We start from the raw sequence: 266873 nt of genomic DNA on the forward strand, positions 1-266873 counted from the left end.
GCGAGTTCCTTACTTATCTGCAGAATCTTTAAAGCATTAAACATATAAAATTATCCAGAATTTTTAGTTGTTTTTAATGGGAGAGATTCATTTCACACTTTGATCGGATTAGATATCATTTCGGAAATCTAGTCTGCCACGCTATCATAATTGGAAAGCTTCAGAATATACTTTTAAAAATGTAAATCAGATCACATCACACCTCTGATTAAAATTTTCCAATGGTTTCATACGGCACTTGGAACAAAACTTCAACTTCCTATTTTGATCTTCAAGGCCCTGCATTATGTGACCTGTGCTTTCTTCCATGATTTCATCTTAAAACATCCTGCTGCATTGGGCCTTCCTTCTTGTCCTCAAACACACCCAACTTTTCTCCATCTGAGGATACTGCTGACTCCTCCACCTGGCTGCCTCTTTTTTTGTCTTTAATGTCTCAGAGAGACATTTCAGACTTTACTATCCGAAGGAGCCCCCTTCACTACCGATCTTTATCCCAGCATTCGTATTATTTTCTCATAGCTCTTATCACCATAAGAAATCGTGTTATTATTTACTTATTTATTTACTCATTGCCCATCTTACCCTGTCAGAGAATGTAAATTCCATGAGAGCAGAAACTGTGTCTCTTTTGTTTACTGCTGTTTTCCAATGCCCAAAACTAAAAGAGTACTTAGAACCTAGAAACACTCAATGAGGAATTGTTAAATGAATGAACAAATGCGTTCTGCAGGGACGAACCTTGAGCTGTTTACTGTAAATGTAGCCATGCCAGAATATGTAAATATTAAAAATTTTAAAAATTGAAGTATAGTCAGTTTACAATGTGTCCATTTCTGGTGTACAGCATAAAGTTTCAGTCATACATGTACATACATATATTCATTTTCATATTCTTTTTCATTATAGGTTACTACAAGATATTGAAATTTACCATAAAAAAACTGATTTCCTTTTATTTCTCCTTTTGTGTTATTTGGATTCTTAAGAAATTTACTCAATGTGCATATTATCTAGGCAGGGGGATTACTATTTTATTGTATAAAGGAGGTGCTGGTTTTCAAAGGGTTGAGAACCATTGTGTTAAGTGCTTAAGATTCTCTACAGTCTAAGCACCAGACCCATATTTGTCCAGTGTTCTCATAAATATTTCGCCCTCAGACATTGCATCGCATTCTAAATGTGTCCAAAGCAAATCTCATCATCTGGCTCCACAAAACTTCCTCCCTCTGCTTGGTTCCCAAGTATTATGCTCTTGCTCACCACGGCCCCAGCTCCACCATCATTTAATCAGTCATCAAGTATTGTTCTTCTACATCCTTGACATCACTTACGACTATATTCCTTTCCATCCTCTGTACCATGCCTTAGTTAAAATGCTCATCATCTTACCCCCGGAACCTTGAAACATTCTCCTTTTGAGTCTTCTCACCACCTTTCAATCACTCTTATTCATAGACTGTATAAATATCAATCATATTATGGATATTGAATAACAAAGAGGTTACTGTGCATGACATTGACCTTACTACAAAATTCCTACTTAACACAGTGATCTTTCTAAAGTTTCAAATCTGATCATATCCCTGGCGCCACATTGCCTACCAAAGAAATCCACCCCCCCACCCCCGCATCATGGCTAAACCGTTCTGTGCAGACAGACTCCATCTCAGTTCTTTAGCCTCTTCCCCATCTCCATCCATGCCCCTATTCTCCAGCTGCAGGTCTCAAAACATGTTCTTATGTGTCTGAGTGGATTTGGACCTATTTCCTCAGCCGGAGTCATTCCTGCCCCATCTTCTTTGGCGTGCTGTTGAAATCTATAATCATCCTCCAAAACTTAGCTCAGCCATCACTTGCACTGTGGAGCTTTTCCTCATCTCACCGGCCTGGATTGCCTGGGTCTGAAAAGGCCTGAAATCTTCTCCCACATGCACCGTGGTTCCTCATGTACATCCCCCAACTATAACGCCAGCACCTCATAAAGTCACAACCAGCCGCCTGTTCATAAGAGACCAGAGACATAAGAGATAGGTAACAAGCATCCCCTGAGCAGACTAATGAATCTTGCACTTGTGTGGTATATTTCTTCTAAGGTGTCTCATTTCTAACCTCTGGTTTATGAGCTTGAATTCATATTTCCCCATATTAACTCCCCATGGTATTTGAGGCTTCTTTTATAGGTCCATAGAGTGGGATTTAATTAAACTATACTTACTCAATGTAATGACTGCATATCTGCCACGGGCAAAGCAATCTGGGCTTGAAAATAAACAAACACACACAATACAGAATCTGCAGTGTTGTGTCGCTCACAATATTGTGAGGATGGGATGGTATCATAGGATTTTACTGGAAGAGACTTTTGAACTTTAATCCAGTGCATCATTTTCAGGAGAGGAAACTGAAGGAGGAGGAGCCTCGAAGGCAGGTTGTAGTCGCACTAGACTAGAACCACAATTTCCTAGTAGGAAGAGCACGGCACACACACAAACACGGGGCACAGGAGAACAGTGTCTGTGCAGGGAACGTTCATGTTTAGCCAGTAAGTGACACTTATTTAAAAAGTTGGGAACACTAGTAAAATGATGAGACCATTGTAAAGCCTTGGACAAGAAATTTGGACTCTGTGCCTCAGTCTCCTCATTTATAAAACAGGGATAATAATGGCTATCTTCCAGAGTGTTGTGGGAACTATAAATGATGCCTGTGAAACACTCTCCCTGGCTATGGCTACTTTGGCTGCGAGCAACCTAGAACCCAATCTATAGCATCTCAAACAAATAAGCGTTGGTTTTTTTTTTTTATATTAAAAGCCTGATGGTAGGTAGCTGCTGGCCTGAATCCATTGGCTTGCATGCATCCCTGACTGTTTCTTGGTCTTTTCTCTATGTTTGTAGCCTCCTGGTGGCCACATAACTGTTAAAGGTCCTGATGTCACGACTGTATTTAAGACAGGAGTGAGGGGGAAAGGAGAAAGGCTCTGCCAGGACATCCATCCCTTGTTATAGGGAAGCACATTCACCTAGAAGTGCCCAGCAGATCTCTGCCTGTCTCATGTGCTGTCATGTCACCATCCCTAGTTATAGACAAAAAGCTACAAAAGCAACTGTTCGGCTTCTAAACCTCTGTACCAGGAACGTCAGGAGAAAGGGAGGGGGAGGAGCTTTGCAGTAGAACAGTAGAGCTTTCCAGTGAACAGAAACTTCCACAGGGGCCTACCGTAGAAGAGGCTTCGTAATGGGCAGTTACTGACATTTTAAAAAAGTCTTGGAGGTTTGCTCTAAATCTATGCAGTCGTCCTGATCTCTGTGCCCTTCAGCAACGAACTTCCCCTTACAAAGAGTAAACAATGACGTATTGGCTGGTTTTGGTGTGTGGTCTCTGCCTCCACTGCATCACATCTTGTATATTTCTTGAGATTGTCCTGGGATTATGGTAATTTAGTGACGTGGGTCATGAACTCCATGATTTTGGCATTAGGCTTCAAGGTAAAGATCCAATATTAAGCTGGTCTTTATATCTATTTTTTAACACTTTGGATTCAGAGGTAAAGGAGACGTGATGAAACCCCAAAACACACTGAAGATTGTGAAATAACGAAAATGTAAGTGGAAGCATGAAGGATCAGTGCGTTCTTTATCATCCTTAACAGCTTAAATCAAATGACTGACTATTCTCAGAGTCAAAAATAATTCAGGATTTAATTGGCAAGGGTATTTTAAGGTTCTGTCTTTTTCTATTTTTCTCCTGCTTTGGTGGAGCTATGAATTATGTTGCAGGCACCGAGCATCTTGAAATAGTAGTTACTAAGACAACGTCTTGGATTAAGAATTAATTGGACTTTAAAAAATTCTCCTGTATGCACAAACACATCAGCGCTGTGCTTCTCACTTTGTCTTGGCACACGTCTTCCTAAGAGGAGACCATAGGTTTTAGATTCTGAGGGTTAACGTTTTCACACCTCCATAAGTAAGTAGAATCCTTTTAACATGATAGAGGATCTTCTTCCCAAGGGAACACTGCTCACTACACATAAGAGTCATATTATATGCTTAGTAGGTCTCCAGGCTGGCTTCCACCAAATTATAGTAAATAGCTACCATTTTTTAAAAGTTGATTCCAGGGTTCCCATGATTATTTGTCAATGCTGCCTAGACTTGTTTACTATTTGCTTTTCTTAATTACTTTGCATCTATACTTCTCTTGAGTTCTCTGAACATCTTCACCATCATCATTTTAAACTTTCTTAGATAAGTTGCCTATTTCCTCATCACTTATTTCTTCTTCTGGGATTTTTCCTTGTATCTTGTCCTGGAGGATATTCCTCTGCCACCTGATTTTGTCTGTCTTTCACTTTGTGTTTTCAGATGGGCTAGTTATGATTCTCCACCTCGGAGAAGTGGCCTCTGTGGGAGGTGTCCTGTGAGTCCCAACAGTACATTCCTCTCTTGTCACCCAAGGGGCAGGGTCGAGCTGGTCCCGGTGTAGAGTCTGGCCTGTGTTTGTGGATTCCTTCCACACGCTTGGGGCTATTGTTTTCTTATGTCTGGTATCTGCCCCCTCTGCTTTTCTTAATTTCTTATTGTGAGCACATGAATTTCCTCTCAAGCGGTAAATTAGGCGTCTTGAATTTGCGCTATGTAAGAACCGGCAGGTGCTACTGATGATATGGACTCAGGATTCCAGCAGAATGTTTCCGTTCCCTATGAAGTAAGAAGCCTCCCTGCAGACACAGAAGGTAAGGGGCGGAAGGCAGTGTAAAGAACCCACAACTCAACCTACTTGTGTTATTCATAGAGAATCAAAGCACAGATGAGCTAAGTCATTTGCCCAGGACCGTAAGCTAGTGGCAGAGGTAAAGTGAAGTCCCAGGTCTTCATAAGCTTGAAACTCCTTCGCATCATTTTATGCAGATAATATGCCAATGTTTCCTCTCCCCATCAGCTTCATTCTCTACCTCTGGGCGGAGTGTCTGGCACTGTACTGAGTGCTAGGGATACAAAAGGGACCATTGAGATATGACCTTGCCCTTAAAGGGCTCATAATATTTAGAGTCTTTGAGAGGAATGAGAAAAATAGGAAAGCCCTGATTTAAGTAGCGTCATCTCTGCCCATGTGAGAGAGAGAACAGAACAATGGTGGTGATTTACATTAAATGAACCCTCTTCTCTTACTGATTCTGTCTTCTCTAAACAGTCTTTCTCCAAAAGTCATATAATGGCTTTGTGTCCAGCAAAATGAGAAAAGAACTCTTGGCCCAGCTGTTTACCTCTTTGGGCATCTCAATGTCTTTATCTATAAATAAGGGTGATGACAGTGCTGTGACAGTAGTAACGCAGAACCTCTAATGCGAACGTTAAGGAGAAAACTTACTATACACCAGGTGGCCTTCAGAGGATCTGATTTCCCTCTTATATTTATCCAGCCCAGTTTTTCCTCCCTCCAACAATTTGCCTTTCAAGGCTACAAGAAAGCTTTCCTCAATACCCTTCCTTTTATGCTTCTTGGATCTGGTGACTCCCAAAGTTGTTCGCAATGCAAAACCCTTAGAAATTTGCGAGAGTGGCATGTGGGTTAGGGGTAGGGGTGGTGACAGTAGGATTGAGGAGAGGGGAAGAAAGTTGTAGCAGAAGCCACTGCAGGCTCCTCAGCCACAGTTGAAGTGTGACTGCCAGCTCTTCAGGCCAGGCCCACTCTAGAGCAGACGATTGAATAAAGAGCCTTCAGCCCCAGTGTTCAGGATTTCCACTCCATCCCCACTTCTCACCCCCTGCCATGGGCGTACCAATGGGGGATAGTGTAGCATGATTTAGGCCAACGTCATTCTCTCCACTGGGAGAGCTGGAATCTTCCTAGGTTGCTTTTTTTTAAAAATTATTATAAAATAATGATGGTTTTCTTCATAGTAAAAAGAATCCATGTCATTTTTTTAAAATCAGAAGAAGAAAAATGTTGAAATATAAACACTTAATACTTTGAAACGTCACCAATTTTAAACAGAAGCATGGCAGGGAATTGTTGAAAAAAAGGTTTGATGGATGAGTATCAATATTTCACCGCTGTTTTAGGAAAAATGCTTTTCTTGGCTTAAGCTTTAAAGTGTCACAATAATAATAAATATATTCAGAGAATTCATTTGCATCATTTCAGTATCTTGATTGGTATGTGTATTATTATGTATATTTAGTATACTATGCATATTTTGTGCCCATAAATTTGGGAAACATAAGTGAATATACATTATGTCAAGGACATCCTTGATCTGGAATAGTAATAAATTAATATCTAGTACTCTATGCTTTCTGGACATTGTGGAATACAAAAATAAATGCCCTCAAAGAGCTCAGAGTCTGGTTGGGGAAAGAACCATTTCATTGCTGCCAGAAACTGACCTCATTGTTTTGCTAGCAGCTACTGACTGTGGTCCAAGATTCTAAAAAAAGACATCCCAACTCACAAATCAACTCCAAATTATGGGAGAAATACAGTTTCACACTTACCTCCAGGTCTGTTGTCTTCTTGTTCTATCTCTGGTTGCTACCCCATCTACCGCCTACTCAAGGAGAGGTGTAGCGTTGCCGAGACTTTGTCTTACTCACACATTAAAATGTAGGATTGAGGGCATCACCCACATGGGTCAAGCCATTTGGGCTGTACAATTTTTAGACTATTCATAGAAATGCTTGCCCTGAATTACCTAAATATCTGCTTTTGATTCTTTCATTAATTTTATGAGGGTACTCATAGGATAAGACTGAGTCATACTCAAAAGAATGTTTGTTTATCTACTGATCGGGTACACCAGAAAAGGGAGCCATATTTATCCAAATCTGAGTTGCTTGGCAACTGCATCAGCTTTCCATTCTAGTTAACCGGCTGTGGATGGAGCTGTCGGAGTCCAACGACGGAGCTAACACTCACATATTCACAGGAGGCCTAGCGCTCAGGCCAGGCTGAGCTATGATCTCAATAGAATCAATGCTCCTGGCATTTATAAGATAATAAGCTTCCAGATTTGAAAGGGGCCCCAAATGCTGTTTAATCTAAGTACCATCCTGTCTGTAACTTCACTGCTGAGCTCTGGACCAACCGCTGCAAGAACATCTGCCAAATTCAGTGAACTATTAAACTCAAAACTTTTTTCAACAATGCATTAGCATGCTTGAGGTTAAACAGATGGTGAGATTTCCAAATAATAACAGTGTTTATGTTTCAACATTTTTTGCTCTCTGATGTTTTTTAGAAGGACGCACATTCTACAATGAAGAAAACCATTATTGTTTATCCCATCTTTGGACAGTTTTTAACCCATAAAAATTCTTCCTTAGACTGAGACAAAAATCTCTGTATTAATTCTCTCTGTTAAAGATAGTTTACCTGTTGGTGCTTTAGAGATCAAATCTAATTTCTTTCCCATGTGACAGCCTAGCAACATTTTATCCTCATCTACATTTTTCCTCCAGGCTAAATTTTCCTTTTCTTTAATTAAACCTCATACACATAATACCATATCCCTTCATGATCTGGATCACTCATCTCTAAACTTAAGCTAGTTTTCATATATTTTTTTAATTGAAGTATAGTCAGTTTACAGTGTTGTTTCCATTTTTTTCATGTACAGCATAATGTTTCAGTCAGACATATACATATATATTCCTTTCCATTTTCTTTTTCATTGTAGGTTACTACAAGATATTGAATATAGTTGCCTGTGCTATATAATATAAACTTGTTGTTTATCTATTTTATATATAATAGTTAATATCTGCCAATCTTGAACTCCCATTTTATCCCTTCCCGCCCTCTTTCCCCATCATCTAACACCACTCAGAATGGCCATCATTAAAAAGTCCACAAATAATAAATGCTGGAGAGGGTGTGGAGAAAAGGGAACCCTCCTATACTGCTGGTGGTAATGTGATTTGTTGCAGTCATTATGGAAAACAGTATGGAGATTCTTAAAAAACTAAAAATAGACTTACCACATGATCCAGCAATCCTACTCCTAGGCATATATCTGGAGAAAACTCTAATTCGAAAAGATACATGCACCTCAGTGTTCATAGCAGCACTATTTACAATAGCCAAGACATGGAAACAGCCTAAATGTCCAATGACAGATGACTGGATAAAGAAATTGTGGTATATATAAACAAAGTCTCCTCTGTTATGTTCATATGTTTTAAGGTTTTTTGGATCCAAATGCAAGGCCTTAAATATACCTGGCTAAATCTCATCTCATTTAATTCTCTCCCTCAAGTTAATCAGTCAAAATCTCCTGAGTCTTCCCTCCAATATATCCCTTCTTTCAGTTTGGTGTGTCATACAAATATATGATGAACCGCACTGTTTATACTCTTACCCAAGTAGATGACAAAAATGCTTCATGGATTTACTCATGGTAAATCCTGAAACCCATCACCAGACTGACAGTGATCCATTAATCTACTTTTGATTATAGTTGTTGAAGCAGTTGCTAATCCTCGCCTCTAGCCCATAATCCTCTCTTTATGAAGAACATACCATGAAAAATCTTGTCAAATGCTTTCCAGGAACCAGGAGGTGAGAACTAAGATATACTGGCCACCTCCTGCCTTCAAGTAGTTTCTATTACCTCATTTAACACATTTGTTTATTTAACAAGTATTTATTGAGCATCTATTACATGCCAGGTATTGTTCTAGACTCTGGGGATATACAGCAAAACAAGGTTTTTTGTATTATCGTAAATACAAGTATTATCCTTGTTTTGCAGAGTAGGAAAGTGAGGCCCAGAGGTGTGAACTAATTCCCAAAGTGAACATATGACAGCATCAGAGCCAGGATGCAGTCCTATTTTGACCGTGTAAATGTCTCTTTCACTGCTGGAGGCTATCTCTGAAATCCACACGCTCTGTAGCTACCTAGCTCTCAACACTTCAATTTCTTCACTTTTTTCTTTTTTTGCATTCTGTGCATAATGGTTTCCTTTATATGAAAACTCCTGTCTATAGAGTCTATACCTTAACCCTAAGGAGTGACTAATGGTGGGAATCATAGGCATCACAGTAAATTGATAGGGAAAATGTTTGGGACAATCAGGCTATTCGTTTATAAGGAATGACTAGCTTTCTGTGTTTTTCTTGCAGTGACTCATTTTCTGGTTCTATTATCCTCTTAACATAGATCCACCTCTTGTAAAAATTAAGGAAAGTGCCTGGTGGAAGAGGGCAGATAGGCAGGCTGAAGCACACCTAATCTTATACTTGTAAGTAATAAAATGTGGTTCAGTTACGGTGAGTTATTGACTACATCATAGCCCCAAGTCATGTCTTGGAAAACACAGTGAGGGTTGAGGATGTTCAGTGCTAGTTCTCAGTTCCCAAAGAAAACACTAATGTTGCGTTTAATGCAAAAGATACCAGCAAAGTAGTTCAGAATCTCTTATATTTGCCTTCATTCATTTAGATAGCAAATTTAAGTCCATGGCCTTAATCTTTCACAAATATCCTTTTTTCTCCTAATAAAATTATAGTGAACTAGACTTTTATTGAAAAAGTAGTAACTGAAACTGGATTAATTTTTTTAGAACTTTTTTTTTAGAACAAAACATTTTTTGTAGAACAAAAGGGTATATAATAAAAAAAAGAAACCTCTCAAATTCCTAAGTCTCTGTGCCACTCAGAAACAATCGTTGATTATAGTTACCTCTGTGTTCTTCCAGACCTCATCGTGTGTGTGTGTGTGTGTGTGTGTGTGTGTCTTTTTTTATTGGTGCTCTTCCCGTAAAAGACAGGGGAACTTGCCACGTTTCTTTAATACTTACATTGTATACTCCTGTATAACTGTACTGTATCTGATTTAACCAGCCATCCTATGGATGGACATTTAACTTGTTTCTAGCCTTCACAATTAAGAGCAATTATCCTAACATAATTAATTAATTCAAAATATATAACATGTACCAAATGCCAAGCTGTGTTCTAAGCACTTTACAAAAGTGAGCTCATTTCATTTCTAAAATGACCCATTGAAGCAGGCATTGATACCATTATCCCTGCTTTACAGATGAGGAAACTGAGAATAGAGCAATGAAGTGACTTGTCCTAGGTCACAAGGCTGTAAGAGCCAAAGCTGGAATTCAAATCCAGACCGTTCTGGATCAAGAATCTGTCCTAACCTTTGATGGGCTTTAATTCCCTATCACTGCTGCAGCTCAATTGTCTATTCATGAAGTAGATCGGTTGCTAGGCATAAGGAATGAAAGATGTTTTTAGTAGCCAGAATTAGCATGTGAGGAAAAAAACTGAGAAGAGAAAAAAACAGATGACAAAACGCATTGAGAGCTGCTTCCATTCTACTCTACCATGCTCATTCCCAGCAAGCTCTGCAAAGCTTTTTGAAAGGCAGACAGACCAAACCCTTCTAAGTGATAAATTCCCCTGCAAGTATCAGTCACTTCAACCAGACACATTGAAGGAGTGGAGGTGACAGACAAACATCATTAGCTTTTAAATCCTGCAGAAAAATAGTATGGACCTATTTAATGCAATTTTGTACAAATCTTCATTGGGGTGCACAATTTTAAGTTAAGGGTAAACAATCTGATCTAGGCTTATTTTTAAAAGAAGACTTTGTCTCAGGAAATCTTTTTATCAGAGCAACAATTATAGCTTCTCACCAGAAGAGAAGCAATTTTGTTGTTCTGAAAAGCTCAAAAGCCAAAAGGCACTCAATTCTTTTTCCCTGATGCAATGCAATTGGTTTTCTGGTGCCAATTTTTGGACTTCTTAAAGATGCCTTTGCATGCTGCCGGTAGTAATACTATTTGAGTCTCAAAAGTTAATGCTTTGTACTTTGTCAGCACTTTGGGTTTTAAACTTGACAAACTCCATCCTCCTGTTCTCAAGTGGTAAATACAAAAAATAACTGCCAGTTTCCTTCAGTACATACGGTGCTAATTAGTTCACTGCTCTAATTTTACTTCTGGCCTTTGGTACAGCTGAGGCTTTGCCGGTATATTAGTAATGACATAAATGTTTGCACATCTTTTAAAGTCTGAGAGTGTGAACCACCTTGAGAGAAATAGCTTTGATCGGAACACGAGAGCTACATCTGAACCATTTCTTTACTGTTGTTATTGGTGGTTGAAATGCAATTTGAACTTCAGGATGAAAAAATTATAGAGAATGAGTGAAGAGAGAGAGTTCATGCAAAGTATATGCAACTCTTGGCAGTCAAAAGAGAAAAATTCAGAAAAGTAATGGCTTATCGGAGAGATACGAATTAATTTGGTGATCTGATAAAAGAAATTAGATAACATTTTCCAAGATTCAGAAGAATTTACAAATAAATTTCTGAAATATTGAAAATCTTTGAAATGCTTCTCTAGTTTCCTTTGATAGCCCCAGAGGCCAGACCCACCAAAGATTAAGTCTGTCACTTCCCCCTCTTCCAGCTCCCAGTACTGGTGCTCCCCTGTCTCTGTTATCTCCCCTCCCCTCTAGCATGATCTCATTCCTTCTAGAAGGACTGTGAGCTCTCAATAGCCATTTTAATCTTCTGCTTCTGTTACCTACCCTCCCGAGTCAGTCCCCAGTAAGAGTCCTTCTGCCTGGTGTCTTTGGAGCCAATAGAACAAGATCGAGTTGGGTGGGAATGGACAGACGGGGAGTTCGAAATTTGTAGATACTGACAGGTCTATATAGAATAGATAAACAAGATTATACTGTATAGCACAGGGAAATATATACAAGATCTTGTGGTAGCTCACGGTGAAAAAGAATGTGACAATGAATATATGTATGTTCATGTATAACTGAAAAATTGTGCTCTTCACTGGAAATGGACATGACATTGAACACTGACTATAACTCAATAAAATAAAATAAAATAAAATAAAATAAAAAAGAATAATGGCAAAAAATAAAAATAAAAATAAAAATAAAAATAAAAATAAAACCAAATTAAAAAAAAGGCAAACTAATTATTCTTCGCGGGCAGTGGAGAGGCGGGCGCGCCCGCTCTAGGGCGCATGCTCTCCTGGACAGGCGGTGGGCGGGGCTGCTGTAGAGGGATCCGTGCCCGGATGAGGGGGAGGGGGCCTGCTGCCCACGGTCCAGATCCCAGCGCGCGCGCCCGCCTCTGCGCACCGCCCGCCATCTTGAATCCAGCCGCTGTGTGGAGCACTTTTACATACAACGTGCGGGACGGAAGTGTCGCCCGGCCACTTTGCACCAGGAACTCTGAAGTGCTGGGTGCGAGGCCTCTGCACGCGGTACCCTGTGAGCAAGCGCAGCTAGACTGAGCACAAAGGAAAAGAGAAAAGGTTAGACTTTATTTTATTATCCAGATTTTATTTTTATTTCTGGAGAATTGTTCATGGGCTTTGCGGGTGACACTTCTGCAAGTAAAAGATGAATTTTTACCATCCAAAAAATAGATGCAAACTACTGTTCTGTTTGGAATGAAATCAAATCTGACTAGGCTACATCTGCATCAGAAATACTGAGAACTTTAGACAACCGTGGGGATAGTTGTTTTGATTTTATATCCTCTATGTGGGGGAAAAAACTGAAAGCTTTTGAAATGTGCGGAAAGATTACTGGGTGTTTTCAACGGAAAACTATGTTCAGCTTAGAGCACACTCTTCTGGATTATCTGGTTCTACAGGGCTCGTGTCTTTTATTATCTTTGAGCTATTTTAGAACTCTATAATTTGTAGGTGATACATGCAATGCAAGTATTTTATGTCAATTAAACCTGCAAATAAATTGTCTGGCGAAGAGACAGTTGCTTTCTCTCCCCTACCCTGCAGACATAGCCCATTTTTGCATCTGTTTGCAAATTTATTTCATTATCTTCCTATGCCTCTCTACCTTTTTAAATTCTTCTTGAAGCCAGCTGTAGCATCTTATTGGTTCCCTTATTAATTAATGAGTTAAACTCTGATATTTGTTTCTGATGTACTATGTAAAAGGCATGCTTTTCTTTTATGAAAATTATTTTTAAGGATTTAACAAATTGCTATGTATTATGATTTAATTAACTTTTTAAATTACTCAAGCCATCACTTCATTTTGTAGAGAACCTCTAGGTTCTCTTTCCCAAGAACAGAATATGGAAATACGGTTATTTCCCCCAACTCTGCTCATCATCCTTATCTTGAAGTAAATTTTTTATAATAATTTCATAAGATTTGTTTTCCTTATAAATGTTTCATTCCTTGACTTCCTTGAGGCCTTAAGTCAGGAAAATTCATCAAAGGAAAAACATTTTGGCTATTCTGTTAGTGGAATAGGTTTCCTTTTTTCCCCCCATTCCTTGCTTTTGGATACTTATTTTAATAGATACTTTTTATATCAGTACTATCTTTATTTTTCTCTTTTTATTTTCTGATGTCTAAGCCTACAGAGCCAGTGGAATGCAGCTAATATTTATGTAGAAAGTATGTTTGTGACAGGGTCCAAATTCAAGAAATGCCCCCAAGGAGGTCTTTAAGTTATATCGGTCTTACACAATTTATTCAGAATCTCCTGGTGCATGGATTAATGCTGAGAGTATTGGATATTTTAGAAAATAGAATCCCTAGCTTCTGTGAAATCTCTTAATAAATGAGTGTCATAGTTCTTTCAGCAATAATTACTAAGGTCTTACATATTGTGATAACCACATGCACGTCTGCCCTCACCCCGAAGGTACTAAAAAGGAAACATATTTTTTTTCATTGAACTTGATTTGAGTATGAAACTTCCTTTAAAATTGCAGTCAGTATATCTTTGAAATAAGTGGTAACATTTGTGGGTGTTTCTGTAGTATTTGAGTATCGGGAGTAGACAGAACTCCACCCGTTTGTAGTGACAGAATTTTATTAACAACTTAGAAGTATTCTTATGGAACCTACAGCTAAAGGGTCATAGAAGGGAGAGAGGCAAGGAAGACTAGGAAGGTTAGTTAATCTTAATAGTGAACCATGGCACTCCTTGCATCCAGAGCAGTCTCCTACAAGGGTTGAGAAATGAGTTTATTTTTTTCTCTTACTCTTTCAAAAAGCTAGAAATAGAAATTGTTGTCAACTCTGACCCTTAAGCTTCCCAGGAAACAGTATTCATAGGAACAAATAGACCCAAAGTGCTACTTATGTGTATAGATAAGGCAATTTTGTTTTAGTTTTATATTTACTAATGCCATAGATGACACTTTCTGTATTACTCTTTACTTGACAGCAAAGTAATGCTTTGCATAAAATGTCCTCGGTCCTGCTCAGTCCTTTTCTGATCCTCCCAATAGTTCTGCTGCTCACCTGTGGGAAGTATAGGGTGGTATTTAAGAGTCAAGCCAGATCCTACCATTTATTCAATCGTTTATTCAATCCCCACCCTGGAAAATGACAAAAATGATACCTGAGAGGACTGCTTTGAAGATTGAGAAAATTGATGTGTGCAAAACATGGTACCTGGGAGGCAGTAGGCATTCAATAAACATTTACTAGCAGTGTAAAGGTCAACAATTGACTCAAAAACTGGTATAGACAAAGGCAATAACTGAGGAACAATTCACTCCAGTTAACACGACTCTTCCCTCTTTCTCACAAAACAGGAAGCAGAGGGGAGCTCTCTGCCTTGAGACAAGGTGGGACGTAGAAGGCAGAGGGGGCAAACCACCCCCAAGTCCCAACCAACAAAAGGAACTAGGAGTTCCTAGAGCATTTGTTAAAGGATCTCCTGAGGCAGTAGTTCTGCAGGGTGGCACATGTATTTCTGATGGCTCTTCAGTATCCTCCAGATGGTCTTTGAACTTCCCTGTAGATTTAAGCACAAATCATACTTTAAGAGAGCACCTCACTGCTGTAAATAAATTCAGGTCTCCCAACCCTGATAAATTATGCTCAGAAAATGGAGGCAACTAGCAGATGCATTTGTTAAATAACTGTCAATTGTCCTTTAAAAATCTTGGAGAATGAAAGACATGCCAAAAGACTAGAGAAGGGAAAAAATTATCTTCATATTTACAAACGGTCTATCCTGTGAATTACCAATTTATGTCTTTTGTAGAGATCCCAGCAAAATTCTAGGGAGCATTATTAAATAAGTAGTTTTTAAGTACTTGGAGGTTAAGGAGAAAGGGCAAAAATTTAAAAGGCCAATGATATTTTAGGGAGGAAAAGAATATATAGAGCAGTTCTTACCAAACTTTAATGACCATGTAAATCACCTGGGAATCTTGCTGGCAGATTCTGATTCAGTGGGTCTCATGGGACTTGAAAGTCTACATTTCTAACAGGCTCCCAGAAGACGCCAATTCTGCTTGTCACAGGGCCACACTTTGCATGTCTAGGCTGTAGAGTCCTATTATATACTCCTGAAAGAAATATAAATTGGAAAAAAGTGTGTAGTATTCATTAGGATATAAAAATGTGCATGTCTTTTAATATAGTAGTTCCATTTCTGGGACTCTATACCGTATGAATTCTTTCTCATTTGTTTGAAGATAAATGAAGCATTGTTTATAAAGGCAAAAATTTGGCCACAACCTTAATGTCCAACAATAGGGGAGTAGTAAATTGTGGTAAACTGAGGACTATCTTGAAGCTATTAAAGACAATGTGTACTGTCACGGAAGATCCTCAGTTACTTTATCAAATGAGATAATATGGAGCAGTATCCAGTATATATTTTTAAGGAAGAAATATAAATACATATATCAGTACATATACATGTAAATATATAAGAAAGTATCCAGAAGGATCAATATCAATTTCACAGTGGCTTCCCCTGAGTGGGACTAGACTAGGGGAGTGAAAAGGAAACTTCCACTTTTCAGTCTTTTTCCTTCTATATATTATACACTTTAACAAAGAGAACTAACTCATTTACAACTGTGTGACTTTTTTAATAGAAAAGCAATAAATGGCCAATGGAAGTCACCATGGGTTCATTAGGAATATGTTTATGAATGATGTCTTAAAACTTCCATTTTTCTCTGCTGCTACTCCTCCTACTGCACACACCTCTTACACCATATGTGTGGGTTTTCCACCCCAAGCAATTCTAACATTAAGTGCCTTGTGTTAGCACAGACCCCACAGGTTACAGGCTCAATTAAATACTTTCCCCCACTTCAAATGCCAGTTGCAAGTCCAGGCCTTCAGTACTTTTGACTTTAAATCAGGGGACCTAAGACCCTCTCCTAAGGTTTAATAATTTTCTAGAACAGCTCATAGAACTCAGGAAAGCAGTTTGCTTACTACTACTGGTTTATTACGAAGGATACAACTCAGGAGCAGGCAGATAGAAGAGATGAGTAGGGCAAGATATGGAGAAAGGCTGCGGGGCTCCCACGATCTCTCTGGGTGCATCACCTTTCCAGCCCCTTGATGAGCTCACCAACCCAGAAATTCTCTGAACCCCATGAGGTAGGATCTTTTATGGAAGCTTTATTATGTAGGAGTGATTGATTAAATCACTGGATCATAAGGATCAGCTCCATCCCTTCTCCTCTCCCTGGAGGTCAGAAGGTGTACTGAAAGTTCCAACACTAATCACCTGGTTGGTTTCCCTGGCAGCCAGCCCACATCCTCACAGGCTTTCCTTAAGTCACCTCATTAACGTAAACCCAGGTGCGGTTGACCTCCGCTTGTTATAAATCACAAAAGACACTCCATCTCCCTTTATTTCTTTGGAGCTTATTTCAGGAATTTCTAACGCTCTAGATGAAGTGGAAAAGCAACAGATGGACAATCTTTAAGACCAGTTATGGGGTTCTAAAAATGTATACTTTAATGACATGAATTAACAATTGACTTTGTGATTTTTAATGTTTAAAAACAAGATGTGATATATCAAACAAGTATTTTTATTCATTTGATCAATTCTATCAAGAATGACAGATAGTGTCTTATGATAGGCACAGGAAGTGTAAGTTCCAGGGGTTTCTGCCTCATTGAATATGGTGCATAATTCTTTATTAAGGGTACCTCCTTAAATTCCAAATCTGAAAGAGATGATGGACATTGAGTCTAGAACAGTCTCATTGAAAATGAAATAGAATTGTGTGCCTGCAGCAGGTAGAATCCTTTGGGTTCAAGCTTAATCTCACCCCAGTGAGGGTGAGTGGAGTGCCTTTGACCTCCTTCACCCTCTGTCCCAATCACAGTCACGCCACGGCACCCAGCATCACGGACGGCTGCTAATCTTTTGAGATACTGGTAGTGGTGGTGCAGCAATGGCTCCACCTTGCTTATACACTCTGACAGTAGTTTTGGGTGACATTTAGGAAACAAAATCCTTCACTCGTAGGCAATGAGGACCAGAGCTGTAGATAAATTTTCTGTCAGCAGAGGAATGTACTCTGTACTATGGCTACCGACTTTACTGACACTAATGTGAGTTTTCCTGCCAAAAGACTTTCATGTTACCCTTACAGAAAACTACTGTGCCATGAATTTATTTTTTAACCATCCTCCCATGAAAAAAATCAAAATTACTATCCCAGTATTTTTATGGCTTAATTTTTGTAGACCATAAAATTGCTACTGTCTGCAATAGTTTTGATTTTGGTGTTGGTGGGCATGCTGTTGTCAAGTTACGAGAAAAAATAAACCTTCAAAGGAAAAAAAAAAAACCAATAGACCCATTTTGGAGACTCCTATTGTGTATGGGAGAAGAAGAATTTGTTTCCTTGTGTGTAATGCTGTCATTATAAAAACTGATGGAAGTGGGTAGAAGCATGCTAGCAGTTGATTAACTGGTCTCTGTGAAGAAAAAAAAAACAACACCGACAATGCCAATTTCTATGGTGTACATGCTCCCACCATGATTGATTTCAAGCTACGAGCATTGACCCCAGTGAACTTGGGATTGAGAAGAGATAGGCTAATAGGCTCTGAGGAGTTAAGCAAACCTCTTGAACTGGAAATGGGGGAACAAATTTAGTTGGGTATTTGGAGTAAAAAAAAATGCCTATAACATTTGACACCTTTAGTGAATCTCTCATTGTGAAAGATTTTACAGAGGTATTTAAGGCTGGTTTCGGCCTGGCACATTGGAATAAAGCCGTATTTGTTTCTTTTTCCTGTCCTTTTGCCAACTATTTTGATCAGCTGTCTAAATTTGCTTTCTTACTAAAAAGAATTTTAAGAATAAGAATTGCAGTTATTCCAACATTTATCTTGAGGTCCTTCCCAACATTGTGAAGTTTAATCTTTATTTTTATATCAGAGAAGAAACTTTGATAACAATGAACTATGTGGTTGTAAGAAGAAACATAATTATCTATGTGTAGAGTGATTCATATCCCTGGTAGGGATACCCCTTCTTCCATAAAATATATGCATAGTTTGATCCCATTCAATATAATGAAATCTATTATTATTTCAGGTTGATATTCTTTGGTGGAAAAGAAGAGAGTGTCAGAAATTCTTGGCTGAATATGCTAGTATCCATTCCCAGCCCCTCTCCCTTGCTTCCCTGAAAAGGGACTGGAAAATTAAATGAACACTTACCCAGATTTCCTTGTAGCTAAACTGGAAAATTCCATGTTTAACAGGTCTGTCTAACAGGATGTAACTTGAAAACCTACTAAGCGCTTATGGGAGAAAAGGAGCAGACACAACTTTCCTCTTTCCTCTCTCTCGCTTCTTTGAGTTGAATGTAGATTTAATATCTATATCAGTGGCAGGCTAAATTATGAGGCAACTGCCATCATAATGATGGCAAACTGGCAAGGGAAAGAGATTAGATGTATCCTGACAATGTGGTCAAACGATTGAGAGGACTTGGAGTGTATATGTCTAGATGTCTTGTTATAAGAGAAAACACTTCTTTTTATAACTTCATTGAAGTGTAATTTACATGCCATGTAATTCACCTATCATAAGTATACAATTCAAAGGGTTTTAGGAAATTAGTAGAGTTGTGTAGCCATAACAATCCACTACCCTACCCCACCCAAGCTCATTTTCAATCATTCACCATTCCCAGCACTGGCCATAGGCAAACACTGATCAGCTTTCTGACTATACCTTACCTTTTCTGGACATTTCATATAAACTGCAATATGTAGTCTTTTGCATCTGGGTTCTTTCATTTACAATAATGCTTTTGAAGTTTATCCATGCTGTAGCATGTACCAGTATTTTTATTCTTTTTAAATGCCAAATAGTATTCTATTTGTTTATCCATCTGCCTATTGGTTGATAATTGGGTTGTTTTCAGATTGTGGTTTACAAATATTGTGCTGATAAGAATATGTAAGTCTTTTTGTGAACCTGTGTTTTCATTTCTGTTGGCTAGATTCCTAGGAGTACAATATGGGAGTCACATGCTAAGTTATGTCTAACTTTTAGAGATATTGGCGAACTGTTTTCCAAAGTGGCTGTGCCATTTTACATTCCTACTGGCAGTGTATGAGAGTTCCAGTCTCTCCATATCCTTACCAATACTTGATATTGTTGTCTTTTTGATCATGAACATTCTTAGTAGTTGTATAAGGTGTATATAAGGTGGTATCTTACTGTGACTTTAATTTTCATTCCTCTAATGACTAATGATGTTGAGCACTTTCTCATGTGCTTATTAGCCATCCATATGTCTTCTTTGGGAAAATGTCTACTCAAGTCTTTTGTCATTTTTTAATTGAGTTGTTTGTCATTTTATTTTTCAATTATAAGAGTTCTTTATAGATTCTAGATGCATGTACCTTATCAGATATATGATCTGCAAATATTTTTTTAAATCTGTGGCTTGTCTTTTCACTTTCTTAATCTCATTTTTTGTAGCACATGTTTTTAATTTTAATGAAGTCCAACTCATCAATTTTTAAAAATATTTTATGCTCTTAAGTGTCACGTCTGAATTCTTGCTAACCCAAGGGCATGAAAATTTACTCCTATCTGTTTTTTATAGAGGTTTAACCATTTAAATTGTTTTAGGACTCAGATACCTTTGGAGCTAATTTTGAGTGTAGTGTGAAGTAAGATTCTATGTTGGTTATATTATTTATTCCATACATTTCCTTTTTTGCATCTGGATATTCAATGGCCTGTTTATTGAAAAGACTATCCTTTCTCTATTTAATTGTCTTGGCTTCTTTGTTGAAAATCAGTTTACCATACATGTAAGGATTTATTTCTGGACTCTCAGTTCTATTCTTTTGATCTATAACAGGGATGGCAAAGTACAGTCTGTGGGCCAAATCCAGCCCACTACCTTTTTTGTTGTTGTTAATAAAGCTTTATTGAACACAGCCATCTCATGTGTTTACATCTTGTTTGAGCTACTTTTGCACTATGATGGCAGAGTGCCATTGTTTGCAACAGAAACCAAAAAGTCTCAAATATTTACTATATGACACTTTATAAAAATTATTTGCTAACCCTTGATCTATATGCTTATCCATATGTTAATACCATGTTCTTGACCACTGTATCTTTACAATAAGTCATGAAATCAGGTAGTGCAAATCCTCCAACTTTGTTTTTCTTAATCAAAATTGTTTTGGCTATACTAGGCACATTGAATCTCCATATAAATTTTAGGATCAGCTCATCAGTTTCTGAAAGGTAGCATGCTTGGATTTTGATAAGCATTGTGTTAAATCCATAGATCAAAGGATAAATGAGAAACAAATAATAGTTACTATGCACTGAAGATTTTGGAACTGAGAAAATAGGGGCCAGGGATAAGAAAGAGACTTTCCACTGTATGCTTTTTTATTATTTAGACATTTATATGCTTATTAAAAATTAAATTAAAATGTTTTAATTGAGGCCAAATGTTATAAATTGGAAATGAGTGGCAATGACATTAAGCACTGAATACTGCCAGAAGCCTTCCTTTTATTGTGTGATGAAAATTTCATTGAATGTAACCATTAATTTTTTCAGAAGCCTAACTTTCTGATTAAAAAAGGAAAAAAATCAAGAACGAACAATGATTGTGAATTAAACAGTCTAAGATCTCTGAGGGCTGACAAATGGACCCCAGACATCAAGCAAGTAGTGAGATAACCATTTCTTATCAACCCTCAGTCCCTCTCTTCTTTAAGGGCCTCCATAATTATTATGCTGAGATGTAGCTAAGTATTGTATAATGTGATTTCAGGGGTGCAGAAATTCTGTTATTACAATTTTAGGAAGTGTAGAACTCTAAAATTTGTTCTATATAGCCCAAGACACATGTGTCTGCTGAGCATTTGAAATGTGGCTAGTACAAATTGAGCTGTACTGTACATGTAAAATACATACTACATTTCAAAGATTTAGTACAAATAATAATCTCAATTTTTTTCACAAAAAATTAATTTGATTATATGTTAAAATAATATTTAGGATATATTGGATTAAATAAGTTTTCTAAAACTAAGTTTACCTTTTTTATTATTTAAAGTGTGATTACTAAAAAAATTAAAATTGCACATGTCTCTCAACTTAAATTTCTGTTGGATAGTGCTGCTCTAAAGGCACACTTCTCCTGCTCCTCCAGCTTGTAGGACTGCTGACGACACAACTTGACATACCTATGCCAGCTTTATTCCTTTTAAAGAGAAAGTTAAATTTCAAAATACCAAGAGCTAAAAAACTCCCAGAATGAGAAAATTACATATCTATCACTACAAGTGAATAGATCCATTAAAGTGTCATGTAATTACATTGTTTCACAAGTTTGAAATCATCTCCAGAAATTTCTTTAAAGTAATAAGTAGTTTCTCCAAATAGTTCATTCTAGTTTTTTTTTTAATTACCAATTCACTTTATGCCTCTCTAAAATCTTATTATGTAAAATGAGAATGATGGACTTCCATCATCTTTAGTGTACTTCTTTTATTAAATTTACTTCTGAATATTTTATTGGTTTTGATTCTATTATAAACAGAATTGTTTCCTTAATTTTGTTTTATGATTTTCCATTGCTAGAAATAAAATAGATTTTTTTGCATGTTAATACTATATCCTTCAAGCTTGCTGAACTCATTTATTAGCTCTAATCATTTTTATGTGTATATCTTAGGATTTTTTTATTTGCCTTACTGCTCTGATTATAACCTCCACTATAATATTGAAGAGAAATGACGAGAGCAGACATCTTCATCTCTTTATGATTTTAGAAAGAAAGCTTTCAGTCTTTCACCATTATGATGTTAGCTGTGGTTTCTTCTAGATGCCCTTTACCAAGTTAAGGAAGTTTCCTTCTATTCTGAGTTTGTTGTATGTTTTTTCATAAGGGGAGTTTGATTTAGTCAAATGCTTTTTATATATCTTTGGAGAGAGTTATATGCTTTTTGACCTTTGTTCTATTTATTTGGTGTATTACTTTGATTTTCTTACGTTGAACCAAGCTTGCTTTCCTGGGATAAATCACCCAAGGTTATATATGTGTTGGATACCATTTTTTTTTTTTGGCTGAGGATTTTTGTATCTATATTCACAAGGGATATTGTTCTGTAGTTTTCTTGTTTGGGGGATGTCTTTGTTTGCTGTTTGTGTTAGGGTAATACCGACTTCATAGGGTGAGTTGAGAAGTGTTCTCTCCCCACCCTGTTTTCTGAAAGAGTTTGTGAAGAATTTGTACAATTTGTATTTTGTTGATCTGTGCTTAAACTATTTGATAAAAGTAATCATTGAAGTCACCAGATATTGAACTTAATTTTCAGAGTTCTGAAGATTTTTATTCTGAAAAGTTTTCCAGTGTTCACATTGCTTTTATGGAGGAGAGGACTTTGGGAGGTCCTACTCCACCATTGCCACTGATACTCATTTAATTTTTTATTGTACTATGGAATCAGTTAACCAATGACAAGTGTTTCAATTGGAAACCCACATTTCACATATTAGCTCTAGATTTACTCAAGTTCCTAAAAATATCATCCAAACCTCCTCAGTACTAGGATGACAAATGGACATCCCCTAGATAATGGAGGTTTTCTCAAATGGAAATTTCTTCCTAGATTAAATTTCTTTACTCTTAAAGTGTGATGGCTCTTTGCTAAATTTATTACTTTTGTTACCTTTCATTTGAAAGCAAATTTAAAAACACTTTTAAAACTATAAAACACTAAAAATATGAGATGATATTAATATCACCATTTATTATGTGATAGTCATGTCACCACATTATAGTTACATAGCCTTTGTTGTTTTAAGAAAAATAGAAGAACTTCAGAAGAACTTTCATAATCTGATTATCAACTTAGGGTTAGCAGTCAGTGATCCAATCCATGTTTATTGATAAAGCACAGATGTACATTAAAATTTAAATATTCCTGAGTGACAGCATCCATATACATTCACTTAATTTAGGTATCTATATTTCTTCCATTTGTTTGACCTCAGCACTCTGAGTTTTAGTCTTCAACTCTGTGGCTTCCATTGCTGTGAGTCTTCTTCCTGAATAAGACATGAATGGACCAAGTCTCTGAGCTTACTCTCAGTGGGGAAAAAGCATAACAATTCTGGAGAGGAGTTCTGATTCTGAGCTAAGATATCACTGCCTTTTACCTCTCAATTTACCATTCTTTTTTCCTCTTTTCCAAGTTCTTTTTACCACGGTCACCATGTTCGGACAATTCACTAGCCCTGACTCCCTACAGGTTGAATTCTGCCACCTGCTCATCTCACCTTCGACAGTGAATAACTAAAAGTGACCTATTAATTAACAGATCACAGGACTTTTTTTCCATTCCGTCCTCCTCCTCCTTGATTTTCACTAGAAGCATTTTCTTGTGAAGCAATGTGCTCTTTTATCCTTCATTGGGTTGGTTCAGTCTTGGGAATACTTGTGGAACTTTCTCATTCTGGGAGTTGCTCTAAGATACCGTGGACCACTTCTCTCTCCCTTGAAATTACCTCTTTCTTTGGTTTCTATAATGCTGCTCTCTCCTGATTCTTTTTTGTTGTACCTTTGTGTTTACTTTTCCTCTTTGACCTTCCAAACCTGAATGAGGGACTTCCCGAGGTTCAGTCCTCAATTACTTACCTTTTCTCCCTTTATGCTTGAAGAGATCACTGATCCTGGAAATCCACACTTCAGAGATCTTATATGGTGTTATGTTAATTATCATTTCTTAAGCAATAGCTAAGGAACCTCTATTTCTGTCCCAGAACCCTCTCCTGAGCTCAGATGCACACGAACTGCCTATGAGACATGTCCGCTTGTCTGACCGCAGCTTCACTTATCACAAATTCAGCAGATCTAAAAGTCAGCTCATCATCTCAACCTCTCCTCCACTAATCCCACCTCACCCCAAAGACTTCCCTTTAGCATTTCTGTTTCTCTTGTTAGTGTCACAGTTTTCTGAATTCTTCAGATTTCAGAACTGGAAAGAAATTGTTTTTGTTATTTTTAATCTCTCTTGCCATTTGCCCTGTGTACATAGTCATTTAGCTTTATTGATTCTTTCAGAGTTTATTTCTTTGTTCACCTTTTTTAGTGGATGATTGGCACTAGCTGTTAGAAATTTTAGTGTGCATATTGTTGAACTCAAGAACTATATTTAAAAGATTTTATCATGCAGCTTTACTTGAACACCTGGGAAAAGACTTACACATATAGGCATGTTTATTTCAACATTGTTGAAATAGAAAAAATCTGGAAACAAACTAAATGTCTACCACTCAGTGACTGGTCCTACATGTACCAATATGATAAGATATCTTTTCTGTACATGAAAAAAGCAGGTGGCAAGATTAAATTTATACTATTACTTTATAAAACAAAAAAGGATACACACATACTTATATATGCGTAGTTATTTTTTGTAACTTATTTTCCCCATTAAAAAATTAAAGTAGAATTTACATACCACAAAATTCACCCTTCTTAGTGTATAGTACTGAGTGTTTTGACAAATGCATACAATTGTGCAGTCACTTCACAATCAAAGTATAGGACAGTTCTGACACTCAAAGAAACCCTCCCTCTGCTACTTTGTAGTCCACCCCAACCCTCACCCTCAATCCCTGACATTCATTGATGGGTTTTTGCCCCATATAGTTTGACCTTTACAGAATGTTATAAAAATGGAATTATATAGTATACAGTCTTTTGAATCTGATTTCAAGCTAGCGTAGCATATTTAGATTTATCCCTTTTTGTTGTTTGTCAGTCATTTTTTCCTTTTATTGATCTGTAGTATCTCATTTCAGAGATAGATTACAGTTTGTTTATTCATTCTACAGTTGCAGAACATTTGGGTTGTTTCCAGATTTGGGCAATTATGAATAAAGCTTGTATAAACATTCATGCATAGGTTTTTGTGAAAACATAAGTCTTTGTTTCACTTGGGTGAATAGTACTGATGGGTCGGACATACTAAGTGTGTGTGTTTAAGTATGTAAGAAATTACCACACTTTTTTCTAAAGTGGCTGTGCCATTTTGCTTTCCTGTGGCCAGTCGATGGGGGTTCTAGTTGCACTACATCTTTGCCAGGACTTAGTATTGTCAGTTTTTTATTTTTATTATTTTAGCCCTTTAAAAGAGTGATATTTCACTGTGGTTTTGATTTACATTTTCTTACTGGCTGATATTGAAAATCTTGACTTGTGTTTGTTTATGTATAGGAACTTTTGAGAAATACACACACACACTCACATCCACACTTAATGATGATTGTGTACAGTGCCACATGGGAAGGATTTGTAGTAGCTGGAGGTGGGAAAGGACTTTCACATTTCATATTCTACCCATTATGTACTATTTAAATTTTGTCAAGAGTATATTTGTTTGGGCTCATGCAGGCACCTCTTGCCTAGAGCAGCATACCTATTAAACTTGCCTAAAGTCTTTTTAAAAATGTATATTTGTTTGAACTTTTTAACAAGTTAATTTAAAGTTTTTTCTCTCCTTTATATAAAACCATCTCTTTGCTTTATTAATCCTCTAATAGGGCTCCACATGTAAAATACACAGATAATAGATTATCCAAAAAACTACAGTGTAATCCCAGAACATAAAGGGAAGTTATACCCAGATCTGTTTAAAAAAAAAATCTCTCTCTGCCATCTCTTCTTTTTAATTCCCCGAGTTCAGACCTCACCATAGCATAAAAATTGATGTTCATTTTGTACAATTTTAAAAAAGATTATTTTGATGACTTTAATAAGAAAATAAGAAATCAGTGTCATATGCTCAACACATACATGTCAAGTGAAGAAATAAAGTTTAGAAGGGAAGTGATGTGGAATTTTTATTTCAAAGTTGAGTCCTCACCACAGTGAGTTACCACTACACACCTCCTACAATATCTAAAATTGGAAAGACTTAACATACCAAGTGTTGGTGAGGATATGGAACAACTGGAACTCTCATTTGCATTTACATGGGAACGTAAAAGTTACAACCAATTTGGAAAATATCTTGGTAGTTTCATAATACCTATCCCATATAACCCTGGCATTCTACTCCTAGGTATTTACTTGAGATAAAGGGAAGCATATGTTCATGCAAAGGCTTATATTGTAGATGTTCATAGCAGCTTTATTTTTAATGACCTCAAACTGGAAACAAGCCATTAGTCTAAGCCAACATGTGAATGGATAAACAAATTGAAGAATATCAATAAAATGGGACACTACTGAACAATAAAAAGAGATGAACATGAGTGAATCTCCAAATAATTATGCTGAGTGAAAAAAGACCGACCAAGAATACATGTATTCCACAATGTGTGGTTCCACTTACATAAAATTCTAAACTTTGCAGATGAGTCAACAATGACAGCAGATCAGTGGGTGTCTAGGAATGGGAGAAGGGGCGTGGATGGGCAAGAAAGTGGGATTGCAAAGAAGTCACAGGAAGCTCTTGGGGGTGACAGATATGTTCATTATCTTAATTGTGGTAGTGGTTCTGTAGGTATTTATACAGATGTCAAAACTTATCAAATTATCTAGTTTATGTAAGTGTAATTTAATTCAATCATCCATCAATAAAAGCTGTTAAACTTAAAAAAGAATGAAACAAGGCCTTTTGCAGCAACATGGATGGATTTAGAGATTATCATTCTAGGTGAAGTAAATCAGACAGAGAAAGGTGAATATCATATTATATCACTTCTATGTGGAATCTAAAAAAAAATGATATGAACGAACTTATTTACAAACGGAAACAGACCCACAGACATAGGAAACTAATTTATGGTTACCAAAGTGGAAAGGTGGGGAGAGGATAAATTAGGAGTTTGGGATTAACAGATACACAGTACTATATACAAAACAGATAAACAACAAAGTCCTACTGGATAGCCCAGGAAACTATATTTAATATCTTGTAATAACCTATAATGGAAAGGAATCTGGAAAAGAATGCGTGTGTGTGTGTGTGTATGTGTGTGTGTGTATGTGTGTGTGTGTGTGTGTATACACACATGTACGTATATGTGACTGAATCACTATGCTGTACACCTGAAACTAACACAACATTGTAAATCAACTATACTTCTATAAAAATAAATAAATGTTTGGAAGCTGCTAAAAAAAGAGTTGAATCCTCACAATATCTGAAAAGTGTTTGACTTTCCTATCACATAAATATATTACATAAATAAGATGCTGTGCTGTTAAATTTAAATGGTAGGCTTGTGGTTTTTAAAACGTAGAGGCCTTAGATGATGGTGATGAGGATGAGGAAAGAGTGTCAGGGATGGGTTGTTTAAGTGGTAAGAACCCTTTTCTTCTCTCAACTCTTTCTCCTATATCCTATTGGACAGCCAAATGTTATCCTGTCCAAAACAGTAGTTCATATGGCTGTTGAGCCCTTTTACTATGTCTAGTGAGGAGCTGAACTGTCCACATTAATTAATTAAAATTATAATAGACACCTGTGTCTAGTGGCTACCATATTGGACAGAACAACTTTTGAATACTTGTTGCTAGAAATCGGTTTCATCTTCATTCTTTCCCTGTCTGATTGCTATTTTAATTTTTCAACCCTCACCAAAGGGTGACTGATAAAGATGAATCCTGGCAGTGGTGGTGGAGACTTCTGCTCTGGGAGAGGGAGTGAGTGGGGAGGGGGAGGGAAGCACATCTGAACTTTCCTGATCACACTTAGATGAACACCTCCATCGTTAAAGAAAGTTCTTTTGGACAGCACTGCTCTCTAGAGGGTTGCTGAAGGTGTCTGAACATGACAGGTTTGAACTAACGTGCAAAATGAAATTTGCTGTCTGCTTACTTCCAAAGCCAGGAACTGGAAGAGTTACCACACTGTGCTGGCTGCCTGTCTTAAAATGCACAGAGCAAATGCTACAATGAATCAGCCATCATCAGGCGGGCTCAGAATACAGCCTGGTCATCATTGCTCCGACACCAGGGCATGATGAGATCTGGGACCTTAGCACCAGGGCTGGATTTTATGTGGCTAGTTGAAAAACTATCTACAGAATATACTCTTACATAATGAATAAACTTCCCTCACTGATAAATGCCAATTTTCCAGTGGACCATGGAAAATTGGCTATTTTTGGCCGCACAGTGGGAGGGCATGGAGCTCCTACTTGTGCTTTGAAGAACCCTGGAAAAAGCAAATCTGTGTCAGCATTTACTCCATTTTGCAACCAGTTCTCTGTCTTTGGGTAGGGTGGGAGGGCAAACATCTCTCCATGATTTGAAATCCGATCAAAATGAATGACAAGCTTATGCTACTGCTGTTCTTAGTAAGTTTTATTCAGGTTAGACATGATCTGGGAGAGGTTGAGCAAACATTTCAGATAGACAGCTACTTCCTGGCATCAATTGTTTTTAGATTACAAGCGGGTGATGATTATAGGTACTTTTCTTTGCAATCTTTTTTAATGACCACATCAGACTTCGTGCAGAATTCCTGAATACAGGAAACATCAGGCACTAGACTCTTCTGAGTTATAGAAGTTAGAATAAAGAAAAATACAGTTACTAGATTTTAAAATACTGGTTTTAATGATACTGAAATAGTTTGTGTATTTGAAACATCTAAATAAATGTACATAACAAGAAAACGTGTAACACAAGAAAAGTTCAAGTGCATACTTATGATTGTAGAAGACATATCAAACATGTTTGAGTGGCAGCACACAATTATTCAGACTTTTCTGTAGTTACTTTTTAGAAAGTTGTGGGTTGACTGGCCTTATTTTACAGGTCTCTGACACTTTTTATGAGGTTGTAGTAAATCATTCAGGGCTTGTCAGAGATCAAATTTTGTTGAAGGAAAATGAATTTTCATTGCTACATCTGTGAGAAGTAAGAAATTAATCACTTTTTCCCCCCTGAAGTCAACTTAGAGTTAAGTACCACCCCCTCCTCCGCCGGCATCCTCTCCCTCCTCATCATGTGAGCAAACGGAACTATAAACTGTCCTCCACTCTGGGCTGCAAAATGCTCTCCCTTCCGTTTATCACCCTCTCCCCGCAGGTATTTGCAGAGGTTACATTGATTTTATTTTGTACAGTAATATTTCATCACCACTAGGAGAAATCTACAAAATTATAGTTAAGATACTTACTAAAATTTCAAAAGTGTAGAATTTCACCCATTAATGCTTTTATTATTCTTAAAATGTGAAATAAAAAATGTAGCCCTTCTAGGCTCTTTCCGTTTGGATTCAGGACTGCTTTCAGGAAGACCTGCCACATGGTCATGGGTGGTGGACTTGGAGGTTTTTATTCCAGCCAGACCCTGGTTCCATGCCCCCAGGATGCCTGCAGCCCAGCCAGCCAGCCAGCCCTGGCACCAGGGGCTGGTCCTGGGGCTGATCCTGGCTCTGGCTCTGTCTGTCCTCTCTGCCCTGCACAGAGCCCCAGGCCTTACCTGCTGCCTCTTCCAGGGCCTCCCTCCATGCATGCACAGCCAGGTGGATCCATGAGTACCTTTGTCTTTCTCCTCTCAGTCACACACCTCCTGTTTCCCCAGCCTCCAGCCCTACTGATCCTTGAAAAGCAGAAGCATGGGAAAAGAGCCAGTGCTAAGCAAGTTCCCAGCTCCTCAGTCAGAGCCTCCTCCTGTCCTCCCACTACTGGTCCACTAACTATTAACAGATTCAGCAGTACCCAAATAATTTCTGAAATGACATAAAGTGAACAATGCATGTTCCCTCTCTATCATATAAAACCCAGCTGCCAATGGTCCACGTGAGATATTCAACAGAACAGTTATGCCAAAGCAAGAAGAATCACAACAACAACAACAAAAGGCAGAGTCTTTACAGACTTGCTTCAGGGAACACAGGTGGATGCAGGCAGAGTTACCTCGTTAGGACTACCACCAGAAGCCTGGATGGTGTAAATCAAAAGTGTGCACATGCACGCTCTTTGCTTAATGCAGGACTTTCCCTCTGTATGATCAAGTTCTTGGGTTGGCAGCTGAGAAAGCCACTGACAGCTGGGGAGTTATTTTCTCCTTTGGTCACAAGATGATGGAGATAATCTCAGATGGGAAGTGTGGGGGAGAGGAGGAGGAGGAGACAAATGCTTGCTGCTCTGACCAGGACTGGGTAAGAAGGCTCATAGTTCTTCCTTTCACATAGATCAGACACCCAAATAACTCATGAGTCTATCCCTTAACGTTTGATGAGAAACAACTGGACACATCAGCAAAACTCTTGAGGTGTCATAAAGGAGGACCAAGGCTTAAACCAGCCTTTATTTTCTTTTTTTAAAAAGGATCATTACAAAATACTTAATCTGGGTTGCATTGTTCCCAAAGAGCTGAGGAATCCATAAAACTCAACAGAATACTATTTTCCAAGTAGGGGATCTAGCGAGGAAAATTATTTGAAGTGAATCCTTCCTATTTCGTTGATGACTGTTGAACTCAAACAGGCAGAAACTTGGACATCTAGAGCTGACCATTGTGAAATGTTTTCAGTGCTCTGACTAGGCATAGACCTGACTGGAGGGAGTTCTTGTTTTGGAATTTTCCACGTGCTGTCTTAGAGATTCCATGAAATTGCAGATCAACCCACTCTTTATTTTATATGTATTAAACATACTCTGTATTTAATATATGCCATATATATAATACATATATACAATATTAAATTTGTAACAGACCACTGATTATAATATTTACTGTTTTAAATTGTTTTGAACAATGGAAGTTTCTTCTAGACAATGCATGTTTTCCAGATTTTTTCCTAACTAGATGGCATGTTTCACAATAATCAGTTCCATCGATACCTATCGAGAGCCTTCTGTGTGCCAGCAGGATGGATATTTTGTTGGCATTTCTGTCCCTTAAAAGGGGGTTGTTAATTCTGGCTAAATTCTAGGTAGACTTTTCCACATCTTTCAGTCTTTCTTCTCTGTCATTAGCCAGCCCACCTCACAGCAACAGTGTATGAACATTACTTCTGCCGTGATCAAATGACAGAGGCAAGTGTGTTCCGCTTAATAAACGTACTCTTATTTTTCACACTGAAATCTAATTCTCTATTCTAGTTGCACATTTTGACTTCACTTTTAACTTATAACTACAAAATATATCATATAGGAAATATCAAAAGAAATGAAAGAACATACAGATACTAGTGTGTCATGTTAGGATGATGTGTTTATTTTTGTTCTATATTTTCATCCTTTTTAAGATACCCATTCAAATGAAAGATAAATAATCTTGCCTTCCTACTCATAAACTCTTGTTTAATTATTGGTCTCAGGCAATTCACTTTCTCAAGCCTTCTTTATACTCAGAAGAATTAAATACCGTGTTGGCCCCTTTTTCTGTACCTTTTCTGGGTTTAAATTGGCTGCCAGATCTCTTCAATTCTCTTGGATAATCTCTTCCCTATAGACTGTCTCTAAACTTTTGAATCTGGCTCTTATTAATTCTGTTTTATTAATATTGTTTATTATTATAATTATTGATTAATTATAACTAATTATAATTAATTCAATTACTTCTCTTATTCTGTTTTCAAAGTCCTTATCTCATTTCTTTCCAATAATTAGAATTTTAAAAATATTTATTAAACACTGTGGGCAATAGTTTAATTTTCTGTACTATTTCAGACACACTTGTCTATTCCTCTGAACTCTGACTTTAAATCTGGATCTGTTTCAGTAAGCAAACCAACGAAACTGCTAACTGACGCTGATTGCATGTCATGTTCTGTCCTTGGTTAGGGCCACTGGGTACAGCTGTGCAGGTGTGCCTGGCACGGGGGCACCTTGCCAACAGGTGAATGGAGGCTAATTGTCAACACAAGCCGAGAGGAAGAGACTATGGGCAGCCCTTTCTTAAGCATTACATAATGATGTAAAATAAATTTGTGATATGTATGGTCCTGCTTTAAGGCACTTGAAGATAGATAAAGGAGACTTAGAAAACAGAAAACAGGAAAAACATTTTAAGAGAGTAATTTCTTTATAATTTAATGAATAAACTGTAAATTTATTCAAATTTAAAGGTATTCATTCAGAAGGAAGAGATGAATGTGGACTGGATTATTTAGGTATAGCTCCAACAGATGAGCGGAATATAAAAAGAATCCTTAGGTTTAAGACCAGCAGTCTTATCTATTTCTAGTTACATAAAATTTTCATGCAAGGACAGCCTTATCCACAAAGTGAGTTATTAGGGACATCCCCTGTGGTTTGAGTGGTGTCCACCAGACCTCTTCATCTTCTCAAATGCCTCTGAACCTTATTTACCCCATCCCCTCCAGTGTGTAGGATTAGTGAGTTACCCCTCTAAGGTGTGGCCATCACAGATGCCCTTAAAAAAAAAAAGAAGATATTCCCCAAAGGGTGAACATAACAAACATGATCTGCCTGGATGATTCTGTTCAGTGAGGCTGATTGCACCTCTGTTCTGGAGAACCAGAGCCTGTGTTCACCTGAGCCTGAGATGCTGGCTTTGCAGAAGGACTTGGAAAGAAATGGCAGGAAGGAACCATGTCTCTGTTTTGTACTTCTGTAACATCACTGATATCTTGATCAATTGCTAGACATAGATGACTCTGAAAAAATATGATAAAAGCTGTGGTTCATCTGCTCAGAGAAATGCACAAAACCTAAACCATTACAGAAGATTCATGGAGCTCACAGACTCCTGAAGCCTGTCTGGGATCTGAGGTTAACAATCTCTGTTCACTGAACAAATAAAGAGTGTCATTCTTAACGTCTGCGGTGCTGGGGAAACTGGCATTGCTCACCTTGGCTTTCTTCTATTTATAGTTCCTCCACTCGCTTCTGTGCTCATCTTTCCCACCCACCTCCCACTTGTGGGTGAACAGAACCATCAAAATAATAACTAAGAATCCTCACCTTGGGAAAAAGAGGGCTGTGTGCTGCTACCTCCGATTTGTTTCCATGCGCTAGAACTGTGTAACCAAGAACAAGGTGCGGCCAAAGGAGACTGGGGCTGTGTGTTGTGGAGGGCAGGTGGGCGATGGAGGTGATATTGCAAAGGTTATGCATTGTGGCCAGTTCTGCCTTACTTGGTAGCTGCTCCGTCTAGGGAAAGCTCAGTGTAACTCTTTCATAGCAGGGAAAATCAGACCACACAGCATAGTATCAAAGAGCCCTCTCTCTTATAGTTGCTGAGTCAGGACATATGAAAGTAAGTAAGAAAGAAATCTTTACTAAGAACCTTCACATGGCAAAAGTTTGGAATATTCTAAATTTCAGAGTCTTTGGCTTCTCCAGCACAAGCTTCCGGTGCTCCAGTGGAGAGGACGAAGGTCAGGAAGCAGGAGTTGGGCTACCCTGGTTCCCTCTTTGAGAAGAAAATGTAAATAACTTATTCCCATGGTAAGTGCTCAGGAAGTCTTAGCTGTGACTGTAACGCTCTGTTTGCCTAGGTTGTGGCATTCTCAGTACTGACAATGTGTGGATCAACTGCTGGTATAATTGCCATTGATAACTCTCCACCTGGGAGTTACTAAAATGAAATGCAAACTCTCATGGGACATTGGTAACATGTTCCTCAAAACTCTTTTAACTCCTGAGAAGGCAAGTTTGTAGAGGCATGTCATCATTATCCTTTCCTCGTCATGGGCTGGGAAAAGCTCCAAAAAAGAACACTGTGTCCATTGGGTGTTTTCCATTCTCTGACCAGAAAAGGGGAAAGGGGACTCAAGTAAAATAGCCAGGGGGCAATACTCTGGTCTTAGCATCTCAGCAGCCATGAGGGTCAGCCTCCTGCGTGTCAGATTGATCTGCAGGTGCGCTCGGACCTCAGGAGCAGATTCTAGGAGATGATCATGGAAGCCTGGATTTCACCAGATTCTTGTAAGAGCTTTACAGAGTCTGAGTATTGAGATCCTGAGTCACCTACCCTGTGTCAAGATTCTTGCAAAGCCCCTTCATATAAAAATAGTCAATTTAAAAGTTTTACAGTATAAAAAGAAAGACAGAACCACAGAGACATTCCAACAGTGGACTCCCCTCTTCCCCATGTGTCTACTGTCTTATCCACTTTCTGGTGCAGCCCTGGCTGGCGGCAACTGGAGTGTTCTCCAGAGGGACAAAACCAGTGGAGAGGAGGAGTCTCAGCTGCAATGTCTACCTGGGAGGCCCCAGGTAGAATGAGATGAGAATATGGTTAGCTCTGCTGAGACATTAATTCAAAGAAACTCTAAGGAAAAGATGTAGAAGTTGACATGGCTCTGGCCTCCTTGTACAGCAGATAACAAGATTATCTGCTAAGGAGAAGGCGAGGTTGGGTTGGAATCTAGAGGTCTGAAAAGATTTAGACAAGCCCAGCGTCTGTCCTCTTCTTTCCAACTCTACCACCTTCAGGGCTAATCCTACAAGAGAAAAATGTATCCATAAATATGTACTCACTGACCTTTCTGTGTCAGCCTTAGGAAATAGTCTCGAACCTTTAAACAGACACGACCCCTGCTTTCTTGGAACTTTCCAGGCTAGTTGGAAAATACAGACAATAAATGTTAGTTGTGAGGAAGAAGAGTTCACTGGGGGTAGCTCCATCGAGGGACCCACCACATAGCAGGTGGAAGCTATGCGAGGTGGAATCAGTTAAGGGGATAGTTCAGGCACCAGGTTAAGAGCCTTTACTTTCCCCTCCAAACTAGTGAATTATTTCTGAGACAGTTTCCCTGACTCCTATCTCTTTCCAATCCCAGACAGCACCACCAAATTAACTGTTGTTGTCATGACTCTGATCCAAAACTGTTAATAACCCCCCAGTGCTTGCCCCTTGGGTTTCAAACAATGTAGGCTCAGATCGAAGGCCTCCACCAGCTAAGTATCCTTTCTTCCTAGACCTGAGCCCCACAGCTCTCCATTTCTGCTACGCTCACTGACTGTCCATACATACCCCATCCTTTATCACCTCTCCACTTCTGTTGCTGCTGTCATTTCCTCGTGAATGTCCTTCCCCCACTGCCTATTCTTACTGTCTTATTTCTGCTTGAAGGCTCAGCTCTTCCTTCCACCAGGAGGCATCCTCTGGTCCCCAGCACCAGAAGCAACCCCCTCTCTTCTGCACATCCCCGAACTTTGTCCATACGTCTCTTAGGACATTTTTTATAGTCTTCTTATACTCTGATCATTTTTATACTCTTCATCTTCTCACTGTATTATAAACCTCAGGGGGGGATTTGTGCCTTATTCACTTTTGTACTCCATAATCCTTTATACTCCAATGCGAAATATGCTTTGCTAAAATAAATGCTCTATTAATGATTATTGAAGTTAATGCTAGAGGAAAAAAATCGTATTAGATTGGATGTTTGGAAGTTTCCTGTAAACCTGTAAAAATTGGTTCTTAAGGGTATATTTTTGCATTCCTGGGACATAAGTGTCCTTATATATATATGTAGATGTATAGATAGATATATATTTCATCCATTCATTCATTCATTCTTCAGTATAAGTATATTGAATACTTACCAAATGCAAGGCATGTGCATAGTAGGGGTAGCACTGGCTCTGGATATGTGCAATGCGTGCATTCATTTAGCAATGTCATTAATGACATAAACAGTGTCATTTTATTTCCCTTCTTTCCAGACAAAGGGGAGCAAAGAGGCACTCCTTATCACCACTGGTGGACAAGGGCAATGTGTGATAGGAAAAACTTTCATTTAAGTTGTGACCTGAGGGGTCAGAATAAGCCTTGGAATGCACAGAACCAAATTAGATGCAATTTTAACATCGACAGAGAATGTTGGCTTTTTAGACACTGATCCGAGTTTGTTTAGAAATTTTGTTTTAAGAAGTATCAATTACTCCCCTTCCCTTTTCTCTCTTGTCTGTAATTATTTTCCTAGCATTCATTCAATGAAGAGCTTCAAGTGTACTTTTTAGATTGAAATTAATAACAATTGAACATCAACATTTTCCTTCTAATGGTGTTAACAAAAAAGTAAAAAATCTCCATTTTGTAATTATAATCAGTATATAAAGGGGAATGGCCACAAATACATACATAAAAGTAAATTGGTTTGGGGGTACATTTGTTTTTAAATATTCAGGCAATTTACTTTCTTTTAAAGATGTTATGTATGTAAAATACACTTTAAAAACATTTAAAAACGTTTAAAATGTTGTTACAAAATATGAGTGCATCTGAACTTGATATCTAGCTAAAGCAGCTCTTGTCCACCTCCCTCTCCAGCCAGGACCTTTATCCCTATCCTGGGGTTGGGGAACACACAGGCTTGCCTCTTGCTTCCTAAGGATCCATCATTTCTCTGCAGAAGTCTTTGAGGAGCCAATCTATCTGTGGCTCCTTCAGCCAGGAGCCTCTCGGATCTTTCCAGACTTCTTTGCAATGCTGCCTGATGCGGTGAATTCATTTCTTTCAGAGCCTGGCTCTTGGCAGGCTCCCTTTCTCTTCCTCTGCCTCCCTCATCTCCCTCTCTTTTCTCCCACGGCCCATCTGCCCCTCCCCTCCTCCATCCCCCTCTCCTCTCTGCTCCCCTTTATTTCCACTCCCCACCCGCGGAGCCTGGCTCTCCTCCCTTCCTCCCTCTCCCTCTCTCTCCCCCTCGGCTTGTCTGTATTTGGAGCTCCCGGAAGCCGCCGGCCACTCTCCCCAGGAGCAGCGTGACTTGACACCGACTCCTACTCTGGGGGGAGGAGGCGGAGGGGAGGAGGGCCGGCGGGAGGAGGGCGCGAGTGGCCGAACCCGGCGTGGCATTGCCGGGCACCAGACCCCAGGACCCCCAAGCAGGTAATCCGGGGCGGACGGGCCGGGCGAGGGTAGGGAGGGGCCGGCGTGCAGGTGCGGGGGGCGCCCCGCGCTCGGAAGTTGCGCTCGGTGGGTGGGGTGCAGAGAGAGGGGCCGGGGCGCAGGGCGCGAGGAATAAAGGCGGCGCGGGCGCCTGTGCGGCCAGGATGCCGGGGACGCGGGCGAGAGCGGGGGCCTGGGCGCCGGGGACCGGGCGCGGGCGAGCGCCCCATCTGGGTCAGCGCAGATGCGCTCCCTGCCCCCGCCGCCTGCCCCGCTCGGGGCGCCGGGGCGCCCGGAAGGCGGGGGTGCAGGCGGTGCGCGGGCGCGAAGCGGCCACGGGGCTGGACCTGCGGCCCTGGGCCTCGCTGCTGCGCGCCAGGCCCGGCTAGTTCCGGGGGTGCTCGCCCGCTCGGCTCTAAGCCTCACGGGGGCCCGGGGTACGGGGAGCTGTCACTGGGCTGGATCTAACCCTAGCCAGAAAGTGCTGGAAAGAAGCAGACCTGGCTTCTCTGCAGAACCTGACGAGGCCACGAGTCACTTTGAAAAAAACGTAAAGGCCACTGAGGCATTGAGGGACAGCTCCAGAGAGGGCACCTCACCGCTGGGTCGCTGTCTCCTTGGGTAGAGGGTTGTTTGTGGAAGTAGCAGACGACCTTTCTGTACTGCCATGGGAGTGGGGTCTGGCATCACAAATAGGCTGCAAGTTTTGGCAATACTTGAATTGATACAGTCTCTAAAGTGAGTCAGTATGAGTGGCTGCATTTAGGATACTGAAGTAGGATTAGACCCAAACAGCCAAAGTGGGCGTGAACACAGCAAAAAAGGTCAAGAACCTTTGACTTATATAGCCATGGGAACGCAGAAGCTTACGGGACTTAAAGCACCAAAGTTTACCAGAATTGTTTGGAGGTATTATTTCTTTACTGCTTCTTTTGGTTTAAGGACTATCTTAGAATTCTTGGTAAAATATCTAAGCCCGTTTAATTGTGGAGTGGTCTTTGGAGAAATTGTTCTTATAGTTATTAGAGTCTGATTAGACTGTAAGCCTCTTGAGGGCAGGATGGGGTTTTGGGTAGTTGTTACTGCGCCCAGGAGTATTTGACTCACAGCATGCAATGAGCAGGTGATAAAAGTTTGTTAAAATGATTCACCCGATAGTTTTGAGTATGGCTAGATCATGACTTTTTAAAGATACTACACTATTTTACTCTGTGATCCCCAAATCTAAAAATCCTTAATAAAATTAGAATTGAGGTATCATATTTATTAAAGAGAAGAAATTGACTGTGAGAAATCATAAGAGTGACTGTCAAGGTGGGCTTGGCTAATAGGAAATAGATTTTGCTGCTAATTGTAGGAGTGAGAAGTAATTTGCCATGTTGATATAAGGGAAGGTTTGGCAAGCTTTTTGAGTAAAGGGCTGGATAGTAAACCTGTAGGCTTTGCTGACTGTGTAATCTCTGTAGTAACTGTTCATCCGTGCTGTTATAGCTTAAAAGCAGCCGTAGACAATGCCCAAAGGGATGGTATGGCCGTATTTCACTTTACTCACAGTCACTGAAATTGGAAGGTCACTTAATTTTCACCAGTAATGAAATAGTCTTCTTTTTTTCAGGCATTAAAGATGTAAAGTTCATTTTTAGCTTGGAGAGGAAGGGTGATACAAAAACAGGAGGGGAGAGGGGGCAGGTTTGTCCTGTTGGTATTAGTTTGCTACACCTACCTACCATGTGATTGAGTTTGGAGAGGAACCTTTTGAGAGTATTAATGGGCCAGATTCTCTGAGTGCCTTAAGTCATACCCAGGAGTTAAGTTAAATGCCTTTAAGAGTAGCATTAACTTATTTTAGGCATTAGAGTGTTTTGTTTTGTGTTGAATATTTCCTAACAGATATCTTTATGCATGAGGTTTTGTTTTTAATTCAATCATTATGTAATAGATTATACAGAAAATAATATGCTAGGTTTATGTAAACTATAAACATATTCAAATGACCACCTGTAACCTTGTCACGGCTTTAAAAACTAAGGCTTAAGGACTAGATAATTGTGAAAAAGGAACCCACAAAATGGGAGAAAATATTTTAAAATCCTGTACCTGATAAGGAACTTGTATTCAAAATATACAGAGTTCTTACAACTCAATAATAAACAGATAAATGACCCATTATGAAAATGGGTCTGAATGGATATTTCTCCAAAGAAGATATATAAGTGGCCAATAAGCACATGAAAAAATGCTCAACATCATTATTCATCAGACAAATGCAAATCAAAACCACAGTGAGATACCACTTCACACCCAGGATGTCTAGAATGAAAAAGTCAGATAACAAGTGTTTGTGAGGACAATGAAGCAATTGGAACCCTTATACGTTGCTGGTGGGAATATTAAATGGTGCACCTGCTTTGGAAAACAACTTGGCAGTTCCTCAAAAGTTAAACGTAGAGTTACCATGTGATACAGCAGTTTCATTCTAAGTGTATACATCCAAGAGAAGTGAAAGCATATGTCCACACAAAAATCTATGCACAAATGTTTATATCAGCACCATTCATAGCAACCAAAAAGTAGAAACAACCCAAATGTCCATCAGCTGCTGAATGGATAAATAAAATGTGCTATATCCACACAGTGGGATATTATTTGGCCATAAAAGAGAGTGAAATGGACAACATGTATGACCCTTGAAAACCTTATTGTAAGTGAAAGATGCTCGTCCCAAAAGGGGTATGACAATGTCCAGAACAAGGCAATCTATAGAGAAAGAAAGCAGATTAGTGGTTGCTTAGGAATGGGAGTTGGTGAAGTGGGTAGGTGATAGTTGAAGGGTACAGTGTTCTTTTTGAGCTGACAGAAACGTTCTAAAATTGACTGGTGATGGTTTTGAACATCATTGGATTGTTTGGTTTGTACACTTCAGATGGGATGAATTATATCATATGTGAGTTGTATCTCAATAAAGCTGTTAAAAAAATAAACAAGATAAGGGGGAAAAAAAAGAATTAGATTGTTGCCTATACTGTTGTATCTTTCTTTTGCTCTTCTCCTATGTCATTCCCTATGCCCCCTCAATCCTGGATTTTGTGTTAACCATTCCCTGATTTTATTGTCAAATAGTTTTATGACATATGTATGTATTCCTGAACAATACTGTTTAGGTTAGCTTTTTTTTTTCAGTTCATAAAAAGGGTGTATATAATCGTCTCACTTTTAAATATCTTAAAATTAAGTTTTAAAGAATTATCCATATTGTTGTGTGTAACTATATATTATATGTTGGCAAATATACGGTTTATTTATCCATTCTCTTATTGATGGGCATTAGAGTTGGTTCCTGTGGACACTCTTTTTGAACACTCTTTTCCATGTGTCTTGGCACACGTGTGTGTGTGTGTGTGAATATGAATGTGCAATGTATTTTTGTTTATTTATTTAGGGAGATTAGGTTTATTTATTTATTTTATTAGTTTATTTATTTTATGGAGGTACTGGGGATTGAACCCAGGACCTTGTGTGTGCCAAGCATGCACTCTACCACTGAGCTACACCTTCCCCTGGAGATGTATTTTAATGACCAAAATAAAGAGGATGATTCTCCTTTTGACTTATACACTAATGATATATCCTCAACTTACTCATTCCCCCAAACTAAGTGGTTAGAACTGAGATCCTGACTTCTCCTCCTATTTAAATTCTAATTGTAGTATCTATTTTCTCATGTCTTAATAAGTATGAAAAAAACGCTATTCTAAAATTTTACAGCTGAAATCCACTTACTCCAATCGCATATGAGCATCTTCAGCCCCTGATATCACCTGGTTTTAGGATGGGACAGAGGACAACTTTTAAATCAAAGAGACAGTAAACATGGTATAAATTTCACTTAACATTTTCCTTGTATATGTATACTGCTGAGTAGTTCAGTATTTCTAACATGATTTAGTTTGGTTATTCTGGTAACAATAAACCAATTGGAAATCTGGCATTTTAGCATTGGGCTCTTTCTGGTTCTGCCCTGATTCAGGCTGTGAGCTTTGGCAGTTCATTCAGGAGATTTCTACTTGTACTTAGGAAGGGGGCAAGCACCCTAAGATCAGAACAGGCCATTATAAGATTTTTTTTATAGTTAAAAAATGTTTTTAAATTTTTTAGAATTAAAAAAATGTAATAGTTTCTTAAAAATTTTTTAATTGACATAAAAGTTACCATTTTAACATAGAAGTCAATGACATTAGGTGCAATCGCAAAGTTGTTCAGCCATCAGCATCATCCATCTCCAGAACTTTTTCATACTTTCAGCTGAACCTCTGTACCCATTAACGACAAACCTCCATTTCCCTCTTCCTCCAGCCCTTCGCAACCACCATTCAACTTTCTGTCTCTATGAATTTGCCTATTCTAGATGCCTCAAATAAGTGAAATCATGCAATATTTGTTTTTTTTTTTTTAAATGAACTTTATATCCAGGGGAATTCCATCTCGTTTTGTTTTTCTAAACTAGACCCCTTTCCCACTTACGGAAAACATATCTTCTTTTACTGAGAAGTTATATATAATAAGATGGTTTCCCTTTCATTATACAGCCCTACATGGAAGGGACATGGAAGTTGTCTAAAACAAGAACTTTCAGTTATTATGGATGTGATCTTCATCTGCCCTGTCTGGTTAGTGACACATCTAATAATCCTTGCTTCTCATTGACCACTTAGCTGAGTGGAGAAGGTGCAGTCGTCCCTAATTAAAATTTCACCTCTGTCTGATGAATAGATGAATTACGTAACCTTCGAGGTTCCTGATGACCCCCAGCTTGTCAGAATTTAAAGGCCATTCTGTGATACAAAAGTCTAATGTAAAATCATTCTTGTTTTGACAGAAAGGGGTATTAAAGAGCAGTAGGGTTCTGGGATTCTGAAAGCCGAAGTGAGGTGGTCTAAATGGTAGTACTGAAAAGGAGGATGGTTCCTGGAGAAGCTGGATGCTGCAGACACCAAAGACAGACCTTGAAGTACATAGACAACACTGGCTGCCTTGTGTCCATATTTGTGCACACTTTAATGAGAAAATAACCATTACTACTTGGCATCAGTCCACGGAGATCCAGAGAAACTCTGGGATCCATTGATTATTTATTCATTCCCCCATTATGAGTGACTGTTGTATGACCAGCACAGTGCAAATCACTGCAGGAGTGAAGGTAAATAGCAGTGAAGGAAGATATAAAGACCATGAAACTGTGAACATAGGTCTCAAAGGAGCGACTTAGGTGGTTTTCATCATTCGTTCCAACCTGGTTTCTACTTAGTTTTATTTGAGGAAGACTCGCTGAATTCCTATCAGATGAACTGATTATTTTAATCTAAGGCAACAGACTGGACACACTAATAAACTGGCCAGTCGAGTTTTCCAGAACCAGGTAAAATAGACTTCTGGGTGGTAGATGTATAGTTCAGTCTGACTATAATGTGACACATAGCTGGGGATGTCCATTTTCTGCCGTCTTGGTTTAGAAGCCTGTGTATTGCCCGGAGTGTGTAGGTAAGGGATTAGTGTGTTGTAAGGGTGATCTTTCCGTCTAATGAATACTGCCTGGTACCTCTGCTCACCTCTGTCCAGTGGCAGGAAGCTCAGATAGCTGGCATAGTGAGTAGGTTGATGGAAATGTCCATTTAATTGGTTGCTTGGCCTCACTTTCTAGCGTGATAAAAGCTGTGGCTAGAGGTTTCCAGGGGTATAATGCAGGTTCTCAGGTATTTAGGCAAAATTTGTAAAGTTTGAATATTGACTCCTCCTGCTCCGTTTCCATTCTTACTTGTTTCTTAGTACTCTCACGGTACCGCTGGCTGTGCAGAGTCCCCGCTGCGTGGACACTCTCCTTTCCCTCTTCTTCCTGCTTCCGATGGCCTCTCCCTTCAGTAGGATTCCTTTCTCAGTGCCTCTTATGAGTGGAAGGTGGACAATTTTCTAAAGTTCTTCAGTAACTGAAAACTTTAAAAAAGAGGTTTGTTAATGCAAATGAGTCCCTAGGTAATACTGAATTAGGGATGAGGCTCATTTTTATGCTTCTAGCTTTTGTCTGGAAGTTTTCAAACTGGGTACGTTTACTATACACAAAGACTTCTGTAAGATCCATGCACGTGAGTGTTTGGAGAAGATAAGTTTATAAATCTTCATCTTTCATAAGTGCTTTTTACCTAAGACTGACTTCTAGAGAATGGATTTATAACAGGGGTGCAGATTCCCTTTCACACCTCCTTTTCCTTAATCACCTTTCTCTTTACATAATAAAGGCCTTTCTCTAACCCATCTTACTAGTCCATTTTACTAAAAGGCTTATCTCTTACCCATTTTACTAAGACGCACTGCCCGAGGTTGTAAAAACCTAGGGGATGGAGAGGGCAAAAATGGGGGATATTTCAGAATACCAGTTGTAGGGGTAACACAAGTGAATAATTCTAATACCTGGGCAGAGATACTCTTACAAGTCTTCAGTTTTCTAAATCTTTGTTCAAACAAACAAACAAGTAAACAACTGAAGGTCAATCTAATCAAATTATAAACTGATGTTAAAGGATAAATTTTAAAAGACGAAACCATGATTCTCATACGTATAAAAAAATGAACATTTAAAAAACTTATTAAAAAATGAGAGAGCCAGAAAGGTCTTAAATCAGTTCAAGGGAGACATTGACGGGAATGCCAAAATGAATTTGCTTAATAGGTGTGAACTGGCTTCTTCCACAGTGGAAGAGGTAAGTCCATTGACCCTTCCACGGAATAAATTTTATTTACATTCACAATTATTTCCTTGCTTTACTATCAGTTTTCTACAAGTTCACTTCTATCGCTACAGAGTTGTAAAATAGCCGAGTCGTGGACAACAAATGGCAGAGAAAACCCAGATGGATGAGTAGTTAGGCTACTCACTAAATTTCCATCGTCCCCGCTTCTTCCTTACATTGATGATTAAATTAATTTGGATATTTAGTCACCATGAAATGTTTAGTATATAACTCAGAAGAATTTTAAAGAAATGAATGACATTTCTATTACAAAATTTCATCCTTTCTCCTCTCCTCATTTGTGTGAACAGTTTCTCAGCATTTATATTGATAAAAACAGAAATTGAGAATCACATTAATCTTTAACCCTGACTCATTCTAGCAATAAATATACTCAGCCACATATGCATGAAATAATTGAAGAACAAAAGAGAGCGTTTTCCAATAAAAATGCTTTTATTTACACTTAGTAATTATCTGTCAATGTTTGTAATATTTTTGTTGTTTTGATGACTTTATTCTAATAAGAGTTACAATGGTAACAATCAGAAGAGCATTTTTTAACCCTTGAATTTAAATTTTTATATATATATACACACATACATATATATTCTTTTGATGCAGAAAAGTATAATAAGGTAGTGAATAAAGAATGTTAAAGCATAAAGCTAGGATAAACTCCTGCAAAGCAAGAAGAATGGAAATATAAATTCAAGGAAAAAATATAATCGTACAGAATTTGTGATTGTCAAAAAGTAGCCTGTTTATGTATTCTTTTAAAATGAATGATGATGGATTTCAGTGGATATATTTCAACAAGTGATAAAGTAGTTTCACGTTTACCTGTCAGTACAGAGTGCTGCACTTCACAACAACTCACATTTTGGTGAAAGTTGTTACATGCCAACCTAAAAATGTGCAAGACAGTTTTATGAAATTCTTTTAGGATGTATTCAAGTAAGAATTTGAAAATCCCTTTGTAGTTTATCCTGTGTCTGTTTTCTGACCAAAAATCAAGAGTCTGTGATGTGGCAAACCATTTCTGCAAGTTTTGCCCTTGATAAATGAACCAATGTATTGATTGACATAGTGATTCCTTGTTCTGCTGGATTTAGAGAAGGCATTCAAGAACTCAGGTTCTTGATACTTGTGATGTCTCCCCAAAGAGAATAATAACCCATCACAGTTCGTTTGTTTCTTTCGTTTTAGGCAGTTATATCTTCACTTCACTCATCTTTCCTCTTCTCCCCTCCGAGGCACTCACTGTAAGGCACTACATGTGGGTGTGTGTATATGTGTAATAACCAGACAGATGGCACTGTTTGGATCTGTGAATGTATAGTTTTCACCAAGTTTGGGAAGTTTTTGGCTATTCTTTCTTTTTTTTTTTCCTCCTCATTTTTTCTTCAAGTATGTTTCCTACCTCAGTCACTTTGTCCTCTCCTGGGGTTCTAATGATACAAATATTAAACCTTTTAACATTGTCCCACAGGCTTTTTAGGCTTTGTTCACTTTTTTGTTCAACCTTTTTTCTCTCTGTTCTGCAGGTTATCTGTATCATCAGATTTATTGGCATTCCCTTTGTCATCTCCATTCCGCTACTGAGCCCATCCAGTGCATTTTTTACCTGTTATTGCAGTTTTCAGTTCTAAAATTTTCACTTGTTTCTTTTTTTTAGGTTCTATGTCTCTGCTGAGAATGTCTATCTTTCCACTCATTTCTAGAATGTTTACCTTTATTTTCTAGAGCATAGTTAAAACAGCTCCTGTAAATCTATGTGATAATTCCAACATCTGTGTCGTCTTGGGGTTGGTATGTGTTAATAGTCTTTTTCCTTGAGTATTGGTCACATTTCCCCCGGTCTCTTGCATGTCAAATATTTTTGATTGAATTATGGACTTTTTGAGTATCATGTTGTGAGATTCTGAGTCCTTTTGAAATGCTCAAATTTTGTTTTTATCAGAGAGTCAGCCCAGTTCTGTCTTGCATCCTGTGGGCAGTGGTTCCAATATTAGTTCATTTTTTCAAGCCTTTGCTCTGCTGATGCTGGGTCCCCCAGAAGCACTATTTAGGGGTTAGTCTGGGAGCTGAGTAGTGGGACTTGAGCAGAACTTACATATCCTAGTGCAGTTCTCAAAGCCTTTGGATCTGTCCCACACATACACAGCTCAGGGGCACAACTGGGGTTCCCACTGGTTCATGCACAACATCAAGAGACCCCCTTCATCAGCTGTCTTCTCTCCGGGATCCCTCCCTCAGTCTTCTGCCCCTATGAGCCTTTTTTTCTCCTAGTCTTCTGGCCAGAAAGACTGGGTTTCTCTTGAGGTTTTAGCTGCTCACGCTGCTGCAGTATGGTTCCCCAACATGGGGGCCATCCTCAGGGCAAAGCACTGAGGGAAAAATAAGAGGGAGAAATGACAGGGATTCTGCCTATACTCCTTGGGTCACAAAAGCCCCTTTCCCTGCTCTTCTGGCAGTAAGACCAGGGTTTTCTTGGGGAAATTTTAGCTGCCTGTGCTGCTTACTGCTCTGCCAGGCAGTTCTGTGACTGCAGCCACCCTTGGGAGAAAGAAAAAAACCAAAAACAACCCGGACTCTCCTTCACATTCTACCACTTGTCAGAGCCTCCTTTCCAAGTCCTCTGGCCAAAAACAGGAGGTTCCCTCAGAGTTTGCTGCCTGCACCCCCTGTGCAGTTCCGATCTCAGGTCAACTCTGAAGGGAAAAGAGGAAGAAACCCAGAAATGGATCCTTTTTTCAAGTTTAGATTGCCCTCCTCCGCTCCCCTGCTGTTGTTCAACCTCCAAAGTCAGGGAGTTGCTTTTTGTGTTTTGAACACAGTTTAGGGACAGGCTGTAGTTCCTTCTGAGGCTACTGTTCCGTCACTGGTAGCGGCTCCCCTTCCCTCATCCCCTCTCCCCTGTTCTCCGCACATCCCGCCGTTCTTTTCTTTCTGCTTTCTTCTCTCTCTCTGTTTCCTCTTTACTTTGGGCTCCCAGGTCCAAAGAGCAAAGAAGAACCTCTAGTCTTTGGGCAGTCCACAGCTCTATTTGAAAACTCTGATTTTGTCACAAGTAATAAATCAAAGTCAAGAATGAAAGCAGACCCAGGAGGCTGGAGACATGTGAAGAAGCAAAAAAAGGTTGGCGGGGAGCTCTTGGGCCAAATCCGTCATCACCTGGCTATTTTAAATCAAATGATCACAGTTGCACGTGTTGAAAATGTTCATACATGAAACAGGCCCACCGTTTAAGAACTGATTCTTAGAGTTTTTCTTTTAAGAGAGTTGCTGGATCTGTTATTCAGTTGTCTATAAATCCTACAGTGAATGCCAGAGTTTTGAGATTAGAAGGAATTTCAGCAAACCTAGTACCTTTGTTATTCCAGAGAGACATGGCATTAGCAGTATTCTCCTAGGGCAAACTACTCAGGCAATAGAAATAAAAGCAAAAATAAATAAATAGGACCTAATTAAACTTACAAGCTTTTGCACAGCAAAGGAGACCATAAACAAAATAAAAAGACAACCTATGGAATGGGAAAAAATATTTGCAAATGATGCTGCTGAGAGGAGCTTAATTTCCAGAATATATAAACAGCTCATACAATTTAATAACAAAAATAACAAACAATCCAATCCAAAAATGGGCAGAAGACCTAAACAAGCAATTTTCCAATGAAGAAAAATGGCCAATAGGCACATGAGAAAATGCTCAATATCACTAATTATCAGTGAAATGCAAATCAAAACTACAATGAGGTATCACCTCACACCAGTCAGAATAGCCATCATTTAAAAGTGTACAAATGGTAAATGCTGGAGAGGGTGTGGAGAAAAGGGAACCCTCCCACACTCTTGTTGGGAATGTAGTTTGGTACAGCCATTATGGAAAACAATATGGAGATCCCTTAAAAAACTAAAAATAGACATACCATATGATCCAGCAATCCCACTTCTGGGCATATATCTGGAGGGAACTCTAATTCAAAAAGATACATGCACCGCAGTGTTCATAGCAGCACTATTTACAATAGTCAAGACATGGCAGCAACTTAAATATCCATCAACAGATGACTGGATAAAGAAGTTGTGGTACATTGATACAATGGAATACTACTCAGCCATAAAAAAGAATAAAATAATGCCATTTGCAGCAACATGGATGGACATGGAGATTGTCATTCTAAGTGAAGTAAGTAAGAAAGAGAAAGAAAAATACCATATGATATCTCTCATATGTGGAATCTAAAAAAGAAAAGGAAAGAAAAAAAGAACACTAATGAACTCACCTACAAAACAGAAACAGACTTGCAGATGCAGTAAACAATCTTATGGTTACAGGGGGAAAGGGAGTGGGAAAGAATAAATTTGGGAGTTTGAGATTTGTAGATGTTAGCCACTATATTTAAAAATAGATAAAAAATAAATTTCTTCTGTATAGCACAGGAAACTATATTCAATATTTTGTAATAACCTCTAATGAAAAAGAATATGAAACAAATATGTGTGTGTGTGTGTATGTGTGTGTATATATATATATATACACATACATACATACATGACTGGGACATTATGCTGTACACCAGAAATTGACACATTGTAACTGACTATACTTCAATTAAAAAATTTTTGAAATCCTAAAGAAAAGAGAGTATGGGAAGCCCAAAGGCTCACATTAGCCGAATCACAGGAGAAAGCCACAGTGGTTCTAAGTGGGAAAAACTAATCTAGTATCTCCTTTTAAATGGAAATTTCTCCTGTGGAAATCTGGCTTTTTGCCTGATCCAGGATTATGCCAGTGAGTGGGCAGGCAAGGGAAAGGGAGTGAGGGGTAGCCAATTAATTAGTCAATCAAAAAATATTTATAGAAGTCTCCATGTACTCAGCAGCATGCAGACTCAGTGGGAGATACAAAGAAAGTCAGCTACAACCTCAGCACAATAAAAGCTCGGACTGGTCTCCTTGGGAGGCAAGGTGCCCATGTGCTAGCAGGAAAGATGGCAGGAGGCAGTATTTTAACTGTGCGGTATGTCTTGGAGATACCAAGTGTGTAATACAGACAAATAGGCTGTTATTCTGGGCTTATCACCACTTACTCTGTGCCAAGGGGTGTCAATTTTCAAAGCAGCTGTGAAAGTTGCTTTTTATAGCTGGTTTGAATGAGTACTCAGGGCCTTAGCAGACCCCTTACCACCGAGCCTAGGATGGCTTGGGTGAGAAAATATGAAGGATGAAGGAGTGTTACCTTCCAAAAATGATTGCATGGAGATTGTGCTTGTGTCCTCCTCAGAGGACTGTTTAAAAGCAAAAGAGTCATTATTAAAATGTTTAGGGCTGAAACTTTGTGACTACAAAATTACTAATCACCTAGCAAAATATTTATTTTAGAGTAACCATTACACAGGGACTTGAGAAAACCTCTCTCAGAGATATTGGAAGAGTAAGTATACAGACAGAGGAAAGTGAAATGTTGAGAAAATAATAACAACAGGGTACTGCCCTGAAGTTTTCAGCTAGCCATTGCCATCGGTCAGGTCTTCTAGATGACTGGCCAGCATTTCGCGTACACAAAGGCTGGATGTAGATCTAACTGTTCCTGTGAGAGCGTTACGGGATGGGGTGTCTTCCTAACAGTAGCTAACATGTTTGTCACACCGCGTGCCAGACTTTTTATGCCTTTATATGCATGTTTATAGCAATCCAATATACAGATAGTAACGAAAGCAAACAAAATTAAGCTCTTTTCCCAATGTCTCCCAGCTAATGATTCCAAAGCCAGGGCCACTCCATACTACCCCTGTTAAAGATGGGCAAAACAATTGAGACCTTATAAAATGTTTGAAAGTGTGGGGAACTCTCCATTCCTGGAAACTGTTTTGAAAAAGGATAGAAATAATGTTTCTTTTCGTCTTTAAGTGTAGTCATTGTACTTTTGGCATAACATTGGACATTTGACATAAAACTGGACAGTGTTAGGAATTAAATATCTGCACTTTAATGATGGGTTTGATAAGATGATCAGTGAAGAAAAAAAAAAAATTAAAACGATGACAGCTACCTCTTCTCCTAGGAAATTGTCTCCAGAACACCTTTTATTCCAAGACAGTATATGAGAAAATACTGATTGGCTATAGTCTTATTAAAGTATATGAAGTTTTTATAAATGTATGCAGTTGGTGTGAGAGAAGTTTGAATTGCTTAAATATTTACAATGCTAACTTCTTTATTTGAAAACAAACAAACTTGTTTTATATAAACTCACCCAGAGACAAACAATATCCAATTGCCCATTCAATCTTTTTTACACCTCTTAAAAATCATTTATAAAGAAAATATTTGCTTAACCACAAAACACATCATCACGAGAGTTCAAAACACTGGAGACAGATAAGATCCCAAAAACTTCCTCTGGAGAAGAGAACACAGGTTACATCCAAAGGATGAAGAATCAAAATGGCTTTGGACTTCTTAATAGCAGCCTGGGGAGCTGGAAGAAAATGGAGTGATGCCTTTAAAATTGTGAAGAAAACTTCCAGCATGGAATTCTGCACTCAGCCAAACTGATACAGAAAAAAATGAGGGGTGTGATAGGACGGCCGTGTCCCAGGTCTCAGACGAGTCCCTGGGATGTGCCCCACCAAATGAGGGTCCTTGGCTTCGTGCAAGAAAGAATGCAAGAGTGAGCCATAGTAGAGTAAAGGTAGGTTTATTCAGAGAGATACACACTCCATAGAGTGTGGGCTGCCTCAAAAGGCGAGAGAAAGGCCGAGGGGCCTAGGAGACACACATGCCATAGGCAGAATGTGGGCTGTCTACTGAGAAGGGAGAGCAACAGCCTCGGAGCGTGGGGTCTGGTAGGAAAAATGAGATCGGCCACAAGATGTGCGAGTTGTTAGTTTCTGTGGGCTCGGTAACTTCACATGCTGACAAGTGAGAGGATGATTCCAACTACTTTGGGGAAGGAGCTGGGATTCCCAGGAACTGGTCCATCACCCACCTTTTGACCTTTTATGGTCAGCGTTGAAACTGTCATGGCACCTGTGGGAGGGCCATTTAGCAGCTATTGTATTTCAATAAGTGTATAATGAAGCTCAAGGTCTCCTGGAAGTTGAATCTTCCTCCATCTTGGTGCTGATCGCTGTGTCAGCCTTTTAATGGTTGTGCTCTGCCCCCTGCCCTCCTGTCTCAAAACCAGCAATCAAATGTGAGAGCAAAATATAGATTATTTTCAGACTTGTAAGTTCTCAAAAAATTGGCCTTTCATGTACTTTTTTTCAGAAGACAGTATTCTTCCTAGTTAAGAAGAAAGTATTCCAAGAAAGAGGATATAGAACCCAAGAAGCAGGTGATACCACATAAGAGGGAGAGCAGGGAAGTCCCTAAAATGAAGGTGGGGGCAGATCCCAGGTTATAGATGTGCAGCAGGCCTGCAGTGCATCCTTGGAGCTGGAATGATTCTCCAGAAGAGATGCCTCTGGGAAAAAAAAATAAGAGAATTCCATATATGTCTGGCCTTATTGGAAGGAGACTTACACAATTAGGGGAAGAGTTCGGAGATGAGTAATCATTTAAGTCTACAAAAAACTGAGAAACTAAAAACATGGCTCTAGGGAAACGGGCTGTGCATAAAATGGAAAACAATCTTAGTATACCTCATGACTCAGATGGGAGTAGTCATAGTTGTGTTAACACTGATTGTCGGTCACCCAAAAATTGTGATAGAACGCTATTGGCACGAAAGAAAACATGCATTTAATGTGCTGGGGGCGTTGGGCAAGGAAAACGTAAACCCTCCTGTTTTTGGTGGGAACGCAATGGGTAATGCCTAAAACTGAAGAAAATAAACAAGACGTAGAGATATAAACACGCTATTTAGAGATAAGGAGGTAATTACTAAAAGAAACAGCTAAAATAACTGAACGTGGTTGACTCTCAAGACAGAATGAAAGGAGGCCGTCAGGGGACTGCTGTGTTTTTGTGATAAGCCTTGTAGAACTATTGACTCTTTAAATTCTGAGCATTCTTTGATAAAGATGAAAATTAAACTTTAAATGAAAAGCAAGGGGAAAATTCAGATAAGGAAAAAAAAATGACAAAACGGATGAGTTACAGTCCCCATTATAAAGAGACTCAAAAGAAAATACTCATGAACTAATACAAAATAAGGAATTAAGATTAACCTCAGGTAGAATTTCCTAAAACATTAAAAAAAGAGAGTCATGGAATTCTATATTCCTCTCCCTTTTTCATTCCTCCTGCCCTCAAACTCGGGTCGAGTGTTTGTGTTTCTCCTCTGTAAGCCGTAGCTTATGGGGAACTTCAGTTCCAAGTTGGTTTCTACTTGAATGGGATGACTAGACAGTCTGAAGGCCAAGTTCGAGGTGCATCCTCTAACCCAGTCTCTCGAGTCTCCAGCTGTGCATCTGGCTTCTCTTTGCTCATCTTCTGATTCTTAGACTGTCTTCTGTCCAGCCATCTGGCCTTACCCTCTTCCTCTGCTGGCTTCCTGCTCCACACTCATCTGTCCGTCCACCTGGCCCTGACTCATTCCTCGCCCTGACCTTGCTTCGACATTTGCTTTGACTGCCCTATCCATTTCCTTAGCCTAATTCTTAATTCCTGGCTCCCACCTCCTCATCCAAACTTGGCTAAATCCACTTTGGAAAACCAAGGCGAATGGAACTACCTGGGAAGAATTTGGAGAATCTGCAGCTCTGTCCTTCCTTTATTCTTGAGAGCCAGGATAGCAGCTGAGGGCACATGTGGGGAGAAGTGTGTGTGTGTGTGTGTGTGTGTGTGTTTTGTGAGACACAGCTGTCTTGGACTCGGTCATTTTCCCTGGGAATGCTAGCATGTATATTTTTGATATCCTCGTGTATTCTTTCTTTTATTTGTTCTTCCGTGTCTCCTAGAAACTGTTCTAAAATTTAAAACCCATAGGCATCTTTCCAGCTTCCTTGCATGAGCTGTGTTTTGACCTCTTAAGAGGCTGTGGCAGGACTTCTGCTCATGGTGACTTTACATGAAGTGACATCTGATTCACTTTTAGACTGCATTCCACACCAATCTGCCCGGCCCTGCAGTTTATGGGCTAACTCCTGTTGTCTTTCAACATACGGAGCCCTATTAGATAGTGGGAGTTTGAGTCTTGTCAAGGAGGCTGATTAAGCCACAGTCAGGGACAGCAGTCCAATATGTGAAATGGGCCAGACCTTTCTGAACAGCTCTGGGAGCTGCTGGTGCTTTTCTGTTGGGGGATAGGGAGCTTGCTAACAAAGCAGACACATTTTTTTCTATCATGGGCTAGGCCTATGGTGGTAACATTTGGCACGTTGAGTAACACAGAACATAGATAACTGTGAACAGATAGGCAACTATTAAAAGGTTTGAGGGGCTTTTATCATTTCTCAAATGGCCTTCACCCACCTACAGGTTACCCAGTTCACTTGTAAGATTACGTAAAGGATTCAGTTAAATTTCGTCTTTTTTTTTTTTTAATTGCGATGGAAGCAAAAGCTCTGACGTTAAGAGGAAAAGAATAGATGAGAAACTTCTAATTTTGAATCCTCTTGGGATTAGATGCTGATTTCAGCTGCGCAGAGAACACTGCCCCATATTTTGAAAGAGTAGCTGCTGGCAGTTTCAGAGGAGATGACTTTCCAAAACAGACCATGAACTCCCCCGTCCGTATCTGATGACCATCTGACATTTGGACAGAGAATTATAAAGCCATCCATGTGTTTTGATACGTATAACCTTGCTTTTAAAAATGGCAGTGGCAAGTCATTATGCCTAAGCTCAAAACTCACGAAATACAAAATACAGAAAATAAATGCATTACCTGGTTCCCAGCAGCCACAGGAAATATTTACACACCTTAGAGATATAAAATTTCCACACGCTCTGGGGCAGTGTTGTGTGTGATGCAGGAACATACTAGTCGCCTTTGGCTCAGAATGATGCTTGGAAAGTTCAGAAGAGTGAGGAGGACTATGGGCACTGATTAAGATGAGGCATGTTTCCCTCTCTCTGGGGCAGCAGCCTGATTTTGCCCAAAGCAGTCAGGTTGGTATGGTCAGAGTTATGGTACTCATACGCTGGTTCTCATGCACCTGGTCAAATTAGATTGGGTTCCATTCATCATAGGTGGCCTTAATAACATTACATTCCAGGACCAGTAATTTTAAAGTATTTGCCCTGCGGACACTAAGTGTAGCTGTCTAAGGTCTGTTTGGAAGCAGGAAGAATAGATACTGAGCCCCACTTTTATTCTTAATCCCTTAGTCAGCTTCAGAACCAATTTACCCCAGCCAGGAGGGTTGGGTGACTGAAGATCCTTTTCTCCAAAACCCACCCCACCTAAAACTAAATTTTCTTTAAAAATAACCAGCAGCAAAGGGAAATAACCATTTTTATTATTTTAAATTAAAACCTCCACCATTTAGAATAATTGTAATTTAAAATAATTTGTCAACAAAGACACAAACAAATTATAATAAGTAGAAGACAGTTCACTCTTAGAGGTGATGGTCTGAGTGATGTAGCGTGATGTTCTCGTACTTCTGTGCTGGGCTCTTTGGTTTAAGGTAACTGAGTAAACCAGGATTATCAGTGGCTTTAGGGTCCCCTGGAGAATTAGACTTTAACAGCAAGAATTACGGGAAGTAGTTGAAATACACTGTTACCAATTAGCAGAAGAGTTGTCAGTATTATGAGATGTATGTTCGTGGGCTTTTAAGTAAGTACTGGACCTAAATTACATCGTAGAACAAAGAAGCATCCGAGGAGACACTTGATGATGGGGTAAAGAGTGTGAATATCTGTGCATTGCATACAAGGCTTGTAAACATCATTGAATTGAATAGAAAATAAGCTCAATATAATTTGGGTTTTTTTCCTGCCTCGAGTTTTATGTCTTGTTGAATTTCACCTACTTTCCTGACATGTAGTACTCTCCAGGTAATGAAAGCCATTCCGAGCCATTATTGTTTTCCTTTTGCTGCCGTTAAGTTTAATGGTGTCAACTTGCTAATCCTCCCTGACTCTCACATGGCCTCCATTTGTGCCGTGTTTTTCCAGAATGGCAGAGATGCAGGGGCTTGTGGAAAGACTGGAGCGGGCAGTCGGCCGACTGGAGTTGCTGTCTGCAGGGTCCCACCGGCCTCCTGGGGACTGTGGGGAAGTTAATGGTGTCAACGGAGGTAGGGCTGCAAACTATCGTCATCACTGGTCTATGTGGGTCACTTAATTTTGTCCCCATCATTGAGTTCTCAAGACTGACTTCTGTCGACTTTCTTCAGCTCCCCTCCTCCTTTCTTTGTATGTGACCGTGACGTTAACCAGATGCAAGCAAGCCCTGAAAAAGAGAAAAGGAAAAAAGTTTCAACCTATAATCCACAAAAACTACCTGTATCTGTGCCTGTTAAGAGCATAATCCGTGAGCCAAATGTTATTTTTCTTTCATTTTAGTGTTTATACTGCTCTTTCGCACGCAGTGACTTTATATATTATCTCAGTAATTATCAAAAAGAAACAAATGTTCTTGATTAGAACGTAAATTGGAATTATTCTGTACATTTTAATTTTAAAGAGAATGAGTCATTAAATTTAAGAACTGCAGTTTTAAAGGAAGAGAGACTGACATGAAGCCAAATACTACTTCGGTGTAACGTGATCAGATCACATTGTTTTGCTTTTGCCTATTCCTAACCAAATATGTTTTTTAAATGATATGCTAATACCACCCTTTTTCAAAAAAATTTTTTTTAATTACGGGATCAAACCTATAAAAAGTTAACTGCTTCTTTAAAAGGATACCATGCACGGCAAACTCTCTAAGTTATCTACAGTAATTTTTCCAGCTTCTTGTCTAAGGTTGCAGATTTAGCAAATGAAAATACAGGACACCCAGTTAAATTAGAATTTCAGATAAACTGCGTTCTATTTTTTTTTTTTTTTTTTTTGGTAGAAGTGTGTTCCGAATACTGCATGGGATATACTGCATGCTACACACTTATTCTAAAATTTTATTCATTATTTATTTGAAATTCAAATTTAACTGGGCGATCTGTATTTAATCTGGCAACTCTATTCTTGTCTCACACGCATTTCCTCCTTATCTGACCCATTTTGAATTTTGTGAGGCTTTTGGGGATTGAGAAAAGCCTTAGGGAAGAGGGGGCTTCAAAAAAAGCTTTCACCGGGCAGGATCCACATTGGTGCTTCTAGAGTTTCAGGCATATTTGGAGCTGTGCCTTATATTACATACCCTGGGACAAAAATTACTGTGTGAGCTCAAATGCACAGGCTGGTTTTTTCCTTCCCCTCAGAACATAATGAAAATTAAAATGCTTTGAATGAATTGGAAGGGGGTGTTGTTTAAAGGAAGGCTGCCAGGGGCCTGTAAGTTTTTTCCACGTCAACTGAGACACATCTATGATTTCATGTTAAGCCTCTTTTTGTTAACTATACAGCTGGCATATGAGATTCAATAAATCTTATTTGTAAGAAAATATTTTCCTGTTCTCTTCAGTAACTTTGTTTCCTTATGCCTTTGGCATCAGATGATCAAGAGACATTTCTCTGAGACCGCTGACCACACATATAAAGCCTATGAATATATAAAATAAAGTTAAAATCCAACTCCCAGGAGATTGTGTAGTGATGTCGAGTAAAGGAAAAAAAAAAACAAAACTCAAGTAATTTGAGGCTCACTTACTCAGAGGTACTAGACTGCACTTTGTATTTTCTTCATGAAAAAAGAATGTCCTGGGAAAATTAATAAGCTAAGCAAAATTGGGAGGCATGTATTTAAATTACTTGAGTATTTAAACACATATTTTCTATTATAGCAAGTTATTCCAAACCAGTTATTAAAGTAAGGATTCTTAAAACAACTTAGCCAGCAATTTATTATCCTATTTGAAATGAAGAAGGAAAATTAATAAGTAGGTAATTAGTAAAACGTCTGAATGATATCCATCCTTAAAACGTTTTACTTAATCCTGAACAATATTGCTTTCATTTCTTTTTAATTAGTCAGCTTTGGTAATTTTCTAAATTCTGTTTTTAACAACTCAGTAAGGACAACCTCTCACCTTAAATGTAAACATCATCATTAGGATGATGTTATAACTAAAGTTAAATTTTTTTTAATTTAAAAAGAAACTTTTAGAAGGAAGCCAGTCCATTACACACCCATAGTGTGCACAGATCAAAGAACTGCCGTATGAGACTGGTGTCATAATGTGTTTTACGATACGTTTTTCCCCCACCCTGATAATCAGGTAAGTTTGGCTGAACAGTTGAAGAAATATTTTCATGCCTGCCAACTGACAAGTCCTGTGCTAGGTGCAGGGGGATCTAAGATGAATTATACACAGTCCTAATCCTCCAGAATCTTTGGTCTCAATGCATTACTATTCAGGGCCTCATATGCTTTGATTAAGAGATGCTCAAAGGATGCAGGCTGGGGAGAAAGACAAGTCATTAAAGGCTGCCCGGAGGAGGTGTGAGCAGAACTGAGTGATGAAAGGAAATTGGAAAATATTCCCTTTTATCATTGTACCTTCTGCTATGTGGAGGCCTCCATCACATTTTTAAAACTTTCTCCAGCTTTAAACACTCAGCAGAGACTTCTCAGACCCACAGCAACAAACAGGTTTATTTGTTTCCAAATGGATCCATAAGAAACCTTTGGGTTTGTACCCTTCTTATGTTCTGGAAGTTGGTACACACTGTACTTTGAACTCGAGGATAACTCAGCTTCAATAGCCTGCTTGGAAGTTAGACTGTAGGTGCAGAGAGCTGTAAACAACTGTTTCCATCACTCTGTGGGCCTGTGGAAGTGGACAACTGGGAATCAGGGAAAAGGAAGGAAGATCTATCCTGCAGGTTTATGAGCATGGATGTTTCTGTCCAGTATAAGAAAGAGAACCCTAGATTTAGACTTTTGGCTTGAATTTTAATAGCCTGTGGTACTAAATTTCTCAAATAATCTTTCTCAGTATTAGGGATATGCAGTCAAAGACTTAGACAAAATTTTTCTGTTAATTAAAGGCAAGGAAAACGAATATATGTATATTCATGTGTGACTGAAGCATTGTGCTGTACACCAGAAATTGACACGTTGTAAACTGACTATACTTCAACAAAAGCAAACAAAAAGAATAGGAAAGAAAGGCAAGGAAAAGAAATGCAGAACACACCAGGTTGAGGGGGAGGGTATAGCTCAAAGTGGTAGAGCGCATGTTTAGCATGCATGTGTTCCCGGGTTCAATCCCCAGTACCTCCTCTTAAAAAAAAGTAAATAAATAAGTAAACCTAATTACCTCCTTCCCCCAGACTAACAAAAAAAATGAACACACCAGGTTGTGCCATTATCACTTCAGCTTTTATGGTAATTTGGCAGATCAAAATTCATCGTCCATCAGTTACCCCAGCAATCATTTTTAAGTCCACCATCACTGCCATTTCTCCCACTGGGAAGTTAGGAAGGAACAAAATGTGTGCAATCAACTTCTTTTCCTACTTGTCCCAGAGTTCATTCTGACCTTTTAATTGTCCTGAATAATTTTGATAACTATTTGCAAGGTAGTTATAGCACCTGGACAGGTCAGTGTAGAAGAAAGGACACTGGCTTTAGAGTCCTAAGGCACGGTTCAGTTTTTGGCTCTGCCTCTTATTTGGTATAATGCTTTTAACAAGTCACGTGGTCTCTTTACATCTCCGTGTCCTCATCAGTCAGAGTGTGACAGTGTTACTTACCTCAGGGGTCTGCGGGAGAACTAAACGAAATTGTGTAGGTGGAAGTGTTTACTCAGCAGGTTGAAAAATAAGAACACACTGTTTTCTTGAGCTGTTGAGAAGTATTTAGTAAGTACTGACTGAGTGAATGAGTGACTTACCGAATAGAAGAATGACATGATTCACATTGAGCTTCCATAAACTGCTGTATATTGAAACTGCCATATATTGGCAAAGCAGTACCAGCTTTTCCCTGAACTACTGGGGAATAACAAAATACGCTCTTCTTCGAAAGGTGTGGCACCCTCGGTGGAAGCCTTTGACAAGCTGATGAACAGCATGGTGGCTGAGTTCTTAAAGAAGAGTAGGATCCTGGCTGGTGACGTGGAGACTCACGTGAGTACTTCCTTCCCCTGTTCTCTGTAGAAAGGATGACTGCTGTTAAAAATTTAAAAGATAACAAAAATAACAAGGGTTGGCGAGGGAATGGAGAGATTGGGGCCCTTGTGCTCTGCTGAGGGGAATGTAAAATGGTGCAGCCAGCGTGGAAAAGAATATGGCGGCTCCTCGAAAAATTAAAAATATAGTTATCATACGGTCCAGCAGCTCTGCTTCTGGACATACACCCAGAAGAACTGATAACAAGATCTCAAAGAGGTATTTGTACACCTATGTTCGTCGCCATGGGCGTTACTCACAGCAGCCCAAAGCGGAAGCATCCTAAGTGTCTGTTGATGGACGGATGGATAAACAAAATGTGGCCTTTACATACAAGGGAGTATTATTCAGCCATAAAAAAGGGAAATTCTGACACATGCCAAAACATGGATGAAACTTGAGGACATTATGCCAAGTGAAATAAGCCAGTCACCAAAAGATAAACACCGTGTGATTTCATTTATATGAGTTATGGTGGTTGCCAGGGGTTGGGCAAGGGAGAAATAGGAACTTGTTTAATCAGTATAGAGTTCTAGTTTTGCAATGCAAACTAAACTCTAGAAAAAATTCTGGAGATCTGATGCGCAACAGTGTGAATAAACTTAACATTTAAACTGTACACTTAAAAATGGTTAGTATGGTACATTTTGTGCAGTGTATTTTACCACAATTTTTTTTTTAAGTGCAGCCAGAAGAAAAGCAAAGTTGTAGAATTTCTGTCGTAGGTACTCTCTGGATTGGTAGAGACTTTTAATGATCTTTAGGCCAGCCTCTCAGTTTAGGCACTTTTTATACATTTTTAAATGTTTAGCATGCTCCCAAAAGGTTGGTGGTTATTTGCGTGCATTCAATGAAAATCTAATGTAAAAGCCAAACCAATTAAAAACCTGAGAGAAATTTATCACCAGGTTCTTCTTATTCATTTGCCTTTGTTTCTCACAGAGGGTTGAATTCCAGATCCATCTGCTTGTAGATTTCTTAGCAATGAGAGGGTCCCGGCAAAACCATTTTCAGTATAGATTCACAGAAAATCTGATTCTTGAATAGCATTGTGGTTTGAGGTAAAAAAAAAAAAACAAAAAAAAAAACCAACATAAAAAGGGATTCTCTTTTTGCTCCTTCTCCAATTAGACATTGTATACAACACCCAACACCAGTCTTCCAGGGGATCTGGTGACTCAGGTTATACCCATGGTTCCAGGCTTGTAATTAAATAGGTGCTTATCTCATCACGTTTGCAACGTATTTGTTCACCTCATCGAAGAAAAATGAAGATTCTTCTCACGGTCTCCATTTTTTATTAAATATCCCTGCTGAAATACTCTAGCAAAAGAGGGGAAGCTCTGCTATACATGAGTTCTAGAAAAGTCTGTGTAGTAAGACATACTCACTTCAGATGTATCACAGAGCCCTAGAATTGCTCTGGTCTGTTCTTGAGCTTAATGTTTTTGTTTGCAAGCAGCGTGGTCTGCAGTAAGGTAGTGGCTGAGCTTCTTAGACTGAGGCATGATAGTACCTGAAAACTGCCATATAAAAATGGCATATTACCCCCAATACACTAAAAGAGATTCTTGAGTGATAGAAGACCAATTTAGTCTCTTGAACACTATTACAATAATTATTGTATCTCTATTGTTACCATTAATATAGACATTATGCCTCTGACATACACAGGACATTATAATTCTTATTAGTAATATCTCACAAAATTCTATGTAGTGTTTTTTAACTGGGGAATAATGAAGCCTATAAGTAAGTATTTTTTTAATTTTTATTTTTTAATTGAAGTGTAGTTGATTTACATTGTTAGTTTCAGGTGTCCAGCAAAGCGATTCAGTTCTATAAATAAGCATATTTTTTAAAAAATGTAGGATTTGCATACTGGATAAGTCTCTTCAAATTTCATAGTAAACAGTTCCTTTAAATTCTTTTTAGAACAAAGTGAATTATAAATAAAGTGTAGCTTCACTTATACGAAGTTTTTTCTTCTCTCCACTCAGCCTAGAAACTGTGACTCAAAGGAAGCTATATTTTCAATAATGAATATGTAATGCTTAAAGAAATTTATGTTTTGCACTAGTTGGTTGTTTAAAAATGAGAGAAGGAAGGTGGGGAAAGAAAGAAGGAAAGAAAGAGAAGAGAAGGGAAAGAGAGAAAAACACTTGTCAACTGAAAATGCAGACTCAGAAAAGTCAAAGAAAAAGTCAGACAAAGAAAAGTCCTGGCAGCCATCATCCATCTGCCCATCACTTTAATACACTGAACAAGTAGTTTATTTTTTCTCTCTTATAGAACCTTGTGTCACTGACATTAAGCTTGCAGCTGCTGCCTCTCATATAAGCCAGAAGTGGGGGTTGAACTTTGTTCCAAGAACACACCTGTTGCCTAGGGAAAAAAAAAAGAAAAGCAACTCACATACCTGATTGTACAGTATGGAAACTTGAGAATGACACAAATGTGCATCGTGTTAAATCCTGTCCCTCTGCTTAAAAGCTATTTCCCAGAAACTGATCATGAATAAGGGCCGCCGAGCTATGATTTAACGTCTGTCTTGATGTGTTGACTGCTGGTTGGGTTTAATTTACTGAACACTCAATAGTCTATTGACGGAACAGACCACAAAAAAGGGGAGCTAATAGCTACAATTAGGAAGCTCTGCTGAACCGAAGAACATAACAGGTTTAGAAAAGATTAGATCTTGTAAAGCCTTCTTGTATGCAACGTAAACCCAAGGGCTTATTTAAATTACCCTTCAACCCAGGAACACTGACACAGCTTGCACCCTTTTGAAGAAAGAATAAACAAGGCATAATTTTATAATAGTTGCTTAGGGTAATATAGTCCTCAATGTCAAAGGAAAGGATCCCCTCGAAACTGGGCCTACAGGATTCTAAGCCCTTGGTCAGCCATCATTTATCCTTAAATAGACTAATGTGATTTTTTTTTTTTTTGACGAAGCTGTCCTGTTGCTTTCATGGTGTATGGAACTAATCTCAGGTCTATGCTAAATGATTTGGCAATCAAGTGAAAAAACAACTGCAAATCATATAGCCCTTCCTAACTCAAGCTCTTTTTGGAAATTTATAGACCTTGCATTTTAAGTGTTGGTAGAAGTCTGGAACACTTATTTCTTATCTTGGTTAAAATGGATTAAAAAGAAGTACTCTTTTATTAATTGTTCAGTAAAAATTAGAGAACCTTACGCTCTGAATAAACCAGCCTCCGAAGTCAGCACTGTTATGACTGGAGCTGGGTGGTTGTATTACCCAAGAACTGATGGTCAGGCTGTGAGGTTAGTGGGGAACAACCAGATCAGACTCTGCCCAGATCTAAACACCAAGCTCTTCTGCTAGCTTCCTGGACTGGCTTAGGTATGACCACCTCTGGTTTGCATACATAAAAAAGCAGTTCCATTTTCGCTTTGAAACTAAAATGATAAAATAAGTAATAATAGTAATAAAAATAAAACTCACCTGACAAAGCTAGCAAGATGATGGTTATCCTCAGGAGATAGTGCCTGTAGGGGTAATCGGGAGACTGGGAATGTACTAGGTCTTAATCTGGGCACCTGTTACACAGATGTGTTCAGATTGTGAAAAAACCCTTGAAGGTACATTTGAGATCTGTGCAATTTTCTGTAATGATGTTATACCTCAAAGGTCTGAACAGTTAGTCAACCCTCTTTAACTTGCCTTTGAGACAAAAGGCCGTGAAAACACAATAAAAACCAGGAAGACCAAAAAAAAAGGGAAAACCGCAATTTGAACAAAAGGGCAATAAACTTCAACAAAGAAGTATGACACACTACACATGGCAGGATTAAATCACACTGCACAGTATTGTGTTCTTAAGTCCCTGGGCTGTATAAAGGATGAAGCTTCATCTCATCCTTTGAAGACCGTTACTGTAGCCCTACTTTTGATGAGTCATGATCACTCTTCTAGATGTTCCTAAAATTTGTTATTTATTTAAATCATCTACAAAACATTTTGTTCATTTTATGGCATGCCGATGAGGTAACATGTCCAAGGGGTTGGAAAGTAAGAGTGAGCTCTTCTTGTTTGTATTTGGATTTTAGAGCTGGCTCTGCTTTTTCTAGCATGACCTTGAGCTAGTTAGTAATGAGCCTGGACGACATCATTTCCAAGGGCTCTCAGGCCCCTTCGAGTGACTCACCCGTTGTCTCAGCGTAAATGCATGAGGGAGTTGTTCAGCTTCCAAATGAAGAGCTTGAGATAGGGCAGCATCATCACCATTAAAAAAGCATCTTGAGCTGCGCCAGGGAAAGTACCTCAATCATCTGAACTTGCAAAACAAGCAGAAGACTCAAGATAACGTATCATCCTCCTTCATGATGATATAGAAAAAAATTCAGTCTCCTTCATTTAAAAAGACCTTGAGGCCTCCATGAGTCTGTCCTGCTTGTCAGTTCTTTATCAATTCTTCCTTTTCATGGACCTTACCTCTAGAAGAAATAAATAATAAGCTTATCTCTGGAGTTAATAATGCAAAAATGTCTGCGTATTTTACTAATTGTATCCATATTCTTCTTTTGATTTTTAGAAAACTTTTTATGAGTAATTTGTTCTCACTTAAAAAGTGGCCATTTGCATTTCTGGTGCTTTCTGGTCTAGGTCTATATAAAAACTCTTCTGCCCTGACACCAAAGAAGTCAAACAGTGACCAGAAGCACAAGCCTGGAGTGGACTCAACGAAACAGCCCCTTTGACGCAGGCCCCCCTCACTCTCCTGCTCACCTGCAGCCAAGCTGGTCCTCCTGTTAACTAGCTTCTTGCTAATAGTTCTAATCTGAACATTTATTTTTGTCATAACTAGACCTGAATACCTTGGCAGTCTCAAGCCCAAAGGATCTGTATGTCTTTCACATGCTCCAAATGGCAGAGACCTCCCCGAAATGACTTGCACAGAGAATTCTGCATCTAGATGTCATATAGGCTTCGTATCAGGAATCTCCCTTCTTACAGTCTTAGCCAGTTACAATAGAATTATTAGAGGAGGAAATACCTTAGAATTCATCCATCCCAATATACACCCCCTTTTCTTTGTCTTTCTGCCTGCCTTCCTTTCTTCCTCCCTCCCTCCTACCCACCTCTTCCTTCCATCCCTCTCCTTTCTTTCCTTCCTTTCTACCTGTCTTTCTCGCTTTCTAGAGAGGTTAGATGATGTAGGTGATGTGTTGAATACAACATCATGCTTCTTGGCAGGACCAGGAATCTGGTCTCCAAAGTCTCCATCCGTTGTACTGGGAGATGCCTGGTTTTGACCCCCTTGGCTGCCGGGTCTCCCACTGCCTTTGTAGGCACCTGGATCACTAGTAAGAAGCGATGGCATTTGTCTGCCACCTCTTCCTGCCCTCTGCACACTACAGCTCTTACCGCCCCCCGCTAGCAAATTTCCACAATATGTGAGAAGGTCATAACAGTGGCTGGCTGAGGCCCGAGGGATAAGAAGACGGTGGAACATCACTGTAACTCATGTCTTTCATGTGTCTCCTCAGAGAAGGGCTGAGTGAGGCAACAGGGAGAACTGTGACCTCCAGGACAGATGAGCTGTGTCCCTCAGGGGTCTTCACTTCTCCCCCATCACACTAGCGTGGTCTCCGCCTGGTCATCACTCACTGTGCTATTGACACAAACTTTGCAGAATTCGGAAAGGTCCCAGATAGATCGTCTCTGTTATCATTTCTTCCCAAGAACATGGAGAATTTTTATTCTCAGCATTAAACACACTATTTTGCTATTCAACATATGCCTTGACTCACAGCCCATTCCTGCTAAGTCACTGGCCTTAGTTGGACATCCTTGCGACTGCTTTTTAACTTAAGGATGTTTGCTATTAGAACATCTAATCCCTGTCTTTTTCCTTGAACATTCTAGTTTTCATAGCACATTTAGAGCCTTGGGGAGGCTCTAAATAAGGAGCTGGACTTGGAATCTAAGCATCTCTTGGGGGGAAGGTATAGCTCCATGGTAGAGTGCCTGCCTAGCATGCATGAGGTCCTGGGTTCAATCCCCACTACCTCCATTAAAAAAACAAATAAACCTAATTACCCCTCCCCCCCAAATAAAAACAAAAAAACAAAAAATGCCTTAAAAAAAAAACTAAGAAACATTACTTGTTCCTTAATTTAATAGGAGATGTCTAAACATCTCTTGAAGGACCACCAGGCAGCACTACGCACCAGGACCTCCCTGTTTACTCCACCAAAAATAAAATATGTCACCTAAATATTTTGCTGAAACAATGAAGTAGTTCTGTGAATCTCTCAGGTTAAGATGATGCCTGCCTTTTTTCCTCGTGAATAGGAAATACTTTTTGGGGAAATTTTTGCCTCAGTGCTTTTCTTTCTGCTTCTTAAAGGAAATCTTTTAAGGAAACCTGTGGAACATCAGTCCTAATTATCCCTTTCTGTTCTGCGTTCACTGGCATAAGCAAAATGGAAACGCCCAAGAATGCAGGGATGAGCTCTGAGCATGGTCAGGCTGCGGTGGTTGGGGGTAAGCTGTGTCGCCCACTGGCTGGCCCCTCTGGTCCAGTACCCGGGGGAAGGGTAGTTTATTGAGTCACACAGGAATGGCATTGGTCTACATAAAAATGTAGCAAGAATCTGCAACGTCGTCTATGTCAGGAGTTCCTGAATGTGACCAGTGACTTTTCTCCAAAGATTTTTTTCCCCTCAGAAATACCCTTTCAGAAGATTATTTCCATGTCAGAATTTCATCATGTTACCTAATACCGCAAAATATAGGTCCTTTTTTATTTCTCTTGCCTTTTTCTTTTTTTTTTTCCCCCGTCTTTCCTTCTTTCTGAAACTATGCCAACAATTGGAACATTTGTTGTTTTCTATCTAGACTTCAGGATAATTTAATTGTTTGCCTGGAGGCTGCTTCAGCATCTGAAAATTAATACTTTGTCCAAAAGTAATGACCTGATTTCATTTAGATTATCTTGTTATTTCTGTTCAAGCAACCATTCCTATGAACACACACACATACACACACACACAGGCGCACACACACAGACATGCCCGTACACACACATATATATCCACTGTTCATCTAAGAATTCTTTATAATGTTGTATTCGCTACATACAAGAAAAAACAATCTTGGTCAAATATGTGGGGGTGATGGAGGACAAGAGTCATTCTAATCGTAGGAAATGTGTTTGCAGATTTGTTAGTGTGCATAAGGCAAATACAAAATGCGCCTTTTTTACCTTTAGTATATTTTTCCCTTTCCAGTTGTATTTAGATTATGATTTAACATTGTAAGTTTTAAAACATGACAGTTTATACATTTTATAATACGTTACAAGCCAGTTCTTTTTAATATATCAAGTGTAAGATGTTTTGGTGATGTAAAAAAAGTGGTGTCTTCAATGAATTAATAATTTATCACTCGTAAGTATTTGCGAAAGAAATCCTTTCCCTTTCAGAAAACACTTCGCAAAATAAGTATTTTCAAAGGCAAGGTACTTGGAGTGCTGATGGTTGACTTTCAGTTGTTTTGGTTAAAACAGCTTACCATCCAAAAAAGGTAGTATGATTTATCCCTTTGGGCCCAGCTTTTGAGTGTTGGGGTCTGTTTCAAGGTTCCAGGAGTAGGCTGTTTTCCTCTGGTCCTCTCAGTGTCTAGCGCTGTGCCCATAGTAAGTGACTGATAAATGTTTGCTAAATTAATGGATGAAAATGAATGTGGAAGTAAATAGAAGCAAATCCTTAACAAATCATTGAATCAATGGATGGATGAATGTACTATGGCTGACAATTTGGATCAAGCAATATCCTAGACTAGGAGATAAAAGAAAATCTAGGCCAGGTTTTATGTTATGAATTAGCAAGTGAAGTATTGAGAAACACAGATTCTATAGATTATTGTTCATCACACGTGCACGCGTGCGCGCACACACATGCGCACACACACAGTCCTGGTTTTACCGTAGCCCTGACCATGTATCTAGTACCTCCCTCACTCCTTTCATTCTCATTCCTGTTTTGTAGTTGAGGAGAGTGAGCCATTGAAAGACTAGAGCTCTAAGGCAGCTTAAGAAAGCTAGATGAGAATTCATAAGTAACAGGAAAATCTATCAATATATTGACTTGTGGTCCAATAGAAATCCCACGAGCTCCAGCTGAGATAGGATATTTTTGTGAACCTTAATGGAAATATTTTAAGCTGAAGGTCAGATTTAGAAAAGAAGTAGGGTTTTATTTGCTTTGTCTGTTTGGATTGGGTCTTGGTGTGTCACTTTCCCCTTCGATTGTTAACATTAAAATGATAGAAATCAGGCAAGAAGTAACTTTACAGTCTGAAGGGGCCAGTTGGAAAACTGAATTTTTGTCCAGAACTTCATGGACATGTTTCCAATAATCAGCTCTCTCTGGTTTCAAGAGTCTTTATAGTTACAGAATTTTAAGTATCTGAGTAAAAAGTGAAAAATTCAGTAGATTGTCTCAGTATGTCCAATAGAGACAGTCCCAAACTTTTTTTTTAATTGAAATATAGTCAGTTACAGTGTGTCAGTTTCTGGTGTACAGCGTAATGTTTCAGTCATACATGTACATACATATATTTGTTTTCATATTCTTTTTCATTGTAGATTACTACAAGATACTGAATAGAGTTCCCTGTGCTGTACAGAAGAAACTTGTTGTTTATCTATTTTATCTATGCTAGTTAACTGTTGCAAATCTCAAACTCCCATTTTATCCCTTCCTACTCCTTTTTCTCTCGGTGACCATAAGATTGTTTACTATGTCTGTGAGTCTGTTTCTGTTTTGTAGATAAATTCAGTAGTGTTTTCTTTTTTAGATTCCACATATGAGTGATATCATATGGCATTTCTCTTTCTCTTTCTGGCTTACTTCACTTAGAATAATGAAAAACCCAAACTTTTAAATGGGGACACCTACCCCAAAGTTCATTTGTAAACTAGTCCTTAGAAACTTGGAAGACATTTGCCCATAGACCTAATGGAAACAATAGGTGGCTCATTTCCTATGCAAAGATGCAGGAGAGTATTACTCCATGTGTGGTACACAGACCACCACCATCCACAAATCCCGCTGACGGTCTGTCACGAGACAAGGATGAAAATTCTAAGACATTGAGAACTATTATAACAATCCAACAGAGTAGTTCTAGGTGTGCAAAATCTGGTAATTTAAAAAGCTTGTGCTTGTGTTTTGTGTGTCTGGTTTTTTTGTTTATTTTACTAAAGTATCAGCCTATGACAGATGAGAAATTCAAAAAAAAAAATCTTCACCAAAGACTTTTTGAGCAGCACTATGTAATGCAAAATGCCAGGAAAAACTCTTCCACTATGCTCTTAGTTAAATGAAGGAGGAAAACAGTAACATTGAGTGAAAAACAGTCATTTCTTATGAATGCTGATACCTGGGCGAGTGTGAATTTAATTAGAGAAAGACAAACAGGGGCTTCTATGTAGATTATGCATCTTTCAGCTGATGTTGGGCCTGACTTCTCTCTACTTTTGTACCAGGCATAGGATTTTTCTTTCCCTTTATATGAGTGTCTAATTACGCTCCTTTGATTATAAAGATAACTTTGGCATTCACAAATGGAAGCAAAAGGCAGGGAAAGAGATTTTGAGGATAGCTGAGCAGGAACTGTAAGTAAAGAGGTGATAGATACACTTAAGAAAGATTTGCCTTATTAAAAATAAAGTCTGGAAAGATACTTCTTGAATCTGACAATGGTCATTTTTAGAGGCTAAATTTACTGAAAGCTTTTACTTCCTAAGCATCCATGTATTGTGAACTTTTTATAACAACCATATGTTGACTGGTCTCATCAGAAGAAGGGGAAAGGCGTGTTTGGAACTTTAAGAAAAAAATCTTGGAATCAAAAGACACATAAGAAAATGTGGGCACCAAGTGGTGTTGATCCCACACAGCCTGGCTGCAGGGTCACCTCATAGTCAGGGTCCAAGCTGCCTGGAAATCCATAGGGAGTTGGGGATCCAGTATTCAGTAAGGACTTTCATGCGTTGAGTGTTCGTAGTAAGATCTCAGTGTAGATGGATTGCTGCTGGGTCTGTATGGTTGATGAATGAACAAAATCTGGTTTATAGCTAAATTTTACAGTTACTAGAGATCAACTTCATTTCCCTGCCTCATTTAAATATTCTATATTCATAAGAGAGGCAACTGTAAAGAAGTGGAAAGAGAGAGCACTTACGGAGGACCCGCTATGTCAGGTACTTTGCGTGGCCACCAACAAACGTTGCTTCACCTGATCGTTAGGGGAACCCTTTAAGGTAACATTCGAGATAAGGAAGCCAGGTTTCAGAAAGATTGGGTAGCTTGCTTATGGCCATGCATCTAGTAATGGGTAGAGCTGGGTTCTATCTCAGGTCTGTCTGAAGATCTAAAGGTCACAGTTTCTCTACTGCACCACGCTGCTTTCCAGTAATTTCAGTCATTCGTTATTTAGCAATAGTTACTGAGCTTCTGGTGTAATAAAGGTGCGTCTGTGTAGGTACCCAATGGCTTAGTCTTCAAGGGCCTATTACCTACTCGGAGACACAAGGCTTATATACACATGCGTGGAAGTTGAATGAGAGTATGGCTTAAATAACACAAAGTGAAAGGACGGTGCTTAGCATTACAGTGCATTCTAGAATAAGAAGTACTTGTTGCCTCTAACTTTTTTTTAATTCTTATTTTTTATTGAAGTGTAGTTGATTTATAGTTAGTTCCAGGTGTACAGCAAAGCGATTCAGTTATTCATATACATACATATATTTTCAGATTCTTTTCCATTATAGCTTATTACAAAAACCTCTAATTTTTCTGAGTGGTCTTAGAGCAGCCAAGTGTCCTTCACTTGTGTAGACCCAAGATTCCTCAACACATAAAGCAGTTCGGGCTTCCTGAGTCAAAAGATTTGGTTTAAACATGTTGATAAAATGCTTTAGATTCCTTAAGTGTTAGAAAAGCAAGTTCGAGAATTTGGAGAGGGGCCAGTGTGCCAAGTGTTTTGTAGCTACACACTGATTGAATTTGAAAATGAAGTTAATTTTAGAGAATAGTTTTGTTCAGATTATAAACTTGTAACAATATTCATACCTGTCAGAAAAACAAACAGATTTAAGCATACAATAGCATTTTTTTCTATTGCGATGCCTTGAGAAATACTGCTTTTAATTCTTTCAAAAGTTTGATTTTTAAAATATAGTTTGCAACAATTAATTATTTAGAAAAGTTCTTTGTTGGGCTTTGACAATTACAGCATTTGATTTTATATTATAGATTTTTGCAAACTTTTCTGCACATTCCATTCTTGTGACCTGCTTGTTTAACTTAGACCATGTGTTCTGGACCTCCTTCCATGTCAGTAAGTGGAAGTCTATACTGTCATTTTTAATGACTGCAAAGTATGGTTACACCATAATTGATTTAAATAATGAAAATCATTATAGGGGAAGTAATACATTCAAGAAGGCAAAGCCCAGATGAGGGTGAGACGAGTGAGGCCCTGGGGTGTGACTTGGAGAGGCATAACACCTGTGCTCCCTGCCAGCCTCACGTGGTCCCATCCCTGCAATGATGGTCATCTAGTGGTATTTATAATCATTTTAAAAACTTAGTGACATTTGACTTATTTTCAGTGTTTCCTCTATTAGAAATGAAATTGCAGTGCATATCCTTGTACAAATATTATTTTATAATTATACAATTGTTTTCTCAAGGAAAAGTTCAAGCATTGAAAGTGCTAGGTCAATGGTAAATGCTCCCTAATATTTATCGTCCCTCCTACCCTTCCTTGCCCCTCTCAGTGTCTAAAAGTGCTTTAGGCTGTTTGGTGATAATTACAAACTAGGAAAATAAGACTTTTAAGGACACAATGCATGATTTGAATGCACATTAATATTCTTGAAATTAATTATTTAAAAATACTTTGGCCTCTGTTGGATAAGCAAGAAGATAAAAACAAAGCTATATGTCCCCCTGTAAGTCATCCTTTTTGCAAAAGAACCATTTATCAGTTCTATCTTGTATCTATTTGACATGCCAAGAAAGTTGTTTAAATTCCTTCTTTAGGGGTAGGTATGACGTGTTCTATATGGGGTTGGTTGGATGTTACTTTAATGGAAACCAGTAATGCAGCTGAGATATATAACAGAAGATTTTAGGCATGCGTGTAGAAAGGACACTCTGGAGCTGTTCCTTAGTGTCAGAACTGTGCACCGTGGCTGATGTAAATACTTATGTGAGCTGGAAGTTGCCAAGGCAACAGTCCTATTAATGAAAAATGAACCTCTTTTATTATCAATGCCTGGATGATTATGTTTTTTATAAAATGTGCCTAGTAGTCTCACATTGACGTTTTCAATCTACCTACTCATCTTTCATTTCTAGGCTGCAAAACTATTAAGCTGTATTCAATAGACATTCATCCTTTCTTGGCCAATGAAAGTGGAATCATTGAAAAAAAAACCCAGTCAACTGTAAGGGCAGTAAAAATACTAATTTATAACAATTACCTAATATAAAATTACTGCCCTTTGAGTATATGCTTTGGCTAAGGCAGATCCTGAAGTTGAAATTGACTGGGACTTGGTCGGTATTTGGCCAGAGTTTTTACATTAGCTTGTCTTTATGATTTAATGGAGCACTGCCAACATATTTATAAGTAAGTGGAGTGTGACATTACTGCTTCCTTCCCCTGGTCTGACTGTAAATTTAGACTCCATTTTATTGTATGCACATTGGATACTTAAAAAAAAAACAAAAACTGTGCTTGAATTGTAGACTTTAGGGAACCCTGTTGTCTTGAAGAGCCAGAGGGCCATGGTAAGGGGGAAGAGGGTTAGAAATGACTGGGTACCCAGCATTGTACTCCCTGGGTCCTAGAGAGAAGGAAATCTCTTCAAAAAGAATACGTTCCCTTTTTTGTGAGAATACTTATTGTGTTTTGTCAAGATAACCTTCCCATGGGAAAACTTACCTTCGATCATGGTTATCAGCAATCCATTCCTTTTGAAATTGGGTATCTGTTGTCTGTTCTACACAACTAGCATCTTGTTGCTTATTGCTCACAGTCACTGATCATTCTCTGTATAGACAACTTGTTTCCCCTGAAGAGTCCCCGTTTTGTTTGTTTTATAAAACAGATGACAAGTCTCTTTAAAAGAAACAGAAGTACAGTACTTGTACAATTCTGTTAGTTTGGATTTCTTTTTTAATCTATAATATTCATACAGTTATCTGATTTTGCCTTCATTAATAACGCTGTTAGTTTACTCACCAAAAAAAAAATATATATGTATATATATACATATATATATATATGCGCGCACACACACACACACACACCTCTTAGCACCTAGCCACGTAGTAGGTACTCAGAAACTACCTTCTGGTTGAGAAATTAAATAATAAATTTCTATTTTACTCAGTCATATCTTTTAAATAATTATTTCTGATAACAAAGTTTAAATGTTTGATGAAGAAAAATTTGACCATAAATATATGAAGAGGAAAATAAAACCACTCATAATCCCAGTACTCAGGGGTAACTACCGTTGACATCATGGCATATTTATTTCATCAAGACATTGCTCAAAGTCTTGTTTCCTCCTTGATAAGATAGACTTAACCCTGATCTGTGCAGGCTGTATGTATAAGGACAAGTGACCCATGCCAAGCAGGGTGCAAGTGGTCCCAAGGGATATTAAGATGCTGATTGACATTAGGGGGACAATTGTAGTTCAGCTGAAACTTGGCCCTTTTCCTTTGTCACTTTGGCAATTCCAGGGTCAAGAACAAGTAGCAATCAATCTGATTTTTCATTTCTTTTTTTTTTTATTGAAGTATAATCAGTTACAACGTTGTGTTAGTCTCTGGTGTACAGCATAGTGATTCAGTTATACATATATATATATATTCCTTTTCATATTCTTTTCCATTATAGGCTATTACATGATTTCTCATTTCTTAACATATCTTTAGACTACATTACTGACAAAACAGATTTTACCCTCAGAACAAGTTTTAGCACCAGCAGATGTACAGGTTTTTGTTGTTGTTGTTAATAGTAATTCTGGCTTGCTTCTTTGCACCTTTTCCTGTTGGCACATTGGGAAGAGAGAGCCGTTTCCCAGAGTTATGCAAAATAGGCAAAAGTCCATGGGAACTAAAGAAGTCATGGTTAAGAGACGCTGTGTACTTGTATGTTTTATTCTTGGCAGTGACGGCATAAAGGGGCAGTTTGGATGTTGCTTTAGTCCCCTCCAACCAGCCTCAGATAAATATGATAAAAATAACAATAATAAGCACAAAGAATAAAGTCTCATGTAGTGAGGATAAAAGCATCTTTAGAGAACTTTGCTATTTTTAACAAATAGAAACAACCCAAGTAAAAATAGAATGTTTATCATGGAATCTCTTAGTGACCCCGTATCATCACAGTCCCACCATCCTTTCCACAAGATAACTGCCCCTAAGCCCCTCTCACATAGGAGTTCATAACACCTCTGCATGTTCATAACTGCACCCCCCCCCACCTTTTATCCACAATCCTACATACATCTGTCAAAAGGCAGGTTACGGGGAAATGCTCTGTCACCAAAAGGATGAAACTGGGATGGGAGTTCCAAAATTGAAGCAGAATAAATTTTTTTCTCGCTTAAAAAAGAGATGGGGAAAGGACTTCCAGTTTCTCGGCCTGCATCTAAGGAGCTTGGAAGTCACCACTTCATCCTGACAACAAGTAAAAAGCTGAATATACTGAAAAAGCAACTCCTCTTGGGTCCATTAGGGAGGGCACATGGTAAAGTGCTGTCTCCAAGATCAGGGAGACTGGTGAAGACAGATCAGGGGAGCAGAGACTTATAAGTGGAACTGTCAAGGGAACCAGTGCTGGGGTGGGAAACCCTGAACTGCAATTGACAAATTATTGGAAGCTCAGTGCAGACAACTTTGGGGGTTAAGAACTCCAAGGGAACCCAGTCATAGGGGGGCCCCACAATATTGTGAGATTTACCTCCAGGAGCTCAAGGAGGTTCCCACAGTAAATACTGGAAAGAATCCCCTTGGGCTTCTGGCAGGGGGAGGGTGAAAGGAAGCATTTTGAAATAAGCCAGAGCACTCTGTTCTTAGCAAGATCTGCCCTCAGGGGAAACTAGTTAAGCACAGCCTAACGTGATAGGGTATATTGTCAGGACCTAACTGGCTTGGAAAAGGGAAATACTCAGCTCCAGCTGGCTCTAGTCTTTCGCATGGGGAAGAGAAGTATCCAAGCCCAGCTCACTGTAGCCATCCTGTCCCACATAAGGGGAGGGGCGGGGGGAAGAAGAGTGAGAAACGCTTATGAGGTTCATACTTCAGAGACATAGGCTCAGTGAAATACTGAGACCCAGTCATAGGACTAAAGTGTGCTTTCTCTCCTCTCATGCCTCCCCACCACATGACTCTCAAGTCCTACCTACAGTGGTTTCTTTTACCTTGATATCTGGACAGTACATCATGTCCAGATATCAAGAAAAAAATTACAAGGCATACCAAATAGAAAAGACACAGGTTGGAAAGACAAAGCAAACATCAGAACCAGACATGGCAGGGATGTTAAAATTATCAAACTGGGAATTTAAAACAACTATGATTTGGGGGGAGGGTATAGCGTAAGTGGTAGAGCACATGCTTAGCATGCACGAGGCCCTGGGTTCAATCTCCAGTACCTCCTCTAAAAATAAAGAAATAAATAAACCTAATTACCTCCCTCTTCCCCCCCCCCAAAAAAAAGCTAAATAAATAAAACACTCTTCAAAAAATATATTGATGAATACAAATCAACTTCTAAAATTTTTTTTAAAAATAAAGCAACTATGATTTATACTCTAAGGGCAATAATGAATAAAGTAAAAAAGCATGCATGAATAGGCAAACGATGTAAACAGAGAGGTGGAAATTCTAAGAAAGAACCAGAGAAATACTAGAGGTAAAAAACACTGTAACAGAAATGAAGAATGGCTTTGATAGGCTTGTTAGTAGACTGGACACGGCTGAGGAAGGAATCTCTGAGTTAGAGGATATATCAATAGAATCTTCATAAACCAAAAAACAAGGAGAACGAAGACTGGAAAAAAGTCAGACTATCCAGTGACTGTGGGACAACTATGAAGGTGTAACATCTGCATAATGGGAATACCAGAGGGAAAAAGAGAGAGGAACAGAAGATACTGAAACAATTGTAACAGAATTTCCCCCCAAATTACGTCAGGCACCAAACCACAGACTCAAGAAGCTCAGAGAATACCAAGCAGAATAAATGCCAAAAAAGAACTACACCTCAGCTTATCATTTTCAAATTACAGTAAATCAAAGATTAAAAAATCCTGAAAGAAGCTAGAGGAAAACAACACTTTACCTATAAAAGAACAAAGACAAGAGTTACATCCAACTTTTCCTCAGAAATCATGCAAGCAAAAAAGAGAATGGAGTGAAATATTTAGTGTTGAGGAAAAAAAAAAAAAACTTCCAACTTAGAATTCAGTACCCTGCAAAATTATTCTTCAAATGAAAGGAGAAATAAAGACTTTATTGCCAGTAGATCTGCCTTGCCAGAAATGTTAAAATGAGTTTTTTAGAGAGAAGGAATGTAATATAGTTCAGAAACATGGATCTATAAAAAGAAAAGAAGAGCATCAAAGAAAGAATGTCTGAAGGTAAAATAAAAAAAATTTTTTCATATTCTTAATTGATCTAATAGATAATTTGCTCAAGGTAATAATAGCAACAATGTTCAATTATGTATGCTTATGTATAACATATATATGCTTACATATGCTTATATACGTAAGTGAAGTGAATGAGAGCAGTGATATAAGGGATAGAGGGGATTAAAATTATTTTGTAAATGAATATATGTCTGTATCTGTATGACTGAAACATTCTGCTGTACACCAGAAATTGACACAACATTGTAAACTGACTATACTTCCATTTTTAAAAATGAAAAGAAAAAAAAAAGACTATCTTGTTTTGTTGTTTGCATTCAGAGATCAACGGGGCTTCCACAGGGAGCCAACTCTCTCCCGAGGAGATTAGATGGAAATAAGTCATATTTAGCTGGTGTCTGCTTGTCCTGAGTCTTGCTTTAAACCGATTACTGAAATTCATTCTCCTGTTCTCTCCCCTGGGAATGCAGAGCAAGATGGTCCACCTACCTACCTATACAAGAACCCCAATTGCCCAAGTGATAACTAATAAGAGTTCAAACAAAATGCATAGCCTTGATTCTTACCAAAGCTGTCCCCTTTCCTCTCTGCACACACGTGCTCACGGGCAGATGGATGCGCATGTAACCCACAAAGGTTACTGAGCCCTGCACATGTGTGATGGACAAACTCAGCAAAAACCCTCAATTATTTGTCGTTACTGAAAATCCCTACGTTTGGCTTTTTCTTTCACAATGTTTTGAACTGCCTGAGTGAGCCAAATTCTCCCTTTCAAGTTATCAGAACTCAGCAGGTTCAGGGAAATTGCTTCTAAATAGGGAGCTGTCTGGTTCAGGGGACTCATGGGACTTTCCAGAAGTAAGAAGCAGGTGGATCAGAATATCTCAGAGGTGGAATGAAAAGTGTGGACTGATGAGGTTACAGTGGATGTGGTTTAGAGTCTGCTCATTATGCCAGAGTTCCAGGGAGTTGGAAGAAGTGCCCAGCTGAGTCCTCAGGAAGATTTACCTACAGAAGCAAAGTGAAAGGGAGAGTTGAAGCAGGTAGCTAGCTATTCAGCCATCCTCTGCTCCAGCCTCCACCTACTGTTGAGTAAAATGCCGTGTGGGGAAGAGACTAATGAATGAAATTGGCCATCTTCGCTAATCAGACCCACTAGAAAATTGTTCTGTTAGTGACAGGCTAAATGTTGTTTTTAGGGAAAGTTAAAAAAAAGGAAAGAGCAATGCTAGTGTTCATTTTGGGATAACTACACAAATATTGTTAATGTCACCTCCGAGCTGCAACTTTAACTACAGAAGTAATTTGGCGATCCCAAATTACTGTCCCACAGCAGCTATAATTCAGTTGACTCCACAAGGCTTGTTGTCGATGAGGACCATACTTCTGTATTGTCATTGCTGGGAGAAGTGAAGTTCTTTTATTTATATCCAAGCTGTGGAAAGTTGTATTTCATAGTCTTCTTTTTGGAAATGTGGCCCACACATTTAGGGACTGACAAAAGTCCTTCTGAACTACTGAAAATTTTGATGTGTGGATAAACATTCATGCTGCTCAGAACTTCACATTCATGAGGTCACAATGGCCTCCAGCACAGTGAGATTTGAAATCCTCTATCTCTAAGGAATATCCAGAATTTGAGATTTCGAGCAATATAAGCCCAGCAATCAGGCTACTGGGAGAAAGAGGAGATGGTGTACTCCAAAATGGAAAATATAGCTTCATTTAAATATTCATAAGACTTAATTTTTAGTGTTGATGATGATGAATTTGTGATTTTAAATGTGAATGGTCTAAAAATCTTGATTTGATTTCAAGTATTTTCTTCTCAATGGGAAAAAAATCATTAAATGAGAAGTAATGAGAAAAGTTAGAAATAAGATTAGGGTGCTCATTTTAGTGAATATTTTGGAAAATTTGTCAGATGTCAAAACATGTAAATGAAGTGGAATGACAAAAAACTAGTCATTTCCTAGTTGGCTAATACATTTAACCTTCTAGCTCAGAAAACTGTCTGATAGTGACATGGGGATGAAATTAACCTAATTCTATTGTTGCTATTTTAGGTATCTGTTTTTGAAAATGTATTAAATTAGTTATACTGGTTATACTGATTCTTATCAGAGAAGTAAGTTGTATCCAAGATGGCAGAGGGATAGAAACTTCCCCAAAACAGATGTGAAGCTAACAAGGAGGAGATGAAAGATAAAATCAATGAATGTAAAAGATAAAAATTTATGACCAAGTAAAATTGAATCAGAATTTCCCCCACCCACCCATATATGAGCAAAAAGAGGGAAAAAAGTATTTAAAAAAATTCACTGATAGTAACTAGACAAAAAAGCCATGACCTGCAGCAATGTATTTTCAGTTATTGATGGCTGAGCAGTTTTTGGTTCCTAGCTCTGCTCAGTTCCCACCACCGTAAATTAAAGTCATACCTGAAAGGAAATTAAATCAAGAGAGGAAAATATGAAACAGGAAAAGAAAATCATGGGGCTCTTTCCCTCTGGAGATGTAAAGGTTTCGTGTCTGGGTCCTGAATTGGAGAACTGATCTAAAATCTGAGGGGAATCACTCCATCAGAATGGTATGGGGAGCAAATCCTGGTTTAGAACTTTTAACATATTCCCAGAAGAATGAGCAACACCTAAATTCTCAAATAAAGACTGGACATGGCCTCAGCTGAGCGCTCCCTTTCCTTGTTCCCTGTTCCATCAGACCCTAGAATCATAGGTAGAACACTCTTGCTTGACAGGGAAAATAAACAAAATAAACTAACCTTCAGTGTGGTGGCAAAAGACTCAAGGAATCACCCGCATGACAGCTAAAACTTGTGTGTCAGAAGGGAACAGAACATGCAAAGGGAAAACATGGGCTCAGCCTCATAGGAAATAAAACAATGAACAGAAACAGATTCTTCATGATGGCTTAATAAGCGTACAACTTAGACTCTTAAAACTTAATGAATATAAATGTATTTTTTATCTTATTGATAGAACAATAAGAGTAAAATGCAAAGGGAAATTGAAGTCTAACAAATCAAGACCAAAAACAACATTAATACAGAAGTGAAATGTAAATTAGAAGTGTTTATGAAAAAAAAAAAAGAAGTGTTTATGTATATGAGACCCTATTGAAAATCTGTTTACTAACAATAGAGAAAACTATTGATACAATCACAGTAAATACAGGTGACAGACAAGGAAATTAAAGGCAGAGAGAGAGAATCTAAAAGATACGAAATACCCATCAACAGATGACGTTGTGGTGTATTTATACAATGGAATACTACTAAGCCATAAAAAGAATAAAATAATGCTAATTGCAGCAACATGGATGGACCTGGAGATCATCATTCTAAGTGAAGTAAGCCAGAAAGAGAAAGAAAAATACCATATGATATCACTCATATATGGAATCTAAAAAAGAAGAAGAAGAAAAAGAGGGCACTAATGAACTCATCTACAAAAGAAACAGACTCACAGACATAGTAAACAATCTTATGGTTACTAGGAGAAATGGGGTGGGAAGGGATTAATTTGGGAGTTTCAGATTTGCAAATGTTAACCACTATATATATAGATAAAAAACAGGTATTTTCTATATAGTACAGGAAATTATTTTCAATATATTGTAATAACCTTTAATGAAAAAGAATATGAAAATGTATATGTGTGTGTGTATGTATATATATATATATATATATGCATAACTGGGACATTATGCTGTACACCAGAAATTGACACATTGTAACTGACTATACTTCAATTCAAAATTTTTAAATAAAAATAAAAGATATGAAAACATTTAAACATTATACAATATGAGGATAATTAGACTCCTTGAGTAGAGATTCTAACAAATGGAACAAAAAATATTTTGAAAGATATAGTAATATAAGAAAATTTCCCAGAAATGAAAAAAGAACCAAATCTATTCCAAGAAGTATAACACAGAATACTCAAAATCCAAACATAACTTAGTTAAGCTGTTAAACTCCAAGGATAAAGAAATAATTCTTCAGGTGTCAAAATAGAAAAAGTCAATTTCCTCCAAAGGGGGACAAAAGACTAAGCTGGCTTAGATTTATCCACTGCCACAGTCACTGCTGTGCTATCTGAAAATGGTGAGGGAGAGACCTAGGGATGTTGTGTCCAGCCAAGATTTTGCTAAAATATGTAGATGACAAGGAGATGTGTTTGAACCTAAAGAACTTAAGCAACTTTGAGACCTTTTTGAAGAAAATACTTGATAATAGGAGTCCAACCAATAAAAGTATCAAACTAACTCAGAAATGGAGAAGTCACGGTAAAACAACTGGTGAGAACCACTGGGTATGTTTCAATGTAGAATTAATTCTAAACAGTTCTGGGAATTAATGTTACAGTAAAAATAACTAAAAAGTATGAAAAATGTAGAAGATAGGGACCAGAGATAGAAAGAAGTGGGAAAGTACTAATGTTCTCATCTTTAGCAAGGAGTCAGTCAATATTGTATAAAATTATATCATGTATTTTAAAGTGTAAACACATTATTATTCTAATATCTTAATAGTTTATATTTTTTAAACTTAGAATGATCATTTAGGGCATAATAATTATTATAGTGCAAAAATTTTATTTGATGTTTATCAGTCTTTTCTCTTTCATCTTTAATATTCAATTGTAATTAAAATTTATACTTATTTTAAAAAAACAGCACCTAGGGTATGGTTCCATTTTACCAAAGTCTCTCTGCAAATATATCTTAAAGGGTGGCTACATTGATGTTCATGTAATGTTAATAGTGATTATTTCTAGGTCATGAGGCACTTTTAAAAAACTTTTATCTTTGTAACTTTTGGCATTTAAAAAATTATCCTAAATCATTAAGCTTTGTCTTATGAAAAGAACTGTGTGAATTCCCTTAAAAACTAGAAAAAGATGCCAGAAATGACTAATTGTGTGAGATATAAATATTTGGAATTATTTTCTTCTTGGTATTCCTCTATAGCTTTTTAAGTTTAAAAAATTAATTAATTCATTAGTTAAGAGTGGGTAGAAGGTGAAGATAAGAGAATATTGTTAGCATGTGTTTGAAGACAGTCCCACCTGCTCGACTCCTTTTTTGGGGGTTGAGTCCAGGTAGCACTGAAATCTCCTCTGGATCCGTCTTACTGGACAGTTGCAGGATCCACTAGCTCTCGGTGATCATATCTTTATGGGGGGTGGCTTAAGGGACAGTCTTCTTTCCACTTGAAGGTGTGGAACAGATTGGGGCATGAAAGAACAAGAGAAACACCCTTTGGAAAATAGTTGCACTTTGGGGCTTAAACATTTTTTAACAGCTTTGTGGAGATATAATTCACATATCATAACATTCACTATTTATAAAGTGTTCAATTCAGTGGTCTTTAGTGTATTCACCAAGTTGTGAAAACATCACCACTGTCTAATTCCAGAACATTTTCATCACCCCCAAAAGAAACTCCACACTCATTAGCAGCCGCTGCCCATTCCTCCCTCCCACCAGCCCCTGGCAACCACTAATCTACTTTCTGTCTCTGTAGATTTGCTTGTTCTGGACATTTCATATAAATGGAATCATACAAATGTGGTCTTTTGTGATCGGCTTCATTCGCTCAGCATAATGTTTTCAAGGTTCTCCCATGTTGTAGCATATATCAGCACTTCATTTCTTTTGAATGCTGAATAATATTCCATTGTATGGATATATCACATTTTGTTTATCCATTCATCAGTTGATGGATGTTCTAGTTGTTTCTACATCCTGGCTGTTACGAATAATGCTGCTGTGAGCATATTGACAAGTTTTTGTGTGGACATGCGTTTTCATTTTTCTTGGGTATCTACCTAGAGATGGAATTGCTGGATCACATGATAACTCTCCATTTAGGAGATCAAACAATTAAGCTTCCCTCTTGTTCTTTGTTCCCAGGCAGAAATGGTGCATAGTGCTTTCCAGGCCCAGCGAGCTTTCCTTCTGATGGCTTCTCAGTACCAACAACCCCAAGAGGTAAGAGTGCATCCTAAGAGCCAGGGCTGCCTGGGGAATGGGGGGTGTGACTTAGAAAACAAGGAAGCAAGAACCGGTTCCTGTGAGAGACATCCTGAAGGTGAGACGCACAGCACTGCAGGTTGTCTCTCTGATCCAGCTCATAGCATGAAACCTTTCTTCTGTCTTCATAATCTTATTATGGCCAAATTCATACTGTAACAATTGACATCACCAGTTTAAAAGGTCAATTTATTTATGTCATCTGTATACAATTTTTTTTTACTGGTCTCATAACCATTTTATAATCAAGGAAGTATTTACTACTGATTTTTAGTTCATACTTTGTGCTTCTTTGTTATCAGAAACTGTTCATCTATCATCATCTAAGTTCTATGCATGAATTTAATTAGTTCCTATTGTAAGTAGCGCTGATAGGCTAAGTCAGCATGCAATGAGTGAAATTCTTCATTAAAAATACTACCAGCATACCTTGTTAAATAAGAGAAAATAAGAATTGTTTTGAATAAACATTCTCCATCTGAAGTTTGGTACCAACCATATAAATATAAAAGATAATTGAATATTCATTATAACACAATACCTTAGATTGGACAGCTCATTGTAAATTCTAAAACAAACTGCTGAAGTTGAAAAAGTTGAGCAGAGAATCCTGGGAAGCTAGGTTTTGACTTTCAGGGGATGAAGCTCAGTGCCGCAAAGAACCAAGACCTGGGACCTTAGACCCTGCCTGAAGCAGTGGCTCCCAGTCCCTCCCATGCAGTGGAAACACTTGGAAAATTTTTTAAATACCAGCACCTGGATCTTACTCCAAGAGGTTCTGGTTGAATTGGTCTGAGGAGTGGTCTTGGCCTTGAGAATTTAATGGGCTCCACGGTGATTCTAATTGGCAGCCGGAGCTGCCAACCCCCACCCTGGACGGCTGTGTCACTTCCCTCCTGGGAAATGAGGAGCTCCCATACAGCCGAGGCGAGCAGCTTTGTAGGGATGGAGGTGTTCTGTGTTCCACTGTGGATGTGTTTTCCCTCCTTGGCTTTCTCAATCCCTGATTTTCTTCCCTTTGCAAGAGGCAACAGTGAGACTAGGAAATCACAATGTGATACAGCCCTAGCCTGCCTTTTCTGTGATTGAGGTGAGGAGAAGAGGTGGCGTCAGTGCACCACTGAGTCTCAGATGGAGGAAAGAACCATGACTTACCTGGCTGGTACCCTACTCAATCCCTTCCCTAAGCACAGAACAGAAGGCCTCCCATGCACACTTTTTGTATTTTCTCCAACATGTCTTATGCTGCTAAGACCTGACAATGAAATCGTGTGTGTGTGTGTGTGTGTATTTGCATGAAATTAATGTATATCAGTACACAGAGAAAAAAAGTTAACCCTAACTTTCCAACTTCAGGGAAGATGATTTATGGTCATTGACTGGCCTGTGGATTTTCTTCTATTAAAAGGACTAGGAAGTCTGATTTTTTTATTCTGTCGGAAGTGAGAGAGAGTGTGTTTTCTACCCTCCCTCTCCTTTTCAGTCTTTATTTGGGCTTACGCTTTCAAAGGAAATAGTGCCTTCCTGTGCGTCTAACAGGAGTCTAAAACTAATTCTTTGTCCTTTCATTGTTTAAACAGTCTGAGAAATTAGAAGGGAAAGGAAGATGAGAGACTCCTGTGTCCATCCCTCGGTCTAGTGACAGACATGCCCGGCACAGTGCTCTGCTCAGAGCACTTGCTCAGTAAAGCTTTTCTAAGGCGTGGAGCAGTAACCCAATTTGTTGATAATTTATTAATCTTAAACTAAGCAAGAAACCTAGTAGCATTAACCTTAGGACTCCAGCTAATTACCTAGGTGAATTGATAGATCTAGATTACAAATGAGCTTATACCCATATGCTTCAGATTTTTATAAAATATACTAATTTGAGAGGGTGGTCAACAGTAGAAACTCTGGACTTGGGCCCACCTGGATTTGAATCCCAGATCTTCTAGGCATTAGCTTTGCTAATCCAAATGGAAGAAAAGCAAATTAATCTGTGTCTCCTAAATTTGAGTCTTTTATCTTTCTCTGGGTGACTATTGGGAAGTTAATCCAGTAAAGTCCATAAGACATTCCCACAGAGCCACTCCGACCAAATCAACTTGTCAAGTCACTGAGTTAGGGGGAGGCAGTTAAACTCTCTTAGCCCACGTTTCCTTATTTTTAAATAGGGATAATAGTTCCTACCTTGTAGAGTTATTGTGAGGACTGAATGAGGAAAAGCATGCAAAGGTCAGTGGCCGAGTCAGAGAGTTCAGTATTAGTCAGGGCAGTCCAACTGCTTTAGGAAAAAGTCCCCAGTTCACAATGGCTTAGCATAGTAGACTTTTTTTTTCCTGCTCACCTAAGATCTGCTCTGGTGTTTTGTTTTTTCTTTTGCTTTTTGCTCCTGTGTTTTTGGTTGATAGTCTTCTGTATGGTCGTTCAGGGACCCAGGCTTCTTCCAGTTTGCAGTCCCTACCTCTTCTAGGTCCTCAGCCATTCTTTGAACTGGGAAAGAGAATGCAGGATCATTTCTGAGAAGGTTTTACAGGCCAGACCTGGAAGTGGCATGTGTCACGTCTCCCTTTACTAGTCTCAGGGACGCTCCTAGCTGCAAGGGAGGCTGGGAGATTTAATCAACCTTTATGTCAAGAAGGAGAAATTCATAGATTTGATGAGTATCTAGCCAGTCCGCCAGGGTGGGTAACTTGTCTTGGCTAAAATGTAGTCTATCTCAGTGGAAATATATCATCTTTGTAAACACTCATGTGGGTTTTTCTGGGCTAATCCCCCCAGTAACCATCTAAGGAAAGACAAGAAAACTTTCAGGTCTAACAGTTGAATTTATTTCTGTTGTGCTTGGGTGTATATAGAGATAGAGATACATGTATATAGAGATCTCAAAGTTTCTTTTAATTGGAGTGAGTTCATCCTTTTTTGCCTCTGTAATGTTTTACCATAAGGTGTCAAATTATTGTCCAGTATTTTTAAATGCCAAGCAAATTAGTCATGTCATGTGGCTTTGATCTGGGAGCGTGCCTTGGGAAATTAGGTGGTGCTAGTGGCAGGTCTGGAAATTGTAAAGGAAAAGCAAACGAATGAACGAAGCCAGCCTCCCAAGTATTCCGTAAGTCCATGCCCAGAAAGTGTCACAGCATCGCTCAGTCAGGATTGCTGAATCTTTTGAAAGATTTGGCCATCATTAGGGCTGCTAAGTTCTGTTCTTAAGGGGCATATGTCAAGTAACGTGATACAGTAAAGTAATTCTGGCCCCGATGTAAAATAAAATGCCTCCTTTCAAATATTACCTTAAAGCTTTTTGTCTTCATACAAAAATATCAAGAAAATATTCTGTTGAGTAACTGCTATTAAGTATGTGTGCTGAGCAAGTATTTTTCGTGGATTTTAAAATATGCAGTTCTACATTTATCTAGAAAACAGGAAAAAGAACTACAAGAGAAGTAAAAGGTAACAAGTTTTCATCTTTGGTGTCATGCTTGGTTATGTTTTCATTTAGCAGTTGTATTTCCCAGTGGTTGGGGGGTACAGAGTTTCAAAAAGAAGTAGCACTTTAGAATCTAACCAGTGACTCACTTTGTGGCCTTTTCCCAATTAACTCTATAGTCTCACCTCATAAATATGCATAAGTTTCGACTCTTACTGATGTTGTTAAGTAGGTGGTTCTTTCCACAGCCAACTCAAAAGCACCCAAAGGCAATATACACTTTAATTTCCAAAGTGTCGGTTTAAGGCTAACGAAAATGTCTGCTCAAATACAATCTATGAAGAGCAGGTAAAAACAGATTAACTGCTGATACCTACAGGATTGAATTATTTTGTCACCAGCTGCTTTCTGAGTAGCATTTCATGCTGTAGGTAGAGAAGCGAGGCAAAAGGAAGCCTCTGCTTTTCATAGGAGCCTTTCCAGGACCAGAAAATTACCTTGGTAATTACTCCCTGGCTGGCATGTGAAGGCTGGATGTAGATGCTGGTTAATGAAGAATAAAGCACCCGGGAAGGAAGGAGAGGAAGAGGGTTGTGTGATATCATCAGGGTCTGCTTGAGTTGACAGCCTGAAGCTAGCCAGTCAGGGCTGAATCCCAACAGGAAAGCTAATCGTTGGTTTATCAGGATGCAGAGAGGAGGATAATCAGAAAGGAGAGTAATTCTGTCATTCTTCTGCCCAGACTGTTTGCTTTAGCAACATAAAGCTGTGAATGAGCCTGTGGGCTGTGACCGAGGGTTAGTAGCTTTATAGGTATTTAAAAACCCAGGCCTATGGAGGCAGAAGGGATTTGCTAAGATCCTGTCCTGTTGGACATCACTCATGGTGACTTTTTTTTTTTAATCTGATAAGGCACATTAGCTCATTTCTCTTTGTGTAAGACATGAATTAGATAATGAATGGCTGCCCAAAGGAAGTGAGGTGGTTATCACACACAGGGGATTTTGGGGATTATCTGAGGGGGTAAAGGTTAATAAAGAAGGATAATATCCTTTGTTTTATCAACTGTTTCATACTAACTTTATTACCATTCCAGACTGCCTTGATGGCAAATTCTCCATAAAGGTTAGAAACTGTTGTGTATGTGGCTAGAAAATTTTTTGTACTCCGTTTAGTCAAGGGTTGGGATCATGTTGTATTTTAAATAAAATAATTATCAACTATTTCTCATTCTCCAAGGTGAAGCTAAATAATACGCTTGCTAGATACTATCAATCTGATCTTTAAAAATTGGGAGGATTACAGGTTTTGCTCTGATGGCCTGAATCAAAAATTAATTTAAAAAGAGGTTACTGAGTCATTCAACAAAGCTTTTTAAAAGCCAAACATACTTTAGCTTTCAGATTTGCTACTTGTTCATCATTTCATCAGCCTTAACCTGAGTCCTCTTTGCAAAATGTGGATTCTATCATCTGTACAAAGCTGTATATGCGAAAATAGCAGACGGGGAGAAGGTAATTCCAGCTGGCATTCCAGTCTGGATCCGCTGTCATAAATTACTTAGCGGAGGGCACGGTCTGTTACTTTTTATGGTCATGTTCTATATTTGTATGTGCTGCGGGACGGATCACATGATGAAACCATCATTTGATATTAGTGTTTATGTGCACCCAACTAGTGAGGACTAGATCTGAGCTTCACTGTGCAGTGCTTTTAATTTGTATACTTAGCTCTTAATTGAAAATGCATACACTTCCCTAAGTACTAAAATTACAAATAATCCAGAGTAAATTTTACGTAATTGTTTTTGGAAGAAGACAAACTACTGTATATCCTAGCTAATTGAAATGCATTACGCCTTCCAGAGATTTTAAAACATAAATTTGGAACATGAACACGTCAACACTGCCAGAGTAATAAAGACCCAAATTCACCACTTTACATCGTCCAGCCCCTCTCCTGAGTTGAATAAGAGAGCATCTTACTGACAGCGGCTTCTCTTAATGAAGATACATTTCCCAAACTAACCAGGAGAAGAAAACACACACGCTTCTTCCCCTCTATTTTCTATGTTGCTTCCCCCAGTGCAGCTTAAAATTTAGATTTCTAGCAGCAAACCCCTGGAGAATGTACTTCTTTGATGATTACTTCTTTTCATAAACTAAACAGAAAAAAAAGAATGTTCTTGTTAGGTTTCGGTGGATTAACTGCTGTGAGGATTAGTGTTTCTATATCTGGAATCGCTTATTAGATAAATTTGCCTGTTGAGTCGTTACTTCAGATCTTTGTTAAGCCCTGTTCACCTTACATACTCCAGCCCTCTTTAATTTCCTCAACTCTATTAATTTATTTCTCGGGGCTTTTTTTTAAACCAAACATTTATCGAATGCCTACTTTATAGCAGTCACAGCATTTGGCATTTCTGCTTCTCCCATTATCTCATTTGTACGAGAACACACTTTGGAAAAATAGGGTCAGGCTGATGTTTGTCGTGATTCATAGATTCCTGTACTTTGCACTTGCCTTTGCCATTACCACCCTCAAGCTGCCACCATGACCCCCATTCGAACTTTCCCACCCACTCTCCTCGAGTAAGGAGCACATTAAGCATGATTTCTGATGGTCTCATAGCTTTGAACCTCCTCACTGCCTTTATAGTTCTGATGAAGTGACCTGTTTACATGTTATTTCAGAAACATTCCACTGTTATTTTTTATGCATATTTTCCATCCCCTCAACAAGATTCTAAGAGCTTCAAGAATCTTTATAGTTGATGTGTCTTTGCTTTCATGACATATTGTGGTCTTAACTATATTTTATTTGATGCCAAATTTGATAAGAAGACAGGCTCCAGCTCCTGACACTTTTGGTTGGTTTGAGGAATAGGGGCTGGGTTTACTGTTTCCAGCGGCACAGGAAAGGAACAGAATGAGGTGACATTTTTATTTAGTGATATTGTTATCTTTAAAAAAAATAACTTGCCGTTTGGAGGTGTATTTGGTGCATTTGGTACTGATTGAGTTATCAGTGGAGGATAAGACTGGTAAAACGTAAGTCATGGATCAGCCCCATAGAATTAGCCTGGAAAAAGTATTCCTTACGGGAATTTGGAAAAGGGCAGGTTAGAAGAAGACGTGGTATGGTTTTAGTAAGGCATTTCATTTCAAAGATGCCGTTTTTCTTATGCACGCTTTTCCAAAACGAGTGCGTCTGAGGCTACCACAGAATGTTTCATTGCTGGATGTGTGGAGCAAATGACAAGAAATGATCCCAGCCAGATTTGGGTGACAGATGTAACTCATGAATTCAGTGACTATGGAATATAGGTTCTGGGAAGAGTGTGCGGATTAAATTCACACGGGCTATGGAGATCCAGCTGGCCTGATATTTCAGTGCTGCTGAAAAATGTCCCAATTAGATGGATTCCTCCCTGTGTAGCCTTTTCACGTAAACTGTGAAGAATGGTACTTTCTTGAGGCTGTGAAGTTGTCGCGAGCGTCCAGCGTCAGCCGTCTGAAGCTGGTAATTTCGCAGTGAGAACCCCGGCAAGTGCGGTGCGCGAGAACGTCAGGCTTTATCCCACCTTTGTCCAGTTGGATTCCCTACGTAGGACGATGGGCAGCACATCACCCACATCGAATTTAAGTGATTCATACAACGGGCGTCCCATCGTCTTCTTTGCCTGAATATCCTACAGTTGAGTGTGTTCAGGATTCCTCCTGGAAAGTCATCAGTTGGATTTTGTTTTCCCATAGGAACAGAGATTTAATTTGAAACTTTATATTTTACCAACCTGACAACAAATGAAACACAGAAAGGGCAAACTACATGTCGTAAAAACCAAGATGCAACTAAAATGGTATAATTATTTAAAATGGGGAAATGTGGCTCCAAGTCCTATAAAGTGGTTATACACTGTTCCCTTGAGTTAGGAGTGTCTAATGAATTCTAACTGCATATGCCTCAGAAAGCATCTATATCACAACTTACCTACCTGAAACTGATGATGGCTGCGGTAAATATTCATCAATAATAATTTTGCTTGACTTTTTTTTTATAATTTGAAGGATCCTTTTGTAGAGATGTACTGGGTGATTCATATCTTTAAAATATTTTTTTCTGGGAAAATGAGAACTCTTGCCTTTTCTTTTCCTCTTTGGACAGGATTTCTCTGGCCTGACCAGAGACATTCAGAATCACTCTGTAATAATTGTCTAATACTGTACATGAGGTGGAATTATCCTTTTTGAAAATAGCAACCGAAGAATCACAGCATTCAGAGAGCTTCCCAAGGAGGGAGTTTGGGATGGTACTTTTGGCCCTGGTCTTCCCAGCCAGCTTTTTCTTTGTTGATATTTGGCGGTGTGTTTGGTATAGATTGAGGTCTCCCTCTTCGCTGAGTCAGAGATCATTGGGAGAAATGTGAGGAAAGAGGGCAGAGAAGGGTAAGCATATCCCTGGTTTGATCAATCAGAAGGGAGGGAGGAGGGCGTAAGCCAGGCATGGGCTATGCACCTGGGAGCTTATTTGGCACAGGACTTCTCTGAGCTACTTTGTTCTTACTTTCTCCTTCATGTCCTTCTCCATCCTTGGTTGCCCCCAAGGCCCAGAAGGTAAGTGTTAGGGAGTAGGTGTTAATTAGTAAGAAGGCAGCAGTGAAGGAACGAAGCTGTGAAATACAGGGCTGCCTGGGCTGTTACAACGTGTCGTCAAACCACTTTAATTTCCTTTGACTTGTTACTAATATCTGTATTTTGAGTCAGGTTACCCTAAACTTTGTTGTTTTCCCTGGATTGATTGACTCTTTATGCTCTTAGGTTGTCCCTGGCACCAAATCAATTTGATTGTTGACTTAAGTTGTGAGTAATCACTTAAATCACTGCCAGTAAGTACCAGAGAGGGATTAATAAAATAGATTGTGATTATTCAGTACTTCTGAGCAATGAATGCCCAGCCCTGTGTCCAGTGCCCACCGGAGGTGCTCAGTGAGAGACTGAGTGAATTAACTGTCTAAAACCAACAGAACCAGACATTCAGGATGATTAAGACCTTCTCCCCAGATCACTTATTAAATGAATATCTGGGAGCCTTCCCTTATCTTTGTGTTTGTGGAAAGTCGATTCCAATCACTTTTTACAGTAAGAGAATCTCAGTGAGTCTGGAAGAGGAGAGACTTTTCTCCATACTTATGGGATAAATCTTCTCTAGCAAAAAGGAGATTCATACTCAACAAGACCATCATGGAAGACCTTAGCATAATTATCTGCTGGCCTACCAGTTGGTTATAAAAAAAAATCATTATTCCCATATAGATAAGGAATAAAGCACAGAAAGATTACTTGTCTGGTATCCCTCCATAAAAGCCAAAAAATGGAAAACCAAGGCTTTCCAATTTTGAGCATGAATATATCATCTTTGTGTCTTTTTCATTTGGCTTTTTTTGTTCCTTTTTATTTTCTTTAAGCGCTAATTAAATGTTGTTCTTTCTACTTGAACACCAAGATAACTGGCTTATAAGGTCTCCCAATTTGTGGGTGTCACCACAAATTTCACCACTGAGCTTTTTATTGCTCTGAAATGTTTTATGTGGTTTTAACCTTGGGTGTTTGTTTTTCTACGTGAAACATTTATTTTACTGCTGATGGGACTTCAAGATAGATTTATCTCATTTAAAAAGAGTACTTTTGCTGAAATTTTCTATGACCTGCTCATTTTCTTGACTCTTCAAAGAGGATGAACACTGTTCCATTTTGTTCCTGATTTTTTCTTTTGTTTAAAAAAAGGGAATTTAAGAAATTCTAAACGAAATAATGTAATGGACATCATGCTCGAATGACTTACATTATTCATTCTCCTCAGTTCTGTATCAAAGTACCTTTTCCACTCCTTGCATATAACATAACTAAATATTCACATTTTCCCATGTCAACCAAATTCATATATTTGTAACTTTAATAGACATACTGTATTCAGTAATTATATTGACATGATTGATTAGGCATTCTCCTGTTTTTAAGTTACTTTTGGTTAATCATAAATTCTTATGACCTATATCTTAATTTTTTATTGTTTGCTAATAAATTTTGGCCCCTGTATATAAAACACAATTTGCATTTATAAAGCAGAAAGAGTGGAGAAGACTATCCAACAATAATCAGCCTTTATAAAGAGCACACCCTCCCGCCAACAATGTCCTTGGGGCTAAGCCTGGGGAGAATTCCTGAAGAATTGGGGTGAAAGGATAGATTCAAGAGATGAAATTCTAGAAGAAATTTAAGGTACAGGGGCTGGGCCATGGCTTGCCTCTTTTATTGATATTATTTATAAGAAAAAAATTTCACTTGTATGGTATTGCTTAAATAGAATCCAGGTGATATTATTTTTCTGGTATTGTTTATTAATATTGTAGATATATGCTTATTAAATATGTGTGACTTTGTCTCCCTAATGTGATAGATTTTGGTGTGAGACCTATTTTTATTGAAAAGAAAATATTTTTAATTCTGTCACTTAGGTTGGCTCATATACCTGTTAGTTTATCCTTAGTTATTGCAGTTTTCAGTTTTGTCTCTGTTCTTTGTTCAGCTTTGTCTCCGTCTTTTGTTCAGGCACTTCTTGAACAGGCTGTAATGCAATTACAGTTTTATTTCTTCCTGCAATTTCCCCACTTTTCTCATGTATTTTTCATGTTGCTTGGGATATAAATTTACTATTTTCAATAGTGTCTATTGCAGTCCTCTAGTGGCCCCTCATTGCGTTTTATTCAAATTCTTTTTTCAGTCTAGTAGCACGGTAAGTATCCTTATTTGTTTGACCTCCTAATTTCCTCGGCAATTTATCTATCGTTCCCTGCTTTCTCTCCCTACTGACTCCTTCTGTTTAGTCTGCAAACCAAATCAAGTTTCTCTCTGCTTTAAAACAAACAAACAAAAATGACTTCCTTGACCACCTACACCATCTCTTTCCTCCCCTTCACTGCCAGACGTCTTAAGAAGACTCTGTCCTCCCTAATTTCACGTCCTCACTTCTCTGTCACTGTTCAGTCTCCTGTCATCTGTCTTCTTTTCTTATCATTTTCCAAAAAAAGACTTTCCTTTTGCCATGGTATCTTCCTAATTGTCCTCATTCCACTCAACCTCCTTGAAGAGTTTTTATCAGTGACCGTCACTCTTTAAGTTTCCCCTTCCCTTGGGAATGAACTTTATTCTTTCTAAGTGATAGATTTTGTTTAATTTCTTTCTCTGACTTTTCTTCCTTCCTCTACCCTGTAAATGTATATGTACTTTCAAGATCTCATTCTTTATAGGCAGAAGAGGACTTTCTTTCTTTTTTTTTTTTAACATTTTTTATTGATTTTTAATCATTTTACAATGTTGTGTCAAATTCCAGTGTAGAGCACAATTTTTCAGTTATACATGAACATATATATATTCATTGTCACATTTTTTTCTCTGTGAGCCACCATAAGATCTTGTGTGTATTTCCCTGTGCTATACAGTATAGTCTTGTTTTATCTATTCTACAATTTTGAAATCCCTTCTATCCCTTCCCACCCTCCACCCCCTTGGCAGCCACAAGTTTGTATTCTATGTCTATGAGTCTATTTCTGTTTTGTATTTATGCTTTGTTTTTTTGTTTTTGTTTTTTATATTCCGCATATGAGCGATCTCATATGGTATTTTTCTTTCACTTTCTGGCTTACTTCACTTAGAATGACATTCTCCAGGAGCATCCATGTTGCTGCAAATGGTGTTATGTTGTCGGTTTTTATGGCTGAGTACTATTCCATTGTATAAGTAGACCACATCTTCTTTATCCAGTCACCTGTTGATGGACATTTAGGCTGTTTCCATGTCTTGCCTATTGTAAATAGTGCTGCTATGAACACTGGGGTGCAGTTGTCATCCTGAAGTAGGGTTCCTCCTGGATATAAACCCAGGAGCAGGATTCCTGGGTCATACGATAAGTCTATTCCTAGTCTTTTGAGGAATCTCCATACTGTTTTCCACAGTGGCTGCACCAAACTGCATTCCCACCAGCAATGTAGGAGGGTTCCCCTTTCTCCACAGCCTCTTCAGCATTTGTCATTTGTACACTTTTAAATGATGGCCATTCTGACTGGTGTGAGGTGATACCTCATTGTAGTTTTGATTTGCATTTCTCTGATAATTAGTGATATTGAGCATTTTTTCATGTGCTTACTGATCATTTGTATGTAGAAGAGGACTTTCTTGAATCTAGTCTTTTCCTGATCAATTTCATCAATTTCCACAGTGGTATCAATCACCCGTATGCCAATGGTGCCAGCTGTACATCTCCAGACTCCAGGCCTCTCTAATTGACCCTAGGCCTGGATTAACCCTGTGTGAGCCTCAAATGCACTTACACACCTCCATCAAACTCTGTTCTCTTCCTCCTCATTCTTTCTCTCAATTGTTGAAACTCCAGATCGCCCTGTCACTTGAACTAGAAACTCTTAAGTCCTTTTGACTTCTCCTTTTCCTTCACTCTCACATCTGTCTATTGAATCTCTTGAGTCCAGACAACACCCTGACCACAAGAACCTGTGGGATCTGAAACCTCTGCTCCATTCCCAGTGCCCTAATGCAGAAGGAAAGAAAGGGTAAGAGACAAGAAGGAAGTAAAAAAGAAAGAAGAAAGGGAAGGAGGGAGGACAGAGCAAGAAGGAAGGGATAAAAGAAGGTGAAAGAGGGAAGGAGAGAGAAAGAAGAGAAGAGAGAAAGGAAGAGGAAAAGAGAATGATCACCTGCTTTTTAAATTTTTAAAGTAAAGGTATTACAAGTATGCTTTTTTTAAAAACTGAGCAGCAACAAAAAAAGGACATAAGAAGAAGAAAAAAATCCCACCACTCCCTGACAAACACTCTAGATGTAACCTCTTATAACTAGTCTCTCTGCGTCAAAGCTCTCCCTCCTCCGATCTATTCCCCTTTCTCTCATCATAGGTACTGTTAGAAAACAGAGTAAACAAACAAAACAAAACTCATCTGGAATCCTGCCACTGTTTCCCATGGCCTGTGCAATCCATCGTGTGGACTCTGTAGAATGACATTCAAGGCCCTTTGCAATATATTGTTTCTGCATCTGAGTCCTCTCCCCAAAACACCTCCGCCAAAACAAATCGAATATCCCAATCTCCCTGGAGGACCAAAGTTCTCAGAAAACGTGTGCTCTCATGCCTACGCATGAGCAAAGGAATGCTGAGCCTCAGATGTCCATCCTTCTCTTCTTAATCCATGTATTTGTCATTCTAATAGATACATCGTATTCCGTAATTTGATTAGCTGCTCTTGGAAATACCAAGGGCTGTTTTCTTCAGGAGCTCAAGGTCTAATGAGGGCAAAAAATTAATCTAAATGGGGTACATTGTAATAAATGCTGAATTGATGGGGGTTTCTAGGCAGCAGTCTTGAACACTGCCTGCAGGTTGGCAAAGTTGGAGTCAGAGTCACAGAGAAAGGGCCCCTTGAACCAAGGCTTGCAAGATAAGCAGGATTCAAGTGTGTGAAATTGCACCTAACATGGAAAAGCCCAGATATCTCTGCGCTCGTATTTAAGTGGGTTAAATCTCAGGCCGTTTATCAAAATGATGTGGTACTAAATATATTTTATCAAACAGCAGATTGTTAAATTTTATTTTTTAGTTCAGTCGATTGCTTTTTCGTTTTAATAAGCAAGTTCACGTTTACTTTCGGATATGTAATTTGTCCTTAAGCCCAAGTAAATGTATCTTTATTGTAATGCTTTACTGATTTCTTTTCATTTCTGTGTTTTCTGTGTTGTATTTTAAACTCTTTATTTCTCTTTGTGCTAGGCCAAAAGATAACGTTAAGTGGTCTGTTTCTTAACATTTTAGCAATGAATGTATTTCAGGAAAAAAAGCATTCTAATTGCTTCTATTTATTTCTATTATTAACCAAGTAAACTTTGATTCCCTGTCAGGAAGCAAAAGGAGTCTTTTGTTCCGCTTCTACTATTCATTCTTTGTAGTTATTATCTGCGATCCTTCTGAGGTTCTGCCAATACCTGATAGTTCCAAGAATTTATTTGCTAATTTACTAACTGTTTTCATTATTAATGAAAGGATTATTCATTAATCCTTGCTTAAGACTCTAATTCATTTGTTTCTCAAAGAGGTCTTTAAATCTCCGTCTAGCCTTAATTATCTCCAACAGTGACATAATGGATGTGAGACTTTGGGACCCACTGTTTGTGTTTTTAGTTGGCTAATTGTTTTAAGTCCTCCAAGTCTTGAAACGTTCTTCTCTGCCTTCAAAGAGTAAGGTGACCCTGGTTAAGTACTTTCTCTTGGCTTTGTCGTAGTTCCTCCACCCAGCCCTCTTCTCCTCCCAGTCTAAGGAGGGAAATCTAAATTGCATTATTATCCTTACATCATGAGATTCCGATTTCCCTTATTTGTGACAGCAGTAAAGCTTTGCCTTTGTCTTTTTTTTTTTTTTTTTTAAGTGATAGATAGACAAACATGTGAGGGGAAATTCAGCCACAGGAAGTCACCCACCACTGAGCACATTTGCCTGGGTTCTCATGATGTCTCTGCCCAAGTTGTTTCCCTTCAGTAAATGTTCTCCTATCTCTGTTCCTACCTCTGTGCTCAGCACAATCTCTTCCTGACTCCATTGGATTCCTGGTCTTCAAAGCCTGAGATTCTTTGCTCTTACTTCCTGGGTGTGTTCATTTGCCAGGGCTGCCGTAACAAAGTACCGCAGATGAGTGGCTTAACAGAAATTCATTGTCTCATGGTCCTGGAGGATAGGCGTCCAAAACTGAGGTGTCAGTAGGGCCGTGCTTCTTCTGACGGCTCCAGGGAAGGGCCTTTTCCAGGCATCTCTCCTCGCTTCTGGTGATTTCCTGGCAATCTTTTGTTCCTTGGCTTGTTGACACGTCACTCCATCGCTGTCTTCATGTTCACATGGCATTCTTCTGGCGTGTGTGTCTCTGTGTCCAGATTTCTCCCGTCATGATGGACTAGGGGCCCGCTCCACTCCAGTGTGACCTCATCTTAACTAATTACATCGTAACACCCCGCTTTCCATAAAAGGTCACATTCTGAAGTACTTGGGCTTAGAATTTCAACATATGAATGTAGGGGAGACATAATTCAATGGTTAATAGTGGGTGTGTCAGGTGCTGTTCCAATATTACTGTCTGTGCAACGCAGCCATAATTTGGGCCAGTTGGTTGAGCATGTCATGGTAACACTGACCATCTGTGCTGCACCAAGTCTCCTCTCTGTTTTTATTCCTTTGTAATATCTGCAAGTTGTGCTGAGCTTCATATCACGCAGTATTCCTCTGTAGCTGTAACCATTTCTTCTGTCTCTCTTTGGAAGCTGTTGTAATTAGCTCATCCAGACATGTTCACATGGGTAGTCCCAGGTCCATGGGGCTTTGTTCATTGCCTTTTAAGTTGTAAGACTTTTATATAGGACTTAGGCTGTTAATTAGGGGATTTTATTTGTTTGACTTATTTATTGTTTATGAAGTTTATTATATGTGTTTGTTGTATCTTGTTTCTCTTTTTAAGATTATTTTATTGGCAGGGGGTTCCCATCCCCCACATTCCTTCTCAGGAGTCCAGGGTACATAACATACAGCTCTTCTCCTTAATTCTTTCTTTCCCTCCATTGTTTCTTTTCTATATGGACAGTTCTATGAGAATCTTTGTGACTTCCTAAGATGTCATGTGTACACATGGAACACATGTCAGTGTGAAGGACATCCTTGGTATGTAGGTGGCCACACTCCAGGGAGACATAGCCAGCAGTAGACTAGCTCGCCAGGGTGCAGATGAGGTGATGACAAAGGATACAATTTGACTGGGATTCATTATTGCAATGGGATAGAGTGGGGCTTGGCCCCTGTGCGAAAAAGCCAAATACCAGTCTGGAAAGGCAAGGTGTGAAAGGATGTAAATTCAAACCTGCACGGAGCCCCAGGACCCTTCAGTATAGCATTCTCACGTGTCCAGCTCCTACCACTGACCACAAAGCCCTTAGGAAGGCTGGCCCTAAACGCAGCTTAGAGATCTTTCCCTGGTGTTGCCAGCAGTATTGTTTTCACATCCGGAACCACCAGCTCCTTGTTCAGTGTTAAGGAAAGTGGACCATCCTCATAAACTATGTGTAAGAGGACCCTGAAAAAACCCAGAGCAGCTTGCCCTAGAAATCAGCCTTATGGGCTCTCTGCTGTGACTCTCCTGTATGTCTTCTGGACACATACAGGCCACTCCTCTTTGGAGTTGTGCAAGTCCAGTGGGAAGAGAGGTCCCAGCAACCGTAATGAGAAAAGCTTATCTGTGCCCACACCGTGTCCTTGGGAGCATGTCTGTCTGCTAGTTTGAGATGAGAACTGCTTTTGCAGACCAAAATCAGAGGTGATAACTCCATTCATTTTCTTTCCAGAACTCTTCCCGGACAGTGAGGATGTTTGTAGGTAGGGAAAGGTAGGAAAGAATCATTTCTTTCCCACTTTCACAAGTCTGTATTCGACCCCTGGATGGGTCCCCTGCTCTCAGGAAGCCCTTGTAACGAGCTTTCCTCCCATGAGTTGTTGGAACCCACAGCCTGGCTCAAATGACCGTAGGGGTGCCTCTTTGTCAGACACACGCTGTGCATCTGGCAGCATCGCTGGGGGCAACCTGATAGGGCTCACGATTTTAATTTTAACCAAAAATACATCTGCCGGGTTCATTTCAGCTGACAGGATAAATATCGTATTTCATCACCAGTTTGTAAACACCTTGCTTTTCATCCCATCTACCATGTTCCCCAGGTGTTTTACAATGAAAAATCAAGTAGGATCCATATGGACCTGAGCATGTGTGTTGTGTAGTCAAGCCTGGGGGTATAGCTTTAAGTGGAACTGGGTCCAGTGCAAGCAATACATACGCGCCTGAGCAGGAGATGGGGCTGTGGCAGCACCGTAGAGTTGTCCAGAGTAAGAAAGCCCTGTGAATAATATGGTTTTGAGACCATTCAGCAGCTGCCTGTGGACACCTGGAGTTGTCCCTGTTACAGATGAAAGATGGGTTGTGTCATTGTCTTGGGATTTACATCCGTTGCTTTTCTGGACGCAAACTGTTCTTCCCCCAAGATGGTTTTCTTTTACTGCGTTTGAAAAATCACTCTTTATGATTTTCTACTGTGAAGATTCTTCTGAATGAATCCGAAATGCCAGACACACATGCTATTTCCGACTTCCCTACTCACAGTGAGAGGGCCAGTAGAGAAGGGATGGTACTTGTTTCATGAAGCTGGGGAGATCAGCGGGAAAGGATGAGATAAGCAGAATGGCATATAGAAATAATAAAACAGATTTCCCAGTGCTGGGTTTTTTTCCCCACTAATCCTAACGTAAATGGCATGAATACTGATGGCATTTTGTGTGAATATTTATGAGAGACCTTTTAATTCAAGGATCTCAGACTTCTTTTATCACCTATTAATTTTCACAATGTCACGCTGGAGTGCCTGGGTAGTAATGTTATCCTCCATCTCCAGATGGAGAGATCAAAGCTCACAGATGTTCAGTTACAGAACTTGCCAGAGACCTGCAGTGATCAGCTGGGCTCTTTCCAGCCCAGGGCACAAGCCTCTGGTTCCCAGTGCCACCCTGCTCTCCCAGCCAGGCTTGGTAACCAGTGTCACTCCAGCCCAACGTAGCATGGGCCCTGGTTCTGAGAATAACGTCTAGGGTTAGTCCTGGGAGACTGTGGGAGTGCCGGATATGGACCTCACCCCTCTCAGCACCCTTTTCCTGCAGGGCAAGCTCCCACCTCCCGTCCACTCCTCCTTCTTTCTTGTTCAGCCCCTTTATTGCTCTTGGTTGATTTCCACTGACCCTGAAAAAGGGTCAGATGGTAGCTAAAGGGGTTATTAATTATTAATAAGGTCACAGTTTTCCAAAAAGTATATGCAAATTGAAAGGAAAATCTGAATGGTAGCCCAGTCTTCCAAGTTTTACCTCGTTTTCCCTGTTTCAAATGCTCTTTCCCGGAGGTGCACAGAACCTTCTATTGAAGTAGCCTTCAAACTGCACCTCCATGCAGCCCCTGCCAGGCCCCCATACAGTGCAGGCACTTCTGAGGATGCAGAGGTGCGTGTTCCCACCATCCACAGCGCCATCATGCTGTGAAAGTCTGAAAACCTGAAGGCCCTCATATACCACAATTTCCTATGTTTGTGGCCAAATATGTCCTAAGAACCAATAAAATAGAAAAATCCTACAAAATAATAGGAGGTAAAACTCTAGGAATTTGTGACTGTTGGTAATTTAAATTTTTTCGAGAGAAGAAAACCTAGATAAATAACAATATTTAAGCATGACCGGGATATCATAAAAAGACCACGGGAGAGCTTCTTATAAAAGAGCCCAGATAGCATCACAGGGGATCATTAAAAGGCTAGGGATCAAAAAATGTTTCATCTTGTTGACTATGTAACCGTAGCCTGATGGCCAGCTGACGTCACTCTTCACCTTGAGATTCAGGTAAGAGGAGGGGCTTAAATTCTCCTCCTGCATCCTTCGGAAATTCCAGGATGTCCGAAAGTCCTGGTGCGGCATATTCTCGTGGTCACCTCTGGCTCCCAGGATGAGCTGCGGTGGCCAGCACGTGCCATCTCTGTTTGTGGAATCCTGTAGTTCCCCTTGACTACATAAGCAGAACGCAGTTGCCGTTTTAAACGTCATCGTCCTAACAAGGAGCTTGGAATCATCCTCCATGTGTCCCTCTGCCATTGCTTTTCATACTCACCTCATTCACCAACTCGGCGCGTGACTGCTGAGTGCCTACTACGTGCCAGGTGCTGACAAAACAGCAGAAAAGCCACCAGATCCATCCTTTGCCCACCTTCCTCTGGATCCATCCCTTCTCCCGGTTGCCCTTGCCCCTGCCTCCCTCTGTCCCTCATCGGACCCTGTCAGCAGCCCCTAACTGGCCTGCTGCCTCTGCTGTGGTGCTGCCCCCGCACCTGGCTTTCTCTTCTCCCCACCAGATTGGTTAATCTAAGCTTCCCATCGGGCACAGCTCTGCCCACAGTCCTTCCAGGCTCCTTACTAAAATCCATATTCCTCAGCACTGCAGGCGGGGCCCCATGTCTTGGCAGCCTCACCACCCAGGACACCGACACAGGATTTGTATTCCCTGCCATCCAGGAAAATTTGTTTTCTACGCACCATGACTTTTTATGCCTCTATGCTTTTTGTGTGCGTGTGTGTGTTTGTCTGCTGTTCTCTCAGCCTAGAATGCCTTTCCCCTTCACATTTCTTCTCATCCTTAAAGAATAAACAAACGTAGCCCTTCTGGACTGTCTCAGCTGACCCCCACCCCCCTGCACCTGCCCTTCCCCACCCTCCCGAGACTCAGTCACAAGGCGCCACTGACCACTGTGACCATGTGTTCACGTGACCATCTCATTCATCTGAGCCTGCACGGTGCCAGGAGTGTGCTCATTGTGGCATATGATAGTTACTGTTCAGTGAATTTTAGACCCTGTTATAAAAAAAAATCATGTTAACAAGCCAACATTAATTTCAAAGAGAAAATATTAAGTCTGCCTCAACCTCAGTTTCCTCTGCTGAAAAACGGGGGTAATAATACTTCATTTCAAAGTCATTAGGAGAAAACAAACAAACAAAAGAAAAAAGTCAGAAGAATTAGCATCTGTTGAGGTGGAAACCATAGTACCAGTCACATGGCAGCATCTCACTGAATAATAATCCGTGTGAGTCACTGAAGTGGCCCTCTGCGGTACTGCAGCTGGCCTCAAATTATACCCTCCAGAAGTGTGCGCAGGAAGGGGGGTGATGAGTATGGAGCACCTGTTGCTTCCCGTCCGTTCTGTGAGGTGGATGTCATTCCTCAGTCGATAAGGGGCAGAATCAAGACTATAAGCAGGACTGACATGGGTGCCCAGGTGTGTGGAACCTCCTTGTGCTGCCCCAGTGCCCCCAGGTTTGTCCCAAGCAAACAGGACATTCCCCCACTCTAGGGTGACATGTGTCTTTGCTCATGGCCCACTCCTACGAACATAGGGAAAAGTTTGCACCAGAAAGTCTAGAAATGGATGTAATTCCAAAATTTCTGAAACTGATGAGCCACAAGAGGAGCTGCCTTTGAACAAATCAGCAGCAACAACACAGTCACTACCATTCAGCACTGGTTCCATCTGGCCACGGCATTAAAGTTCTCGAGTGCAGCACGGTGCCAGCACCTCAGAGGGGATGCGGGTACGCCTGACATTGATTTGGGGCAGCCTCTCCCAAGGACCGTCCCTCAGAGACTGTCAGGGCGCCCCCTCTGTGTCCAGCTGGCCTAGTATGTGCCAGGGATGAGCACATTGAGTGAATTGCCTGGGATGCTCTGAAAGAGGAGACCTCCATCTCCCCTGGAAGCTCATCCTTTTGACCGAATATCACAGGCACTCTGCTCTTTTATCCATTAGGATGTTGGAGCAATAATTCTGTTTTGTTGGCTGTTTCTCCAACATCTGTGGTCAGTGAAGTGTCTGAGTAATTATGAAAATAACCGCAGCTACCACTTACAGGCTCCCGTTGTGTCAGACGTCACACACATGTTATCTCTTTTGTCAGAGCTTTACAGATAAGCATTACTCCTTCTGTTACCCACCCTCCCGGGTCAGTCCCCAACAAGGGTCCTCCTGCCGGGTGTCACTCACGCCAATACAAGACTGAATTTGGTTTCACAAGCAAAGGAAAGCTTTATGCTTTGATCAGGAATGGAGGGGTGTGAGCACGTGTCGGGGTTCTGGGCGGGGAGAGGATGGAGTTCTCCCTGCTCGCGGCTCCAGATCGTAGTGCTGGGCGTGGCATCCCTGCTCCCAGCACGCCGAGCTGGGGTGTCCCAGCCTTTTGGCACCAGGAACTTGAGTCTGAAGTGGGGGGGCAAGACGTCTGCATGCAGGACCTTGTGAACAAGTGAAACTGGACACTAAGCACAAACTGGGGGGAAGAGGTTAGCCTTTGTTACCCAGATTCTGTTTTTATTCCCCAGGAATCGTTAATGGGCTTTGCGGGTGACACTTTTCATAGGAGAACACTGGGGCTCAGAGGAGGGAATGAGCCCCAATTCTCTTGAGAGATGTGGTTTAGACTCAGGTGTGTCCTACTCCAAACCAATGTTTGTTTTCATTATGCCTAAGAATATCAGCTTTGAGAGCCAGGCGTATCTGGGTTGCAATGCCAGATGATCTCAGTCAAGTCACTGAGCATTCCTTGACCTTCCTTGTTCCTTCATTTATAAAACAAGAATAAATAATGCCAATCTTTCCAAGATTTTGTGATGTTTAAATAAGATACAGAATACAAAGTACAGTGTCTGATTTCTAGTTACCAATCGATAATTCATTTCCTCCCTCCCCTCGAAACTGATCCTCAGATGATACCCACCTCAGAGGACCTGCACAGGCTTCTGTGGGGGTTCGTGACACAGCTTGCTGATGAGAACTGAATTCCGTTGGCTTAGCTCTAGCCTGTCCGTATGTTTATTCTGGAAGGAACACTCTGTGTGCCAGGAAGAAGGAAAGAGTTTCACCTTTTGGCCTTTCCTTTGCAGAACTGCATTTTGTACCCTGCAGTGCTAATGTGTGATGCTGGAAAGGTACATCTTAGAAATTCAGAGAAATCTTCTAAAACCAACTATGGGAAATATTTATGTGTTTTTCCTCTCTGAAACTTACTAACTTCTTTTGTGATGTTGGCCAGTGGTAGGGTGCATGTATTCACATTTTAACTTTTTATTTTGCGGTCACCATAAAGAAATAAGAAACTGACAATATTAAAAAAAAATAACTCTCCGGGCTGGAAATTAGAAGGACCCAAGGCTGACAAAAGATACCTAATAGGGAAAAAAAAAACCCCAAAAAACAAGATTGATAAGACACCAAGGTAGTCAAATGGGTACTTGACACTGCAGCTTGTGGATTTTATTCTGTAGTTCTAATCAGCAGCAAGCGTGTTCTCCTGTACTGTGTGCCAAGTTCCGAGTGTCTGGAATTGAAAGTGCACCGTGTAGCCTGTGAGTGGCTGAATTCATGTTAGCTGGTTGGAGGGAAAAGCAACTTTTATCCCCTTCTAGGTCCTGTTTTGTCCTCACAGATATGCTGATTGACTGCTAGCATGTGACAGACTGGCTAGATCGAACAGAATTAACCAAATATTCCATCAAATATTTCAGCCAGCCAAAAATTCTACTTAAGGCTTTTTACTTTACTTAAAAACTCCCCAGCACCTCTGATCCCTGTTTACGGCTCCACTCCCTTTTTCATAGCATAATGTATTTAATGTGTGTTGTTTACTGTCTGTTCACTGCTCGTAAACCCCGTAGGAGAGGTCTTTTCATTTCTCACGGATGTGAGGGATTATATCTGCCACAAAGTAGGTGCTCAGTAAACATTTTAACAGAGAACAGGAACCAAAAAAAGCATGATGAGGTCAGGGTAAGTGGACACCAAGCGAAAAAAAAAAAAAAAAAACTTGTGAAGGAAAATAGAGGAGGGGGATATAAAAGAAAATGTCTCATAATTTTGTTCACTTATGAATGAAAAATGCACATATCAAAACATGAATAACTATTGCCATCTTAGATAAGTTTACTTCTGCTATCCAGATCACATCTGACTTCTCAGAAGGTTCATTTTTATTTATCACTTCAACGTTAATTTGTTTATTCATTCATATTCACTCACCTGTTATGTGACAAGCACTGTCTTTAGCATAAAAATGCAAACTAGGTCACCAGCGTCCACTCATATAACAAGACTAGGTCCACCCCACGTCAACCATCTTAAACAGTGTGTCTCCATCCATTACCTCACTTAGTTAAAATGTGATAAAGCCAAGTCCACAAGTTTGATCTCTCCGTGGGCCAGCTAGTTTTAGGATAGAATGAGCAATGGGCCTGGGAAATTAACAAAAATAATTTTACCGCCAACCACAAAGTAAACTCATAATCCAGGCTAGCTGTCTTCACAAATGTTTGCTGCTGGCCAGAGTGGATGACTCAGCACAAGTCATCACCAGGAAAGAAAGAGCACAGAGCTCACTCCTTGCTGACTGCGGGCCAAAAGCACCATCCTTGTATGCGAGAAGTGGCACATTTATACATTGTGTTGCACTGAGTTGAGAACGTGAGAAGATACTCCCAAGCAAATGCAAGCTAAAGAGAGGAAATGAGGAAGGGACCCTGCTTTCGGGGAAAATTTAAGGACATCAGCAGCCACACTCCTAATAAAGTAGTGAATTGTGGCCCCTGGGAAAGGCTAGTTAAGAATAGATTAAACAGTGTGTCTACATCTGAGCTCCTGGTCTTCCTGCCAGTCCTGTTCCTTCTGCAATGTCTCCTTCTCAGGTGAGGGCAACTCTATCCTTCTAGCTGCTCAGGTCAAAAACCAAGGAGTCATTCTGGACTCCTTCTCCACCTCCAATCCAGACTCTTCTTCTGACCATCTCCGCTGAAGGCACTCTGGTTGCAGCTACCTTCATCTTTCATCCAGATTATTGCAAATTCTCAAATATGATCTCTCTGCTTCTACCTCACCCCCACACACACCACCCCCCAACAATCTAGTCTCAATACCACAGCCAGAGTGATTCTCATAAAAGAAAAGCACATCACATCATTCCTCTGCTCAAAACTCTGGTGATTTCCATCTCATTCAGGCCAAGAGCCCAAGTCCAAATTTCAAGAGCCTTCCCGATCCGTGCCCCTGCGGTTGCCTCTCCCACCTCTTACCCCACCGCTGCCCCTCACTCATCCAGCTCCACTGTCTGCCTGTTCTTCCTTGAACACCCCAGACACGTTTCAGCCTTAGGACCTTTGCATTGGTTGTTTCCTCTTGCAGTGGTTGTATCTGCTTCCCCTGGATGTCAACCTGGAGAATGTCTCCTCCAACTATTTATCCAAATGTCACCTTCTCAATGAGACTGACTCTGGCCATCCTATTTTAAATTGAAAACTGTCCCCCCTCATGTATTTCTGATCCCCTTCACTCGACTCTGTTTTTTAACACCTAACATACTGTATAATTTAGTTATTCATTTATTATTCATACTGTATAATTTAGTTACTCTCTATCTCCCCCTGGAACAATTCATGTTATATGTCAACTTGACCGGGCCACGGGATACCCAGATATTTGGTCAAACGTTATTCTGAGTATTTCTGTGAGGATGTTTTCGGATGAGATTAACATTTAAATCAGTAGACTGGATAAAGCACCCTCGTGTGTGGGCCCCATCCAATGGGTTGAAGGCCTGAATAGAACAAAAAGGCTGACCCTCTCCTGAGTAAGGGAGAATTCCTCCTGCCTGACTGCCCTCAGACTGGGACATCAGCTTTTTCCTGCCTTTGGACTCAAACTGAACATCAGCTTTCTGGGTCTCAAGCTTGCTGGCCTTCAGACTAGAGCTTAAACCAGAGGGTTTCCTGGGCCTCCAGCTTGCAGACTGGACACTCTGCACATCGTGGGACTTGTCGGCCTCCATCCCTTATAAAACTATATAAATGTCACATCCTATTGGTTCTGTTTCTATGGGGAATCCTGACAATACACCCCTCACCCTACTTGCACAGAAGAGGGCAGGGACATAAGTATCCGTGCAGCGTTTACTGCCGTGAAGCGTCTGTACTGTGTACTGCCCTACCCCAGCCCCTCTCACCAGCCCCGGCACAGAGATGGCACTCAGTATGTATTTGCTGAATAAACGAAGAAACAAATGAGCCAACAGGTAGTAATCTTTACCTGTATCTCTAAGTATACGGTGAACACAGTCATCTCCGTTTTATTACATAATCAAGAACTGTAGGCTTTCTATCGAGTAACTGAGCCAAAGATCAAAGAATGGCCTTCCTGCCTGTGCCTCACAGAAAGTAGTCCTGGTTGTACATCATGTTTTTTCACTAGCTTCACCCACACTGTTAGCCACACCTCCCTTTTGGGGTCCCTGTGAAAAGCCAAGCACAACCATCACCAGCGTTGATCAGACTTAGAGTGCACATGATCTGTGGCATAAGGGGGCCTTACATCAGGAAAAGCTGTGGGACCCCTTTGGACTTGGAAGTAGCCAGAAAACCCTCTTGGGTAACAAAGAAGCATGCCCTGGCCATGGGGCAGCACAAAGAGAATAGACAGCTCAAGACTTGAAGACGAAAGGCAAATAAATGCCGTAAGCCATCAGTTTGCCCTGCAGAAGGGACACTGTGATTCGGCGGCGTGGTTTCTAAATAGTCTGCCTTTCCAGACACAAGGGTGGATATGTGAAAGAAGAAAAAGAAAACAAAGAAGATGAGAAAGAAGACAAAAGAGATTCTAACTGCCAGTGGTGATTAGAAGTGGGGGCAGGGCTGGCCAGAAAAAGACTGAGGCAGCAATAGAAGATGGAACCTCAGTGCAGAGGGGAGGGTTGTGCCAACAGTCCTCTCAGAGATTATTATAGCTCCTGAAAACAACGCTCGGTGTGTGTGCATGTGTGTGCGTGTGTGCGTGTGCGTGTGTGTTGGAATTGAGAGCGAAAAGACTTCTTTGCCTCCATTAAATGCCCTTGAAAGTGTTTCCATGGTAATGATCAAGAATAACTGGAGAGGAAGAGGACAAATGAACACACACTGAGCAGCCCCGCAGGCCCGCGTGACTCCCTGAAGCCACTTCACAGGCCTCTCTAGCAGCCTTTCCCAGAGTCTGTTCCCCAGAATACCCACTGCAAAACTGGGAGGGGCAGGGGGGATAAAGGTTCCCGCGGCGGTTGGCGGGGGGGGGGGGGCAAAAACCTTGAGAAACATCAGGCTAAACAAGTTAAATGGATTTGTTTGGTAACTCCCTTAGTGTTCTGGGGTGAATCATGACTCGGCAAAAGGGAGATGCCGCATGCAGAGTTCCCTCCCACTCCACAGGCCAGGAAGCACTGTTTGTGTTGAGCTGCTGACCAAACTGGAGCCGGGGCTCTGTCAGATGCACTGTGGGAAGCGCTGCTCCTGAGACCAGCAAACAGTAGACTCTTAAGAAGGTTGTGCTAATGTTAAAAGAGAACGCAGATTTCTAATTAAGGATGTTCAGAGCTCTGTATCAGTAGCTTGGTGCAGTGATGGTAAATCTACTCTTGTGGGATGTGTTAAGGCTTACAGGGTAGTTGTTGACATTTTTTACACCTCCTGAGGTTGAAATGGAACCTATAGATTTACGTCATCTCAGCAATAATCTGCACAAATGAATCTCAAAGAAAAAGATCTGGCCATCCCTGTACCATGGGCCACTTATCCAGGGGAAAGACAGTGACCCAGTAAATGCAGCTGAATGGACGGCTAATGATGGCTTTGGTAGTTTAAACTGAGATTCATCGTTAGAAAGTGGATGCAACTGGGGAAAACCAAGCAACATGGTATCTGGCATATAGTCCATTCTCAGCAAATGTAGAAAAAAAAATTTATAGCAGTTCAAATTTTTTTTTTCTATCTCATAACTAATTTCTGATCACAGTATATACTGTTTTAGATTTTCCCAAGCTGGTAAATTTGAATGATTTTGGCAATTCTCTCCAATTTATATCCCTAGAAATTGTGAGTTAGTGAACTCCCTTTGCATTTAAGCAGAGCACAGTAAGATCTGCTGTTCAGCTTTAATGTTCAGAACCCCATAAAGTAAAATTATAGGTGATTATAAAAATTCATCATTGTCAGAAGCCAGATGGTACCTACCCAGAGAGGGGAAAAGTTGATGTCTTTTCAGCTAGGTCCATAAAGTAAGTTGAAACAATAACAAAGTACAGGATGAGATTCTTCTCAGCCATCCAGTGTATTCTCTTGTGCTTACTGTGGATAACCAGGTTAAGTGTTTGATTTTCAACTTAATTTTCCATTCTGGTTTCTCTCTGCCATGATTTTGGGTGTCTTAATTTGTCACTGCCCATTCTTGACCCTACTGCTTCCTTCCTGGATCTCAGATAATCTAGCCAATCCCATGCCCCTGCCACGAACCTGGCATTTTCTGGGAATGCATTTTGTCAAGTCCAGGCATCCTGGAGAGAGACGCACTAGAATGTCATTCATGTCCCATGTTCAGTCGTTAGCCTGCACAGCAGTGCAGGAATGGGAAAGATGTGTTTTCTCTGGCTGGACTGTTACCTTTTTGTACTATCAGTAAAAGATTTCCCTTCAGAATAACTATAATGAAAACTATCAACCTCAGTGTGAGGAGCCACTAATGTTTTTTGCTTGTTTTTAATCGTCTTCTGACCCCTGTTGTTGCAGCAAGATTCTGAATATAAGATATTGTAGGGACACAAACTATCGTGGGTCACTGTATAAACATTCAGATTTCCACTGACTTTTTATGTCACGTACCTACCCTCCTGAGACAAGTCAAACATTGAAAGCTTAGAGAAATTGTGGCCCTCGTATCACGTCAGCAGAACCTGTTCTTGTTCTGACTGATGAATGAATTATAGGCTTTATAGTGAGGACTTCCCCAGATACTGCAGCACAAAAACTAAACATGATGAGAGGTAGGGCTCACACCTGTGATGAAGACAAAAAACAGGAAGTGGGAACTGACAAAGATGTGTCCATTGTTCGTTGGGTTAATGGCCCCAAAATCCAAAATAAGGTTTTGAGTGACTCCAATAAATTAAAATGCATTGATAAGCAACAGTGTAATTTGTTACCCAAAGAGTAAGAAGAGGACTTTGGAGAAGGCTCTTCAGCCTGTGGTTTGCTGAATGCCTTCGCAGAAAAGACTTTACACTAAAAATGCCCACTTTTCCTGGGCCCCAGTGCAATACTAAATTATATTTCATATACATGGGTGCCTGTCATTATTATTTTCTATGCTTTTCTGTTTGTCCGAAATAGTTTGTTTTTTAAATATTATTACTGGAAAAGTGTGCTGATGGGTATAATGGGTTGTTGACAGATTTGTATGTGTGGAAGCTTCTCTCGTAGGTATCAGGACAATGCAGTTCATTCTCAAAAGCAATTCATTCCTTTTACTCTTTAAGGATGAGTTTTTTAAACTGAAGTATAGTTGATTTACCATGTTATATTATTTTCAGTGTACAATAGAGTGATTTGATATTTTTATAGATTATACTTCATTTAAAGTTATTATAAAACACTGGCTATATTCTCTGTGCTGTGCATTACATCCTTGTATCTTACTTATTTTACACCTAATAGTTTGTACCTCTTAATCCCCTTCCCCCATCTTGGCTCTCCCCCTACCTCTCTTCCCAGTGATAGCCACTAGTTTGTTCTCTGTATCTATGAGTCTGTTTCTGTTTTGTTATATTCATTCGTTTTATTTTTCAGATTCCACTTATAAGTGAAAACATACAGTATTTGTCTTTCTTTGTCTGAATTATTTCACTTAGCATAATACCCTCCAGGTCCATTCATGTTGTTGCAAATGTTAGAATTTGATTCTTTAAGAATGATTTTTAAGGAGTAAAAGCAAAAAAAAAAAATCTTTGTGATTATTGAGTGTATTTTTTTCTTTTGGGGGGAGGAGGAGGCAATTAATTTTATTTGTTTGTTTGTTTGTTTGTTTATTAAGGGAGGTACTGGGGACTAAACCCAGGACCTTGTGCTTGCTAAGTACACACTCTACCACTGAGCTAAACCGTCCCCCAACTTTAGTATATTTTTAAGAAAGTTTAGCCGTCATAAAATAAGATAACATATGTGGAATGTAAAACTTTAAGAACATATATTTTCCAAGGGATTTGTCATAATGCAATATAATTGCAGCCATCATAGCATAATGTACATTCATGGAACTCAGTTAGATTTATTTAGATTGACTTCTGTAACAGTTTTGCAAATGTTTTAAAATTTCAAGTTGTCTTAAATGTACAAATATTTTTTAAAGTATTATCATGAGGCACATTCTGAAACCTCCAAAATGATCCTGGACTGTGGAAAATTTTTATGTAAGAGGAACAATGAAGTAAAACTAGCCTAGAGAAATATCTACAATTGCACCAAAGCAAGTTAACTCAAATTAACACTTCTTATAAAAAAAATTTGCTCTTGACTTAACATGGTGTAAACAATCACTTCATTTATTAGAATGTGCCCAATGATATATTTTTAGAAGCAAACATTGTTCCTGATTTGGGTGACCTTTGCCTAAGAAGATGTTAACTATTCTTCTTCATCTGAATAATTTATTCTGATCATTTCTGAACATGTTTTCCTGAAGCATCTTTCCTGATGGCAAGAAGGAGTCTTAATATTTTTTGATTATCTATAAATTTAATAGCACCTATATGAAATTTTTCTACCATTGAAGGTGCAAAACTGGTTAGAATGTTTTAAAACTTTTCCCTTCATTACAGAAGAAATGCAAGTACATATTAGAAAATTTAGAGTAAATGGATAAGCCAATAAAATAAAAAATTCTGTGTTAACACTGTGAAGTAGATCTTTCCATATGTTTTCTGTGCTATATATTCATATGCATATACACACATGCACTGAAATAGTCAACTGGTAAAACTTCATACAAAAACACATAAGCCAAAGTAATAGTGATTGATACTTGCTTGTATGGTTGCCTAAGATGTACTCCTTGAGATGAGCTTTCTTAGAACTTATTAATATAGGGGGGCCCAAATATTTAAAAGTCCAACGTTTACTTTAATGCTGCTAAGTTTGCCTGAGTTGTAATGCCTGTGTAGTGTTTGTAATGCCTGTATTTCAAACATCCTTTTTAAAAGTGAGAGTTTCACAGTACTTGCCAATATATTGACGGGTTTTTGTCTTTGTGCTTGCTTGTTGTAATACTGCTTGTATTTCAACTCTTAAGACTATTCCTTATGGTCTTAATAGCCATTATTTTAAAGTAATTATTGTCATGTTTGAAGGAACTCTAATCATCCTATCTACAAGAAAAAAAATCAACATTTAGCAGTGTTTTTCTCCATGTGGTGGAATTAAGGGTGTTTATCGTTTACTTATGTTTTTCCATGTGTCTTTTCCAATGTTTCACAAAGAGCATGTAATCAGAGAAAGAAGTGATTTACAGCAGATTGATCCATTTTCTGCCTGATATAGAACCACATAAGAACCATGGATTCCAGAAATAACAAGCTTATTTCGTTTTACTCAGTGACACATCCCTGAGGTCAAACTCCCAGAGTTTGTTCCATCCCTTACAAAACAGCATGAGTAGAAATTTGGTTTTCCTTTTTGGGTAAAGTTTCTACAAAGCTTGCTGATAAAGCTCTTTAATTTTACTTTCTGTAAAACAATTATTTCTGGAGCTAAACTGAGATGAAGCTGATAATGGGTCTCAATTCTTCCACTTTAAAGCAGAAGCTAGGGTCATAAAGACGTAGAGTCCTGAAATACTCTCAAAAGTACAGTCCCATCAAGCTAAGAACGCCCTTGGAAACATTTGCTGAAACTTGCAGTCTGCACATGCATCTCCCCCATTTTGGTTGTTTTCACCTTCTGTTAAAGCCACAGAAACCTGGGGAAGGGCAGGGGAGAGTTTTCAGCTAATCTTCATATGAGTCTTGAAAAATGATTTTCTTTCAGGGAAACGTCTCTCAGAATAAAAGGAACTTGAGTGATAAGTTTACAAAAAACTAACGTGGGTGAGATCTATGTAAAAACTGGTCGATTTGAAGTCATCCAAAAGGCACACTAGCTTCTAACTGTGTCTGCAAAGCCACCACCAATGCATGCCATTCAGAAACCCAGGATGCCTCTGAAATTTATCTTCTAGCCGAGGACAGCCTTTTTTGTAGTGTTAGCTGACATCAGTGCAATTCAACCTGTATTTGTTGAGTATGCTTAATACAGGCTTAAAACCGCAACAGGTGGAAGTACCTCTAACAGATGGCGCCCCCACCCCCACTCGCTTTTCACCTGGCATCCCACACGAGCCTTGATGGAAATCACACCATAGCGCCAAAGTTCTTGCTCTGTTTTTGATTCCAGCTGTGACAGTTCAGGATGAGCTGGAGAATGTAAGCCTCCTTTAAAGTACACGAGAAATCTATTGGCACAGAATAAAAGCTGCACTGTTTATTAGGGTTGTGCAAATAACCGTTGGACTTAGTCCTCTCGGTTCTACTTTTTTTTTTTTAAATGAGGACAATTCTTCATGCAATTGCCAAACTAAGGCAAAAGGAAACTTTCTCAATCTTTATGGTGCTTTCATCAGATAACCAATATAAAATATCTTCCAGAATACTCAGTCTTCTCGGACTTTCGAGTTTGTTCTTGGGAAGTTAGAGATAAACAAAGATGGCCTTAATAAATCTATCTCATGTTGTAAATACACAGTTTCTGGTTCTTTTTCCCCTTGGGGCAGTAGGCCAGCTATCACTAACAATTCAGATATTCTGGCCTTTCTCAAGTCTTTTCTTGATGTTATTGCATCAAGAATATTATGGCTGAGCAAATCATTGGAGAAAATTAGGATGCTTTTTAGTATAATTAAAAATCAGCTGCCTTCTGGGAAAACCTATATAATGCACCTTTGACTGGCCATTGAATTTGGACAAAAAAGAACCCCTTGAAGAGGGAAATGTTTTGCTTCCAAAGACTGAATTCCAGGGAGGGGTATCTAAGCCTGACTTCTGGCAGCCGTTAACCAACAAACGTGGAAGAGTTGTGTTTGGAGCAGGGATGTTTAGAGACGTTTTGTTTGTTTTATTGCTGTTGAGGGTCTAGGGGTGTTTGCTTTCCCTGTACTGTTATTATGCCCTTATATTCGTTTTCTAGTGTTGCCAGAACAAAGTACCACACTCTGGGTGGCTTAAAGAACAGAAATGTATTTTCTCACGGTTCTGGAGATCGGTAGTCTGAGATCAAGGTGTCTGCAGGGTTGGTTTCTCTTGAAGCCTCTCTTCCTTTGTTTATAGACAGCCGTCTTCTCCCTGTGACCTCACATGATCTTTCCATGTGAGTGTCTGCATCCTCATGTCCTTATGAAGACACATGTCACATTGGATTAGGGTCCACTCTAATGACCTCATTTTAATTTAATTACCTTTTTAAAGATCCTATCTCCAAATACAGTCACATTCTGAGGTATGAGGGGTTAGGACTTCAACATTTAAATTCGGAAAGGACACAATTCAGCCTATAATAATCCTGATTCAGGGTCTTCATGTCAAATCTGTAAGACCTTTTCTTTGTAGTGACCAGAAGGGAAAGTGAGAAGGTGGGAAGGTATTCATGAATTTTCCACAAGACCTGGCTGGCTTCTGCAGCAGCCTTTTTTGTTTTTCCCCTCCTTCAATATGGAAGAATTTTTAAAGTCCACTTAACATTGAAGGCATTATGCTAAGTGAAATAAGTCAGAGAAAGGCAAATGTTGTATGATCTCACTTATATGTGGAATCTAAAAAAACAAACAAAACCCCACCAAACTCAGAAAAAGAGAGCAGATTTGTGGCTACCAGAGGTGGGAGCTGGGGGAAGTAGAAATGGTCAAAAGGTATAAACTTTCAGTTATAAGATAACTAAGTACTAGAGATGTAATGTACAACATGATGACTGTAGTTAACACGGCCGTATGACGTGTAGGTAAGTTGTTAAGAGAGTAGATCCTAAGAGTTTCTCACAGGGAGAAACTTTTTTTCCTTTTCTTTTCATTGTATCTGTATGAGATGATAGATATTAACTAAACCTTTTATGGTAACCATTTCACAATATGTGTAAATCAAACTACCATGCTGGTTTGATTTGCATGTATTTACACCTTAAACTTACAGTGATGTATGTCATTTATTTCTCCATAAAACTGGGGAGGGAGAAGTCCACTGAGAACTTTGAGAACACTTTGCTTTCTTTCCCTGTATTTCTTTTTGTTTCTCCCAAACAAAAACATGCCTCTTTCTGTCTGCAGATCTCAGTTAGGAAAATATTTTTCTTGCTTTTGCATAGCAGTGGTAGGAAAGCGCTGGTCGGTGAATCTGGCCAATTAGAGACTTTTAAATGGCAGATACCTGGGAGATTACTTACTGTTTGTCAAGCATCCATCTTGTACCTGACTCCCTACCAAGCAAGAGCTGATGTGTTCTCTCACTTACTCCTTCTTATAGCCGTGTGAAGTGGGTACCGTTATCAACACTGTTTTGCAAACAGGATCATGGACTCACAGACAAGCATGGTCATTTGTGTGAAGTCCAAGAGCGTAGTACACTGAGGAGCAAGGACTGGAACCCACACAGCCTAACCCACACCTGAGCCCCTAGTCTCTTCCCTGTACCGTCCCCGAGTCTTGCTGGCAGGGGAGAAACCTGTGAGCATATTTTTCTCAGTTCCCCGCATAGAAAGTTGTCTCGTGGAAGGCTGGGTTCTTGCTGCTGCCCTTCTGACACTTGACAGCTGGTCTTAGTAAGTTACCACTCTGGGCCTGTATCCCAGTTATGTAAAATGGGAGAATTAGATTAGGTCCATGTTTCTGAAACTTTTAGATGGAGATTCATAATAAGAACTACATTTTATTTTGTAGCCCAGAGCACACGTGCGCACGCAAACTCTGTGTAACTGAAACGAAGGCTCATAAAATACTCCCCCCTTAGTACATGTAATAAATGCCTTATGATATTTTCTACTTTATTCTATTTCAGTTACTTTTTAAAATACTGATTGTGACCTACTCAGTGGAGTCTGTCAAAAGGCTGAACTAGATGATCTAATTTAGACTCCTGAAACCCTAAAGTCCCGTTAGCCTACGTGGATGTTTATTTGGAGCCTTTCTTATCTTAAATACACAGTCATTTATTTGAAGCAAAGGACTGTTGTGTCCTGCCGAGGACATCATTTTTACCCCTAGTCTGAGCTAACTGCATAGTAGTAATTATACGAATCACTTCCATCTATTATGTACATCCCATGTGCCAGGGGTTTAAAATGCCACTTCCCCGATAGCCTATAAGCTGTAGGCATTATTATCTCTGATTTACAGATGAGGAGACCAAGGCTCTGTCTGCATAAGTAATTTGCTCAAGGTCACATAGGTAGTAAGTGGCAGAGCGGAGATCTGAACCAAGGACATGCTAATTCCAAGCCCATACATACATTTCGTGTAGGGGAGGGCATCTCAAGGAGTCAAGAAGTGAGGTCTGGAAGTTACTGCCGCTGAACATTATTTCTCCCTTAATAGGCAAAAACAACTATCTTTTCAGGTGTTAAACTACCACTAAAGCAGTGATTAAAATCTGCACCTGGGAGCTTTTGCAATTCTCCCCACAACCCAAGCCCCCTCCAGACCAGTTAAATCGGCGTCTCTGGAGGTGGGACCCAGCCCTGTGTGTTTGAAAGCTCCCGGGTGATTTCAATGTGTAGCCAAGGTTGAGAACCTTGAAGTTCGGTTAAGAACCTCTAAAGTCTTGGTTACAGAAATTAAGGAGCTTTAAGGGGCTCTTCTATTTTAAAAGACTTAGTAAAATACTGCCAAAACCTCTTCAATTGCTTTTACAAAGCCGAAGTACAAACTGTTGCTGTTTCTTTGGAGGAAAAAAAAATCGAGTAACCCTGTATCTACTCTTCAAAACCAAAGGAAGTCAAGAACGATACGGGGACATAATCCAAGTGCCTGTCTCTGTAACAGTTCATAACTCAGCTCACATCATTTTGAACGTGTTTTTATATGAATAGAAAAGTCAGTTGTTAAATTAATTAATCAGAGGTGAGCGGAGTAACCTGTCGTCATCAGCCAAGTTGCCCAAGAACGATGGTGAAAGCCAAACTGGACGAAGGTAACTGTAAACATTGAAGCCATCACACTTCCTTAAAAAGATCCGGTGGCAGATTTCCGCTTTTTCACACGAATTATGGTAACCATGGTAAAAACCAAGGACCTTCCCTCACATCATTTTCCCACAGGAGTAGGAAGATACCCTTTTACCAATCTTTACCCATCCCGATTTTAGACGTGTGTTATTCCAGTGTGTGATCCATGGTTCCATTTGTAAATATAATTGATCTACGCTCATGTGTTCCATGCAGGGTTCTTCAGAACAGGAGCTATATTGTACTGCTGGGTTTTTTCCGTGTCTCAGGAGACAGCGTTAATAATGCTTAAAAAAAAAAAAAACCCTGTGCAATTTTCATACTTGAGAGAATGAAAATACTGTATTACCATAAGAAAAAAATCTGCTGTCTTCTGAAAGCCCCTGACAAATGACAGGTGCTGATTGCTCCTGCGCTGGCCATCGTGGATGGAGACGCTGGGCTTCTGTTCTGTCCTTAGTAACAGTGCCCAATGTTTGCTTGCAGAACGACGTGGCTGCACTTCTGAAACCAATATCAGAAAAGATTCATGAGATCCAAACTTTCAGAGAGAGAAACCGGGGGAGTGAAATGTTTAATCATCTCTCAGCTGTCAGCGAAAGCATCCCTGCCCTTGGGTGGATAGCTGTGGTGAGTCGGGCGGAGTGTTGCCCCTGCACCTGGTTTTTGAAGTGTTTGGGAGAACTCATGGCTGCCTCCTGGCTCCTTCATCCTCCATCTGTTACACTGAAGGAGGATTCCTTTCAGCCTGAATGCTTCAGCTCTTTCTCACCCTGTTTGAAGTTCGGAGCTTTGTGTTCTGAGATGTGGAAAGTGTTTCACTGATCTTTACAGAGCAAAATTTGCCTCCAGCTTTCAAGTCAGCATCTCCATTGCTTCTCTTCTTCTTTAAGGCATTTTCTTTCTTATCCTCTATTTTTTTTCCTTCTATGCTTGGGTGATGGTCCTGTTCTCTCAGTCTCCCAAACCTGGTCCTTATGTCAAGGAGATGAATGATGCTGCCACCTTTTACACTAACAGGGTGTTAAAGGACTACAAACACAGGTATGTACCTTCTTTTACTGACCAAACTCTCGGTTAATTGTTTGTTAGATATTTGTCCCCAAACTTAATATAGTTCATTACTGATTCCTTTCAAAGGCTAGTTTGCTATAAACATTAAGGAAAAATCCCATCTTTGCAGGTAAAGCAAAGTGGAAAATGAAATCAATTATCCAGATAATATGTGTATTTTAGAAAGTTTGCCTCGGTTCTCTGGTGATGAATGCCCTCTCCCCACGTGCATGCATGTCAGTCTGTTCTGTATCCCCACAATAATGAGTGAGATCTGTGATGGTGTGTGATGGGCCAGCCCTAGATGGACAAACCTTTTACACTGATCAGAACAGAGTGAGTGAGTGAGCAGAGAGAAGAAAGGAGGACTCATGAAATGAAGTGTCAGTGAGGAACAGAGATGAGACGAGACATTAATAAGCCAGGCCAGTGAGAGGGAAACCAGAGACTGCGTTGAGGTGGAATACAGGTGGATGGACAGAGGGACACCTGTAAGAATAGCTGTCATTCCAAGAGCTGTTGAAAGTGCAGGTGAGACTGAACCAGAGGGTTTGCCTGGAGAGCCAGCTTAAAAGGACATTGCATCTACAGCACAGACGCTGCAGCCCAGAGAGCCTCACCCTGGGGCTGCAGTTGAAAACGGGGCCAGTTGAGGAGAGGCCAGAGCCAAATAGCCAGGAAGATGTCTCTGAACTGCTCAAGGAGTGTCCTGAGGTCCCTCACCCTCCAAGGACATCATGCCTTGTCTCATCAACAGTGGGCAAGATGTGGTGTGGCTGACGGCCTAGTCACTCAGGGAAGGAACAGGGTGAACATAAGAACAACAAAGTTCCACCCTCTGGACGCCGGGCTGAAGAGTGGATTCCCCCTCTGAGCTCTTAGGTGATGGAAGCAGAAATTATTGTTAGTCACAAAGGCAGGGGCTCCCGCATCTCACTCATGGACCCAGACTGTCCAGATGGAAGGAAGCTTGAGGACCTGAATCGTCTAAATAATTGCTTTAATTCACCTCTTTATATTACTAATGTAGATCTAAAACGATGAGCCAGAAGAAAAATTTTTAAGCAAGAAAAGAGGAAAATAGCATTATAAGACAGTTTTTATAAGACAATGTAAGACTTTATATGGAATAGAGGAAAACTACATAGAATGTGTAAATAAATACCTACTATAGTTCCAGGTCATTGACCAATATTACATATTCAGGATTTGCATAACTGTTTCTTTTTTAAGTTATTTTTGGTTTTAATAAACATTGAGTAGAAACAATATTTATACACATATGCAAGATATAAAAAATCACGGTACAAAAAATACCCATATATCCACCACTCAGGTTGAGAAATATGTACCAATGGTTTTTCACTCTAAAAAACACAACCACACTTAGCAACCCCACTCCTAGGTGTGTTTCCAAGAGAAATGGAAACATATATTCACACAGAAGCTTGTACATGAATATTCATAGCAACATTATTTATAACAGTTAAAAAGTGGAAACAATCCAAATGTCCATCAACTGATGAGTATCCATGCAGAGATACATTATTCAACCATAAAAAAAGAAGTATCCATGCAAGTAGTGGTGTGGACAAGCCTCGAAAACATGCTGAGGGAAAGAAGTCAAGCAAACAGAAAAACATATATTGTTTGATTCTGTTTATACAAAATTCCAAAATAAGCAAATGCATAGAGACAGAAAGCAAGTTAGCAGTTGTCTAGGGCTGGGAAGTTCGGAGGAAGTGTGGAGTGATTGCTGATGGGTATAGGGTTTCTTGTGGAGGTGATGGAAGTGTTCTAAAATTGACTGTTGTGATGACTGCGCAACTCAATTGTCTGAATGGATGAATGGATGAATAGTTAAATGGATGAATCACATGGGATGTGAATTATATCCCAATAGAAATACTATGTTTAACGAAACAAAACAAAAAACAGCCACAGTGCTCCACTCTCCTCATAGAGTTTAGTCATCAGACAGGTCTTGGAGCTCATAGGAAGCACAGCTCTCCGAGACGTCAGCACCTCTTTTCGTCCTAAGCTCTCTCCTGCCCTAAGGAAACTTTGGTTGAAGCACTGGTGCTCAGTAACAGACTTCCTGCACCCAGAGGGCTACGCCCAATGATGCAGGTCCAAGTGTGGCCACTTTGTACTAGGGACTCCAGAATTGTGCAGCATGAATGAGAACAGGCATCAGAAATGCGAGACGGTCTGCTCTCCTCACAAAAATTAACAGTTCGGGAAAGAACGCATGTGAGTTACAGAAATAGGTCAGCATGAACATACACCCACAGTGACTTCCACATCATAAAAGACCTCTTAGTCTTTTTTCAGAATGAAAATGAAAACCTGTGCATACTTGCCTATTCAAGACACTTTGGGCACCTCCTGAGTCTCTGCCCTTTCGCATATCCCCCTCAGAGGTCATTTTTGTCTTTGTCTCAACTCCTCAGCTCCTGTCCTCCCAGTCCCTACCTGAGTGTATCTTGGGGCCATGGTTGTGAGTGTTTCTCCCCAGGTGGTGGTAGAGCCAAGAGGGTTGCGGGTTTCCACTTTTTTATACACACACAAAGAGAGTCTAGAATTTGCTCCTCAATGTCAGCTGCTGAGTAGAAACTGAACTTCTGGCAGAGTCCAGTACAGTTTATTTAGGCTGAGTGGACCACCTGAAGACCATGTAATATGCTGGGGAAATGCAGCCACGGTGCGAATTTATTCACCTCCCTTCCAAGAGTAGCCAGACCAGTCCCAAGTCGCCACCGAGCTTCCAGGAGTGGTAACCCGACAGAACACTCCACAGCCACTCACGTAGCATCCGTTTGTGGGCGCAGCAGGCGGGCTGTGTCTTCACCCTGTGTGGGCTCAGTGAGGGCCGCGGGATGTCACAGACTCGTTGCTGCCTACCTGACAGGCGGGCCCGTGGGTGGAGGAGGTGAAAGGCAGGCTTCTTTGTGGTTTTGACACAGAAGGGCTGTGGCCAGTGGACTCTGCATCTGTACAACCCTTACGACTGGCTTGACTGGTTATTTGGGCTCTTTGTCAGTAAATGAATAGAGTGAGTTAATTGCTTTGATGTTCTGGAGGTCTGACCTGTCTTGAGTCATGATCGTTAAAAGTCACGTGCTCCTCCTGAAGCCTCTCCAAGGCGAAGCAGAAACTGAGGCTGGGTTTGCAGCTCTGGGGGTACAGCTGGGACATGTTTGATTTGTTGTCTCTTAGACACTGACTTTGGATTAAAGGGCACCATACCGTTAGTCCGTACTACAAGTTTTGCTAGAACTTTCTTCAAGTTAAAAGCATACTGTAATATTCAAAAGAAAAATGAATTTGCCTGTGCAGGTTTGGACTTTATCATCTGTTAAATTTTTGAATAGAAGTGTATTAAATGTGCAGCCTGCTATTTCTATAATGTCTACAGACATATGTGTGTTGTATGTACTGACACATGTATACATATGCACATACATGTATTAATTGACTACACATAAAAATGTATGTGGACTTGAATATTGAAATGATTTTCATGCTCTAATAACAGCTGTTGTGTATATGCATCCCACGTGCAAGGCACTGTACTGAGACCTTAAGAAAACCCTGGGAGACCTATGGAGCCACACTGAGTCTTTTGGGTTTTGACAGTGAAAGTGAGAGAAAGTGACAATGAAATATTTTGTAGATTTGATTAATATAGTCAGTAAATCTAAAAATGCAGAACAGAATCATGCTCCTGTTTTTTCTCTTTGAGGAGTAGATAATTATGACTTCAATTCCCCATTTCCTTTTCTTTTTTAATATTTTATTTATTTCTATTATTATATTATATAATTATTTTATTTTTGCATGGTGGGGGAGGTAATTAGGTTTATTTATTTTCAGAGGAGGTACTGGGGATTGAACCCAGGACCTCGTGCATGCTGAGCATGCGCTCTACCACTTGAGCTACACCCTCCCCCACCATTTCCTTTTCTTAAATGGCATGACCGTCCAATGGGAGTCTAAACATTCTTGTAGTACTTGGAGCTTTTCAAGGAAAACAAAACAGAATATGTCCAGAGACAAGTCATTATTGACAAGAGCTTGAATAATCGAGATTTCCTTCAGTGATTGTCTTCAAATTAATGGCCCAGTTTTGTGATTAAATTTTTGTTAACTGAGATTTCATCATTTTCTCATTTACTACTTTATTCAAAGTGAGGAAAAAAATGTGTGAGTGGAAATTATCCAAAGGAAATGCAACTATTTTTGGCTATTGATAAGTTTAATATTTCTAACAGTTCTCCCAATCCTGTATGTTAACCCAGTTTTAAAAGGTAAGCATTTTACTACTTCTTGGTTCAGTAAAATTGGGATTAAAATTACTAGTCATGCCCTGCCTTGTCACTATGAGTATCAAATTGAGTAATTTAGGTGAATGTCCCTTTAAAAGGACTGAGAGTTACCCATTTGTAGGAAATCTTTTTTTTTTTTTACTGTAGCAACTTTCCTTACCAGTCCCAGATTCTCCAATTTGGTTATACTTTCAACTGAACAATTCAACAAATTATTAGAAAACAAAGCAAAGGAAGGACTCTTTTTCTTTTCATTATCATTCTCCTGCCTGAAAGTGCGTTGGTTTTCATTTTGCATCAGAAGCAGTACAGAGGGAAATAGTGTCTGCTCCACATCCATCTCCCAGTTAGACGTGGCATTTTTTTAGTAGGTGTTCTCTCCGTGGTGCCCTCTGCTCCACGCCCGGAGTTCAGGGCACTCAGCTCCTCTCAGGGGAGACCTGGACCACACCATCCTTTCAAGGTTCTTTTCAGAATCGGTCCCCAGTGACTGGACTAGGAAGACAGTTGTTCCAGGGTCATCTGGAGCCTTAGTTTCTGGACTGCCATATGCCCCCCAATGTCTTTAAGATTTAATTTTAGATCCTAACTCTCCCCTCTTCCACTCTTTTCTGACAAAGTGATTTACGCCACGTGGATTGGGTGAAGTCATATTTGAACATTTGGAGTGAGCTTCAAGCATACATCAAGGAACACCACACCACAGGCCTTACTTGGAGCAAAACGGTAAGTACCCAGCCCGCTTCCACCTGGATAACAAAAGGTTGTAAAAATATTCATTCCCGGTAGCCTGGTAATTTTAGGATTTACCTCAAGGGAAGTATTAGAGTAGATATGTAGAAGCTGCTTATGAAAATGCCATTGTCATAGGAAAATCTGGAAACTGCCTGCATGACATACAAAAGAAAATGGTTAAGTTGTCAGTGATAAGAACCCAGTGGAACATTCTACAGCCATTAAAAATGACATCCGTGATGGTTACATGGGAAGCGATTTACCAGTCAATGTTAGGTGGTACAGTAGAGTGCAAAAGTTATGAATACTAAATTATGTGAGTAGAACTGAAGGAAACCAGAAGATTTGAAAGTAGTTATAATTTTAAGAAGATAGAATTACAAATAAAATGTCTTTTTTAATGTTTTGAATTTCTCTTTTGTCATTTTAAAGTGTGTTGAATAATATTTTTTTAATACTTTGACTCCTGGTGCTTATCCTAAGTCCTAGGATAAAATCCCAGCCTGTGTCTGTTCTGACTTTAATTCCCTCCCACATGAGATTCTCATGTGACTTTGCTCTCCTCTTCAGCCTTGTCTCTCTTATCTTCCTGTGTCTCACTGGTCCGGCACTGCCAAACTACCTGTGGAGTTGTGAACACATGCAGTGCTTAGACTTAACCAGATCAAAATGTTGTTTCAGAATTTGCAAGTCTCATATTGTTTAACCTTTATTGCAATGTTCTGAACATGCATCATGCCACATGACCTGAGTTCCCTGGGCAAGGCACCCCTCTCTTTAAGATACTTCCATTGATCTCCATTGGCTCCCTGTATGGTTTTGTGACTCTCCTTGGTGCCTCCTTCATATCTTGAATATCCCCCATCATAGCCCTTAGCATGTAGAATTGTGATTTTTGTGTGTGTTTTTGGAGCTCTCCCACTGGATTGGAAACTGATCTCTGTCCCCGGCCCCTAGCATCGTGCCTGGCACGGAGTAAGTACTTAGTAAATAATTTGAACTAACTGTGAGTTAGGGAACTCATAGGATCTTCCCTGCTCTTTTGAATCTTTGCACTTGTTATAGAAAGGCTTCCCACGGAAAATTCCTTCCATTAGAAAGGAGTGCTACTTTTCAGTTGTCACAGTGGATGGTCTAACTGGAGTAAATGTGGAGACGATGAAGTGGCGTATTTGTGAACTCCCTTTGAGGGTAGAGCCCTCATTCTCCTCACAGTCATAACCAGTAACTAACCCTCATGCTGAATGTTGATGTCAGTAGAGTTGGCTTAATACCAAGGCAGAGTTTGTGATTTTTCAAGGGAGTGTAAGACTTCTGCATTTGTTCCCCAACGCTTGTGGTACAAATGTTAACATTAACCTCTGAAGACTGACACTTCTTTTTACTTTCTACTTTGCCTGTTTTCTCCATAAGCTGAAATGCAAGATACAATAACTAAGTTGGTCATTTTTCTTCTGTGCACAACATTATGATTTCTGTGAAGAGAGTTCATAAACATTTGAAGGGTTTTAATATGGAAGGGTATGTGTGGATGTGGGTGGATGTTTGTGTAGACTAATTGGAAATATTTTTCACACATTTCCAATGAGATGCTGTTTTGTTATAGATCTATTTGTCCTAAAGGGGAACTGTCACATGTTTGCCATGGAGCTAGGTCATCATGAGAGAATAGTAAACTAAATATCAAGAGTCCTTGGATGTCCTGTTACTTCATGGTAGATAAATGGAAAAGGAATGAGAATCTATTTGTGGAAAATAATCATGTCGACAAACGCTAGCCTATTAATTCTCAATGGTGCCCATGGAAAATGAATAGAAAATTACTTTTTAAATGGTTTGAATACCTTTAATGCAATGTACAAAGCTGAGTAATTGTGTTTGGAATATGAAAGAGGAGAATAGGTTATTAATTATAGAAAAATAAATGTAGCTGTTTTCCTTTGCTCTAGAGTGAATACTTACCTTTTCATTATGTTCATTAGAAATATATGCTTTGTAACAATGAATTGGAAATTTTTAAAGGCAGTCTGTAATAAGAAATACCTCTTCTCGCAATACTCAAACAAGTTTCACAAAACATGACTTTTTCTTACTGCGTTCAGACATTTTCCCTTGTATTTTATTTCATTTTTTAAATAAAATTCTGGCTGAGACCCACTAAATTGACTTCATGACCCCACTAATGGGTCACATCCCACATTTCAAAAAACATGTTATGAAACACAAATGTTATATGTATATAAAAATAAATATTTATTTATTTATATAAAATACAGTCCTTAGAGCATGCATTGGGAGGCATGGATTACCGTAAATAATAATGACAGCTATTGTTTATTGAGCTCACGTTATGCTGTGGGCAAATTCTATTTAAAATGGTAATTGTTATAAAGCAGAGCATCTCCTTTACTTCTTTAATGGAAGAGCAATTATGACGAAGTTTTGGCTAGATACTAAAAGCGAGGAATGAATAGGTAACAAAATGTTGGTTCAGAGGTGACATCGTATGTATACAATCTATTGAGAAGCTTTAAGAGCACAGAAATATATTTTCTAATATTTTTATCCTCCTCTAAAGTTTGGGGTTAGAAAAACTATTACAAAGTATATTAGAAAAATTGTAGTTTTTATTTTTAAATCTAAATTATTAAAACATAATCCCTAGCATAAATCAAACTAATTTCTCCTCACTTACTATGGCCTGTCGACGTACCAGCCAAATAAGTCATAAACAGTGATAGCCAGGATCGCAGCATGCTTGCAAAGAAGGGGGAAAAGGATATTAAAATTATCTGATCATTAGCCTTTGGGAAGGAAAAATAAATAAAAATCAGTTCATTTATTTGCCCAGTGATCACAACTCTGCACAGAGTATGTATTTCTGAAAAGGTAAGGATGAGAGAAAATGCAGGAAGATGGGGGATTGGCATTCATCGACACTGCAACATTCGGAAGTCTTTTAAGAAATGCATTCCATCTCGATGGACAAACTCAAAAAGTTTATGGCAACTTAGCATCTCAAGTATTTTGAGTATCTGTTGGTTTCTTCTATTTTAAAACTGATTTTGAGATTTGAGCTCTGTGGGGTTTTAGTGACCAAGAGCACGCTGCTGGCTTTCGACTCTGAGTTTCCAAGCCTGCGTTGCCGTGAGAACTCATCTTTCCCTGCGTTAACAGTTGGAACTGAATTTACTGTTCCCACCTCCCAACCTCTGCGTTCAGACTGCAGCTGTGCCAGGCAACTGTCACCCCTTCAGTTGTCCCGGCGAAATGAAGAACTGTGAGGCCGGCGATTTTCGGGCCAGTGACTGGAGAGAGGGTCTGGGTGTGCGCGCCAAGTGTGCTGGCCTGCGGGTGGGTGCGTTTTGGGGGAAGGGGCAGCTGTGCGGTAATCTATCTGGAATTTCTAGTTACATTTACTGTGGTAAATGGAATCTTCTCGTTTCCGTAAGCTTTTCTTTATATGACCGTGGACTAGACCCTACACCAGACACTTCTTACAGTTTTCTGTTAGTTTAATTATTGGGAATTCTTTTTCATATTAATTTACATAGTTTCCTCAGCACTGGGTTTTGAATGCACTTTACTGAATAAATTGATCTTTTGGCAGGAACCCAGTAGAGACACTTATTTTTCATCCATTGCAGTTGGTCAGATTTGTAATATTTGTTGGCAGTTCTTGCAAATCAGATAACTTAAGTGGAAAGATGGAGGCCTAATCTTTAGACTCTTAATAACTGAAATAGCTGGTTCTTTCTATGAATGGTCCAGATCAACATTCCAACTTTTATTCTATTCTGTGTAGATCTAGTCAGGAAAAGGTCATGAAAAGAATTCCATGAATAGGATAAAATGTGGTGGTTTTCTTAACTTTCTGGTGTTCAATTTGTTGGCATATTTTTGTCCTTTTATATGTCTTTCCAAATTAGCTTTGGGAACAGTTAGGGTATAATTATTTGTAGACTAGAATAAAACGGCACATAAATGAGTGTGTATAAAGTCTTATGCAATGGTGATTTAATTCTTTCTATTAATAATGCGGATTTGGCGGGGAGGGTACAGCTCAGTGGTAGATCGCATGCTTAGCATGCATGAGGTCCTGTGTTCAATCCCCAGTACTGCCATTGAAAAAATAAATAAACCTAATTACCTCCACCCCCACGTAGAAAAATAATAATAATAATGTGGATTTTAAAAATCTATCCTATACAGCAGTTGTCACCATCCTAACCTCCCCTGAACCTCCAGAAAATGATCTTTGGGAGTCATCACAAGTACAGACAAGGTGGGGTCCTGTTTTTCTCAAAGCAAAACATTCTATGATCACTCCTTTCCCTACAGGTAGATACTTCTTTTCAGCCTATTTCTCAACATAAAGGCCAGATGTCCACTAACAAAGTGAAAGTTTAACAGTTTGCTGATGATCAAATTAAAACACAGCCAGAGGGTATCTTGACTTATAAATAATGTAGACTCTGTAGCACGTCGTTAAATATGTATGTCTTGTGCGTTTTCCAGTCTTTTGGCCTCTCTGGCTTCCTCTTGATTTTTACAAGCAAAGACTGTTCTCAATCCTTTATATCAAAATTTTCATTTAGAACTTGTACCAAAGCTGTACCTTAGGTTTGTGGATCCAAGTGAGCAGGTGAAGCCTCAGCCGGTGTGTTGGTTGTCTCCAGCCCACTGATCTCCTCTCTGGTCTACAGAGAGTGGCTCTCAGTCTGCCTGACCACACTGGCGCTCAGTCTAATAATTGCTCCTAGGTTTTTAGCTCCCTTCCGGGGCTTTGGGTAGCCAATTACTTTAGTTCTACAGTGGAAGAGATCCAGACGGCTCAGAGGGAGTCAGGCGTGGCATTGACTAACAAAGGAGTTCTCAACGCACAAATAATGAAGTCAGGTTGGAAACTGCTTAGTTCAGCCTGAAGGAGACTGTGGAAAGTAAACAAAGGTTGCTTAGCGCTCACCTACATGCACCAGGGTCTCAGCAAGGTGCTTGAGAACACAGAGATGGATATGTGACACAGTAGACACAGTTTCTGTCACGGACAGTCACATTCCAGCTGAAGTACATATAAACAGTACAGCATGATAAACGTGATGGGGGGGGCAGCACGCTGAAGGAAAGTACAAAGCACAGTGCTTGCACAGACCAGGAAGACATGGGAGGAACACCCAGCCCTGGAGTACAGTGTAGTTCTTGGACCAGCAGCAATCTGAGAACTTCTTAGAAATGCAGAATCTCAGACCCCACCCCAGACCTCCTGAATCAGAACCTGCATTTTAACAAGATTTTCCCAGATGATTTATATGCATATTAAAATTTGAAAAGCACTGCTCTAATGTGTTCACATTGGACCAAAGGAATCCAACTTGAGGGAGACTCAAGGGAGATGGTTAGTTTTTACTCATTCATTTGTTTAATACTTCATTTACCTAATAACCATTTATTGGGTACCCACCATGTACAAAACACACACCAGACATTGTATGAATGCTACCGTTTCTGCCATCAAGCTGCAGGTTTTAATTACAATGCAGAAAATAAATAACAACACAAGGCGATGTTGGAAAATAAACCTTGCTAATTAGACTTCTGGGTGGGCAGGAAGGGCAACAAAGGGCTGCATTTGATTTGAGTCTCTTTTAGGGGGGTTGGGTTTTTGTTCTGTTTTTATTGAAGTATAGTTGATTTGTAATATTAATTAGTTTGTACAGGGGTATTAAATATGTAAGGTCTTATCTACATGGATTTGATTACAGAAACTGTACAAATGGAAAAAATTCTGTTTGACGTTTCTAGACCAATATGGCTGTTAATTTCTGTACAATGCCAACCCAACACAGTACAACTGGGATACTGTTTTTTTTTTTCCAAAGTTGATGGCACAGCTAAAGTTTCCAAAAATTCAAATCATATATATATATATTTTTTAACATAAAAAGTGCAATAGCAGTATGTTATGCATCAGTTGCAACAAGAGTGTTTCCAGGTTCTGCAGTCATCTGAACAAAATTATAGAGACATCCAGTACACTCCATTAAAAAAAAGGTGAAAAACAAAACCCCCGGAAAACAGCAAAGTTCTGTTACTGTTGTGGTACCTGGCACCGTTTTGTTTTGTTTTTATTGAAGTATAGTTGATTTACAATGTTCCCATAGGTTTTTAAGCAGAAAGTTACACACTGTAAATAGTGATCTAGCAATTGTGCAAGATAAATAGAAAAGGGAAGAGATTAGAGACCCTAATACATGTTAGGAGACTTCAGTGGATGCTAGGCATGGGGTAATGAGGATGTGACCTCAAGTGTGACAGTGACAATGGAATGCTGAAATGGACACTGAGTTAGAGGACAAAAAAGACAGAGAGAAATCAAATCTAAACACAAAATTTCCAATCGAGAAGTCGGAGAGAATCATAGTAATGTCAATAAAAACAGGGATTTCAACAAGAGGAGGTAGTAGAGGAGCAAGAAAAATATTCACCTACGTTTTCACCGTGTTGCATTTGAGGTGCAGATGAGACATCCGTCTAGATGGCAGGGTGGAGCAGGCAGGTGAAATGCAGGTCTGGGTGAGACCTAGAGATGATTGTTAAATGAAAGAGAAGCTAGAAAAAAAGAGAGCACGATAAAGGATAAAACCTTGGGGGACACTTTACTTAGAGAATGGAGTAAGTCAGTCAAAGAGACAAAGGGGTGGGGAGAACTAAAGAGTTGAGGGTCTTAAAGCTCTAACGACGACAGGCTGGCCTATCAACTGTGACAATTTGGGAAGAGTGAGGACTGGGAAAAGGCTGCCATCATCTGTCTTACTAATGACCTTTATTTAGAACGCAGTTTCTGAAGGGTTGGCGTTAGATGCAGTTTTATAGGATGAAGGAGCAAGAAGATTTTGTGTAATGATCTCTTCATTATTTATGGACCAGCTGTCTGACTCGATGGAGTATTGCATACAGCTTCAGTTTCTGCCCTTTGAAGTTTGGGGATTATTTGTGGATTTTATTTTTACCTTAGCTGTATCTTTAGTAGAGTAAGTGCAAGTCACAAATAAATACCTACAATTCCATACATAATAGTTTTGAGTTGGCTGTACTCTGAAGCTGTAAGTAAGCTTTTTATATTTAGACCCATTTTATTATCTCATAAATACCTTTGAGTTTTATTGTTGCTTGATAAGAATGCATAAATGTTTTTAGAGTATTTAAATCTTTCTCTCCCTAAATCAAAACAGTAGTGGCTTTTAAAACTGCCCACTTTAACGATCAAGATTATTTTATTTACTAGGACTTTTTCATAACCAAGAACTGAAACTCTCTAAAACTAGGGGCCAGCAAGTTAATAAATATTTCTAATTTATTTAAACCATCACTTTGGGAATTTTTTAATTAAGGTGTGTTCATTTAAAATTCCTTTTCCTTAAGGTGTAACGTTGAAGGCAGTGGTGTAATTGGGGGTGTCCTGTTGTCTACTGTCTCCTCTGTCCTCTCTTTGGAAAGTCAGGAGGTTGTGGTTTAAGGTACAGGCAGAGATGCTCCCCAGAGCTGCGCTGCGGTGCCTGGATCAGAGGAAACTTTGATTGAACACAGCTGTCAGTCTCAGCCCAGAGCAGAGCCACAGTGAGCACCGCCCCCCCTGGGTTTTCATTCATCCCTGAGGTGCCACGACTTTGGGTTCACACTCTTAGCCTTCACTCCCAGGGGTTCCCCACTTTCTAAGTCTGGGCCTCCCCGTAATCGCTGCCAGGGCTGAATGACATTATCCATCTCCCTGTCCCTCCTCACTTCCAGTGAGAGAGGCAATGGCAGATAAAGCTGTTGTCCCATCCTTTTTAGAATACTAAGTGCTAGCAAACATTCCTTCTTTACAAGTGAATTTTATCTTTTCAAATAGCCAAAAGCCATTGAGACCCTCTTTGGAGAGGGATTCATTCAAGTAATGTGCTGTCCAGGGGGATGGAGGCTACAGCTCAGTGGTAGAGCGCACGCTTAGCATACACGAGGTCCTGGGCTCGTTCCCCAGTACTTCCATTAAAAAACAAAACAAAACACTCTTTTCACTCAAAAGGAGGAGAATACAAAGGCATGAATGATCATTTACGGGTGTGCGTGCGTGCGTGCGTGCGTGTGTGTGTATTTGTAAGCAGCTCTGAAGGCAGTCCTAAAATAAAGTTTTGAGTACCAGTAGTTTCATTAAACAAGTGTGTGGCATCAGGAGCTAATGCTTTGAAAGACAGTACTTATGTGGATCTGTAAGTTCCTGTGTGATTGCTAATGATCCAGTTACACTTATTTGCTATAATGACAAAGCTCATGGACCCTCCTCCTGGAATTCCCTTCCTCATATTTCCCTGTGTCAGATCTGATCCATCCTTCCTCAAGGTCTATTTCAAACGGTCTTCTCTCCAAGAAGCCTCTCTGCTTATCACCACGCCCTGCCCCAAGCTGGAAGTTGTCCTTTCCCTCCACAGAACCTCCGCACAACTTCTTAAAATCTGTACTTTTATGACGCTAAGCACTTTCTACCTTATAAAGCAGTTATTTATTCACTTCCATAAATATTTATGAAGAACCTACCATGTTTCAGGCACTGGGTGTATTACCAGTGACTTTAAGATGAATAATGAGTGGCTCTTCAGAGCTCGGGCTCGAGCGATGACCATCTCTGAATTCACAGACAAATAATGACAATATAATGTGGTGTCATAATGAAGGTGTTCCTAACGGGTCCTTGTAAGAAAGAAACAGGACATTTCCTCTTAGGAGAGTTCCAGAAAACCTATAAAAAGAAGAAAACTTTGAGTTGAGCCTTGAAGGATATGTTAAAGTCTTCCAGACAGCAAACTGGGGGAGAGCTTTCCAAACAGAGGCACAGCCTGAGCAAAGACACAAAGGCTCAGAGCTGGTGCCTGTCATCTGGGAAGATGGAAGTGTCTTTCCTCTCCTCCAAGGCTGTGAGCACATTGAAAGCAGAATCCTTTTGCCATTCTGCCTGGGACCTGCAGCAGTGATTGGGACAGGGCAGTGTCCAAACACATTTGCTAAGTTGAACACAATCATTTGTAATCACATTTCTTCACAATGAAATTTCCAGAGGCTTATTCCATTAACTATAGCTTGTGTTCATTGAGAACCACATAAATACTATTTCTTTATTTCTTCTATCTAATGATGGTAATGGAAATGGACAATGCATTTTCTCATAGGCAATGGCATATTAGTCACAAATGCCTCCCCTCGACCTGTCCCTTGCCACCTGCATGCCTCTAATTCCCAGTTAGTGCAAATTCAGGAAATACAAGCTAATGTTAGATTAAGCAAAAAGGTTTTCTTAAGGAGGGATGGGGGGAAGGTGCAGATTGTCTACAAAAGGTAAAACAAACCCTTTGTAGATTGTAACATAGAGCTAAGCCCAGGTTTATTGGTCCAGGTTGCACCCTTGGTACAAGCTGTGCAAATTACAGGCTCTTTCCCAGACCTACCACCAGTTAACCTTTCCTGTGAAATTTGGAACTGAAATTGAGACAAAAGTCACTTTGTCTTAGTGTGCCTCCGCTGTAAACCTCAGGAGATGCTGATGCTTCTATGTTTTGTATTTTTCCTAAGTAAATACAAATTTTTTTTGTATTTCTTCCTAAGTAAATATAGAGCCAGATGTAAATCATCTTTATAACAACTATCATTTTGCCTCACCCCTGATCTCTGCCATTTACCAAGTGTGGGTAATTTGAGAAATACAACTGTTTCTTTATGATTTTAAAATCCAAAAGTGAAACAAAAAACTTTAATTCGGTGACAGTTCAGACCTAGACTTTTCTAGCCAAATGGAGTAGTTGTCCAGATAATTCAAGCCACATGTCACCCTTGGTCTTACAACCGTTGGCTATCTATAGTTTTTCCTCTTTGATGGGTATACTCTGCTATCTTTAACTCTGGAAAATTTTCCCATGGAAAATTTAATTTTATCTTTCTTTTTTTTTATATAAGAAATTGTATTTTCAAGCTACCAGTGCTGGCCTGGCAGACAAGAAAAGACAATTTGGGAATCCCAGATTTGGTCCACAGAGCAGTGGCAAAAAAAAGCCAAACTAATCATTAAGTCTACTTATCAAGACAATTTATGCAAAACACTGGGGTCACTTGAGCAAATTAGATTGTGTTCACCATATTCTTCTGGAATCTTCTCTGAGGGCTTGGTTTGCTTCTATCAAACGTTTCTCCTTTGTGCGTGTAAAACAGGAATCACCACCTATGTCTTTTGAAGGGCCGCAACCAAAGCTATAAATTAGGAAACATAAAAACACAAAATTACTGCCTTCCACGAACTGATACAGACTGTGTAAGGTATTCCCAGGCTGTTTTCCAATTTAAAGCTGTTTTTCCTTCTCTGGAGGGACTTTATTTTTTGTTCTTTTTTCATCTACTGCCGTATTTCACATCTCTCCAGGTCGTCCAAGGAGCAACATGCAGAGACTCCAGGAGGGTGGGAAGACTGGGGATGAGGAAACCAGAATCATTGACAAAATCATGAGATTTGGGTTTCCCATTACCTTTCATCTTGTACTTCTGTCTTGGGCGAAGGGAGTTTGAAGTCTTGCCTTTGAAGTGATCAAAATAGGCCCTACATTTCCTTCATGATTTGGGACCATCTTTTTATGCTGACTTTATATAAATACGATTTTTTTTAATATTTGTAAGCTTTATTTAGTGAACTCTCTATGCATACAGCTAGAGGGGGTGGTCGGTAGATAGTTTACAAAATATCCTTGGTATTTTTGTGGAAACTTGAAATTCGAGGATTATTCTGTTACCATCAATGAAACAGGAAATATTCCCTAAATTGACTTTTAAAAAATTGTTAATAAACATATGCTTAAAATATTATACAGCCCTTCATTGTAACATTTTTAAACAATTCTGTTTTCTTGGAAAGGCCCCCAGAAACTTTGTTTTCATTGGCAGAAGTCTCAGAATTATAGGAAGTGATAAAAATAAGAGAATAGAGACTGAAGTCATAAATTCACTTTGGTTAACACTTTTCTTGTACAGGATGATCATCTGTTAGTTATGTGCAATCTTTTTTTCTTGAATATGGTTGTCAGCCAAGAAAAGTGTGATATAAATATGAATGTAAAATCCGTAAGTACTTAGAGAAATTGACATATTTGGAAGTGTATCAGTTTCACTAAGTTCTTGATCAGAGTACATCCCGCTGAAAATAGTTTTGGTGTCTAAAATATAAACAAATCCTAAACCATGAATTTGTAAAGTATTTTCTATTGGTTTGAAAACTAATTTATGTGTATGTTAGTCCCTAGTTCTGACACTGTCGTTCTTTCTTTTAATCGCACCCTCCGCTTGGGCTGTGTGAGGGGTTTTATCATCCTCCCACTTTGTGTGCTGTGTTACACAAGACCGTTTGAGAGTCTTTGTCTTTGGAAAAGTTAATTAACAGCATCGGCCAAAAGGTTCCGTTGTAAAGCATCGCGAATTCCTGTAGCTGTGGCATGTTAATGTATATTTGTGACTGAAATGGCTTGATGATTTTTAAACGCTTTTGAAGTGTGTAATTGGGCACACGAAATGTACCTGGGGAGCATTAACTGTAAGCTGGGTGATTAATGGACCAGGCTGGCTCTGAGATGGACAGCTAAAGAGAGAATCTGACCAGGAAACAGACGACAGCCATCTGTGTGTATGTGTGCAGGGGAGTTGGGGGGGTGGCCGTAAGGGAGGGTGGACAGGAAAACCCATAAACCTGACCACTGCATGTCAGCTGTTCCATTCAGTAGCTCTATCTGTGATCTCGGCAAACACTTGCAGACAGGTGGCTCACAATATTACTATCACTGAGCCAATTTTATAGAAGAAACATCGTAACAAAGGCTCTGTTGTGAGACACAAAATCCACCTGTTCCAAGAAATTGTCACATGGTATTTTGATTTTCTTGGTCTCTGCCTTTTAAAAAATTGGTAAAACCCCAGGCCAAGACGTAGGTTGCCAGACCTGTTCTTAAAGTTGGAGATTAATGTTATCTGTGTAAACATTTTTCCCTGGCTTAAAACCCCTCAGTACCTCTCCTTATAGGACCTCTGTCCTCCACAGAACATTCGATGGTGTGGCCCAGGCCTAAGCCACACAGCCCATTTTCTGCTCCCTTGATCCCACTGTCCTGAGGAGACCTGGTCACACCCTCCTCTGTGCCCCCAGGGTCCACCGTTCATCTTACGCACGACATCATACCAGACTGCATCTGCAACCACTATTTTGTGCACTCAACACTCCCGCTAGACTCATAATCTCATAATTCTTAACAAGCAAGACCTAAGCCTCCATCCTCATATACCCAGTTCCTTGCAAGGTAGCACTTGGTCAGTGTTGAATGGACAAATGAGCCTACTTACTCTGATTCATTTTCAGTCTGTTTATTAAAGTTAGGCTCTATGTAGACCAAATCATCTGCTACCCCTGCTGTTATATTTGAAAAATCTTAGGACTTAAAAAGTGAACGTTGAAAATTTCCAAAAAATTTAATTAGTAAACAGAAAATTTTAGATGGAAAACTTCTCTTTACAGCTGACTTTTTTTTTTTTTGCTTAAACAACTATGTTTCTGCTTAATTTTGTCACAAAGACATAAAATCTTCATCCAAAAGTACCCTATTAGTCCTACTTTCAACAAACTCAACAAAATGGATAATTGGAGTCCTTTTTGTAGATTATCTAGATCCAAAGCTAGGCTGTACCCAAATTAACTGGGTAACTAAGGCAATGGTGTGTGTTGTGGTGGAGAGAAGTGGCTGTTAATTACATATGTAATTGCCACTAGCAAAACAATATGGAGATTTCATTTAAGAACTTGTAGTTTCCTTTTCAGAATAAAATCTAAATTCTGGGGGAAGGGATAGCTCAGTGGTAGAGTGCCTGCCTAGCATTCACAAGGTCCTAGGTTCAATCCCCAGTACCTTCACTTAAAAAAAAAAGTAAATAAATAAACCTAATTACCTCCTCCCCTAAAAAATAAGTAAATCAAAAATTAGAGAAGAAGAAAACCCAAATTACAAAGTAATAAAGTGATTAGTAATTATTTCAAGTAATAATGAAAAAATTTTGATGCATTTTAGTATATAAATATATGTAATAAAGTTATATAATTATATATATTTATAGTATATATAACTGAAATATTACAAGCTTTCCAAATGCCGCATACAATGGTTCCATTATTTTATAGTTATAGTTCATATATTTAAAATCAGAGGAAGCAGCTGTTCCCAGGACAATTGAAATTAATTTAGAGAAAGGGATTTGCAGGCATTCTAAAAAGTCTTTGTGCCCCTCACCCCCGCTTAAAAAAAAAGTAGATAATCAAGCATCTGCTCTCAAAATTAATCTTAATAGAACTTTCAAAAGCAGCATTTTTAGGTTTTGTGCTGTGTTCTTGCAACACAAGTGAACTTTTGCCCCCTGAATTTGGCCATTAAATGTGCTGCTTGCTTGCTTGCTTGCTTGCTTGCTTGCTTTCTTTCTTTCTTTCTTTCTTTCTTTCTTTCTTTCTTTCTTCCTTCCTTCCTTCCTTCCTTCCTTCCTTCCTTCCTTCCTTCCTTTCTTCCTTCCTTTCTTTCTTTCTTTCCTTTCTTTCTTTCCTTTCTTTCTTTTCTTTTCTTTCTTTCTTTCCTTTCTTTCTCCGCTGTTACAATGGCTTTAATAAAATATAGTTTTCAATTGTTTCCAGTTTGGGGCTCTAGTATACTTCAGACTCATTTCATCAAGATGAGGTAGTATTTTTAAAAAGCATCTGTGTAGGGGTTGCTCTGCTTAACTCAGGTTAAGCCCTTCCCCCTGCAGCTTCCTTCATTTCAGTCCTCACCTCACCTCTACTTTTCAGTCTGTGTGACCCTGTGCATGTCACAGGAGATCATAGTTCTGTAGGTCCTGAGTTTTTAGGTGTGTAATTCTACACCATAGAAATAAACTGGTTAGGGTAAAACACACTATAAAAGAATGTTAAGGTTTCTTTTAGAAGGGCCAGAATTACTCAGATAATTTGCAGGTGTAAACACCATCTTTTATTAAATGTCTTTGTTTTATTCTGCATGTGCGGATCTGACCCCGTAGCCTCTGTTCCAGGAAATGAAGGCAATCTGCAGCCTAATTAAATATGATCCTCTGTGACTCTCCCGGGACCCTCTCAGGTTCCTGGAGCAGCCTCCGAAGCTCTTCCCAGCCCCCATTCTCGGCATCTCCAGACAGGTTTGCCCCTGTGGGAGCTTCCGTCTGTCTCCCTACACAGACCTAACTCCAGGTGTGAGCTGGGCCAGATCTGCCCCGTCCTGCCCCTTTCTCCTCCTTTCTCCTCTTAGCTCCACTGCCCACAGGCCCATCTCCCACGGAGAATAAGAAGCAGTGGACCCTTCAATGGGTGACCGAGGTTGTAGGCTTGATCTGATCCACTGCTTCTCATTCAGTCTAGACAACCTGGTGCATTACCTCTGCCATGAGATTTTACCTCTGAGGGATGCTTACACCCAGGGGCAATGCCCTTAAATCTCCAGTCCCAAGACTGAGGGTCAGATCCCTATCCCAGAGCAACATGAGCACTAGGCAGGGAACCAAGATGGGGGGGGCTCAAGGACCCCATTTCTGGAATCCACACATACTCGGGAAAAACGAGAAAGGCAGTGAGTAAGGTTCCTAGAACCCGGACACAGAATCAGAACAAGCCAGTGTCCAGGGCGACTTGGTGCTGAGGTGCCAGTGCCGGCACCCACGACCTCTCACATCCTCACGGGATCAAGTCTGCTCCCAGAGTTGGCTGGAGGAGCTCGGTCCGCTGCTAAGGTGTCTGAGAGTTGGAGTGAGGAGTAGTAAGCGTAAATCTTAAATTAAATTATTACACCACCTCCCAATACTTCATGCATGTTTAAGCCAGCGGCCCAAGAGCAACATTGCGTATCTGTTGAGGGAGCCCATACTTCTGGTTCTTTCATTTGACTAGTGCCTTTTTTCCCCCCATGTCTAATTATAGCATAAAGGATTTCCCTGAAGAAGGCTTCACAGTCAAGCAGATATGTGCTTGAATTATGCTTCTACCACTTACAGGCTGTTTAATATTGGGTCAGCCTTTCTGACTTGCTGTTTTATTTTCTGTTAGAAAGGGATTTCAGTCCTAGTAATATCATTCTGATCACTAAGATCCATCTCAGGACAAAGCGTAGAGTGGTTGTTCCCAACCTTGTCTGCACATTGGAATCATCTAGGGAGCTTCAGAAAATCCGACGCCCATGTCCTGCCTCCCCAGAGAGTGTTCCTGCGTGCGGCCCGAGCTTCGGAATGTCTGACGGATCCCCAGATGATTCTAATGTTCAGGCAAGTTTGGGGAGCCTTGGCGAAGAGCTTGTCCTTTACTGAGCATTAAATATCTCTTAAATGAATGAAAATAACCAGTGCCTGGCACATACAGGCCTTTCCAGAATTCTTGGCTTCCTTCCCTCCCCTGACCATCTCCCCTCTGGCCGACAGGGACACCTGAAGACAGTGTCTGGCTGTAATTCCAGCCGACATGTCTGCCACTGATAGCCAGACACAGAAGAACGCAGAAAGCTCTGGCACCACGTGCTGTAGCAGCCTGCAGGAGGAGAAGAGGGGAGGAGCCAGAGATAAGTTTGTCACAGGGGCAGCTGATGAAGATTCTGTTAAGGGAATGTCCAAGTTTGCCCTCGAGGACACCATACTGGAAAGCCCCTGAGTACTGACCGTCAGGTCACCTTGGAAACTAGCGCCTCATCTTGTGCTCCCACCAGGGTCATAGAGGCAGAGCCTACAGAGGATAAGCCGAAGGCAGAGTTTCAGCTGGTCCTGAGCTATTTTTTTGGCTTTTATAGTTAACATTTGTTGCAGTAAATCCTTTGGTCTTCCTGGCTCAGCCACTGAATGTATCAGAATTACCAGAAGTTGAATATGTGGCCCATTGGTTTCAGTGAGTATCCTTTAATGGCTCTTGGAGAGAGACTCTGAATTCTGAGAGCCAGGAAACCATCTAAGCCATTCTAAGATTTAGAAGCCAGTGTGTCTCCCCTTTCCACAGAATAGGAGAATGTTAAAGATTCAGTGCTTCAGATGGCAGGGAGGGTCCTGCCCCTTCACTGACTGTTTGAGTTATTATGTGCTGATGAGTAAAAGTAATTCTCCATGGCTCTGAGTGTCTGGAACTGAGGACTGGAATATTGTCTGATGCACCATGCTTCTATTTTACACTGTTTATAATTCAGAGCAAATTCTCAAATTTCACCCCAGTAATGTAATAGGTAATATTTAAGGTACTGGAAAAAAAATTGGTCTGTCTCAAGAACTGTGCAGTCATTTTCTCCTTGACCCAAGAATCCTGATGGAGTCAGGCTGTTCTTCCTTACAAACAGAAGAATATCACAAATTATAATTTCAGGAGACGAGACCTCCAGCCTGCTCAGTTTTAAAGTTGTGCATTCTGAATAAGAGATAAATCTTTTCTTTTCAGGGTAATTCTACACTTGATAGGGATTATCTAAGTACTTTGAAAACAGTGTGGATTTTTTTTTAACTGAAAACTACTGCAGATTAAAACTTCCTGATATGGACATTTCGTAGTACTGGGTGTTTTATGAAAACAAGGATCTTCTGTCTTTGTTAATATTTAGCACTTATGCGATGTCTTACATACTGTATTTGGTATTGAAAGTATGTGAGTCTAAGCCACATTTTTATCAGTCTCCATTTTTAAAGTTTCCTATTTTTTAAATTGAATTAGCTCACCATTCCTTACCATAGCTGTACAGGTCTGCTTCAAGGTTTAAGAGTAAAGTGGTATATAAAACACAGTTATTGTGTATGTTTGCTTCTGTCCTACTAGTTTTAACTCTGTGACTTCCTCTGTGGGGTCCTCTCAAAACATTAAGACAAATCCTTCTCTTGTCTGTCCCCTCTTACTGCCATTTGAATTTGTTAGAACTTCATACTGAAAACGACGATTGCACTTTGCATAGCAGAGAAAAGAATAATCATAGGTCTTGCTCAGGCAAAATTAACTTTTCTCTGGTTCACTAAGAGTCAGCATTAGATGAACCAGACCATCAGAGGAGGCCTGGACCCTGATCATCTTCATGTTTGACAGATATCCAGATCATGTATGGTCCTCACTTGGGGTTCAGTTTAAGGCACACATACTTGAAAAATGAGTTGCAAAGAAAGGGCTTCAGTACCTCTTTCTTTAGCACCTCAAAAAGCTAACCACTGAATATTTTTCACTAGTCTTGCTCTCTTATTGGTGGGTGCAATTCCCAATGTCCTCAAAAGAATCCTCTTATCAGTTGGACCACTTTTTTCTTTTGATTATCAATTGGCCAAAACCCAGTTTCATTTATATCCTGAGCTTTGGACATGAACCTGTGAATGTGGCTGTGTTTGCCTTTGGGTTGGTGTGAATCCTGGACATGCAGTGTCTACTAACAGGGCCGTACAGCTGTGTTATGCTCCGTGTTCCCAAGGCAAACCCCGACTCGGTCCCAGGTCTTCCTAAACAGATCCATGATGCACAGGTGTACCCCTGGGTGCCCTCTGTGAATCGAGAACCCCACATCCTCATTGGCAGTAGGTTCTGAGTGATGTAGGCAGAATCCCAGCTCTCAGCAAGGGCATCAGTCTCAATAGAACACTTTCTGTCTTCTCTCTCCCACAGGGTCCAGTGGCGTCAACTGCGTCAGCACTGTCTGTCCTCTCCCTTGGGCCTGGCCTTCTTCCACCCCCACCTCCTCCACCTCCTCCAGGGCCACCTCCACTTTTTGAGAGTGAAGACAGGAAAGAGGGGTCCTCTCCTTCACGCTCAGCTTTATTTGCACAACTTAACCAAGGGGAAGCGATTACAAAGGGTGAGAAAACCAGGCCTTGAGGCAATCTCCCTCTGGCTCCAGGCACACAGATCTCCCGGTGCCCACAGTGATGGCTACATGGTTCCACCCGAGTCCCCCGTAGGCAGGGAGCTGTGTGTTCTTCATCTCAAGGTAGATGAGCTCAGTGGGCTGTTGGGTGGATCAGAAAGAAGAACTCAGAGAGTCTGGGTTCTGAATTGACCACCTCACTGCATCACTACTTCCGGTTCTGATGCTTCATCCCCAGCTAAGCCAAGGTATCAAGATCAAGTGAAATAAAAATGACAAACAATAGAACCTCAGTCCTCAAGCAGTGTACAAAAAGTGTTGCCGGAAACTTTATGCAAATATATTTTTGCTTTGCATGGGTAATAGGAATGATGATGTAAGTGTTCCTACATGCTGGGCTAGGAGCTAAGAACCAAACATTCCAGCTATTTCTCTGGCTCCAACTGGCTGCTTTGTCCCCTCATCTGCAAAGGAAGGAAAGGGACTCACAACCCTTAAGTGGATTCCATTCGCTGACATAGGCTTACTGGAATGCCCGAACTTTTTAAGCTATGTCTGATGGAATCTGTCATGGGAGTGATTCAGCCATATCAGAAGTAAGTCACAGGATCCTTTCTGGCAAGATGGTTTGCTTTTTGCATAATTTTTATCTGTCATCTTATCTCCTTCAAGAAGAGGTTCCTCAAGTTAAAAAATACTTAGGGTTCTTCTATTAACTGTAAACTTATGCAGGTCTCGGACTCTGCATAGTAAGCTTGAGAAAACACTGGACTGTTAGGAAAATAGCATTACCCAGAATTCACGTGCTGTTTACATCTTGCTGATCCCAGAAGTTAGGGACATTTCCCTTTGCATAAAATATCAAGAAATGTGTTTATGTGTTACCTTCCCAGGGCTCCGGCACGTTACAGATGACCAGAAGACATACAAGAATCCCAGTCTACGGACTCAAGGAGGACAGACTCCATCTCCTACCAAAAGCCACAGTCCAAGCCCCAAGTCTCCCCAGTCTCATCCTCCTAAGAAACATGCCCCTGTCTTAGAGTTGGAAGGGAAGAAATGGAGAGTAGTGAGTGAAGCCCTTTAACCTTTATTCCTGACGCGCTCCAACAAAAGGGACGATGACTCAACTGTTCGCCAAGGTCTTAAGGATTTCTAAGTGACATGACAGAGGCAAAAGTCACTGGCTAGAATAGAAACCAGGGCCTTTCTGGATACTTCCATAAATGTTTTTTGTTTTTCATTATTCTCATGCATTCTCATCTTTAACTTTCGAAAATTTATTTTATAAATTGTGGTAAAATACACACAGCACAAAATTTACCATTTGAACGTTCAAGTGCGGTATTCAGTACGTGTTCAGTGACATTAAGTACATTCTCACTGCTGTGCAACCATTACCGCCGTCTACCCGCAAAACTCTTTCGTCTGGTAAAACTGAAACTCTGTACCCCTTAAACAGTAATTCCCCATTGCCTCTCACTTCAGCCCCTGGCAACTGCCTTTCTCCTTTTGGTCTCCATGAATTTGACTGCTCTTTCCATAAGCTTTTCTTCTGTCCCCCATTCTGATCTACTGTAGGATGTTTCACTCTCTTCACTGACAGAGGTGCTGGTAGAACTTACCGCTTCAACCCACCAGTCTGAGCAGGACAAAGACACTTTGACTGTGGGTGGAAGCTGGTGCCCCCTGCCAATCCAAGGGGCTTCCCTAAAGATTGAGGAACAAAGTCCCCAGAATAGTTGTCATGCTCTAAAAATACACTGGGACTTAGATCTCTGTTGTGACCCTTACTAGCCTATTTGCTTAATCTCTATTTGCAGATTTTTGCTTCAGCGTCAAGTCCAGACTCAGCATCCAGACTCAACAAAAATCTCTCACATCCCTGCTCCAGCCCCCACCCACCAGCTGGGTGCCTGATTCCTGTTTGCAAATGAACACTGATCCCTGCTTCCAAGCAGCATTTCGATGACAAAGTCAGGCCTGTGGTTTAGTTTAGTCTGTAAGAAAATGGTTCCAAAAGAAAGAACACATTGAGAAGCTGTAATTAATGAATGCTGAACTCCATAGTAATTTCACCATGCAAATGACTTAATTTTTCTATACACCTGTATATTTAATATTTCCATATGTTTTAATTTTAGGAGTACCAAGAGGGCAGGAATGACCTTGTGATTTCAGAGACTGAACTGAGACAAGTGGCTTACATTTTCAAATGCAGCAAGTCTACTCTACAGATGAAAGGGAAAATAAATTCCATCACAATTGGTAGGTCAGAACTATGGGTCTGTATTTACTATGATAAGTTGCTTTGTATAAATCCACTGTATGTATTTAGTAGAGTGGGTTTTTTTTTTCTTTTTTTCCTAGACAACTGTAAGAAGTTTGGCCTGGTGTTCGACAATGTGGTGGGCATTGTGGAAGTGATCAACTCTAAGGACATTCAAATGCAGGTAAGTGGCCATTTCAACCACGCCCAGCCCCCACTGTGGCTTTACCCAGATCATCCACTCTGCTTGCAAGGGGACCGCTATATCCACCTAGAAAATTCCTATTCTCTTTCCCTCTAGACACAGCTCTGTCTTCACCTCCTCTCTGAAGCTTTCTCTTACTTCTTAGACAGCGTTAATTTCTCCTTTTCAGCCTCTTACAACACATCCTATTTCGCACAGCAATTACTGGTTTACCATTTCTATTTCAAGAGCAGCTAATTAATCTTTACAGCTCCAGAAATTCATACAGTACCTGTACGTAGTAGGTGTCCAATAAATGTTTGATGAGTGAGTAATGGGAATGGATCAATGAATGAGTGAACCAAAATACTAAGAGGTTCTCCAAGCATAATAGTACCATACCAAAGAGAATTTTTTCCCCCTCAGGAAAAATTGGTTCTGGGTAAAGAGGAAGAAAAGTTTTTCTGAAGAGGCAATGAGATTATCAGAAAAACCACCTGGAAAGTAGGATTGGGATTGAATTTGCAAAACAAAAAAACCTGCACTGCTTTAGTAATTTTGATTTAGCCAAATGGCATTTTATATTATACCACAAACAAAAGGACTTCTCTCTTTGGCCAACTGTAACTACTAACTTTGATTACACTCTTCTCATGTTGTTAATGACCCCTTATTTGATGTTTCCTGATAATGTTTGTTAAAATTGGCTTCTCATTTTATAGAGCTTTCTCTTCTGTTTTACTAGGCTTTTCACCACTGCCACTTTAATTAGATTAGTACATTCGTTAGAGGGATGCACACATGGAGGTGTATTTTAGGACCATCCCTGTGGGGAAAAAAAAAACATCAAATTCCTACTTCATACCATGCATAGAAGTAAAGTCCTAATTGTCAAAAGAAATACTTTTAAACTTTGAGAATAAAATACAGGAGGAAATCTTTATGGCCTCAGAGTAGAAAAGAAGTTAATTAGGGTTAAAAAGCACAAACTATAACAAAAAAAGATGGACGAATTTAATGACATTAAAATTAAAGTTATGTGTTCAACAGAAGACATCATATACAGAGGTGAAAGACAAGCCATGGATTGAAGAAAGATACTTGCAATGCAGATAATCAAAAAGTATTTATAACCAGAATTTATAAAGAACTTAGTACACATCAATAAGAAAAAGACTAGCAAACTAATAGAAAAATGGATAAGGAAGTATTTGATAAATATATGAAATTATGCATAACCTACCCAACAGAAGTAGAAATGCAAATTAATACCACAATTAGATATATCTTTTTACACTCATCAGTTTTGAATTCAGGTTTCCTTACTTTGCAAGGGGCACGTTAGCTGAAATTCATGCATATCAGAGCCATGTTACTCGAGGACTGCCTGTATATTAAAAAGTCTGGTGGTACAAAAGTTGTTATGGAAATTGAACAATGGGAACCCTAATACGTTAGTGTTGGGAGAGTAAATCTGTTACACTCACTGTGAAGAGCAAATTTGGCACCATTTAATAAAATCAGAGCTATTCATAGCCCGTGACCAAGCAATTCCACTCTTAGGTCTGTATACTGAAGAAGTTCTAATACATATGTTGATGAGAGGTGTAAACATGTTTATTGCAGTATTATTCATAATGGCAATAAAAACAAAAACAATTTAAATGTCCACCAGCTGGTAAATGAATAAATAAATCCACCTAGTAGAATACTGTGCAGTAGTTAAAATGAACTACACTTACATGTGTAAAAATAGGTAGATCTCAGAAGCAACCTTGAGCTATAAAGGCAAATTACAGAAGAGCAGGCACTGTATAATGTGTCTCTTTTATATAAAGATCAGCGACATGCAAAATAATGCACACATGTTAAATATCCTTAGGGCTCAAGGCCACCTTAAACAAGAGACAGAGCTGGTGTGAATGGAAATACAAAATTCAGAAGAGCAAGTTACATCTGTGGTGGGAAGGGGAGCGGCCAGTGAGATGGTGGGTGGTATAGAGGGGGCCTCAACTATATTGTAAGATTATAATCCTAAAAAAAGGCAAATGAGCCAGAATGTTAAACTCTGCTAAAGCTGTTTAGCAGACATAGATGTATATATGTATCTGCTATATTATTCTTTGTATGCTTCTATGTTTGAAATAGATCATTTCTAAGGCTATGGGCCTTAAAATAATCTAGGAAGATAAAGCATGGTTATCTAGCCAAGAGGGATAGGAACTTGGCCATGTGGTTCAGAGATGAGAGAGACATTTTACTGAATACTTTTCTAACTTCTGGATGTTCAAATCAAGTGAATGTCATTACCTATTTAAAACATTTAATAAATTATTTTAAAAGGGCCTGGACACAACAGAGACAAAAAGCAGACTAATGGTTGTCTGGGGATGAGGACAGAGATTGACTGTAAATGGGCATTAGGGATGTTTTGAGGATGAAGGAAATATTCTAAAACTGAACTGAAGTCAAGATTACACAACTCTCTATCATTAAATTGTGGCTTAAAACAGGTGAATTTTATGTTTACACATTTTACCTCAATGCTACTGTTAAAAAGATTAAAAGGGTGGGGGGGAAGGCATGGATGAAAGAAAGTTCATTTGATTTAGTTCAGTAATTCTGTTTTTTTGGCAAACTAGCCTAGAAAAATAGTACAAATATGGGAGCAAGGAGAAACTAAGATACTAAGTGGAATTTTTTTTAATTTTATAGAGAAATAAATTTAAGGAAAACAAAATTAATACAGAAGCATGTATTAAATGCTAGAGCATTGGCCCAGGCAAGGTCACATGTCACCTGTCACTCAATAGAGGGGCTACTTTTTAGCCCAGTTCTCCTGATATGAAGCAGTGTCTGTTCTCGAAGTGTTCACAGGCTACCAGGGAAAAAGGCATGTATATAATTTAGTCTAATGAAGTATTGACCAAAATGCTGTGGAAATGACAGTTCTTGTCAGGGCTATTTAAAAAAATTCTACTGTTTTTCAGAGTTTCCGATACATAGATGTTTTAGCACTTTTAACATAATATAGTGCTATATAAACAAAAATGAAATGTATTCTTAATATGTATAATTATAACAAGCTGGCTTGACCCAGCCCCACTCTGTCTCACAAATGACTCACCTCAGACACACACAGTTTAGTTCTTTCCCTTTGCTTGCCTGGTATTCATGCAGTTCTAGTCGGCATGGAAATGTTCTTCATCATTATAAAATAAACAAATCTAGAAGTTGCCACAACAGTACTGCTGGCACATTCTTGATATAAAGATATATGGATTATTGTTATTTTATTTTATTTATGGCAAAGCCCTGTGCTCACCTGACCTTAAACTACCTCTGCTTCGTTTTTTTTGTTTGTGTGTTTTTTGGTTTTTTTTTTTTTTTTTTTGCACCGGGGCTCAATTCCAACTCAGTGTCCAGTTTCTACAGGGAGAGGAGAAAACAGAGAAGTGTGGTGACCTGGTTCGACTCCCCTAAGGAATTCTTTACATCACCTTCACCAGCAACAGGAGTTGCTCCTTTAATTTGCAGTCCAGCCTTTTCTTGGGGTGAAAGAGGAGATGTCTTTATCGCCCCAATTACCATTACAAGAAGGAAAATTATAGAGTTGTAATGTGGTCACTGGGGAAACAGGCTGCCCCTATAGAGATTTCGGGGGAATGTCTGAAAACTGACTGTTAAAAGAGAAATTTAAAACTGATCAGAATTGTTACAGCACTTGATATTTGTAACAATACAAAGAACCGCCCCCTCTTGTGTACAGTACGACTTACCTATACAGTGAGTGGCCTGAACCACGTCTCCAGTTTGGGACTCTGAAATTAATACATTTCAAAATACCTAGACACTCATTATCTTATTTAAGTTTCACGTTCAGCCAGTGAGGTTTTTATCTAGGAAAGGACTTACGTGAAAAGAATTGTAGTGTTTCTTATTTATTCTTACTTAGATTCAGGAAAACTCTACTCAATTACAGAATAATGTATTTATTCTTAAATGACCGTATTAGTCCGCGTTTTAATCCAAGTTTCCTAGAGATTTGTCAAAACTAAAAATTTAAACACATAAAAGCAAATGCGTCTTATTTCTTTTATCATGAAATCAAATATATGTTTCAAATCCACGAACAGGGTGGGGAGGCTTTTTCTAAACTTTTAACTGCTGTTTTCAAATGTGTCCCTTTATTTTGTCTCAGGTAAGAGACCCTGAGGTTTGAGAATCCCCTTGTGAGGTCCTTTCATTCTGTCCCCAAGTGACACCTACTAATTCACCCTGGAGATATGGCCCTTCACCAGTCTCTCCAGCCCTGACCCAGCTGTTCCTAAGGCTTGGTTAGGCCCATGGACTGCACTTATTTGGGGATATTGGAATTTCTGTTTATTTGCTTTGGCCCTAGTTTTTTGTTTTTTGTTTTTTTTTTTTTTTCTATTTCAGGTAATGGGGAGAGTGCCAACAATTTCCATTAATAAGACAGAAGGCTGCCACATATACCTCAGTGAAGATGCATTAGACTGTGAGATTGTGAGTGCCAAGTCATCTGAAATGAATGTACTTATCCCTCAGGATGGTGATTATGTAAGTACCTTTTAAAAGACTGTAAAGAATTCTTCATTATTAACGTTCTTAGAGACTGATTAATCACTTACCAACCTTTGAGCTTCATTTGTAGAAGAATTCGCAGGCCGGAGAGGAATCCAGAGAGTTGCCTTTCACTTATCTTCTCCCTTGTTAGTTGTTTGGCTATGCCCAGTCCTGGACTTGTGATTCTCGAGGCATCTTAGTAATAATTACCTTAATGGGCTAGCTCTTATCAAATAGTACACCGTGATCTGAGTTCATATTATTTAAGACTGAATATTTTCTTTTGCTCTGGTGGAGGCAGACAGAAAAGAGGGAGAAATGCTTTGGAGGAACAAAAGGGAGCGAAAGGAGGTAGTAATAAGTAGACCTATTTGTATGCGGATTCTTACATCAGTGGTTCTCAAACTCAGCATAAGAATCAGCTGGGAAACTTGATGAAAATACCAGCTCCCAAGCTTTGCACCTAGAAGTTGGATTCAGGAGGCTTGGAGTGGGGTCCGGGAGTCTGTGGTTTTAATATATCCCAGGCGATGCTGAAGCCATCGGTCCTTCCAGTGACCCTTCAGAGAAACACAAGCCTAAGCCACCATGTATTTTCTTTGTCTCCTCTCCCCAGCAGAGCGGTTTCTAGAATAAGCAAGCAGTACTTCTCAAGTATTGAAAAGGAAGTATAAATAAATACATTTTCTGCATCACGCAGGGTGTTGGACCTGCTAATTGTTGCTACTTGGAAGCAAGTCATGGCTTCCTACTAGTTGTTGCTTCTTGAAAGAGAGAAGTAAATCCAGAGATAATTCCCTCTGATGCTAACTGTGCCAGGAAGCCGTGAAACAGGGAGGGGTGGGAGAAAGTGTAACTTAGCAGGCACGCCTTGTAAGAGGGACCTCCGTCAGCCTGCGGGTGAATCACCGGTCGTCTACACAGCAGTCAGCACTCGGGTTAACCTCCTGAGGCAGACAACGTGATTGCTGCTGTGTTCCCCTTTCCTCCCCCTGCCAGTAAGCACTGCCCAGGCACACACCAACTATTGCAGTCCGGAATTCGTTGTTTAAGTCTGAAAAACAAAACTCTGCAAGCACTGGGCCATGCTTCATTAGGTATCTGGACAGCCTACCCCTGAGCTCGAGAAGAGTCTCCTCTTGGACTTTCCACCTAAAAAAAAAAAGAAAGAAAGAAAGAAAGAAAAACACTACTGAAGAGCTAAAGCTAACACAGAACAACTTCAGAAGAGGGAAGCCAGAACTTAGGGTGATTCCTGGCCTTTGCAGCTGTTTAAGCAGAAGGCTCAGCTCCATGGGAACTGGATTTGCTCAGAAAAGCTGTGGGTTTTGGATGAGCGCTCCAGACTAATTAAACAAGAGTTCCTGGGTGTAGTACCCAGACATCTGTATGGGTTAAAGCCTCCCAGGTGATTCAAATGTGGAGGCAAGATTGAGATCCGCTGACCTAAAGAATGTATAAAGAGTATATATAAAGAGTATAGCTCAAAACCTGAGCTTTCATGCTGAAAATGTCAAGTCTCCCTTCTATAGGTACATTATCTTGTGCCCTCAGTCAGTGGCCTTCTTCATACATTTTCCAGTTGGAGGTAGCAGGAAGCAGTACAGAGGTCCTGCCGTGGGCATTGTCACCTGGGAATGGATGGCGGGGCTGATTCATCCTGAAAGGAGTCAGTCTCCCAAAGAAGATCTGTCATCACATTACTGTCACTTCACTCCCGGAAAAGAGCGGGAGCAGCTGTAATGCAATTATGGTCAGAGGTACCTTCACTCTGGAGCCTTCTACCTGTCTTGGTACTTGAGAGCCAACACCAAGCCTGGTTTACTTATCAAAAAGCTCCCCAGAAAAGATGTTGGTTGCACACACATGCGCACACGCACACACACCCACACACACACACTCACACACACTAGGTTATTCAGACTATTGCTTCTTTGCTTCATCTTAAGACTTTCCATTGTGTAGATTGACTGTTTCTGTCCCCTCAAAATCTATATGTTAAAATCCTAACCCCCAAGGTGATGGTGTGGGGGGGGCCTTTGAGCCGGGCCCTCATGAATGGGATTAATGACCTTAGAAAAGGGGGCTCCAGGGAGTTCTCTCAGGCCTTCCACCCTGTGAGGACACAGCAAAAAGACAGCCGTGTAGGAAGCCAGTCCTCACCAGACACCTTCATCTTGGACTTCCCAACCTCCAGAACTGTGAAATAAATTTGTCTTCTTCATTAAAAAAAAAAAAAAAAGACTCCATTGCAGATTTCACTCAAGGAGAACTCATGAGAGAAAGAGCCTTCCCTTTAAAGTAAATAAATAAATAGCCCTTCCAAAAGAAACAGCTAGGTCCTGCATCTAGGAAGGAGTGTGTTCCTGTGTGTGTTTCACTGAAACGTCCCATCTCACCAGCGGATGAGCACTGGCACCAGTTTATCACACGGGGTTTGTGTGTACAGAAGTCCAGGGAGGCCTCAAAGCTGGGACTGAGGGGACTGCTCCTCATCTTCCTTTTCTATCCTCTCCGGCAGGGACTGGGGAAAGGAGAGATTCCAAACTGCTTTTATTTTTAGCTAGTCTGTATTTTTGGGTTTGTTTGTATATAAGTGTGGCTGTGCATGTGGGTGGGTTAGGGCGTGGTGTATGTGGGTGGTGTCCGCACATGTATTTCCCAATGGGAAGAGGAAGGTAGCAGGATGAAGGGTAACAAATTTATATACAACTTGAAGCATACAATATACAACTTTATATTTCATCCAAGAATAGACAGACACCACCAGGATAAAGCCTTTATGCAGTGTGACTGGGGACCAGCAACCTCGGCACCCTCTTGGAACTTGTTGAAAATGTAGGTTGTCATTCTTTTCCCCAGATCTACTGAATCAGAATCTGGCTTTCAGCAATATCCCCAGTTGATTCCTGTGTGTGTTTGGGTTTGGTGCAGTCGTGGGTAAGAAAGGCTATCTAAAATTTGACCTGCTCAGAGGCTTAAGCTCTCAGGCCTCAGTTCCCTGCAGATGGCATCTCAGTAATATCTAGCTTGTAAGGTTGTTGTAGGGATGAACTGAGTTCACATATATCCAGTGCTTAGAAGGATGCCTGGTCCCTAGTAAGTGCCAGCTTTAACGAGGATGTTGGCAGGCAGGCAGAGAGCTGACTCGTGACCATGCATCTCTCCACGATGCAGGTTTGGGTTCCATAAAATGTATTTGTCCATCAAGTGACGCTAATCAGCCTTCCATCTGTTTGCAAAGCCTTGCTTGAAATAACTTTGTTCTTCTTGCCTTTTTCCAGAGAGAATTTCCCGTCCCTGAACAGTTCAAGACAGCATGGGATGGATCCAAGTTGGTCACTGAACCTACAGAAATTATGGTTTCTGAGAGACCACCGAAACCCCTGTCCTGAATCTCCCCCATCAAAAAACAAACAAACAAACAAAAACAGCAGCATTAAAGACCTAGAAGTTGCAGTAGCACCTACTCCTTTAGTTTTGGCCTCCAACAACTCTGTGCTATAGAAACAGCATCATTTCTGGCACGCCTTCATGGGCATTTTGAAATATTTAACGTTTCTTCATGATTTGCCTTTGTGTGTGATTTGAGTTCCACATGATGACTTGTGAGCATTATATATCTAAAAGAAAAAAAAAAAAGAGAATCCTTTCCCCTCATATCATTATCACAGTAGCTGAGGGGAAAATATTGCATGACTCACTTTTACACTTATGTTTAATTGCTAGTTGAAAAATAAAACCTTTGAGAATCTAGGCTCTACATTTTTATCTTTTAGACAGCTTCCTTATACGTAGTTAGTAGTATGCTCTGAAAAATACACAATTTTGTTTCCTTATTTTTACCACCTTTATCAGCATGAGTACACTGTCAGCCTGAATACATGTTTCAACCTATGTTTTTAAAACACATAAGAAAGTTCCACACTAAGAGCCATATCCAGTTTCTCGGTCCTTGAAAGACCCATATGCTTTATTGTTGCCAGAAACCAAAAGTAAATTCTAATCATTTATCTTAAATATTTTTCCACCATGTCACTTGGGAAGTTTTTACTTTTCTGCATGAAGATTTTTATGCCAAACGATGTATGGCAGGAAGCAGGGTTTGTTTTTTTTTTGTTTTTTTTTTCTTTTGTTGACTATTTAATACCTCACAATTCTGCTCTCAGAACAAACTCAGTTGTTGTTTTCCAGTTTTGAACCTGTGAAATATCAGATGCCTTTTAAGGGATGTCTTTAATGTTTTATTGTAGACGGTCTTCTTTTCCACTTGCCAGACTTGCTAACCAGTCTCAAGAATGAAAATGAAAAAGCCATAGTTACACTACAACTTCTAAAACCTAAGGAACTGTCTGTCGGTTTGGCTTGCTGCTCCTATTTTGTAGCATTGATAGACGTGCTTTTTCAGCATAAGAGTAACTCTGATAGTCCTTTTCATCTTTTCAGTACGTAGCACCGAAAACTCTGCAACTTCTTGGATCACATGTAATGAAGTCTAGTATAATGCTTGCAGACCCAGTACAAGCATATATATTGTGCCTAATACAGCCTCTGGAATACATCATTTCCGTTTTTTAAATATCTTCTATAACCGTATAGTATTCAAATGACTAATGCTTGTGTATCACAGTTTTGCTATAAAAGTTTTTGTCCATATGAATAATGTTGTGGCTTTAGTAAATGTCTTTTTTTCAACTGTAAACTTATTCTGAAATAAAGTAAAATTCTAGTTGTTTAAATACTGTGATGATTTCAGGCTGTTAAATTTTTTTTTCTCTTTGACCCCTTGCTCATATGTTTAGGGAAGACAGCTGAACCCTTCTAGTTGTATTAGGGAATTTATTCAGCATGTCGTCAGCTTCCCTGAAGAATAGCTTTTTCTAGGTAAATAATCAGATAAAGTCATTTGCAGTTGGAAAGACTATCAGTCAGAAAATTCTAGAATCAAGTTTTTTTTAATTGAAGTACAATTGACTTACAGTATTGCATTACTATCAGGTTTACAGGATTCAGTTTTTTTTTTTTGCAGATTATATTCCATTATAGATAGGTTATTACAAAATATGGAATATAATTCCCTGTGCTGTACAGTAAATCCTTGTTTATCTACTTTATGAATAGTAGTTTATATCTGTTAATCTCATTCTCCTAATTTGTCTCTCCCCCTTTCCTTTCCCCTTTGGTAACCATAAGTTTGTTTTCTTTGTCTATGAATCTGTTTCTATTTTGTATATATATTCATTTGCATTATTTTTTAGATTCCATGTATAAGTGATATCATACAGTATTTATCTTTCTCTGACTTATTTCACTAAGCATAATATTCTCTAGGCCCATCCATGTTGCTGCAAATAGCAATGGTTCAGTCTTTTTTATGGCTGAGTAATATTCCATTGTGTATATATACACCACATACTCATAAGCCAGATATACACCACATACTCATAAGCCAGTTATCTGTTGATAGGCACTTGGGTGTTTCCATGTCTTGGCTATTGTAAATAATGCTGCTATGAACATTGGAGTGCATGTATCTTTACAAATTAGAGTTTTTGGTGTTTTCCAATATACCCAGGAGTAGGATTGCTGGTTCATATGGTAGTTCTATTTTTAGTTTTTTAAGGAACCTCTATACTGTTTTCCATAGTGGCTTCACCAATTTACATTCCCATTAACAGTGTAGGAGGGTTCCCTTTTCTCCACACCTCTCCAGCATTTATTATTTGTAGACTTTTTGATGATGGCCATTCTGACTGGTATGAGGTGATACTTCATTGTAGTTTCGATTTGCATTTCCCTAATAATTAGCGATGTTGAGCATTCTTTCATGTTTGCCATCTGTATGTCTTCTTTGGAGAAATGTGTATTTGGGTCTTCTGCCCATTTTTTGATTGGGTTGGTTTTGTTTTTTTGTTTGTTTGTTTGTTGGTTGGTTTTGATATTTAGTTGTATGAACTGCTTGTATATCTTGGATACTAACCCCTTGTCAGCTGTGTCATTTGCAAATATTTTCTCCCAGTCTGTAGGTTTTTTCATTTTGTTGATGGTTTCCTTTGCTGTGCAAAAAGCTTTTATGTTTGATTAGGTCCCATTTATTTTTGCTTGTATTTCTTTTGCTTTGGGAGACTGATCTAAAAAAATATTGCTATAATTTATGTCAAAGAGTATTTTGCTTATGTTCTCTTCTTGGGCTTTTATGGTGTTGTGTCTTACATTTAGATCTTTAAACCATTTTGTTGTTTTATTTTATTTTTTAATTGAAGTACAGTCTATTTACAATGTTATATTTGTTTCTGGTGTACAGCATAGTGATTCAATCATACATATATATTCCTTTTCATATTCTTTTTCATTATAGGCTATTACAGGATATTGCATATAGTTCCCTGTGCTATACAATAAGACCTTATTGTTTATCTATTTTATATATAGTATCTGCAAACTCCAAGTTTATCCCTCTCCTTTCCCCCCCGGTAACCAGAAGTTTGTTTTCTGTGTCTATGAGTCTGATTCTGTTTTGTAAATAAGTTCATTTGTGTCTTTTTTTTTTTTCAGATTCCACATATAAGTGATATCATATGGTATTTTTCTTTCTTTTTCTGGTGTACTTCACTTAGTATGACAATCTCCAGGTCCATCCATGTTGCTGCAAATGCATTATTTCATTCTTTTTATGGCTGACTAGTATTCCATTGTATATGTACCCCAACTTCTTTATCCAGTCATCTGTCAGTGGATTTAGGCTGTTTCCATATCCTGGCTATGTAAATAGTGCTGCTATGAACGTTGGGATGCATGTATAGACTTTCCTCTGGATATATGCCCAGGAGCGGGATTGCTGGATCATATGGTAAGTCTATTTTTATTTTTTTAAGGAATCTCCACACTATTTTCCATAATGGCTGCACCAAACTACATTCCCACTAACAGTGGGGGAGGGTTCCCTTTTCTCCACACACTCTTCAGCATTTATCCTTTGTGGACTTTTCAGTGATGGCCATTCTGGCTGGTGTGAGGCAATATTTTGTAGTTTTGTTTATGCCACTTTGAGTTTATTTTTGCGTATGGTGGGAGAGAATATTTTACTATCGTTGATTCATGTGTGGCTGTCCAGCTTTCCCAGCACCACTTGTAGAAGAGACTGTTGTCTTTTCTCCATTGCATATTCTTACCTCCTTTGTCATAGATTGACAGTATGTGTGTGGGTTTATTTCTGGGCTCTTTATTGTGTCCCATTGGTCTATATGTCAGTTTTTGTGCCAGAACCATGCTGTTTTGATGACTGTAGCTTTGTAGTATTGTCTGAAGTCTGGAAGGATTATACAGCTTTGTCCTTTTTCCTAAGGATTGCTTTGGCAATTCTGGGTCTTTTGTGGGTCCATATAAATTTTAGGATTACTTGCCCTAGTTCTGTGAAAAATATCATGGGTATTTTTGTAGGGATTGCATTAAATCTGTAGATTGCTTTGTGTAGTGTAGCATGGCTATTTTAACAATATTAATTCTTCCCATCCAAGAACATAGATTATCTTTCCATTTCTTTGAATTTTCTTCAGTTTTCTTTGTCAGTGTTTTATAGTGTTTATCATAAAGGTCTTTCACCTCCTTGGTTAAGTTTATTCCTAGGTATTTTTTTGATGCAACTTTAAACAGAATTTTTTTAACTTTCTCTTTCTGATATTTCACTTACTAGTATAAAGAAATGCAGCAGCTTTCTATATATTAATCTTGTATCCTGCTACCTTGCTGAATTCACTTATTAGTTCTAATAGTTTTGTGCAGAATTTAGGTTTCTCTATATACAGTATCATGTTGTCTGCAAATAGTGACAGTTAGAATCCAGTTTTATAAGAAAATCCCCCTCGATCTTTGTTAACATAAACATCCTAGAAAATAAATTTAGTTAATAAATATGATATAGTATTATATATACTATATAATTAAATGTATAATATAAACATAAATAACTTTTATAATTAATTTAGAAATTTCTGGAGGAAAAAATTTAAGTGAGGAAGAAGGACTATTTTAAAAACAACATGCTACATACTCATTGCATAGTAATAATTTTATAATGAGAAATAAGTCCACTCAAAACTCTTGGAATCTGTCGATCGGCATTGGACTTGGCATCAGCCTTTCAAAATGCTTCACCACAACTATAAAAAATCTGGATTTGAGGTTCACATAATTATTTTACCAGCCTTGATGGCTTGTCACCTCCTGGCTTTTTTAGTAGGTTGGATTTACTGGAAAAGAAAAAGAAAAAGAAAACCTTTGGCAATGTATAGGAAAACAGTTATTAAAGACAATGTGCATTTCCGGTATTTTTTTTCCTTGCACATTGTTGAATTCCAGTTTTACCAATGCTATGATCTAGTAAATTATCAAAGGGTTAAGAAATCCATGCTTCACAGAATTGCATGTTGTATACATTCATAAAAAGTTCAAAAATCGGTCAGAAAAGTAAATGCTTAGGGTCTCCTGTATCTCTTTACTTTGTAATATTACAAAGTATCATTTTATACAATCAAAATGATAAAACAATCCAAAAGAATCTACTTAGAGTCTTCCTTTCAAAGCAAGATGTCTTGAAGTGAGTAGTCAAGTCTAGCCACTTCTCCTTATCTATAAAAACTGTTTCTAGAACTGGTGGGAAATACATTTAGCTTTATTTACCCTTTCATTCATTGAAAATGTCTACTTCAACTTCTTAGACTCTAGATGTGTTTATCTAGGGAATCCCTTCATTTTAAAGATGAATAACTGAGGTCCGGTGATGTTAAAACTGCACAAAGGCAAGCAGCCAGTGAGAAGTAAAGCAAGGAGCAGAGTGCATGAGCACATGCGTGTGTACACACACACACACACCTTTGTATCACTGCAGTGTGGCTTCTTGTCTCACCAAGTTTCAAAAACTTTCAAAGGTCATTAAATCCAGCGGTCTATCTCATTCCTCATCCATTGAGATTCTAGATGCTTCTCTTTTCTTATTAAATATTTTGTGATACACAGTATACTTCTCTGACTCTCCCCTCTACCTTTTCCCTCCTCTCAAATGCTCAATTATCTCCCTTAATGTCACCTGTCACCTATGTGTAGATGACTCCCAGATCCACATCCTCCAACTCAAGTCCATCCACCCAGATTCTTAACTCCAAGTGTCCACAGAGTATTTCAACCTGCCTGTCCCAACTTCATTCAACACAGCTAAAATTAACACACATTGCCCACACATGTCTGTATTTTCATCACCCACATTTCTAGTTTCAGTCACTTGCCTCCTCATACCTTTCACCATAGGTGTAAAATCGGCCAATTCCTGTGATAGGAAACACTGAAAGAGAAGCAGAATCTGGAAGGAACCATGGTTCAGTCTTGAGCACATTTAACTTGGGGCATCTTTGTAACACTTAATTAGAAATGGAGAAATAGGTTTTGGATGTGGTCTAGAGTCTTTTCGTTGTCTCTGATACCAAATCCTTAAGAATCACTTCATAAGTAATATTTTTTAAATGACATTCATTAAACATGTTCGTTTCAAAAGAATTATTTTAAACCATTGACACTTTCTGCACCACTCCAGATACAGATATAATTTTAAAGGCTTTAATTGCTTCAACTGAGACAAGCTGATTTTACAGTCTTTCACAGATTTCTTCTGCGAGTTTAAACATTTCATTGTTTCTGTGCATGATGCTTATGTCTGTGCCACAAGCAGAAAGTAAACCAGCTCAGACTAACCCTTGATATTTCATCTCGATTCCTCCAAATGGTTTTTGTTCCTCTACTGTTTAGTAACTTGGCACAGAATGTGTAACTAATGAAGGGTAATGTTTGCCTGTTGGTAGAGAATTTTTTTCAGGTCTCCCTCCAATATAATGTATTTATATTTAAAGATAATTTTGCCTAAAACTACAAATTTGAATATTTGAATGCTAAGTCCACTTTTATTTTAATATCTTAGTTTTTAGGACCATCACAGTTAAAAATGATACCTCATGCTGACATGAAGATCAAGATGAAAGAAACCCACTATTGACCACACTTACTAAACTATAATATCAATTATCAAATCTCATTCACCAAATATCACAAAGGTTTTTTCATTAAAATTCAATTAGTAATTTCCCATGTTATCAATAGCTCATCTTGGAAACTAATCCAAAGGTATGCATTTAAAATTTTGTGTTATTTTTAATAATAACTCTATGGCCTCATTTCTTCAACTCAAGTCAATAAACTTAGAATGGGAAGTCTTCCCGTGAACATAACAGTTCTGCAGATTTGTTGGGAAGACGGCACTTTCCAGCTCATGGTCCCTATGTGGTATAATCATGCCCACATACAATGATGGGAAACATCCCTAGCTAGGTGAGCTAATGGCGCATGTCCCCCAGCAGCCTACCCTGCATGAAGTTGGTGTTATTATACCCTCTGCTTCAGGTATTTCTCTTCAGCTTAGAAGCTATAGAGGAACTAGCAGAACTGGGCAGATGCAGATTGTCTTTTCCAGGGGAGTGATTGCCTTCTGCAATCAAGCATGATAAAAATCTATGATCCTTTACGGATATTCAAAGGCATTGCCTGTAGCATTTCTAAAAGATGTAGAGAGGACCAGAGAAATGTTTTACAAAAGCCATGTATGATATGTGTCTTCAGGAAAGCGATATAAATGTATGGCAATTTAAAGGAGTTGTAAGTGATACATATTCTTCATGTCCTAGGATAGAGAAAAATTGAATTAAAATAACCAGGAGTTTCTTCCACCATTATGAATTTCACTTCTTTAGCTCTGACTATAATGGCAAATCAAAACAGAGATTTTTATATTTTTCTGACTTACGCAAAAGGAAATTATTTGTATATGCCTATTGAATAAGAAATAGTATTGAAAACCTATGGTATCCAAATCACCTGACTAAATAAGTGATCAGTACTTTACCATGTACTCAGTCATAGCTAATATGCAATCATTTGAAGAATGAGGAAGAATATTTTAACGTAAGCCCATTCAGTGGATGTAGAATTCAGAGAGTGATGTCCCATCAATTAACAACTAAAATGAGAGTTATCAAAATGTTCTCTTCTTTGTTAGCTTCTAAAATAATTACACCAGCAATATGGTCTCCATTCTGCAGGCTGTTTCTACCAACTGGCTGGACAACTATTTTCTCAAATTAAATTAATTCCATACTCTAGTTTACAGAAACAAGTCTCTGTTCAACAGCCACCAGAGAGACATATTTCCAATAGGACTTATCTTCAGGGCAAAAAACTCATACTTCATTAACTCTTCAAAAAAGTGAAATAGGTCTTGCATTAATCAGAAGGAGCTTTGACATGGGAATCGGCAGATTTGGTTTCCATTCTGGGTCTGCCACTAACCAGAGGTGTGTCTGTTTGACAGATGCCTGTGACATGTTTAAAGGTGTCTAATCCTTTTAAAGTGAGATCCATGTGTTAAAAATTTTTTTAACATGAATAAACAAATACACAACAAAACTGCCTGTGGCAGAATTACTAACTGTCCGCCAAAATCTATTTTTCTTTCCTTAGACTACATTTCCCAGTCTCCCTTGTAATCTGATGGCCATGTGACTAGATGCATCTTGAGGGAATGTGAGTATTAAGTAATGTACACCCCACTTAAGCACTTAATCTTGTAAGACAGCATGTTTTCACACGTTCCCTTTCCCTCCCACCAGCCACACCGTGGACATGGCAACCAGCCTCAATATGCCAATGACAGTATGCTCTGGTTATCCAAGAATGACAAGTTAGAAGGAGCCTAGGTCCCTGAGTCACAGTATGAAAGATGTCACTCACTGACCTGAACCTGCTTTAGGTAGTTACGTGGGAAACAAACTTACCTTGTGATTAAACTATTACATATTTGGATTTATTTATCAGAGAAGGTTAGCCTACAAAAACTAACATGTCCTCTAAGAAACCGTGTGACTTACTGATTCAGTCACCTGAAATACCTTTCAAGAATTGGAAAGATACGCAGAATACTTTAAGTAAAATGAGCATGTGTCAGCAAAACAGATTTTAAGAACATTTTTATTAAAATGTGTCTATTAAATTAACATTCGTATATAAGGGTATGTAAATATATATTTGAAGAGAGACAGTGTAGTCTAGTGATTGAGAGCGTGAATCCCAGTTTTATCAGTTATTGGCTGTATGATTTGGAGGGAAAAAAATCACTTTTCTACACTTTGGTTTGTTCATCCCTAATATAGAGATGAGTATAATAGTCCTTACCTATTGGGTTGTTTTAAGGAGTAAATGAATTAATACATGAATAGCACATAGTAAAGGTTATAGAAATTTTAGTTACCATTATTATCATCATCACTATAACATAGAGAAAAATATAGAAAGATACACACTAAAATGGAACTAAGACTCTTTAGAGTATGGGGTTGGAGGAAAGAATCTTTCCACTTTCTATTCTTGTTTAAATTTGTCAGAATAAACATGAGCATCTGATTATTAAAATTCTTATAATTCCCTGTGATTACTGAACATCCAATAATTTTAAAAACACATTCAAAAGAAGATAATTACCTTTTCATCAATTTATGTTTTACCTGTTTCAGATTACAGGTTTTTGTTTCAAAAGTGCACATGAAGAAAATGTTTTATAATCAACAAGAAAAATATAGTCTGAATTGGCAAAATCAAATAATATTTTTAAATGTTTATTTTATAAAGAGTGGTAAAAGCTATTTAACAGCAAAAGTGCTTAGAATGGAGTGATTTCAATTCAGCAGATTAAACATTTTAAAAATACTTCTATGTAATTGGTACTAAGGATACAAGGGAGCAAGAGTCACAGTCTGCTTTGAGCAAAAATATAGTTTGAAGAATTCTTTAGAGAAACTTAAGTTTTCTTTTTAATTTCTAAAAAATTATTTAAAAATAAATGCATACTTTCTAAAACACTAGAAAAGAGAAAATGCAAAATATATACACAAAGAACAGAAAATAAAAGGCAGAATGAGATAGAAAAAAACAGAGCAAGAGAAAAAATAAGACCAAAGATACAAAAATAGGTATAAATGTGATAAATTACATCATTAGAATACAAAAACTTTTTTATTGAAGTTTACAATGTTGTGTCAATTTCTGATGCACAGCATAAAGTTTCAGTCATACATATATATACATACATTCTTTTCATTACAAGTTACAGAATATTGAATATAGTTCCCTGTGTTATACAGTCGATACTTGTTATTTATCTAGTTTATGTATAGTGTTATTATCTGCAAATCTTGATCTCCCAATTTATCCCTTCCCACCCTCTTCCACCCCTGGCAACAAGTTTGTTTCCTATGTCTGTGAGTCAGTTTCTGTTTTGTAAGTAAGCTCATTTGCATCTCTTTTTTAGATTCCATATATAAGTAATATCTTACGGTATGTTCCTTTCTATTTCTGGCTTACTTCACTTAGAATGATGCTCTCCAGGTCCATCCATGTTATAGCAAATGGCATTATTTTATTCTTTTTTATGGCTTTTATTGCTTTTTATGGCTGAGTAGTATTCCATTATGTATACCACAACTTCTTTATCCAGTCATCTGTCTGTGGACATTTAGGTTGTTTCCATGTCTTGGCTATTGTGCTGCTATGAACATTGGGGTGCATGTATCTTTTCAAATTAGAGTTCCCTCCAGATATATGCCCAGGAGCGGGATTGCTGGACTATAGGGTAAGTCTATTTTTAGCTTTTAAGGAATCTCCAAACTGTTTTCCCTAATGGCTGCACCAAACTACATAGAATACAAAAACTTAATTCAACAAGTATATACACTGTTTTGAAAAGCCACATCTAAAACAAAGCATCTCAAAATGTTACAACTATAAGGATGAGCAAAGGGATATTAAATAAATGCAAACAAGAAAGCAGAAGTCACGATACTAATAATACATATAATACAATAAAATTCAAAGTATATTAAACAGAACAATAAAGCTTATTTCATAAATATGAAGGATGCAATCACACTGAAACTGTAACTCGCAGAAGTCTTTTTGTGCTTGTGTTAGTTTTTATTGCTGCATATGACCACAATCTTAATTGTTTAAAACAATACCCATTGCTATCTCTAGTTCTGTAGTCTGAGGTCTGGGCATGATGCAGTTGAGTGCTGTGGTCAGGATCTCACAAGATGAAATCAAATCAAGATGCCAGTGAATCTGTGTTCTCATCTAGTGCTTCTCTAAGGCTTGGGGTCCTCTTCCAAGCTCATTCAGGTTACTAGCAGAATTCAGTTCCTGGAGGTGGTAGGACTGAGATTCTTACTGGCTGTTGCCTGGGGATTGCCTTACAGCCTCTTCCTTAGGTAGTTCACAAGATAGCAATTTCTTTCTTCAAGGCTAGCATGAGGATCTCTCTCACTTCATATATCTCCAACATCTTCAATCTCTGGACCTTTAAATTATTTTTTAAAAGGCTCACCTGATTTGGTCAGGCCCACTCAGGATAATCTATCTTTTGATTAACTTAAAGTTGACTTAATTATATGCGTGAAGTCCCTTCACCTTCGCCACATAATGTAACCTGATCATGGGAGAAATACCCTATGGTATTCACAGATCTCTCACGCTCAGGAGGGGGGCGTATGCATGGTGTGTACACCAGGAAGCAGGAGTTTCATAGACCACTTTAGAATTCTGCCTGCCACAGTGTTAAATCATTGTTCATAAAAATACATTAAGTAACAACTGTGAAAGGTGCAAAAAGATGATTTTTTAAATTTAAAAGTAGTGTGCTCTTAATTCATATTTTTCTCTTAGACTGAGTAGACAAAATAAATTTGACTCTGATATAAAAATCTAGATTATATCGTTAACCAGACTGATTTGGAAGATTATTAGAACTCTAAAAATAGAGAATATACTTGTTTTTCTACTGTTTTACGGACTTAATCCTATATTAGGGTAAAATAAAGCTCTTAGATCTGAAAACTAAGTATTACGTGGGCCATAGTGTCTGAGTGGAACGCAATAAAACTAAAACAGAGAAGAAAATATTAAGCAAAGCAGCTCACCGCTGAACAAGTTTAATTACTCTTCTGAATAATTCTTGAAGAAAAGAAGAAAGCAGTAATGAAATAACAAGTTAGCAACAATGGAAGCGCCACATACAACAGATTATAGAATGGTAAGCATTCTGGCCAAAAAGTTAGGAAAAGAAGATAAACATATCAAAGATATTGGAGAAATAAATTAATACAAATAAAGCAAAAATCAGAGTTACAACAATTAAGGGGTTATTTTTTATGCTTGAAAAGGTAGAGAAGAGTGTAGAAAGAGCTATACTGACTTAACATGGATAGTCATCCTTTACCAACAATGGTTTGAATTTGTTGTAATAAGCATACAGTACTTTTGCAATTAAAAATAGATTAGAGGAAGGCAAATAAATAAGGAATATTCTGTTTTTTGAAGATTAGCTACAAAGTGTTAATTATACTGACTATTTTTCCAATATCTTATGGAACACATTTAAAAATCATACAGTAGTTCAAAATTAATATCTCAAATTCAAAAATTATAGAGGCATTGTTTCTGAGCTCACAATGATAAAGCTAGAAAATAAGAATTAAAAAACAACTAAAAGGCTAACCATTTGATAGGTGATTGGTTTTTAAATTTCTTCAGTGGTCACAAATGTTTTTAGGTTTTTATCTTCTTGAGTCAATTTTGGCAATTTCTCTTTTCCTAGGAAATAATCCATTTCTTCTGGGTTTTCAAATTTGTTAGAATGAAGTTGAACATCATTTTCTGTTTTATGTTTATAAATTGTGTCACATTTTCTAGGCTGAGTTGTTGCAGCATTTTAAATTATATATTCTTTCTCATTCTTAATGTTCTGTAGCTGTAATTTCTTCTTTTTTTCTTAATTAACATTGCCAGAATTTTATGTGTAGTATTGTCTTTTCTTCAAAGAACTAGTTATTGGACTTATTGGCAAACTATCATTCTGTTTTCTAATCTTTTAATTTTTGGTGCCTGGTTTACTTCTTTTTATTGTTTTACATTTATAAATAATCCTACAGGGAATATGTTTGACTTGCATCTTAGTACCATCCATCTTATTAATTTTCCCAATCTGATAGGCAAAAATACGGTATGGCCTATTTATGGACAAAATTGATGGGGGTGGGGGTGGGGCAGCATACTGTATGAAAAGCAGGTAAGTTATCATGGTTAGTTAGTGAGAATAAAATGAGCCAAGATATTAAATTTAGAGAAGAGTATAGAGGTCAACAAAACTGTATAATAAGAAAGAAACTGGAGAAGAAACCAGTAGAATTGTGGAATCAGTCCTTTTCACGTTCATTCGTACCAGCACTTGACAGTTAATAAATATTTGTTCTTTGTCTTTCATAATAGTTTTCCATTGCTGGCTGGATCAAAGCCAAACTCAGCCCCCTTCTCTTGACCTTCCTGCACATGATGACACTTTCCAGCATCTCACTCTCTTGCTAGCCTCTTTCCTCCCTTAGACCATAGTCATTTTCTTCATACACCCTACCTATTTTCAGCTTTTTATCTCATCTACCCACACCTAAAAATCTTTCACCTTATCCCCAGTTCTCATCTTTTGAAAGTAAAATCTAATCCTAACCTAAAATAGTCTTTCCTTTTACCAGAATTTCGTGGGCACTGTATGTATACATACATATAACTCGGAGCTAGTCAACAGTCCTTGGTTTCTGTTAGTATAAAACAGAGAAGACTAGATCAATTATTTTTAAGATTCTCAGGTTCTGAAGTCAGGTTTGGAGTGTGTGGTGGAGTTCTTAGCTTTGTAAATTCCTCCACCTACTGGTTTCCTGAAGTCAGTTTTCGCTATATGAGTTTGATGTTGCTTTATCAGTCTGACCATTTTTAAGAATAGCATGTGCCTCTAGTGAATGCTGACACATTTATAATTCCCTTTGAATTCCTAAAGTAACAAATTCTGTTATGAAGAAAACGTATTCTTATAATACACAATATTTAAAAGCAGATGATAAATTTCCTAATGCTGTTTCATAACCACTGGAGGGCACAAAAGTATTACAGAGCAGTTTGCTCCACGTTTGGCTAGAGAAGGGAAAGGTGCCTTATTTTATGTGTATTTGTAAAAGTTAGAAATCAGATTATTTTAAAATTTAATGTTTCATTTGGTGCATCACACTTCTTTTTGGAAGAAACCTCAGTGTATCAGATCAGACAAACCTTTATTCTAAAGTAGACTTTAGAAAGCAATTTGCCACCATGGGTTTGTCAAATATTACAATAAGAAGAGTTGAAATATACTGATAAACTAAATCTCACTAAAAATTCAAGCTATCAATACTAAAACAACAGATTCATGGCTGCCCGATTTTCAGGAACTTTTTTCAGATGCCCTAGCAAAACATGGATTCGAACATGGTTTAAAATAATCAGCGACTTCCCTAACATCTTGTCTTCCAGAAGAAACTCCTGGAAGATTAGAATGCAATTATTATCTTTATGTCCCCCTCTTCCATTCCCTCTTCAGCCTTTCACACTTCACCTTAAGACACTACTCAGGTAAAGCCATCGGTGACCTTCTAATGTCCAAATCCAATTAAATTTCTTTAATTAGAAGGATCAGAAACCAGCACTTGCTACCTAACACTTTAAGGGAATTTATAAGAAGGATATCACAGCCTCTGAAATTAAAGGAAGAAGTGTGGGTAGCGCAAGAACTAATCAACAGTCTTGTCAGGGATCCCTTCTGGAATTAAATTTATGCCATCCCTGAATCACTTGGTTCAAGTTTTCAAGTTCTAGGTGAACACATCCAGTTTGCTGAGCTTGGGTCGCATACCCGTCCCTTGGCTCAGAAATGACAGAGCAGAATGTCTGAAAAGTCCTACCGCAGCTGCATGTGTTGACAGAAGGGTTATTCAGTAGGAGGAAAGTGGAGTGCTGTTATCAAAAGAGGGGAACATAGGGTAGTCAAAAAAAGAAAAATCCCCACCACAGTTTTCATCATCCTTGAATTTTTTTTTTATGATTTTGACACCAGCTCTCTCCTTATGGAAGATCTCTCCCACTCAGTCCTCCTTTACTTCCCACCTCACCAGCTATTCTTTCTCAGTCTTTTCATCACCTTCTCCTTCAACATTCCCCTGGTCTCTGTTCTTGGCTTTCTTTTCTTTCCATTTCATAGAATTTTCCATCTACTGGTCACTCCAAGGACCACTTGTACACTTATGACTCCTCAACCTGTATCTTTGCAGATGGAATATATTCAATAGCCTGTGCCCACTGGCTATCCCACAGGCACCTCACTGCTCCTGTCTGCCATCTTGCACTTACTTTGGCCATCTCTCATTTCCATGAATGGTGTTACAGTCCACTCATTTAGGCATCCAACTCAGAAACTATGTGATGCTTCTCTCTCTTTCTTTCTCTCTCTCTCCCAGATCCATTCAGATTCTGCAAATTGTGCTTCCTTAATTTCACCCCAATGTCTCCCCTCCTTTACTCCCCATCTCTATTGCCTTGATTCAGGTTCTCCTCATCTTATGTAGACTCTAGTCTTCCAGCTAGGGTGTTCCTGTCTCCAATTTGAACCACTCCACCCCATCTTCCCCATGGCTACCAGAGGGATATTTCTAAAAGACAAATAGAGCCAGGTTTATCTCTAATTAAAGCTCTTCAATAGCTTCTGTTGTCTACAGGATAAAATCAGCCCCAACTTCTTTCTCTTCCTTTTCTTTCCCTTTCCTTCCTTTCTTCTTTCCTTCCTTCCTTCCTCCCTCTCTGTCTTTCTTTGCCGTTAAGAGTAATAGATATACATAGTTTTGGGGTTTTTTTTAGGGAGAGGTAATTAGGTTTATTTATTTTTAGAAGCAGTACTGGGGATTGAACCCAGGACCTTGTGTATGCTAAGCATGCACTCTACCACTTGAGCTGTACCCTCCTCCCCCACCAGATATACAGAGTTTAAAAAAATCAAACAATAAAAGAGAAATGGAAATACTCTGCCCCACCTTTCCGCATTCCAGGACCCCTCCAGCTCCCTAGAAGCAAGCTTACTGTTTACTGCAGCAGCAGTAAACTTTAGCACAGATCACTGGCCAGTATTTCTGGAGTGTTTCATGTGACACTGACATCAGCCAGGTTTTCAATGGCAACCACAGCAAAAGCTGCCAGGAGAAACTTCTCCCCGGTTCTCTTCAGATGTATGATGTAGATGCCATCACTTTTCTTTTTGTGGATATGAAACCATGGGCAATCATTGCTCAAATACATTTCACCTGCTTTCACTAATAAGGTGGTTTTAATTGCAGGTCCTCCAAGCGGCACGAAGCCTAAAAGTAAGACGTTTGACTGAGTTGTTTTCCAGGAACTTGGAGTCAGCTGTGTCTAGTTCCATCCGCGCTGGTTAGGACCACCCACCTTCCAGCTGGGTATGCGCCAGGGTCTGCTCCGTGACCTTTTGACGTCAGAGGGCAGAAAATGCGCCTCGGAGCGTGCTAAAAGCGCCTCCATATTTGAATGGGAAGAGGCCTGTAGCTTATTACGCCTGCGCAGGAGGACGGTTACGGCACCTTTTCCCCAGTCACCTTTCCCCATGTCCCCAGGACTCAAACTGCTCTGCTTCTTTATTCTTTATCCCACAAATACCCTGAGCCCCTTGCCTTCAGGGAGTCCGATTTGAGGTTTGTCCTCCCATATCCTCTCTTGGCTGCAGACCTCCGCTTCTCCACCTTTCGGCTTGCTGAGCATCTGGCAAAATGAACCTGGTTTGGTAACAGATGTACTGTTTCATTTGGAAGTTGAAGTCGATGCCGCCGAGGTAGGTTCCTGCTACTTGGAAATGAAGGACATTTCCTCCTTCCATTTGCAGGATATCAGGGGTTCTGGACATTGTGAAAGTTTCCTTTTGAGTTATGACGGGAACTCAGAACAATGCCAAATGGATCCCTTTCTGGGTAGTACCTGCTCTTCCTGGTATTAATGACTGCCTTTCTTTTTAAAATTTGTTCGGTGTTCTCTATACCTATCCAACTATGTTCTTTTAATTGTCAAATGTTCATCGGTATTATTCTCGACAACTCGTATTTATGGATTTCACTTTTGTCTTGAGGACTTCTTTCCCCATGCCTCTCTACTCTTTTATTTTTTTTTTAATTGAAGTATAGTTAATTTACAATGTTGTGTTAATTTCTGATGTACAGCAGTGTGATTCAGGTATACATGTATATATATATATATATTCTTTTCGTATTATTTTCCATTATAGGTTATTACAAGATATTGAATGTAGTTCCCTGTGCTATACAGTAGGACCTTGTTATTTGTCTTTGGGATTGTTGTTTTCTTATTTGTGGTATCTGCCCCCTGGTGGATGAGGCTGGACTAGAGGCTTATGCAGGTTTCTTGGCTGGAGGAGTTGGTGCCTGCCCACTTCGAAGCTTGGTCCTGGATCTCTGGTGGGTAGGGCCATGTCTAGGGGGCCTCTGTGGCTCAGGAAGTTGGCTGATGGGTGGGGCTGTGTGCCCTCCCAGTATGTTGTTTGCCCTGAGGCTTCCCAGCCCTTTAAGCCTACAGGCTGTTGGGTGGGGGCTAGGTCAAGGTGCTAATGATCCAGTCAAGATGTCAGCCTCCAGGAAAGCTCACATAGATGACTACCACCAGCTTTTATGTTCCCTGTGTGAGCCACAGCCATCCCCTACCTCCCCAGGAGACCTTCCAAAACCAGCAGGCAGGTCTGGCTCAGGTTCCTATGAGATCACTGCCTCTGCCCTTGGACCTGGCACATGTAAGATTCTGTGTACCCTTCCCAAGAGAATGAAGTCTGTTTCACCCAATCCCATGGGCTCCTAGAGTTAAGCCTCACTGGCCCTGCCGGGGTCTCCTCCTCCCGATGCTGGAACCTCGGGCTGGGGAGACTGGCATAGGGCTCAGAACTCCCACTCCTGTGGGAGAGCCTCTGTGACTTAATTATTCTTCAGCTTGTGGGTCGCCCACCTGGGGCCTGATTATATCACGAGCCCGCTCCTCCTACTGTCCCACTGTGTTTCCCTCTTTAATGTTTCCAGTTGAAGATCTTTTTTCCTAGGTTCCAGTCTTTTGTTTTGTTTTTTTTTTCCCAATGGTTGTTTAGCTGTCAGTTGTGGTTTTATTGTCACGAGAGACACGAGCTCATGGTCCTATCACTCCAATAGACAACACTTTTTAAAATTTCTTTTAAGCGTATCTCTAGACACTATAATTTAGTCTTGCTCTTTAATTTGACGTCTTTAAAGTCTCCTTTAAAATAATGGTTTTCTCCATTCTTTGTCTTACAATTTATGTATTGAACTCAGCTGTTTGACTTGTAGGGTTCCCCAGAGTCTGGATTTTGCAGATTGCACACTCATGGTCATTTCAATATGCATGTTTGTCCTCTGTTTCCTGTAAATTGGCACTTGGCTCCAGAGGCTTGATTAGACTTGGGTGTAATCCATTTGGTGATACATTATTATGAATTTATGTATTTAAACATATTTAATGTGTTTCAGTCCCTGTTACCCTTATTGAAACTCAAATTGTCCCATCTTTGGCCAGTGGGGCCCTCTTCAGGTTGGCTCCAGGGTCCTTTGGAGATGACCTTAGAAGTCTTTAATAGTTCCTCTGCTCTTAGTATGACAAGGTATTTTATGTTCATTCTATGTATTTCCTGACCCAGACCTAGAATCATCCATTTCTCCAAGAAGTCCTTGTTTCCTTTGGTGGGACTTGGTATTTCAAGACCGCGGACAAGGTGATAAGGATGATCATTGCTACTGAAAAGATGCAGGAAATTAGATAGAGCATTCAGACTAATGATAATTACTTGTTTTACCCCACATTACACGTGCATTCTCAAAATAATAATAGTAATATTAGCACCGTCAATACACTGAAAAGTGTAAAATTTTTTGCTGATGATCTCCTCAGAGCCCCCTCCTGCTTTGTAGTCACTTGGTACTAATGTTCAGCATATAAATCCATCTCAGATTATACTCTTTGACTCTCAGCTCCGAAATCTTTGCTTGCTGTGCAGTAATGGAGATGAGCTCTGTAAATGCGTTTCCCAAGCCAGCTGGTTTGTTAGTCTTTGTCAGTAGAGGACACTGTTGGGCTACAGGGGGAGGCACTGGAGGAGGAAGAAGCTTCTCTTCCTGATTCTCTCATGCCTATGCACTTACCTCCTTGGGCTCCTGCAGAGTGTGTGGTTCCTTTCAGCAGCACCCAGTAGCCAACAACAAGCAGCGACTTCCCACAGCAGCGTCCCCCAGCACACCGCTTTTTGGGTGGCTTCAGAGTGGTGTGCTGCTGGCAAAGCACCTTCCTGGAGGTGGCTTCTCTGGGCACTCTGCAGTGAATTCTGCTGAAGGCACCTCCCTGTGGATGGATAGTTTCTCCAAGAACTCCAGAGAGAGGGTTTCTAACAAGTCCCACTGAGGCCACAGCAGTGAGCCAGTCATGCCCTCTCCAACAAGGAGATGGGGGGACGTGTTTCTTGGTCACTCTATTTCAGTCCTAGGAGTGGTGGCCGCTCCCTGTATCTACTGTTCCTATATGGTAGGCGTTCTCTTTGCCTTTTACTAGTCAGCCCCCCTTGATTCCAATTCCATTAATAATTCTTCATAGTAAATATTCTCTGTTCAAGTTACTGTGTAATTTCTATCTCTTGACTGGACCTTGACTGAAAGAAACCCTCATTTAGTCTTCATTCTAGATGTAACATTTAAAATTCACTAACTGTCTTTCTGTCACTGGCAGTAATTTTGGTTGCCAAGCCTCATTCTCTAGTAGATTTCTCAGGAAGAATTAAAATGAGTAACAAACATTCTGAGTTCTTTCATTTTGCAAACAATATGCTTTTATGCTTGAAAGCCAGTTTTGCTGGATTCAGAGTTCTTGGTTCTCGTTTTCTTACTTTGACTATTTTAAATGTTTCACCATTTTCTCCTCACATGAAGTGTTAATGTTGAAGTGTTACGGTAATCCAATTTTCTCTCATAAATTATTTTTTTGGCCAATGACAATTTTTCACTTTACATTCTTTCAAACATAAAGTCTAGTAATTTTACTAGAATACATTGTTCATTCTCAGTGTTTTCAGGTATACCAGTATACTCTTTCAGTATGAGGTTTCAAAGACACATATGAATATGTACATGAACCTATATAAATAGAATATGTATATTCTATTCCAGGAAAATGTGTTGTATTTGTTCTGTTAGCTAGTTTTGGTTTCTTTATCAGGAACTCTTTAACCATACATTGGATCTTCTTTACCTATCTTCAATATTTATCTTTTCTCAATCATTTCTACCTCTTTCTATATTTCTTTATTTAAAAGCTCATTTCCAGGGGGTGGGTATCGCTCAGTGATAGAGTGCATACCTAGCATGCACAAGGTCCTGGGTTCAATCCGCAGTACCCTGTTTAAAAAATTAATAAATAAACCTAAAAAAATTACCACTCTCACTTTAAAAATAAAATAAAATCTCATTTTCAGATTCTAGTTCTCTTGGGCACCATCTGTTGTTCGTTTACTCCTGTGTTCCTTCTAGTTTAGTATTTTCTGAAACCACTTTTTGTCTTAATTCTCATTCTTTCCCAAGTTGTTTATTTCTGAGTTTTTCTTATTCTGATTTATTTTGCTCTTTCATGTCTTACATACTTTTCTGAATGTCTTGAGAGTTTTGATCTGATTTTTTCCAGCACTGACACTATACAACTTTCTATTTGTGGTTTGATCCCACCCTCTTGTATTTGGGGGTTTGTAGAGTTAATCTGTTATCTAATTTTGTTGTAAACATTGTCACATGCATTCTTGGTTTCACTATATAGTCTGTTTTTATGTAGTGATTCATGGAGATTCAAAACTCATGTACTGCCATCTTTCCAGAATCCATTTATGTCTTTGACTCATGAATACTTCTCTTTATATCCCTGAGATTTCAATCTTTCGCTGAACATGATGGGAAGGGATCAGAATATTGCTTGGATTGGCAGTGGTGCATTACATCCTCATTCTTGAGTGATGATTTACTTGGTTATAATGGTCTAGGTTGTCCATAGTTTCCCTTTGTACTATATATATTCCACTATCTTCAGCCTGCTTTTCACTTTTGATAATTTGGCTTCCAGTCTAAATGTCAGTTCTTTCTAGATAGGCTATGTTTTAACTGCTGCTATTAACATCATTTTTCTCTTTGCTTAAATTCATCATGTATATGTTACATTATCTGTATGTGTTATTTTCCCAAGACTTGATGTGCTTCCGCAATCTAAAGAGTCATTTTTCTTCAATTCTAGAAAATTATTGGCCATCTTTTTTTCTCTCCTTTGGAATGCCTTTTAGATGTGCTGTTGAACCTTATTATATTATGTAGAACCTCTGAATTTGTTGGTTACTTAAGGCAACAAAAGTTTTTGCTTAAGCCAGTTAGAATTAGTTTTTTTAATCACTGAAACAGAAGCACTCTTACTTTCTCAAAAGCAAAGTTAGAGAAAAACAGATGATTCTCGAAGCTATTGTTTGATTATCCCTAACTAGATATCCTTGAAACCTAAACTACTATGAACTTTTTATGCAAGTCAATAAATTCACTTACTTTTCTCCCTTAAATCAGTTACAACTGGATTTCTGACGATTGCAACCTAGAGTCCTGATTCATATAAATGTCTACTACATGAGTGACACCGTGCCAGGTGCTACCTAATCGGTGGCACGGAAAACAAAGTCCATATGGCCAATAACCACGAGGTTTCACACTCATTTCGTGCTATCTTCATTTCTTCCTGCTTCTCCTGCCGCCTCCACCCAAACTTGGAATGCATGTTTGTTTAAACGTTACAACTTCCTCACAGTTGATTTTTAAAACCACATTTGTAAGGGTAAATTTTCTAGCTATAGGCCACATGATCTTTCCCTTATTTTGGATTCACATTATACTGGTATTGTCTTAAGTAGGTCAAGTGTTTCATGAAAATTTTTCCCTTTAACCAAATCATTAGCTTCTTAAGGGCAAAAGTTACACCTTTTAAGTCTCCCTAGAGCAAAGTCAAGAAAGATTTGGGACATCATTATTAATAAGTATACCCACAGTACTTGTCCCTGTGCATCTTCTGTATTGTACTGGGGACACAGCCATTCCTATCGCTTATAAGGACTTAGGGTAGGTATGTTATAATAGAAATATGTAAGGTGCTATATATATTGTTCAGAGGAAGAGGAAATCACACCTGGGCTAGGATACACAGAGAACACTCCAAAACCCTGGGATGTAAACAGGCGCTTGCCTTAACAGAAAATAAAGGAAAAGGCAGGCACCAAAGGTTGAGACAATGGGTCTGAGGAAAGGCACAGTTTTGCTGGTGTTAGTAGGCTTATCTGCAGCAATGGAAAGTTAGATTTTATGCACACAGGTTGGCTTCAGGATAACGACAATCTAACTCTTAAATCAGCATAATCATTCTTTTCTCTTACAATGAATATCTCTGCAGCTGAGTCATACCATCTTGATAGTTCCAGTTGAGTTTGGTTATTCATTTCTTATCCTCTAAGGGTATATGTCTTGTATCATCTTGAGTACAAATGGGTGAGGACCAGTTAATTGGAATGAATGCAGGCGGAAATAAGCAACAAGCCCTGTGCCTAGAGACCAAAACAGTCGCGGCTCCGTAATAGAAAAGGCGGTGCTGACCCCTGGGACCTCTCTGGGAAACCCTCTTCCTCCATCAGCTGTTTCTCCAGGGACAGCCTGAATCCACGGATTACCTGGAGGAGCCTCAGGCCTTAAACTTCATTAAAACTGCACGAGGTAGGGGGTGGAGGAGGGACGGGGAGAGGCGGCAGTGACAGTCTGCACACAACAATCGGTAAGAACGGAGGACCCCGCGGGCCCCCGAGCCGAAGCTGTAACACTCAGCCCCACTTCCAGGCCTCACCTCCTTGCCCCGCCCCGACGCTGACGAGGGGAGGGGCTTCCGCTTCCGGTGGCGGATTGTTGACGCCTGCGGCTGCTGCGGTGGCGACGGGGCCGCTGGGGAGGGGCTAGTGGGGGAGGGAGACGGCGCAGTGACAGGACCTCCGAGGGTGCTGCTGGGGCGACGATGGCAGAGGGGCCGGAGGAAGCCCGAGGCCGCCCTCCTGGGCAGGACGACGGCGGAGGGGACCACGAGCCTGTCCCTTCCCTGAGAGGCCTTCCTGCCGCCGCCGCCCCACGCCCCCGGGACGAGCCGCAGGCCGAATCCCCGGCCGCTGAGGAGTCGGAGCCCCGGCGCGAGCCCGGGAAATGCGGGGAAGCGGGCTCCGGCTCCGGCGCGGGGCTGCAGGCGCCGGCTGGCTGCGAGGCGCCAGAGGCCGCGGCTCCGCGCGAGAGGCCAGCGCGGCTGAGCGCCCGCGAGTACTCCCGGCAGGTGCACGAGTGGCTGTGGCAGTCTTACTGCGGTTACCTCACCTGGCACAGCGGCCTGGCCGCCTTCCCCGCCTACTGCAGCCCCCAGCCGCCCGCGCCACCTCTCGGCTACCTCTCGGGCGCCGGCGCCGCCGCCCCCCAGGCCGCGGCTTCGCCGCCCCTCCAGCTGGGCTATTACAACCCCTTCTATTTCCTGAGCGCCGCGGCTCCTGGGCCTGAGCCGGGGGCGGCCGCCGGCATCACCACCCCGGCTCCGGTAGCCGGCCTGGGAGCCCGCGCCCCTCACGTGCAGCCTTCGGCCCGGGCCGCCCCAGGAACGAGGGGAGGATCTGCGGCCGTTTCGCGAGCCCCGAGCGAGACCGGGCGGCAGGCAGGTGAGAAGGCCCTTCAGGGAACGAGCTGGGGGTCGAGCGGTCAGGCTGTTCACCGCTGTAACTGCTGCTGCTGCTCGCAGTGGGGTTTCTCCGCGTGGATCAGCTGTCGTTGGCTAAGGCCTTAAATTCCCAAAGTAAATTTAGTGAACTGAAGCGAAGCTATAGTTCCTTTTTCCCTTAGACCTGGCGCTCCGAATTGATTCCCTTACTCCCATGACTAGTTGTTTCCACGTGTAAAAAAATCTTTGCTCCTCAAACCGTCCTCTTACCTCTATCTCCACGCTCTGAAGTGAGATTCAAATCTTAATTCTCAGACGAACCCACTTTGGGAGGAGGGCAAGTTTTGACTGGTAATGCTGGAAATAATCCAGACGTGGATTTATTATATATATTACAGGAGATATAACATAGGTAAAATGTAGTGTGTATGTGTGTGTGTGTGTGTGTGTGTGTATATATATAATTGTTATGTATTATATATTAGGGACAAAGGAGTTGACGGTTGTAAAAGGAGATTTACATGAATTCAAACGGAGTTTTGAACCTTTGGGCTCTGGCTTAATCTTCTTTATTGTTTACTTTTGTATAGGAATTAGAATATTTTGAGTTATTTACACTTATTATTTATTATTTAGGCTATTTTATTCAGGCACAGATAATATGGGACAAGACTTAGTTGCCTGAATTTGATTCAGAATTTAGGATGGCAGCTTGATAATCATTAGATTTGTTACATAGAAAGCAAGACAAACTAAATGAGTAAGGGCTGAGATGAAGAGCACAGAACAAATGACTGTTCTAATTGTCTATTGATATTTTGCTAAAAACTGTTTTTGTCATAAGCTTGTAATCATCTGAATTCTCATTTGAATCCCCAGTGAAATGTATTGAGTACCTTAGATAATTTATCTGTGAAATTATCTTTAAACATGAAGAGGGTAAAAACAAACTTTAAACTGCCCAGCAAATAGTGAAGTGGTGTTATATTTTAACATATATTGGAGTCAGTACCAATATTTGTTGCAAAGTTACAGTTGCAAAGGTACAGTAAGTTGTACCTTGACTTTATATTCCCCATTCATTACTGAGCTTGAGTTCCAAGGCCTATGAGCAATTAGTTTTCCTAATTTTTTTTTTTTTAATTTACAGGCAGAGAGTATGTTATACCATCGTTGGCCCACAGATTTATGGCAGAGATGGTGGATTTCTTTATTCTCTTCTTTATAAAAGCAACCATTGTCTTAACGATTATGCACCTCAGTGGAATAAAGTAAGTTAAGGCCATTTACAGAAAGGTTTTAATGCCTGCTATCTAGAGATCCTTGCTTTGTTAAGTTCTTTTCATGCCTTGCAAGTGCCTTTATGGATAATCTGTGTGCCAGTGTCAACAATTTCTTTATAAGAGCTTTGTCAGCTTTGTTTTCTTGTTGGTTTTAAGAAATAACTACAAAAGAGAGAAAAACACTTAATAAATTCTGCAAGATGTGGGAGAATTTCACCTATCAAAAGTAGGTAAAATTAGTTCCCAGTTTCAGCACCAAAAAAAAATAAAGTAGGTAAAAGGAATTTCCAAACCTGGTTTAATTTTATTCACTATTTTCTTGGGCCAGTTACTAATTTCCCTCTTAGAATTGTGTTCAGAGTGGAGTGTCTGAAGACAGAAGCATGAAGAGTTTTTGATATATGAACTGTTAATAATCAGCTAGGTGGCATTTCCAAATAGTGTTGCTTACACTATCAGGCAAGTTCCAAGTGACCTGCAAAGTGAGCCATTTACTTGAATAAACTTCCTTTCAGCTTAATAGCAGTTATCACTTGCTAAGCGCTTTCTACATGCTCAGCTCTAGGGATTCTTACTTATTAATCTTGCCACCATTATTAAGTAGAGGTTAATACCTCCATTTTATAGAGATTGAAGTTTGTGCTTACAGGAAAGAAGTTAAGCCCAGAATTTGCAGAGTTACAGAGTAGTAAGTGGCAGTCAAGTTCAAACACTGGTAGTCTAATTTCAGGGCCCTTGCCCTTCCCTGTCTCTCCCTCCCTTACTCCCTGCACATCCAGGCAAGTATCCGTTTCTTTCTGTTCAATCTCCTGAATAACCTTCAGTCCATACCATTTCCTCTTCACTGTCAGAATTCCATTTTCCATCATTTCTTCTCCCTAGTCTAGTCATCACTTGCTTGGATTACAACACAAGGCTTCTAACTGATATCTCAGTCTCCTGTCTCCTGGGTTATCTGAATTTAGTCTCTGACATAAAACCAAAGAGATCATAAATTCTGATTCTGCCACTCTCTTGCCTTAAAACCCTTCAATAGTTTCTCACTGCTATGAGGACAAGTCTTAAATGTCTTCATGTGTTTTAACAGATCCCCTTATTTCTTAATCACTGTCACCTCTCACACTATTTGAGCCTCAACTGCTTGCAGCTTCCATCACACTCCTGGTTTAAGGCTTTCTCTCATTAGTCCCTCTCTCTAGAATTTCTCCCTTCTTAGTCTGGCTAACTTCTCTTCATCCTTCAGATCTCCACTTAAATGTCATTTCTGGGAAGCCTTCAGGAAGTTAGGTGTGCCTGGTATGTTTCCAAGTACCTTATAGTTCCGTTATAGCCCTTATCCCACTTCATTATTATTTATTCTGCTTTCCCTGCTTGGTTAGTATCTCCAGGACAGCAGACGCCATGTTGAATTCACTTACCCTTGTGTCCCCAGGGCTGGTACAGTGCCTGCTCGTGATAGTGCTGCTTATTTGTTGAATAAGCTAATGAATGCTCTGCAAAACTAGATGGCTGGAAACGTAAAAATTAGTTTAGGATTTCAGTTAAAGTTTATGATTTACAATAATGGGGAAAAAAATCAGTGCATCTGCTCTGGTAACTAATTCTTTATAAACCAAAACTTTGTTTTGTGTAGGGATATCTCTAAGTTTGCTATGCATTATATAATAGAAGAAATAGATGAAGACACATCAATGGAAGACTTGCAGAAAATGATGGTTGTGGCTCTTATATACAGATTATTAGTTTGTTTCTATGAGGTAAGCTACTGACTTGAGCAAATACTAATGTTTAACAATCTAATTTTAAATTATCAGCCCAAGACAAAAAAGTAATGTAAATTTATAATCATGTAATATTTTATCAAATGTCTATTTCTCCCAAGTTTTAACATAATACTTTTCAAGTTAAAACTTTCTGAGTGGAGATGCTTCACAATTTTTTTGTAAGGCATTTGAGTCTTGTCCAAAAATATACTTGTAAATTGGTTGTGGAACTTGAAATGGATTTTTCCATAGAAACAGCTTGCTAAAAAATGAAATGAGTCATAGAGAAGTATTACTGTAGACATCTTGTGGTGTTGAAAATGTTAGACACCTGCAGAAATGCATTAAAAGGTAACCCTTTGAGTACGCTATGAAATTGTTTCAGCCTGAAAATTCTGAAACGTGAATCATATGGCAAGAAAATTTACCTTTAAAATTGGTGTATTTGCGCCAGTGAACTATTTTAAAATTATCCTTCTTTCCTTAGATAATTTGCATTTGGGGAGCAGGTGGAGCTACCCCAGGCAAGTTCCTGCTAGGGCTTCGAGTGGTGACATGTGACACATCAGTGCTTATTGCACCAAGTCGGGTTTTAGTGATTCCGTCCTCAAATGTTAGCATTACAACGTAAGTTCTTTTCTTAGCTTGATCTACTGTGTACTTACAAAAATAATTTTGAAGTATAGTAATCAGTATAATTCATAACTTACACCATTTGATACAGTATTTTTTAAGATGTTGGTTCTTCATGGCATATAACAGATGGTAATAGTTTACTCAATAAAAGTTTGAGTGTTTTCAATTATGGTGTAGACCCCTCTTCAGTATACATTTTAAAGATTAAGCATTTCATGAACTGTTAAAGTCACGACAGTGAGAGGCTTCGGGCGTGGACGCCGTCCCTGTCGGTGCCCCGCGCCTAGCTTTCCTGGTGTCTAGGGCTGTGGATGCTGGGTTTAGTGACTTATCTGCCCTGAAGCCTCCATTTAGTAATACCTGTCATTATCCCATCTTGAATTGGCAGTAAGAGTTCTGACAACTATACGTGTGTGCACCCTGCTCCTGCTCTTAAGTGCTAGCACTTGTAATACCCCCAGTACTCATGGCTAGCTGTGGCATCTGTCTCTGGGGGGAGGTACAATGGTGATCATGGAAGTTGTGGAGGTGAGTAGGTGGTCACTGGCTGAGCAGAACAATACGGGCTGGAATTCTGCCAGCATGATTCAGCATTAGGTTGTTACATAAATGTAAACAAAAGACTCTAGAAGAAGCCTTGACTTCACTGACATCTTGAAAATTCCCTTACGTTTCTGTGATTATAGTAATCTTGGCTGTTACTTTTATGGCTAATGTTTATTGAGCACCTCATATACCAGGCACTGTTAAAAACACTGCGTATGTATTAACTAATTCATTCCTAACAACCTTGTAAGATAGGTTCTCTGGGCACTACTACCCTTTTTATTACAGACGTGGGACACAACTAGTAGTTGGTAGAAATGAATCTGAAACCATCTAGTCTGGATTCAGAGCTCACTGTGCTTTTCTGCTGCTGTTCACTGCACTGAAAGGCAGAAACACAACACTAGTAGGATAACTTTCCATTGAGCTATCATTGAAAGCCTTTTAAAGCATTCCTTAATCACAGGACCCCAAAAAGAAGAGAGCTGATAAAAGAATACAGAAATCTGAAATGCTGATGCTCTTCATAGAAGGTAGAAAATGGGGCTGCAATAAGCACACTCAGTTTAGAAGACAGTGAAAACACACGAAAAGTAAAGAGATACTAAAAGTAATGAGTGACGATAGGAAAGGTAAGTAAAGGGGAATGGCTACTCTCTTCTGGCAAAATACTATAAACTTTATTTCACATTCTAAGATATACTTACTATGGTCTTTCATGTGAAAGTTCTAAAGTCTAACTTTTATGTTACGAAGGCTTTACAACTACCCCAGGTAGTTTGATCATAAGCATAATGCTACTTGAAAGTTCAGATACCAAAGGTAAAAATTCTCTTAATTGTGCTTTGACTATGTTTTAAATATATTTTGAACTTGATAAAATACTACTAATTAACATGTCATTGGTATACATCTGATTTTTTTTTGCTTTAATTTTTTAGGTCCACTATACGAGCTTTGATCAAGAATTTTTCTATTGCTTCTTTTTTCCCTGCTTTCATCACACTGCTGTTTTTTCAGCATAATCGAACAGCCTATGACATTGTAGCAGGAACCATTGTAGTAAAAAGAAATGGGGTTAGATGATGCCCAAAAAAGCCCTGAATTCCAAGCTCTCTGGAGTAATGCAAGACTAAATTATGTATCAAGGCCATCAGTCTCCCTGGGTTACATTAATTGATGATTTAGAAATTAAAGCAGTCACTCCAGTGTGATGCAGGTGACTATGCTGAAAGTATTGCTTTTACTTGAATGCCAAAGAACTTTCCCAGAAGAAAAACCTGTTAAATACAAGTGTTAAAATTTTTAGATCCAAAAGAAGGCAAGTGGTGTCATAATCAACGACAGTATGTGCTTTTTTAAGATCTGAGGCATTAGAATTTGCTGAAAGCATTTTCAGCTTTGAAATTCCCAAATGAAACTTTTAAAATTTATTTTGGTTTATCCCAGAATGATGGAAAAATGTCCAGTTGTGTTTTGTAAACACATTCATCTTTTAGTTACCACTTCTTGGGGAAATTTTTGTCTTTGCTCTTGGGTGGGGAGGGAGTGGGGACACAAATTGGATAATCCATTTAGCTCCCATCCTGGGAGGTGCTGAGTTAGCTGTAGGAGAAATGGAAAAGTAAGGCCGGCTTAGCAGTGCCCTAACCTGAAATTTTAAAATCTGTACTGCAGTTTACTGCAGGAATGATGTAATTTCACAACTATTAAGTATTTGGGGGGCAAGTTTTGCATGATGATGAAAAAAGTATTAAGTCATATTGTGCTATATTATTGATTTTTTTTAAAAGAAAAGGTTAAGTTAGTGATTGCTTTCAATGGGGTGTGGGGTGGTGAGTAAATTTTCTCTGTAAATTTAACTTTAAATTCATGTGCAAGTGTTTTCAAGTGCCCTGAGTCATCAAACTATAAATATGTGGGGGAAAATTAACTTCCATCAAACTGTTGCATATTTACTGTAAAACTATTCCCAGTATGTACGCAGCATGAAGAAAGTATTGTTAGTGCTTCTCAGTGTTCTGAATATAACTTCTCTTTATATACAGGATATTCACATACTAGTTAGTTTCCTTTTCTTACATTGTTCCATAACTTTGAAACATCAAGGATTAAATAACCTTAGTATTTCATGATTAAATAAATATTAGGAGTTTGTGAAATACTAGCAGTTTTCGCACTATGGACTGACTATTCTCTGTGACAAGGAAGAGCAGCGTTTCCAAACATTATTCTAAGTAAGTTCTTTGTTTCTGTGGGCCAACAGCTCATTTGGGGCCTGCCAGGGATGACGTTTAGAGAAGGAAATGTTAAGTAACACTTTGTCTATTATTATTTTAATTTATTATTCTGTTGCAAATTGGTAGTGTGTGTGAGTGCTTTTGTTGCCGGCCCAGTTAGCAGTGCTGAGATAGACCTGAACTAGAACTTGTTTCTTAAGCATTTTCTGCATCTGATAGTATTTTCTAAAAACAAAACAAAACAAAACAAAACAAAAACAAAAACCCACTAAACTATAATTGGACAGTTCATAACTAGGTTGCTTACAGGATCAATCTAGGCTTTATTTTGGTCCTAATAGCAAATACATTTGCTATTACTGTATTAATTTTTAAAGTGGGGTGTTTTTTTTTGACATTTAAAACTGAAAATATTCGTATTTGTTTATAGAAACCTTAACAGTGTCCTTAATACCTTTTTTTATTATGAAACTTCATAAGCCATGTTTTTCAAAATAATTTTATATTAAGTCCATCACAGACAGCCTGTTAGATAAATGTGTCAAAATGTTAAACAGATGATTCATTTGTAGCCTCTGGGAAGATAAAAGTGTCCTACTGCCGTTCACGGTGAACAGACCAAAACAACCCATTTTTAAAATTAGACTAGAAATTAGGAAGTGTTATACACATTAGCATTGGCGTATATACCCCTTTGCCCTGATTGGGAACTTAAGTTGAAATGTACCCTTTTGCCATGCAGTTCTGGAATACATCCTTAATGTATAATTTTCTCTCAGGTCATATGGATGGTTCAGCACCTAGGTTATTTTTATTTGTATAGTAAACAAAAAGCAAATAATGTAGTCCAGTCTGTTTTATACTTTAAAATATTGCACATTTGCTATACACAGCGATTCATATTAGCATCTACGTAGGTGCATTCAGCTCAAGTTCAGGATTCAGGTTAGACCGTTTAGCCCTGTCAAATAAGAAGTATTATATACTTTGCCTTTACAACAAAATCCAGGTCTGTTTCTGCACTTCGGGAGATTTTTGATTCCCAGATTGTTGAGGGGAAGAAGGGGTTGAGGAGAGTGGAGCCTATTTTTCAGTATTTCACGTATTTCATTTATAGAAATGCTGACTTTTCTGTGTCAACACAGAATTCTCATACTGATGCTTTATAGCCTCAAAAGGCAAAAAGAAAAGTTGTCTTCATAGTATAAATATTATTCATCATTTTTACAAAATAAGGGAACAAAAATTAGGAGTCATGCTAAGAACACAGCTTGAATACAATGAATAGGCCATACATGAAACCACAGAACAGGCAGTTCATTTAGGCATCTAGAAAATCTATGCATTACCAAAAGTAGCCTGAGTGGCTTGTGCACGTTGAGAAAAGTCTGACACACTGAGTGCATCCTGGGCCTCGGTAGGTGGGTTTGAGTCATGGCAAGCAGGCCATGCTTTCAACCTTATCTGTGACCAGAGAGAGCCAACACTTCCGACAGTCATATGGCACTGGTTCAGAAGTTACTTCCCACCAAAACATTCACCTTCCAGTTTCACCCAAATACTTAGGATTGAAAAAACATATTTGAGGGCTACTTTGTCTAAATTTATAAAAATGAGTTGTTTCAAATGACAGTAAAAACTGTTTTAGCTCTAAAAGAAGGATTTGTTCCCTTAAGTGACTTGAGTGTTTCACTTACGCATAAATACTTCCAGTAAAAGGAAGGTACAAAGGAGATGAAAGTTAATTTAAACCACTTGCTACTTGAATAAAAGGACATTTTTAAGGAGTATGGGGAGTATTAAATATTTTCATTCTACACTCATCCCTATGAAAACAGTACTGTTTCTTTAAAAAAATATGCCTGAATAAATAGCAGTATTCCTAAAATCTGACAAGTATTTCGGTTACTCGCAATTTCCCACCCTCCAGAACCAAAGGCCAAAATCTTTGCAATATGTACTTGCCTGGGTGAAATTCCTCATCTCAAACTGTTTATTTCCTTGCAGTTCATTACAGTAGGGCTTGAGCCATAAACAGTATCTGATGGCCTGCCTATAAATAAAGTTCAACATTCTATTTTTAGTAATTTGTATGCCACTAATTTGTATTGTCTCAATAAATACCTGGTCTCCAATGCTTGTGTTCTGCCTGTTTCTTTGAGGTTTGCTCTACAATCACTTGCTTCCAAATACAGCTTGCTCTAGCATCCTCTGCCTTCAGAAGAGTGCTGTCAGAAATAGAGGTCTATCCAAAAAATCATGCACTTTGAAGATACATTCTTTTAGCAAGTCATTTAGAAGTTAGCTGTAGATGACTAAGCTTTTAATGTAATGTTTTTAATGTTCAACTAACCCTATCCTTCCCTTAAACTTGTTAAATCTTCCCAGCCACTGTGCAAGATATTAAGGGACCCATACTACACATGAGGAATCAGAATTCACAGTCTCATGGCAGGTAAAAGACTGAGCTGGGCAATGTAATCCTAGTCTGATTTTACAAGCACCCCCCATTCTAACCTTTACAAACTAGGATAGACTAGAAAACAGGTTCCTTAAGAAGGATAAAGATAATAAAGGATAAACTTAAACGTGGTTAAACTATGGCCTGTCTCAGTCCTGTAGACGATGTGTTGTTTGTTAGAAGCTCAGCCTCCAACTACACATTCTGGAACCACAGTGGACTTGAGGCAGGCTGCCCTGCATTACAAGGAGAGGAAGGCTCTGACGTGGTGTGCTGCTGGTGTGTGTAGCTAGCCCCAGCACAACTTTACTGTACCAACTTCATCAGTTTCCACTAAATAGGCCAGCAAATGACGTACTAATACAATTAAACACAAGTTCTTCCTCAAGGGCTGCACCAGGAAGTTATACAGCCTGGTTACAAATTGTTAAAAGTTGGTTCAACACTTAACAAGGGGCAGGCTTCAGATGGTGGAACAGAAGCACATGGAGCTCTCCCTCTCCCACAAATGTATCAAAAATACATCTACGTGTGGAATAATTCTCACAAATACCTACTGAACTCTGGCAGAAGAGATCTTACACAGAAGAGCTACAAGAAAAATCTTCACGTAACTAACTGGGTAGGAGGAAAAAAACACATTTCAAGTAATAAAATCCTAATTACATTAACAACTTCAGGAAAGAAATTTGCAACAAGTACTCACAGCTAGTTTACAGACTTATTTCCGTTGTCTGAATTGTACTTTTTCTTAATGCCCCAAACTGTAAGTTAATCAAAACAACCTAGGACTTAAAAAAGTGGTGTGCGCTTATTTAATGATTTTTGGACCCTATCTAGACCCAGTGAGTCATGAATCTCTGGTGAGGAAGACCTAGCATGTACATCTGACACACCACCACCACCAAGCACGCTGATGTGCACTGAGAACGGGCGACCGTGGGTGACCCTCTTCTGAAGCAACCAAACTGTATAAACATACCTGGTTATTCAATCTTTCTGCGTACGGTTTTCTTACCTTTGGAGATTATTTTCAGTTAAATTCCTCACTGGTCCAGCATGAGAAAGTGGGCTTTTATTGTTTTCTTGCCATCGTGTTTCCCCTTCTTCCACAAACAGCACTCGACTTCCACTTGTGTACGGAGCATGGAACCCAAGCCTGGCTGTGGCTGCCGTTAGAGCCGCAGGGAGTGGGTCAGCAGTGGGTCTGCAGCCTGAGCCAGTCTGGTAAGGAGATACCTCTGCTGGGCTAAGTCAGGAAGGTTTGAGGATGGAGCTGCTACCACGAATATATTCTACAGCTGCCACGTGCCGCCCGAGAGTTACAGCAATCAAGATGAAAACGCAAGTCCTAAATCCCGAATACAGCCCTAAACATTTTAAAGTTCTGAATTTAGACTCAACCAGAAGTGTAGCAAAATAAAGTCGCCACAAAATAGCTGTACATTCAAACTGAAGACTAAGATTATCAAATGCTGTCCCAAGAGCTCCTTTATGGACCATAGGAGAGAAATCTAGTTAAAAAAAAAAATTTGGTAAAATAATCCAAAAGAAATTCCACAAAGGGTCACTGAAGTTTTGGGGGGTTTACTTTGGGCATGTGCCTCTAAGAACTCGATCAAGAAACATTGTCCAGTCACCTATCAAGGAAGATACAAGTACAAACAGAAATGGTTGTGTGTGTTTATTTTCAACTTTTAAAAAGGTTTGTCACTTTATATGCAAAGTAGGCATGATTCCTAGCACCAGACAAAAAGCAGGCTACCTTCTGACACTTCTCCTTCACTTAGGAGTTGTCCCAATCACTTCAATGTATTCTTTGGAATTTCTCTTCTGACCACTGTAAACCTTTATAAAAAGGTTTCCTTTCATTAACACTCGTACCTTCACTAGGAGTTAACACTAGAACAAAAAGTATTTCATAATTTTTTATTGATGGCATTTATCCCATGGTTTAACATGTTAATTATACTGTAATAAACATGGCTTTAATATTAAACTTTTCCTTATTATCCAAAGTCACCACAGTCCATTTCAGTAAATATAAAAATATATGCTTAATACTTTGTACAATACTGGTTTTTGGTCCAAACAAAACTGGATCAGAAAAGCCAATAAATTCACTTTAAGAATCCCCAATTTTTTTTTAAAGATTTCCAAATGGATTTAGGCAACTTTGAATAATGGGATTTACATAATAAAATCTGAGACAAGACTAAACAAACAACAAAAAAATTTTCTAACACAAAATTAAAATTTCAAGTTCACAGATTTATGTTATGCCAAAAAAGTACAGAAACAAAATTGTATTTACACAAGTTTCATAATAAAATAATGAAAAAGGCAAGACAGGTGATAGTCAGAAGAATGACAATATAGAAATAGCATATAATTATTAAATGGAGAATGAACTAGATCTAACAAGTCCTTACCACGGACCATTCTTTAATCAGGCTTCTTCTATCAGAAAATTTTAGTGCACAATACACCCAACTCACTCACTTCACACATACACCAGCACAAACTCAGCATAGAAATCATTCATTTCAATATCCTCTAATCTATACAGAATTCCTCAGATATAATTACAATTTCGATGCGTTCCACAAACGCATGTCAACGCACACATGGTGCAGACGAAGAAGTCTATACAAAGCCATTCTCCACGCAGGCTCTATCCTGGGTTCAGCCAGCCTAGGCCAAATCAGTGAATAATCTGTTGGATCATAAAATATTTTTGCTGAGAATCAGTCACCAGTCTAGCTATTATTTTTTAAAAAGGAGGTGGGAGAGGTGAGGTTGGGGCTTCTGTAAAGAAAGAAAAAGGAGGAGAATTCCACAATTAAAGAAGTCCTGGGGCAGATCTGAGTTCAGATAACCCAGCACACAGTACAAGTCAGTATGTGAAAGCAGGCCACCAGCTGTTGTTAGAACGGTGTGGACACCACCACCATGACCTTTATTTCTTGCGTCTAACAGCAGTCTTTATCTTGCGACCAGAAACTGAAGTTCCAGAAGAAGAGAACACATTCTTCCCATTTGACCTGTGAAAAATAAAAACTTCATAATGTGACGTGATGCTGAGAAAATTTCACAATCATAGTAAGTGTGACCAGTAACGGGGAACACTGTTAAAGCAAGCAGTGCTTTCTGTTCCACGTGACACCCTCAACATCCACCCCCCCCCACACACCCTCCTGCTGTTTTTCTCAGGCTACGATCCTCCACAATTGTAACATGGTACACTGATCAAGAACATACTTGATTTTACCTGAACTGCACAGCACCTTGGTGATTTTAAAAACACACATGCTGAAATACACGTACATGCCCTCATCATGTTAAATTCTCCATTTCAACAGTTTTCTTACCCCACAGTAAACACCGCTGGAGATGGGTTAAATGGAAAGCCCCCCGAGCCGGAGGGCTGGGCCGAGGCTGCAGGTGTGCTGGGATTTGCACCAAATGTGAATACTCCTGACGGATTATTGTTTGTGAAATTGAAACTTGTAGTGCTGCTGCCAAATTGGAAAGCAGAACCTATAATAGAAGCAGAAGAACTTCATTAAGGTAAAAACGTTCAATTTCCTAGTAATGACTCAGACCTTTAAATACAAAAACAGGTAAAGGGTTAAGCTCTCTTATGGTCACTTAAAGAAAATTAAAATTAAGTATTTTCTCCATTGTCACATGGTACATACCTGACACCCTCCAACAACTGACCCAGCTTACCCATGACCGAGGGGAAAGGGCAGAGTGGACTTCCGGTTATAAAGATAGCAAAGTCAACAAACACAGCTCTATCTTCTGCAAAAATTATGTTACGGTAACAATAAAGGGATTTTTACAAAGACAGGGAAAGAGGAGACAAGAGCACCACATTTAGAAGCTGGGAGGTCGGCTGGAGCCGGACACAAAACTAGCAGCAAGGGAGAGCCGCAGGAGCCACGCCGCTGACACTGAGCATTCTCAGAAGTGCAGGTTCCAGGTTCTTCTCCAAGTGAGAAGAAAGGGGTGACTGGAAAAACAAGGGCGGAGGGTAGAAAACCCATTTAAGAAGCAGATACCCAGGTCAATGCCTCCCCAGCACCAAACAGGATGATAACTGGCCCCCTCGACCTCAGCAGAAGAACAGAACTTCCGTCTCTAGAGAGACCCCTGGACTGGGGCAAGGGGACCATACTGAGGAGAGGAGGAGGATGAGGAGGCGGATGTGATGAATACTGAGACCTGCAGCCCCCCTCCCGGACTCAGCTCCCAGAGGACTGTCCATCGGGAGTGCACGTGCCCTCCAGGCAGGAGGCTGGAGGGACCTACCTTCTCTGTGGAATCTCACAGTCTAAAAGGAAAGACCTAAAGACACTACCATCCAGGTCTCCCCAGGCAAACAGGCCAGGTAAATAAAGCTACAACGACTTTCAAGATCTGTAAGCCCTATCCATGTACAAAGAATGATCAAGGGGTATATACTTAGGTGCCCTGCCCTGATAAAAAAAAAAATTACACAAAAATAAAACAAACAAAACCCCCAAATAACCAAATTTAAAAATATGCAAACAACTTGCATAGACATTTATCCAAAGAAAACATACAAATAGCCAACTGGTGTATGAAAAGATGCTCGCCCTCCCTGATCATCAGGAATATGCAAATCAAAACCACTAGGAGGTGTCACGTCACATCCCTCAGAATGGCTATTACCAGAAAGATAGGAAATAACAAGTGCTGGCAGGCTGTGGAGAAAGGGGAACTCTTGTGAATTATTGGCAGGAATGTAAGTTGGTGCAGCCACTATGGAACAGTATGGAGGTTCCTCAAAAACTGAGAAATTAAAAAAAACAAAAACAAAAACTTAGAAATAGAACTGTCTTATGATCTAGCAATCCTATTTTGGTCATTTACCCAAAAGATTTGAAATTTGGACCTCAAAAAGGTACAACTCTCTTATTCACCGCAGCATTACTCACAATGGCCTAGACACAGAAACAACCTAAATGTCCACCGACAGATGCAGAGAGAAAGAAAAACTGTATATTATTAATCTTGGAATATGGGAAATCCCGGACGCGTCTAGAGGACATAGATGTTATGCTAAGTGAGACAAGCCAGTCACAGATGAACATGTACTGCGTGACTTCACTGCCATGAGGTCTAAAACAACCCAACTGCGGAGGGCTGGGAGAAGAATGGTGGCTGTGGAGGAAGGGAGCTGCTATTCAGCAGGTATGAAGTTTCAGTTCTGCAAGAGATCTGGGGCAACGTCGTGCCTACAGTCCACAATACTGCCTTGCGTGCACTTCGTTTGTTCACAGGAGAGACAGATCTCACGTTAAACATTCTTACTACAATTTACAAACAACAACAACAGACCCCACCAAGCACTGCAAGTCAGGAAGCACTAGACACTTGAGGAAAGTGTCTCATAAGACGAAAACAATAATAAGAAAAAGAGGAGAAAACTAGCTAAGCAAAAGCATTAAGAAAAAACAAGCAAAGAAAACCAACCTCATCATTAACATCCTTAAACAATCAATAGGTAACAATTCTAAAACAGAAGCAGAGGATATAAAAAGGAAACATCCACAGAGAATAGAGGACCATTTGGAAATTAAAAAGTAATACTAGCAGAAGTAAAAATCTCAATAGGTGTGGTTAAAGACAAATTGAAGAAATCTCTCCAGAAAGTACAACAAAGACAAAAAGTGGAGGGAAAGGGGAAAGTTAAAAAAACAATTTTTTTAAAAGCCTATATGGGGGTTGGAGGAGACAGAGCAATTCTGAGAGCCAAAATGTCCACAATGGAGAAATGTTTTCAAAATTACGAAAATGATTTCCAATCTAAATCTACATTCTACCAAAATGTTACCAAGCATGGGGGCAGAATAAAGATCCTTCCAGAAATGCAAGGTCTCAAAATTTTCTTCGAGTCCTTAAGAAAGATAAACACTCTCAAAACAAGGGAATAAGAAGGAAGAAGACATGATATCCAGGAAACAGATTCCTGTAAGAGGAAGCTAAAAGGAATCTGTTAGAATGGTTTTTAAAACGAGATCCCCAAGACCACAAACAGCAGGCCCAGGAAGCCCAGTGGGAGGAACAGGTTAAAAATTATGTGAAGACCACCATCACCCTGATACCATAACCAGACAAAGATATCACGAAAAAAGAAAATTACAGACCAATATCACTAATGATCACATACGGAAAAATCCTCAACAAAATATTAGCAAACCACATCCCAGAATACATTAAAAGGGTCATATACCATGAACCCCAGGAATGCAAGGATTTTTCAATATCCACAAACCAATGTGATACACCACGTTAACAAACTGAAGAATAAAAATCATATGATCATCTTAATAGATGCAGGAAAAGCTTTTGACAACATTCAACATCCATTTGTGATAAAACCTGTCCAGAAAGTGGGCAAAGAGGGAACACACCTCAACATAATAGAGGCCATATTTGACCAACCCACAGCTAACACCATACTCAACTGAAAGCATTTCCTCTAAGATTTAGAACAAGACAAGGGTGCCTACTCTCATCACTTTTATTCAACATAGTATTGGAAGTCTTGGCCACAGCTATCAGAGAAGAAATAAAGGGAATCCAAACTGGAAAAGAGGACTGTCATTGTTTGCAGAAGACACAGTATTATACATAGAAAATCCTAAAGATTCCACCAGAAAACTACTAAAGCTCATCAATGAACTCAGTAATGTTGCAGGACACAAAACTAATATATAGAAATCTGTTAGATTTCTATACTCAATAATGAAATATCAGAAAAAGTAATTAAGGGAACAATCCCATTTACCATCGCACCAAAAAGAATAAACTATCTAGGAATAAACCTACCTAAGGAGGTAAAAGACGTGTACACGGAAAACTCTAAGACGCTGATGAAAGAAAATGAACACAAATAGATGGAAAAATATACCATCTTCATGGATTAAAAGATGTAATATTGTTAAAATGACTACACTATCCAAAGCAATCTACAGATTTAATGCAATTCCTATCAAGATTTAATGCAATTCCTATCAAAATACCAAGGGCATTTTTCACAGAAACAGAATAATTTTAAAATTTGTATGGAAACACATAAGATCCCAAATAGCCAAAACAATCTCAAGAAAGTACAGAGCTAGAGGAATAACACTCCCTGGCTTCAGACTATACTACAAAACTACAGTAATCAAAACAGTATGGTACTGACACAAAACCAGACACACAGATCAATGGAACAGAGCCCAGAAATAAACCCATACACTTATGGTCAATTAATCTATAACAAAGGAGGCAAGACTATACAGTGGAGAAAAAACAGTCTCCTCAATAAGTGGTGCTGGAAAAACTGGACAGCTACATGTAAAAGAATGAAATCAGAATATTTTCTCACACCGTTTATAAAAATAAACTCAAAATAGATGAAAGACCTAAATGTAAGGCCAGAAACCATAAAACTTGAAGAAAACGCAGGCAGGACATTCTGACATAAATCATAACAAAATTTTTTTGGCTTTATCTCCTAAAGCAAAGGAAATAAAAGCAAAAGTAAACATATGAGACTTAATTAGATTAAAAGCTTTTCTACAGAAAAGGAAATCATCAACAAGATGAAAAGACAGCCTACTGAACGGGAGAAAACACTTGCTAATGATATGACCAATAAGGGATTAATATGCATCATATACAAACAGCTCATACAACTTAACATCAAACAATTCCAAAGACCTGAACAGACATTTTTCCAAAGAAGATATACAGATGGGAAACAAGCACATGAAAAGATGCTCAACATCATTAATCACCATAGAAATGCCAATTGTAACTATAATGAGGTATCACCTTACACCTGTCACAATGGCTATCATCAGAAAGGCCACAAATAACAAACAGCGCAGCCACTATGGAAAACAGTATGACAGTTTCTCAAAAAACTAAAAATAGAACTACCATGACCCAGCAATTCCACTCCTGGGTATATATCCCAAAAGACCTAAATATACTAATTCAAAATGATACATGTACCCCAATGTTCACAGCAGCACTACTTACAGCTGCCAAGATATGAAAGCAACCTAAGTGTCCATCAACAGATGAACGGATGCATACACACACAATGGAATACTACTCAGTCAAAAAAAGAATGAAAATTTTGCCCTTTGCAACATGGATGGACTTCGAGCATATTAAGTGAAGTTAATTTAAGTCAGACAGAAAAGGACAAATACTGTATGGTATCACTTACACGAGGAATCTAAAAAATGAAATAAACACTATAGTGAATATAACAAAAAGGAAACAGACTCACAGATATAGAGTATAAACTAGTGGTTACCAGAGGAGGAGGAGTGCAAAATAGGGGTAGGAAATTAACAGGTACAAACTATTCTGTATAAAATAAGTAAGCTACAAAAATATATGGTACCACAGACGGAATACAGTCAGTATTAAATGGAATATAACCTTTAAACATTGTGTACATCTGTAACTAATATAATATTGCACATCAACTATCTCAATTAAAAAAAACTAAAAACCAGCCCAAAAACTTTTTTAAAAACTATGTGAGAAATTTTTACCAGCCAATGTCCTTCAAATAATTGAGATGAGATCTAAACAAATAGGAGAAGAAAATGTTAATAAAAAGAGGGAATCACTGATGCTGGAAAAAACCAAAATTCTGTACAGGAAAGAAAATCACAGTACATCATACAGCATTTGTATATGCAGCACACTGATCTAACCACACAGTGTCACTTGTAATAGGACTGAGGGCAATGCTACCTCTGTGAAAGAAAGCTAAACTCTAATTCCATAATGGGAGGAGAAAAAAACATATTTAAAAATCCTGACTAAAATGGTTAACATGTCACAAAACAGGAGAAATTTTGCTATATGTACTAACTGACAAAATACTAATATCCAGAATATATAAAGAACTTCTACAAATCAATAAGCAAAACAATCGATTATAAAAACGGCCCAAAAAACTTATAAAAAGAACTCACAAAAAATGAAATCAAGTAGAGTTCAAATATGAGAATCCTCATATAATGCTGATAGGATGTGAACTGGCACAAGCCATTAGAAAAAGTTTGTTATCTTCTGAAGCATAAGATGCATGCCTTTTAATTCACAATCCCTTTCCCAGTGTACACCTTACAGAAACATACATGCGTGTCCCAAAGCACATACACAAGAGTGTGCAGAGCCAGAGCTGCATTCCCTAGTAGCTAAGAATAACTCAAACATTCATCAACAGTATATAGATAAAATGTGGTAATATTCAACAGCGATGCTTTACTCTACTGCGATGAAAATGAACAAACTATACACAATAACATGGATGAACCTTAGAAATTAGACAGTGAAAGAAGCAAGAATCAATACAGGGGGAAGGTACAGCTTAGTGGTAGAGCGGGCACTTAGCACACATGAGATCCTGGGTTCGATTCCCAGTACCTCCGTTGAGTTTGAAAATTAATAATAATTACTAAATAAACCTAACTAACCCTCCCCCAGAAAAAAGTAGTTTAAAACAAAATTCTCAGGGGAGGGTATAGCTCAGTGGCAGAGCACATGCTTAGCATACATGAGGCCCTGAGTTCAATGCCCAGTACTTCCAGTAAAAATAAATAAATAAACCTAATGACCACCTCCCACCCCCCAAAAAAAAGAAAAGAAAAGAAAAAGAAAAACAAAAGACTGAATACAGAAAGATTCCATTTATACAGTCAAAAATCAGGCAAAACTGTATTTTCCAGAGATGTACGTATTGGCAATTAACCTTAAATAAAACCCAAGAAAAGTGATGCCCATAAAAGCCAAGATACCACCAGAGCAAGGAAAGAAGAGAGGAAAGTGAACACAAGGGCTACAGAAGGGGTCCCTGGGGTGGTCACAGAGCATTTGCTTCAGTATGACACTGTTCATTTGTGTTTCATGCTTAGTTCTAAGTGAGGTTGTATTTCACAATTAGAAAAATACACATAGTGCAATTTTGAGGAAATATATCATCATAATACAATGTGATCAACCATATTAAAAAGGCCACAAGAATGTCTGTTTAAATATGCAAATCAAGTGAAAGGCTAGCAACATCAGACAGAAAGTGCCATGAGGCACCTCGGCCAGACTGTCCCAGGAAAGGGCAGTGGAGCTGCGGTGCAACTTTCTGAAGTAAATTCAATCATGAAGAGGATTAGAAAATATAGTTCAAATCTAGACTAGTGTGCCCCAAAATTTAGATGGGGAGAACCAGGATTGAATGAATCCCGTAGCTAAATCAAAGAATGAGAAATAATTATATTTTAATCAAACACTTTAATACCTTAAAAATGCTTAATTGTGTGAAAGTTGGGAATGTTGTTCACAGGTAAATCCAAACATATATGTCTCTATTCTGCCAAGTAGAGGAGATGGTTAAAAACAACAAAAAAAGGACATGCATAGTTTCAAAGTTCAAAGAAACAAATGTTAAGACATACAGAACCCAAGTATGAATACAAACTACATCACTACTACATACTTACTGGAATTAGGAGCTGTTCCAGAGCCAAACGCAGACTGACCAGGCTGCTGCCCAAACACAGGAGGTTGGCTACTGCTGGACACCGTCCCAAAAGTAGGTGGTGCAGGCTGAGAACCAGCAGAAAATAATGCTGCTGAAGACGACATGGATCCAAAGCCTGGGAGATTAGGCTGGCTGGCACCTTGACTTTGTCCAAATGTTGGGGTCTGGTTAGCACCAAAGGCTGGACTGGCAGATGGTGCTGAAGGTCCAGTGCCAAATACAAAGGAGGATCCTAGAGGCCCACAGAAACACTGAGTCACCACGATGGCTAAACTGAGATAATCCTCAATCAAGAAAGCTCTATGAACTGAAAAGCAAATTTCAAGCTTCTTTTTAGACTTTTACCTTGTTGACCAACTCTCATCAAGACAAGTTCTGAATAATGATTAAGAATACAATTCTCTCTACCGTGATTTAATAAAACCATACAGAATCCATACAAACAAAAATTTCTATTAACAAGACTCCTACCTTGGAAGCCAAAATTTTTTAGGCAAAGAAATATATGTAGGAAGACAACTAATCTCCCACCAGAAACTTAACAGACTGCAGAAATCAGCTAATGTTGTGATCGTGTATCTACTGAGTAATGAGAACTATTGTCTAATAAAATAATCCCCAGCATCTGGCTATTTACAACTTAATATTTCAAAAAAGAATACTTGGAAAACCTAACGATTACATTCCTAATGAGATTAGAAGAACCACTTCCAAGAGTTAATTGAATTAAACTTGAACACAAGATGTACATTATTCCACATAATGAATAATCACAACATCCCAGGTAGAGATGATCCAAAGGCAGCCACGCTCTTCTGTGGAAACCTGCTATATCATCTGCAAAGAGCTGATCTACTTATAATGAAAGCCAATGCAACTACAACCTTTTTTTCTTTTTTAAATGTACCTGCAGAGCTAGATGTAGTTGTAGCTCCAAAGTTGAAACCAGAGGTTGCAGTGTTATTACTGCTGCCTCCTGGACCGAAGATAAATGGGGTGACAGCTGTACCACTGCTCGACGTGGTTGCTGGTTTGCTCTCTTGAGAAAACAGCAAAGACTGAGATGTACTGGACTCGGCAGAGTTACCAAAGGCAGAGCTGCTCACAGGATTGCTGGCCTGTCCAAACACAAAGGCATGCACAGGCGCACTGGAGGTCGAGGTGGAACTGCCAAACAGGCCGCCACTAGCTGAAGTGGCTGGTGTACTTGAATTAGAGGAATTGTTGTTCAAAAAACTAAAAACTGGCTTTGCTGGACCTTGATCTGCAAGACAGAAATTAAGAAATAAACAAAAATCTTTAAGAACAAGTAATGCCAGAAAGCATTTTTTCCTACCCTAGAGTCTAAGAGCCTGTTGGAAAACAGAATCGTTAATTGTTCTTACAGGTCCGTTCACTGAATAGATGTCTGTCATATTAAAGTTTGATGTAGTTAAATACATTCATCTTTTCTTTTATGGCTTATGGATTTTCTTACATAGCAAAACCTTCAGCATTCAGATTAATTAAAAATATTCCTTAAATCCAAATCTAACTTGATATTGTATTTGGATAGCAAATTCCGAGAGTGGGAGATAGCTATACCTTTATAAATTTGATTCTGAAATTTATGTTAGCAAGATTGTAATTTCCATTTATCTTAATGGGATCCGATTTTCTCTGCAGCCTTCATTGACTAGTGTACCCTCTGTTCACTAATTTCTAACTCTACTTTTATGACACATTAAACTTCCAAATATATGTATCTTTGTTTTCTCTAGTTACTGTTACCAGACTCTTTTAGATATTGTAGCTTTGCAGTATGGTTTGATATTAGTAGGTCAAAACTGACCACATGTCTGCCCTTCTACCCAAAATTTCTTTTCTGATTGAAGTATAGTCAGTTACAATGTGTCAATTTCTGGGGTACAGCATAACGCCCCAGTCATGTATATATATATATTTGTTTTCATATTCTTTTTCATTTACCCCAAATTTCTTGTCCACTTTCCCCTCCATATGAATTTTAGAATTCGCTGAAGCTTGTCAAGTGCCACAGAAATTCCTCTAAGTGGAATTATATTGGGGTAAGATGGGGAGTAAAGGATATTCTCATTCAGAAATAGGTGTAAAATATGTGTATTTTTTGTTCTCTTAATTATTTAAGCATGTTGCAGGTTCTGTTGATACTATAAAATACAAATTGTAAATCTTAGAAAATACAAATGAGGTATGTTGTCCAAATATTTATTACTGATTGGGAGGAAAGCTATTGATTTTTTATACATTGACCCTGAATCCAGCTACCTTACTGAAGACTTTTTTTTAAAACTTGTTCCAATAATCTCAGTTCCAATACTATCTACCAGACGGAGCTCATCACATTATGGTATGGGTATGGATAGAATTTACGTAAAATGGAGCATGCTGGCTCACTTTCAAGTTGTAATAGGAAGGTTAAAAATGTCCATTTCAATGGAAACAGTATAGTGATACCACAAATACATTTGATGAGACCCATCTCATTTTTATTCTTTTCTAAATAATAATTTATAAATTAGTTTTTGTTCTCTTTGAAGGGTGTTTTTAAATTTTCAAGTAAAAATTTTATAGACAAAAATGGCTCACATCTATGTACTGAATTCCACACAATTTCTTTTCAGGTTAATTCTTCTTTTTTTTTGCGTTTCCAGTTTATTATACAAAAGTATTCGTGGGTGTTCAACTTTTGATTATTTGCTTGTCTGAAAAAAACATCTGTATGTTGCTCTTATGTCTGATAATATCTGGCTGGTTTCAGAATCCTAGGCTCAAGACCATGTTTTCACTGTGAGGACACTGCTCTACTGTTTTTAGTATCTGATGTTACAAACTAGAGGGCTGATGCTAACCTGATAACCTATTTATTTGTGACAAACTGCTCTTCTCTCTCTAAAAGCATTCAGGATTTTGGCTTGGGTGTCCTAAAAACTGGTCTTTGTCAATGAACAGGTCATTTCCATTTTTAAGACCAGTGTCTTTCTTCCTTTACATCTAGGAAATTTTCTCTGTCACTTCTTTGATATTTCCTCCATACTGTTCTCATTTCTTAAGACCCTCCTATTTCAATGGAAACTGTGGATTCAGCGTAGATCCATCTCTGTTCTTTTGCATTATTCTGGGAAATCCTACTTCACTAATCTGATTATCAGCTATGTGTTTTCTGCTACTCAGTCCACACAATGATTTTATTTCACCAACTGTTTTTAACTTTAAAAAATGTTATTTCATGTTTTCTTCAGGATTTTAGTTTTCATAATCACCTCTATTTCTCAGGGATTTATTATATTTATTGTCTATGTCCCTTAAGTGCCAGATGATGTGTCTCTATTTGTAAATGAAGGCCTGTACATTAAGATTTTATTAGTTAGAAAGTATTTCATGAGCTTAAGAAAAAAAATACCTATTTTCCTGAATAGTATTTGTCAACTCTGATTATAAAGGCCCAACAGAAGGGAGAAATATATACACGCAAACATGGTGGGCTTTCTATTAAAGCTGTGTTTCTCAAAACTGGATCTGTAGATAACTTCATCAGAACTCGGGGAGTTTGGAGCAGTTGAAACTGAAAATCCTCAGCTCCTTCCCAGAGTTCTGTTACTGGTGCTCTCTCAAGTATGTACACCATTCCTTGATTTGCTGCATTTGTTCAGAGATCAAGGACACCTTGTAAAAAATGTGTAGTACTTACCAGCAGTAGTACTGGTCTGAGCTCCAAAAGCAAAAGAGGGCTTTGCTGGCTGTTCAGAGTCCTTCTCCGATGGCTTTGTCATATTGAAACTAAAGGTCGTCTTGGAAGAGCCCTCATCTTTGGTTTGCTCTGAATTCCCAAAGGAAAACACTGGTTGACACTTTGGCTCTTCATTATCAGGTTTCTTTCCAAACACTAGAGAAGTAGACGTGACAGGCTCTTGCTGTTTCTCTTCTGTCCTTCCCAAAACAAACGAGGCAGATGGCAGGGGGGCAGGGTCCACGCTCCCAAAAGTGAACCCTCCTTTGGTGGCAGGTGTTTCTTCTTTTTTTGCTTCTGACGTCTTACTCGTGAAAGGAGCCACTGAGACACTCTTGGTATCTATGGTTCCAAAACTGAAGCTGCTCTTGCTCTCAGAGGTCACTACGGTGTCAGTAGCAGCAGGGGGAGGGTTAATGACACCTGAACCAAAGCTAAAGCCTGCAGATGCAGATTTAGGCAGTTCCTCTTTCTTTTCTTGCTGCCCAAGATTAGACACCCCAAACTGAAATGGAACTAAAGAAGCTGGATTGCTTAAACCAGAAGGAAGTCCAAACTTAAAATTATTATCATTTTTACTGTCTTTTTTAACTTCTTCAGGTTTAGAATCAGATGCAATTCCAAATTTAAAATCTCCTATTGGTTTAGAAAATTTAAAGCCTTCATTCATGGGGTTTACAGACCCAGAATCTGATGACACCCCTACTTTGAAGCCTCCTTGATCTCCAAATTTAAAATTTCCAGTGCTTGTTAAAGTCTGAGAGGGCCCAGAAGAGGAAGATGGGATACCAAATTTGAAGGCTGAGGTTGCTGGGTTTGAAGATGAGGAAGATGTGCCAATGCCTTCAAAAAGATAAAAAAACAAGAAGATATTGAGTTAATATTATGCTCCCAAACAAAATGCCAGTCTTGAAAAGCAAAGGGATACAGGAAGAACTCTGAAAAGGCCTATAGAAACAGCAGTAAGTAAGAACCAAGTCTCCCAACACTCAGCCCAAGAAGTCCATCCCAAGCCTCACAACCATACTGACGTGCCTCTTCCCCTCAGCCAGACCGGCAGAGATCAAACAAGTCTGGCCAAGGTGTGGCTGATGAGAGTAGGAGTAACAGACACTTTAAACAAGGCAGGTGGATGTGTAAATTAGCATAAAATTTGTGGGAGGCAAATTGTCAATATGTACCCCAAATTACAAACATATGCATACACCCTTTGACAAGCAAAATACAGCCAAGTCTTTATTTTTAAAGATAAACTCATGGACATGCAAAATGCCATAGGCAACCCAGACAGCTGTAAATGAAGAAGAAATGCCCAGGCTAACCCGTGGTAAAGTCAAGGGCAGGAAGGCAGTGTGGTATACAACCTTTCCTAGCCAGGTAGAGAGAAGTAAGACTACAGAGAGTAGAAGTGTATTTGCTCATTACGTGCATAAAGAAACTTCAGTTATAAGAAACTAACCACAGACAGCTATTGCCTTTGGTGGGAGAGGAAGGATGGAAAATAAGGCAATGAGGACAAGAGATGTATGTACTTTTCATTGTGAATCCTGTCATAATTTGCTTTTTAAATCTTGTGGATAAACGTGTTATTTACTCAGGAGCTAAAATTTTTAGCACCAAAGAGACAGAATTATATGAGCGGAAGTGATATTTTAAACGATGAAAATGCAAAATCAAGGTGTTCGGTTTCATAATGCTTTTTCATAGCAGAATAAACTAGAAGTGAAGCCCCCGAGTGAAGTGGCCCAGCACAGACATCATTCAGCGATGCCCAGTGTTTACCCATGGCTCTGCTCACCCGCGCGTCAGCAAGGACCGGCGCCGGCCCAGCTCCACAAGCGCTCTCCTTCAGATCCGCCCCTTGGATGACTACCCACCCCGCCTTCTTCCCCTAAGATACTTATTTGAAGAACTGTACCAGAATCTCAGGAGCAAATGGCTATCCACGTGGCCTCTGAGATACTCAAGTGATTATAAGACAAAGAGCTAAAAATAAAGATGCCAAAGACAGTAATTAACTAGTCATCACCTCTGCCTCAAAGGTATTCCAAGGCACTTCTGCCTCACAAGGTCGGATTTAAAGGTATGGTGATGACTGTACTTCAGGCAGGGCAGGTGGAGAAGGGATCAGGAGGTAACAGCTACAGAAGAGCTAAAGCAGACTTGAAAGCAGTGACCTTCTAAAACCCAAATGCAGTGTTTTTCAAACCAGTTGTAATCCATTCGTCATGCCATTAATCCAGTGGGCTGCAACCAGCACTGTCCTTCTAAAATGAAGAGAATAGAAAATATACTTACCTTCACTGCTGACCAGCAAATAATCTGACTTTAGAGTAACTCAGAGATAGATGTGAGCTAAAAGCACAGGATAAGACCTCGCTTATATGAATTTTCAATAGAGAATGAAGAATTTTAAAACCAAAGTTGTCTACAAAATGGACGTGTAAGGAGGCACTTTACCAACACCTTACCTTTGAACTCAGACTTGGTGCCTGGCTTTGCACTTTCACATGCCACACATTTGGTAGCATCTGCTTTGTTCTCCACTAGGCACACGTTACAGTCCCAGCTTCCCTCGGGTTTCTTGAACTTGTCCAATCCCAGGCAGCCTCCAGAAGACAGAGACACAGGGACAGTGCTGCTGCTTGAAGCAGGTACTGAACTTCCTAAAAAATTTTGGGGAAACAGGAAAATTCTAATTTACATGATGTCCATATCTCAGTGACACCACTAAGTCTAAATGTTCAAGTTTTATTAGTGTTTCCTATTAAGATAAGAGAAAATACAAAAAAAAAAAAACCCCAAAAAATCAGTACAGACACCTCAGATTTCTTTTAATCTTATAAATGAGCAACTCACACTCACCTTGCTCAATGATGAGTTCCCTCTTAACCCCAAGTTTGAATTGCCATGGTTTTTAAAAATCATGCTCTCAAATCAGAGCCTCAAAGACTAAATTTTCCTTCAGAATCTTTATCCAGTTTTCTTAAACAGCACAGCATTATAAAACATATGTTATAAATTGTAGACAATAGCCTAACACATAAAATACATAGCCCAGACCATTAATTTCAAGACTGCAAAGCTCAGATCTGCCTTTGAAATGACCATTTTTGCATGGAAGTGTTCCATTATCCACTTTGCAATTCAACCAACTATGTTCATGGCATTTCTGTTACAAGGTAGACATTTAACAGACATTTATTAAGCACCATAACGTTCTTAGGTTCTGAGGACATCAAGATGAATAAAATGGTGCTTCGCTTCTAAAGGTGCTCATGGTCTACAAAAGGGGAAAGTAGAACAAGCAGAAATACACAGCAGCACCACCACCAAGATGGAGAGTGACAAACGATCTAAACAAGAGTGAATGACTACAGGACAGGAGATGGATTCACTGAGGTGACATTTACATTTTTAAGCAGAACTAGCAACTTTGCGGGGAGCGGCGACACAGGAAGGACGGCTCAGCAAGGCACCGCTGCGTGAAGAAAGTGTTGAGAGTGGAGCCATTCATTCTGGTACCCCCACTTCTCTAAATGTTCTCCAAACTGCTGTCACTTCTCCCAGTTACCTGATCCATGGTTTACTAGTATGTTCTTGTCCCTCTTGCCAATAAAATTGCACCATCTTTCATCCACCGCCTTTCTCACAACTTCTCATCTACTCTGATGGTTTGAATCACCAACAAAACCATTTTCTGATCTGCACCTGCGACCCACACTTCTGAGTTTCATCCCTGTGGTATCTCTTCATTGGTGATTGCACTATCAACCCTGCTACCCCGGCTAGACGGCAATCTTCCCTTACATATCTCTCCGATCTACTTCATTCTCTTTCTGACCCTTCTATGGCTATTCTGGTTCAAGACCCCTCATCTCAGCCACCTTATTGAGACCTCTGGATGTGTTCCCTTGAAATCCACCCTTCTAGAAAGCAACCAGCACCATGTGGTATTTGTTTTTCTTCTCTGGTTACTCCTTTAAAAGATGAACTGTTCCAGTCTTATTCCTGCTACTCCCTTAAGTTAGCGGAGTTCAGTTTTAGGCTGTCTTCTGTATTTGCTCTGCTCGCTCACCTTACATCACCTTTACTCCCACGACTTATTGAAACCTATGCTGATGACTCCCAAATCTTTATCTCCAGCCCAGAGGTTCCACTATCAGTATATCCAAAGGCCTCGCACGTATCGGTCAACTTTAGCAGCTTGTAATTAACATGCCCTCAGCTGTACATTTTTACACCCCACCCTTATTTGATTTCATTAGTGTACATCACTACTATCTCTACCAATATTATTGATACAACTCCCTAATCTGTCCTCTGGTCTCCAAATTTTGTTGCCTTCCAAAATACCCTCCAAAAAGCCAATGAGTGATTTATTAAAAATATATTAACTGTATCATTTTCTGCTTATGATCGTTTGTCCTCTACAGGATAAAGATTAAGTTTTTAAATACATATATGAACTCCCCTTGTTTGTGTAATAATTTATTTTCTGACTCAGTTTTATTCTTCCATCAACTCAGAATTAATTTTGGTTTCCTGCATACATCAAGGGCTTTATTTATTTATTTAGGGGAGGAGGAGCCATGCCAGATGGGAAGGGAAAGGTGTTTCAGAATAAAGATTCAGAAATTTTATTCCTGTGGAGATGTCTAGTAGGAATTAGGAATATGGCTCACCCCTTGTGTTAAGACAAGGGGTCTAGGCCATTAACTCAAGAGCTTTCCATTGCAGACATAAAACCACACATCCATGAATAATGCAATAAAAATAGGAAGTATAATTCCCAGGATACTCATAACATGTTTTATTTCGTATCCATGTTACCATATATCTGTACCAAATAATTTTATAATAGCATTACAAAAACAGCAGTCATTTCCAAATGAATGAAAGATCAATGTAAAACTTCAGTAATTCTTTCAAAACTGAACAGAGAAATAGGAAAAACTCAAATCTAACTCCATTTTTCTGGCTGCCTAATAGAACTTTTTCATCAATGATTCAGTAATTTACTATCATTGCAATATCTCTGTCAGATAGCACATAGAGGTACAGGTATCACCATTAATATTCAGCCACAGCCTTTCCAAAAAGCAACATTATCTAACTCTTAATGAAACCATCCTTGGAAACAACTACTAGCCATCCTCACTTCTACTTAAAGAAACAAAGTAGTATTTTATTCTGTATAAACGTTTGAGAAAGACTGCCCTGTTCTAAGACCTTTGCATCTTTATTAGCCAACTTTGAAAATCATCATGAAAAGCAAGAAGTTTTGGATAAAAATGCATACAAAGAAGAGGTCAAAGCATATGCTGGACTGATTAACAATACCCTGTCCTAAGAAAACATGCAGTTCCAGGCCCAAGCAAGTCATTTTAGCCTCAAGACAGTTCAGAAAAATCAGGATGTATGAGGAAATGCTCATCCTGAAATATCTAAAATACTGAAGCTACTCTTAGCTGTCTTGCAGAGAATAAATTAAAATGTTCTATTAAAGTAATGAACAAAATTATTCCAAACAGCCATAAACGTACCTGGTTTCTCAGACATACAGGACACACATTTATTGTCTTCTGCATTATTAGAAACACAGCACACTGGACACTCCCAAGATCCCAGGGGCCTTTTGAATTTATCTGTAAATCCTAAGGCACCAGTGGTCACAGTGCAGCTGGAGGAGGAAGCAGCCACAGTTACAGCACTTTCTGAAGCCACTGGCAACGTAAGGACTCGCTTAACACCAGTTCCAGGTTTCGGTGTTTCACAAGCTACACATTTTATCGCTTCAGGCTTATTTTGGACTAAACAGGTATCACAATCCCAAGTTCCTGCTGCTGGTTTAAATTTGTCTCCGAAGCCTGTCCCTGGTGCAGAAAGAGTTGGTTTGCCACTTTTACTTGGTGTCCCAGTTCCAGTCTGTTTAGCAGTATCTCTTGGTGGCAATTTTGTCGCTTGACAGGCTACACATTTGTCGTCTGTGACTTTGTTCTGGAGTAGACAAGTATCACATTGCCACGATGACCCAGCTTTTAAACTTTCCCCAAACCCGATTCCACTAGAAGAAAAACTACTTATTGCTGGTCTTGTATAAACGATTGGGCTTGTGGTGGTCGGATCAGCAGCAGGAGACTCTGCCTTCGGCGACGTGAAGCCTACGACGGGGAGGCAGGGTGGGGGGGAGACCCAGTTAATGTTTGCATTTTGACTAGAAAGCTTCTCTATTACATATTGTTAATAAATATTGATATAGATATTAATAATTATGTAATGGCTATTGATAATTAAATATCATTCCTGGGAGAAAACATTTTAACCTACTGTAGAGTCAGTACAACCCAGGATGGACTACTTGGAGGAAGTATTTTTCACCTAAGCAGTATTTCTAGTACTGATCACATAATTAGTAAGTGATAGATCTAGTTAAAATGCTATAAAAGATGTTTTGCTTCTAGTATATCCTCTTCCCCTAGGGATTTGTTTGCTATAGTTCAACCACTACCTAATTTGAGATTTAATTTATCCTACTTTACTAATACGTACATCATCTACGTTTTGCTATACTCCACCTTCTGCAACACCGAGCTACAGCCATAGCTTCTCCCCCACCCCATCTGCCTCTTCTTTCAGATGTGCCCTTGGCTGTGCCAAAGTGATTTCCAATATCCAACATCTCTGAATTCTGTCCAGTCATAATTCTCAATTGTGGTAGCCTCTCTTTCAGTAAAAACCAACTGAACTGTGCAGGTATGATTACTTGACAGATATCCCTCCAAAGTACAACATAGTGGTAAGGATCATTTTTAGTAATATTAAACTCATATAAAGCTTTAAACTGGTAATGGTTCGGTGACAAATACGATCACAAATTTCAACAGATATGTACTAAACCATCTGGTAAAACCTAGAAAACAAAAATCATCAGGGCAGAGTCTATCCTAACGGAGCATGAGCTCATGCTACCCAAAGAGATGCCACGCCAAGTCACTAAACACTAATTCAAACAAAATTGCCCCAAGTATCTCTCCAATAAAATCTCAGAACCTTTCACATTAACCTTTCACGCCTCCTATTTGAGGACTTCTCTTCATCACCTTCAAATTACTACCCACTAGTATTCATACAATTGTTTCATTTCAAGTGAGGAGTACCCCTTATGCATATATGTTAACCATCAGGAAATGTTTTCTTTCAGCTTGGCTTTGTTAAATATATACCACAACTGGGGAATCATGTGAAAAGAACAAGCCAGCTCAGTGCTCTAAAAGACAGGTATATCATCAGGTTTACTTACTTTTTTCCATCCTGGCCTATCTCTATTAATAGGCAACTCACATTTTCTCCTTCTACACCCTCCCCCTTGGAGATTTCATTTTAGTGTGAAGTTTCCTTGAATTCTAAAGAAATAAGGAGAGTTTCTAAGATCTTTCACCTAAAAAAATTTATAGCTGACCACCTATATTCAAAAGTCAATCTCCTATCAAACTGGTCATAATTTTTTAAAAGCCTGAAGTACAACAAAGTGTAACAACTGACATTACGATAGATCATGAGATTGTAACTAAGATTTTAGACTATCAAAGGCAGCCATTGTCTTACCAGGGCTCTTCAGAACATCCAGGACACTTCCTTCTTTCAGGGTCTTTGCAGGTGTAAAAGGGCCCTCACAATCTTCGTCCGGCTTCTTCTTACAGCTTGTACTGTTCACCGTAGTGATATCTTGAGCTGTAATTTGTTTAATTATAAATGATACTATGCCAAGAAAAAGCAAGTTATATGTATTAAAAAGATATTTCAAAGACAATTTCTAATCAACTTCTAAAAACATCACCAAATAGGTCACTGTAATTCAAAGATAATGGACAAATGACAAACTACAGTGTTAACTTGCCGTTACAAGGAAGTAAAAATATCATTTACCATACTATAAATCTCTCTCTTCCAAAAGGGCAAATATATATACACACTATAATCGTTAGCCAACGAATTCACCAGTAATCAAGAAAATCAAACCAAAATGCTGGAGAGGATATACAACTGGGGCAAGATCACTGCCTGAAATATGTATCTGATTACACTGCAATTTATAATTTGATCAAAAAAACCTTAAAAATTAATGTTCAACTAAGCCAGATATTTCTAGAAATTCGTCCTAAGACTGAAAAATCTTCCAGTTATTATACTGAAAACCTGGATGATAAACTCAATAAAAAGGGCTAGCTACATAAGTTACAGAACACTAACATAATGGAATGCTATGCAGCCACAAAAATCATTCTTAGAAGCATAGTTATAGAAAAGAGCAAGTCAGAAAATCCAGAAGATTCTGTTTACATCTAAGGAGTAACGCTTTTACTTTGTATATTTCCCAAACTTGCTAAAACAAACATCCCCTTGTATTTAAAATAAGATCTATACTGTACGATAATCGTTTTGTGGTTACATTTTTAAGGGGGAATGTTTACAGGTGAAATATGTTTAGACTTGTTTCAAAATAACCTGATACGTGTGTTTGTGTGTGTGAGAGGGGAAGGAGGCAGAGTGGGAGACAGAAACAAGATGAGTCATAAAATGGTAAATGTTGAAGGTCGATAGGGAGTCCATGGGGATTCCATCTACTATTCTACTTCTGAGAATGTTTGAAATTTTCCATAATAAAATATAAATAACCAGGTTTTTCTTAAGTGTTTGCCAATTTAAAAGTAGTAGGTATAGTAGTTCAAAAAAACCTACCTACCCCTATTCCACACCATAAATAAAGATTAATTCAAAATGGATCAACAAACTAAAAACCATAAAACTCTTCAAAGAGGTATAGCTTCATGACCATGGGTTTGGCAATGAATTCTTAGATATGACACCAAAAGTACAAGTAAAAAAACAAAAAAAAACCAAAAACCCCCCCCACAAAAACAGAACTTCACCAAAATTAAAAACCTTTATGTATTTAAAGACATATCAAGAAAATGGCAAGACAATTGACTAAATGAGAGAAAACATTTGCAAATCATGTATCTGATAAAGATCTAGTATCCAGACTATATTAAAACACTTACATTTCAGCAAAAAAAGACAAACCAATTTAAAAATCGGCAAGGAACTTGAAAAGACATTTCTCCCAAGATATGTAAATGGCCAAACAACACATGAAAAGATGCTAAACACCATTCATCTTTAGGGAAATGCAAATCAAAACCACAATGAAGCATTACTTCATACCCACTAGGATGGTTATCATCAAAAAATGAAAATAATAAGCATCATGAGAATGTGGAGAAATGAGAATCCTGCTGGTGGAAATGTGAAATGAGTTAGCTGCTGAGAAAACAGTTTTGAAGTTCCTCAAAAAGCTAAATATAGAACTACCATTTGATCCATCAACTCCACTCCAAGGCATATACTCCAAAGCACTGAAGCCAGTATTCAAACAACTGCAAGTACATGCATATTCGCAGCAGTACTATTAGCAATAGCCAAAAAGTGGAAACAACCAAAACGTACACCAATGAATAGATAAATACGGTATATCCATTCAGTGGAATATCATTCAGCCATAAAAGGTATGAAGTACTGATACATACTACAAAAGGGATGAACCCTGAAGACAAACAGTACGTGAAAGAAGCCAGATGCAAAAAGTCACACTGTCTGATTCCAGAATAAGTAAATACAAAGAAACAGAACACAGATTGGTGGCTGCCAGCAGTTGGGGGGAATTGGAAATGGGGAACAACTAGTTAATGTTACAGATATCCTTTTAGAAGTGATAAAAATGTTTTGGAACTAGTTAGAGATAGTGGTTGCACAACGTTATGAATGTACTACATGCCACTGAATTGTTCTTTCTAAATGATTAACTATGTCTACTTCACCTTATTAGTAAAAATGTGCAAAAAGTGAAACACCATACCTACCTCGTAGAACTGTGTCAAAACAGAACTATGCTTTTATCACTTTATCACATTCTATCTTCCTTTATTATCAAAAGTGAACTGCTTTTAGTAATTTAAGGTAAATTTTAAAGATTCCCTGAAGTGTATTCAAAGAGATGGAAAAATTAGCTCCTAACACAAGGGAATTAAATCATCACATCCACATTTTCAGTCAGCTTTTTAATGATGCCAGTGATGAAAATCAGATGTAGCAATGTAAGAACAGTTCTCACAATTCTATATGTGCCACTCAATAATAAACTCCTTAAAAATCTAGGTAATTTCCCCAGATGTAATGAAACATAAAAGTTGTTTTAACAAATTGTTACTCATTCAGTTACCATTAGTAAAGCATTAATAAAAATTGGGAAGGATTTTAATGCCTTTCCCTCATAACCAAGTATGAAAATGAAATCTGAACAGGTTTATTCTTCTTAAATTCACAGTAACAGTAAAGAAAAACATACATGCGGTAAGAAGTACACCTGAAATGTGCTTATTACTTTCTTTTACACACGGCTGTTTTATTCAATAAAAAAAAGGACTGCAAACGTAACAGACAAATTCTTATTTTGTGTCACTTTCATAACCTATGCTCTTATCTCTCAGATCACCCAAAGCCAAAGATCTCTGTAGCTTTTATGTCCTGGCTCTTAATTTTTTTTTTTTAATCTATCTTTGGAGGGAGGATCTAGTTTTTAAAGATTCCAAAATTCAGAAGACGGTCAAAGAAACACTTCTGCAAAGGCAATAGCTCTTAGCTGATGTCTCAGCCTGTATAATACCCACTCCTCCCACCTGCATCTCCACCCAACATACTGCTGTTACTCCAAGACACCATCCCACCCCAGATAAAAATCATCCAGTGTCTTCCTACTACATTTCAGATTAAAATCCAATTCTTCAGCAGAGCACTTAAGAATTTTTAAAATTTAAAGCTACCTCTCAATCTCATGACAAATTATTTGCAATTTTCAAAGTATGTCATGGTTTTCCTCCTGTTCTCTTGCATTTGCTGTTTATTTCTTGGGTAAAATGCCCTTGCTCCGAGTTCTTGACTTGAGTCATTCAGCCCAGATGATTCTTTCTTTCCCAAATACCCAACATTTGAAAGAAAATCACCACCATCACAACAAAATCCTATGATTTAATTGTCCGAATACACCTTTCTTTCCCCCAATTATGCCTATTTCTTCAGTTTAGGAATTATGTATCACTACCTGCAGGAGCCAGCTTAATGTTGACGCAATAAAATGCTTGTGAACTGAAGGGTAAACCTAGAGATGGACTCCACTGTAATTACACTGTAGACAACCCTTGATTTTCTTATTTCACTTAAGATAAACCATCTCCTTATTCTGACTAAACAAAGACAGCGGATGTGTTTGCCGCTGTGACTACCCCTTTCACAACCAAAGTGTAATTTACATTTAGGGAGTTAATTTTATTCAAACGAAAGCATTTACAAGATCTGCCAAAGATGAAAGAATCTGAAATACTCTTCTAATGTAGTTCTATGTAAACATTTGTGAGAGAATTTTACTTACCTGAACTACTTGTACTTGGTTCTGAAATACCACTAGAGCCAGAAAGCTCTGCTGTTTTTGCCACAGGCACACTAAATGTAAATCCAATCTGTAGAGAGAGACATGTCCTTTAATAGGCCATTTAGTTTTAAACAATTATCAAATATAAAGCTCTTTTTAAATTCCAAGTCAAAAGATACACTGAATTTCACATATTCTAAGGTTCACAGTTTTTCCTATTTTAAATCTCTAAAACTTTTCAGAGCCAATGGTGTCTCATAGTTTAACAACAGCATTTTAAATTTCTTAAGCATTTTTTTCCTTCAAAGCAGTACATAAAATAATAATGTGTCTCTAATGCCTGGTTCTGGGTTTCTAAATACCATTTCCTAATAAAAAGTATGAGACTTTGTGATTTCAGGCATGCAGCAGCGAGGATACAAAATGATTTGAAACATCTAGCTGTTACAGAAACAAGGACACGGTGAAAAACAGAAGGTAACATGTTAAAATGATACACATGCCAACTACGGGTAGGGCAACTTGAACATTAAACTTATATATTATTTTTACTCCAAATATTTATACTTAATTACAAAGAAACAAATACATATTGCAGGACATAAAAACTTCAAGCTTGTCTAAACTGAAGTCAATTCAAGAGACATGTTAACTAAATGCACTATGACTTAATTAGGTTCTAACTGTAATTGGATCGAGGACCAAGTGACACAAAATAGCAATTAAAGGACATTCTGGAGCTGATGGGTAAATCTGAATATGAACACTAAACTACTGTTATATCATGTTAAATCTATTGGGTATGATAATTGTATTGCAGGTGTGCAAAGGAATATCCTTTTTCGTAGAGGCTACATCGAAAAGTGGTAAGGGTACCAAAATGCCTGCACCTTAACTTTCAAATGGCACATAAGAAAATTTACACATGCATGTATGCGTCTATACATATGTGGTGGAAAATGTATATGTGTTCATTCAAAGTTTTCTCTACATTGGAATTTTTTTTTCAGTTAGAAAATGGTATTTCTTACTACCAATGGCACCTTGGATTTGATTTAAAAAAACAGTATGCTTTTGAAATCAACACAGACAAAATATTCCTTGCTTGCTACTTACAGATGATGGAGGTAGTACATCTGCCTCAGTAGATTTTACAATTGGAGATGAAAATCTAAACAAGGGACTGCCAGTGCTGTTTGGAGAGGTCATTTGTACCTAGTTTTCCAAATTATTAAAGAAATAATACAAGAATAGCTTTTTAGGAAAAGAAACTGACAATAAAACAGACCTTAAGCAAATTAATTATTCCAAAGAAGCCAAAAGCAATTTTACTCCTCTTAAATTTAAAAACCACTTTTTAATTTCTGAAAAGCAGTCAACAGTAACTGCTGTAAGAATTGGCTTCCTCTTTGAAGAGGAATGTATATGAGCTTAGAGGGAGATATTTATCTAAAGGAGAAAAATAACATCTGTAAGAATAAATTCAGAAAAAGTAAAAGCCAAGAAGAAAGCATAAAAATTTCAGGAGCAGATTAAAGATGTTAATCTTACTTGAGAAATAAAAACGTAAATCCATTCCTACCAAAACAAAAACAAAAACAAAAACAAAAACACAAAACTGAAAACCCACTACTTGGAAAAACAAACTTACAATCATCTTTCTCTATAATGCATTCATAAGAACTGAAGAATGCACCCATTATAATGTATCCCACTATAATGTATATGTTTTTAAAAAGCAAAACACCATTTCCATTTTTCTCCTTATTGAGTTGTTAGTGTCTGTATTGAAAATTAATCACTGCCTTACATAGAACATTCGATTTTTTTTAATAAGGAAAAAACAAAAATCATCTCTACTTGTATAATTTTTTTTTTTACCTTGTTTGTTAATGATTGTGAAGGACTAATCGATGATGGAGAGGAAGTTGTGATCACAGAAGAACTAAAACTGAAGGTAGGCAGTGAAGAACTGGTGATGGGTAGAGAGATTTTCGGTAATACTGGTACTTCCATTTCCTAAAACATAACATGTTTTATAATGATATTTCATCTTCCATGTCATTCTTTTTTTAAAACAAATATTTATTTATTGTATTATTTATTTCCTTTTGGCGGGGGAGGTAATTAGGTTTATTTTTAGAGGGGGTACTAAGGATTGAACCCAGGACCTTGTGCATGTTAAGCATGCCCTCTACCACTTGAGCTATATACCCCCCACACTTCCGTGTCATTTTTTTGTCTCTACTTATTTTCAGGTAGAACTAATATAGTTACAGGTAAATTCAGAACAGGGATAAGGCAGCACTATGCAATGTTAACAATGTGGGCTCTTGAATAAAAAAATAAATAAATAAAACTAAGCAAGATTTGAATCCAAGCTGTCCCACCAGCCAGCCATGTGACATTGTGAACCTGGTTGTCCTTGGTACCAATTTCCTAACTGGTGAAATTGAGAAAAAAAATTAACACACAAAAGTTGCAGTAGTATCATGAAACAAAGTCATTTTTGGTCTTGGCATGTACAACAAGCATTCAAGTACTCATCAGTACTTGTCAGTACGGATGAGCCTGGTTGCCTGTCTTGGTTTTTAACCCAATATAGCAAAGACCACCAACAGTCTCAAATGACCCAGATTAGAACAGACAAAAAGAGTTCCACTTCTGCTTATGGTGGAGTAGCTTGTATCGGACCAGTAACAATTATGAACTCTGGACAATATATTAAACACCACCAACTGTATACACTGGAAAGCAACAAAAAGCAAGCAGATGCTGGCGGGAAGAAGACACTGAGAAGGGAAGCGCTTCTTCTGAGTGAGCTTCCTATTCTCTTTTGAGCTGGTGCCAGGTAGACAGTTGAAATTCAGAGAGAAAATTTGGTTGAGGATTCAAAGGACAGACCGAGGTGACCACCACAGTCATTGGAAAATAAGAGGAGATGCAGGAAAAGCCACAGAAGGGGAGCCCCAAGTCTGCAGACCTGTAAACTACACGGGTGTAAGGCAGACGCCAAGCAGCTAAGAAGATGGTAAGAGTCTGAGCTACGTTCAATGACAGCCAAAACAATGAGTACCTCAGATGGATGCAGTTTATTACACCTAAGTCACACCTCAGTAAAGTCAACCTCCCCAACCCCAAAAAGGTAAAATAAAGACACTTTTAGATAAAATAAAACTAACAGAATCTGGTGCCACAGAACCTGCTCTACCAGCTCTTCATGGTGGAGGGAAATGACACCAAATGGAAACTCAGGTTTCTGGAAGAAGTGGAGAATATATGAGTAAACATAAAAAAACTTTTTTCCCCTTAATTTCTTTAAAATACATGTAACTAGATAAAGCAAAAATTATAGACTATCTAAATGTAATAAAAATTATACGTAGCATAAAATATCAGGAAGAAGGGTAGTAAATCAAACTATAAAGTTGCAAGATTCTTAAATTTTACAGGAAATGGTACAACATTAACAAAAAGCAGAATTTAAAAAGTTGAGGACATACATCATAATCCCAAGAGGACCACTAAGTAACAAGGCAGAGATATAAAGCCAACAAATAATTAAAATGGAACTCTAATATTCAATTAACTCAAAAGAAGGCAGCTTTTGAGAGGAGCAAGAAACAAAAAACAAATAGGAAAAATAGAAGCCAACAGAAAAATGGTAGACCTTAATCCAATCATATCAGTAATCATATTAAATATAAGTAAACATTCCAATTAAAAGTCAGAAAATAGATAAAAGGGCAAGACTCAATTACACGCTATCTACAAGAAACTTAGATTAAAAGTAAATGGATGGAGAAAAGATATAACTTGCAATTAGTAAGCATGAGAAGGCTTATTCTAGTAACAGAGTGGCTGGCTATATTAATATCACATAAAGTAGATTTCAAGACAAAGAATATTTCCAAAGTTTTTTTTAAAAGAACATTTAGTAATATTAAAAGGGGCAACTCATTGATAAGCCATAATAGATAGATGAGTGCATGAATGAGGGCCTCAAAATATGTAAGCAAAAACTGACATAAATAAAAGGGAAAAGACAAATTGACCAAATAAAACATGACAATTTAAACTCACAAGTCAACAAACGACTAACCAAACACTTCCCTACCCCCTCCCCCAAAATTTCAGCAACAACAAAAAGATCTAAGAGACTAACCAGACACCTCCCTACCCCCTCCCAAAAATTTTCAGCAAGAACAAAAAAGATATAAGAAATACTATCAGTCATCTTACCTAACTGACATCTATAGAATACTATACCCAACAGCTGCAGGGTATACATATTTGTCAAGATTCATCAAGCAGACCGTATGCTGGGCTACAAAAAAGTCTCTATATTTCAAAACACTAAAATCATGATGAAAGACACTTCTAAATAATCCACGGACCATATACTAAATCAAAAAGGAAACTAGAAAAAACATAAAAGCACTACTATAAATCTTCTAGAAGGAAATATGAGATTTTTCTTTGCAACCTGGGGATAGGTTTCTTGGGACACAAAGAAGAGTAAGTAAAAATAGGGGGAAAAATAGGTTAGTTCAGACTTCATAAAATTTAGAACATCCCATCAAAAGATACTGTTAAGAAAATGAACTGGCAGGTCAGACTGGGAGAAAATACTTAAGACACATATCTGACAAAGTACTTGGGTCTAGAATTTATAAAGAGCTCCTACAACTCAGTAATAGTAACCCAATTTTTAAAAGAGTAAAAGATCTGAACTGACCTCACAAAGGAAGATATTATGGCCAATAAACACACAGGCAAGAACACATTATTAGGCAACAGAGAAATGCAAATTAAAATTACAGTGAGACACCATCATACACAAAGTATAACGGCTAAAATTAAAAAGATGACAATCAACCACTGATAAGCATGTAGAGTTAAGAAAAGTTCATACACTGTTGGTGGGTCTGTAAAATGTTACAATCACTTTGGGGAAAACAGTCTGTCACTTCCTTAAAAAGTTGAACACGTATCATATAACCTCATAACCACTTCTACATATTTACCCCCAAAGAAATAAACATATGTCTATAAAAAGGTAGAGGAATGTTCACAGAAGTTTTATTCATAATAGCCAGGCACAAAGAATACACACTGAGTAACTGGATCGATAATGAAGTTTCAGAACCAACAAAATGATATACATGATGAAACAAATGAGAATATCTATTGCCCCGGGGGCAGGAGGCAGTGAGTGTTGATAGGGAAGGAGCAACTTTCTGGAGGGATGGCAATGTCTGACAGCCTGACAGAGGTTTGGATTACACAGGTGTAAACATTTCTTAAATTCATAAAATGGCACACCTAAGAATTTTACATTTCACTGTAAATTTTTGCTAAATTAAAACACAACAAATATTTAACTCTAATTCATGCTATGTATGCTGAAGTATTTCAGAGTAAAGTGTTATTGATACATTCAACTTACTGCGAAATGCACCCCCCCCAAACAGTAAGATGGTTATTTACTTGATAAAGCAAATATCACAAAATATTAGAATCTAAGTGCTGGGTATATATGTGTTCACAGCACAATTCTTTCAACATTTCTTTTGTTTGAAACTTGTCAGAATCCAATTTGGGGGCAGAGGAAGCAAATAAAAGATGCATTTGGCTATTTCTACATGAAAGTTTCTTCCCATCCCCAGTTCTTGCCCTTTTCTTCCTTTTAGACCCTTATACACATTCGGGTCGAATGCGTATTCGACACTTAGACACATTAGCCAAAAACCTGTACCTCATGCCAACTTGTTAAGCCATATACTTGGCCATATTGGTTCTTCAAGTTATTGACCTTGAACCAATTCTATATTGGATTCTTATTCACCAAAATTGACTTAGTTGATCAGAAGTGGGTCCCACAAATCTGGGAGAAAGGAAGTCAAGAATTCTTACTGGATACTTACAGATAGCTCAAGCAGAACACATCATCAAATATGTGACTAACTAATTCATTACCTTTGCAGTACCTGGTCATGAGTTAACTCACATAAAGTAGATACTACTATTGATGAGAAAACGAGACAGGGAGATACATAGTCTAATATCATACAGATAATAAATGGTAGACATCCTACAGACAGAAGCTCAATAGATTTACTTATTTTTATTATACAAAGAGGTTAATTTGACCAAGGTCACACACAGCTAACAGGCAGAACTGCACCTGACAGGACAATAATCAAGCAATTAAATCTCCCCAAACTCAGCATTACATACTGCCTGTCTACTCTGTATCAATGAGCTTTTTCATTATAAAATCCAGATTGATACCACAGTAGAGGTGAAATGCCTACGTTTAGTGACTAACACACAATCCTTACAAATTCTGGATTCTAAGATAAAAACTGAAACACACTCATCTCACATTGCAAAATAAATTAAGTTTCAATAGAGTTCTACTAGCTTGAATGTTTAGTGAGTCAAAATACACCAATCCCTGCTAAGTAACAACAGTATCTGAAATTTGTTTACATTCAATTAGAAAATTTCTTCCATTTGATGTTTCCCAAAAGCCAAAATGAATCTTTGATCTTTTACCCAAAATTTCCATTTACTAGAACTGAATTAAGAAACAACTGGTGGTCTAAACATATTTGGCATCAGAAACAAAAAACAGCAATGGATATAAAGTAAGCAAGGAAGCATCTATCCTATTTTATCTAGATAAAAACCACAGGGTAGGCAGAAAATTTCAGGCAGCCACTCATTATTAAGTACCTCTTTCCTCAGAAAGGTAGAGACTATAACTCCAGGGTGGAGCAGAGCTAGGGACAGGAGTTAGGTGAGGCATCCTGGGATGCAAAACTGGCAGTTGGCAGTTGGCCGGAATGGAGGGAAGGGGCCCAGAGAAGGGAGGAGGCAATCTGGAGGGTTAGGTTTTCACAAAGCTCCTCACAGTATATCAGATAATAAGAGCAAAAATCAATGAATTAATTCTTAACTCCTCCCCAAAACGTCTCAATACAGCAAAGTTACACCAAACACTTACCTACAAGATAGCTAAAACTGAGCTACAGATATCAGCCTAGGCTTCAACTGAAGATCTTAGAAACTGTATGTTTAAAAACTGGCACTGAAGAGACATAAAAGTCACAATTTGTCATTAGACAAACCCCTAACCAAAGCTAATGCTTTACCCTTACAGGGCTAAACTTTAAAAAGGTAGGGACACAAATTTTACTAAGAAATATAAAAGCTTGCCTAAAGAACGAACACATGCTATATTAATCACTCATTTCCTTATGTATACAAGGCAAGACAAATAACTCATTTCTTACATGTAATTAATAAAAAAAAATAAAATAATCACTTTTACACTTAAAAATTAATTAAGTCTATGTAAAGAGCTTTTAACGAGGGAAAAAAAATTGGCTTAAGTGCAAAATTTTATATGGCATTCAAAACTTTATTATTCTTTCAAGATCATAGAATGAAATTAATATATTTCCTCCTTCCCAACACTCCAGCAGAGCAACAAGTAGAACTTAAGGGAAAGATGTATCCTCAAGACCAGTAACTGAGCCAAGGTCCCTTGCATAATCTCAAATATCAGAACAAGACAGCGTATGGCTGAAAGCCCAAACTGCCAAAGAAGTCAAGATTCTGAGCCAGAGAGGCACAACTTTAAGACTGCAATGCTGGAAAAGGGGAGACAAAAAAAAAAAAAAAAAATGAAAAAGAGACACCTCCCACTCTAAACAAAGCTGCAAAACAAAATACCAGTAGATATGAAGAAAATTAACACTGATACACAACAATTTCAACCAAAACATAATTTCAGTCAACAGAAACTGTTACAGAAGACCTCCTATTTAAAAAACCTACAATTCCTTAATTCCTCATGGGTCAATGAGAAAGTTACAAATGAAATTTTAATTAGAAACAAACCACAAATGAAAGCATTACATAACTTAAATGATCCAGCTTTTTATTCATAAAAAACTGAAGTGGGACCTGTGCTCAACTCAAAGTAGTTAGAAAATATATAGCGCAACCTAGACAGAAAGGTCAATTTATCCAATCTTCAATTCGTCCCTGTCACTTTCAAACTTGTGTTTAGAACATATAAAGAACTCTTCCTAATAAAAGAAATAACACAACAGAAAAATGGGTAAAGAGAAAACCCAGATGGTCAAGAAACTCACGAAAAGATGTCTCCCCACACCCTAGTAAAGAAGGTAATGCAAATTAAACTCCGATGGGCTACTACTGCACATTCATTAGCAAAAACTTTAAAGTAATAACAAAAACAAGTACTGGTAAGAGTAAAGAAAAAGTAGATCTGCCTGCTGTCATGTGGAAGTATTAAATTGTAAAACCACCCTAAAGAGCAACAAGGCAACATCTAATACACTGGAAGATGTGTATCATCCCCTGTAATTCAGCATTCCATTCCTAGATAAACAGCCTGGAGAAAGTACAGCGCGTGTGCTGAGGGAGAAATGCATAAATGTTCCCATCAGCATGTTCAGGAATCAACCCAAATGGGCCCTGCAGAATGGGTTGTGGTGCATCTTCATACTGGATAAACATGTAATAGTGAAATTAAATAACCCATTACCATTCACAACACTGATAAACTTCACAAATAATATGAAGAAAAAGGTAAGCAAGACAATTATGTACAGTGGTAACCGATTTATATGTTTTAGAAATGGGCAAAACCTCACTATACAATAGTATTTCGAGGGTCAAATAATTTCAGTCTCAATTCTCTTATTTTAAGAATTATGGCTTTTTGGTGATACCCATGAAATTCAAGGTATTAGTTTAGGTTTACTGTGTTGTCCTGGTGAGGGTGGTTTAAAAAGCCTGACAGTTTAAAACACACACCCACAATCACCCCCACACACCCCACACACACATTTTTAAGGGGCTGTTTAAATAACAGATTATCCTTGTGCCAGGTCTCTACAAACCCACCCTCCTCCAGGGGACCTCGAGGTCTCCCCATCACCACCACACCAAAGCTTTTAATAATGAACTTGAAGATAAGATACTTGGGAGGGGCAATACAAGGGTAGGGAACTAAAAGGTACAAATTACTATGTATAAAATAAGCTACGAGGATATATTGTACAACACAGGAAATATAGCCAATATTTTATAATAACTATAAGTGAAGTAACCTTTAAAAATTGTGAATCACTACATTGTACACCTGTAACTTATATAATATTGCACATCAACTACACTTCAATCAAAAAAAAAACTTACAGAGGAAAAAAGATACTGAGATTCTTCAAGATATACTTCAAGATAGATTTAAGAATATAACCTTACCTCCTCCTCCTGAGGTTTAGATGCCACAAAGCGTGTTCTCTCTCGTCTCATCTTGCCACCTCCACTACCTACTCCAGAAGATAAACCATTGGCTGCAGACATACTGAAATTTGGGTAAGGTAAGCCACTAGGCAAAGAAAAAAAAAAGTTAAATGATTTATTACTCTGGTCCATAATTTGTTACTAACTGAAAACCTAAAACTTAAAACTGCTAAAAATTAAGAAAATAAATGTTCAGTTGAATATAATTTTAAAAGCTGACAGATTTTTTTTGTATGTGTGAAGTTTCTATTTTTTTTAACCTTCTTAATCTTCAAAAAAGCATAGGTAAATCAAATATGGACTTCACAAATTAAATAAAAGAAGTTTCACTATAAAGATGACAGTACCTTTCTCGTTCTCTACTTTTTCCTGGTGTCACATTTTTTTCATATCCAGTCTAGAAAAAAATAAACACAACATATTTATATGCTTGTGTGTTTAATTTTCTTAATATCACCCTTCTATCTGTGAATGTCAATATTTGGAATCAGGAATTTGATGGTTTAAGTTAATGAATCCTAAGATCTCCAACTTACACCCTTGTATTCTGAATGATGATCAAGAGTTACAGTGTGATTACAAACATAAAATGTCACCAAACACAAATGTCCTTTTAACAAAATGATAATACACAAAGGTAATATAGTTCCAACCGCACAAATACTTTTACTTATCTCTCATTGTTGCCTATTAAACGTGCAATCAAATTTACAAGGGTAGTCTTTTTGAAATGATCCTCTGCAACTTAAGATTTCCTCCATTAAAAGGAATCAGGGTTCCTTGGAGAAATGGCTGATTATAGGCCTGGGGCTGAAAACTCACAAGAGCCAGGGTTATTTTCAGAGTATCAAAAAGCAACTTTCAAGACCTTGTAGTAGCTCACAGTGAAAAAGAATATGAAAACGAATATATGTATATTCATGTATGACTGAAAAATTGTGCTGTACACCAGAAATTGACAACATTGTAAACTGACTATAACCCAATTAAAAAAAAAAAGCAACTAATAGGAGGGGAAGGTATAGCTCATTGGTAGAGTGTGTGCTCAGTATTCCTGGGTTCAATTCCCAGTACCTCCATTAATTAAATAAGTAAATAAACCTAATTACACACCCCCTCTGCCGCCACCCCAAAAAGCAACTAAGTGCTCAAAAAATGATGAGGAAATACTAAAGGACACACAGGAGCCAGTATGAAGGCCAAGTATGGGACAATATGAGCATCAAAATAAATAATGATAATAAAAGATTGTAATCTTATCAAATATAAGAATTCAAGTTGACTTAAAAAAAATAAATAGAGAAGTAAATACATAAATAGAGAAAACTTCCTATAGTTGAAAACCAACTAACAAACGTAGAAGAAATGGTGGAATTAGAAAACCACAATTTGTTTGACACAACATTGTAAAATGACTATAACTCAATAAAAAAAAGTTAAAAAAAAAAAAAAAGAAAACCACAATTTGGCATCTGCAAATAATAGACACAGGCAAAAATCATCAATAATGCTGTATCACTTGTGGGTAAAAAGAATATTTGTGCTCACAAAGTTATCTCCTCCCACTGAGATATTTATTAATTACCACAAGTAAAACAGTAACTTTGCAGTGGAGAAATCCCATTGACACCACCTTAACTAATGATCACATTGTCAGCAATGGGACAAACCAGCAGCACGTGCCTCCTGACATGATTCACTGAGAAGAGCTCAGAGTCTACTTGTTGGTATTACCAACAAAAGTACCTAACTGGAATCTAATCATGAGGAAACACCAAACATCTCCAAACTGCTGGACATCCACATAGTAACTTGTACTTTTCAGAAGTATCAATGTTACAAAATACCTACAAACAAACAAACTTAAAACAAACCCAAACCTAAAAAACTGTTCTGGACTAAAGGAGATAAAGAGACAGGACAATTAAATGCAAGACATGATCTTGCATTTTCTTTCTTTGGGGACAACTGGCAACATCTAAATAAAATCCGTAGATTAAATAATAGTATTGTACCAATGTTAAGTCTCTGGTTTAGATAACTGTTCTGCAATTACGTGAAGGAATTTCTTCTTTGTAGAAAACACAGAAAAAGATAAAGCAAATGAAGTAAAATATGGAGTTCTTAAGATTTTTCTTGCAGGTCTGTAAGTCCAAAATTGCACTTCAGTTATTTTTAAAATTTTGATAAAGCAAATATGATAAAATATTAATGACTGGTGAGTTGAGTTAAAGGAAATGAATAAACACTGTACTATTCTTTCAACTTTAGTTTGAAAAATTTCAAGAAATTGGGTTGTTATGAAGATAGAAAGATTAAACATAAAGGCACAAATAGATGTTATGTAAATACAGTAAGTACAAAAAACACACCATTTTAGTTAAATGACACAGGAGAACAGCAAAACCCAAAATTTGAGGCATTATAAGACAAATGTGATCTTTTCAAATACCTATGTACCTAACAACTTCATGCCAAGGTATAAGACTCAAGAGAAATGAAAACATATGTCCACAAAAAACTGTACACAAAAATTTCATAGCAATACTATTCACTATGGTTAAGAAGTGAAAACAACCCAAATGTCCCTCAAATGATGAATGGATTAAAAAACTGGTATATCCTAACAATGAAATATTATTCAACCATAAAAAGGCTCATGTTAAGTTCTGATATATAACACAAACCTTAAAATTATGCTAAGTGAAATAAACCAGTCACAAAGGACCACTTTTTTTATATAAGAAATGTCCAGATAAGCAAATCTACAGAGACAGATTAGCAGTTGTCTAGGGCTGGAGGAGAATAAGTGGGAAGTGACTAGTTATTGATGTGAGACTTGTGGGAGGGAGAAGGGATGGTGATAAAAATGTTCTAAAATTGACTGCAGTGATGAATGAACAACTCTGCAAATACAACAAAACCACTGAATGGTACACTTTAAGTAAACAGGCGAATTGCATGGTATGTGAATTATATATCAATAAAGAAGTTATTTAAAAATAAAAACAATGGAGTAAGGGTGAAGATTTGGGGTCTAGAAAGACAAAACCAGAAGTCATGTGTGAAACTTCCTTGGATCCTGGTTCAAAAAAGCAGCCATAACTAACATTTGAATATGGACTAGATACTAGATAATATTAAGAAGGAACTGATGTTAATTTCCTTAGGTGTGATAATACAGGAGATGTATGCCAAAGTACTTGGGGATAAACAGATATGTTCAAATAGTTCAACAACACAAACAGAACACAACATAAAGCTAGTCTGGCAAAATTATTTAATCTAAACACTGAGAGTATACTAGTGTTTACACTGAGGATTTGACCAAGGTGCCAGTCACTTAAACACTTATCAATTCATAATCATCACTAATTCACAAACTTTACCCATTGTCCAGTTGCTAGACTGCAGTAGTAGATTATTTGTACTTTATACTACGTATTTTTATTCATTTTAATCAATATTCAAAAACTAGTGAAAACAAACACATACTTACACTGTGCTTTTTATCTATTCTTTGATTAGTCTTCCTTAATTCACCAGATGGGGTCAGAGATGGTTTAAAGTAAACAGTTCGATTTGTTGCTATGGAAACTGGCTTTGGGGTCATGAGTCTTTGAACAGGGGGATACTGAGAGTCCACCTTACAGATAAACAGAAATCAAAGACAAACTTACTTTTCATATATCAGTGACATATATCTAAAAATTATTTGACAACAGCTAATGAAACTTAGAGACTATGAGTCCTTCTCAGCAGAATAACCAGTTGATGCAAACAAGTACTAAGAGGAAAAATTGATAGTAAAAGAACCAAGGGGGTGTGTGTGTGTATTTATATTATTTTTTATATGTGCATTCTGTATTTAGACATACACCTATATACATGCACATATAATTTCAAAATGACCTTATGGACTATGTTATTCCAGACTTAAATGACTCTTCACACACAAAATGGGAACTATGGTAGAGTATTTTGAACATTTTAAGCTTTTACAGGATGAATTTCAAATATATGAACTAAAATTGATTTTGTCACATTTTCCTCAAATTGCTATCTACATTTTTTTCAGCTGTAAATAAGATACTTTTTAATTAGCTATGAAAATATTTTAATTCCTAAGAATGTGAGCAAATCTCTCCAAGTAAATTTTCGTACATTGTTATTTAAAAACCAAACCCAAAGTCCTACAATTTAAGTCTAATTAGTAAAGCACTACTAAGAATTCCTAATCTTAAAATGAACTGCCTTTATTATCTAAGTACACAAGTGTTTTGTCAACAGTCTTTTGGTACACTGAAACACAATAAAAATCCTGTTGGTGTAAAAGGACTATAAAGCCCAGAGCTTTTACTCTGTCCAAATACTGTAATACTATGAATACAGTCCTTTGACTCAGCAGCAGCTGTGAACAACGCTGGTTTCCAGGGCAAAGCCTCTGTATCGTTACCAGCTCTTCCTTAAATCCTCATCACAAGTGTGATCCTACAATTCAATAAGAAAGTCTATTTTGTAGACTGCTCTGATTACAACAGTGAGACTTGGACTTGGAGCCCTCATATTTCCTAGCACCCGTTACCAAAATTTTATCCATACTATACTCAACCATTAAGAAAATTTTTATTAATGAGAAATTCTCTTATGGCACAATTTTTAAATTTTACTTCTTTTTAAACAATCTGATATAAATGAGAGCCTGAGAAAAGCAGCTAATGGCTTACATTAATCCCATCACAGCAGCTAATAATAGATTCCCTCTTGCTTCATTGGAACAGTCTAGGTAATTCTAAAAGTTGAGAAGCAATACTATTCCAAGAAAAAACTCAATGTAAGCTGTCTTTTCTGCATCATAATTTCAATAAAAATAACTGTAATTTACTAATATCTCAAATACAGTCCCCACAATTAATTCAGAGAACTACAACAATTTTAATCAATTACTTCTGCAGGAACTTGGTGTTGTACTAAAAGCTTTCACAAGTAAGGATCTGGGAATATGATTCCTCTGAAGGATACTTAACTAGTCACAAATATAACCTACAAAAATTACCTCTTTAACCCTAACTATCAAGCATTTTATTTTTTCCACAGTAACCTACAAAGCTAATATTAACCAAATAGGATACACTAAAAAGGGTCATCAAGATATAATCTATATCATATTTTTTTAAGCTCTGCTATCTTGGAACAGTATGTTGGCTGACTGATGGTAGATATGTCAATTGGAAACTCCATCACACATAACAGATTTGACATGTTTATGAGAAAAGTTTACAAAAATAACTATGTTTAATGAGGGCTTTAGTTCACTGAACTTTTAATTATTTAATACTTCAAGCTCCAACCACTATTTTCATTTATCAAAAAGGGTTAAAGACTACCAGGATATTGAAGATGGAAATACCAAATAACCAAGAAATACTGACTACTACATATACAGCATTGTGCTAAGGCCCTCACAAGAGGCTACAATGTCCAAAGTAAAAAAACCTTTTTTCCCAAACACGTCCGCTGATGACTATCAACTAAGTTCAATTTGTATATACGCCAACTTAAAATACAACAAAACTGTCAATACTTATAATAAATGCTAAGGGAGTCTTACCTTTTCCCTTTTGGCCTGAAAGTCTGTGGGGGTATCTATCCCACTCCTATCAAGAGGCTGAAAAAACAAGATTCTATTGAAATAGATGGGAAACTGAAAAATACGACTCTCGGTACCAATATATAAAAATATGTCTCTTAAAAAAGATTTAAAAGTCAACTTACAGAATTCAGAGGCGAAGAAAAAACAGATGGAATTCTTTTTGCATCCTGTTAAAGTTGAAACAATAACAAAATTAAGATTTTTTTTTTTACTAAACTCAGATTTTGTTACACTCTTGAATTTAATTGTGATTTTAAAAATTTACCGCTAGAGGGCTTGACATCTTTTCTAAAGACTGCAATATCCTCCGAGCTGTTGAGCTGGTCACACCATAGGACTGCACATTGAGTTGCTTAGCTTTCATCTGTCTTCTGACTGGTGCCTATAACATAAACAGTGCATTATTTGTTGGAACTGCAAACTTTAAAAGCACATATTTCAGGCAATGAAAATACTGACAGAACAGAATGAATGTGCAATGTGAAAAAGGATTAACTATTAACAGTAACCTGTCTCTAGCTGGTGTCATTAAGCTCATGTTCAACTCTCTTTATGCCTTTACTGAAAATCCCATCCTGAGAAATTACTCTTACAATCAGAAAAAAAATGTTAAATGGGAAAAATGAGAATAGTAAAAAGCTCTAGCATTACTTTGATCAATTTATCCCTGATATTTAAATCAAAGAACACTAAATTAATGAGAGCCACATTAAAATATTAGGTGGGGAAGAGTATATATAGCTCAGTGGTAGAGTGCATGCCTGGCATGCATCCCCAGTACCTCCATTAAAATAAATAAATGTAATTAACCCTGGGCAAAAAAAAAAAAAAAAGAATATTAGTTATTTTGGGTACTAAATAATATTTAACTATAGTAAATTCCAAGAAGATAACTAAAGAAGACTATACATTTTATTGCAATGGAAATCAACATTTTTAAACTGATTTGTTTCTCCAATTTTAATGTAAGAAAAAATTTTAATACTCAGGCTATTTCTTAATAAATGACTTTTAAACTTTTCTAAAACTGATGTTAAGGAAAAATAGTTATAGGAATAGCCATATACACGTTTATTTTTTTGAGGGAGGTAATTGGGTTTATTTATTTATATTTACTTATTTTCTTGTATTGCTTGGTTTTTGAGGGGGCGGTAACTAGGTTTCTTCATTGATTTCCGCTTGGAGGAAGTACGGGGGGTTGAACCCAGGACTTCATGTATGCTAGGCATGCTCTCTACCCTCCCCCCGACATATACCCTTTAACACATAAGCAATGTTTACAAGTTCCAACAAAAATACTTCCTTTTCTCATGAATGTATTACAACATCCCAACATCCAAGTGACTACCACAAAATAAAGCAGTTTGGCAATGCTTAATGTAAAAAAAGATGCATGCTCACAATCAATATATAACCCAGTTTCTATAAATAGCTCATAGTATCTGAAAAACTGAAGCACAATAACTACTTTAAATAATGTCTCTCTATCTGATACCAAATAGTCATTATATCTTCAGAGCAGCTGCAATATTCTACATTAGCTTTATTAAGAAGAACCTGGTCCACCATTAAGGATTGCTGTTGTTCAGGGCAAAGGCCCTGGCAAACATGAGGCAGCATTAGAATCTTCTAGGAGAATATGACAGCCTGCGCTGTCACTGGATTCTACTGGTCACTAGCCTCTCTGGGCCTCAAATCACTAATCAATAAAATGGAACTGAATTAGAAAATCTTTATTGTATCTCCCAATTCTTAATTCCCTAGGAAAGGAACAGCAACTAGATTTAATTCAAATGTCAGTAATTAACAGAAGCCTGTGTTGACAAGGATTATAAGGGTGTGTCAGGACTGAGCATTAAAAAGTACAGGATTTGATATAAGAAATAGGAAGAAGCAGGAATATACTATGACTAGGACCACTCATGAATCACAGGCTTGCTTCATCTTATCTTCTACTACAAGGTGAACTATTTTAACTGCAAAAAACTTTTTGAAAAAGAGAAAGATGATCCAGTTTAAGCTCTAGAAAGAGGTCCCTGTGTGACCCCAACATCAGTTAAAACTCTCTGAAATAATAAATATTGCCCATCATCAATACACTCAGAAGACTCCTAATTACTATCAATTACATATGGAAGTATCCTCTAATTAGGAAAGAGACTGCTCCTAAGGACAAGACAGAGTCTTCATATATACTTGCTTTTGTGTCATTTCTATGTCATGGGTTGTCACCTTCAAACACATTTACCTCTCCAAAAGCCTATCAAAAGTCTACATGCTTCAAGTGTCATTACACCTCTATCTTTAAAACGTTAAAGCCTATAATGTAAGCACATAACAACATACACACAAAACAACTTTTATGATCCTCAAGTAACTCTTAGGACAAAGTATAGAATGATGAAATTTACCTTAAATTATTTTCAAAGTTATCAATCTCCAATTGTTCTGTTAACATATGTACGTAAACACAGCTGATTTTGTATATTAACCTTTTTATTCTGTGACCTTGCTAAACTCATTTGTAAGTTCTGACAATGTTTTTTGGAGATTGTTGGGGTTTTCTAGGTAGAAAAGCATGTTGTCTATGAATAGGAGTAATTTAATTTCTTCCTTTCCAATCTGGATGCCTTGTATCTCTTTATTCTTGTATTGGCTAGGACCCACAGCATGATATTTATCAGTGGTGACAGCAGACATCCTTGTTCTCTTCTTGGTCTTAAGAAGAAAGTATTCAGCTTTCATCATGAGTATGATGCTAGTTGAAGATTTTCCATAGATACGATTTATCAGGTTGAGGAGGTTTCCATCTATTCCTAGGTTGCTGAAAATTTTTTATCATGAATGGATGTTGGATTTTGTCAAATGTTTTATGCATCTGTGGAGATGTTCAGTTTTTATATAAATCTTCAGTTTGTTTACACGGTAGATCACATTATTCGTAGGATAAACCTACTTAATCATGATGTAGTAAGTATCCTTTCCATATATACTGCCAACTGATTTTTGAAAAAGGTGCAAAGGCAATCCAAAGGGGAAAGTATAGTCTTAGGAACAAATGGTACTAGAAAAAGGGGAAATTTGTATGTTAAAAATGAATCTTGATCCATATCTCATACCACATACAAAAATTAACTCAAAATGAATCACAGGCCTAAATTAAAACCTGGAATTACAAAGCTTCTAGAAGAAAACAATGAGAAAATCCTATGACCTTGGAGTAGGTAAAAATGCCATAGCTCTGACACCAAAAACATGAATCATAAAAGGAAAAAAAAATGCTGGATGTCATCAAAAGTAAAAACTTCTCTTCAAAAAGACACTGTCAAGACAAGCCAGAGAATGGGAGATGTGCGCAAAACATATATCTATTAAGGGACTTACAACCTCAATAATGAACTCTCGAAACTCACTAATAAGAAAAATAACTCTATTAAAAAATGGGCAAAAGGAGCAGATGAAATAGGTGAAGGGAATTAAGAGGCATACACTTCCTGTCACAAAATAAGTAAGTCCTGGAGAGACAGTCACTAATTATTGTTAACAACTCTATATGGTGATGGATGGTCACTGGTTTTACCACAGTTACCATTTCATAATGTATAAAAATATCAAATCACTATGTCATCCACCTGAAACTAATATAATATTGTATGTTAATTATAACTCAATAATACCTTTTTAAAAAAAAATTTAAAGGGCAATAAGACTTGAACAGATATTTCACCAAAAATATATTGATAGTAAATAAGCACATGAAAAGATGCCCAACATCACTAGTCATTAGGGAAATGCAAAACCACAGTGAGTTGGAGTTATCACTACATGTCTATTAGAATGCCTACGATAAAGAAAAAAACTGATGACAACAAGCGCCAGCCAGGACACTCTTGTAATACTGGTGAGAAGGCAAAGTGGTAGCAGCCACTATGGAAAACAATTAGGCAGTTTTTATAAAATTAATGTAAATTTACCATATGACTCAACAGTCCAACTTCTAGGTAGTTACCCAAGGGAAATGAAAATTATGTTTATAGCAGCTTTATTCACAACTACAACCCAAGTGTCCTTTCACTGGTGAATGGATAAGCAAACTGTATTATAACTCAGCAAAAAAAGGACTAATTACTGATATATGCAAATATACAGATTCATCTCACACGCATTATACTACATAGAATAAGTCAGATTCAAAAGACTATATAGTGTATGATTAAATTTATGACATTTGGGAAAAAAGCAAAACTACAGGGAAAGAAAACAGATCAGCAGTTGCCAAGAAATGGAAGCAGGAAGAGAGGTTGATTAGAGATGCACAAGGTAACATCTTGGAGTGATGGAAATGTTTGTTCAGTATGTCAGTTGTAGAAGTGGTTACTCAATTGTACGTATTCAGTTAAAATTCAAATACTGTATGTAATAAGGGTAAATTTTACATGTAACTTATACCTCTATTTTAAAAAAAAGGAATTAACCATCACACTTCCTGAAACACACACACACACACAATGTATAAAATGTTCACTTAGGACTAAAATAATATAATGTCTAAATGAAAAGAATGTAATCCACAGTTCTGTCATTTCACCACAGAATAAGTGAAACAAAACTCTACTTGAATGCCAAAAGTTACTTACTAATCATTTAAAAATAAAAAAGTTTATGAATCCTTCTCCTATTCAAACCAACCTGATATGATGTGTTTCGTAGTTTAGGCTGTCTTACAGCAGCTGCTGCCCCACCATATGTTGTTTTTCCAGGGTAAAAAGGAGAATCTCCCAGCTGACTTGTTTTAAGGATTGAAGAATTCCCAAGTGACTGCACAGAAACATAATGATAAATTATAAGGAATAAAGACTCAAAACTAATGTGATTAAATCAAATCAAATTAGGACTCACGGGAGAAAGTGCTCCAAAGGCAGACAAGTTGAATGCTGGTTTCTTTGAGCTGGTGGCAGTGTGCTGTGAGAGTGAATGAGAACGTTCAGCCTCTGGGGACCAAAGAGGTGGCACTGAAGTGTTCTTTGAAACAGCTATATCTGGAACAAAAATAGGTAATGCAATTACAAGACCCTATATTTTTACAAATAGAAAATGCAAGTAACAATCAGGTTAGAAAAAAATTATTCCATGAAATTTATTTTTACTACCAAATGCCAAGAATACCTTTATCAGAAGCTCTTGAAGAAAAACCACTGGTAGTTGAGATGTTATCATCATCATGCTGAGAGGTAGAATCTTTAATTTCCTTTACAAGAGAAAATCCAGAACTGCCAATCGGGAATGCCGAGGATGTGGAGGGCTGAGAGTGCAATGCAGGAGATTCCAACATGGAGAAATTCAGATGGCTCCGATGAAGAGAGGGCCTTGTTAATACATCTGGATAATTTGAAGCAGTACTAGTTGTTGAGGGTTCTTAAAAGAAAAGCATTAATATTATGAATATTCAAACTTAGAAAAAGCAATATACTATCACAACAAAATAGTGCTTAAGAAAACATACTATATAACAAATACAGCTTTCATTCAGATCACTAAAGCCTCCCATGATATGCCCAATTTAAGATATTCTTTAGCCAACAAGGTTACAACTAACCTAATTTACCTAACCTAGTGTCAAAACATTTCAGGGATCAAATATAACTTCTAAAAGTACATCGTTCTTAATTTTCCTTGAAAATAAAAGCAAAGAAGCTACATAAGAAAGTCATAAAACAGAGGAGGGCATCGCTCAGTGGTAGTGTGTGCTTATTAGCATGCACAAGGTCCTGGGTTCAATCCCCAATACCGCCACTAAATAAATAAATAAACCTAATTACCTCCCTCCTCCCGCCAAAATTTTAAAAGTCATAAAACAAAAAGGTAAGTCTGTCCCTCCATAAACAACCCCTATTAAATCTGTATATCCCCGCAACAAAAATACTGTATGTCCTCCAACAGACTACTATTCAGACATTAAAAAGAATGAAATTCTGCCATTTGCGACAACATGGATGGATGTGGAGGGAATTATGCTTAGTGAAAGAAAGACAAATACCATATGATATCACTTACAAGGGGGATCTGAAAAATAAAACAAACTAGTGAATATCACAAGAAACACCCACAGATATAGAGAACAAACTAGTAGTTACCAGTGGAGAGAAGGAAGTGGGGAGGGGCAAGATAGGGACAGGGGATTAAGAGGTACAAATTACTATGTATACAATAAGCTGCAAGGATACATTTTACAACACAGGGATATAGCCAAATTTTATAATAATTATAAATGGAGAATAACCTTTAAAAATTGTGAATCACTATATTGTACACCTAAAACTTATATAATATTGCACATCAACTATAGCTTTCCCAGATAGGGAAGATATTTGTGCATATAAACTAACCACATAATTATGTTTATGCCTCCTGTTCTGTGACTTATTTTTTCATTTGTCAATATAATTTTGTCTCTACATACAGAGCACACTCCCTTTAAAGACCACACTGTATTTTACCACATTGATTTACTATAATTATTTTTGTGATTTTTTCCCCCAATACTCCATCAAACATACAAGCATTTATATTTTCAGACGTTAAAGAGTATTCTTTTGGATAAATCCATGGTTCTGTAAGCATGTAAGAGAAACATGAGAATTACTAAACAAATGTTCCTAAGTGACCCACAAAAAAATCTGATTCTGAAAGTCTAAAGTTGGGCCCATGAAACAGCCTAAGTAGTCCAAGATATCCTGAGCCTCAACAAGTATCCTGTAGAACTGATCGGTCGTAACAGATCAGAATGCATGCTTACTTTTGTTTATGAGAGATACTGTGATCCAAAAATTTCCTGTTAAGCTATAGTCCACAGAGCTATACTCCACAAATAGCAAATGACAGTGTATATTTCCCCCATAGTCTCCAACACTGGATAATAATCTTTTCTGATTTCTGCCAATCTAATATGTCAAATGGCACCATTATTTTATTTGCATTTATTTAAATGCAACACTGAGCATTTATATTTCTTAACTGCTTATTAATAAGTCTATCTTGCTAATAAAGTTTGTCAGATCTAATTTCCTTTTGAGCAGTAAGATTAGTATGACATGATCTGAAATATCACAACTAATTTTTTCACTGTTGGTTGAACCCATTTTTTTTTTATATCTTTATAATACAGAAAATAACTTGTACTTTGTCTACTCAGACTTACCATCCTAAAACTATATAAGCACTAAAAACTTTTACTCTTTTCTTTTTGGTAGTATTGCTTTTATTTCAATGTAATATTTAATCTTGACTCCAACTGGAATCAGTTATGGGTAATGAAGGAATGATTCCGCTTCATTGTTTTCCAGATGGTTAGTCGGTTTATATTCTGAAATAATCTTAAGTAAGCCATCTTTTCCTCACTGACTGAGAAACCATCACTACCATATACTGAATTCTAAGAGGCTTTCCTCAATGATGTATCTGTGTATTTCTGTACCAGTACCATAATACTTAAAATACTAAAGCTTTATAACACATCTAATGCCTGTAAAAGTTACTCCAACCTACCCTACATTCCCCTTATTCTGTTTCAGAACTTCTCTATTCATTTTCAGGTGTATTTTCAAGAACTTTACAGTCATTTGTCAAGTTTCCAAAAGGCTCTTCCAGTTAAGCTGGAATAACTGGGCCCCAAGACCAGCCCTTCTACTGTAAATAACTATTAAAGTGGACAAAATAAATGAGGCAATAACTTTCAGACAACAAAGAACAGCACAAGAAAAACTCCTGGTGAGCCCTACTATCACTGCCCATCCAGATCTCCGTCTAGGAACATTTCCAGATCTGGCACACAGACAGCTGGAGTCCAGGCAAAACACAGTAAGCAGAAATCAGAATTAAGTGCTTTGGACAGTAGAAAACTATGCAGGGAAGGGCCTCCAGAAGTCCACGTGGGAGTGTCCAGAGAGCGGATGGGCTATTACATGTATTGGTATACACAGAGTAGAAACACGTAAAGCCCACCTTCCCTAGAAAAAGACCTACTGTAAACTCATCCTAAAAAGCCACAGAGGAGACAGTTGGGAGGCCAACTCCTGCCACTTGAGGAACTTAACACACCTCAGATTTTCCACAGATACCCATTAACAAAAGATACAACTAAGTCTACAAGCGTTCAAAATGATCATTCAGTAACAACTGCCTGCTAAAACAAGAACCAAAACTCTTCAAAGGACAATAACAGAATCCAGAATCTCTACATGTATTATTCAAAATGATAATTTAATCAAAAATCACTTGAAAAAGCACATTAAAAAATGCTTGTATTGTTTCACCATTACATGATTTCTGGACTTTGGATGACTGACGTATGCAGAAGTAAGCAGTAGTTTCCAAACTCCAAACAGAAATAAAAGATAGATTTTAAGTTTCACCAAATGCCTATTGCATATCTACCAAAAGGAAAAAATGATAACATCATTTCACTTATTAACATGCTAAATTATATTAATAATTCCCTAGTGATTAATGATTCCTTGCATCCTTCGATTAACTCTCCCCAGTAAGTAAGAAGAGTCTGCTATTCTTTACTGTGCTGAACTGTACTTGCTACCTGAAATCATTCTGTAGTTTTCTTCTATGTACTATCTTTCTAAAAGTCTGCCTCCAAAATATTTAACAGCTTAAGCAATTCTGGTTATTTAGTTCCAAGTGCTATTACACAAAAAAAGGTGCAGATAAAAACATTTAAATGGGACTAGAAGAAAACATCAACATAACAAAAACAACGTATGAAAAACTCACAGCTAATATCACATCCAATGGTCAAAGACTAATTTTCCTTTAAGATCAGAAATAAGACAAGAATGCGTGCTTTCCCCACTTCTATTTAACACAGTACTGGGAGCTCTATCCAGAGTAATAAGGCAAGAAAAAGAAAATAAATTCATCCAAATTAGAAAGGAAAAAGTAAAATGATCTGTTTGCAGATGATATATTTTATACATAGAAATCCGTAAATATTCCATCAGAAAAAAATCTGTTAGAATAAATAAATTCAGCAAAGTAGCAGGATACAAAATCAGCATGCAAAATTCAGTTTTGTTTCTATATGCTAACAATGAACAATCTGAAAAGTAAATTAAGAAAATGATTCCAAAAATGATTCCATTAACATCAAAAAGAACAAAATACTTAGGAATTAACTAAGGAAGGAAGTGAACAACTTGTACAATGAAAAGTACAAAAGTAATTTAAGAAGACATAAATAAATGGAAAGACATCCCATGTTCTTAGATTGGATGAACTAATTTTGTTAAGATGTCAAAACTACCCAAAGTAATCTGCAGGCTCAATGCAATCCCTTTCAAAAACCCAGTAACTTTTTTTGAAAGTAGAAAAAATTCATCCTAAAAATTTTATGGAATCTCAAGGGACCCCTAATAACCAAGATAATCTTGAAAAGGAACAACGTTGGAGGTCTCACACTTTCTGATTTCAAAAACTTATTACAAAACAGTAATCAAAACAGTGTGGTCCTGGTATAAAGACAGACATGCAGACCAATGTTACAGAACATAGAGCCCAGAAATAAATCCTTGCATACACGGTCAAATGATCCTTGACAAGGTGCCAAGACCACTCAATGGAGAAAAAACAGTCTCTTCCTGGAAAAACTGGATATCCACATGCAAAAGAAGAAAACTGGATCCTTATCTTACACCATATACAAAAATAAACCCAAAATAGATTAAAGACCTAAACATAAGACCCAAAACTATAAAACTCCTAGGAAATAAAAACAGGAGAAAAGCTTCAAGACATTGGTCTTAGCAATGATTTCTTGGATACAACAAGCAACAAAAGAAAAGCAGATGTGGGACTGTATTAAACTTAAAAACTTTTGTGCACTAAAAGACACAATCAACAGAGTGAAAAAGCAACTTACAGAATGGTAGAAAATATTTACTAACCATATATATGATAAGAAATTAATATCCAGAAAATATAAAGAACTCCTACAACTTAACAACAAAAAAACAAATAACCTAATTAAAAACTGGGCAAAGGACTTGAACAGACAGTTCTCCAAAGATGATATACAAATAGCCAACAAGCATATGAAAAGATGCTCAATAACACTAAGCATCAGAGAAATGCAAATCAAAACTGCAATGAGATACCTCTTCGCACTCATTAGGACAGCTACTATCAGAAACACAGAAAATAAATGTTGGCGGGCATGTGAAGAAGCTGGAACTCTTGTGCACTACTGATAGAAAATGTAAAATGGTGTAGCCATTGTGGAAAACACTATAGTGGTTCCTCAAAAAATTAAAAGTAGAGTTACCATATGACCCAGCAACTCCACGTCTGCATACATACCCCAAAAAACCGAAAGCAGAGTTTCAGAGATGCATACAACCATGTTCTTGACCCAATTATTCACAGCAGTACAAGGTGGAAGTAAACCAAGTGTCCATCAACAGATGAATTAATAAATGTGGTAAATATTACTCAGCCTTAAAAAGAAAATAAATTCTGATACATGCTGCAATGTGAATGAACTTTGAAGACATTCTGCTAAATGAAATAAACCAGTCACAAAAGGACAAACACTGTATGACTGTACTCATATGATGTATGTAGAGTAGTCAAAGTCATAGAGAAGGTACAATGGTGTCTGCCAGGGGCAGGGGGTAAGGGGAAATGGGAAGTTAGTGTCAAATGTATATGCAATAATTTCTTACCAAGCTTGCTCAAGAAAGAGATACTGGCTGGAGCTTGGAAATCTACAAGTATTAGCATTTAAACCTACTGGCATCTAAAGGTTATCATACTTCAATTTCTTTGCAGCCAAGATTCATATACATATAGGTTAAAATGTTTCTTAGAAGACAAAGTATTCAAATTTTATAATATAGTCTATCCAAAAAGTGCTTTTTATACTTATCCATTCTCTCATCCCTGCAGCAGATTATCCTACAGGATAAAAGCAATAGGACAATTTTCTAGCTTTTGGCAGACATCTGCTAAATCTAGTATATACAGAAACTATAGGGAAAAAAGAAATCTAATATGATATACTTCTACTGGAAGGTATGCTGCTAACAACAATGCCAGTTTTTCATACTTACAGAGCTTCCTTAACCTCCAAACCAGGTCCAATAAAGGACACCATTTGAGATAATAAGACTAAACACAGCCATGCCATCTACAGATTCACATCAGCCACAAACGCCCAGTTTTGTAAGTCACAGGGCATCACTCAGTCAATGTAGTCTACAACATCAATTTAATGCTAACATACTAGAGATGCCATTGTGGGGCCCTCAGAGGCCTGAACTCCTACTGAACCAATAAAAATTTAACATGTATGTTATTGGAGGTCCTCCTCATTGATACATTCCACTAACCTAGCAGGAGAAATCTAGATCCCTAATGGCTCACCATCATTAAGACAATCAATACAAGGAGGTACACATAAGCAGAAAGCTGCAGATAACAGATCTGAAATGGGCCATTCTATAACCGTTGTTACTGCACTGTGCTATTGGAAGAATGTACAATGCTCTGCAGCTCCAGTTACTATTAATATAAAAGCCACCCTGGTAAAATTACTATTCAGTAAACAATATTCAGGACTGTTATTTTACGCTTTCAATAATTTGGCATTACTTCAGGAGTAGGTATGTCTAAGTTGTTTTGAGACTGCATTGTCAAATTTAAGTGTAATGTTTCAAATGTAAACTGGCTGTATCTAGTGAGATCTATGTTCATCATATAGGGGAATTATCAATGATACTTTAGTCACACATTATGTGACGGCAAGTACTGAATTAATACTTTGAGGAAGGTCGAGGCAGACCGTGAGAAGAGAACTGTCTAGAAATTACAAATTTAAAATAAGAGTAGGAGTCAGCTCTAAGGCAAGACAGAGGGGAAAAAATGCTATCAGGTTTTCAAAGTTAGTATCAAGAAGCTGCTCACAATTTGCTTCTAAATCATCAGAGGAGTCAGAGTGAGAAGGTGTGTGAATGAGTGTGGGAACAAAGATAACAAGGTCAGCCATTAGCTGGTTGTCTTTGAAGCTGGGTAATAGCTACACGGGGGTTCACTATACTATCTTCCTTACTTTTGTAGTTTGAAATTTTCCACAATAATTTAAATTTAGAAGTTACTCACAAAGAAATGTATAGTATACATTTAACAGAATAACATATAATACATATATAATTATACATATATAAATATATATTATACATACAATAATATATATTAATAAGCTTAATAATATAATGAATAAAATCCAAGTTGGAATTGACCTTGGCAGACCAATGAATTAATTCCATAATTTCAATGAAAACACAAATACACACAAAAAAGAACTTTGACAGATGTAAAAATGAGAAACTGCATTTATTTCACAGCTAAACTAAATTCTTCAGTTTGTTAATCCCCACAAGCATGCTCCTTAAAATAGAAGAGGTTTCAGTCACTGTAGATATATGCTGGTACACACTACAAGCCACTAATCAAAATAAACAGCAACTGGGGTCCCACTCAATGTCCAAAAAAGAGAATGACACAAAAGCAGTCAGCTTAGAGATCTACCAGATAAAATCTCAAGATGGTTGTTGGGTAATACACATGAAAAGAAACCCTGAAAGTACAGATATTAAAACTCCCTGCATTATCCTAATAAAAATAAGCAAGGATTTAAAGACTAAGCCAAACTGAGTATCACTAAGAAAGCTTAGATCTGCCAATTTCCCCAAAATGAGAATTATTCTTTCAGGCCCATTTCACTCTCACTAATTTTCACTTTGAGCAAATCAAACAGGAAAATAAGTTACTAAGTACATCAAAATTAACAGGAACACATCCACATCAATTATTCAGACAAAACAAGATTTAACACAGAATTAGAAAAAAAATATGTATAATTATGTCAAAACATGTAGTGAAAGAAAATATATATATATTGAAAAGAATATATACTTGAGAGAGAAAGTGGACTTTATCAAAATTTAAAATTTTGCACATCAAAGGACACAATCAAGAAGATAAAATACAACCAACAGAATGGGAGAAAATATGTGCAAATCATATACTTACAGATAAGGGACTTCTAATCCAGTCCAGAATATATAAAGATCTCTTTCAATTCAACTATAAGTAGACAACTCAGTTAAAAATGGAAAAGAGGGATGTGAAAAGCTATTTCTCCAAAGATATACCAATGGCCAATAAGCACACAAAAAGATGCTCAACATTGTTAGTCATTAGACAGATGCAAAGCAAAACCAGTTAGATACCATTTCACAATCACTAGAGTAGCTATATTTAATTTAAAAAAAAAAAAGTAAAATAAGTATTTGTGAAGGTGTGAAGAAATTGGATTCTTCATACATTGCCGGTGGGAAAGTAAGATGGTATAGCCACTTTAGAAAAAGTTCTTTCTGAAAATGTTAAAATTACCAGATGACCCAGCAATTCCACTCCTAGATAGGTACCCAAAAGAAAACACAACCACACAAAAACTTGCACACTAATATTCACAGCAGCACTGTTCTTAACACTCAAAAGGTAGAAACAACCCAAATGTCCATCAACTGATGAATGGATAAATAAAATGTAGTTTATCCATGCCATACAATATTACCTGGCAATAAAGAAGTTCTGATACATGCGACGACATGGATGAACCCTGAAAACATTCTGCTAAGTACAAGAAGCCAGTGACAAAAGACCACATATTTTATGACCCCATTTATATGAAATGCCTGGTGTAGGAAAATCTTTAGATACAAAGTAGTAGGGCTGGAAGGGTGGGATAAGGAGTGACTACTAAGGGGTATGGTATGGGATTACGCATTAGGGAGGGTGGAGGAGGTGAGAAGGATGGTGTTTAAAATGTTCTAACACTGACTGTGGTGACTGGACAACTCTGAATAACTAAAAACCAGTGAACTGTGTGCTTTAAATGAGTGAGTCTTACGTTACATGAAATACATCTCAATAAAGGTGTACAACATAGATATAGTGAAATAACAGAGAAATATCCCTAAATATGTCACATTTAAGGGTTACACTGAAGCTATTTAACATTTGTAAACCCTACCAAAATGCCATAAATGGATCCCCAAAATCTCAGGCTTTAAAATGCAGGGCCACTCAATGATGAGATTAATGAAATGGCCCAGCTGAGCCCGCGGCACAGAGGAAAGAGCCAACTGCAGTCACACCACACCCAGGTCTGTGTGTGGTGGGAGGCGTTGTCACACTGCTCCCTCAGTGCCAAGACCCAGAGTAAGGGCTTCACATTTACTTTTTTCAAAATCACTTACGAGGGCACAGAGGAGAATATAAATCATCTTGACCAAAGCCACATGATTAACAATTGGCAGTATAAAATTTCAAACTCAAAATCTAACAGCAGAGCTTGAACTCTTAACTGACATAGCATTTCAGCCTCCCTTAAATAAACAAAAAGCTGATAAGAAAGAGATCTGACTTGAAGGTGACCATCACCCTCCTCCAATGCGGCTTCTCTACTACACAATTAGATTGACCATAGCCAAGTAATAGAAAGGTATTTTAAATTCAGACATGAAAACCTATCATTTGTAACCAAACATCCACATTCTATTTACCTTCTGTGTTACTGACTGTTGGCTCAGGAGTGACTCTCCCATCATGAATGTTAGAGCTCTCCTCGTCAGCATATAGCACATGGTCATCTTCCCTATTCTCCGGCCACTGTGGCACCTCTCTTGTGTCTGTTGAGCAGCTACATACATCTTCATTCTTGTTGAAGTATCTTTGAAGCCATCCTGGCACAATATTCTTAACAGATTCTGTAACCCTGCTAAGGATGCCCTGTTGGGGGGAAAAACATGGAAGGCAGTTTTAGAAATTTATGTTTTTAAGTAAGTACCTATTTAGAGAATGCCATACCAGGCAAAACATAACTGTTTCCAACAAAGTTTCCTAAAATTCAGTTACTCAAGTGAATGCTGACATAATGCATTTTACAAATTCTAGACATTATGAAATTCTACTTTTTTCTTTTCTCCATTTGCGTCCATGAGCTCCAAATGGCCATATTATTCTATCCTTAAAAAATTCTAACAGGCCATCAAAATAAGCAATATAAATTTTAGATTTAGTAATAAGATATGCACTAAAATGTTATAATCCCAGACCAAAAAAATCCATCCTGATCCCAGCATATTAAAAGAAGCAATATAAACAATACCTTCAACAGCGTCCCCAATTATTTTACTATACATTCTTTAAGAACAAAGATTTAGACAAACAAAAATGAGATTTTTTTTTTAAAGACAGGCAATAAGGTAACTAAATTCAACATAATAAACTCAAGAAATAATCTAAGATTTTTTGGGGGGATGTAAAATTTCATTATATCAAATGTGGCCTGAAAATCAAGAATTTTATTACAGTAACTTTTAAAGGGAGAGAAAGATGTGGTATAACAACTATCAGCATTATTAACATTCATCATGTCAGACAGTTCTCAGCAGTTTATATGTATTATTAAATTACTCAATTTAATCCTCACAATAACTATGAAATTGGTTTTAATAGTGCACTTCACAGATGAGAGACAATGAAGTTAAGTAACTTGCCCAAGGTCCAAACACAACGGCTGTGGTCTATCAGGGATTAGTAAGACCAAAGGTGAAATTTGAGTACCTCCTTGTACTCTGCTTTACTCTAGGTAAAATAAGAGTAACACCTCCCCCCACTACTACCTCATAGAAATTATAATGAAGATCAAATGAAATAATGTGAAAGCACTTCGCAGTTTACAAAATATAACAGAAACATACACTGATAATTTTACTAACGAGGGAAAAAAAGCTAGCAGAAACAAATGGGGGTGAAGTGACCAGTTTTAGGCAGCAATTTCCTTCATAGAGTAGTGTCAGAAGGAAAAAAAATAAACTGGCAGGTACAAAAAAACAGTAGCTAAAATCAAGGCAGAATACACAAATCTACCTTGAAAAGCTAACCCAAGACAAAGAGGCCTTGAAAAATAGTCAAGAGAAAAGGTGGAAGACACCTCTGACATAGGCACTTGAACAGTATTTTCCTTATTGTTTGAAAAGGTATGGAAAACAACTGGGAAATATGTAATTATTTTTCCTGTAAACAAAAATTTTGAACAGACCTACAATCTCAGCTCTCTAACAATACATGAAGCAACAATCCTAGGACACTCACTGCTCCAAAATACAAGTTCACTGTTTCCCTTTTCTATGCTCAGGTTACATAGTATTAGTTCCTTTGGAAAGAAAGATTATCTATCTACTTTAAGATTAAATATTTATAAAAATATACTTATTATTTTACTCATATTTAAATATTTATTTACCCCCCTCTCATATTCCAAAAGACTTTCAAGTGCTTTCAAGATATGACATTAGTTTAAAAAAGAAAAAACTTAAGATACACTTGATATGAAGTGACAAGTTAGCTAAAGCACTCTAGCAAGAATTTAGTGTCAAGTCTTTTGTGGACTACCTCTGAAGTGTTTAGCTACTAAAAGTAGCAGAGATTCCTGTGATCCCTACTCACCTAAGAGACAAGTACAGAACAATTTAAAATTAACGCCAGACTTAACGAAACGTCATTTATGTGGCAGCATTAGATACTGTGGAGAGCAATTAGTAAAAACTGAACAGTCAAAATGGATACAATAAAGTTCATCCACTGAAACTCATGAATTTTGCTTGGAGACCTTCTCTTTCCTAAACTAAAACATAACCAATTTAACCTCAGCCCACAGCAGATTAGTACAAGAAAATTACAGTGTGACAGAGGAATTAGCAGTGGCACAATGAATGACAGCCTGAAGCATGCTTGATAGTAAAAAGAAACACAGATGATAAAACTGACCTGCAACCATTATTAAAAAGAAATATCCCTATACTTCAATATACCATTATAGGGTAAATGACCTGAAGTCATAAAAAAAAGTTAAATTAAGCTCAGTATACCCTCATGCTAGTGGTTCCCAAGATGCAGTCCCTTCACCATTTACATCTGCATCACCTAAGGCCCTACCCCAGCCCTACTAAATTCAGGAGGTAGGGCTCACCTGTTCTAACAAACCCTCCCAAGAGATTCTGATGTATGTTATAGTTAGAGAACCACTATTCTAGAGAGATTAGGGAATTAGACACATTTCAGAAAATTACAACACATTTTAGACAGAAAGTCCTTCTGTAAGAGGTGAATAAAATTATGTATACTTAAATCTTAATGTTCAGTTATCTGGAAAACATACATGTGAAGCACTAGTTAGACAACAATTCAAATATATCATAAAATACTCTAAAATTAATCAGAAAAACAAATCTTACAATGGACTGTGCTGAACACAATGTGGCTTATGTAACTATTTCCCCAGTGTTTCCCAAACTTTAGCCATGATTTTTACGTGTGCTATTACTTAATGCTTTTCTTTCTATCCATTTATTTTATTTCTCTTAATAAACAATAAAATCTATCAAATCACAGATGTGATGTCGCACCAGTCTTCACTTGCCATTTCCTAACTCTACTCTTGATTGGCTATCTCATCAAATTGGCTTCTGGTAGGCGTGGTCCATGAGAGATTCTGGAGGACACCAGGTATTAGAGGATGGGAGGAAAGACAAGTCTTTCTTCCTGTGCTCCCTCTCTGCTCAAGTGCCCCATCCTTAAAATGACAGCTCCAGCCAGGCCTTTCCCCCACTCCAGTGACACGATTTCTGCCCTTTATCCGTCCACCCCGGGGATGGTAACAGCTTCCCAATGTTGCTACTCTCTGGGCATCCTGCTATCCTATGTGTATTCCTTATCTCTGAATAGACTCTTTCTTAAAGATATTTCAGATGAACCATCTGGAGTGAACTGTTTCTTGCTAGGTCCTTAACTGATACAGCACTGTACTTGTCAAATGTGTTTTCTAATTAACATGAAAATTTTGAAAGTCAGTCCACATATCAGTTAGATTCATCTTCTTTAGCAACAATGGAACACATGCACCACACTTGGGGAGGCACCCGTATTACTCAAAAGATACATCCACCCTGTATCTCTGTCAAACAGTACATAAATGGACCGGGGAAGAGGCTTATCCTGGTGAATATTTTAGAATCTTTAACTCACAGGGGTAAAAGCAAACACTGCTTTTCTTCATTCAATTCACTTAATATTATTGATTGCATATTCCATGTCAGGCAAGAACACTGGGGATATAGCAGGGAACAAGTTCCTACCCTCTGGAAGCTTAAGATTCTAAGTTAGGGAGACAAAAAGTGTAAGACTCAAACATAGAAGTGTCCTTGGCACATGCTGTCCAAGCTTCTGGTAAACTTGTTTACAAATGTGAAATCTAATAAACCTGTTAACTATGATTTAACTATTTAAAATCCTTTAAAATTCCCCTTTATGAATATATATATATTCATGTATGACTGAAAAACTGTGCTGTACACCAGAAATTGACACAACATTGTAAACTGACTATAACTCAATAAAATTTGTTTAAAAATCCCCTTTAATCACGAGTGTGTGCACACATCTGTGTGAGAATCTATGTGTAATCTTTTGTTCTGTAGCTCATTTAGTCACTACAAAGGGACTAAAGCAGCAGTTCTCAAATTGCAGTCTTCAAACCAGCAGCACTGGTGGCAGTCATCTAAGAGTATGTTAGAAATGCAAATTTGCTTTAACAAGCTATTAAGGTGATTCTTATGCAAATTAGTTTGAGAAACACTGTACTAAAATCATCTAAAAACTCAGTGACAGGTTTCCCAATTAAGGCCATGATAAACATAACCCTGAGTATAAGCTTAACTACAAGATAAACTATTTCCTTGATTACCTCATTATCAAATGTCATGCCATCATATCAACTTTTATAAATATCTACTTTATAATATGAATTCTGGAAAATCAAACATAGAAGTAAACAGAAGTAAAACATAAAAGGCTACTTTTAAATCTATTTTACTTTCAGTTAAAGACTTAACACATTTATAGTACATAACCAACTACCAGATATTTGAGGTTTAAAAAAGTGCTAGGGAAAAGAAATCTGATTATGCACAGAATTGGGTAGACTATAAAGAGGTAAAGGACCCTGTCTATCAGATAAATTACCCTGCCTGGTAATTTTTATGAATTTCAAAGTACCAAAGGTAAGACTTCAGCCACTAAAGGAAATCAGAGAAAGGGAGCTAGAAAGGGGGAAAATTGTTTTCTTACATAAGAAAAAGTTCCTTTGACTCTTACCAAAGGTCTACCTTTTCAGGAGTTATTGAGATAACATGCTTCAGATCTTTACAGAAAGGGGGCAAATCAGCTTCCTATATGGACCCAAAGAAAGAATGCTTTGTGATATTAAAAACAAACAAAACCTTGAGATGTAAACAGAGACATACTGAGTAAAGGTCTACTAAGGAGTGAATACTCAAGTCCTACTTTATCAGATTAGTTCCCTTCCTACTTTCAGAGGCTTCAGTGGTTAAGCATAACTGCTTTTATTATAACTTAATGTAAGTTTTCCTACAGAAAGTCTTCTCTAATCCTCCAAGTCTGGGACAGTCATTCATCTTTATGCACCATCAGTGCCCTGCACTCCCTATACGATGGCGATTTGTCAAATGGTAATTACAGTCTATCACCTCCACTAGAGGATCAGCTGGTGTATGATTTTAACTTATCTACAATTGCACTATCCAACCAATTTCTTATTCCCACATATGAATATGTGACAAGTTTCAATAAAGGACATCAGTAATTCTAGAATTCAAAAAAATAAGTAACACATTTGTTTGGTACAATGGTTTCAGCTTAAGCAAGTATTTTTGTTGCCACACTAATAAGTCTTTCCTCCAAAAAAACAACTTGTAAAGCTATCCAAGTGTATGAGAAAATTGAGCCATCCCCTGGAATGATAAATAACACAAAGCCAACTAAATGAGAGAAGTAGAAAGGTAGTCAAAGAAAGAAAAATTAATGAAGGGCTTATAAAAAAGCCACAAAACAAATGGGGCATTAAAATCTTAAAAATACTCCTCGTAGCCCTAAACTCTACACCAGACGATCCTAAGTAATAAGCTAAGTAGCTACAAATAAAACAATTCTGAAAATTACCAGGTCATTACACTTTTCCACTAATATTCTGTGCCTAGTGAAAACGGTTTTAATTAGTGTCATCAGACCAAAGTCTTCAGTTTACTTCAAACTTCTGCCTCATCAGAGGACTTTCCAGGAAATGGTGACAACACACGGGCTTTTTTGTCATTTATCTTATCAGAAAAATTAGTGAGTAAATTGATAAACTATCACACACCAGGGCCTCTCATCACAAACAAAAATCTACTTTGCATTAAACAATTTAATACTTGGATTTATTTTCCTATACACTTAAGTGACTAGCATTTCTAGTTTAAGGTTTGGCCTCATCACTCAAGAAACAAATCCTCAAATCCAATAGGAGCCTATAAAAGGTGAACTTGGTTACACAAAGGAAAAAAAGCTCTACTAAGAGGCAGCAAAATTCAGAAACAATAAATATTTATATCAAAAGGTTCTACTTAATCACAACAATTTCAAATGAGTCCTTACTATACATGCCAAGCCCTGTTCTAAGAGCTTTACTTATATTATCTCATTTAACCCTCACAATTTCCACTTTACAGATGAGTAAATTAAGCAGAGAGAACTTTTCCAAGTCCTGGCAGAGAAGGGATTCAAACCCAGATACTCTAACTGTATTGTAGCACATTTTCCTATCAACTATTTCCATTTCTATTTCCACTGATAGTAATAATTAAGAATCTAGGATAAAGCAAACAAAGATAAAATAAAATCAAAACTACTTAGTGACTTCTGGAATGAGGTAAGTATTCAACTTTTAAATATTCTACCTTTTCAAAACTGAGAACACTCTTTAGCGATCAAATACCAACCAGGACACATTTATTTGGGACAAAGTATCATATAGAAGCTACCAAAACAAACAAATAAACAGAAAAAAACTACACTATTATATAAACCAGGATCAGGCAAACCATAATCTACGGGCCAAATTCAGCCCTCCGCCTTTTGTACAGACTTCAAACTAAGAATGATCTTTAACATTTCTCAAAGGGTTATAAAAACCAAAGAACTTGCAGCAACAAAACCTAAAATATTCATTATCTGGCCCTTTACAGAAAAAGTTTGCAGACTCCTGATCTAAGGTACTAAACAAAGGGGTTTCCTCCCCCTCTTTTTTGAAACAGCTAGATGCAGAAACTGACTTGTAAGACAAACTACAACCAAGAAGATAAAAGGGCAAAAACAAGTAGCTCTCCTCTCACCAGGAGGTGGCAGTAGATTCTTCCAGAGGCAAGGTTCTGGTTTGCCCATGGGCTCAAGTTTTTGGTGGTGGCTAGTAAGAAAAGCAGCTTGACCTCTCCAGAGCTGACTTTCTGGGCCTGACCATCTGCACAAAAAGGAAATGGGAAAGGAGACTGAACAGGTGACAAGAACTAACCACATCCTCTTTAGCGACCTGTTCACTCCTAACTAGAATAATGATACCATTTCTTAAAGGCATCTGGGCTAAGAGTTAGGGAATAGGGACGAAGGCAAGTAAAAATGATCAACTGATCATTCCGCGCTGTTTTTCACTTTCGTTGCTACAATTCTTATATTACTATCCCTCACTTAGTTGAGTAAGACAATGAACTTTTTGTCTCCGTAACTTCAAGCAAGATGCCATTTTAAAGATCAGAAGTTAAAAGGAAAAAAAAAAAATGTAAACTTCAGATATACCTCAGCAGAGCTAAACCAGAAGTCAAAACAGGAAATTACAAGTCAGTTGAACACATGCAGAAGTCACAGGTACTGCATGACTGCACAAGCCGGTCGGCCTGACAGGCGATGGCAAACATCCATTAACCGACAGTGCCAGACTTCTCATTCCAACTCTCAACTACAAAATCCAAAACTTCATTTTCGCTCAGAAACCACTAGACATTTAACCAAATAACATTAGTACAAAACATGCCATGTCATGAAGTTCCCTGCTATTCATGATGACTCAGCAGCTGCTGCAAAACAGAGATGGCAGCCTGGGACAGTGGACAGCAGGCAGGTAGTCTCCAAGTCCACAAACGTCCCAGTAAGGACTAAAGAGTCTTGTCTTTAATATTTAAGAAGATCCTTAAATAGAGTATTCTTTTGTTTATTCCTGGACAATTTCCTTTGAGAGTATCTGCCTATATTAGCACCTGCGGTGTTGATTAAGAAACCCCCAGACAACTTTAATGTCAATTCAAAAGCTAAAAATGTACTTTTTCAATTAAATGGCTGGGACAAAAAGCTGAAAAAGTATTTTAGACAGGGGGAAATGATAAATTACCAAGCTCTAAAACAAAACTGCACAGCCTGAAATCGTATCAGCTCTAAGACAATTTGGGTCACAGGTGTTATGCTGTTAAGGCATCATCTTCCCCCAATTAGATTTTTCCCTGAGTACACTTAAATAGAAGGCGTGATTATAGCTTTTGCCACCCGGAATATATGAGCTCCTTTCTAAACTGTCCAGACCATCCAACAATCTGTATTTACAACATTTCAATTTTTATGTAGTAACCTTATTTTAAGGAAATCTAAGAAAACACTCAAAGACATTTATTCTTCAGGAAAAACAGCATGTGTCTAACTTCCATTCTACAAAAGGATTACGTTAAATGGCCAGGCTTGTGACCTGAATTCTAATCTTAAATCTGCTGCACCTCTGCTCCTCACAAAGAAATCTGAAAATCAAGCACCTTCCGGATATATCTGGGGGAAAACTGGTGGGAGGTAACAGTAATGCCAAGACTTATAACCATTAGTAGAGAGCGACTCAATATTATAAACCACAATTTTACTATTAAGAAATTGCTCTCCAATCTTTACTTTTAAAATTGTTTTTAATGGTACAATAACACGACCACCAAACTTGTTAGAAGTGTTCAATATTCATCATCATCTGCGATAAAACAGACGAGGAAGTCTACCTTAAACAGTAGGCAACAAGTCATCAGACCCTTTTGCTATACTTTTTTTTTTAACAAGACAGTTACTTTCCACTTTAGTATCATTGAGAAGTTTTAGAAATGACTTCTATCAAAACGTTTTTAACATTTTCCTATTTAATCCGCATAACCAACAAGTAAGTATTTTAAAAAAGTAAATTCCTCAGAATCAAATTACGGTTAGGATAAACGCCTTTTCATAATTTCAAACACCCACACGTGCGCAAGGTGGTTAAATTATAAGACCACCAACATTCCTGGAGTGTCAAAAGTACCTAAGTTTCAAAAATACGCCCCATAATTTAAAATATTTTATGCATGAGATCAGAACTGGAGTCCCGGTCAACTATGCATAATGGCCAATTCTAGCCTCCAAGATAAAAGGTGGGGAGGGAGCAAAAATGGGGAGGTAAGAATCTCGCGATGGAAAAAAAACGTAAGTGTGGAGAGGGACTTTCAAAAATGCCCCAGTGCCACTAACTATAACCCGGTTAAGGGGGAAAAAAAATCTAAGTCAACGCTCTCAGATCGGGGAGGGACACAGGAAGGGGAGATGGAGAATTAATTAATAGGTTGAGACTAAGTTATTCCACTTTCCGTGTAACAGCGCCCCCACCAACCCCCAGGTGCCCCGGAGGCAGATCCCCCTGGGGCAGCCCCCTCCTCACACACGTTGAAACGCGGGAGACTACAAAACAGCAAGCGTAGGGGCCTCCAGCTACATCTTTTCTTTTCTCCCTCGAGAGGACGTAAGTAATACCCTCAAACCCCCAATCCCCGCCAAAATATAAAGACTCCTAGGCCCATCGTGGCCTAGGATTTCTGTTCCCGCCCTGCGCAGGCCGGGGGAAAGCCCCAGGCCGAGAGGGCTGGAGAGAGGCGGCCCGAACCACACGTGTGCGCCGCAAGGTTGGCCTGTCTCAGCCCACTTCCCGTTGCCGCCCCAGCGGCCTGAGATCCCGCCGCCTCGCTCCGGCCTGCCCTCAGGCCCTCCCGTCCGCTCCACGTGGGGCGCCAGGGCCCCTCTCCGCCCGTTCACTCCCGCCAAGTTCCCCACCGGTTAGGCCCCCACGGCGTCGCAGTCCCGTACCTGGTGCTGTTGTCGCCCCTGCTGGTAAGGCTTAATTGGCCCCTGGTGGCAACGCCGCGTCCGGATCTTGCCGCCACCGCCCCCTCCTATGCCTCCGGCTCCCGAGGCCATGGCGGAGCCTCCGCGGCTTCCCCCTCCGGGGCGGGTAAGGGGGCGGGAGAGGCAGAGGCGGCCTTAGAGCCTCCCCCCGCCCGGCCCCAGCCCAAAAGTCCGCCCGCGCTGCCCACACAGTGGGGCACGGGCACACCGGGGACCGCGGGGCTGCGAGCAAGAGCGGAGGGAGAATGCGCGCTGGCGGCAGGGAAGGGGGTGGCGGCGACAGAGGCCGAGGAGCTGGCTCCGGTCCGGCAGCCTCCCGCGGACCCCCGCCTCTGTGTATGTCACCGTCTCTATGGAGATCCCCCGCAGAGGACAGCCCGAGCGGCCAGGCGCTGCTTAGGCCTAACTCAACCTCCGGCTGATGGGGATCCTTCTTCCGTCGCCCTAGCCGTAGCTGCCGCAGTTGAAGCCGCCGGCGCCGCCCGCCTACCCCTCCCCTTTCCGCACAGCGCCCGCCCCGCCGTCGTCGTCGTCGTCCCTGCAGTCGCCGCTGTTGCGTCTATTGCCGCTGCTAAGGCCGCCGCTGCGGTCGCGAGCCAGAACGCCGTCACTCGTCAGCGCCCGTCGGGTTTGCATCATCACGCTGCGACCCGTGATAGGCGAGGAGGAAGGAAGGGCTGGGCGAGCTCGCGCGCTTGGCCGCGCGGGCCGCTGGGAAACGTAGTTCAGCGGAAGAAGGCGCATTCTCAGAAAGGAGGACGCGGAAGTTGATCCGCGGTTCCCCGCAGAGGCAGAAAGCCGGGGATTCCATTCCGCTTACTGCTGTTGACTATAAACTTAGAGTTTGAAATAGAGATTTAACGCGAAAACAGCAACGTCCTCCCTCCTCTCCTTCTCCCCGTGGTTAGTAAAGCGGGCAGAAAGTAAGCAGTAAAATCACAGACAGGAGCCAACAATATCTTATAAAAAAGAAAAAAAAAACTGGTTGAAAAGACAATGTCCATGATCTAATTTAAGCCTAAAATAGAATTAGAAAATATATACAGTTACATTAATGTTCCCTTAATATATAAGGGCTTTGTTGTCAAACACACAGGGGCTGGAATTCTGGCTCCGCCACTCCGCAAGTTTGACCTTGGGTAAGTCAAAACCTTACTCCCCTATAAAATGTAAACTTTAAAATACACCTTTTAGACCTGTTGTGATCATCTGTGTGGAGCACTTAGTGTATTTCCCAGCATACAGGAAATGCGATAAATGGTTACCTACGGCAGTCAGCTCACAGTAAGTGGTATATTACCAGTAATAAAAGTACATATATTTTTGCTCCAAATAGAAGGCATTATAGTTAGGAAAGTGATTAAGTGAGCTAGGCTCAAAGACTAAATCCACAAAGTACAGGGATTGTAAGAGTTGACCTTTAGAAAGATCTTGGTGATCCTGTGGTTCAGCCTTCATTCAGTGGACAAGACGGGTCCAGAGAATTCAGATGGCATGTTCGGGGACACAGCTGGGCAGTCAAAGCCAGGACTAGAACCCAGCTTTTCTATAAGAGTTGAAACAAGTAACCAAATGTTTAGGGAGAAAATCTACTACTGTGAAAAAAACATAGGCTTAATGTTCTGTTTAAGACAATTTTAAAGCTTATAAATAGCTTTGGAGTCAAATAGACTTAATTTTAAATCTATCACTTACTAGCTGTGTAGACTTGGGGAAGTTACTGATCCTCTTTCTAAGCTTCAGTCTCCTCATCTGCAAATAGAATGATTAACCTCAACAAATTGGTGGTTCTGATGATAGGGTTAATATATATATATGTATAGTTCATAATAGCAGCTTACATAGAAAGCATCTAATATCACCAGTTCTCAGATACAAATAATTAACTTCCACAGTTTTATACCATCTTTACCACCAAGCTACACTATTTCAATCATGATATCAATCATATAAGTCAAGTGTGAAGCCAAATTTACAGTAACTTGGAATTTATAGTACATTCCAGCACTTAAGGAACCATGCTGTATCAAGCATAGTTTACAGAACCAGTGGCACCTCTGACTATAACCACCAAGACTATAATCCTGAGACTAAAGTCACATCCTGACAGCTCTTGTCCTGGTGTGCTAGAGTCCTCGGAGAGAATCTGCTGGTCTTGATTCACTGGCAAGGAAGTGCCCAGATCAGAAACTTGCCCTCCCTGACTCCTAGATGGAATGGCCTGGCAGGCATCTTTCTTCATACCTGTCACAGTTGGTGGCTGCCAAGGTACATTATAAGCTTTTTTCTCTGTTCTTCTAAGGGGAAAAAAAAGGCTGTAAAAAATTTCCAAATATAATGGACAAAATTAGTCTACTTTCTTTTGTGCATTGGTGTCCCAGCTTCATGCCCCACTCTACCACTAACTCCTTACGAGACTCTCCAGGTATACAGGCTCTTCCCCTGAAGCAATTCATCCTTCGTCAGTACAATTGTTTGTTTTTCACAATTCTCAGCTAGGTGTGTGACAAGCAGGGTAAAGTAATTCTTAGTAAGCGAAGTCCCAGGAAAGATCTGCACCTGAATCTTTCATTGCGCTACAGATATAGGAGACTGAACTGTAGCCACAGCCCATTTGTCCTTTTCACCAAACTCAGAATTTCCAGCACAGGAGAGTGGACTGGCTGAGACTCAAAAATCATTCCTTTCTTGGAGACTTATTGGGTGCCTGGGACAGCATTCATATCCCAGTTTTGAAAGGAAGAGAACATGCAAAAGAGCTGGGCCAAACTCAGGCAAAACATCAGAACAGAAAATCAGTAAGCTTCGGGGAGATAAGGAAAAATCTACATCCTCCTTTAGCCTTGATCTCAATTGTTGACCTCACTTTATGATGATTTCTTTGAAGTAAAACAATATGTGAGGAACAGTAAAACATTGGTCCCACATTCAAGTGACTGAGTTACCAGAAACTTTACCAAACTTGACAGCAAAGAAGGAATAAGCAGCAAGAAGAAATCTGCATTCCAAATATCCCACTGCCTAATTTTCCCCTGAAATAGTACCAGCCTCACTATGGGGTGAAGTAACCTTTTGTACATAGTTTGGGATTCTAAAATAACATTGTTTCTTTGCTGAAATTCAGTTTGGAGTTACAAATCACCAAATCTAGAATTCCTCACATATTTTTGGCATAGAACTCATTGTTCAGTTAGGAATTACTAGTAGAATGGGTTATAAGAAGTTATTCTGATTTTAAAACTTAAAAGAATCCGTCCACATTCAACCATACAAATAATTATTAAACATTCCTCTAAGAGAAACTATATGTAAATTGGAAAAAAAATCAAATGGCATGGAACATTAAGAGGGATTCTTGAACTCCTTCCAGCCATATTAGGAGTTAGGTTTTGAGAGAAGGGAGTAATTATCTAGTACTTATATTTAAGCAATTTCTATATGTGGTGAAATTTTACCTCTACAAAACCTGTGACATTCTGTAGCTCACAGAATGGGAAGCCATCACTTGTAAATTTTCTATTATAAAGTAGCTATCTTCTTTATTCAACCTCTATTCATAATTTCTATTCCTATCAGCCTTTAGGTCTGGACAAAATTGAAATGGCTCTGAGAAGTGATCTTATGTTTTGGCTTGTTTCATCGGGTTGTCTTCACTGGAGAAATTCATTTCTCCCCTACTAGGTTTTAAACTCCAAGATTTTTTTTTCTCACTGCTATATTCTGAACACATGGATCAGTGTTGACGCGTATCATTGGTTCTACATGTACTATAACTCATTTGCTCAACATCCAATTACTACCAATGCCAACTGTTTCCATTTTACTGTAACAAGTAATACAGTGATGAATACAACTCAGCTATATAACCTTTCCTAGCTTGCATCCATTTATTATATTGCATGACAAATTAATATTTCTCAAATTCATTTATTCATGATAAAGCATTCATGAGTATTATGAACAAATCCCTATGAAAATGTGACGTAGGAATTATTATCCTCTTACCTTTGCCATCAGTATGCCATTTTTGTAGCCAATTTAGGAATCTACCTACCACTTAAACATTTTTTTGAAATGATGTTTTTTTCCAGGTCAGTGGAGAACCCCATACTTTAGAAATCTCTCTGTCTGATGGCCTTCACACTGACTAAAATGTTTATATCCTGGTTCTCTGTCTTATTGCTAGAAAGAATGGACATTTGTCAGTTGGATAACATGATAGCCATTGGAAAGACCAGACTCAAATAGCTGACTCAGGATCACCCGGGAATTTCAGGACTCCCATCATGGCAGGGGGACGGAGGGTATGTTGATGGATGGGAGTGAAGAGTACTTCGGCAGGGGCGTTTGGGTGGAAAGGATATAGCACATCAGACCTCCACATCACAGACAGGAGCCGTGTTAGCAAAAGCAATAGAACTCGAAGTATTTGTTTCTGTGAAGGATAAGGAAAAAATAAGTAACAGCTATTCACATTCAGATCAAGTGGCAGAAATTGAAATGAACCACAGAAGGACAGGAATTCCTTCTCAATAATCAAGTTGAAAACAAAAATTAGAACTTCACTTTTCTTAAATCTTGATCCAGTTTTTTTCAGTCAAAACAGATGGTGTATTGGAAGGGATCTTAATTTATGGAAAGCCTGTTACTACTAGGGCCCCTCTCCCCCAAGAAACGTCTTTGTTTTTCCCCATGTAATATGGTAACTGCCTGCCAATTATAAATTAGCAAATAGGCTGCTGACCTTTAAGAGATAAGGAATATCCACCAATTGCAAATGAAATACAATTTAGTCTAAGCACAGCCTGGGTTTAAAAACAGCCTTTATATCTTCTTTATAAGTTTAAGACAATTCTGGCCAAAGGAGTTTTAAGAGATGACAATTACAGGAAAATGGAAAGCTGTGCTTTTATTTTACCCTAACTACACAAAGTGAGGTATCTGCTATGATAAGCAAATTATTGAAGCAAATTATTATTTTATTGAAAGTAGTTTTAGGTGGCTCTCCATGATCTTCCACAGACAGTTCCATGTGATAATTATTACCAGGCATTTCATTGAATAGAAAAATAAGGTGAAACTAATTTTTTTTTATAAAGGGTATTATAATGATTAAATTATAGTGAACTTCAGTCTCTCCTGGAAAATCTCAAAGTGGGGTTGGGATTCTAGAAAAGTACTGGGTTTTTGTCTGTTTGTATTTTAGGGGGAGAGAGGCCACAGCGTTGGGGAGATATTTAAAGATGTACATCATTATTCTCTCATTAACTTACTGTGTTCTCCGTCTTTTGGGAATAAAGTCATACTTAAGACTAAATGAATTAACTAATATAATCAAATTTTGATTAACTACATATATCACTTAATTCCAGCATGCCATATAAGATTTTTCTTCTGCAGACTGCATATGGCAATGTATACTAGCCTTTGGCATGTATGTGTTTGTGTACCTTTCTTATGGTTTAAAGCACATCTTAAATTCAGGGGTCCTAAATGGAAGTTCAGCTTTACTGAATGAAATAATAACCAGATTCAGGGAGACCAGTCCCATCCTAATATTTAAGACAGTTATTGAATTGACAAAGATTAAACATATTTTGGCTTATAGGCCAAATGTAAACTAGGATAAACATCAACAATTGAATCAAGGCTAAAGGAAGACAGATATTTATAAAGAATTTATAAACATAAGCTAAACCTTTAAAAACACTTACTGAGAACCTACTCTGTGTTGGTTTCTAATCTGAACATTTAGTATATCTATCAGTGTACAAAACATTAAAACAACCTCTGTTCACATAGTACGTTACACTGTATCATTTTACTAAATTCTCTTAAAGTTTACATTATGCTCTGTTCACCACCAGCACGTTAACACTAATAATTCACCCCCAAATTCTACATTCTAAATTCTAAACACCTGCTACTGAATTCATCCCATACAATAAATCTATTGGCTTAGTTTAGTTTTTATTTTTAATATAATGAATCAGTTACATTAGAAAACTGGACTCCCCATTAAGGTCACAATCTATGTAAAACTGTAACACTTGCAAAATTCAGTTTGCTCACACTGAGACCAAACTTTTTTATCTTTTAAAAGCTTTTGTAGACAATGCTTGCATTTATCAGACCTTAACTTATTAAGACTTCTTTTCAAGAGGGTTCTACTAACCAACATGCCATCAGCCCTAATGTGCAGGTCATCCCACCACCACCAGAAAGGCACAACCTACCCCAGTTTAAATGGTGTCTTTTGGCCTCTTGCTGCTCAGGGGCTAGCAGCAGCAGCCCCGGGGAGCTTGTCAGAATAAAGGATCTCCGCTCATCCCAGGCCTACTTCATCAGAGTCTGCATTTCCACAAGATCGCCAGGTGACTCATATGCACATGACATCTAAGAAGTGCTTTTTCAAGAATAAACCATGATGCAGAATTCATAAAGCACATCTGAAATGTTACTCATCTGAAACTAAACATCAGTTATGACTTACACTTCAGCAAAGATATGTAAAGAGCACTTTGCTAATTCCCAACTATCCTTCTTTATTTGTACAAGTTTTCCTTTAGAATTAATTCATGAGAAACAAAAAAAACAAAGATGTAGAGTAAACCAGCTCATGATCCAAGAAGCTCTGAGCAGTGAGAAAGAAAGCTTAGACTACGTCCTTAGAATTGCTGTGGGTTTTCTCTTTGGGAAGCACTCACGAAGTCATTTTTAAAGTAGGATTTCTAAGAGGGAATATTCTTGGTACTGGGTTAGTGTCTAATATCTAAAATTCTGGATAAGAAGTCAGACAACTTGGAGTAAAATCTACAGACTTGACTTTCCTAAATTTCAAGGACAGGAGCAATAGTAACTTTCTACTAGACAAATGAAAACAATTAAAGACAGTACCTACTTCTAACAGCCTGATCTCTTAAACAGGTGCTATGAAGTCAAGACAATATTCAGATACAGTATTTTCTCCCAAAATTACTTCTGGAAAAAAATTAAATAACGGCTGTTTAGACTAAAGATTCCTTCCCTGAAGTTCATCATCAGAACTATTCTTCCCACAACACACAGCTGTTAACTCACCACAGGGAAGGCCTAAAAAGTTGTCAAACACAAGAAATGAAAAATTGTTTTTAAAAGGCTCACACACACCTCCCTGCCTGCAGAATATGCACGCTTGTTCATATGAACACTTACACATCACGACATCAAAGTAATGAGTTAACCAATGTTTCTGTAAAGAGCAGGCGTAGGAATTTCTGTTCTTTAATCTCCAACCAACAATTTAAGGGTTGATGAACCAGCAGCTTATTGAGCACACAGATTTTTTTCCTCTCGTATTTGGTACATTCAGTACATTTCACCTTTACCACACAGTGAGCAGAAATGAAATGAAACAGCTTTTATTTTCATGGGCTTATTTTTCCAAAGGAAGCTAGACCATTCCCTGAAATGAAATTCTGGATTTAGTCCAGTCTTGTTGTCTATTATCACACGTAACAGAGCTGATTTAACAGAGCCATGAACCAAACATAACGGTTAGTTAACAAGATGATTTTAAGCCAGCACGTATAACCCATGGCCTGTGTCTTCAACCTGCCTCACCTTGTTGGGATCCATTGTAAAAACAACACAATATCGTGAGCCACCAAAAACATGGTTCTTCAAAACCAAAACACAAAAAGAACTCTTCTAATCTCGGACGCAAACAGGAGTGAAGTTGTACTATTGTACATTCGATATTAAATAGGCAGGGTTGCCAAACAGAAGGCAACTCTGCAGACATAGAGCAAAGCCTGTTGAACAGACCGCCGCCGGTTAGGGAAAGCTGCCTCTGCCCCTGAAAGTTTAGAGTCCACTGCAAATACCACGCATAGAAATAAAGCATCAAAGCACAAAGGGGGCCCTAACCCCACCCAGGCAGCACACAGCTTCCACCAGCCACGATTAAATCCCAACCACAACCTAGATGCTTTAAGTTAGTAACAATTAAACCAGCTTTTTTTCACTTGCTTGGTCATAAAATCTTGCTCCCCTGTGAGTCAGCAGTAACTCACAGGCACTTTCTACAAGAAGCACCTGTTTTGAGGCCCATCTCTTTCAGCTGAAGGGCAGAGATCAATGAATGATTTTCGCTTCGTGCCTAAGGCTGGAGTGTCATCCCTTGTCTCTGCCAGACTAGATGGTCCCATGCAGAAGAGCAGTGACTCTGCAGACAGGTAGCGGTCTGCTGCAGGGCAGTGAGGACGCACATCTACAAAAGGCCAGTGGGAGCAGACAGGTGGGAAGGAAAAGCCATTTTTCTGTTTTCACTGCAGGCCTTCATGGCTACGCCTCTCCCTTAACTCCTCCCCACCTGGGCCTGCATGTTGCAGCCCTGCTTCCGCAGATAAAGCCTCTTCCTTTTCTCAAGGTTTGGTTTGGGTTTACAAACAAAAGGGAGCTGAATTTTCCCCCTTTCTTTGCTCCATCACTCACTTTAGAACAGGATCCTCTAAAAAGCCTTAAAGACTAAGAGAGAAAAATGCAATTGTTCTCAGAAGCTTTCTGTCCTCAGTTCAAGTTAAGGAAAGCCAAGTCCAGTGGCCAGTTCTACATCAGGTCTAAGCAAGACGAGTCAGATCATTTGTTTCGATTCTTTTTTCAGCAACTCTCCCTGACAACTTCCTACCCATGCGAGCAACGTAGAAAAAGAAAAGGGGAGACGTTTAAAGAGGGACATAAGAGAGAGGAAGGGAGGACTAAGATGAGAAAGGGGAGAGCAAATTTTAGATTCTGACCAATAGCCACGATGAGCAGTTTCTGAAAACTCAGTCAAAAGTTTTGCTGGGTCTGCAGCCGCCCTGAACTCACCTTTGGGGTCCATAAGTCAGGCTTCTGATTTCAGACTGGCTCCCTGTTGACCCAAATGCAAAAGCTGAAAAATAAACAAAGGGGAAATGAGTGGTACCTTGCGGGAATGGTGCTACAGACCTGCAGAGGATCACTTACTAACGTCATAAATAATGAAGGACTATTAAATAATACATAAGAAAGGAAAGCCCCTCCTTATTGCCACTTCGTGGTTTCCTAACATTTTCTAACCAGAGGACCAGGCGCCAGTTGGATAAATGTTTATGAAGTGGATGAATGCACATTCAGAGGGTTTGCACTTTGTTATTTCTCCCAACAACTTTCATGTTATGGCTTTTGTTCTGTGTTTTTCAAAAATACTTTATATTCCATATCTTGTAGTAACCAATAATGAAAAAGAACATGAAAATGAATATATGTATGTATATGTAGGACTGAAACATTGTGCACAGAAATTGACACATTGTAACTGACTACATTTCAATTTAAAAATACTTAAAAATTTGTTAAAATAATCTTTTATTATTAAAACACCTTTAATCCCCCCTTTCTTTTTAAACACAGTTTACCTCAGACCACATACTAATTGCTGTGTCAGAGGCTTACAGAAAAAAAACTCACTTTTATGTCATCATATGAACATAGTGGCTTCCCTGTGGGATTAGACCAAAATCGGAACTGTGAACTAACAAAAGAAAGATATATCCTTTAAAACCAAAACTTTGGAATACTATTCAGCAAATATTTGCTATGTTCTGAGCCTTATGTTCTGCAGATGGAAACATGATGCTGACACAGGTCTGGCCATTCAGGGACAAGAAGAAATGGTTGTACTTTTACTTTTTAAGAATTTTGAGTAAATACTTAATGCAGATAAATTTCCTCTGGGAAATATGTATTGCATAAACAGCTTTAAGTTTGCATTCTTTATTTTAAACAATTTTCAGGTAGAATAAAATCTTCGCGTAAACCAGCATCGTCCCCACCCCCTGGGCTCAGTGGAATTGTGTTCGGGACGCTCAACTAGGGAATGTGTTGAGCCTGCCCTTTATTTAGACGTAAATAAATTCTTCAGTAGGAAAGACCAGGTTAAAAGAAGATACTGTAAAATGTATACTCTAGAGATACAGAGACCTGAGGTTGCAACGGGACAAATTGTGTCCCTGGCTGATTGCAGTATCCAAGTAGGATCTTCCAGAGGCAAGGATGAGCCCAAGGAATGTGATTTTAAGGTTTCCCACCCTCTCTCTCAGGAACTAAGTGCATGAAATAATAGCACTCAGGAGTATCTACCGTGAGCCACGCACCTCGCTGGGCTTCACGTGCTTTATTTTTCATCCTTACAACAAAAGAGACGGGCTAAGTGGTTACGCAAGGTCATGCACCTGGTAGTTGCCAGGATGGGCTCTGAACACAGGTCTGACAGATTTCAAAACCTGCATTCCTTTCTTTAAGCCAGGCAGCATTCTAGAACTTGTCACAACCAATGGGCAGATGCAGGGAGTGAGCCTGAGATGTTTACGGAAGCTGCTGATCCACTGACATTTCTGCCTCTTCTCACTGAGGTCTGTCCAGCTGCTGCTCAGCCAGGGCCTTGGCAGGATTTCTGGAGTAGAGGAAGGGCTCTGCTAATCAGACCACCAGCTGGTGGGAGATGTCCTATTGGGCCCCCTCCCCCGTGAGTTCCCTTCTTTGCAAGGTTGCCAGATAACATATAAGACACCCGACTAACCTTGAATTTCAGATAAGCAATGAATAGTTTTTTAGTATAAGAACGTCCCTAATACAGCAAATTATGCGTGAGACAACTTATTTGCTAAATCTGGCCACTCTGCTTCTTTGCTTTATTTCAGAATGTCTTGAATTAGAGAGTTGCTTCTACGCTGGAGTGATTTACAACTCTATACTTGATCTTTAGTTTGAGATTAAGACATCCTGGCTCTTGACCGGAATCAGAAGACACTCAACTGCAAGCACATCACCCCTCCCCGACACTAAGTCATTTATCCCAAGAGGCCACGGTTATTCATTTGATTAACTTCTGATGTAGCAGATATGTCTCTTTTTTTTAATTATTTTATTGGGGGGGAGGTAATTAGGTTTATTTATTTTTAGAGGCGGTACTACGGATTGAACCCAGGACGTCAAGCATGCTAAGCGTGTGCTCTCACTTGAGCTATACCTTCCCTCCTGTAGCAGATACGTCTTGACATGAGCAGATCTCAGGTATGCAAGACATGTAAATTTGTATTTCCTTTTTTAAAGTAATTTTTTCTTTTATTTTTCTTCAATATGTTTTTGTCAAGTTATAATTTTTAATTTTTTTTCCAGTTTTATTGAGCTATAATTGATATGTAACATTGTATTAGTTTTGGGTGTACACCATAACAACTTGATCTATGTATATATTGTGAAATGATCATCACAATCAGTTTAATGTCAATGATTTTGCATAGTTACAATTTTTTTCCTATGGTGAGAACTTTGAAGATCTACTCTTAGCAACTTTTTTTTTTAACACTGAAAATGTATATTTCTTTAACTCAACAGAATTTCTGTTCCCACACCCCATTTTCCAGAGGTAGCAGAAACATAAACTAAGACAAGTGCGGTGTCACCACCCCAGCTTTTCCCAGAGCTGTGCCTAGGGCGCTGGTAGTGCTGTGGGGGCCATCGTTTCTGGATGTCGTCCTGCCCATGCAGATTGTTGCCAAGGCCCCTCGCGTCCCTGGCCTTCTGGCCCCGTCCGTCCAGGCCTTTGCCTGCCTTCCCTGGCCCACTGGGCCAAGATGCACAGTGTAGCCCTTCCCTCTCCAGGGCCTCTGCTTTGAGGAGTGAAGCTCGATGCTCTTGACCATCAACTCCTACAGACTCTCTTGGGGTCTGCCTTCCCCCCAGGGATCTTCCCCCAGGGAAAGGCACAGAGTTCCTCTCGAGGACTTAAGGCACCCGTGTCCTCTCCGTTCCCCTCCCACCTCTAAATTCCCTCTGCCTGGACAATCTTTCTCAATTTTATATATATATATATATATATTTTTTTTTTAATCTTTTTCTGGGGATGGCCCCACCGTCCAGCTCTCAGATCTTTTTCTGGTGTATCTAATTCCCCTAAGGATCTTAGATTTTTGGAAGACATTGGAAGTTATTCCTTTTCGTGCTGGCTTATTCTCCCCCTGAGGTAGTGAACACAAAAGAGTTGGCTTGAAAGGGGGAAAAAGGCAAAGGAGAGAATAGAAGAAAGTATCGTAACCAACTGACTTTAAATATCATCAGGCCCTTTCCCCTCCCCGTCCAGGCCAGAGCTAAAGAATTAGATCCTAATTTGGTTGAGCACAAACTTGGCTTCTCCACAGGAGCCCCCAAATCTGGCATCAGCATCGGATGGGACGCATTTCAAACGTGCACTGCCAGGGCCCCACCCCAGACCTGTAGACTCTCCTAGGGTTTAATCTAGGAATATATATATTTAAAAACTCCCAACATTTTTCTTACATGCTCAGTTGCACTTGTCCTCTGGCATGCTTCTGGGAATGACTCCCCCTTTCCTTCTCACATCTTCTGCCTTCTTTCCCTTTCTTTCTTATCCCAGGAGTGGCAACATCCAGTTAAAGTTTCCTTGCATAGAACCAAAATCTAGTGTGGCGTTCTATGTCCATCTTTCATAGAGAAGGTAACCTGGTGGACAAGCGGATGCTCCAGCATCTTGTCTCCTCTTAGCTATCCCACTTTTCTCATCCTTCGGTGTCCTGTCCATGTTCCAAGAAAAAAATTGAGTCTAACCCACCGAACAGGACCATGCAACAATGTGTTTCCATCCTGTGTCAAATGCAAAGCTATTTCCCAGAGACCTAAGTGCTGCTTCGGGTAATCATCAGCCTGTCTCAGCATCCCAGTTTTCAAAGTTTGGGGATCCTTCCAGAGGAAAGGCCTCTAAGCAATTAAGATATATTCCCAAAGTACGTAAGTTACAAAGTAAGATTTTTTAATTGCTCACATTGATTTGTTTAAATTACTGTTCAACATCCCCTTAATTTATTTGGAGAGACCAGTTCACCTCTTTAAAAAGTGAATATGGCTATGTAGGACATGTCAAGCTGGCCGTATCATTGGCCTGTTCTATTCCAATATGCGGTTAGGCGTACCGAGCTAGGTTGGTGCTCCTAAAGGATTACATCCTAGGGAGTGATAACAGACACACTCACTGAAAATCATTCACAGGTAATGACGGAAGGACTCACCCGCTGGGATGGTAGTTGGTATTTATAAAAGCCAGCTATGCTTATTGACTTGACTCAACAAAAAGGCATGCATTGTTATTATGACATCAGAATTCTACTCCACATTAAATAACAGAGCTAAGGGCCTGGAAAATGAGGGGGGTGGGAAGGCTGAACAGGAGCAGAGAAGTCAGCGTATCCTAAGCAGCTTTCCATAATTCCTTTCTCTCCAAAAAGTAAATTTACATGGAATATTTCACTCCGGATTTAAATTACTGAGAAATATATCTTTTCCTTTAACACTGATTAAGCAGTGACAGAGAAAGACAGATACCATATGATTTCAATTATATGTGGAATCTTAAAAAACACAAAACAAATGAATATAACAAAACAAACAGAGATAGAAACAGGTGGTTGCCAGTGGGGAGGGAGGAGGGAGAAGGAAATAGGTGAGGGAGATTAAGAAGTACAGAGTTCCAGTTGTAAAAGGAAGTGAGTCATGGGTATGAAGTGTACAGTGTGAGGAATACAGTCAATAACTGACATCTTTGTATGGTGACATATTATCACCAGGCTTATGGTGGTGATCATTTTGATATATAAAGAAAAAAATCACTATATGTTGTGTAACAGGAAGTAACATACTGTAGGTCATCTATACTTCAAAAATAAACATACATACAAACTCATAGAATAAGGGGTAAGACTGGTTACTAGAGGCAGGGGTGGAGAGTGGAGGGACGGGGAACTGGGTGAATGTGGTCAAAATATACTACAAACTTCCAGTTAGACGATGACCAAGTGCTAGGGATGTCATGTACAACATGATAAATATAGTTAATACTGCTGTGTAGTATATGTGAAAGTAAATCCTGAGCTCTCATCACACACACAATTTTTTTCTTTACTTTTGTTTCTATATGAGATGACGTTCACTAAACTTACTGTGATCATCATTTCACGATGTATGTAAGTCAAATCACGCTGTACATCTTAAACTCACACAGTGGCATGTATCAATTATATCTCAATAAAACTGGAAGAAAAAGTAGTTTATTAAGCGGCAGTATTTCTACAAAGCTGATTGACCAGGAAATATGATAATGGATACTGACTGCAGTCCACTGTGCCAGATGCTGTAAATAAGGGAAACTAGTTCTCCTGCACAGAGTGTTCTTTTTTCCTGAAAGGTTGATACAGACATGGAGTTAGGAACCAGAGACATTAGACTTCACAGGCTGAAAAGCCCTATAAAGTTCCGCTAAGCCAGTCCCACAACTAATGGGTGAGTTGTTTCTTCAACATTGTGAAGTATCTGTTGTATTTGGGCTTTATTGTCTCCAAAAATGGAGACCCGTGCTTCCTGAGGGGTGGAGAGTGGCCCTGGCTGGTGGCAGCTGTTATCGCTGAGTGGGAGTTGGGAGGAGGAGGGCCACTCTGGGAATGGCTTGACCTTGGCCAGTTGCTGCTCCTTGATGAGCTCTGGGACCTGCTCTGGGGACTCAGCCTGGACGGACCTCATCCTTAGGGAGACTTCACAGGCAAGTCTTGCTAACAAGCAGTCTCTTGGCTGAAAAGAGGATTTTCTCTCAATACTTGTGCTGTTTCATGTATTCATACTTTAGATAATGACCTTGCTCTTTGTGGTAGCTTGTCAGATTGTGAAGCATTTTTTCCATTCTGTTACTCATTTGTTTAATATGTTTTTCTTGAGTTACTGTTTCATTATAGGAAACTGAAGTCCAGAGTGCTTAGGTGGATATTTTGTGACTTAGTAATAGAATGGCTATTTCCTAACTCAAACTCCAGTGCATTTTACACTATTTGGGGTGTGTTTCACATTTAATATATATGTATGTATGTTTTTAACTAATTCCTTTTTCTGTTCACATTGCATTTAGTTGGCACGTCTTCTAAGGCTCCTCTTGGTTATGATAGTATCTCAGACTTGGTTTTTGATGTCTTTGACAGTTTTGAGGAGTATTGTAAGATGTATTATAGGACGCCCCTCTACTGAAATTGGTCTGCCATTTTTCTCATGATTACACGGAGGTTATAGGTCTATGGGAGGAATACCATAGATACAGTAACGTGCCATTTTCATCACATCAAGTCAAGGGTACATGCTACCAACACCACTTATCACTGTTGGCGTTGACCTTGGTCACCTGAATGTAGTGATTGTTGAGTTTCTCCACTATAAAGTTTCTCTCTTTCCCCCATTTCCATACTCATTAGAAGGAAGTCACTGTGTAGCTGGCACTTGATGAGTGGGGAGTGATGCTCCCCCTTAGTCTTACCACATTTTAAACTAGACTAAGCTTGTTATTTCAGCTTTTTTAAGTTATTATTTTTAATTTTTTTGATGGGGGAGGTAATTAAGTTTTTATTTAGTTATTTATGTAAATGGAGGAACTGGGGATTGAACCTAGGACCTGTTGCATGCTAAGCACACACTCTTGCCACTGAGCTATATCCCTCCCCCCCCCCATTTTTTATTTTTTGAAGAAGGATCTAACCTCTCTCTTTACAGAATTTGTTTCAGGGATGCCCCAACCTTTGGTTAAGAGCTATGTTTCATTTCCTTAGAGGCTGGAGATCACCAAAAGGCGGTGGTGCAGACAGCAAAGTCTCTGAGCTGACGGGGGGAGAGGAGGAACGCCACTGCTGTGGTTTCCCCTTCTCTGTAGAAAAATCCAAAACACTGAGTCAAGGATAACAGCGACAACCACTATGCAGTTTTTCTGGACAGGATTTTGAGACTGACAGAGCCTGATTTTGACTATCTTCCTGGATTTGAAGCTGGGCTTCACCATTTTCTGGCCCTTATGATCTTGACATATCCTTCACATAAAACTCAGTTTTTGTCATCTGTAAAATGGGGGCAATGACACTGCCTCCTCTCAATGTTGTGGAAATGATTTCAGGAGACAATGCATATGAAGTCTTTTACACTTAACAAATGTGAATAATGGTGCTGTGGGGATATTTGTTAATATTAAACAGATGTATCTTATTTGCCTTAAATCACGTTACCCTCTGGTTCTCTGCTCTGTGTCAGTGACACGCATGCCTGCCTTCACAGGGTGGTGGGTACTGTCTTGAACACAGCTTAGCTTTCAGACCTCACCTAGGTTATAAGTCATCTTGAGAGCCAGGTTTTGTTGAATGAGAAAAGAGTTGTTTTAATTCCAAAAGCCTTCTTTTACATAGTCAAGCAAAGCTTGGAGGTCTGAGAATTTTGTTGTAAGTCAGAGTATAGAGAGAATGACTCTGCTAGAAAGGTAGTGCCTGTGAGACAGGAAGGGAAGGAGGAAGAAGGAATCAAGGAAGGGGATGAGAGAAGAGACAGAGACATTCAGACGCTGAGAACATGGTGAGGACGCTTCCTGGTCTGTAAGAGGAGACTCAATCCTCCGTGTCTTTGTCTGGGGTCAGACATTAGGAAAACCATTAGAAGTCAAGACAGCTCTAGAGGGAATTTGAGACTGCCTAGGCCTGATGCCTGCTTCTCCCCGCTGGTACCCTCCCCGCCTTGCTTTGGTAGAATGGAGGGAATAGATGGGCTCCAGAAAGCATCCAGCTGGTCCTCTTTGTGGCATGGACAAGTTCCTGAAGAATTCCATGAATGCAGAAGAATTAAGGGAATTAAGAGTCACTGTGACTGTCCAGGGTTTGCCATGCATGGGCACGGAACAGGAGTGTCATGGCCGGGGCTGCGTGTGGACAGCCCAGAACTGGGAGCTGGAAGAGCTGAGCCTCACAAACACCAAGTACCAGTGCAGGGCCAGCAGAGGAAGCTGATCAGCACAGGACGTTTGCCAGGTTTCCTGGGAGCAACCGTCCTGCAAAAAGCTTCTTGGAGGACAGACCATCACTGACATCAGAGGTGGACAAAGACGGGACAGATGTCTGTGCCCCAAAATTAGGTGAGAAAAGCTATTCCTCAACCCGGGTCAGCAGGAGGCAGCAGAGGGCAACAGGTTATAGGCACTACCCTGGCTGACAGGACACCAAAGGTGCCTTCTAGACCCTTCCTGGGAGGCGAGGGGGTGGGGGTCCTGGACAGAGAAGGGGAAAAAGAGCCTTAACACCCAGAGTTTGGGTTGACTGAATATTTACCAATTTTAAACAGAAAGAAGCTATCCAAGAATCATTTTCTTACATATCTGTACCATTTTTTGTTAGTGTATTTTAAATTTTATTTCTAACCTGTTTTCCTTTTTAAACTATTTTTAAAAATCCTTTTACTTAAAATTTTTTCCAGTCATCCTGTTTGGGATTTAAAATTTTATTTTACAAGCTTCAAAAGCCTTGAACCAACCTTCCGTGTATTCCCAAACATTTGGGTATCACATTTGAATAGTAAAATAATCCTACCTTCATCAGTCTCTTCAGGAAAAAAAAAAATCCTATATTCATAGACTCTTCTTTTGTTGGCAGTTTTCTTTCTAAAGCTAATCATGAATATTGCTTGCCTCAGTAAGTAATGACGTTTGCTTTTCCTAAGATTCACTTTCTATTTTGAGCAAAGCCGTCACATCTACTCACTGTGCCTCCAATGAAGCAAATCTGAAAAGAATCAAATGTGAAAACGTAACTATAAATAGAAACATTAATTAAAAGTTTCTGATCATTTGCCTCTACCAGAAACATTAGTGCAGCTTGATTATTGGCTATAACTCAAATATTCAGAGAACCCTAGTATTTTAACTTTTTTATTAGTATCTTTTTACTCCATGGAAATTGGCTTTCCTTTTGACTTTACTGTTAATAAAAAGTTAGATTCTCATTCACTCATAGGTTCCAGTTAGCTTTGCTTTGGCCCACGGCATCTCCTAATGAGTTATGGTCATTTAAAAATGTCTACAAATTCTTAGACGTTCCTCCTTTCAAAAGGAAGAGCCCAATTCTCTCCCCTTCAGGGGAGGCTGGATTCTGACTCACTTCTAATGAATAAAACAGGGTAGAAGTGACGAAGTGTGAGATGAGGTCATAAAAGGCTTTTCACTCCCAGGAAGCCAATTACCACATTGTGAGGTCACTGAAGCAGCACAGAGAGGTACACAAGGTGAGGAAGCACCAGCTGGCCAGCTGTGTGAGTGAACCATCCCAAAAAGGGTCCTCCCAACCCCAGTCAAGGCTTCGGATACCTGCTGCTCTGGCTGACGTCTTGACTGGAGCAACTGGAGCCAGAACTACTGAGAACTGCCCACTCCTGAATTCCGGACCCCTGGAAATTGTGTGAGACAATAAATATTTATTGTGTTTTGAGTTTAAGGGTAATTCATTTTGCGGTAGATAACTAATATTAATGCACTAGCTTTCTCACAAATATATACCACTACCTATAAAAGGACTAGAAAACACTGTGGGTAAGGTGGCATTCTCATATCATCATCAAGACAGCCTTGGACCCAAGTGGTCCTGAGGTTAGCTCTTAAATCGTCATTCTCAGTGAATTGCTCTTGTCTTGGCTGTTGCCACGGCTCGGTATTCTAACTCTGCTGTTTTTAAGCGGCTTGGCTTCTTTGAGGTTAACCCTATGCTAGGTAAACAGTATGCTGATTCAACAGGTGTGACTCATCAATTACATGAAGGTGTGGCTTTTGGCTCGGATCTGTTCTCCTAAGATCTTCAGTCAAAGAAAAATACATCTGCTCTGCTGTGGTATCTCCCCAAACGCATGCTAGACTAAGAAAAGACCAACGATAACAAAGAAACCTGAGAACATCTCTGTACGACTTGGTTCAGGCAGATGAAGTTGTGATAAACACGATGTGCTCTAGTTTTAAAGTGTAAACAGTTACAGGTGTTTTAGGTATTGTGAAAGGGTCAAGTTGGTTTGTACTCCTCTACTCCAAAACCAAACTGGACCCTTTTCCCCTCTCCAAGTTGATCTTCTTC

General features: G+C 38.7%; 3 protein-coding genes and 1 non-coding gene across 8 annotated transcripts; 3 read left to right on the forward strand and 1 right to left on the reverse strand.

The window, feature by feature from the left end:
• The first annotated feature begins 12241 nt into the window (after window positions 1–12241).
• CAP2 (cyclase associated actin cytoskeleton regulatory protein 2) lies at window positions 12242–150880 on the forward strand. 2 transcript variants are annotated; one of them, XM_064476228.1, is made up of 13 exons: window positions 12242–12310; window positions 54956–55077; window positions 58917–59017; window positions 81725–81802; window positions 116546–116689; window positions 117018–117103; window positions 122061–122166; window positions 139886–140075; window positions 140978–141153; window positions 142229–142352; window positions 142455–142537; window positions 146978–147118; window positions 150409–150880. In XM_064476228.1, exons 2-13 carry the CDS (start codon window positions 54957–54959, stop codon window positions 150517–150519), a joined length of 1461 nt encoding a protein of 486 aa, XP_064332298.1. In that variant the 5' UTR covers window positions 12242–12310; window position 54956; the 3' UTR covers window positions 150520–150880. The 2 variants fall into 2 exon arrangements, with proteins under 2 accessions (XP_064332298.1, XP_031291023.1); XM_031435163.2 differs by lacking the exon at window positions 12242–12310 and adding an exon at window positions 36655–37094.
• A 22303-nt stretch (window positions 150881–173183) lies between these two features.
• FAM8A1 (family with sequence similarity 8 member A1) lies at window positions 173184–182547 on the forward strand. Its single transcript, XM_010980101.3, has 5 exons — window positions 173184–173945; window positions 175095–175215; window positions 176861–176984; window positions 177478–177617; window positions 179114–182547. The coding sequence occupies exons 1-5, from the start codon at window positions 173267–173269 to the stop codon at window positions 179256–179258; spliced, it is 1209 nt and encodes a 402-aa protein (XP_010978403.3). The 5' UTR covers window positions 173184–173266; the 3' UTR covers window positions 179259–182547.
• Window positions 182548–184542: 1995 nt separating this feature from the next.
• On the reverse strand, window positions 184543–248486 carry NUP153 (nucleoporin 153). 4 transcript variants are annotated; one of them, XM_031435162.2, is made up of 23 exons: window positions 247858–247944; window positions 245061–245185; window positions 238332–238557; window positions 228865–229113; window positions 228598–228737; window positions 228388–228516; window positions 223964–224080; window positions 223821–223865; window positions 223657–223713; window positions 221545–221691; window positions 218393–218442; window positions 218004–218130; window positions 210579–210716; window positions 209814–209912; window positions 208698–208785; window positions 204818–204970; window positions 202756–203373; window positions 199681–199875; window positions 197171–198052; window positions 194369–194725; window positions 193421–193693; window positions 186245–186413; window positions 184543–185917 (listed from the first exon to the last, which is right to left on the reverse strand). In XM_031435162.2, exons 4-23 carry the CDS (start codon window positions 229028–229030, stop codon window positions 185833–185835), a joined length of 4035 nt encoding a protein of 1344 aa, XP_031291022.2. In that variant the 5' UTR covers window positions 229031–229113; window positions 238332–238557; window positions 245061–245185; window positions 247858–247944; the 3' UTR covers window positions 184543–185832. The 4 variants fall into 4 exon arrangements, with proteins under 4 accessions (XP_031291022.2, XP_010978405.3, XP_031291020.2 ...); XM_010980103.3 differs by lacking the exon at window positions 245061–245185 and having other exon boundaries at window positions 204818–204943; window positions 247858–248485; XM_031435160.2 differs by lacking the exon at window positions 245061–245185 and having other exon boundaries at window positions 247858–248485.
• Window positions 248487–249979: 1493 nt separating this feature from the next.
• Window positions 249980–250091, forward strand: LOC116147866 (small nucleolar RNA SNORA3/SNORA45 family). Its single transcript, XR_004131457.1, has one exon. It is a non-coding gene; the product is annotated as a small nucleolar RNA SNORA3/SNORA45 family (small nucleolar RNA).
• Window positions 250092–266873: the final 16782 nt, after the last annotated feature.

This window comes from Camelus dromedarius, chromosome 19, assembly GCF_036321535.1.
Source record: "Camelus dromedarius isolate mCamDro1 chromosome 19, mCamDro1.pat, whole genome shotgun sequence".
NCBI classification, from domain to species: Eukaryota; Metazoa; Chordata; class Mammalia; order Artiodactyla; family Camelidae; genus Camelus; species Camelus dromedarius.

Bases quoted from the DNA above. Each gene is read 5' to 3' on its own strand.
- FAM8A1 (XM_010980101.3), top strand. From the start codon at position 173,267: ATGGCAGAGGGGCCGGAGGAAGCCCGAGGCCGCCCTCCTGGGCAGGAC. The intron at 175,216-176,860 runs GTAAGTTAAGGC...TGTTTTGTGTAG, and splicing joins ATGCACCTCAGTGGAATAAA to GGATATCTCTAAGTTTGCTA. The intron at 176,985-177,477 runs GTAAGCTACTGA...TTCTTTCCTTAG, and splicing joins TATTAGTTTGTTTCTATGAG to ATAATTTGCATTTGGGGAGC.
- NUP153 (XM_031435160.2), bottom strand. From the start codon at position 247,968: ATGGCCTCGGGAGCCGGAGGCATAGGAGGGGGCGGTGGCGGCAAGATC. The intron at 208,786-209,813 runs GTAAGTAGCAAG...CTCTCTCTACAG, and splicing joins ATGTACTACCTCCATCATCT to ATTGGATTTACATTTAGTGT. The intron at 204,971-208,697 runs GTAAGTAAAATT...TTCTTGGCATAG, and splicing joins ACCAAGTACAAGTAGTTCAG to TATCATTTATAATTAAACAA.
- CAP2 (XM_064476228.1), top strand. From the start codon at position 54,957: ATGGCAGAGATGCAGGGGCTTGTGGAAAGACTGGAGCGGGCAGTCGGC. The intron at 140,076-140,977 runs GTGAGAAAACCA...TTACCTTCCCAG, and splicing joins AGGGGAAGCGATTACAAAGG to GGCTCCGGCACGTTACAGAT. The intron at 141,154-142,228 runs GTGAGTGAAGCC...TTTTAATTTTAG, and splicing joins AAGGGAAGAAATGGAGAGTA to GAGTACCAAGAGGGCAGGAA.